Here is a 288,358-nt window from a genome sequence, read left to right as displayed (position 1 = left end):
TGTATTTTAATAGACTATCATTCTGACATGCTGCTGGCTTTGCGATACTAGATGAGAATTATCACTGGGCATATACAGAGTTTTACTTAGAGGAGCTTAAGACAGTCAGAAGCAGAAAAATGAATAACAAAAAACCCCTCAAAACCAAAAACTCAAGTTGTCAAATTGATAAAATGTATCAAGATATTTTAATCTAAAAATTATTCCTTGTGTCAGAAATTAATTTAAAATCTGAAAGAATCAGAAACCAACAGGCATGATAATTTAATTTCATAGAAACATAGAATACTTAGGGTTGGAAAGGACCTTAATATAATCTAGTTACAACCCTCTGCCATGGGCAGGGACACCTCGCTCTAAACCATCTCATCCAAGGCTTCGTCCAACCTGGCCTTGAACACTGCCAGGGATGGAGCATTCACAGCCTTGTCAGTTCATTCCAGTGCCTCACCACCCACACAGTAAAGAACATGCTTATATCCAATAAAAACTTCCCCTGCTTAAATTTTAATCCATTACCCCTTGTTCTGTCACTACAGTCCCTAATGAAGAGTCCATCCCCAGCATCCCTATAGGCTCCCTTCAGATACTGGAAGGCTGCTATGAGGTCTCCACACAGCCTTCTTTTCTCCAGGCTGAACAGCCTCAACTTTCTCAGCCTATCTGCATACGGGAGGTGCTCCAGTCCCCTGATCATCCTCATGGCCCTCCTCTGGTCTTGTTCCAACAGTTCCATGTCCTTTTTATGTTGAGGACACCAGAACTGCACACAATACTGCAAGTGAGGTCTTGACAAGAGCAGAGTAAAGGGACAGGATCACCTCCTTTGACCTGCTGGTCATGTTCCTTTTGATGCAGCCCAGGATACAGTTGGCCTTCTGGGCTCATGTTCATTTTCTCATCAACCAGCACTCCCAAGTCCTTCTCCGCAGGGCTGCTCTGAATCTCTTCTCTGCCCACCCTGTAGCTGTGCCTGGGATTGCTCTGACCCAGGTGTAGGACCTTGCACTTGTCATGGTTAAACTTCATGAAGCTGGCATCAGCGCACCTCACAAGCGTATCAAGGTCCCTCTGGATGGCATTCCTTCCCTCCAGCGTATCAACCGAACCACACAGCTTGGTGTCATCGGCAAACTTGCTGAGGGCATGCTCAATCCCACTGTCCATGTCAGCAACAGAGATGTTGAACACGACCGGTCCCAACACCTATCCTTGAGGGACACCACTCGTTACTGGCCTCCAGCCAGACATTGAGCCAACACCTATCCTTGAGGGACACCACTCGTTACTGGCCTCCAGCCAGACATTGAGCCATTGACCACAACTCTTTGTGTGTGACCATCCAGCCAGTTTTTTATGCACTGAGTAGTCCACCTATCAAATTGATGTCTCTCCAATTTAGATTCAAGGATGTTGTGTGGGACAGTGCTGAATGCTTTGCACAAATCCAGGTAGATGACATCAACTGCTCTACCACTGTCCATCAGTTCTGTAGCCCCCTCATAGTAGGCCACCAAATTGGTCAGGCAGGATTTCCCCTTAGTGAAGCCATGCTTGCTGTCACCAACCACCTTTTTGTTTTTCGTGTGCCTTAGCATGCCTTCCAGGGAAATCTGCTCCAAGGTTTTGCGAGGTACAGAGGTGAGACTGGCTAGTCTGTAGCTCCCTGGGTCATCCATTTTCCCCTTCTTGAAAATGGGGTTATATTTCCCTTTTTCCAGTAATCAAACCAACATTTGACCAACCATTTTTGCTTTTGTGGGAGTGAGGGATGCGGGGTGATGCTTTGTCCCTTCTGGTTTAAGCTCATTAAAAGTGACAAAATGCAAATTGTTTTGGGGTTTTTTGATTGTTTTGTTTAGTGGTGTTTTTTTAATAAATAGTTAAAATAGCAAAATTACCCACAAAAACCAAGAAAGATGCCCAATACAATGATAATTATTTGTCATATATCATATGAAGCAATATCACTTCAAATTAGCTTGATTTTACTAAGAGAGCCTTAGCATATCCTAATGTCAGGATAGGACAGGACAGGATAGGATAGAATAACAGAAAGAATGCAAGTTTTTTCAATAGCAAAAATTTATTTTTGCATTTCCAATGTATTTTAACAGAGCTTGAGTTTAATAATATTCCCTTCCTCCCTTCTGGCTTCAAGCTTCATTTCCAGGCAAATATCAAATTATCAAAGGAATCTCTATGTTTACTACAATTTTAACACAATAATTTAGGACTAAAATTAACCAAATCAGTTACATTAACTGTTCTACTGAATAGGAAGCCTTGGGTTTTGATTGTGTCAAGCTGGAGCATACTTAAAGTGCACATCAGCTCCTTATTAAAAATTCTTTACAAACGCTAAACATGATACTCTATCTTACAGAGCACAGGATTCAGTTCAGAATTAGGAGTTTTGAATTTGAATGTAGTCTATGGAGATCTAGCAGATCCAGTCTGTCAGCTGATCTGGTGGTGATCTGCCAGGGTTGCCAGATACAACACAAAATTGGCAGGACAGCTGTCCCCATCTGGAGCTAGAAGTGGGGAAGGGATACCCCTGGTCACTGTGATGGCACCAAATGCCTGTTAGGTAACTGACTTTCACAACAAGCCCATGTGTGAATACCTAATGCATACCTAATACACTAAATAGCTAATACACTAATACCTAATACTCTAAATCTAGGTGTCTTGCTCCTTACAAATAGCAGAAGCTCTCTGAGTCAGCCAGTGAGAGCTTCTAGATATGCTTTACTGTGCCTGTTGTAGCTAAGATGAATAGCAGATATTGTTAGTTTTTTGAAAAAAAAAAACAAAACCAAACAAACCCAAACCAAATTTCCTATTTTCAGCTAAAATTCCTGTAAAACATAGCTACATTTGCTTACCCCTCAGTTGCTTTTAAAATAATGCTGGTTTTCATCTGGTTCCACATAGCCCAAGGTCTGTCCAAAGAGTTTTGTCACTGAAGGTCTTATCTGCAGTTAGCAATTAGACAAGCTACAAGTGGCACACTGAAGTCTCTCTCTCTGGAGACATTCAAAACTGCCTGGATGTATTTCAGTGTAATCTGCTCTAGGTGTCCCTGTCTTGGCAGCAGGGTTGGACTAGCTGATCTCCAGAGGTCCCTTCAACCCTAACAATTCTGTGATTCAGTGAAAATGAAGACATTGGATAATAAACTCATAATTCATCAAAGAAGATAAGTACCTGCCTGAATTATAATAAAGACTTTTTATATAGACTAGGCATATACTTAAATGCTTTGTAAGGACTAACCCAATTTATTTTAGGATCACAAAGATACATACGATGTAAATGTTCAAAAACGTGGGGTTCCTGCTACTGATGTCAAATGTGGATCTGCCCAGCTCGTGTGCTAATTTTCTTCCAAAATATTAATTGTACTTTCTTAACAAGTGATGCTCTGAGGTGATATCTTAAATCTGCAAATAAGTTTTCATATTATGTATCTTACATTAAGTAGACACAATAAAATTCTTTTTAGATTCAATTTTAGTTTATTTTTGTAGGTTTGGAGTAATTAAGCTTTCTTGGTCCAACTGTAACAATTTAAAATGTCAGTATTTATATGTGTTTTAATTATATAAATTCCTTATGAATAAGAATAGGGGAAGGATGCTAACAGGACACTATTTGAAACTAACAATAAGATACTATCCTTTCTAGCTGCAGGGTTAATAAGGCAAAGCTAATAAATTAAACTATGAAACAAAAAACTAATAAACCTCTAGGCGTATAAAGAACTTCTTTCATAATTGAAAACATGAGATATTTGTAAGCCAGTGGCAATCACACTACAGAGTTCAGTGAATAAAACAAAATCCCTAGAAGGCTGAAAATATGAGATATTCAGCATTATGAAAACAGAGGAGGGAAAAGGTTTATAAAAGAGTTATGTTCAGTACAGCGCATAGTCAAATACACATTTCAACAGTGCAATATGCTCAAATACAAATATGTGTAAATAATGTGGGGAAAGCCACTTTATTTTGAATTATTTATGTAAAGTTCTATTTATGAATGTTCTATGATTTTGTAATTCTTTTTTCACCTTACTTTAATTTCTTGCATCTCAGAAGGTATAAAATGGATTTCAATCTGAAGCACCAGTGAGAGCAGAAATCCTTGTTCCATCTGATCTGTGTTGTAGCTACCTCTAAATAGTCAGGTAGGTTTCTTCTTGCTTTGTTCAGTGGGCATTGTCCTGGAGTACCCACAGTGAAAATGCACATGATTGGTCCTGCTTTTGGATCAGTTGAGCTAGCTTCCTGCAATACTCAGACACAGTTCATACGTTCTGTATGGCCTGCCACTGCATGGTCTCTTTCAGAGAGCCAGCAGGGAGATGCTTTGCCCCAGCTTGGCTCCTTCTGAAAAGTGCATGAGCACATATTCATGTGCCTGTTGCTGTCAGACTGGTGTGCCTGGTGCGACATGGTGTGCCTGATGCGACATGGTGTGCCTGGTGCACGAGCACATACTCATGAGCACACCAGACACATCATGAGTATCATCTGATCCTACATAGTATGAATCAGGAACTGGTCTTCTCAGGCTTTTTACCTCGGATTTTTCCTCCTTTTGTAGCTTAATTTAGGGTTAGAGTACTGATTGGCAAACTTGAAGACGGTATATAACTCTTTGCTGCAAAGTCCAGTGGTAATTTGCTATCCACAGCTGTAAGGATATGGTTTTCATAGTGTTTAATGACAGGATTAGAATTACAGTTTGAAACACATAAGGGTATATGTAAATAAAGCTAAAGACAGGAAATGCCAGTGTGTCGAGCTCAGAATATCACCTCAGTAAGAAACTACTTGATTTTGATTACAAATAATCTCCATTTTTGTTGGCTACACACAGTTATCCATTAAGAGTGAGGAGAGGATTATAGATTAAAATTTAAAAGGATTACCAGAGGTTTTGTTACATATTTCATAACTCCATGACTAGGAGAGGATTGGCAACTACATAAAAGTTTCTACAAGTATTCATGCTGTTTGTGCTGTCATAATGAAAGAAATTGACAAAGCAGTTAATGTCAATATAGGGTGTGTACTGTAAAGCACCTATGAGCTGTTCCACTAAAATAGCTTTCTAGTCTCTCCTGACTATATTAACAGAATCCTGTGTCTTAATTTCAAGGGAACTCTAATCTTGCCGTCATTTGTGTACAACAATTTGTTGGTTTGTTTGGTTTTTGTTCTTTGTTGTTTTTTTTTTTCCAAACAATTATACAGAAAGGGTGGTGGAGTGTTTGTTGGGTATGCTAGGGAATATAGCAGAGGAAACAAAATTGATTGCTGAGGAGTTCTTAAGTATTAAGAAGGGAGCTATTATAATAGCTGTTTAATTTTTTATAGAATTAAAAAAAAAATCATATATAATCATATCCTGGCAATGGTTACATTTATAGTTAGACAGAGGAAATTGATGAGTTAATATAAGAGCTCTTATTATTTCATAGTGTTGGATTCTTCAGAAATGGGAAGGCAGCTAAAATTTCCTTGCATAGTGTTTTATATTTTGATTTTTCAACATCAGATAATCTTCTTGCTGTAAGGGGGTGAGCACTTAGAAGGTCCACCGTGGCCCTTGATATTGCAGAGATGGTGCGGCTATATCATTAATTCCCCTTAGTCAAAAGGTAAGAGACCTTAAAGAATAATTCCACCTCCATGAAGTTTAGTTATTTGGGAATTAAACCTTAGTTTTTTACATTTAGCACATTAATTTGGAAGTAAGTAGGAAACAAAGCATTCCTTAAAATCTTTTCTACATCTTTAGAATTAAATCAAATTTATAAACTTTAGTATTCATTGAGGACTTCAGCTAGAAGTTCTTAGAAAACATAGAATGGATGTGAAAAGGTTGCACAAAATCTTGACATTATAACCCATACAGATTCTTCCTCTACATTTTTTTCTTAGAATAAAAAGCTTTTATTAAAAAGCTTTGCTAGACCTCAAGTAGTTTCCTATAAAATTAACATATTGTTCATTAAATATATATAGTTTAAGCTGTCTTTCTTAGCAGTGTACAATAAGCTCTTATTCTGCCCCATCTACTGGGAATATTTCATAGTATACTCCAGTATTTATTTTCACTACATTTTCTGGAAAAAAAAGTAAATCAGATATCAACACTCTTCCCATAGAGCAGAAAGAAAGTGTGCAAATTCATTTAAACTAATAATTAGCAGAACCAACTGCATATGACCATTAATTATATATATAACTAATAGCATCTCCCATTCATAATTTTTTTTACTACTGGTTTAGCCAAGGTATCTCCAAGGTCTTGAATCCACATAATTATCTTGGAGTAATCCTGAAGCTATATGGGGCAGTGAAGCAGTCAGGATTACAAGACCCAGAAATCATCAGCTACAGGAAGAGATAATTTAATTTAATTAGATAAATTAACTTAGCAATTGTAATAATACAGTAATAGATAATTTAACTATTTTCAACTCTTGAGCAGTATATTGCTCAGGCCTCTTTGCCTAAACCAATCTATCACAGAAAAAGTATGCTCTTGATGAGGACTGTCCTTTGTAATAATATCTTATAATTTCTCTGTATATTTTAATCTGCAGTAGACCTAATTATTTCAGAAAACTTACTGGAGAAACTTGGTTATGCAGTCTCTGGATTTAACATACACACATATATATATCTGTCCCTCTGATATCTCGGAGCAACAAATAAAAAAGTAGCCCATATTTTTCTAAATATTCAAATACATATATTGCTGACTGAACTACACTAACAGGAGTGTAATACAGTCTGAAAAACAACAAAAAACTTCTATAAAATGCAGCAGAATCAAGTAAAAAAAGAGTAAAAGAGTACACATAACATGAAAAAGAAAGATTTGGCATAATCTGCATTGAGATGCAAAACAATAAAAGTAGGATGGTTTTTTTTGGTGGGGGGAAGACTTAGGCTATTAAGAATGGGACTTATTTAAAAAGTCCTGCTCTAAAATGTAGGGCATTATATTTAAATATAATTAAAGAAAAAAAAACAAGAAAAAAACAGAGTCTATAATTGGGATTCCCAAGTGATATCGTTGTTTGTGCGTAGCACTACATCTGTATATTACTTCAACAAAGGTCTTCAGGGTCTTATCCTCACAGATCAAATAATTTCTAGGAGAAAAGCAACATGAGTCCGTGGGATGCCTTTCAGGAAAGATTTGCCAGACAGAGGAAGTTCACGTAACTCAGCAGCTTTCAACTTCTCAAAAATAAGAAGAAAACCACTAAATAATCTCAAGTAATTACTATAAGCACCTGCTAAGCAGTAAAACCACAACACAAAAATGAAAAAAAAGTCAGATTTGGTAGTGCTGATAAGTCCTAGTATTTTTATCCTGACACGCACAAATTCAACATGTAAAGCAGTGACGTAAACTCTGAAGTAAACTGCCTTCCTAAATCAGTCCTTTCCTCCATGCACATGTGCTTCTAAGGACATAATGAAAACTGCAGGCAAAACTGAGCTTCACATTTACTTTTGTGTCCAAAAACCTTTATACATGTGTCTAGAAAAATATACATTTGCAGATCTCAATATGAGTTTACCTAGCCCATCTGTTCAGTAAACAGGAACTTTTGATTTCACTTCAGCTTGTTAAGCACAAGGGACAGTTTCAGCTCTGAAACAGTCTGAATCCCAAAAGGCTTTGGTTTGTGTTTTTGTTTTTTTTTTTCCTGAAAAAAAAAAGAGTTTGGGGGACAAAAAAAAAACCCCAAACGAAAACATTTCCCTTTCCCTTAGGCATCTCTGCAGTGATGGTAGAAAGGGATCAGAATATGGAAGTGATGACAACCAAACCAGCCAATATTCTTTCTTAAAGTAAGACAAGTGCAAATAGTGACAAGAAATTAATTAGATCATTAACTATTGTAAAAAATATTGGTAGGATATAGATGAGACATCTCTTTAATACTAGTCTTGACTAGATTAGTTTATTAAGACCTCAGTACACTGCGCTAAGTTTCTCTGTGTAGGCAAGCAAATAACTTGCAAGACATGATGACTTTCACTCACTACTGTGTTGAACTGTCTCTGAATGCCATATTCCATTAATTCCTCCGTAAGTTGCCCATCTGCAATGTCATCACTTTTTCCATCAACTCACATGAAACTAAAGGCAATGGAACTCACAATGATTTGTTAAATATGTCCCATAAGCAGATATTACTGTGCCATCATTGTGCATATACTCCACATTACTCATGCAGCATGTTCATAAATTACATTGTCATCATGAACCTCTTTCATGCACTTTATTTGTCCTTGGTGTCTTAAAATACAGACTGGTTATCAGTCAAAGCTGCAGGAAATAAAGTACAAGGTCATTCAGTGCAAAACAGATGTTCACATAATTTATGGCAATAAACATGTGCTTGTGCTTTATTAGGGTAAATATCAAGTAATAAACTAAAGGAGGTATTATCTTTCATAGGGTTAATCAACCTGACTATATGTTGTGTAATTGATTTTATTTTTCAGGATTTTAAATGTTTTGGGTTTGGTTAGCTGTTCTTTTAACAGAGATAAAAATAGCATGTCTGCCACAATAAATTATAACTACATTTTAATAAACATATATCTGTAATAAAAGGCAAGTGTTGCAGTAACTGTGATTACTCATGACAACATTAACATGAGAAATTTGCTGATGATCTTTCATGTGTAACACTGAAAAAGCAAAATTTCATTGCCATATCCTACCCTGAATTCCTGAAGTAAGCAGTAAAAACGTGATAAAATTCAGAATAGGTTTTAAACTTTAGGTTGTAACATCTTATTGCCCCTTCCTCTTAAGAAACCCTTCTCAAAGAGCTATATTTAGAAGACTGAATATTCTCATTAATGTTTGTTACTGAAATTTTCTCAACCAAGCTAGAACACACAAATCAACAATTTCTGAAAAATCATTTTTTTCCATTCGATCAGGGTTGTTACTAAGTTTCCCCAAACTAGGCCAAGATATGAAGGTGCTCCCCATCTCCGTAATAAAATTGTCTTGTGGCATTTTCTCAAAACTAATAAGATGTTGCTCTTTAGATTAATTATTTTTCAAAGAGGTCTTGATTTGAATTCTTTTGCTTAATGGTGCATGCATTGTCAGGTGGAGGAAGGACAGGCTTACAGCTGATGTTCCTTCAGTCACTTTCTTTTAATTAGAAGAAAAGACATATAATATGAAGCTGCTACAGGCCCTACTTATGATGCTTACAATATAAAATACCCCCATGGTGCAGCACAGTATTATAAAGATTGCATGTGTGCAGTTCTGCCATTTGTTTTCTGCTATAAGTTAGCATATGCCAGCTACCACTGGTCAGTGTGCACAGGGAGAAACAGTGAACTGTGGATGTAACTAACCTGGAATCAAGACACACATGTGCATGCACACAGTTGCTCAAAATGCTCAACACTCCTTTGTCAATTACTTATATGCATTGCACCAGATACGTGACAGCAGAAACCACAGCAGCAAATCTTACATTCACCATGCAAGACTTTAACAGATGAGAGTCCTGTTTCTTAGTTTGTATGTAGAAGTTAAACTGTTCTCTTCACATCTAAATGAAATTAGAATTTGACTTATTGAGTGCAGTGCACTGGACAGATTTAGCTAGAATATAAGAGATTGCTCCAAGCAAAAATCGCAGTGTTACAGAACTGAAGTGAACATTAAGGCCTTTTGACAAACTCTAAAGAAATGTCTTCATCAGGTCTGTCCATTCCTAGTATAACATAAACATTCTTTCAGGAGAGTTTGTTCAGTCTTAAGGTTTTAACATGGACCTACACTCTTTGAATGATCCCAAGTATTTATGTCAAGGAATTAAAACAAAAATAATGTATAGAAGCAGATCTTTCAGGATGACTTCTGTCTCTGTAAAGACAGCAGCTCCTCATGAATATGAAGAGACTCTGAATGCAGCCTTTCTCTCCTTGTTGCCCTACCAAAAGAAACGGTTATGTTCAACTACAAAATTAGCCAAATGTCTTCCTTATTCTTACCACTGTTTTCAAAAGCGTGGGGTTATGTTTTATGAAGATAAATCCATTATTTGAATACATCACTCAAGGATTAATCTGACAAGTGGAGTCACAACCTGTACCTGCTTCCTCTTTCACTTTTTACTGAAAATAAGTTATACACACACAAAAGGACTTTTTTGCCATTGAAAGTTAAGAACACACAAAAAAGGTGGGGTTTGTTGTATTTATGGACAGTTTTCTTCCACCCTTTCTACAGGTGTAACAACAATAAGATAAAATTCTCTCTCCCTGTATATGGAGAAGCAAATTCAAGTTGTGGTGTACTTGGGCATTGCAAGCCAGGTTTTATAACTTGTTTCTACCTGTTAGGCAAGCCCATCAACATCATTCACTTTAAGCATAGAAACCTGGTACAGTTGCTAGAACCTTCTTATAGAATACAAGGTCAGAAAAGTAGAGATGGCAGTGTAAGGAGGACATGTAGACCCACAAAGTCTACTTCAGTTTCTGCTTCTCCACTAGACACATATTCATTCTCACTCACTTTCAGGAGTTTCTGTAGAGAGTGCACATCTGTCTTCAGTATTAGGAATAATTTACTTTTACCTCTGTCCTGTCTAAAATACCTAGGAGAATCTTCTCCAGAATTGTAAAGCATTTGTTTTATATGATGGATTATGATGGGGTATATTCAAAATGCTGTTAAGAAACTAGATAGAATTATATTCATAGACCTGCCAGGTTTCATTCATTTTCTATGACTCTCTCTCCATTTTACCGACAATTTTGGATCATTTGGAGCAATTGGGGGTATACAAAGTGTTTCATAATACTTTTGGAGGCTCCTTTCAGAACTTTGTAATATTATCAGGACTGTACCTGCTAAAATCACATTTTAATGTCTCTTATAATTTGTTTCTGTTTTCTAATGATGTGTTAACTAGTTTTTCCACTGGGCCCTTTTTTTTTATTTTTCCCTGCACAGGTGACAGGAAAGATGAAAAACACATGCACAGAATAAAACCAGGTAATTGTCTTAAAAAGGTAGTTTAATTTGCATACTATAGAAGTGTACCAAAATCCAGAAACTTTCCTCAGCATTAGCAGGTAAGAAACAGTCTTCTTATACTACCTGAGCTTTTCAGATCTTGAAGGAAAATCTAAAATCAGAAGAGAAATGGTGATTACAAAATGGGAAAGAAAGCCCATCTACCAACTGAAAATCATTTTATGATGTAGATATACAGAGACAGACTTGGGGGTGCTGATTGACAAGAAACTCAGCATGACCTGGCAATGTGCACTTACAGCCCAGAAAGACAACCATATGCAGGACTGTATCAAAGGGAGCACCAACAGGTCAAGGGAGGGGTTTTTCCCCCTCTACGTTGCTCCCATGAGACCCCACCTGGACCACTGCATTCAGCTTTGGGGCCCTCAGCAGAAGAGAGATGTGGACCTGCTCAAGCAAGTAGAGAGGAGGACCACAAGGATGATCAGGGGTCTGGAGCACCTCCCGTATGAAGACAGGCTGAGAAAGTGGGGATGCTCAGACTGGAGAAGATAAGGCTGCGTGGAGACCTCACAGCAGCCTTACAACAGAGGGTCTACAGGAAATCTGGAGAGGGATTTTTTACAAGGGCCTGTAGTGACAGGACAAGGGGCAATGGCTTTAATCTGACAGAGGGGAGATATATACTAGATAAAAGGAAGAAGCTTAAGTGACTTGGTCTAGTGGAAGGTGTCATCACTTATGGCAGGGCAGAGTAGAATTAGATGATCTTTAAGGTCCCTTCCAACCCAAACCATACTATGATTCTGTAATATTAGTCTAATGATTTTTCACTGTTTTGCATATTTTTCATATTTTCCTGGATTGAATTTTCTCTCCAGAGGGTTATTTTCCTCTTTCTTTCTGAAATCTAACCTAATATTTTCCCTTACAAAAACCAACCGACCAATAAAAAAAAAAAAAGAAAACAAAAAAAAGAAAAAAGAAGAGGGACACTACAAACATTGGTGTAACAATCCAGGAGACTATCACCTTTCAAAAGCTTCTCTATCTGGACTCTTGAGAAGACTACACCGTTGCAACTTTTATAGATGACCTCAGCAGTACCATTATCATATGCGAAAGTGCTGATCTTAAATGTAATTTGCATATGAGTGCTATTCTAGAAATTCAGTTACTTAAATTGCTTTGAAAAAAACTAATAACCAACATTTTTGAAAGTTGAAACCTGATTGTTCATTAGCTTTTCTACTTCCACAGACCTTACAGGTAAAAGATGAAGATTGTGTTAGGAACAATTGCATTGTATATAATGCCAACATCACAAAGGGCATAATAATGCCCTGAGTGGTAAACTTTTTAGAAGAAAAATCACACATTTCATTGTTTTGTTATTCTTATAACCATTCCACAAATGATAAATAATAATATAAAAAGAAGAAGAAGAAGTGATAAATGATAAATTATCTTTACAGAACACTTCAAGGCAAAGTATGGCTATTATCAGCTTTATTTTGTATGTATGCATGGACAGTGAAGGAAGAGATAGGCAAAACAAAGCTTTGCTTCCATACTGGAAACAAAGCTAATGAATTTATTCAAATGATAGGATTTCTTTTGATATGCAGTCAAGCAAAGAAGCTAGATATAGAGATTGTTTGATTTCTTTGCCAGAAATTATAAATGGTTCATCTAGACAAAAATACACCTTCAGTAATACGGCATCTTTTATTTCTATGCCAAGTAAGTTTTCCAGGTTTGAACTTGAAGAATTGTACTGTTTAATATAATTGACATTTCAAGAACTACTAACAGTAATATTAAAAAATAAAGTACTATGTGTCACATGTAATAGTTCATGTGTCACATGTAAATTTCAAAATTTAAAACTAAGCCACTAAAAAAATGTGGTAAAAAGGTGAATACAAACATCCAAAGAATTTTTTTAAGTGACCTAATGCACTGTCTTAATATGAGCAAAGAGCATTTGGGAACAGAGTCATTATAGTAACTGAGAGGGGATCTCATTACTGTATGCAAATATCTCACAGGAGGGTGTCAGAAGGATGTTTCTAGACTCTTTTCAGTGGTGCCCAGCAACAAGGCAAGGAGCAGTGTTCCATAAATGAGAAGAAAAGAGAGCACAAAAAGTTTCACCTCAACATGAGGAAGAACTTTATGTTGAGGGTGGCACTGGAACAGGCTGTCCGGAGAGGTTGTGGAGTCTCTCTGGAGACATTCAAAACCTGCCTGGGCTAATTCCTGTGTAACCTGCTCTAGGTGTCCCTTCCTTGGCAGGGGGTTGGACTAGGTGATCTCCAGAAGTCCCTTCCAAACCTAATGATTATGTGATTCTATAATTCTGTTATCAGCTCTCTATTGCTATTTTTCTATATATAATATAGTGTAATACAAGTTACTATAGGCCCCAAATTATTACAAGACTTTCTGGGAGGAGATTTAAGTGGTTTTTATGTTGAGCTATGGCTGAAGAATATAAAATTTAGCACGCTAAAGTATCATGCTTCTGCTTTGCTCTACTCCTCAGCGAGTCAAATGCTTATTTCACTTTTTACTCAGTCATAGGATTAAATCAGCAACTCACCATGTTCAACTGAAGGAGAGCTTAATATGCGAATTCCTGGATACTACTAAACTTTGAAAAATGAGAGACGTTAATGTAAATTGCCTTTGATGTCAATGTAAGAAATGTTAGAGTTGAAAAATGCTTATGGAACTGATTAATTATATCTCAGGTGAACCTACATGTGGTCAAGGACTAAGACCTGAAGGAAGATACAGTGTTCCTCCCTGTTGTTCCACTGAGCAGTAGTGATTAAACTATGTGAACTGACTATCTGTGTTACTTACTATCCATCTAAAAGAAGCTGAGTACCTATTTTCTAAAACATTATTACAATTTTTGTTTATAACCTATTAATCCTTTTAGGCAAAGTTCATATAACACAGTAAGCAAACACACTAGAATATTCTGTAATGTTTTTAATTACTTATAAACACCAGCTGTTGCTGGGAAAGTTTCCTTTATATCAAGTGAGATAAAATACTTGTTAGAAATACAATCATAAATCCAGACTCTTCTATTTTTCTTCTTTTTCTGGTAAGCAGAGCACCCATGTGATCAACAGACAAGAATATTGAGTCTATGTAATTTGGCATTATAGTGTGGTGGGAGGGCTCAGGTGTTAACTGGCAATATTGCTTTTATGGGACTATCTGGTCTCATATGGACCACATAGTCCCATAAGAGTGTACGGATTTTACTAATTTGATTCTGTAATGAAATTTTAACATTAACATTACTAATTTAAATCTGTAATTAAATTTAACATTAACAAATCAATAACAAGTGTCATATCTCTCTTTTGGTTTAATTGTTTTAGGCTTATTGAGGGAACAGATTTCTTTTTTGGAAAATAGAAGCATCACCAACATTAGCTGTAGCTCTCAAATGGGACAGATATATATATCTTTTACTGTCCTAAAACCCTCTCAACCTCTGAACATATCAGTACACAACAGAATCCAAAATGTATTTACAGACAACAAAGGTGTGAGACAAATTTTGTCTACTTCATACACAAGGGATTAAGGGGGTTTATGGTGATTTCAAGAATAAGATTTCTTCTTAAGTAATGTTTCATCACAGAATCCAAAATACATTTATTTTCCTCTGTAGAAGAGCAGTGAGTGCCATCAAGAGACCCAAATTTATTATCAGAAAAGGGAAAAGACCAATTCTATTCTTTCCTTCTCTCCAAAAATTAGCTATTTCCATCCTTTGTTTATACAGTTTTCTCATGTGTTCTTACCTTGTAGCTCTCTGTTTCTCTCCTATTTCATTTTTCTTCAAAAAGGGGTGGACCAGAGGTTTGGGACCCAAACAGCATAGTTCAAAATACTTCTTTCACAAGACAGGCTAATAGGATGAAGGGATAAAGGCAGTTGACCTGTAGGGTTTTCATGATAATTTTTAAGAGTTGTATTATCATTCACAGGACAAATTCAATGTTGTTTACAAGTGACTGATGCATGAAAAGTGAAATTTTTACTCATTAAACATAGGCTATGACAAATTATTTCTAGGTAGATTGGTAAGCATGTCAGGTACAAAAGCAACACAGTGCCTCAATTAGTCCGCACTGAGCTACAGTCATGCAGTACTAGGACAAAAGTTAAACTTATTTAGCATTAGTCTGGAAATTAATTCAGTTTTCACAGTGTGTGGATCCTGTGAAAGTATCTCCTTGGATTATCAATGAGGCATTGTAAACCAATTGCTTTAGTTAAGAATTAAAGATACATTATTTGACAAACATTCAAATAAATAAATTACAATGCATAATTCCTTCTGAGCTTCTTGTCACAAAGTTATGTTTTTCAAATAATTCAGTGAATAGTTAAATATTATTATCGATTGCGTAATATTCAAGTTACTGCTACAAATAATGGGGTGCAAGTTACTCCTACGAAGATTCTGATAGGACACAAAAGGAAATTTTTTTCAGAATGAGAACCATTAGCCATTGTAATAATCTCTTCAGGGAAGTGGTGGATTCCCCAACATTGGATATTTTTTAAGATTCAGCTGTACAGGGTGCTGGGATATCTGGTGTAGACCATGCTTTTGCCAAGACAGGTTGGATCAGATGATCCTGAGATCCCCTCCAGCCATATATTCTATGACTCTATGAAATAAATCGCTTTAATTATATTTGCCTAAGGCATTAGCTTTAAATTCTTAGAGTATTGCTTTACTTTAGGTATACAGCAAAAAAGATTATTTTATGCCAAGAGGAATATCTAATGAGCATGCCAAGTTTCTATTAATTCCTTGTTTGCACTCACTAATAATGATCAAACAATACCAAAAGTTGCACCATTGCTTTCTAAGAAACACTAGAATACACTTGTATACCAAGTTCTTATATTGCATCATATGCCAATCCTGGTCGTTTTACATGAAACTTCTGCTCAAAATTTACCCAACCATCAAATTATCCCTTTGTGACCAAATCTATGGCCTTCTTTATTTTTGGACCATTTGGGTTTTACTCCTCTCCATTAAAAACAAATTTCAAATTTAATCCAAAGCCTTGTGGTCCTTGCCTCCAGACATGAGATTTTTCACTACTGCAGCTCCTTAGTTCCTGGCATTAGTTCTTGGTTTGAAAGGAAATAATGGTATTTAGGCCCCTGCCATGTAGTCCCATCCAGCACTATGAGCAACTAAGGTCCACATTTAAATCATAGAATCACAGAATCATAGAATAGTTAGGGTTGGAAAGGCCCTTAAGATCACCTAGTTCCAACACCCCTGCCATGGGCAGGGACACCTCCCACTAAACCATGTCACCTAAGGTTTTGTCCAAATAACCTCAGCTTTCCATTTGTATCTCATTTTTATCATAACTCAGAATTTTCTAATATTCTGGAGCTTTGAGTTTTCTTGTAGGTTTTTCCCAAGCTGTATCTGATGAGTATTGACAGGACAATTGGTACACTTTGTTTCAATTCATGTCAGACATTCTTATTCATTAACTTGTAAGTGGACCTTATTCTAACTTCCTTTTGCCATTACAGACACAGGTCAATATAATGCCCAGACTAGATCCATAAACTAGCACTGCTACATGTGGATTTCATAAAAAGTAGGTGAAGCATTTGTTTAGGTTATCAGGCAGTAATTTTGCCACCTAAACTAATGAATGAAGTAGTCATATCAAAACCGTAGGGAGGAAAAAGTATTTCTTATAGTAGTCTATCATGCTTTGTAAGTATAGATTTCATGAATATGGTAGCATTCTTTGTATAGGATGAGCACTGCAACTGAGTTTAACTATGAGACTAACTGAAAAGACATTCTACTTTAGCATTACTATGCTGCGTATAATATGTAGCACATTTTATGTACAAAATAGGAATCTTTTTCAGAAGTGGTGTATTTTAGTGAATGTTGGCATCTAAATATTACTGCCAAATGGCTGGTATTCTGTTATCTTGTAAGGTCATCACCAGCAATCAGACAGAACTGGTTATGCCCTGTGAATATTAAGATTCCAAACAATATCTCCAGCCTTGTTTAGCATCCCCTTTTATGACATGTTTATTTCTCCAAATCTATTTGCCCTAACCTCTTATGACAGCCTGGATTGAAGCCCTGTACTTGCAGCAAGACCTCTACTGCTGCTGTGGGAATTGATTGGCAAGCTATGACATGCAAGGAAGCTGGCACGAAAGTTCCACTCAGGACTAAGCCTAACACAGCTGGCCCTGGCCTGGTAGCTGAAAATTATTTAGAAGTTGAAAGGTTGGGTTGGGGAGAAATAATAATTACAGAGATAGTTATTAGCACCTCTGTGAAAGACTTCTGATCTGTTTATGAATATCATAAGCAGCATCATTAGGAATTTTTATCAAGGACCTTGGACTTAAGAGAAACTTCTAATATATAGTGACATTTTTTTGTAGCTGTGGCAAAGTACCATCTTTAAGATAACACAAAATGATAACAACACATTAATGATGGTGAGCAAGTAATAGTTTAGTACAGCTCTTCAACATTTCTGACATCAAATAATATTTCTAGCTAGTGATACCATCAAGACACAATGCCTCTAAATACCCTTCATAAAGGAGAAAATTGCTTGCATCATTTCACTGATGATATTAAATCTGATTTGTTTGTCAAATATGTGTAAGACCTTCAGCATTTGGCAGCTAATAGTAAGGATTAGCATTCTAGAATGGTTACTGAAATGGCTGAGAAAACAAAAACAACAAAACCCCCTTTTCTAATTAGACATCTAAGTGAAAAAGCTTGCTTGGCAGAAATCCAGTGCCCATATATTAATGTAAATAGCCATTACAGCAACTTTCTTTATTGCTGTTCTCATGAGATCCAACTATACAAATAACAAAGATGTGCCAACTGTTCTCTGCTGGGATAGTCTGTTACAGCAGAAAAATAATGCATGAAATGCCATTGTTCTCACAAAAGCTCCTATATGTTACAATAAAATGCATTTGTATTTTACTTTTAAACTGTAACAGTGTGTTGTGTCACTATTAACTTTTTCAGTCTGTGATTGATAGTGTGATTCCCTGGATTTAGTAAAGCGTGCCAAACAGAAAAGCAGTGGAAACATCAGTAGGAGTATGTCCTGTCGGAAAAGGACCAGGAGGGAAGGACAAAGTATAGGTTTCACTTTTTTTGAGACACAAAGTTATTTTAAGTAATTTACACTGGCACACTTCCAAGCATTTTCCAAAATGATTGTTAAATTGTATTTTTAATAATCTTATTTTAAAAAAGGAGGAATACTGAGGTGTCCAGAAGTGCATCTAATTAGCTGATAATGTCCCTGTTCTGAAGTAAATGTTTACAGATAATCTCTGCTCTCAACATTTGAAAACTTACTGCAATAGAAAAGGAAGAACATGACTATGCATCTAGGAGATATCTATCTTCATGCCTCCTCCCTTCTTTTACCCCTGTAAGAAACTGGTATTATTGAAAGAGTAACCATGGACTTTTAAGAAATATCTGTGCTCAGATCAGAAAATTAAATAAACACCTTGCTTTGTCTTTCTCTTTGCTAATTGTTTACAAATAGTTAATGGCTTAGAACTACTAAGTGTACTTATTACACTTTCACATAAAATAACAATAGGAACTCAGTCGTCCATGATTAATTTTTAGTTGTGCTAGATGACTATAAATCTATAGTTTTGTTATCTGGATTGCAAAGTCAGGCTTTCTGTTAACTGCACACGTGTATGCCAGGTAAGATAGGAACTGACATCAATCAGAAAAGAGTATTTTAGGAAAATCATAGAAGAGTATTTTGGTAAAAACATACAAGATCCACTACCCCACTTCCCTTATTTTCAGGTATCTTAGCCAAAATTTCCCACGTAGATCTGAGAGAAGGAACAAGTTGTCTTAGCTTTTTACTCTTTATCTTGATACCAAAAAAGAAACCAGATTACTGAAACTCTGTCACAAGGGGTATTTATTCAAAATGGAGTTCTTAGTTTACCAACAGAGACAACTCAGAAAACAAGGAAAAGGATAGGGTTGGGCATCTGGTGAGAACAGAGGGGCAGATGGGACCAGAATCTTCATTAGGAAATTTGGCAAAGATATTTAATTTTGTGTTTATTTGTTTTAAATACCTAAACCAGAATTATATAAAAGTGAGCATCTGGGAGGAGACAGATGGGGTAGGGAGGAAGGTACAGCTGCCAAAACCTTAGGAAACAATAGAGTAACTTCTAGAGAGACTGCGTGAATGAGGAATTCTGAGGAAAAAAATGTGAAGAAAAGTATAATGTAGTAACTCTGTAGAAATACAGAGAGGAGAAATGGAAAGTTTAAATTTTGCCTTGCTGGAATGTGAGCTGTGTTGCTCCTGCTATTTAGAACGTGCAAAGATCAGATTACAAACTGTCCCCTTTATAAGGATATAAAATATTGCATTTCTACACACTGCTCAAATCAAAGTGGTCTCTCAAATGGTCAGGAGAATCTCCTAAACACTAGGATAAAGTTATTTTGTGCAAACAGCATTTAAGCAAACTTAAAATCATACCATGTCAATAGCATAGACAGAGGTATTATAGAGTAGTAGTTAGAGAAGTCTTCTACATATGAGAGATTTATATTCAGGCAGAGGAACACAAAACCTTTATCCCATATCCCTTGATAATGTTTCATACAAAGACCTGTTGGTTGGAATACTGCCATTTTGCAAACTGGCAAATCTAAGCATTGTTTATGAAGATTCCCTTCATATATTTTATTTTTTTTACATGTATGTTTCGGTTTGGTTTTGTGTAACTCTTCCCTCCCCCTAAGTTCTAGAAAATAAAATGATTCACTGGGGGAAAAAATAATAGTTTTCTGAATATAATCTGGCAGCAAAGAAAAAGTCTCTCAGAGAAGACATAAGACTGTAGTGGTTGCAGCCTTTATTTACCAGGGAATACAATGATAGCCAATAAATTTAGCTGGCTGAGTTTGGTTGTTTGAGGTAAAAGTAACCAAAACTATATTTTTTCAACATCTTCCATAGTACTTACTCTAATTCCCAGTAGAAGAGAACAGAGCTTTTCTACAGTACAGAGCAACTTCAGCAACACAGCCCCAAAAACCTGATACAAGTGACCAGATTTTTCATTATAATAGCTTTATGATATAAAAACTTGAAAAGGAGGATCCCCTGGGATTGTCTGAGCATATATGTAGTCATTCTTGGTTTACATTCATAAACATTCTCTGTGTAAATATATCAGTATCATGTTAGAAAGCAAGCAACAGCTGTTAGGGCACTACATGAGGTTTGCCAGACTTCAGTCGTTGCAGTCAAAGGAGCCTCAGGAGTTGTGCAGCTGGGAGTATGTTAAACCAAAAACTGATCAGTTCAAGCATAGCATAGAATCATAGAATCATCGAATAGTTAAGGTTGGAAAGGCCCTTAAGATCATCTAGTTCCAACCCCGCTGCCATGGGCAGGGACACCTCACACTAAACCATGTCATCCAAGGCTTTGTCCAGCCTGGCCTTGAACACTGCCAGGGATGGAGCATTCACAACCTCCCTGGACAACCCATTCCAGGGCCTCACCAGCCACAAGGTAAAGAACTTCTTCTTTGTATCCAACCTAAACTTCCCCTGTTTAAGTTTTAACCCGTTACCCCTTGTCCTATCACTACAGTCCCTAATGAAGAGGCCCTCCCCAGCATCCCTATAGGCTCCCTTCAGATACTGGAAGGCTGCTATGAGGTCTCCACGCAGCCTCCTCTTCTCCAGGCTGAACAGCCTCAACTTTATCAGCCTATCTGTATATGGGAGGTGCTCCAGTCTCCTGATCATCCTCATGGTCCTCCTCTGGACTTGTTCCAACAGTTCCATGTCGTGTTTATGTTGAGGACACCAGAACTGCACACAATACTCCAAGTGAAGTCTCACAAGAGCAGAATAGAGAGGCAGGATCGATCACCTCCTTCGACCTGCTGGTCATGTTCCTTTTGATGCAGCCCAGGATATGGTTGGCTTTCTGGGCTGCAAGCGCACACTGAAGCCGGCTCATGTTCATTTTCTCATCAACCAGCACCCCCAAGTCCTTCTCTGCAGGACTGCTCTGAATCTCTTCTCTGCCCAGCCTGTAGCTGTGCCTGGGATTGCTCCGACTGAGGTGTAGGACCTTGCAATTGGCATGGTTAAACATCATCTGCCTGTGGTTTCCATTCCTGAAGCTGCTGGGGTAACAGGAATTATATACATCAGCCAAATTATTTTCTTAATGAAACATTTCAAGAAACCTAACTGTTGGCATCAGTTGGAATATGAAGCTAACGTAATCACAAGACACAATTTAGCTACTCCATGGCACAGCACATCTGTAGATCAGCATTAAAAATTTATTTAGAAACAAATCCCACCTCTTTGAGCAAATATGTTGCATACAGAGCTTTTTAACTATCTGAAGAAAATTCAACTGAAAGCATCTCACTAAGATCTTAGAACAGATTCTTATATTTAAAACACAGTATTTCAGCTTTTCTAGCTTCATGTGCTTAAAGAACTAAACTAAGCATAAACTATATGAGAACACTTGATTTTAAATCACTGACGTCATACCTATCCATAGTCTGACATCGATATTCATAGTTGCACTTAATTTTTGTGAAGGAATAGATATTCCTATTTTACTATAATTACTGGAGGTAAGCCAGTTATGTATACCTTTTGTGAATGCTGTCTGCTAGGATTTTATAATAGTTTAATAACTTATATTACTTCTTACTCTTCCTATAATCTTTAGCAAGGTGATTTAAATGTCAATAGTTTGTTAGCTAAAGCAACTACTTAAAACCATTTTATCCGAAAATCTTTTATCTCCCCTTGGAATTTCATCTCAGCTGAGATGTACAGATACCATTTTTTATGACTTTTTGATGTAAGATTTTTTTATGTAATGCAAATCATGAAAAGTTTCAATTCTGAATTATTATAAATATGCATTTGAGTCTAACATTTTGATGATTTATAATTTTTTTCTGACATGAATGCAGCATTTTTAGGGGTGTTGAAAGTACTACATCACGTAACATCCTGTGCGTTGTCAGGATATGCAAGTTTTATGGAAGAAGTGGAATCACCAGTTCAACTCAGAAGAAATACAACATGGTTTACTGTTGGTCAGTATTGACGTGCTGAAGTTAAGCATTTCAGGACTTTTCAACAGATCGTTTTGCTTATGTGAACTGACTGGTTGACTGAGCTGGAAATTAATATTTCTTTTTTATTTTCTAAATCTAAGATTTTCATAAAAATCAATAGTATTGTAGGGAGGAAAAACATTAAAGTATAAGCACTACATTTTTCAGATTTGTTTTCAATGGAAAATTCTTCAACCTTCAAAAATACATGTAAAATATTTTTTATATGCTCTTTAGGAAAAAATATTTATAGAGTTTTGTACTGATACCCTTTGAGTTCTGAAGTTCTAAGAGTAATTTTCTTCTCATAGATTTGAAAAAACAGAAGCTTAAACACTAATATGAAATTGCTTTTATTGTAGTTAAAAATTGCTTAATAAATTAAAATGTTTCAATATTTATCATTACTCTACCTATAGTTACAGCTTCAGAAAACATTTGTAAGTATCAATTATGCCACAATTTAAGACCACCTTATTTAAAGAAACCTTTTGTTTTTCTTCTTGTTATTTTCAAAGAAATAGGTAAAGAAAGCCTAAATTGCAATGCACCATACTGAAAAGAAACCTATTTAGAATTCAGTTGAAAGCATAATTCTGTAAAAATATATTAAATCTCCCTAATTCAGATCCTACTGAGTATATACAATGTCCAATTTTCTAATTTAAATGGGAAGCTTTAACATTACAGATACAGTAACAGAAGTCCAGGGAAGTATTAGGCTAGTATTTAAACTTCTCACAAGTCCAGGTTTCCTATGCCCTTTCATAATTATAGAGGGTATTCAGCTACACCTAAGTATTTTCCTAGGCTAAGATGTGTTCATGCACAGGTTGTTGGTACTGTAGCATAAAGCATGGAGCAAAGGTGATCAAGTAACAGCACAGCCTGGAAACTTCCTGAACACTTCAACTGCTAGACACAGCCCATGATCTCCAAATCCAAAGGCACAGGCACCAAACTGTATGGACAGAATGACACTGCATTCAGACCTAGTCTGATGTACCTCTGCCCAACTGTTGTGCCTTTGACAGTGCGTCCTCATTCTGCCAACTCTTGCAACTGCACAAGATAGTTATAGGTATTGTATTCAATGGCAAAGATGAGGACCTACCCTATAAAGGGCCTGGTTTGAAAGTTTTAGTGCACTGTGGTTTTCTTAAAGTTATGTCCTCGGCAATGTACTGGGCTTCACAGGATTTCATGGTATGATTCATAAACTGATTAAAGATATCACCTGAAAAAAAGAAAGAAAAATGTACATTCTCCTGCTAACTCCTGTTGGAAAATGTTTTCTAGATATTTAAATATATCTTCTCAAAATAGGTAGACACTGGGCCTTGTGGAAAATTCTGTGTCTATTTTAATAAATAAAACTATCTGCTGAATCAAATATACTTTTGGATTGTGTCCTCCTTTCCTTTACAGCATTTTTATTTTCTCTTCATCCTCTCCTCACCCTTATCCACAAACAAATATTTCAAGTGCAACTACTAAGACTCCTATTGCTGAATATTTACATTCCAGATACTTTTCTCATTTACAGGCTCTGGTATTAAATTACATATTTTCTCCTAAAATGCAGCATTACCTAAGCTTTTTGGTCAGTAGAAACCACATTTCTTAAAAAAGCTACCTAAGTGTTGCATCTCTTGAAGACGTGACAAAGCTAAGCAAGCCAGGACATAAAAACTAGGGACATAAAATCTTCAGATTACAATCTTAAGGAGTTATTTTATCGAAATTCCAGAATGGAAACATTTATCTATATATGCATTTTTACCAACTGTGCCATTCATTGCTGTTTCAAAAAAATAATGTTTCAAAAAACTAATGTAGATATTCCCTGTTCTCACCAGATATTACATGTAGATGTAATAGGAAGCATGAGAATATTTTAGAATCACTTGCATTAAAAAAAAGCAAATATGCAAATATTAGATTTTTGTTAATGTTAGAGAATTATCCTGTGAAGTGTAACAAATGGTGTTGGATTTCAAAGTTCTTAAAAGGCTCCTAGAAATCATTTTCTCAAAACTATGAACTGAGGTGCCATAACTGGGTGGTTTGGGTTTGTTTTTTATTTTAAAAAGAACAAACAATAATGTTACACAGCTGGAAAAAAAAAATAGTAGGGCAAATCAAAACCCCTCATTAGTGTCAATTATTGCACACAGAAGAAATTCCCATGTCTGGACCTAAAAATAAATCACTGCCTTAAAAGAAAAAAAAAAAAAAAGCAACAAAACCCCAAACCAGAAGAAGTATTTCAGTGTCTTCAGGGATTTTTCTTGAAGGATCTCCCACACAAATACAGCCTGAAATATCTTTGTGGATAGATAGTAATCCTCAAACTCAATTTAATTGTGTCTATACATCCTTATGTGAAAAGTTTATGAAATAAAATTTGTGTTTCACTAAACATTTGTATGCTTTCCAGCTAATAAGAACTAATCTTGTACTTAGTAGAATGAGATGAGGGACTAAAATTTAATCTTTTTAGTCTAAAGCAGCAATTTATAAATGTGCAATCCAGCTGGCTGGTTTAGTTTTACTATCTTAACACATGGACAAAAAAATCTATTAGGTTTATGAAATCTGCTAAAGGGTACAAAGGAAGAAGATAAGTTTCTGCATGTGGAAATGCTGATGCTACTGATCTAGTTGTAATCATGTAGCATGAGGTCTACTGAAAGAGAGATACCATGGAAACAGAACAACCTTTAGATTGCTTCTTATAAAGCTGTCCCAACTCTATTAAATTTAAACTTCTCTGCACCTGATTTTTCTGTCTTAGGAAGTCCAACACTGATCACAATCATTAAGGCAGGGAGAAAACAAAAATGAGGAATAACAGGGAATAATTCAAAGCCTGTTGCTTTTACCATATATTGAATTTAATTTCAAACGTTTCAAGTTGCCCAACAGTGGAATGAGATGATACAAAGTCTCCAGAAATCTTTCCCTCTCCCTCTTTATTAGTTAGGATCTTTAATGCAAACAAACATAATACTTTCTGTGATTCATTCTACTGGGAAGAGTCTTCATTTAATGGTAATTCACATTGTAAAAGTATTTAAACATTTTATAACAATTGAGAAAGGTAAGCACGGTCAAAGACTGAAAGCAGTCAGATGTTGCAGGCAGTATGCTCTTTTCTACTGTCTCATAACTCTATGTCTTCTACTTCCAAGCTATGTTTGTTACAGGCACTGAGAAATTTCCTTTCTTGTGCTTCACTGCTGAATCAAAATTGGTTTCATCTGCAGTTGTAAGTTTTGTGGGGCTGGATACTGGATCTGGGAATTAGAGATGGACATAAATTTAAAAATTCTTCAGTACTCCCAAGCACTTACCTAGAGAAAAGCAATAGATAGCACATATGGAAAACATGCTGAAAGAGTTCATATGAAAGAGTAAAGGCAACAGGCTAATTTCAGACATCAAAGACTATGAAGACAGCAGAACAGACTGTCAGCCTACCAAAATATAAACCCACATGGAGTGGGGATTGAAGATGCAGAGATCGAAAAACTGTTGCTTACTGAGTAGCACTCTGTGAAGTGGTTTGTACACTGTGAAATAAGCCCATTTCTTTTTTGTTTTCAATTGTCAAGGAAAAAAAATCTTTTTTTTTTTTTTCCTGGCCAGAACACACTGATCCATAAACACTCTTTTAAACCCAAAGAAGCAATTGCTTCCTCCTTCTCAATCAAACAAGCAATTTAGCATCTCAGCCACTGCTCTACAAAATAATTCTATCTCTACCCATTCATAAAGGGGCTTTGAATACAGTACATTTTGTGTCTGCCATTAAAACTCCAGCATAAACCCTCAGCAGCTGCTGAGCTGTGATGCGTATATTTGCCAAAAAGTCAGAAAGTGATGCAAACAGATCATACAAATATTTTTTTTTGTAAGATGTGCTTAAAAAATTGTGATTTTTTTTTTTTTTTAGATGGCAGTTAATGCATTTTTTAGTTCAGGTAGTGAAACATGCCAATGTTTTACAGTAATAATATTTTATGTCAGAGTATATATTTTTTCTACCTAATTTTCTATTTTAATAATGAAATAGATATTCTTGATAATACTTAATTTCTTCCTTTGTCATATTACAGTTTCACATTTTTTTCTCTCTCATATAAATTTTCTAAATTACCTCAATTATTGTCACTTGCATATAAGAGACACTGAAAGCAATTTAGCTTAACAGAATATTTGTATGTTCTGAATAGAGACCATTCTTTACTGGGTGATAAATTAAGTTTATGGGATGAATCACAGAAAAAAAAACAAACAAAAAAGGATGACTCAATTGCTTTAAACATTTGGTTTTTTTAAAATGTCCTCAAGAAGTATGTGCCACATGAAGCATAATAGCTTCCTCTGCCTTCCATATACTATTGTGTGGGCATATGTATAATTTTACAGATTTCTACAGGGGATTTGGAGAGCAGGTCAAGGTGACAGCAACTTGGTTATGTAATTTCCATAATAAAACTCTAAGCCACATAAAAAGAAACACTTGAGCTTTTATCACAAGTAATAATTAAAAAAATCAGAAAGAAATTGCTTTTTGTGTGCAGATTTATCCTGAAGTGTTAGACTTAGAACATAGAGACACAAAAACTTTTCTTGTGAAATCACCAAGCTATTTAATCACAATAGCTTGTCTCGGGAAACATATAACACAACCCTTTCTCAGATATAGATTTCCTCCCTCTCTTTTCTTCCCTCCAAATTGGCTGAGTGACCCGCCAAAGAAAGGATAAGGAGAAATAAATCACAGAAACATAGAATGGTTTGGTTTGGAAGGCACTTTTAAAGATCATCTACTTCCAACCACCCTGCCATGGGCAGGAACTCCTACTAGACCAGGTTTCTCAAAGCCCCATCAAAGCTGGTCTTGAGCACTTTATTTTTTCTTATACTTTACTTTAACCAGGGGGTCCTTACTGACCCATGCTCTCTTGCCCTAATTATTACACGTGGGAATGGAGGGCTCTAATAAAAATGTCCTTAAAGAGTTGCCAGCTCTCTTCAGCTCCTTTGTCCCTGAGGGTAGTTTCCCAGGGGGTCTCATCCACTAATTTGTTAAACAACTGAAAGCTGGCACTCCTAGAATTTAGCATCCTGACTCTACTAGATGCTGAAGAAGGACACTGCATCAGGAACTGTAGTGATACGACAAGCGGTAGCAGGTTCAAACTAAAGCAGGGGGAGTTTAGGCTGGATATAAGGGAGAAGTTCTTTACTATGAGGGTGATGAGGCACTGGAACAAGTTGCTAAATAAGTGGTAAATGCTCCATCACTGGTGGTGCTCAAAGCTAGGTTGGGCAGAGGGTTGGGCGACATGGTCTAGTGTGAGGCACAGCTGCCCATGGCAGGGGGGTTGGGACTAGATGATCTTAATGTCCTTTCCAATCCTAACTATTCTATGATTCTATGATTCTACTCTTCACCTGGCCCATATTCCTCAAGATGTGAATTCCACCAAAACATCATCACTGCAGCCAAGGCTGCCACCAACCTTGACATCCATAATTAGTTATTCATTGTTGGTGAGCAACAGACCTAGTAACACTCCTCTGGTCAGGCTGCATTAAAAAATTATCCTTGACTCTCTGCAAGTGTGCTTTATGTGCCACTTTTCCAGCAGATAACTGGGTGATTCCCCAGCAGGATCAGAGCCTGTAAACATTTTGTTTCCTGTAGTTGGAGTACGAATGTTTTGTCAACATCCTCCTCTTGGTCAGGTGACCTGTAATAAACAAAGACCACAGAGTTTTCTTTATTGGCTTGACCCCTAATTTTTACCCATAAGCTCTCAACCTGTTAATTGCTGTTTTTCAAAGACAGCTCTGGGCAGTCAATCCATTCTTTTACATAGAGGGCAACATTCCCACCTCTCCTTCCTTTCCTGTCTCTTCTGAACAGTTTATAGCTATCAATTGCAATATTCTAGTTATGTGTTTCATTCAACTGCACTTAAGATCATAACTTTTTAACTGCATAATAGCTTCCAGCTCCTTCAGCTTGTTATCCATGTTGCAGGCATTAGTATAGAGGCACTTCAGCTGGGTAATTGACTGTGTCACCTTTTTTTAGTTATGTGGTCTAATTCCTTTGAGGCATTTCACAGCTGTTTCCCTGTTGGTCCCTAATACATTAGCACCTCTGGCCCTTCTAAAAAATCTTGACATACAAGATGTTAATTGGCACTGATTCCTTAAGAAGGAAGCAAATGATCTCACCAGTGTTTGAGAAGATTTGTCATTTATGGTTTTATGTAATGATATGAAGGGCTATATGTATTACCAGTAGCTCAAACAAGTATAAAATTATTTTTTACCCTTACACTATGTAGCTACATAAATCTGAAATATAAATAAATAAACATACAATATATAGTGACTCCAAGTGCTTGTATTTCTTTGTAATTGGAAACTGAAAGCAGCAGTTTCTAAAATACTACTAATAATAATAAACAAAAAAACCCCAAGCCTTGTTGGATCATGTGGCATGGGTTTGAAAGGTCAATTTGAAATGTTAAATGCTTATTTTTCCTCCCCATGAAAAAAACAAGAAAAGGAATGGGGGACATTTACATGAATTTTAGTAATTCCATTACAAAGTTTTATATGACACTGGAATTAATCATAATGTCTAAGCTGATTTATCCTCACAATTTTGAAATACACAGCTCTGCAAATATGATTTCTATTAAACACAACACTTGAAAGGAAAAAATATGTTCACTTTTTTTATAAAAGCAGAACAAGAAGAAAGACTAGCAATGAAATATGCATAAGCACTAACACATTCTCCCAGCATGTTCTATTAGCAATTTTGTGATATCCTATTGAAAGAATATTTGACCCAGACTTGAACTCATACCTTTCAAAAGTGATGGTATATTGCAACAACCTGCAAAAACTCAACAGCAGAAGGAGAAAGCCAGCACCCCCCCCCTTTTTTTTTTTTTTTACTTTCTGACAAGACAGAACTAAGGAAGGATTTTTCTTCTAAAGCTTAGGGGAAGAAAAAGAATTTTTTAAAGCTGAAAAATGAAGCAAAATCTGAACTTTTACCTCTCACAACCTGAAAAAGAGTGAGAAAATACCTGTGAAGGTTCACAACTTGTATCTTAAAGCAAATATTTATCTTCAAATATTTCTCAGCTACAACAGAAAAATGGTTTTCATAACAAATGAAGTTTGGTGAATCAGACAGCTTTAGGCATGTGATGATGTTCATCATGAGCTACTCAGTTCCATCCTTTCTTCCAGAGTGTCCCATTTAATTTCAAGTTTTAATAAGATTATAGTAAGAAAAGCATCCATATATAAAAAGCTAAAGAAATTTTTTTAAATATCTGGCTATAAATGTCAAGTGTATTTATTTTCCTCATATAGGCAGGCCTCTGGTAGGTGGAAAATTGGGTTAAAAAGAAAGGGAAACTCAAGGAATGAAATGGGTGAGAAAATGGAAGGTCTAACAGATAAGAATATCGATGCTTATGTTAATATTAACATAATATTAATGTTAATAATATTCTTAATAACAATAAAGAGTACTATGTAAAAAAGTAAAAAGGGAAGGAAAAATAAAAAAATATTAAAAAACAAGTTGGATGAAAAATACCCACAAAAACCAGTCCTAGAAAATGAGAAGAGACCAAAGAAACTGACAGTTCCCTAGAATTATAAAAATTACTAAGTTCTTGATATGTGCAGGTGACAGACTTTAGGCAATTGGCCTAAAATTATATCTCTCAATATTTTATACACATGGCTTCCAAATTTTAGCCATGGAGACCAACACTGGGCATAGAAAGTAGTTCAAAACTGTAACTTGATGTAAACTGCAGGTTTTATAGAACTATTTTGTTCTTAGTGCATCTAAACTGCTTGTACTGACTCACCCAATGACTCCTCCAGTGCAAAGGTAATTGAGGTTTTTGAGGAAAGTTGATGAAAGACCACACTAAAATTTAGGGTCTCTAGTTTAACTTTAGGTATATTTTGCAAAGGCAGTTAACCACTTCTACTTTGACTACTTCCCTTATCTCCAAGCAGGCATATTATTTTCTTTCCTTTAGTACTTTAAAACCTAAAACTACCTTAGTACAGCTCTTATCATGTGTCTACATACAGCTAGAAAAAGGCATAAAGTGCTCCCTTATCTCTGAGTTTTGTTGGTGTCATATACAAAGAACTATCCTTAAAGTAATTTACCCTTATTTAAGAAACTACGAAAAAAATAAATAAAAGTTTTTGCACTGTTTTTCCTCATTTCATTATATTGGACAATCTATACAGCAACAACATTTATCTTCCACACTACTACCAGCCTTGTCTAGCTAAATGTGCAAATAAATATGCAACACAGCAGGATCCAGATAAACTATGGAAACAAAGAATGAACAAACCAAATCCATCAGAGACTATAACACCAGAGACTAGAATACATTTAGTAACTCCAGCTATTTTGATCTTCATGAGAAGAATAGGACGCAACAACAGTTTCAGGAATTGCCTTTCCTTGAAAATGAGTAAGTTGTGTGGCTTTTGCAATCTCCTTCTGTACTAAAAAAAATATTGTTCAGAGTATCAGAAAGTGAATTTACATATCATACACTCAACAAAAGTATTCCTGACCAAGTAGCAAGGATTTAATCTCAGGAGATTTTTAATTAAACCACGGCAAACAGCAGGATGCACTTATTCAGTATGAACAAACCACATTTTTGACAAAAAAATCCTTCAACAAATAAAAGCACTTCAGCCCCCAACCTGTCACTCATGCAGTCTTTTTCTAGTGTGATTAATGACAAAACAGTTTGATTTGTTTGGTCATAATCCATAATATATTTTAGCTAAATATACAGCAAATTGGATGACTGGAGCCTAAGTCAGGGAAGTCCTTCTGGACAAAGAGGACATAACATGCTCACCTCTAGAAAACTATGTATGATGCAGGTGGGGTTAAACAGTTTTGAAGGAGGAATCATTAGAAAGGCACAAGCATCAAGTGTGCAGATTGAGACATTTCCAAGACACTAGATCATAACATGCAGACAACCCAGGATTATAATTCAGGAAAGACTGAAAAGGCAGGTCACGTAGCTTCAAAAGTTAGCACCCATCAGAACTGTAACAAGGAATGCAAGCATAGGATGGTAGCAGAGGCACTGAGAACACAGTCACAAGATGAAACCATAGGTCCTACTGGTATAAATACAAATCACAGAGAAAAAACCTTCAGAGCCAGATGAAGTTGGTTTCAGGGCATAACTGGCCATTACAGTATAAGCAAAACAATTCAGATGGTAAAAATATGAGGGAAAAGCAAGAAGGTATAAAAAACATTAGCAGCTGCTACAAAATGTGAGCAAATGAATACCACAGAGTGTAATTTCTCCTGCTTTTAATGACAATATGCTTCACCACCACCACCACATATCTGCAGTAACTTCAGCCTCAGAGCACCACTTTTTTATATATCATTGACCATATTTTGCTACCAAAACTAGGGAATCATATGCAAAGTATTATTTCTTACTGTACTGACAGCTTAAGTAAATTAGAATTTTAAAATGCAGCTTGTGCACCTGTGCTTTTACTCCGATCTTCCCCATATGGTAAGGTGGTTAATACAGCAGCCCAAAGTCAGAATAAAGTTCGATGTAACAGAGCCAGTATGCAATAGCTGGAATATTGGAGAAAAGTAGATGAAAATAAGATCTATTAACATCATAGCCTTTAGTTGCAATAGAATATTCTACTGTCATTTTCCTGGGACAAGAAAGGAACTCTGCACTCCTGGTATGTCTGCACTGCACTCCTGAAATGCTCCAGTTGCATCATTTTTGGTAATGGAGAAGTTAGTCCAGATTCTAAGTCTGGTTTAACCTCTCTGATAACTGTACAACTCATTGTAGCAACAAAGCCCATATTTCAAAGTAGGGGTTGGTCGCTAAAGAGAACAAAGCCTTATTTTTTTCCCTGTGGATGGTACTTTGAGAGATGACTTTTATTTTGATTTTGGTTCGTTTTCTTTTTTTTTCTTTTTTCTCTGGAATGTGGTGGATTTCCAGTTAGAGAGAATAATGCATCTGATGTGACAATCAAGGCATTCCTGCAAGTGATAACATAAACCCAAGGCATATCTTCATTGACAAAGATGAGGTCAGATCTTTCTAAATTAAACAGGGAAAACGAAAGCGAGTGTTCTTTCTCTCTTTTGCTTGAATACTACTTTCTCACTCGAGCTGGGTAACAAACTGGAGTTACTAAGGCAAATTTAGTCCTTATTCCCTTCTTGTTGAGACAAGGAAAGCTTCCTAAAAAAGAGTGTGGTGACATTTAAACTAAAAAGCTTATGAAAATCTCATCTCAAGATTGGTGCCACTATTTTATCCATGGGAGAAATTCAAATGACCTTTTCTTTTTGTAGACATGGTGGGGAGGAGGGAGAGAAAGCCCTTCATTAGACATCTTTGAGGTATGATCATAACATACTAAAACAACACTATAAATTTAAAAGCTAAGAGAAAACAGTATTACATTTTCTTTCTAATTTCATCTCATGCACTTTATATCTCCAGGAAAACAGGTGAATATTATTTAAGGAAAACTGTTTTCTTTTTCCTCTTTTTTAAATTTTTTATTATTCAGAAAAACAACAGATGAAAAATTGAGTTGCTGTTATGGTCCATAAGGATCATCATGCAAATTAACCTAAGAAGATTAAAGTCCCAGAGCTTATATTATTCAGGTTGAAGATGCATTACTGCTATTTTTGATTATAAGAATTATAAAGGAAGACAATCTGTTTTCCAAGCTGTTTAGAATTTCCTCTCTTTTTCAGCAAGGAGTTTACTGAAAAGGCAAAAGTTATCCTCCCCTCTTCACTTTCTGTAATAAATAAACTGGAGGGGATCTAGACTTAATTCAATACCAGTCCTATTCTTTTAAAGTAAAGGAAGGGTATTTCTGGTTCCAGTTTGATGAGGATGTTTCAAAATGTGTCAGCACTATTTGAAAAATCACTGCAATGTTGGCCTATGGAAAGTAGACTTGTCTAGCACTGGATCATCCAGAGAAAATAAATGCAAGCAAAATTATGCCCTCTTGCAGAAATGTCATATATTAGCATACGAACTTGCAAACTTCAGTAGCTGCTATTCTACACTTAGTAAAATTTGTTCTTACAAAAAAAAATCTGACAAATGGAAGGAATTTTAGATTTTTCTTTCATTTAGTTCATAGAATCATAGAATCAACTAGTTTTAAAAAAACCTTTAAGATTATTAAGTCTATCCTTTACCACAAGACTGCCAAGTCCACCACTAAGCCTTGTCACTGAGGAACTCATCTACACGGTTTTTGAACACTTACAGGGATGGTGATTCCACAACTTCCCTGGCAGCCTGTTCCAATGCCTGATCACCCTCTCTGTGAAGAACTTTTTCCTAATATCCAATCTAAACATCCCTCTGGCACAGCTTAAGGCTGCTGCCTCTTGTCCTGTCACTTGTTGTTTGGGAAAAGAGATCAGCCCCCACCTCACTACAACCTCCTTCCAGGTGTTTGTAGAGAGCAATAAGATCCCCCCTGAAACTTTTCTTCTCCAGACTAAACAATCCCAGTTCCCTCAGCTGTTCTTCATAAGACTTGTGCTCCAGTCCCTTCATCAGCTTTATTACCCTTCTCTGGACCAGATCCACCAGCTCAGTAACTCTCTTGTAGTGAAGGGCTGAGAACTGAACATAGGATTTGAGGTGGGTTCTCACCTGTTCCAAGTACAAGGGGATGATCACTGCCCTGACCCTGCTGGTCACACTATTGTTGATAGAAGCCAGGATGCCCTTGGCCTTCTTGGCTACTTGGACAGTTGCATGGGGTTGTTGTGGTCAAAGTGCAGGACTTGGCACTTTGTCATGTTGAACCTCATACCAGTGGCCACAGCCCATCAATCCAGCCTGTCCAGATTCCCCTGCAAAGCCTTCCTACACTCCATCGGATCAAAACTCCCAGTCAACTTGATGTCATCTGCAAATTCACCAAGGGTACATTCAATTTCCTCATCCAGATAATTGATAAAAGATATTAACACAGGTATTAACCAAGACTTGGGGGACACCGTTAATGACTGGTCTGCAACTAGATGTTTGACACAGTTCTCTTGATTTTGTGGTCTTACTCTACAGAGCAGGTCTCCTCTTTGAGTTTTTACCTTCCTTTTTGAAACAATCTTATTAAGAGGTAGGAAAAGGCTTTCAGAACTCGTTTTATAACCTGCAGGACTCCCCTGTATCCTAAAGCAAAGTAGAACCCATTGGGTTGTGCTGGGGGAAATGTGTCACTGTTTGTGAATCCAATTACTTTTCTGGTTTAAAAGAGAAAGAGAATGTTTTGCTGATTAAAAAAAAAAAAAAAAGCATTTAAATTCTTGTTGAGGTTGCTTTTATTAGCAAAACAACTCTTGAAATAAATAATACAGAACACTTTCATCTATATATATATATACTCTTAAATCCTCATGTTTATTTTACCTAGATATATTGAAATATAGTGGGAAACAGAACATAATTAAGTAAATGAACCTCAGGTCCCAGTAAACCAATACAAATCCATTACGTGTGACTTTTCTCCCACTGCATACTATTTCACAGAAAGACAAATATCTTGCTTTCTTAATCTATACTGCAGCAAAGAGGTAACCATTCTTATTTCATCCTACCTGGATATTGAGTTCATTTACTTTTCAGGTCACTTCTTGAAGAATATCATGCAGCCAGCCCAGCCACCTGGCAGTGTAGAAAAATAATTTAAAATGAAAGCTGCGTTCATATGATGTGAACCAAGGTCCTCAAAACCTGTTTATTTGAAATTATTTCCATTTCATCGAGATACAAAGTTCATTCCTTTTAGACTAATTTTTAGTCTCCTCAGTTGCAGAAATATTGCAAACACGGAGCTCAGACATAGAAATAGTTCATCGGATTTGATCAGGTGATATCTAGAAAGAACTTGTTGGGAAGGAGCACAGATACCTGGAAACATAAATAAATTAATAGATCTTCTGTCACCTTTTCACAGGTTATCCCTGAATTCCAAACACATATTTTTTCCCCTGAAGGACTCTTTTTCTTCACTATTTATAGCTGTTAAATCAAAGAATCTCCTGCTTAACAGTTATGATTGATTAAGATATTACCACCAATTTAACACTTTAAAATAGTGAAGTCAAATGTGTTCCTCAATAAGAAATGTAAATAACTAGATTTCTGAATGCCAGACTGTAAAAGAGACTCTTCATTATCATATTGATTTTACTATAAACAAGGTTTCTCTTGCAGATGAAAAGGCAAATTGAATCTTCAATCAACTATTTCTGAAAAAATGAGTTGTAACTAGAGGGTCAAACTAAAAGGCTGGGGAGAGATTAGGAGCGGTCATTTTGGATATAAAGGATGCCCTTAGAAAAAGAAATAAATTCTAGAACAGTAAACACTGTTTTTTGTTTGTTTTGGTTTTTTGTTTTTTTTTTTAATGACTGAAGACATCTTGTGAATGGGCTGTGTTACAAAGCTGGCATGAAAAATGTTTACTTTTCATGTGATCAGAATGGGCTTCATGAAGCAAAATGCAAAAACCTTATGAGGCAATCATCTAATATTTAATGATTATATCCAAACATAAAAGCTTTCTGATAGAAAATCAGTTTGTTTTGGTTTTAGAAATAGCTATTTAACCCATGGAAAATATGAAGCCTAAATCAGTCCTCAATCTGTTTTGTCTGGGAAACTTCTTTATGTCTACAACTTAGGTAAACATTGTTTCAGACGTAACCAATGTAGACATTAAATTTATCTCTTCCTCCACAGAAAAATTTAATATTGGTACTGAGGTACATTGTCTAAAACTGAATGCAAGGCACCCCATCAACCTGCCCTGGCAGCAATGCTTTTTTTTGTCCCATCTGCTTTAGAGACATTATTCTCTCACAGAAGCCTTGGAAATTTCCCATCAATTTGCATGACATTAAATAATCATCTTGGAATTGCTGCATTACAAAATATTCAGCTGCAGCATGTCACTTAAGTATTTGCAAATAAGAATACTTGTACTTAAAAGTCTTGCTCATATGTGCTGGAGGAACTGTGAATTTAGCATTCCGCTGTGAATCTGCTATGCATCAGAATCTGAAGACTGTGGAAAACAATAAGAAAGAGTAAATTCTCCTATTTTATTCCCTTTATTTTTACACTGTTATTCAAAATCTTGTGTCCAGAGTGCAAGATGGTACAGTGGCTTACTACTCTGATTTTTCACCTGTGAGACAATACAGAATGATACCTGACATTTCAGAAGTGAATATTTATTTGGCTGTCTGAAACTTGTCTGTTTAGCATGTTTGCACATATCACAAAACTGCGGTCTGTTTTATTACAACTATCTATCCTGATTCAGAATAAAGCTCATACTGCAGTGGCAGAAATGCTGTAGGTTAGTTTTTTTCTGTGTAGAAAATACCAGTGGGAAATTTTGTCACTTATATTGGGCTACATATCATATTTCGATCAATACGTGGTTTTCGATGCACCTCATTATGTGCATCTAAGGAACTCTGGAGGAAAGGTTTTTTTGAAGGAAATGATGATTTATCAAACAGCATGTTTGCCAGGATCGATCAGGTTCAGCTAAACATTTGTTAGGAAGGCTTAAGGGTGCAGAAAGAAATTTTGAGAATAAGGAAGTATACTGGAATACATGCACTGCTGACAGTATGGTGTCTAGGATATTGAATTAACTCATGGAGATGTAGTTTTTATCCAGATGCGTACCACATCAATATCTGATCACTCTGTGCCTGCAGGTAAGTAGCTTCCCTATGTCACAGGTGAGAAATTAAGACACTGTCATTACAGCTTCATTATATAAGAAATCTGTATGACAGAGATGAAAAGGGCAGATGGATTTAAGTTCTCTGATTATTTTTTTTTAAGTGCCATGTGTCTTTCCTATACTGAATATATAGCCTTGTAAATACTCTGAAGTACTATTCCCTCACCAAAAATATTAGCCTATCTTTGCACTTAGACATCTCTAATAGTTGCTGCTTTCTCCGTTTGTTCATATGAAGCCTTTATGACATGCTAATCTACATCATATTCTTATAAGAAAATCCCATTATCTGAGTATATGTTCAGTTTTCAAGTGAGAATCATTTGCAGTAAAACCTCTCTCATTTTTCCAGATAACCATTTATATACAGTCAGGTCACTAGTTCCATTGGGACAGAGGGGATTTCTACCTATTTTTGTTCTACTTTTCTCCACTATGAATTTACTTCATTTAGTTGCTGCTTCTGTTACTATAAGCACTAGAATAAATTCAGTATTTTCTCCTATACCATTCACAGCACTTTGATCTGAAAGTACCATGAGACCATTCATGGTGTTTGCAACATTTTCAGCAGGAAATACCATTTGCTATCCAACGACCTCTTCAATGTTATTGATAATCAACTAAATAAGCAAACTTAAGTGCTTAAAAATCACGGTGTTTGAAAATCTTCTGGTACAGCCTTTCAGTCTTCTAGTGCCGATTCTTGAGAGCAATTTGAGAAACTACTAATAGTAATGGGACTCAATTTGGGAAGCCAGGTCTACTGGAGGCTGGTGGAGCTGGTCATTTTGGTAGGAGGCTTGCCAGGCTGGTCAAGAAATCTTTAAACTAGATATGTTGAGGGAGGGGGACATCATTCCATCCCAACACTCCCAGTCAGTTGCCGGCACCTATAATAAACGCTTGGTGCAATGTAGAGATATTTCAGCAGCTCCAGCCAATGAGCTGGCTTCATTTGGATCTCAGTTCAGATGTCTCTATACAAACACCCATAGCATGGGGAACAAACATCTACAGGGATATGATATAATAGGCATCACAGAAAGATGGTGGGATGGCTCCTATGACTGGAGTGTTGGGATGGAAGGTTACAGGCTCTCTAGAAAAGACAGGCCCAGAAGACAGGGAAGGGGAGTTGCTATTTATGTTAGGGATAGTCTGGAGAGTATGGAACTCTCTCTGGGGACAGGAGATCAGCTAACAGAGGTTTTGTGGATCAGGGTTAAAGGGAGAACACCTATGGGGGACATTACTGTGGATATCTGTTACAGACCACCTGTCCAAGAGGACTCTGTGGATGAAGCACTCTATAGACAGATAGGAAGAGCCTCACGCTTGCAGATCCTTGTCATCACAGGGGACTTCAACCACCCTGATATCTGTTGGAGGGACAGTGCAGCCCAGCACAAGCAATCCAGGAGGTACCTCGATTATGTGGAAGACAACTTCGTTTTGCAAGTAATAGAGGAGCCGACAAGGAGAGGTGCCTGCTTGACCTCATGGTCACCAACAGGGAAGGGCTTGTTGGAAATGTGACTCTCCAGGGCAGCCTTGGTTGCAGCTATCATGAGATGGTCAAATTCAAGATCCTCAGGACAGTGAGGAGAGTATGCAGCAAACTCATTGCCCTGGACTTCAGGAGAGCAGACTTTGGCCTCTTCAGGAACATACTTAGTAAGGTTCCATGGGATATAGCTGTAGAGGGCAGGAGGACCCAAGACTACTGGTTGATATTCAAGGATCACCTGCTACAAGCTCAGGAATGTTGTGTCCCAACTAGAAGGAAGTGCAGCAGGAGGGCCAGAAGACCTCCTTGGATGGATAAGGAGCTGCTGAGGAAACTTCAAGAGAAAAAAGAAGCTTATAAAATGTGAAAGCAAGGACAGGCAGCCTGGGAAAAATACAGGGATGTTGTCCAGGAACCTAGAGACCAGGAGATGAAAGCTAAGGCCCAGTTAGAATTAAACTTGCCTAGGGATGTTAAGGATAACAGGAAGGGATTCTATAGGTATATAGCAAATAAAAGACAAACTAGGGAGAACCTAGGCCCCTCAGGAAGCTCTCGGGAGAACTGGCTACTCTGGATTTGGAAAAGGCTGAGGTTCTTCATGACTTATTTGCCTCAGTCTTCATTGGCAAATGATCTGACCACACCACCCAAGTCCTGGAGGGCAGACTCGGGGACTGTGAGAATGAAGACCTTGGGCCCACTGTAGGAGAGGATCTGATTCAAGACGATCTTGAGAACTTGGAACTCATACAAGTCCATAGTACCTGATGAAATCCATCCACGGGTCCTGAAGTAACTGGCAAATGAAGTTGCTAAGCCACTGTTCATCGTATTTGAAAAATCATGGCAGTCAGGTGAAGTTCCTGATGACTGGAAAAAGAGAAACATAACATTCATTTTCATGAAGGGGAAAATGGATGACCCAGGGAACTACAGATCAGTCAATCTCACCTCTGTGCCTGGCAAAATCTTGGAGCAGATTTTCCTGGAAAGCATGCTAAGGCACATGAAAAAGAACAAGGTGCTTGGTGACAACCAGCACGACTTACTAAAGGGAAATCCTGCCTGACCAATTTGATGGCCTCCTATGATGGGGCTACAGAAATGATGCACAGGGTACAGCAGTTGACGTCACCTACCTGGACTTATGCAAAGCGTTCAACACTGTCCCACACCACATCCTTGTCTCTAAATTGGAGAGACATCAATTTGATAGGTGGACCACTCGGTGGATAAAGAACTGGCTGAAGGGCTGCACGCAAAGAGTTGTGGTCAATGGCTCAATGTCCAGCTGGAGACCAGTAACGAGTGGTGTCCCTCAGGGATCGGTGTTTGGACTGGTCTTGTTTAACATCTTCGTTGCTGACATGGACAGTGGGATTGAGTGCACCCTCAGCAAGTTTGCCGATGACACTGAGCTGTGCGGGTTGGTTGATACGCTGGAGGGAAGGAATGCCATCCAGAGGGACCCTAATATGCTTGTAAGATGGGCTGATGCCAGCCTTATGAAGTTTAACCATGCGAAGTGCAAGGTCCTACCTCTGCATCGGAGCAATCCCAGACACAGGTACAGGTTGGGCAGAGAAGAGGTTCAGAGCAGTGCTGTGGAGAATGACTTGGGGGTGTTGGTTGATGAGAAAATGAACATGAGCCAGCTTCAGTGTGCACTCGCAGCCCAGAAAGCCAAGCATATCCTGGGCTGCATCAAAAGGAGTGTGACCAGCAGGTCGAAGGAGTTGATCCTGTCCCTCTACTCTGTTCTTGTGAGACCTCAGTTGGAGTACTGTGTACAGTTCTGGTGTCCTCAACATAAAAAGAACATGGAAGTGTTGGAACAAGTCCAGATGATCATGAGACTGGAGCACCTCCCATATGAAGACAGGCTGAGAAAGTTGGGGTTGTTCAGCCTGGAGAAGAGAAGGCTGCACGGAGACCTCATAGCAGCCTTCCAGTATCTGAATGGAGCCTACAAGGATGCTGGGGAGGGACTCTTCATTAGAGACTGTTGTGATAGGACAAGGGGTAACAGGTTAGAACTTAAACAGCGGAAGTTTAGATTGGATATAAGGAAGACGTTATTTACTGTGTGGGTGGTGAGGCACTGGAATGGGTTGCCCAGGGAGGTTGTTAATGCTCCACCCCTGGCAGTGTTCAATGCCAGGTTGGACAGAGCCTTGAGTGACATATTTTAGTATGAGGTGTCCCTGCCCATGGCAGGGGGTTTGGAACTAGATGATCTTAAGGTCCTTTTTGATAGATGGACCACTCGGTGGATAAAGAACTAACTATTCTGTGACTCTATGTTCTTTCAGTTTGGTAGTCTCAGCTTGAAAGAAACTAGCTTGATATGAAACATCAATAAATAAAATACTTCTTATGCAATTAATTGCATATCTAACCTGTGGGATTCACTTCTATAGGATTCTAGTCAACTGTTTCAAAACAAGTTACACATTGTATATGTAGAAGTTGCACATTAAGAAGCACCAGTTATCATAAATTTAGAAAAGCTGTTATTAGTTCTCAACCATCAAAGAATATATTTTTATAATTCATAATAATCATATAAGTATAATTAATAATTATATAATTTATAATATAAATGTGTAGTAATATTTTAGTAAAATAATGATTATATAATGAATAATAAGCATATACGTTTATCTTGAATTGGATTTGTAAAGAATTCTATACTGAGTATACTTTTGTTTAATTATAGTTGAAGCTTATGTTAGATGTACTTCAAGTATATGGTGGTTTCCTTAATGCATAAAGAGATGATAAATATTTCTTTTAAAGGTAAGCGGTTATACATGACATGAAATTATAAGTGAGTGAAAATTATATGAAATAAAATCAGTGTGCTTGCTAAATTATTTCATTCAAAGCATGCAGTTAACTATCACTCATTTCATCAATTATCTGGGGGTCATTCATGGTAAAGCCTCTCTACACTGTCTTAATTCTGTAGCTCAGTAAAGAAAAAAAGCTTGGGTTTTATTTCCAGCTCTGCCACTGTTTTAACACATTAACATGGCTAATCACTTTAGGGCCAGATGTTTTAATTTGATGTGGAATGTTGAAGGCCTAAACATTCTAATCTAATGTATAAATAAATACTAACAGTTACACAGATGTAGACACTCACAGACACAGAGGATGATTTACAGAGATCCTCCAGACCTGAGTATAAACTTCTGTAAGTGCAAGGTTACTTGCAATTAACCATTTATTTAAAACTCATTGGCAGCAGAGTACCACTTTCATAGCAAATACTGTTATAATGCATGTTTTCCATTTCACCGATGGAAAATTTAAATCATGTTGGATCTGTTATACCAAATGCATAACATACCCTGTCAGAGCAGTAAATACAGAATGAGGAAGCCTCACTTTCACGCATTGGTTCTTTATGTTGATGACAGAACTTTTTTCTAGTACACTCTTCCCATCAAATTAAAATAACCCCAAAATATAAAAACCTGAAATCCACAATCTTAATTATGTTGAAGACAATATTAGCCACACCAGGTAAAGGAATACTTATTCTGATTTTAAACTCTTGTCATTTCATGTTTATAAGATTATATAAAAAATGTTCAAATCACATTTGCAGCCAGATGAAATTGCAAAAATTCTAACTTATTACTAGAAGGTAATGAGTCAGTGTGATTCAGTGCAGCTCCTTGGTGATTTCTGTACAAACCAATCAAATGAAAGGGCACAAAAGCCATTCACAGTGAAGATAATCCTTAGTTCTACCTAATCTAAAATCTGATGTAATGAAAATTCGTAACAGTGAGAAGAAGGAAACATAACAAGCATAAAAGTCCTTGCCCTTCCCACTCCCAAATCTCCATAACATAAATACTAAAATCTTAAAATCAGATATTCAGGATGACAGTGCTGAAACACTGAATCTTACAGTTCACATAATTTGTGAATAGGTAGTCAAAATGGGAGGTTGGTTAAAAAAGCTGTTGCACTTAAACTTACAAGGAAAACAGACATGTGGGTCAGCAAACATCCTACACAGTCCATTAAGAATGATAATATTTCTGCAGAATGACCTTCAGCATAAAGAAGAAAATTAATGAATGTATTATACTGAAAAAAACATAAACACAGACCATTTTTATATGTTACATCATACATAAGTGATCATTTTTTTTTTAAAAACCAACACTAAGTTTTACATTCGAGACCCCTGAATTGTGCTATTATGATTTTTCCATTAGTCAATTTTGGTTCATTATTACTTCCTAGAAAAGCCAGATATCAAATGATCTCTGTTCATATCCTGATCTGAGTTTGAAGCCTTTTAATAGAAACTTTATATAAACTTGCTGTGACATTTTTAACGTTTTTCATCAAACAATTTGAATAATTTGACCTGTATCAATCTAATTCTATTGTACTATGGCTTCTTTGTTTTGTTTTATTTTTTGGTTTTCTTGTTTCTTCTTGTTTGGTTGGTTGTTTTTTGTTTGAATCATTTATTTTAACAGTGTATGCCAATACCCTATTCATGGTATTGGTATTTAAGTCCCTTCTGTGTTATACTTTGTGTTATGTTTGTTACTGCTTTTCCAGTACTTCAGAAACATTTTACAGCTCATATGAGTAATCCCATTTGGCATCCATTTACATTTCCAACCTGAATTCTGTATTTTGCATGGAGAACACTTTTTGTTTCTTAGACTCCTGGGTGAAACCTCTATTACAGCTGCATCTCTCAGGGCTGATATAAGTCTGTCAAATCTTTCTTTTCAGGTCTGAGAAGAATCTTAAGTGACTTTTTGGAAACCTCACGGGTATCTTCCCTTCTTCTTTCACAGTCTACTATTACTGACATCATCTTCCCATCGATCTAGCTAATGTAGTGTTGCTCCTTAGTCCTCCAATTTCTGATTGACAATTTTGCCTGCTGTCCTGGGTTTAGTCTGGGTTATTCCTGCTTCAAGTAAAGGCAAACCCACTTGTGGGATTGCTTTTGCTCAGGGACCTGGATACACTTGGTGGGTAATGCGGGATGATGGGGAAGTCTGATGTGTACCTCAAGGGGATTTAATTTTAGGGGAAAACAGCCAATGAACTTAACTGTATGTTGTTGCCTGCTGTGTAATACTTTAATAGCCCATCAACCAGATGTCTTCAGGCCACCAGCGACTAGCCCTGACTTCCCTTCAACCATCATCTCAACAGAGAGCGAACTTTGACAGAACCAGACAAGCTCTACAGTAAGGGAATGACCAGCATCAGCAGGCAACGACCCAATACTGCACGCGGCCTCTCCTGTTCTGAAAGACTGTTACAAGAGATGGAGCCTGACATCATGGACCAGATGGACTCAGCAGCTTTATAGGGACTAGTCTTTGCACTAAGATAGAAGTGCACTGAGATCGGAGTGATGGTATATTGAAAATGTAGGATCTGAGCATGACGTGAATGGTATGGAATAAGGGGTGGATAATGTCCTGGGTTTAGCAGCAGCAGTCATTTTTTCTCCTTCTTGGTAGCTGGTGCAGTGCTGTGTTTTGACTTTCGGGCTGGGAACAAAGCTGATAAAAATGATGTTTTGGTTTGGCCAAGGACTTTGTGAGTCTCATGCTCTGCCAGGGAGGAGGGGAAGCCGGGAGGAAGCAGAGACAGGACACCTGACCCAGACTGACCAAAGAGGTATTTCATACCACAGCACGTCATGCCCAGGGGGGAACTGGGAGGTACCCGGAAGGAGAGGGGGTCGGCCGGGTCGGACTGGTGGTTCGGCGCGTGGTATTGTACTCCTTTCCTTTGCTATTTTCTCTTATCATTGTTGTCGTTGGTGGTAGCGGTGGTGATTCGTATTGTACACTAGTTGCTAGACTGTTCTTATCTCAGCCCATGGGAGTTGCATTCCTTTGATTCTCCTCCCCACCCCTCTGGGAGCGGGGAAAGGGGGCGGCAGCCCCTGGGGAAGGGGGGGGGGCAGACTAACGTGGGCCTCGATTGCTTCCAGCCTGGCACCACTCACTGGGAGTAAGTGAACAAGCTGTTTGGTTGGTTTAAACCACGACACCTGCCCACTCTTCAGAGAAGTCTCTCTTACTTCTTCTTTTGTAACTTCCCCCCATAGATTTGCCTTTTTTTCCCCTGACTTATTCATATGACCTCATTCTTCAGTGCATCACCGTTTCTTAACAGTTTTCCCTCTAGCATCTCTTTCACAGTAAATTTTAAATGCAGAGATTGGACAAATAACTAATCTTCCTATCATGTTAGAAACCTTTTCTGAATTCTCTCCTTGGTGCCTTTTCATTTTCCAGATCTATTTCTTCACCAACTCTACCTGTCAATATTTCATTCATAAATAACTTGTGAAGGTAGCCACTCAAGAACAATGTAGATGCAGCAGTTTTGGCATCCCATAATCCATTTTGTCTCCTCCATTTTTCAGGTCACTTTGACTACTGCCTCAGATTCTGTGAACATCTCTTTCTAGTTCTCACATTTTAAAAGAAAAACAATACTCCTGAAACTTACCCTTCCTAGCTATGACACTTCTCACTTTCTTCTCCCTGCACCATTTGACCTTTCAGGTCCAAAGTACAGAAACAAAGCTCTGCTCCTCAGCAAATGTCAATCTGTCTGTCTGTAGGCTGAAGTAGTGTATTTTAGTTTCACAAAGATACATCCAGACAAATTCTGCTCAAAGAATTTTAAGACGAATGAGCCTGTCAATCAAGGAAATGCACATGGAAAACAGTTTCTATCTGATATTCACATTAAATTGCTTATTCTTTATTAGCTGAAAATATAATTTTGAATTTAGAATAGCAGTGTCATTTGTAAGTATCCGCTTCATACTGTGCATATGCTTGTATGTTAAATGACATTAAAGGAGGAATAAATATTAAAACATTCATTTAAAGAAAAAATCAGGGAAGAATAGTGGTCCTAGAACTTAACTTTTTAAGAATACCAGTGCCTATTCTTACAAGTAGATACTTTATGTCAATTTTTTTACCAGATGTTATGTAAGAAAAACAAATATATTTGGTTCATATCTTTATCAATAATCTGGATGAGAGGATTAAGTGCACCCTCAGTAAATTTGCAGACAACACCAAGTTGGGTGGTTGCTATCTGCTTCTGAGTAGAAAGGCTCTACAGAAGGGTCTGGACAGACTGGATCAATGGGCTGTGGCCCATGGTATAAGGCTCAACAAGACAAAGTGGCAACTTAAGACAACCCCATGCAACAATACAGGCTTGGTGAAGAGTGGCTGGAAAGCTGCTTAGTGAAAAGGACCTCGGGGTGCTGATTGACAGCTGCTGAATATGAACCTGCAGTGTGCCCAAGCAGCCAGGAATGCCAATATTGTCCCGCCTTATATCAGAAATAGTGTGGCCAGTAGGACTAGGGAAATAATTGACACTGAAGTGGCCACACCTGCAATACTGTGTTCAGTTTTGGGCCCCTCACTACAAGAAGATATTGAGTGGTTGAACCGCATCCAAAGAGTAACAAAGCTGATAAGAGGTCTGAAGCACAGGTCTTATGAGAAGCAGATGAGGCAACTGTGGCTGTTTAGTCTGGAGAAAAGGAGGCTTAGGGAAGACCTTATCACCCTCTACAACTACCTGAACGGACATTGTAGTGAGGTGGGGATAGGTCTCTTCTCCCAAGTACAAGAGGTAGGACAAGAGAAAATTATCTCAATGTGTTCCAGGGGAGGTTTAGATTGGATACTGGGGAAAATTTCTTCACCAACAGGGTTGTCAAGCATTGGAACAGGCTGCTCAGCGGAGAGGCTGAGTTGCCATCCCTGAAGGTATTTAAAAGACATAGATGTGGCATGTAGTGCTATGGGTTAGTAATGGACTTGGCAATGCTAGGTTGACGTTGGAGTTGGTGATCTTAAAGGTCTTTTCCAACCTAAATGATTCTATGATTCTATATTTATTTTTGCCTGATTCAGTTGATTATACTGCCCTTCATTATATGAAGATATTGATAACAAACTCTTCCTGATTTTGTTAGGGTAAGAAGATGATGTCATTTTGGGAAAACTTAATTCATATTGCAACTACAGAACCAATTTTGTCAGAGTCCAATCAGAGATGAATATAACTTGTTAAACAGTAGATAAAATCATTATTAACAGTCTTTTGAACTATTACAGTGGGAAACCAAAACCATTATGTGTCAGAAACCATTGCTTATGGATGTACAGCACGTAATATTAGAGAAAGCTGGGTTGGGTTTTTTTTTTCAGTGAAGAAAGAAGTTAGAATTTCTGACATAAAAAGTAATGTGGTACTGATTGCTTAGCTGAGTGATTTTTCAGGTTTTCTCTTTTGGAGGAGAAATAAATGCACCAGACTTCTTCCTAGTATAAAATCCTATCAAAATTTACCTTATATATTTTAATAATTATAACAAATACTTTATGAATTACTTTACCATTATTCAGTTAAATCTGAAGGTAAAGTATTTAAGGTTGATCTTATATTACTCATTATAAATCAATTATTATTACTCATATAAATCAAATCCAGAGATTAAAGTTCTATACTTTATCATCCAGCAGCCAAATTAAAATAGGGACCTGACCATGCCTTTATGAACGTCAATCCTATTGCAACTACAGCTGTATTGACTTAGTTGCATTAAGCCTGATTTGTATGGATATGAAAAGGAAAACACATTGTTTATTTTGAAATGTTACTTCTCTGATTGATTTTAATTATGAAAATGAACTGCATGCTTGTGAAAGACATCTCATATATAACCCTGAAAAATTAAGATTATAACATTGGTGAAAGCACAGCAGCTGGAGAATGGGACTGTAGCTACAGCTACAGCTCCATGTCATGCTAGAACTGCTTGATCTGCTACAAGATCTGACAACGATTTCTTAAATCAGTCAGAAGTGTGTGGCTTAGTGAAAATCTATTTTCCTTTTATAAAAAAAACAAGGCCTATGTATTCATATAATCTTTGCTATAAAGGTTCATTCTAGATGCAATAACAAACATGCAAGACTACACTTTGAAATTGCATCACTGAACTGACAGGTCATCTATTTGTCCCTCTTGTGTACTGGAAGCAAGAACAGCTCTTGAGGAAACTAGCTATGGGATATACAGATTCAACATCAGTAAGCTAATTTGTAGACATACAAAAGGTTAACTGTCTTCATTAAATCATCTCATGGATACTATCTAAAATTTCACTACAGATATTAGAAATTTTAAGTTAAGACGTAATTCAACTAATTTAGCTCATTAAAATTTGTTCATATATAAAAGCAAACATCTCAGGACCAGCAAGGGTATAACTACAATTACATGAAGCTAGATGGACATTTTCTCTGTATGTGTAATTTGAGGGAAAATTTGCTCCTTTGGAGTAAAAAAAAAGACTGCATATTGAAGCACACAGTAATCTAGCCCCAGCATAACACTGACTGACTATTGGCTTCCACCAGCTTTGATTTATCTCTAACTTTTGCCATTTCTGATGTGCATTTTATCAAAAAGTAGGCTATTGCTATCATTCTTTGCTTTTTATTCTCTTGAAGCACTAAAGAAAGACAAAAAGTGAGAAGTTATTTTTTACTCTGTTTCAGATAACCAGGAAAAACATAGTCAATGTAATATAAAATATTAAACCAATTTCAGAGGTCATTTTCATTTGACCAGGAAAAAGGTCAAACACTGTGACTGAGATCCTCCCTAACTGAAACACAGCAACCTAAGCACATCTTTGACAATAACGTATACAAAGTATTTCAAAGTGCAATCTGAGCACATGATGATCTGTTTAAGGTGAACTCTGACATGATTTCACCTTCAGCATTTTTTCTATTTTTTTTTTCTTTTCTGCCTTGGGAGCATATTCATTTCACAGCCTCTTAACATGGTGTTTGTGTTGTGATTTAGACAGTGTATATATAGATGTGCATAGTTATAAATTCTGTTTTTGTTTTGGTGGTGGGTTTTTTTTACTGATAAATGTTTGTTTTTACTAGTTTTCTTTTTCCGGTGTTTGAAACTGTTTTTAAAGGAATTACAACCCCATGCCAGATTCAGCAGAGTTTATTCAAAATGACTGAGCAGTAAACTGCTTTTGCTATGGAAAAAAAAATATATATATTTTTATCATGTATGGATTGGACTCCATACATCTTTCTCAGTGGATTGAAAAGTGTTGCTGAGATGAGGAATGCTGCATTTCAAGCATGACCTCAGTGCAACTACTCCTTAGTAACAGCATGTTTCTTCCTGGTTTGAGAGTTGAGATGCATCTTTTATCTTTGTACTGAAGTCATTAGAAGATAATCATGTAAGGATGAGCTCATACAGGAATCTTGATCTGAGAACTTGGTACTGCAGAACCACAAATGTTTATGAGAAGTCATTTCTGCCCTTTTTGTAAACATCTGGCAGAAAGCTGAACTATCTGTCACTCACCAAAAAAAACCCAAAAATCCTGTTTTGTAAATAAACAGCAAGACAGGTTTACACAATCACGTGACCTAATTTCCACAGATAAACAAAATAGTTCTCAGCTGAAAAGTGCTAGCTGAAGCAGCTATTCCAGTCAGTTAACTTTATACAGACCATTGTATTTGCAATGAATAAAACCATGAGTCAATTACTGCAAGTCTGCTACTGAAAAGCCTCAACATTTTTCAAGCACATTTATGCATACCTTTCCTAAGTAGTTTTTTTTTTTTTAAAGACCTGGCTGTCAATCTTTTCAGCACAATTTGTCAAATTTGAAAGACAGTACACTTGAAAAGTTATTGATCTTGTCAATTAGAAATACATACTTATATTTTCCAAAAATATGTTTGTGAATTGACTTTGAATTTACTTCTGTTAAGTTTGCAGTACTTACAGGATCAAAGAGAAATTTGTCCCAAAGTTAAAAAAGACAGATAAACCCAACAAACTCAAAAAGTTTCTTATATAACACAGTAGGAATCCTGTGCTTCTTACAGCAAAATACTATCACATTTTCTCTTCATACATTTTAATATTAGGAGATTGTACACAGATAGTATTTCAGTTTTATAGCCCACCCTCACGAGAAAAATAGAAAAAAGAATTACGGAGCATAGGAGTTGTTTTGTGTAATGAAAACTTGGTAGCTGGCTAAGCTATTTTTAATACTTTTTTTTTTTTTTAAGATCTTATTATCAGTTTCACTAAGAAGCTGGTCCTGCATTCATATACGTTTTTTTCCCCAATATATAACATTGATTATCTGTACAGAGCTTTTTGTCTTGTTTCTAGTGGTATTTCTACCCATGCATTCAGCATGTCAGCAGTTGCATAAAAGAGTTTGTCAGAGGAAGTGACGTAAACTGCACCACCAAGACAAGAATTAGCAGTTTACCTGTTGTGCACTTTCTCTCACAGCGGTCCACAGCAAGGAACCTCACAATTGCAACAAATAGATAAGAGGCTGTCAGCAACACGTACAAGGTAGAACCAGAAATTTCTTTTTTGAGGAGTATCTGTGGACCAGTTTTGTTTTCATGTTCCCTTTATCCCTCCCTTTCAAGCACTAAAAAGCTTTATGTTGCCTAGAAGGAGATACTCCCATCACAGCATAGCCTGCAGAGCATTGGCTACTTACATACTACTAATGTGTAATATCATAACTTCAAGCAGCCATACCACCAAATTACTAGATGCTTATATGCTCCACTTTCCTGTCTACAACACATCCTGCTGTGAGCTCTGTTCCATTGCTGCAGGGGTCTGTGTTACCTATCCTGCAATATTACTATCAGAGTGGAGCAGAAAGGAGTTCTTTGTCCTACCTCCATACTGCCCAACCAGAATACTGTTACATCGTGAAATAAGTTTATTATTAGCGTGATATATTGATGCAAGATAAGAAGCATTACTACTGTAAATGATTCAAATTATAATTCTACCAGTAAGCATTCTGAAGCCTACAAAGTTTGTAGTAAAATCATTTAAATAGCTAAAATGATTACTGGAGTGACTCCTCTCTTTGTAAAATGTTGAAAAGTGGAAGGCTTTTTTGGTCCCATCAAATGACAAAAATATTTGCTTGCTGGTGCCTTCTTTCTCTGCTGGTTCACACTACAAGGCATATGCAAGAAAGTGTTTGCTCAGCTGCCAACTCCTCTCTCTTTCTTCAAGGTTTTTTTTTTTTTTGTAATAAATCTAAATCCTTGGCTGAAGTACTCAGACGCAAAGTATGGATCTGTATGTGCAATTATGCCAATAACTTCATGATCAAAATCCATTACATTTTGTGATTCTTCAAAAAAACCCCACCATGATCTTCCAAGGTGAACAATGAATGAGGACAGAAGTTTATGTCTCTCAAGCTGTGAGTTTAAGTTCTTGGCCAGTTCCTGAAGGACTGCACCCCATGGAAAGGACCCTTGCTGGAGCAGCTCTTGAAGAACTGCATCCGATGGGAAGAACTCGTATTGGAGATGCTCGTGAAAGACTATTTCTTGTGAGAGGAACCCCATGGTGGAGGAATAGCACCATAAAACCTTCCCAGATGCAGGAGAAAGGCTGGAGAGTCCATATACACTTGGACTCAGAGGGGACCAGAAACAGTTTCCAATAGTCTTTTCTCATTGTGTTGAGCATGAGTGACCCTTTAAAATTAGGTGCTAGACCAGGAAACAAAATACTTCATGTCTGTTACCTAAGAGAAAGAAATCTCTCTCAGTCTATCAGAACCAGGGAATAGTAGAATGTAGGCATTACTGCCAAATTTGAGACCTAATCTTTTCTCCCTCTTCCCTGCCATTGCCTTACATCTAGACCTTAGCCTCTCTTGATAAGTACTTCTCCACATTTAGCCTGAAAATACTGACATTCTCTGTGCTCCAGGTCTTGAAGTCTCCATGAGGTCAGACAGCTATAAATGTGTATTACACAAATAAATCAGAAAAAGCATTCCAGACAATCCCAATGAACAATTTATAGTCAAGGTCTTTCTGGCAAACACTTGGTGCTTGGTTATGCGTACAGCACTATCACTCCAAGCACATTCCTATTATCTGTAAGTATATGGTTTTCTTTTACCTGGCCTACTGGAGAAAGTGAGCTTGATTAGCAAATTGGGAGAGACGGTAAAGTGCTAGAATGCTAATGTATACTTCTGGGAATTACTAGAGGGAGGACTGCCACACTGAAAAATCAGTTTTGCTTTTAGCCTTGAAAAAGTAGGTCTTTAGTAATTCCAGTCTTAGCAGAGTGAGCTGCAGTTTAAGTTCTGCTATAGTACCAGATTAATCTTTCCAGAACAGTCTAAACAACATCTAGACTGCTAAAGGAAACAGAAAACCTTGTGTTTGGTTGCAGCTTTACCTTTAAATATATATATATATAAAACCCAACAAACAAATAACACATTGTGATATTATGACTCTTAAAACCATTTCTTTTGATGCTGAAAAATACACCATAAGGAAAAAGAATCTGACCTTTCTGTTATATATTCTGGAGTTTGACTTATGCAACAAATTTCTTTGGAAGCATACTAATTAGATCTAGTTATGAGTATTGCATTAATTATAGTAATGTTATGCATTAGTAATATGACTAGAAAGCTTTTTAATTGTAAAATAAGGTTATACATACTAAATTATATGTCTAAACTACATTAATTCACTTACTATTTCAGTTACTAGGGGTTTTCTTTTATAATTAAAAAGCTTTCTAGTCATACTAATCATACTACTATAGAATATTTCTACATATATTGAGAACTTACATGAATTAATTTACAGATAATCACAACCATAGCCTTTTCTTACAGAACAGATTCATTCTAGTAATATAATTAAAGCCCTTCATTGCTTTGGTCAAAATAATGCTCAGTTACCTGCAGACTCGGTAAACATCTATTAGCTTTATGCATATTGGCACTTCCATTCAAATCCAACAAATGTAGGAAAATATGCTAAAAGTAGACATTATACCTCACTGTGCACAGATACTTTATTAACAAGTAATTTTCTTTTTAAACAATGAATGGAAATTAGCTATTCACAAGCATATCAAGGGCTGAAAAAAAATCTGAGTCTTTTTGAGACACACATGCATTTCTATCTCATACTGTCTGGCAAGGAGTAAGAGGAGCAAAGCAACGGTACATACAGCAGCAGTAGACCTGCTCAAAGTTGTGCCAGCTGAAATGAATACTTCCAAATCATTTTGTAAGAAAAATCAAATGGTGAATGTTATATTTCAGCTCAACTGACTGTCAGTTACTTCAAACAGCTCACTACCAATCTGCATGATCCCAGAGGCATGAAGTGGTGACAGATGGGACTAAAGCATCTTGTTCAAGATAATTCAGACATCTTTGGGTTTGTGTAAAAGGATCCAAATGACAGAACCACTTTTAAAGATTCTGGACTAATATCTCACCTCATGTTAGGCTGATGCAAGGCAATTCTCCCACAGTCTTGAACAGAAATTGCAGGATGGACGTAAAAAAGGGAAGTAAGGGAGAGAATCACGTTTTCAAATTATGCTTTTTAACATAAATCATTCCACCCAAAAAATACAACATGAAAAATCTGAAGGCATTAAAGGGCCCGCAAGTAAGTACTGTAAGAGAAAATGAGCAAATCACTAAGCAAACGTGGGAAAACTCAGGTTTTTTCCCAGTTCTCTGTCATTTTCAGTTCCTCTGGATAGGGATGTATCGGCATTTGCTATCAAATATGGAATTGTTCTGATGAAGAAGTGCTGTGCTATTGGCAAGAGTCTAGTGCCATCAAAGAACCGTCTTATATGAGTTTATTGTTTATCCATGTTTAGCAAAGCATTAGGAAAAAGGGAAGCGACGCACAGCCTTGGCTAGGTAGCATACTTGCAGCCTGAAGGGAATTATCTGCCACAGAACACTAAATCAGAGCCTTGAAAGCTTCTCAGGGGCCTTCTTTATATAACTTTAAAAATGTGAGCCTCAGACTTTGCAAATTAAATTAATTTCAAGTGCTACAAAAATATTTTTCGAGCTAACAAAGAATGAGAAACATCCTGAGCTAGATAGCTTAACAAAGTGCCTGGAAGGCAGAGGCCCCTGCTAGTGAGCAGAGATGAGGTCTTCGCTGACCTTTCACACTAGCAAGGAGACAGGTCCTCTACTGCACTCAGATTTAGCCAAATAAGCTTTGTCAAGCAGAGGCAGCAATTCCAGGAAGCGCAGCAGGTGACATCATCACCTTTTCTGACCCATAGTTCTGTTAAGAAGTAGTAAAGTAAGTAATACTAGTTCAAGAGTTCGTCCTACCACAAGTATGAAGAACAGCCTTTGAATTTCCAGTGTCTCTGCCAGCTGGCAACAAAGGTTGGAAAATGCTTTATGGAAAACAGATAAAGTTAAAAGACAAAAAAAAAAAAAAAAAAAAAAAGAGAGAGAAAAGGAGGTTTTCTACTTGAAAAAGAGAAATGTAATGTTTTTTGAGTTTTCAATCAAGCATTTTGTACTGTTCTACTTAAAGGCAAATACTGGGAGAAAGTAAGTCACTTTCTGGGCTTAAATAAAAGGAAGCTTATAAGGCTGATAATACTTTTTAAGATAAAAGATCTGGAAAGAAAAACTGTCAAATGCCAAACATATGAAGTAGTACAAGTACTCACCAAAATAAAATTCAAAGAAACGTCTTCAAAACACATAGGTTTTTGAAAATATACTTAGCTTTCATATGAAAAAAATGTTAACAGAGAGAGCACATTTAATGTTGGGGGAAGGAATCTTTTTTGCCTTTTCCTTCAAGCTCTTTGTCAGTTTTGCTTCTGTACACAGCACTTGGCCCAACCATGAGTATTGTGTAGTGTTGGGCTCCACAATATAAGCAGGATATAAAAATGCTAGAGTATGTCTGAAGTGTGCAACACAGATGTTGAAAGAAGCGGAGTGCAAGACTTATGAGGAGTGGCTGAGGATATTAAGTTTGCTCAGATTACAGAAAAGACTGAGGGGTGACCTCATAGCTGTCTACAACTTCCTTGTGAAGGGGAGCAGAAGGGGAAGTGCTGATCTCTCTGGTGTCTAGTAGTAGGACATGAGAAAATGGCTTAAAACTGCATCAAGGAAGTTCAGACTGGATATTAGAAAAAAGTCTTTCCTGAGAGGATGGTCAAGCACTGAAACACACTGCCAGGGAACTGGTCATGGCCCATGTCAGTCCTCAAAAAATATTTGAACAATGTTCTTAGATATATATACTCCAATTAAAATCAAGAGTTGTTCTCGATGAGCCTCGCAGGTCCCTTCCAGCTCAGCATATTCTTCGACTTCTGGATCGATTTTATTTTGATTCTGAAAACTGACTTAGATATTTTCCTTTCAGTAGCTGTGTGAAAAATCAAGCTCCATATCCTTCAGCTGCATTTCCTTCCTCCTTAGCTGCTCTTCATGGCATGTCCTATGCCTCCTGGGAAAAAATGTGGCAGTGGGAGTGATGAAACCATTCTTGTCTTCAACTTCCTTCTTCAGCTCCTATGAAAAATATGTCAAATTAAAAGCTTTCAGCTGAATATTATGCTAAGCATTTCCATTAAACTATTATACCTAGCAATGTTCATGCAAATCTGGATTTTACTCACACAATAGATTTGTCATTGCAAAGCTCTTGGCCTTGAAGAACTACAAGTGGTATGTTTATAACAAATAAAAACTAAAATATCTTCATATGAAATGTACTTGATTCATCTGTCCAGGATCATTTATTTAATATCTTATTATATAAAATTTGAAAATGCATATTGTATTGGTAGGCATTTTTGGATGCACATAAAGTAAAAAGCTTTGTATTTATCCTCCACTGGGTATACTGGATTGAAGCATCCTTAAAATTTTGTGGTTTCATAATAAAGTATTGCACCATAGGCATTAATTTAATTTTAAACATTTAGAACCTGTTTTTCTGGTAATTTTTACTAAAGATTAGACAAAACCAGCTTTCTTTTCTCTGGAGCAAACAAGACTCAAGTATTTACATAACAAAGTTTGGTGTTGTACTTCTCTCAGGCACATCCTTATCTTAAAACATGAGTTCACGACAATTCTGTTCCCTAAAGTAAACTCTTTGGTTGCAATGGTGCACATAATATTAAGTTGCTATAAAATAGTGAGATTATATAGTTAGTTTTGGGAAATAAAGTTTCATTGAACTCTGAAATAGCCAATCAGTAACCATGGTGCCATATTTCAGACTTTTCTCACCTGCCTTGAAAAGGTGGTATTATCACCTGTGAGAAATGAGTCTTCCAGGTGCATTCTTCCTAAGCTGATTTCACACTATTCCACCTGTCTTCTGTTCCTCAGAGATTAGCACAACACACCTGCATCTTGGACTTTAAATGTTGCCTCATCTCTTAGCCTTTGACTGCAGATGAAGGTCAAAGAATCGTCAGTTCAATCATCAAGGAATTCTTACTGACTGTACTGATGGAGGTTGCTTTCAAAAATGGCAGTGGGAGTTTTGCTAATGCCATTACTAGGATTCAGCTGCACCAAAACTATTAAGAAATAAAAAAGAAATGTGTTATTCCTTTTGCTGGTATTTAAATGCTCAAAATAAAACAGCTATGAAAGTTTATTTTCAAAAGAATTTTGCACTAAGCATGCACTACTTAAGAAAATGAATGACTGAGAGTAGCAAAATCTTTTTTATTTTTGTTTTTTGGCGGGGAGGAAAGAAACCCACTTCCTCTTGTCAGTTAACAGGTAGGATAAGTAACAGTTTGAATTAAGGAATCCTTGTTCATGGGTGGTTGTAAGAAGTCAGGCTTTGCATAATTATTCCAATGATTAAAAATATTTTGCGTTACATGTTACTCTGTGCAGCTTTTCAGAAGCAGACTGCAGTAAGCATAAAGAAAGAAAAACCCCCTGAGAATTAATTACTAGGACAGGTTGCAAAAGAATTGCATATATTCTCTCAGGGACAGAATCTTAGCAACATACATTCTTCCTGTCTCCAGACAATTCAGGCAGTGTAATGTATCCTTACAGAAATCATATTTCTGACATTTCTTCCATAGTTATCCCTAAATAAACTCCATTCTATACTAACCATATATGCTTTTAGAATTATATTGTACATTTTTTTTCTTACTTTCCTTTATTAAGTGCCTAACACACAATTTCCTTTTGGAAACAGTTATAGGGTTTTAAATTTTTAGTTTTAAAATTCTGGTTCCAGAAAGTTAAATATTATTTCAAAAACTTAAAATGAAAAATGGCAAGAATTCATTTCCATTAGAGGGCAGATAATTGGGTCCAGGGATAATCAGTTCTTACACCCATCTTTAATTTATATCTTGAAAAAAGTCTGTAAAATTATGAATCCACCTTCTTCTTCTAAGCAAGAGCTGAGGGCCAGCAAATTAAATTAACATTTCCAGGTGGAAGGCTTAAAATTGCATCATGCAGTGGTCAAAGGACTGGAGTAACAGTCCAGCAAGCTGATTCAGTCTACATGTGATGCTAAAATAAACAAGTAGTCTTAGTCATTTGTCTTCATCCTCATGCTTCTGAAGTCATCCAGGAAACCATTGTCACCCAAAAGAGTGATTTAAAAAAAATACTATTTAATCAATGTTAAATGTTAATTAAGTGTATTTAAATACAGGTAATATTTTCTCTAAATACAGTGACATTCAAACAGATTATGTGGGAGATTAATGACCAGTATTTCTGTGTGCCCTTCTGGTCAACATTCAATATCATAAGTGCATGATTTTGGACAAATAAATGAGTCTTACTTTGATTTTTTTTACATCACTGTAAAATAGTACCTATATATCATGAATATTTGAATATTTATATATCTGAAATATATTTGGATGGGCCAAAATGACGTATGTCATAACAGTAGCAATGTGTGCCATCTGATGCTCTCCTAGCCAAACATACTGTGTCCCTTTCTCATCCACAACTTAAAGGAAGAGTTCAATTTATTGATATGCTATAGTATGGAGCAACATACTTTATTATCAAAGTATCTATTACTAAAGCTATTGATAAGCCTCCATTTAGTAGTGTCTGTTCTGCAAGCTAGAAAATCACCTTCAGTTGGAATGGGTATTTTTTAAATGGGAGCAATTCTGGCAATCATGTCTGGCCTTACAAAGAAGTTGAAGGATGCCTTGAAAACCTCTCAGTCCACGTAGGCTTACTCTGATCTTAGGGAGGGAGAGATCTACTTAAATATATATATTCAGATGCTGTAACATTGTGTTCATACTTCACATTTTTTTACAAAATGTAGAGAAACTGAAAAGTATGCTGCTTCACCAGTTTTTCTCATTAGTTTTGCTTACACCTGTCCTTCAAAATAACTGTCTTTCCTAGCAAACTCTCTGGATAAAAGGTTTTCAAATACAAATTCCAGTCAAACTCAGTTAATATAGCTATTCATACAATTTTATTTAAAACCTTTCTAATTCAGCAGTATATAGCTCATTTCCCACATATCCAGTGTTCTAAATTAAGAAATTTATTACTCAAAATGAAAGTAACTCTTAATATAAGATTAAGTAAGTTCTTCTCTTAGAAAGGTCTGTTTCTAGCTTGAAATATGCAGCAAGTTCTGCCAACCATGAATATCCCACTTACCTACCTAAAGACTAAATTTGCCATAGGTGACAGCCAAATCGTTCCTGCTTGTCTATGGTACCAGCATCTTATCCTATAACATGTTTATTTTCTCACACTGGCAAGTTGTTGACTCACCAGGCAGAATGAGAAGTGAATGTGGAGATCATGCATCGATCACTTCCCATCACATTCCCCAGCCCAAATGTCAGTGATTAGACAAACTTGGGTTGACAGGCAGCCTGTCTGGACAAACAGCTTGTCAGTTTTCTAATAGGATTCAGCTGCTCTCTCACCATAAGCTTTACAACCTGAATGACTTCAAATATCCTCCAGTGGAAATGGGTGAAATTGAATGAACAGAGAAAACAGATTTTCATTTTGCCAATTTCAGAATAAATTATAACTTTCAGAACTTTACTCTTGGTAATTATTTTATTGTAAAAAAAAAAAAAAACCAGAAAAATTCTAACTTTAATATAACCATTAATCTACTGCTGTTATGCTTTTTTTTTTTTTTTTCCCTCTTAGCAAAAGCATGGTCCAGGCAATGTCCCTGGTACTGAATCAATACTCCTGATTTAGAAGACAAACTACTTTCAGAAGCATGATTGCATTTACATGAAGAAACTAGTAAGACATATTTTTTTCAATAGCAATCAATGCTCCAGATAATCATCAGAGTCACACTGGAGGGATGAATTTAGTTCAGGAATTTTAGTCAGTAGAATAGTACGTATTAGAGGTAAAAGCAAAATATAGTATAGTATTACCATGTATTCATAGTAAATGGGTTGCGACTAAAAGCTACTAGCTTGCACAGGAACACTAATTACTACACTGGTAGTAGCAGGGAAAAAAACAAACATAATACGCCATTGCAGCCAAAAGCTATGATTACATACTTGAAAAAGCATGGATAAGAAATTTCTTGCAAATAAAAGAAATTTATTCTGTTTATTAAACTTAACAATGGTTTATTTTTATCTGTTTTGTATTGATCTTCTCATAATCATAAACATTGAACCTTTAGAAAAAATTATAACAATGAAAGTTTTCAAGTAAGCATCGATTACAAAATAATAAGGATACTTTTAATCCTAGGAAATTTTCTGGATTTTGCATCATAGAGAGACAGACAATTACAACACTAGTTTGAATGTCTAAAAATATGGATTAGTTTACTGAAAGCACAGTAAATATGGTTATTAATAGAATACAAAGTCCTGTCAAAACTCAATAGCAATAGAGGCATAACTATGCAGGAACAATACATTTGCCTAAAATCTTCCATAAACAAATAAGCTCAACACTAATTATCTTTACTTAGTCTTCTGAGGTCTCTGTATCTTGGAAAAGAAAAAAAAAATGTTGTGCATGTGCAGTTCACACTGTAGAAACAGAGGCTAAATTTAGCGTTAAGGCCAAATCAAGAGTCACTTCAAAGAGCTGATGCTGTGCATTGTCTCCACTGTACTTCCATTTGAACATTTGTTCCATTCCTTCCACTACACCAGGTAACTAGTACTGACCACTCTGTTAGACCTGATGTATGCAGGCATTTTCCAGTAACACTAACTCCCCCCATTTCCAAAGGCAGAATAATTCAAATAATTGAAAAGCTCCATATATGAACTCCACATTTTCTGAACTTTTTTTTTTTTGCCTGCTGCTGTACTGTTTCTCTGTTACAGAAAAAAAATTCTATAGAATGAAATGAAACAAAAAGCTAGGAGGAAAAGGTAAAAATATCAAAGAATATGAAAAATATACACTGATATTTTTCAGATTAATAAATGACAGTTGTTCCTTTAAAGTATTTTAAAAAATCTAATCTCCATTGTCTTAGTCTAAAGAAAGCAATACAAATTAAAATGGAAAAAAGCTCCAACTTTATCCATCAGGGAGAAAAAATAAATATATCTAATAATAGTTCAGAATATAAACACAACCCACAATATATTTGAAGATTATATGATTCATTGACACAAAGACTAATTTTTCTGGAAACAATCTTTGTATTTTAATCCTCCATTTGTCATGAGAAATCTAAAGACAAAAGACACATTATAAAACAACTCTATAAAAGATGTATTCAGATAGTTCAAATACATATTTAACATCCGAGCACAACAAAAAAATTACATGCTGTCCTGGGTTCAGCAGTAGCAGTCATTTTTCTCCTTCTTAGTAGCTGGTGCAGTGCTGTGTTTTTGACTTTCAGCCTGAGAACAGTGCCGATAACACCGATGTTTTCAGTTGTTGCTCAGTAATGTTTACTCTGACCAAGGACTTCGTGAGCCTCATGCTCTGCTAGGGAGGAGGTGAAGTCAGGAGGAAGCAGAGATAGGATACCTGACCCAAACTGACCAAAGAGATACTCCATACCACAGCACATCATGCCCAGGATGTAAAACTGGGGGCAGTTACCCGAAAGGGCTAGGTCACTGCTCGGGTGAGGCTGGGTATCAGTCGACAGGTGGTGAGCGGTTGTATACTCTTCCCTTGTTATTTCCTTTACCATTATTATTATTGGTGGTAGCAGCAGTGATTTGTGTTATACCTTAGTTACTGGACTGTTCTTATCTCAACCTGTGGGAGTTACATTCTTTTGATTCTCCTCCCCATTCCTCCAGGAGCTGGGGGAAGGAAGGGGAGGGAGTGAAAGACTGTGTGGCTGAGTTGCCAGCTGGGTTTGAACCACAACACATGCTTATAAAGTGATCCAGAAACACCTCATGTATTATGACTTACTGAACACCACTGACAGCTACCCCAAAAATACCAGTTTTTTTGAGAATTCAGATGCTTGTATATGGAAGGGCTGCAGAATGTTAATGTGTTAGTCATGCTGGGTCCAAGAGGACATGATATTGTGCTGGAAGTCATTCACATGAGGGACTCACAAAATTCCATGGCAACATGTTACAAAACCTTCTTTTCAAGGAAATTTTCCTGGCTTCCCACAGCAAATCTCATAACCCTAAATTCACTCTGGTAGCAAACTGAAAACCTCTGAGGACTGAGTGACTCATGTTCTTTTAGGTAGATTTTGAGTTTAGACAGTGATTATTGTATCACATGCTGATTATTAAGAGTTTGACTCCATCTGTAGAGGGTTCCGGTGACTCTGGATAATGAGTTATACTATTTATTAGAAATTCCGTATAACTGAAAGCTATGATAACTGCTAAAAGTTCTGTGTAACAGTAAGCTACACTAACTGCTAGAAATATTAGATAACAATAAGCTATACTAACTGTTAATGTTTCTATGTAATAATAAAGTTCCAATTATAACCACAAACTTGTGGTCAGTTAATAATAAAGTTCTAATTATAACAACAACCTTAAGGTCAGTTGTCACTCTACCAAGAATCGTTAAAACAATCTGCCTGTCCCTGTAATGTCATTTGAAATCCAGACATGGACATTTGAATGGAAAATGGAACACTATAAAAAAATAGTACTTTGAAGGAAAAGAGAGAAGAAACTGCTCTTAACAGTTTTTCATGCTGAGCTAAACACCACTTTTTTCCCCCTAAATTTCAAGATTAATTTTTTCCTTCAACCTTCGTTTTTTTATTTACTTTTACATGTTTATACATGTACATACATATATATATATAAAAATATATATACACACTTGTATATACATGTATTAAAGTGTTCCCTGTTTGCTCTGCCACCCCTAGACCAAAGGTTCAGCTACCTTCTGGAGCAACAGATCAGAATATGCAGCTCACACAGAAGATTCACTTAAAATTCTAATTTCTCTTGTACTTCTGAAAACCAAGTTTTGTGAAGAACATTCAGTGCAAGCCCTGACCTTAGACATCAATGAAAATTTCGCAACACCGGCAAATATTGCTCTAGTGTCTAGGAAATGGCTGAGAAAACACTGGTGCCAACATATTTAATTTTTAATTGGGATAAAAGCTACATGTCCAGCAAGAACAGACTTAAGCTCCAGGCACTTTATAAAGCTAGATGAATGAATAGAATAAAACAGAGGGAGGGGGAGGAGAGTGACAGCAGGCATGCAGACAGAGAAAGTTATATCTCTATCCTGATAGTAGAGCAGTCTGAGAATCACTGGGGCAAGTGGAGCTTTCTAACACTGCTGCCTCCCTGGAGAATGCAAGCAGCTTTTCATTTAAAGAAAAGCAAATACAGTAGCAGGGCATTGCTGCTAGCACTGCCCATTAACAGCAGGGAGACCAGTTTCACAGAACTGATTTTCAGGGGTTATTCATTTTTATGAGATCCTTTTCATTCCCACCTTGTAGGAGAGAATTATAAGATGTGAATCCCTGTATCTCAGCAGGTTTGCTCTGTCTCTAATGAGATAGAAGTGAAAACCCTGTCAAGACTAATACTTCTCTAGCGGAAGACCTTAAAATGAAAATGATGTAGTGCTCTGCATGACAACTTGCCCTTAAAATGTGAGGCACGTTTCATTTTCTCTTTTGTCCCCATCAAATTCATTGGCTAGCTTACTTAGCAGAACATTAACAATTAAAAAAAAACAACCCAAAAATTAAACAACATAAATAAGGACCCTCTAAACTTCCAGACATTTTTAGATGTGAATTGGTAACCATCTTTTTCCTTTTGCTGTCATGTACATCATGTGAACACACAATCCCAGTAGCAGAAACCTCTGCCAGAAGTCATGTAGAAAAGATTATGCACATAAGAATTGTAAATTTTTTGCAAATCTGTAAAGTCCAAATATCATGTCTTGTCTTATATAAGCAAGATATGAATATTATGGCTTCATGCAGCAGAAACACATATACACTGAATTACAAACACAGTATTAATTCTAGTGTATGAAATAGGTACTGTATATATTTTTTCTCACTTTTCCTAGAAATTATTATTTAAGCAGAAAACCATCTAAGCATTTAACACTAACTTTCTGGTTAAAATATTTTAATCAGTGAAAGCTAAGAACAATAGACCTCGCCTGGAGACTTTTTTGATTGTGTAAGAAGTACAGTATCTAAAAGAGGCCTATAGGGATGCTGGGGAGGGACTTTTCATTAGGGACTGTAGTGGTAGGACAAGGAGTAACAGGTTCAAACTTAAACGGGAAGTTTAGACTGGATGTAAGGAAGAAGTTCTTTACTGTGTGGGTGGTGAGGCACTGGAATGGGCTGCCCAAGGAAGTTGTGAGTGCTCCATCCCTGGCAGTGTTGAAGGCCAGGTTGGACAGAGCCTTGGGTGACATGTGAGGTGGCCCTGCCCATAGTAGGGGGTTTGGAACTTGATGATCTTAAAGTCCTTTCCAACCCTAACTATTCTATGATTCTAGGTACAGATTAGAAATACTGTGTAATACTGGCAGGATATGTTTTTAACACTACTTTCAACCAAATACATTTATTCTATTGGTTTTATGTTAATTGCTTCTATCCTCAGAATTTGTTTGAAACTAAAGAAGATAAATAAAAATAAAACCTCAAGAAAGGATGCAGTTCAGAAAAGCTCCACATTTAGAAACATAGCAAATCCATATCTAAACAATGACAAGAATCTTCTGTTTTATTTCAGTGGCATTTTAATTTATGAAGTAGTAAAATACACAATTAAAGGAACATTACAGTTTAATAATGTGCATTAATAAGCAACAAAAAACAGATGAAAGGCATGCAACTGTCCCAGCTAGAACTCATGTAAGTGGCTAAAAAGAATCTGGAATGAGGTAAGACTCACACATGATGACAGTAGATTTACATATGTGTTTGTACAGAGAGACAGACATAGTGTTTAATTAATGATAGCCAGAATGTTCTACAAACTTTATGTCTAGAAAATTATTTGTGCAAAGCTTTTGAAGAAAACTGATCAAATGTTGTCCTGTCCAGAGGGAAAAAAGCCCAAACCAACCCAAACCCTTGGATTTAGTGCTGTTGGGAATTAAGAATACATGAAAGAAAGATGAAGAAAATAGAGGTTTATGAAACAAAACTTTACCTTTCCATTTGGTTTTCAAATCTTTTGATGGGCTTTAGAGATGTCACAGGAAACATGGAATTTTCTGTTTATTATCTAGTTCTCCCAACTTCAGAAATGCAGCTTAATGAAGCTGTAACATTTATAGCCTCTAAGATCTTTATTTATGGCAATTTATTGCATTTATAAATTATATGAAGAGGAAAGGAAGTTTGATGTGTTCCAACAATACAAGTAGTTATACTTAAAGGCATAGTAAAAGTCTCTAAAAGACAAAATGAGCTGAGTAACTCAAAAATATTGTAGGGAGATAAAAAACCCCTGTAAATCTATGTCAAAAGGAAAGCAACTTCAGAGGTCATTAAAACATTGCTGTTGTCCAGGGAAAGTGCTTCTCATGACAGCCACAGAACGCGCTACTGATTTGCAAACTCCTGTTCTGGCTGGGACATATTCTTCTCTCCATGAATGGAATGGAATGGACGTGAGGGATATACACGTCTCAGTTTTGCTATTTACAATTTCTTTGATACTATGTTATGATACCTGTAATAACGGAATACAAGTAACTTGTATTGACTCAAGTAACACACTGAAGAATGAAAATCCTTCGCTACTTCCAGGAAATAGAACTAAATTAAGTGGGCATATATAAATAATTTCAGATGACACCCTCCAGAATCTTGGTGCAGTTCCAAATTCCTGGTTATGGAGGATTTCGTGAATTTCGTATGCAATAGTGGAAAATTTCACACAGTTCACTTAAACATACTGAAATAATGTAGGGATCTTGAATCTACCATTCTACCTCTAATTTAAAAGATATACTTTGTACTTTAATTGCTGAAAACCAGGAAAACGATGCTGCTCATTCCACAGTCAAGCATGAAAAAGTTAGATGGGATTTAATGTTTTTTCATGTAAAGAAATTAGTGCATCTGGGTCATCTTTTGCATCATCTCTCTTTTTACTATTCCAGTTGATATCCTGATAGGTTGTGGTGGCACTTTAAACAAGTATAATATTTATTAAATCTCCTCCATGACTGTGGCTAATCCAAAGAGACTCAGATATTGGCTACAAAATTCCTCTTAAAAAACATCTGCTAGGAAAAAGTATGTGTAATAAGGAATAATTGCTCATGTAATAACATTTTCAGCCTTTCCATATGTATATTTATTTATTCATATATTTATCTGTGTGGGCAGGGAGAATGCTAAGTGGCAAATAAAACTATTTCAAGCTAAAATGACTGAGGGACCTTAATTGCTGTCATCTCTGCCAGATGACAGATCTACCCCTTTTAAGTGAAACTACTACAGAAAGCTGTGCTTTTTTTAAAAATCTTTTTTTTTTTTTTTTTGTTCTGATTCTTCCTAAATTGTGCCTGAATCCTAACAATATGTGTGACCTAGGATTGAATAACTGGTCTTTTACCCTCACTATCAAATTACTACAAAAAAAAACATCAGTTGGCATTCAGTATTTTGATAATTATCTTTCAATTCTGCAGTGGCATATGTAGCAGTAAATTGAAACTCTGTTACACTAGTTTTTTTTTTAAATACAGAGGTGTCTTTTTTTTCCTTTTTTTTCCTTGTTTATTTGTTTTAAGAGTAATCATATGGATGGGTTTAATTTACTCTTCTGTTCTACATGCAAAATAAAGATAATTCTGAAGCAGGCTATCATCAATCTGCTGGACCAAATATATCTAAGCCAGTGGGCCTTCAATAGTGAATAGCCAATATGTATGTAATTTCAAGACCAACATAATTTCATCTAATACAGAGCAGAGTCCTTCCACTTGAGATAATGCATCACAAAGTAGTAGCAGACTCTAATACACAATTCTAAATGTCCAGTTTGTTTTATAAACCCTTAATCAAAACCATTTTAAGTTCAGTAGCCCATTAATTTAATAGGTTTTAATTCTGACAAGATTTTTAAAATTTGCACAATAGGAAAGTCATTAAGCTAAAACTCATTTTAGGCTCCTATAATGAAAGAATATCAAACAAGAAAAACAGAAAACCTGACAATTTTTTTCTTATAGTAGCTGACTTGATGTCACTGAAAAAATAATTTGCAGTTGAACAACTTTTCCATATTGTGTTTTGCACTTTTCACCCAAACCATCTCTCTCCTAAAGATTTTTCTTTTCTCACACTAGATTTCCTTTTTCTGTACTAGGAATCTACATCAAGGTCCATTTAATGCTTGTTATTTTAGTTATGTGTGACAGAACAGTCGCATCATAATTACTATGGAAAACATATGGCCTCTTCTTCTTTTTTGCACTGGTGCACATCTGATTGCTGTTAAATAGTCTGCTGCAGCAGAAAATTATTCACTTTTTCATTTCGTTTTTCTTTTGCTGTGTAGCTTCCTGAGCTGGTCACAGTGGGATCAAATAAGCAGCTGAAGTCCTTGTGAACTACCACCAAATTAATGGGATTATTAAGCAGAAACCAAGGGCCAAAAAGCATTTTATTTTTTTCATTACCATAACAGAAACATTCCTGCAAAACTAAAGCTTGTTGCTTATTTTTATCAGCTCTACTTCACTCATTGTATTATCTTGGGAAAACGATGGCCAAACTCATGTGGAAAGCTATACATCTTGGGGAAAATTTGGAAGCTGAGTTATTCCACAGTACAGCTGGAGTATCTTGTTCTATAACTTCTACACAATCATTACCACCATTTCTACGTTATTATACCATCAGAGCTACAGTAGAAATGTCCTAACTCAGAGAAGCCTAAACTCGGAAACAACATATAAGAAGCTGTTACTTATGTAAATCTGTCATCATGAAATGTAAATGTCAGACCAATTAAGCAGTATATTTAAACATTTAATAAGTTACTATTCAGTTAACAAAAGCTAAATATGGGAGGGGGCAAAGGCTATGATCAAAGCCTGATGTTTTAATATGCTTCTACACAGCTACACTTGTTCCAATAGATCCATGTCCTTTATGCCCTAGGAGGAATCATAAACCAGGTGTTCTTCTGCTTAAAAAAAGCCTACAAAACAATTCTTTCTAGTATCATGCCTACCAAGTCAGACTCCACACATAGTATTTTATTGCAGCATTTTGGCATCAAAGAGCCCAGCACCTGCCTCACTCATTTGTGTACTACTCACCACCTTCAGTTCTTTTTTTCTAAAGGTAAGGTTGTGCCTTATCCAGTTAAATATTTTTGTACAGGGAGGCAGAATCAAGAGCTGCTGCAAGATAGGCGTATCTCCCTTAATGTTTCAGTAACACTACTTTGCACTGGAAGTAACACGTTGCATTGGAAGTTTTGATTTCTTTCTCATTTCTTGCAGTCAGAGGAGAGACCAAAGGGATCCAACCTCATCTGAAAGTGGCCTTCAGGGCCTATAAGATCCTTAATCTTACTCTTGATCCTACTCCAGACCAAATCTAATACCCAACTCTCCTTCACTTTAGTAGAAGCGCTCTAGTCCTCCCACTCATGCCTTCTGTTTTCTCAGTCTGAAAGCACTGTTGTTTCCTACACCTGCTATGTACAGGTAGGCTTCTGCTGTGGAACAGGGCAAAGGGAAGCATGGCAGCCACTTACCACTACTGAGTCAGTCGTTACCACAGCATGAGCAGGAGAAAGATGTAGCAATTGCTGCTCAAGAGGACATGACTTCCACATAAAAGACATAAGAGAAGGTGTTTGGTCCAAGTTATTTTTAATTTTTGGAAAAAAAACCCAAAACAACCCACAACCAAAATGTATTGGCAGTATTTGATATTACACTTCACAGTGTTAGCCAATGGCCTAGATCTACACTGTGTATATGTGCGAAGAGAGGTAGTCATCATTCACAGTGTTCCTACCTTTAATGTAAACCATCAATGTCCAGATAAATCACTTCTTCGTTTCAGTCCACATGTGCACTACTTTTGAATGTAGGGCTCCCCAGGTGCAAACTGAGAAGGGCAATAATCTAAAGACTGATTTGCTGACTCAGTCAATATTAAGGAACCAAGGAAATATCAGTGCTTCCCTTCCATGTAGTATGCGTGACTGAGAAATGTTTACTAGTCTTGCTTTCTGCACCCTGTTTGCCATGTGCAACTGCAGGCTGGGTCCCAAAAAGGGGCAGCAGCCTTATCAAAGCCTATGGGGTCTTCTGTAGTAAGACCATTTCCAGAAGGGCTGTGTAAAGTTTATTACAACCCAGAAGGCCAATAAGACTTGATGGAGTGACAGCAAGGATGATGGAAAGACCCCACTGGAAGACATGTTATAAAGGGAATAGATGTGGCCTGAAGTTTTTTATTTTAATCACACCTTTCCTAAAGGTCACTGTTCTCCATTTCAGAACAGAAAAAGAGGTTCCCTCAAAGAGGTAGACATATATCAAAGCTCTGACTCACTTTACCATAGAACTTTTTAGAGCTTGTCACTTGTTTTTCATTGATGCGCCTTTCAAGTAAACATATTTGGACTGTGTTCACATGTAAGATTTAAGATTGTTTTTTTATTTGCTATGGGTTGTGTTAGAAACAAGAGCATAAATAACTGTAAGTACTTGGGTTTGTTTTTTTTTTTCTGTGGGATTTTTCTGCTTGGCTGCTTTTGGCTTTTTTTTTTTTTTCCTTTTTTAATATCAACTTCTTCATTTTTTTATTTAAGGCTTTAAATATGCAGTCATATAAGTTAGGCTAAAGCAGTTCACAACCTTTATTAAATAAATGTGTGGTTTTGCCAATTAAATATTTCACTCTATCTGGCTGATTTATTGTTAGACTCTAATCAGTTTGACTAAAATCATAGGAGTTGAGTTAGGCAGCAGTAGCTTCATTTGTAATCTGATGAATGAAACAACATTGTCATAAGAAAATATCAGTTGGCTGGAAAACGTCCAAAGCTAATCAAATCTAGGATCTTGTCATTCTCAGTGCCTAGCTCTGTACGCATGAAAAGGAAAGAAAAGGGAGGAGAAGGGAAGGGAAATACCTTCTCATTTTGCAATGTCAATTATTATCTTCTTCCATGAAAACATATATGCATCTATATGTTTCTAGAGCTCACCAGTCACTGTTCTTGGGCTACTTTTCAAGGCAAAGGATAAATACATTTAGTTGCCTAAATTTATTCTTATTCTGAGCTCAGAGAGCTACATTTCAAGATGTAAATGTGTTTCTAAGGCTTAATGTTTCCTTCCTATTATTAACTTTCAGTATAATTCTTGATGTTTCTGAAATCCATATAAATGTTAAATCTTTTCTTTAAATTTTAATTTAAATTCTTAGCCTCAATGAATCCCTTTGTCATTTTTATACAGATAAATGACAGTAACTGAGTCTTGCAGCTTTGAAAATTCTTTTCTTTGTTCATAAGCACAGAAGCCAGAAGGGACTGTTATAATCATCTAGACTATCTGCAGCTATGAAGCCCATAGTGATTTTGCACAGCTTCTTTTTTTGAATAATAATATCTTTTAAATCAGTCTTAATTAAAAAAACCACCAAGGGTATAGAATCAACCATGCTTCCTCATTCTTTGAGTTACGTATTTCAGTCTAGCTTTCAGCTCCCTCTCAGTCTTTCAAATGCAATTATTGTGGTCCACATCTGATTGCAGATTACATTCAGCTTTCTGATGGGGTAACATGGAAGCAATCACATAAACCTGTAGGATTCCCCCTGTTTTAAAAATTGACCCTGATTTTTCAGTTCAGTTTACACACAAACTAAAGTTTAGTCTTTACCCTGATTTATACTCAACTATTCCTTCAAGTATAATTTAATTTTCAATAGTTTTTATTCTTAGAATATTCTACTGTTGTACTATCTTTCCATTTTGTCTTAATGATAAACATAACACAGAAACATAACATAACATAATAAACATAACAGAAACATAACACCTGACAAAACTATGTAGAATGGTTCAACATTCAGTGGTTCAGTGTTTGCTGACAGGACTAACCCTAGAGGCACAGCTTGCTCCTAATCTGATCAGATGCATTGAGTGCTGTGCATTTTCCTCCGTCAAGAAAACAACAAACTATAGCCTATGGACTAGCAAGATGACTATAACCCTTTTGACCTAATCTAATAATTTCATGCTGATTCCTTGTCTCTTAGGACCAGAGAAAATAAAAGTGGAGGTACCACTGTTTCAACATAAGTGGAGGTACCACTGTTTCAACCTTAGAAATCAAGGCAGACTCTGGTGTTTATTTGTTTCATTTTGTGTGATTTTGGGGGGGACAATGGGTAGTTGATTTTTTGGGTTTTTTTTTGTTGTTTTTTTTTTTTTTCAGGGGGAAAATAATCGTATCATTCTCATTTTATTGCTTGCTGAAATTTGTAAATAAAGATTAACCCAAATCTAGAAAAAAAACATATAACTATCAAATAATGTGTTTCCTTCCTGTAGCTGACAGTCAGATTTTTTTATGCATAAAGTTCCATTGCTGATGACAAAACACTCATTATGGAAATACCACTGACACAACTAAAAAAGTAAGTGGAAAAATGAAAAGTAAAAAATGTTTCTATAAACAGTTTTTTTTGTTTTCTCTCTAAGCAAGTGGATTAATCTGACAACAGCTAGAATTAAGATGCCATGCAAACTTAAAGAGGAAATATTTTTCTTAAAGTTTTAAGTTGGAATAACATTTCATTTATTTATTCTTGAAATTTATTACCTATTGTGTCTTTATTCTGACTCCAAATGAGCAGCTTATTTTTAATGCATTGGATTTATCTGGGCTTTTGTATTTTTAATGTGAAGGTTAGAACAGAACAAATCCAGTGCCTGCAGATGCCAATTTTAATATAATGTTCTCCTACTTCAGGGACTTCACTAGCTGTGTGGCTTACCCAGAAGTACTACTCAGACTTTGTAATTGGCAGTAAATAATTTTCTTGCAGCCACCTACTTCCATTTGCTGGAGGAAGCCATGCCATAATAAAGCCAATTCAATTTGAAAACAAAGTGCTTCAGATATCTCAAATTTCTCTTCAGGAGCCAAATTGATACCAGCCTTTCAGTATCTGAAGGGGGGCTATAGGAATGCTGGGGAGGGACTCTTTATTAGGGACTGTAGTGACAGGACAAGGGGTAAAGGGTTAAAACTGAAACAGGGGAAGTTTAAATTAGATATAGGGAAAAAAAAATCTTTCCTGTTAGGGTGGTGAGGCACTGAAATGGGTTGCCCAGTGAGGTTGTGAATGCTTCATCAGTGGCAGTGTTCAGGGCCAGGTTGAACGAAGCCTTGGGTAATACGGCTTAGTGTGCGGTGTCCCTGCCCATGGCAGGTGGGTTGGAACTAAATGCTGTTAAAGTCCTTTCCAACCCTAACTATTCTATGATTCTATTCTATGCTTCTATGAATATAGATCACTTCATACTTTAAAGCTTGAAGACTAAAATGACTAGTATTACGGGCTTTAAATACAAGCATGTCAGTGGTGAGCTTCAGTGACCAGCCCCAACATAATACATATTGAAAGGTCAAATAGAAGAGACAACAGGTAATGAACTAGCTTACAGTGAGCTCATCTCACTCCTTTACCGTTTCATCATCTAAATTCTTGCCATGTTTTTCAACATGTATTACTACGTACCCAGAATTACTTTCACCTTGGGAGGGCTGAACTGCAAAATTTAGGTATGCAGTGAACTAATCTCCTGTACAAAGCTGCCTGCATTGCCTAATTTGGATAATTACTTCAGAAATATCTATCTGGTCAATATTCAGAAACTTCAGCTGTGGTTTTCATATATTTTGAAAAAGATTGCAAAAAGGTTTCCAACTTTTTTTTTCCAGAGTATTTACATACTGAATATGAGATATTTTACCCCTAATCATTGTAATCAGTATTCACATGAGCACAAAATAATTTAACTGCAATTCACCCATTAGAGATTAAGAAGGAGAAAAAAAAAAAAATCTTTTTGGGTTCAAAGATATTGCTTTAAACAAAAAAACCCCCACAAAAATAATTCCCAAACAAACAAACTAGTCTTGTTGGTGCTCTCCAGTTACCCAAGAGAATCTTACTTCCAATACACAAATATGAACGTACTCTGATTTATTTTTCCAGAGAGTCATCAGTAAAAATACAAATTAGTCAAATTTGGTGAGTTTTTTCAAAAACAGGTTTACCAACATATAAACTACAGATTTTAAAGGCACTTATCTATCCTTCCTTATTCTCTATACTCTCAGGCTTGCTTTACTCCATTTTATTATTTCTCTGAACTCCATGCCTAAAACACTTGGCAAAGGGCCACTGTTATCATAAACTGTCATAATATTTAATAAACATTTGGCCTGAGTTTCATGTGAAAAAAGAAATTTATAGCAAAACAAACACAGAGATAGGATGATTTTCACATCACAAACATTACACATTCTGTGTTTTCTACTGACTGTATAGGGAGCCTGGAAAAAAACACCTTATATTTCAGCCACCACTACAGTGCAGCACTACAGATCTCATCGTGCTGATTCAAGTGTACTCTGAAATGTCAAATAAGCAGAAGTAAGTAGCTCAGCTGCAGCAGGTGTCATCCATTCTCCTGCATCAGCATTGAGCTATGTGCTTTGGCACAAAAGGCATGATCTCTGACTTGTCCTGAGCCAGCTCATACAGTAGTGGGAAGATCTGGCACTCAGCCTTGCAATAAGTGATGTTATATGGGGATCTCTAACTTTTCTTTGGGATTCAGAAGTACAAATCCAAATTTGTAAGTCAGACTTGCACAGCCGACTCATTACCATGACAGAAATGGACTCCCTAGATGTCAAGAGCAGGAGGATAAAATGCCAAAATGATTTTGTCACTGGTGAGCAAGTTCTTACTTTTTAGGCACCTTTTCCTCTCTTTTAGAACTATTCTGTACTTCTGAATTTTAAAGTAGATAGATACAGTGTTGCCAGAATACATGTACTCATAAATAGCTAACAAGGAATTTTTAGCCTTCATGCATACCTATGCTTAATACTCTTCTAATGATAGTAAGAATTTTGTGTCAGAACCTCTTGGGATTCTTCCCTGTTCCTACAGGGAATGGGTTTTCATGTTGGGTTTTCTGTTTGGGCTTCTTTTTTTTTTTGGTTGGTTGGTTGGTTGTCTTTTTAATGTTTGTTGAGGGGAGGGGTGTTCGGGGGGGGGTAGGTCTTCATTTTTTTTGTTGTTTTGGGTATTATTAGTGTTCATTTTTTAACTAAGTGGCTTGAGAAATTTTATTATACTTGTCTAATTTTTCCTCTCTTGCTGTGGCACAGTTATTAGTCACTGTAAGCCTATACTCCCATGTAAGGTGATAACAAATTAATATTGGACGAAGTCTTTCTTGGGACATAAGGATAACATGACTTTTTTTATATACAAGTATATCTCAATTTATAGATGAAGCTATAAAAACCAAAACAACTGAATTTTATGCAAAATTCTATGTAAGAATGGTCACTTTTGAAAAAAAACACAAACAAAATGAACAAAACCCCCACCCCTTACAAGAAAACAAAAACAAAAAAGAAACCCCCACAAAATCAAACAGGCTTTGGTTTTGTCATATTAATAATTCTTTATGATAAAATCCCAAATTTACCTGCAACAAAAATGAGCAGAAAGAGGGAAATTATAAACTCCCTTTGCTTATCAATGGCATCAGTGACTATCCTATAAAGAAGTTTAAAGTCAGTAAAATCACAATTATCTTTTCAAGGCTCATTTGTACCCTAACACACTGCCAACTTATTGAGCCTAGCTTAATAGCTAGGCTATTTAGGAAGAAACAAAAAGGTGTATCATCAGCAGGATGAATGAAGTCAGAAGACACTTGCCACTATAATGTTCTGCCAGAAGTGAGCTAAGAAGAAAACCTAACAGGAGGAAAAAAAAAGCAATTAGAATGAATTCAGAAAACATGGTTGAAACACTTCTTTGCTTCTTGCTTCAAGTCCTTTCCTGCTGAGAGTAAAACAACATGCCAGCAAGAGAGGCACGAAGAGCAGCTGGCAGCCCAGTAACATACTAGAACTGTCAATGCTGTCCGCATGGTTCTGCACATGAGGTTTTTAGAGAATCCTGATACTGTAATCTATAACGTATTGGTAAAAATTACATCCCTTTTCAAGGCCATTCTCCACAGAAGAGAAATAGACAGTTATGCAAAATAAAACCACTCCACTTTATCTTCCTGTAAACCAGAAACTAGGAAAAAGATTTTGCAAAACCAAAGTAGTGCAAAAGATTATGTATACCTGGCAAAAAGTGTTTAGATTATACCTAATTAAAAGAGGAGACCAATTAGAAAGGAAATATTAAAAAGATTATCACAAAACGTGATTTTTCAGTTCCTTCTACTTTGTAATTCACTTCTAATAGTTATGTCTAGAAAGCATTACTTTACTATTAAGGTCACAACTAAGAATGTGGAAGCTTATGAAAAAACAGTGTGATAGAATAGAATGATGCAAATTTTATCATTAATTATTAACAGTTGGACTTTTAATGATGCTTCAATAGAAGTGATTATTTAATAAAGAAAATAATAATTACTACAATAAATAAATCTTATTAATACTTTAGTAATTTAATAAACACTTGCATTTTGTATTTGAATATATAAATGGAAATATTTTCTATTTGTATTAACATTGTCTAGCCAAGGGGTACATTTAGGTCTAGGTTTTAAAAAAAAAAAAAAAAGAAGAAAAAGTTACATAGCTACTATGATAAGCGAACATTTATTAAAAAAGCTTTTGGCCTCTCTCTTGTATGAAGTACATGTGGTTACTTCATATTTGACCACGCTTTTTGCACTGATTATTTTTTGCCCATTTTATATATATATACAGAGAGAGAGAGAGAGAAATTTAAGTTCTGCTTTTAAAAGGGCTTAGAGGCCATGCCTGACGGAAAGACAAACTTAAATGTTTAGAAGACTTGAACATAAATGTATTTTTTTCCCTCTTCCTTGCAAAATGTAATCCATTTCTTCACTCTTTAAGGTGTTTCACAGATAAAGCAAAGTATGCCAGGCAGAGTGACAGCAAATATTTGACATAAACTTAATCCAGGAAAGGTAAATTCCTACCCAAATCCAAACAACTTGTGACTAAGGAAATAAAACAAAGAATTTCTGTATGTTAATTTAAAAATGGCAAAAAATCTAATTTAAAAGACTGTAAGAGAACGTGGACTTCTTTGAGTGGGAAAAAAAAAAGACTGTTTTGTAAAACATTTTTGTGGAAAGATTTCTATGGGGATGAGGCATAAATTACTGTATACCTACAGCGTTCATTTACAATTCATCTTTTCTGAAAAGAACTCTGTTCAATGCATGTTTTGTGTAATTGCTCTTTCCATATGTCTATTCAAATCCTCCAATGTTCAATCCTCTCAGAAGCTTGAGGCACTAGATCTGTGCTTGATTACACTCACTTAAGGATACACCAAAGACGGACACTCACGCAAAAGGACCATTGAATACTTATGTTTCTATCTAACAGAAAACAAGTCAGAAAACAAGTACTTCAGTAAAGCAATTGATGACCCACAGAGATTACTCACAAAGCAGACAGAATTCTTAAAATCTTTTTCTGACCTGTAGTAGAATTTGAACCTTCCCAGCTTAGAAACAGAGCACTGTATATAAGAATAAATTGAATTATTATGCCTACTCATACCTATCATATAACGATCCCTAAACACACCAAATCAAATTAACAGAAAGCTGGAACTATCAGTCATTCTAAGACTCTAGATATCACTGTACCACTAAGAATTGTACAACTAAATCTTTACATCAGCAACAAAGGTCTAACTGGAATGTTAATGCATAATGCATAATAGAGCATCTTTGGTGGACATCTAGCACCCAGCCCGCATGAAGCCACCACAGGTTTTTACCTCTATCTATAGTGAATGACATGAAAATTAAGCCTGTTGAAAGCCTGTGCATTGTATAAATGCATCAGCAGATTTCATTAAACATGGCTTCTTTAATGAAGTGGAAAAAAGCTGTCTTCTACATTAGCACCAAACAAGGGAATAAAATGATGTAAGACAGTGAAACCAACTGTCTTTCAAAGGTTTGAACAATCATAACAAGCAAATAAATGAGAATAAATGAAAGAATATAAACCTGTGAGTTTGGGAATTCTTGTGTCTCTGGTCTCAAAGGTAAACTTAATTTCTCTCTTTTTTTTTTTTCAGATTATTAACAGTGTGAATTATCACCTTTTCTCTAAATAACTTTGATAAATGAAGTCCTAAAATGGAAAGTACTTGCTGGAAAACAGTTCTGATTCTCACAAACGCTGCCAAAGTCCTTCACACAGCCTATTGTACATGCTGCGTAAAAGCTCCTTAGCTCTGTTCTTTCATTGCAAACAGATGTAGTGTCTTCATATCAGCTAATGACTCTCTATTTATAGTGATGGTTTACAAACTGTTGGTATATATTTGTCTGATAAAAATCTCTTATATGTATACATATATCTGGCTATTTAGTATGACCAATTAAGCAGGCCTTTAAGTCTGCAATTGCAGCTCAGTAGGCAAGTTTAGCCCCAAGGTACTTTAGCAAAACAGAAAACATACACACAGAATAACAAAATATTTCTTGGGTTACACACAGCACAGAGAATTATACCTAATCTTTTCTTCTTCAAATTAGAGGAAAAATACATTGCAATAGTTTTCTGGAGGATTGTGAGTTATTTCATGGCTGTTGGCAGCTAACAAGAACTTTCAAAGTCACTTCTTCTTTTTTTTAGCATGTCTGCCTTAAGATTAGGAATAAGAAAATCTCATTGGTAGGAACAGTAGAATTCTCATGGAGGAGTCAGTTTAGTAAACAGTGAACTGGAAATTAAAGAAACTTTATAGAAATGCTTTTATACCTGTGGGTTCAGATATCAGTGTAAAATGATGTAGCCATTGTCTGTACCTACCATTCACCAGTGGAAGCCAAAAATACATCAACATCATATTTTATGAAGGCACTCCAAGATTTGGTAATTTTAACTAGTATTTTTTTAACAGGATTTTAAATAGTGTTTGAGACTGAAACACTGTATGAAGTGAAGTGAGACAATAGAGATTGCACATGAAAGATTTTGTGATTCAAATTCACTGCAAAACTGAGAAACTTGAAATAGGTCTGCCCTTCTCTTTGGGTTTGTAGGAATTTTAAAATTATTTCACTGAAACTTGTTTATGGCAAATTAATGATCAGTTTCTTTGATGTCATAAGTTCTTGTTCAGAGGTATGACTAAAAGCGAAATTGCAGATCACACTCTTCAGTTTTCTTAGTTGAATGCAATGTTTATAAACAGGCTTATAGTATATGAAGTGTGTTCACAGAGAAATAACATGATATGAGATAATCAAACTGTGCTTTTGATTTGCCCATTTGATCAAAGTTATTTGGGGTGGGGAACACAGAGGTTCTTGGTTGTTGATTGGTATACTTCCCACTGAAAAAGCAGTGCATGCAGTAGCACATACACTTTAAATTAAGTGAAAAGGATTTTTATATTTTTTTTTCACAATGAGAGAACAGATTCCCAAAACTTCTCTGAGCACCTTAACTGGAGCAGATAGTGATATGGCCATATACAAACCAACTTGCATTGTGACCATACATTTGTGATATGTGTGATATAAAAGTGTAAACTCAGGAAAAGCAATACCTATAAAGCATCTTTTCCCTGTGTTTGGGACTGTAATTAATATTCTGCAGAGGTAAGATTTCTTCAAAAGGCCACAGACAAATACCTGGCCTGAAAAATCAAATCCTGAAAGAAATCTGTTTACACTTTAACATTTGGTCTACCTACACTATGTGGAAATAGCTGTGTGGGTTTTTTTGTTTGGGGGGGGGGGGGGGGGCGCTTTTTTTTTTTCTCCTGACATTTCAAACAAGTTTAAAATTCTTCATGCAGATGATGCTTTCTAAAATAGCTTAATTGTCCTCCGAAGACCATGGAAAGTCCCCTGTTGTGAAGAAGAGGCATTGTCAAGGATTTTAGTTGAGGCTTTTAGAATCGATAAGGATTTTAGAAGATCCTCCTGTCCTGAATAAAAATTAAAGCATCTTCTAAAATCCTTCATCTTCTCTTTTCCTCTGGAAAAATTCATCCAATAAACTGTTCAGACACTTGTTAAAAATAAAAGTCATGGTCCGTCGATGTGAAATCACTAAAAAAAACCAACCAACCTTTGTATATTCAGCTCACACACTGAATAACAGAAAGCACTGGAAGACAATCCATAGACGAATTAAAAATGAAACCGTCAAACTTAATATACAATAGTATAGAAAACTATTTCTCTGGACACTATTATAATCTTCATAATGCATCGCATTTATTTGATCATAATAATCAATACTGATAAAATTCCTAAATGTAAAATTCCTAAGGGTATCACATACTCATTCTAAGCTCATATTTTGTGTATATAAAAATATATAATTGCATAAATATAAAAGTTCATGTATCTGCATGAACAACAATAGGAAAAAGGCAATTATCGTGTTCTAAACTCAGTATTTCTTCCTCAGGCTGAGACTGGTTCCAAATTTTCTATTTGGTAGTGCTCATTTCTTTGTGTGCATACACTTACGCCAGAGCTGACAGATACCCAGGAAGTGCAGGGGTAATGTGTAATTTACCAGATTTTGAAGCACCTCTTAACCCTTTAGTGTTTGGAGAGGATTTCAGGTGGATCCTTTTTTATGATGTCCTGGAAAGTTTAGAAGTTCCTACAGCTTTTGTGGTAATTTGATTTAATCCCTCTACTTGAAAGTACTCTATAAGGAGGCATGGAAAGGCTGCAGTGCTTGCATAAAACCGTACAGAAATTCTGAAACACAGCTACATATGCTTGGAGATACCTATCTATATAAATATAAAGACATATATTTATATGTATATATTTAAAACCATATATACATATATTCCAACCCTAGCTATTCTACAATTCCATGATTCTATATATACACACACATATTTAGCATGTATGTATATATAGAAGTATTACGCATAAAAGTTATATGTAAATCTTGTTCTTGGCAGAAATTCATACACTTATTTCATGCACCTCACCTAGTTTTAGTGCTGCCCTAAAAAACTATGTTGACCAACTCAGAAAAAAGAGAACAGCTAGCATGAGTAGGGTGATAAATACGGTAGTGTAAAAGGGAGACTGAGCTGAAACTCAGGCATGACAGAGGTAAGTCATAACACAGACACCATTTTTGCAAAAAGGAAGAAGATAGAGAGCAGTCCTCCATATACATTTTGGAAATCACTGGCAGCAGTTAAGATGGGAACAAGGATGGGAGCAAGGATGGCAGCACAAAAAAATAAATACCACATTAATTAACCTTACTGTTTCTGTCAGAAAATACCTACATATAGAATAATAGAATCATAGTATAGTTAGGGTTGGAAAGGACCTTAAGATCATCAAGTTCCAACCCCCCTGCCATGGGCAGGGACACCTCGCTCTAAACCATATCACCCAAGGCCTCGTCCAACCTAGCCTTGAACGCTGCCAGGGATGGAGCATTCACAACCTCCTTGGGCAACCTATTCCATTGCCTCACCACCCTAACAGGAAAGAATTTCCTCCTTATATCCAATCTAAACTTCCTCTGTTTAAGTTTTAACCCATTACCCCTTGTCCTATCACTACAGTCCCTAATGAAGAATCCATCCCCAGCATCCCTATATAGTTGTACATGGCACAGAGCATGGGAAACCCAAGATGTGTCTGTGTTTTTCTGGGATTTTATACACAGTCCTGTGTCAATACAGAAATATCATAACACCAGAATATTGTGTGGACAATATCTAAGGGATATGTTGCAAATAACTGTAAGAAATGCATGCCCAGAGTAGTTCCATCCCTCCATCCAGTTTTATTGCTCCGACAAGTCAAAACTGCTCAACTATGAAATGTGCCTGTTTGCCTTCATTATAGTACCTTCTAACAAATTATAAGGACAGAACTCATTCTTAGTATCAGTTGAAACATCATTCATTAAAATGCATTAAAAAAAAAATCTGAATAAATTGCAATGCGCTTCTCAAATTACAATACAGAAATTAAGGACTGTGGTCCAGTGTCTCATGGCTATTTGAAAATATCTTAATATTTGCAGGTTTTAATGTTGTTTAGCTATGATTATTTTCTTGTTCCTTTGAAAAAGAGACCGTTGCTAAATAATTCATGTTGAACAGACTACATTTTGACTCTGTTCTGTAAATTGAGCAATTTGAGATGGACAATAGATGTCAGAGCTTAACTTTTCTGCTAGACAGTAAGTGACATAGAGAATATGTGGAATACAGTTTAGAGCTGAACAGTAACTCAGGTGAGAAGGGAGCTCAGGAAGTCTCCAGTCCAACCTTCTATTTACAGCAGGAGCACTTCTGAGGTCACAACTGCAGTTGATCAGGGAATTGTCCAGCTGTGTCTTGAAAACCCATGATGAAGGAGGTGTTCTCCAGTGAAGAACAGCCCTTCTGGGCAGCCTGTCCCACTGCTGTGCTGTCCTCAGGGAGGAAAAGCTTTTCCCTATTTTCAGCCTGAACATCTCGTGTCTCAGTTTATGCCCATAGCCGCCCTTCCTCCTCTACGCTCAGCTGTGAAGACACTGGCAATGTCTCCTCAATAACGTCCGTGCAGTCACTGGGGGTTGCTATTAGGTGCCTCCAATGCCATCCTTAATCCCGGATGAGCTAGCCCTCAGCCTCTGCCTACTGGGCAAGTGCTCCAGCCTTGCACCATCCTGGGGGTTCTCTGCTAATCTCACTCCAGCTTATTGATGTCATTCTTATATCAAGGTCCAAAACCTGGAGATGGTATTAAGGAACTATAAGAAGTCTGTTCTTGAATAGCAATTGTACTACTGACACTATCAGTGATTGTTTTTCAGCTCATATAACTGTTATACACTTGCGACTTGTTTTCATGTAGTAGAATCATAGAATCACAGAATAGTTAGGGTTGGAAAGGACTTTAAGATCATCAAGTTCCAACCCCCCTGCCATGGGCAGGGACACCTCGCTCTAAACCATATCACCCAAGGCCTCGTCCGACCTGGCCTTGAACACTGCCAGGGATGGAGCATTCACAACCTCCTTGGGCAACCTATTCCAGTGCCTCACCACCCTAACAGGAAAGAATTTCCTCCTTATATCCAATCTAAACTTCCCCTGTTTAAGTTTTAACCTATTACCCCTTGTCCTATCACTACAGTCACTAATGAAGAGTCCATCCCCAGCATCTTTTTAGGACCCCTTCAGATACTGGAAGGCTGCTATGAGGTTTCCACACAGCCTTCTCTTGTCTTGGGGCTCAACAGCCCCAACTTTCTCAGCCTATCTTCATATGGGAGGTGCTCCAGTCCCCTGATCATTCTCGTGGCCCTCCTCTGGGCTTGTTCCAACACTTCCATGTCCTTTTCATGTTGAGGACACCAGAACTGCACACAATACTCCAAGTGAGGTCTCACGAGAGCAGAATAAAGGGGCGCTTTAGGTTCAGTCTATGAAGATGACAGGTTCTTTGTCATGGTTTTCCTACTGACAAAATCTATAAGTAAAACAGCATATTTTCCACACAACAGATATCTTAAAAAGTTACACACTCTACAGTTACAGAGTGTATACATGTATTTGTAGAATATATGCAGAAGGATCAGGTGCTTAACATAATGAATCAAAATAAGGAAAATTAGGTATTTTCTAAAATAGAGAATATTTAGTTACAGAAGATGTTTCTTAACACTTTTTTTTATTATTAATTAACATAAAGGGAGAAAAAAGGGCATTCAACTGTGCTAGTATTCAAAGGTTCTCGCTAAAAATGTTGTAGGCATTCCTCTAAGTAATAAGCATTACATCATCCCAGGAACTTGAAGTTTACACAAGTGAGCAGTGAAAAAAGATGAGAAAAATGTGCCCAAACTGAAAATTAAACCAGGTTTCTTAGGTTAGTGCCCTGTTTGCTCAATCCCAAAGTTAGCATGTCTTGCCATTTTTGTTTTTCAACTAGGATACTTTGCATTTCATGTGTCAATGCAATTATTTCCCATGGGACCATGCAAGACCAGCAAGACCAGTTTTTAAAGGCAATAAAATTACTTTATATATTATTTTCAGGAAATCACCTCTACTGACAGAAGGTTTTTATCAAAACAAGGATTTTCTCTTTTAGCATAAGTGATTGCTTTTTGTAAACGGGAGTTAATTAGGAAACTCCAAGTACAGCTATGCAAAAAATAATGTCAGTAACACAACTCAAAACAAATCCATGAGTTGAAACAAGCCTGATTTTTGCAAATAATGTTAATTACAACTTGCTCTGCTTTGTAAGTACTTAGCAGCTTTATATTTGGTAAACAGAAAAGATTGAGTCTATTTTGTCTTGTGTATATAGCACAAACAGCTAGGGAATTGGTTTGTGAGAGTCCAGGTCTGGTTCCAGTAGAAACTTGTTATGCCTAGCAATGGCATAAGCTGTTAATGTCGGATAAGCACGGGCAATGAGAAAACTGGAAAAAAAAAAAAAAAAAGAAAGAAAAAAAAAGAAAAGAAAGAATATAAAATACTAGTTTCAAGTCTTCTTTCACAGATCAAATGTTTACTGAAAGCATGTATACCAGAGTTACTGATGCTTGTATTGATGGTTCCTCATGACAATCCCCCCTGACATGCTCCTCCTAGGACATCTTGACATTCTTTTACTTTTTCACCTTGGTTCTTAATTTAATTTAAAAAAGAATAAACTCCTTACATTACAGGTTCTTGGATTTTCACCTTTCAACTGAAAATAGTCCTTAGAGCAAGAAAAAAATAACTAAATAAACCAAACCGACTTTTTAACTGCTACTTTTTATTCTAATCATTGTCACTGATATGCTGCATATCTAGTGATCAAAAATCTCTTATCTAAGATACTAAGATATTCCCTACTTTCTTTAAGATCTTGCTTTAGCGTTTTGGTAAGATATTATTTTGGAAGATTTGGTTTATTATTGTATGGCAGGAAGAAAATTGTGTGAGAAATCATTTTGGAGGAGTTTCTCCTCTTCTAAGTTGCTGGTTAGGGACAACTTCAAATAGTGCTTTACTTGTCATATCTGGTAAAACAGCTGTGGTCTTAATAGATGTTTTGCTCAAGAAAGTAATTCAAATAAAGTTTCTTAAGAATTTTCCCAAGCAAATTAACTGGTTAACTATTTATTTCTTAGAGGCTGTCTTCAACTGCTTTTATTTTTTAAAATCTGCAGAAATAAACAAATCCCTGAGATGGGAATTTTCTAGTTGACCACATTTTGTTAGAGTATTTGTTGGGGGACACTGTCACTGGGAACTGCTTAAAAGGAAGGAAAAAAGTGTCTTTAAAAACTAAAGTTAAAAATATACTTTTATTTAAACTTTCAACGGACCTTTGACCACATGAAACTGTGAATACAATCTGAGAATTCAACGCATGTTGCTAGAGGTTGCCATTAATTAAGATCATGAGATTTCTTTTGTTTGTTTGACCAAAAAAAACTTTTAACTTTTTTTTTTTTTTTTTTTTTTTTAATGTAACTCTGGACATCTGTGTGCATGTGTGATGGCTGTCCAAAAGCTGCTTAGCAGTTTGAAATTATTTGGAAAAGGATAGAGATTAATATATGACATTTCTCCCCATGAAAATAACAAGGTAGACACATAGTCAGAAAGAGCTGAAAAACCTACAGGAAACAAAACAGACTATCTCCAGCAATAACTCACATCTGAGGACAACTACATAATGCCATAGTCTGTGGAAAGACTTGAAAGACAGCTCTTGCAGTTTAACAGAGCTGAGGAAAACATATCCACAGGCCCTTACTGCTATGCTTCTTGCAGATGAAACATGATTTGTAAATCAGGACCATAGTGAATAGTTTGTCATGCTGAACTCTTCTCACTGGCAATCCAGGCTCCTCTGGAAACCCCTAGACAGATATCCAAAGCTTTGCCTTTCCAGCTGACTTCCCCACTATGCTTCTAAGCAGTGGAAAAGAAAGGATGCTATTCCATGGCTCTATAAAACATTTCCATCACAGAGCTGTGAGAGCTTCTCCCTTCAACTTCTGAGTTTCAAAAGGAGAGAAGGCACTGGAGAAAGGATGCATCTTTTTGTCTCGCACCTATTCCAACATCTTCCCTTTAAGGATGTAAACAGTCTGTGGAAGTAGTAGACATGAAAGATTTTCTAGAAGCTAGCAAGTTGAAAATCAAAAAGAGCTTTGATCGTTATCACTCCTTTCAGCCTCACAGTGTTGACTGGATCTCTTATAGTAGAGATTTAATACAAACAAGAGAATTATTTTCAATCAAACACATTCAGGTGTTAATAACATGTAGCAGTAATAAATTACCAAGTATCACAGTCTCTTAGGTTCTTACAGCAGACTAATATTTTTTTTAAGCTAGCATTCTTTGCTGTCATGAACTCTTCATATAACAATGTAAGAACGCTTTAGATGATACAAAAGTTTAATAAACAAACCCCAAAATATGACCAAAAACTCCATCATCTCAAGGCAGGATGCTGCTTTATCCCTTGATTATTTATCCCTCTGACATTTTAGACCACATTTTAAAGAGCTTAATCTCTATAAAACAAGTCTCTATGGAGCATGTGTATTCATGTATAAGAATATCTGCAGCATATTGACAATTTACTTGAAGTCAGTTTCCTCAGGGAAAACTTTCAAGCTGTGTGATAAAGAAGGAGCCATAGGCTAAAAAATCTTTCAAACAGAAAGTTTGTAAATGCTTACCTAGTAGAGGCAAGATCTTCAGTTTTTCAGGTTTTTTAAAATAACCTCCTGATGTTATTCATGCGTAACTTGCTGCTAACAAGCTACAATTTTTGTACATCTTGCTGTGAAAGTAGAATTCTTGAAAAAAGGAAATAGCAACAGAAGCTACAAAACTATAGAGTGATATAGTAGCGATAAGGAACAAAACAAGACATTGGCTGAATATGAGACCAGAGATCAATCTTCCATTTTTTCTAAGTAGATTTAACAATAAGGACTGCTATAATATTGTCACTATAATTGATCTCTTTGTCAGTTTGGCTGCATTATGTCTGTATAGCAGATTCAGACACATCAACATAAATTATACCTACTGGTCCATCAGAGCGCGCCCTTAGATGGCTTTACTTTTATATATTTATAATAAGAACCCACATTACTAAATGCCCTTCATTCTCAAGGCCTGTTGCAAGAAACTCGTGCTTAGAATAAGCTATCAACAATTACATCTGGCTAACTCAATTGCCTCAAAAGTTAATCTAAATAATTATCTGATGAAATATTTGGTTCAAGACTCAGGAGAGCAAAGTTTAAGATTTTACAACTACTGTATTAATATTTCTATGTTTCTTTTGCATCTTAATTGACTGCAAAATGAATATAGCTTTAAATTTGAAATGCTATATACATTACGGAATCATAGATTTGTTCAGGTTGGAAGGGACCTTTAAAAGTCATGTAATCCACTCCTTACTGTCCCACCACTATGAACAAGGACATCTTCAAGTAGCTCAGGCTGCTCAAAGCCTCATCCAACCCAACCCTGAATGTTTCCAGAGATGGTGCATCTACCACGTCTCTGGGCAACCTGTTCCAGTGTTTCACTCATTGTTAAAAATTTCTTCCTCAGATTGAGTCTAAATCATAGAATCACAGAATAGTTTGGGTTGGAAGGGGCCTTCAGAGGTCATCTAGTTCAACCCCCAAAATCCACCTACTCTTAGTTTAAAACTATTCCCCTTTCCCTATTACAATAGGACCTGTCTTGCAGGTCCCCTTCAGGTACTGGAAACTGCTATAGATCTCCCTGGAGCCTTCTCTTCTCCAGGCTAAACAGCCAGGTCTCTCAGCCTGTCTTCATACGGGGGGTGCTCCAGTCCCCTGATCATCCTCATGTATCTCCTCTGGACTTGTAAATGTTTTGTGTGAAGGCAGAAATATATACCGAGGTTTTTTACAGTGAATTTTAAAATCTTCTTGAGCATGTGTGTTCTCTAACCTTCTAAACCAACCTCACCAATACCTTCCACCAATGACAGCTTCCTCCCTGTGCTAGTCCAACACAATCATGTTTTCATGAAATGACAAACTTAACTGATTGATATTTCATTTAAAACTGAGGCAAGGTCCAATGGAAGGATTTTGGAAGGAACTTTAACATCTAGTAGCTCTGAGCCTGTAAGAGTTACTTATGGAAAACAGCCATTGTAGTTACTCATCACTGACCAAAAATATTCTAGTAAGGAATTAATGCCAAACATGTTCACATTTATTTCTCGTAATGACACAGATTAATTCTTCTACGGAAGGTCAAATGCAAGATTTTTCCAAGTAGCCAATCTTATATGTCCCAAGTGCTTTTTCCAAAGCAAATTAAAACAAACAACAAAAGAGAGAAAACAAGACAAAACACACAAGCCAGCATTTTGGAAACTGGCTCCAAAAAGAGTTCTGTCATTGCTTAGAATGCAATTCTAAATAGTTGTCCAGTGAAACTCCTGACAAAACAAGAGTCTGCAACAGTTCAGCACCTTACATAATAGTGAAAAAAAATCCCTAAACATGAAATTACATGGACATGCAAAGTAAATTTGAGGTTTTAAATTTTTTAATGCCTTAGAGCTAGGTTGTAGCTCAGTTCAGTGTCTTAAGTAATAGTGAAAAAAACCCTAAACATAACACTAAATTGCATGGACATGCAAAGTAAATTTGATATTAATTTTTTCATGTCTTAGAGCTATGCTTTACTTGTTAATGCTGCAGGTAAACTAAAAATTATTCTAAACGTTAGGTTCTTAATACAAATAGCATAACCATTCCATAGGCATAGGAAAACTGGTAACTTGACTTAAAATTTCAACTGCCATTTATTAGCAACCATAAGGAGTATGAATATTAAGAATACAACAGAAATAATTCTCGCAATTATACTTGACTGGGACTATCTTGTTAATGGATGTGTAATAGATTATAGAACCAAACATGCTGTGTGCTGCTAAAAATTAGATTGATGTTGTGGTCAAAATACTGAGGATCTACTTTAAAAAAAACAAAACGAAAAAGCTAAACTTCAAGCGACCTAATTTTAAGTTGTTATATTCCAGGGAATGCCAGCATGATAGAATAACTCGATTCTCGAGCACTTCACAATAGTGTCACATTTAAACTGGAAAGATTAAAAAATTAGACACCTTTTAAAAAATATGAACTTATAGACCACTTCTGAGCAGATTTTTCAGTAAAAAATCTGAAAAGTAGTAAACTGGAAGAAGTCTTTGATTCCATGCTACCATAGAATAAACCTGTTTAAGTTATTCATACAATAAATTCATATCAACTTACATAGAAATACATTTAAACTATACAAGGTTGACTGACAGGATTTTTGAAGCTTGCTGGTGTGGCTTTATAAGTACAGCTACGATTATTTTATCTTCTTTTTTCTCCCAATAAACATTACTTTAATCTTAAATTATTAAGTCCTAAAATTCCAAAAATGACTTTTTTGGAATATATGAAAAGGCATTTAAAAAATTTTCAGTCTCTTGAGTAATGCAGAAAGAAAGATGCTTTGACATCATGTAGAAATTAGACACGTTGGCATGAGTGAAAATATTTGTCTTGCAGTTGGGTATTTCAAGAACTTGGTATTTTTCAGTAGCTATTTAACACTTGTGAGGATCTTTTATTGAGTTTACTCAGCTACTTAACATTAAGCAGGAGCAAGGATCTATGCTGAATGTTTGCCGAGCCAGTTCATCCACTAAATTAAATTCGACACAGAGTCCCTGCCAGCTCAGCACCTGCTCCTGCCAAGTACAGCTCTTTATAAATGTGATGGGTTCTGCCTGGCACCACCTGCATGGGTTGGCAATACTGCCAATTGCTTCTCACTCAAAGCCATTCACCAGAAATTCTTACCCAGCCCTTGAGCACCTGTGGTGCAGCAACAGAGGAGAATGCATGGTAGGGATTTACAAAGGCTGCACTTGAAACCAGCTTTCAAGAATACATAATATTCATTATCCATAGGGCTTATGAGAAGAGTGGACCAGACGGCTGACAGCATTTGCCTCCATGAGCAATTAATTGACAGTGAGTTGCTGACTAATTGCTTCCTAGATACCTGTTATGTGTGCCTGATTCATTGCATATTTCTAAATCTTTATAGATCATAGTTCTTAATAGCTTAACTTAATAATTTACTTTAAAGGTGGTGAGGTTGTGTTGCCTGGAGAAATTGTAGCTGCCCCATCTCTGAAAGCATTCAAGGCCAGGTTGGACAGGGCTTTGAGCAACTTGGTCTAGTGGAAGGTGTCCCTGCCTATGTCCTTTCCAACCCAAATCATTCTATGATTCTGTAATTTTCTGTTACTGCTTTTGGGTAGTTGAGTGGATTTTTAAGAATGGCTAGGTTTCAGCTTGCTCTTATCTAATAACTTTTAAGCAGTAGAGACATGAATTAATGGAAATAATACTGTGAACAAGTAGACAATATCCACTGCTATCCCCTATTCTACCAAGCCAGTCACTTGTCAGAGAAGTATACCAACTTGGTCAAGCCTGACTTCCCACTGGTTAATGAATCCATGCTGACTACTACTGATGACCTTGACATTCATGTGCCTGGAAATAATTTCCAGGATTACCTGCTCCATCACCTTCCCAGTGAATCAGGTGAGTCTGACCAGTCTGTAATTTCCTAGGTCCTCCTTCTGGCTCTTCATGTAAATAGAAGTGGTCTTCAGTTTCCTACAGCCTTCAGGCTCCTCTCACAGTCACTGTGATTTATCAATGATAATCAAGAGTGGCCTCATGGTGACATCATCCAGCTCCCTCAGCACTTCTGGGTACATCCCAGCAGGTCCCATGAATTTGTGTGTGTCCAGTTTCCCTATGTGTTCCCTGCCTGATTCTCTTCCTCCAAAGGTACACCTTCCTTGCTTCAGTCTTTCCCCTGACTTCTGAGGTCTCAATTCCTCCATTTGAAGCCAGGGAGGTTGTCTTAAAAAGCACCAGTATCTTCCAGGCTACATTTTTTTGCAGAGTCGTGCAACATTTCAGTCAGGGAGCTGTTTACATTTTAAACTCTGGTTTAAATATGCCACTTTTTTTCTCAGATTACCCATGAAGACACTCAGGAAATTGCACTGTAAGATGGATCATATTAGAAATCTCTGAAATCAGTGAGTATTTAATGAAATCTAAGGATAAACTTGCATCCTACCAGGGATCATTATAAAACATTTTTATAGAGAAATATCAATGCTTACTTTGGCTGCTATATGAAGACCGCTATTGTTAAGCTGTCTCAACATGACAGGAGCAGAAGTGGCACAAAATTGAGATTTCCTAAACAATCAGTCTACAAAAATTAAAAAAAAAACCTTTTACTGTGAACTCAAATTATAATTCCTGTCCTATCTTTTTCTGAGTTTCAAGCTTTTTGCTTTTTCTCCAGAGGAGCTGAGGCAACATTTCATATCCAGCACTTAAAATATTCCAGTATGAAGGAGACAAGACCTATTCCTCAAACTACATAATTAAATGCACTAGTTCTCCTCTCCCTGCCAGCAGGAATCCCAATTTGCTTAAGTCATAAAATGTGCAAAATCCACTTAATAAGCAGCTATTTAAAAAGTAGGCTAGAGCTTATTCATTCAATGTCCAATAAACACTTGCCAGCTTTCTTATGGTCATTTATTTTGCATTTATTAGCATAGCATCAAACTCACTCTTACTATTCTCTCAGTTGTTCAGCAGTTAACCATCCCTTAGTGGGTGAGGAGACGTTTATTAAAAGTGGCAAGGACAGATTTCTCCCTCATCATTCTCTGTTCACTTCCAGATTGTTCCATTAAGGTTTCTCTTATAGTATCCACTCCCAGCGCCCATCTCTTAAGATTTCACTTTTTCTAAGTGCTTCCATGCTTTCCAAGGCAAGTGATTTTTCACTCCTTTTTGCATTCAAGCAGTATGGGGGAGTAATGTTGGCAATGACACCCAAGTACCTCATATACAGGCCCAGGTGTAACCATCATTTGCAGACAAATGCTTCATTTACACTAGGCTCAGCTGAAAAGGTGGTATACACTGCAACCAGAGACGTAATGGAGGCCAGCTAATTGCAAGTGGTGTATTCAGAATTTCATCTGCATAAAATTTCAGCTGTTTAAGAAGCAAATTCAAGCTGAAACTGCAAGAAATACATCTGCAGAAAGGCAAATGTTTGACAAATTCCAAATTTCTCTTCTTCAGCAAAGAGGAGATAATTCTTATTAGGAGACACTGTGGTAAAATTTTGTTCTTTCTTATGACAGTTACACTGAAGACAATAGTTTTAATTAGAAAACATCAGTAAGCTCAATTATGAGCAGTGCATAGAATGCATCAGAGCAAGATTACAATATAGATGGGAAGAGAAGTGTCATAGCTGAACAGAAGCAGTCATTCACATTAAGCAATGATGGTTTTACTCTTAGTTTCCTTTTCTTTAAAGAGGAGGAGAAATAAATATATATACCTAAGATTTAAGACTCTGAAGTCAATCCCATCAACAACAACAAACATTTCACAAACCATGCATCACAAACTTAGAATACCTCTGTCTACTTAGCACTGCTGATACCAACTTTTTCCAGGCATTATCACCTCTAAGAGCAGAATTATTGTTTTTCAAAGGAGATGCACATTTCTACTTGTCCATGGATGACACAGTGTAGCATTACCATTTTCTTTATCAGATAATGTATTACTTTACTGTTAACACTTTCTTTAATGCAGAATAGACTGTTTCAGAAGATTTAATATTTCCTTTACCCAGATGTTCTGCTGCTGCAGTTAATTCACCACTTTTATGATTACTCTGCCTAAAGAGCAGAGACTTCACCACAAAGTTTCTAATTATCCATCAATCAGAGCTTCCTTGAATGCTGGCAGAAGACCATATGCTTAAGGTCAACTGTGTGCTCCACAAAACAATACATAGCTTTGTAATCTCCCACTGGCAGATAGCCTCTGTATATGATGGTAATATCAGACATGCTATCCTGACCTATGTGGTGGTTTAATCAGAAAAACCTTATGTTTTATGATCCAAAGGTCTTCAGTTCATTTTCCACACATAATTCCTTCAGGGTCTTTACATACATTTGGGTGTTACTCTATTATAAGAAATTTATGCATAGTTCAAATAGAGCAAATGCAATCAAATACATTTCAAATGAAGCAAAATCCTAATTTTGCCTGGAAGTACAACCCCAGTCAGAGCAAGCTGTCCCCATCTAAACATTAGACAAGCTGATTTCAATCCCTCAATATTGTTCATTCAAAGCAATTCAAAGACATCTGACATTGCCTACTGATCATTCCATCACACAAAGCCCAATTTTTAGCCACTAGCTGCTGTTTGTATCCTAAAACTGCTCTAGGCTCAAGCATAGGTTTATCTAGAAAGCACTGGAGCCAGCCTCTTCATGGGTGGTACTGCTTGCATATTCCTCCACCCCATGATAAACCACCGCCACAACCTGCTTTGGTATTTGTCCCCATAACCTTTCAAATGAGCATTGCTTATATTTAACTGGGACTACGGAAAAAGGTTCTCACTCACTAAGAGAGAAATTAGATGAAGAATATATTTCCAGAAAAAGAGCAGATATACCGTAAGCATGAATTTGTACAGTAAATAGAGGAAGAAGGACAGCTACTGTATTATTGTTTGATAAGTGGATATACTATGCAAGTATGAAGTACAACTATTTAAAAGCAGCAAATAATTCATTGCTGCATGATTACTACAGTCAATATAAAAGTAAATTCTTAATAATATTTGGACAATACAGACAAAGTGAAACAGCTTTAGGAATTTTATTTAATTGTCCATAAATTTATATTTATTCTATGAGAAACCAAGGCACATACATCAATACTACTCTCAGAGCCATAATGGAAATGAAAATGAAACATCCTCTCCATTCAGTGGAGAGAAGGTAGAAAGCTTTCAGTTTATACTCCCAAATTCTAAAATAATAAGCAAATTAATACTTTCTTTCAAATATAATATAAAGTCATGACCAATTTTGGTCTTTTTTTTTTTTAGGACAAATACCATGTATGTATTTTTTCCAAGGTTTCAATTTCTTTGGAAAACAAATAGATCAAGTTGCACTTACCTTATTTTAGAGACTGAGATTATACAAAGAACATGACAAGAAGAAGGAGAAAAAAGAAAAAGACAAGGAGGAGAAAGAGGAGGTGGAGGACAAGGAAGAAGAAGAATGACATATCACTAAGTTAAATAGAATGACAAAATAATTTAGGGTGATAATAATAATAATAATAATTTAGGTTAGTCTCTGGAGGTCTTTGGCCTAATTCTGTAATCAAAGCAGAATCTATTTCAAAGTTAGATCCAAACTGAAAGTTAGATCACACTCACAAAAAAAACCTATGGTAGCTTTATAAAAAACCAAAAAAGTAAAATAAGAAACATACATATCATAAGACAGCTGCCTTTAGAAATGCAAAATGTAAAGAATGATCTTTTTGTATTAGCAATAATGGAAATTTGTCTGTATCAGCTTCATCATATTTGAGAGTGCCATTGGTATACCTTTCAGTATGAATTTAACTGACCTGCTGTTCAGGTTTGTGTTTTTTTTAATTTCATTTTTCATTTTATAATGCTTTTACAACTTGCACATAGTAACCTGCATTCTAGAGTGTCAAACGTACTTTTAGGAGGTTTTTGTAAGAAAAAATAGTGAGATCTAAATGATTATTCAAATAAAGGATACCAGAAGCCATTATGTAGATACATATTACAGTTGTAGCTATGATGAAATTGAAAAATTCACAAGATCAGTAGTTAAGAAGCAAAAATACCAGCAAGCATATTGCTGTGCTCTCTTAATAGCTTATCTGAATGTTTAGTAGACCATAATGCTTATTCTTTCATAACAACAGTACCACACGGCATGCTGTCGTGGTTTAAGTGCAGTCAGTAACTCAGACACACTCAGCCCCTTACTCCCCCCTCACCAGCTCCTGGAGGGACAGGAAGAAGAATCGAAAGAATGTAACTCCCACAGGTTGAGATAAGAATGACCCAGTAACTAAGGTATAACACAAACCACTGCTGCTATCACCAATAATAATAATGATAAGGGAAATAACAAGGGGAGAGAATACAATACAACTCACTGATATCTAGCCCGACCGAGCAGTGAACTAGTCCTTCTGGGTAATTCCCAGTTTACATCCTGGGCATGACGTGCTGTGGTATGGAATACCTCTTTGGCTAGTTTGGGTCAGGTGTCCTCTCTGTGCTTCCTCCCGGCTTCCTCTGCTCCCTGGCAAAGCATGAGACTCAGAAAGTCCTTGGTCAGACTAAATATTTGAGCAGTAACTAAAAACATCGGTGTTATCAGCACTGTTCCCAGGCTGAAAGTCAAAAACACAGCACTGCAGCAGCTGCTAAGAAGGAGAAAAAATGACTGCTACTGCTGAACACAGGACATATGCATTACAGAATGTCAGGATATTTTACTAATGGTAGACCTGTTTTCCTGTTTTCTAAGGTTAGTGAAAAATAAAATCCTAGGCTGGAAAATATCTGTAAGGTTAGTACTGGAGGGAGATTCAAGGCAAAAAAACCCCACCATTATCCTGAAAGCATCTTAAGATTAAAAACTGATACCAAAATAAAGAAATGGGGAAAAAAAAAAGAATTAAACCCAAGCTGTGTCAAACACATAACCACAGACATACTTGGACATTGGTAAAAAATAGTATCTGCTAACATATGCAAACAAATTTAGTATGATGGTCCAATTATAATACTAGGAATTACACTAATACACAAAGAAACTTTTTTTTTATTTTCATCAGTGAGAGATTCTAAAGGCTATTCTGAGTTATTATTTATTGGTGAAGAAGCGTTAACTAATATAGATGAAAAAATTAAGAAAATCTGCTTTTACACATCATCTTCACACAATAGAAAACCACATCAAATAATTTTTACTGGTACATGGAGGAGTGTCACGTTTTATAAACTATTTGTATTATTGCTTAGTTAAAAGAAAGGTATTGTTTGAAACACCTTAGAGACTTTAAGTGAGGTGTAAAAAATAAAAATCTACATACTGGTAGTCATTATACATACATTAAAGAAAAATGCACACACGTTTTCTACAAGGCGAAGTGCGTATACCAATAGCCACACAAATGAAAATTGTGTTGTCAGTCATATCACAACTGTTTTTCTTCCTGGTCAAAGCAAGTATTAACTTTTATTTAGGGAAAAGGGAACCCTCCGAGCAACCTTGTCTAGTGGAAGGTGTCCCTGATGTGGCAGGGGGGTTGGAATCAGGCAATCTTAAGGTCTTTTCCAACCCAAACCATTCTACAATTCTATGAAAATAGAAAGAAAGAAAAAGGGAGAAATGACCTGAAATAATATATCTTAATGCACACAATCAACTATTTCTGTTTTCATTTAACACTTTTCTTTCTGATTCATGCTATTCTTTATTCAGTCTCATATCTTACATGTAGAAAAAAAAAAGTACATTCAAAACCCCACTGAAATTTTGCAACAATAAATGATTATGGAGCTATACCATGTCTTCATCCTTTCCACTTAGGTAAGGACAGAATCAAAGATTTGCAGAAGAGATTGCAACTTTCAATCTGTTTGTATCTTCTTTTGGGCAATCATTATTCCTTTCCTTTAAAAATGAAGTTTCCTTTTTGCATACCCTTTGCTCATTCGCATATGAATCATATGTGTCTGAGCTGCAATTTTCCTTTAGATCAGAATCAACTCTTTTGATTATTGAAAGCCTTACAGATTTTTAATGCTGTAGAAAACTACTAGGAAAGATACACAAACACAGTAATGGGGAGATCTTCAGAGTGGTATTTTTCAAAATAATTAGATTAGGTAAAATCAGATTAGACAACAATTTTTGATATTACTTTATAAAACTGAAGAATTGCTATCTGCTTCCTTAGTCACTTTCTTTTGGCAGAATAATTTTATGTAACTGAAGTCAAGTATTTTAGTGCATTCCCTATTTTTAGTTTCTCTTTAGAAACCCCACAAAGAAAGGTGAAGGGCTAAAAATAACCTTAAAAAACAATGCATATATGACTGAGATCAAATGACCATATGAAAGAAAAATAAGTTATAATTTATTTTCCTACAAGAATGAAGTATTCTGTTAATATTATTTAAAATATCTCTATTCATTTTCATTCAGACTATTAAAGAAAAACGTGTTGCTTGCTTTAAATTGAGTGACTCAGACCTTGTTGAATAAACCTGTTGTAGAAAAATCCATACACATAAGAGTTCTTTCTGTGGCTACAGAACTGTTGAAAGTAAGGATGTACATAAGCATCATCAACTCTATACAGCTTCACAGAAGGGCTCATAAGCATCTTCAAAAATCCATAATAGCTTTCTGGTTGTTTTGTTTCTCATGACCTCTATTTAAAATGAAGTTTTATTCTCAGAAATGAAGCTAGCAATAGCTTAACAACAAGAAAGCTAACACAAGCTCAGTAAGGATCAAATGAGGTCAGGAAGTAGAAAAGGTACTTTCACAAGCTCAGATCTCAACATATGTCACAAGTCATCATGTGAGATGTCATATACAACAAACTGTACATATAACAGCAACTTTCCATGTATATTAAATGTATCTGTTCAATACAACTCAAATTCACCCATTAATTTCCAGACTCCTACACCACTTGCTCTGAGCCATGTTTGCTCACTTGCCACACACCAGGGATTTCAGTATGTACCATCCATTTATTGATAGGAAAGTAGTATGTGGTTCAATCTTCACTCTATTTCAGGCATTTTGAAAAACTGAAAGAATACAAACAAAATTACATAATCATGCATCTTAGGGCAACTGTCTCACCACATATGAAAAGAGAAAATCCAATGATAAGAAATATTTAGTTTGGTCTCAAAGCTAAATATTGTCTTCCACCTTGTTTTATTTAGACATGTCAACATGGCTTGAGGTAGTAGCAGGCAAAAGGAACTGTTGGTGCACTTCTTGTTCCTCACAATTCAGTCTGATCTGAGTGGGACAATGACTTCACAGAAATTTGTTGAGAATTCATATTTCTTGTAATTTTCTCTTCTACTTACTTATGTGTCTTGTTTCTACCAGCTGGCTTTTCACCAGAATAATCCCATTTCATAGAATAGCTTAATATAGTTTCCTATATTTCTAAATATTGCACAGTATATGCAGTCACACAGAGAAGAAATAGTGATATAATGGAATAACTGATATTGTCAGTAGACATTCTCAAAGCATGGATAAGGTGTCAGCTGCAGGCAGAATTTGTAACAAATGATTTCTTGGTAGATTTTCGTTTCACAAATCTCACTATCTTCTTGTGACTGTAACTGTATGGTAGTAAGATTGAAATTTCTGTGATGATTAAACTATTTTAGTCCAGCTTCAAGTTAATAGCGACACTGGGGAGATAAGATTTGCCGATAAGCAGAACGCAACTTGAAATCTGCTTTTTTTTGGTAACACCATCTGTGGAAGTGGCACACTGCATTATTTTCACAGGCTTCCAAAAACTCTTATCCTTCACTGCTAGTTTATTTTCCCTAAATGATGTATCTTTCACCCTCCTTAAAAGAAAAAGAGGAAAACTCCCTTATTTACAAAGCAAAATTTTCAGTTAAGCACACATGAAAATGACAAAAATATCAAGAAAGTTGTGGAAGCTGCCCATTGTTCTCCTTAATTATATCTGTATTTATTCTATATTCCTTAAGTATATCCAAGCATTAGCCTTTGCTGAGACACACCTCAACAATGCGTCTTAAAATATTGTGAGCAGAATGTTATTAGCAAAGGAACCACCGATGAGCATCATATGACAGTGTATGTATCTATTCAGTGACTATGGGTTTAAAAAAGATGGAAGTAGAGAAATAAAAGAATGACATAATTTCACCTGGAATTAAATAATTTTATGGTAAACAAATTCCAATAATCAAGATATGGCTAAACAACAGGAAATAGCTGAAAGAATTTGAGTAAGTCTAATTAGCACATATGATAAAGTACGGTACAGGCAGTACCTTTCACTATGCTACATTTCACTATTTTCTTTCTCAAAAATGGTGACATAGAGGTTACCACAAAGACAGAGAGAAGCTGGCTTTGAAGTGAACAAGACTGCTAGTATTTGGAGGCAAATTTTTTCTGTAATCATAAGTAATTCTATAGTACAAAATTAAAAAAGAATAACATATTCAAGAAGCAAAAAGGTTAGGTGAAGAAAGAGAACAAAAACTGTAATGGTATTCCATATTCTGGCACAAAAGTTTCTCATTTTTATATTTGGCCTCCCTGAAAAGATCGAGGACTTAAAAAAAATCTGCATACTGGGCAGAGGCAAAAAAAAAAAAAAAAGCAACAAAAAAAAACAACAAAACATCTACAGCTTACATTTTCTACTTTTAAAATAAGTATGAAGTCACATCCAGCAAAAACGATCAGCAAGAGGTGCTCGTATTGTCTTGTTGCAGGATGCAGTACCCATTGATAGCAGGAAAAGAAACGTTCGAATGTGGATATATGCACTATAATAACAACCTAATTTTAAAAAACATTGCCATAGATTTCTAAACTTCTAAACCAAACAGTTTACATAATAAGTCTTTGTCATGGTTTAACCCCAGCCGTAAATCAGAGCCATGCAGTCTCTTTCTCACTCCCTGCCTCTTGCTCCCTCCAGGCCTCCCCCCCGAGAGATAGGGAGGAAAATCGAAAGAATGTAACTCCCAGGGGTTGAGATAAGAGCAGTCCAGTAACTAAGGTATAACATAAATCACTACTGCTACCACCAATAATCATAATGATAAGGGAAATAACAAGGGAAGAGAATACAACTGCTTGCCATCCCTCGACTGATACCCAGCCAGACGGAGCAGCGATCGAGCCCTTCGGGTAACTGCCCCCGGTTTATATAGTGGCATGACGTGCTGTGGTATGGAATACCTCTTGGCTAGTTTGTGCCAGGTGTCCTGTCTCCTCTTCATCCCAGATTCCTTCCCTCCCTGGCAGAGCATGAGACTCAGAAAGTCCTTGGTCAGACTAAACATTACTGAGCAGCAACTAAAACACTTAGTGTTATCAGCGCTGTTCCCAGGCTGAAAGTCAAAAACACAGGGCCGCACCAGCTACTAAGAAGGAGAAAAATGACTGCTACTGATGAACCCAGGACAGTCTTTCTATATCTGTCACTATCATCTGAAAAAAATTGTTAAAAATATTCACAATTTTTAAATATTATTAAAACTTTTCTAGAACTTCTTGACAAAAAATTCTACATTTTTCAGCATAAGACCTGCCATATGAAAAGCTCATCCTGAGACATGTTCTTCTAATTTACAAAAAAAGTCACTGATGCATGATTTATTCATTTATTGATTACATGTAAATAGTATGTATGTATCATATAGTATAGTATCTCACCACTCTTTCTTGTGAGGGACATAATAATTTTATTTTATAATATCTACATGCAATGATAAGAAAAACTTAATATCCCCCATGAGAAAAAAGAGGAAGAGAAACCTATAGCAGCACAAAATATAAATTACCTCTCACATTTCTTTATACAGTCTATAATGGTTGTGAAATCTAATTTGTGACTGTGGAGACAAAATATATTACTAACTGAATATTATTTTAGATGGAGGTATAACTACTCTTTCTCAAACAGGAGAACCCCTCAGTCATTTCAGAAGATAACATTGCTATGTCTGTGACTAAACAGAAATGAAAGATTTATTCAACAGTTATTTTTCCCTATCTAGGATAACCCAGCATATATCCATTCCCAAGGATTTCCTACCTTTGCCACCAGTGATGTTACACGTGAGAAAGAAAAGGACACAGGTCTTCATGCCTTAGAGCCCTAACTATAAACAAATATGACTAAGACCCTTATACAAACACAGTTATGACAAATAAAGATTTTGTTCATTTCACTGCAATTAAGATTGTACACCCATTAAAAAGTAAAATGTATTTTTAAAAATGAAAAAAAAGCATATGTTTACATTAATCTTAATTATAAAACCTATATATAGTTTAATGTAATGAGACATTTAAATATATGCATGTAAACATTAATATAACTAAAATACTTTTACATTACAGTTGTACTCCAATTAGGGATATTTTACAAGTCTTACGATTTCTTATCCTATGCCTGCATTAGTTTACCCATAGACCTGAAAACTAGATGTTCAGTAACATCTGGAGAAACTGGATGCCCATAGCTATTAGATTTTGAAACCTGTAGACTAAACCCTACTTGTTTCTCTACTGTCCTGGGTTCAGCAGTTCAGCAGTAGCAGTCGTTTTTTCTCCTTCTTAAAATGCTATTTACCAGATATCTCACATGAAAATTTTGACTTGCCATACATCTGCTTGGGAAAAATAATAGCCCAATAAATCAACCAAAGGAAAAGAAGGGAAAAAAGAAGAAGGAACAAATGACACACAAAGAAACAAAATTGGAGGCACAGTTTTACATAAAAAACTAAACATACTGAGTAAGGGAAGTGCTACAATCACATTTTCCTTGCATAGCACTAGATCCAAAGAAAGAGCATCCTAATGTGACAGTCATGTATTTTGATGATAGACAATGAATACTATGATATTTGTTCTTTAATATGTATCAAAACATATGTCTAATGAATATGTTTTAAGGACCAGAGGTGAGCAGAACAGACAATTCTTACAACAGCATTAAAAAAAAAATACACTGAAAGAAAATTTTATCTACAAAGAGCTCTTTCTAGAAGTAAATGCTGATTATTTCCATTTGCAATAATGTGAGATGATGCAGTTTTTTAATTATGATACTCTCCCCCTTTCATTTTATTCCCTAACATGTTGAAAATATTCCTAGCCTTCTAGTTAGTTACAAAGACACATTTGGCACACTCATCATCTTTGATAGCATAATTTTTAATCTGCTTCTGTAACCCAAGAGAATCTTTTAATAAAGAGATTAAAGTATTGAAATTTTATTCTACACACTCCAGAGGACAGTGTCTGACCCTGATGACTAAGTCAAAGTTAAATTTTATTGCATTATAGTGGACACTAATTAGACCTATTGGAACAGTTTTCCAGGAATGTAACATTCACCAAAAAAAAAAAAATAACCTCCAATATTTATTAAAAAAACTTGAACCAGTAGGAGTATGAAAAAGGGACAAAGAAAAGAAAAAAATTACTACTTAAAATTATTAAAAATAAAGTGGGAGATGGTAGCAGTATTAGATTAAAAACAAAAAGAGAGGATTATAATTTAATTAAATTGGTTTTTGTTGCAGTTAAAGATCATCAGATTTGGGTGTTGTTTGTTTTGTTTTGTTTTGTTTTTTAATATCCTATTTAGAGATAAATGGTGTTTCAACAGGAGCAGGAGTCGTTTACATGGATGATTCAAAATTGTGTCTTTGCCATCAACAATGACTACTCAACATACAGCAAAATTAACTAAAATGCTCAATCTGAAGTATGATGGTTTGGCTTTGAGAGCTAAGATTTGGAAGGGCTTTAACCATGCTTACTACAAGCGTGACCAGGCCGTCGGTGAAATACCACAATCTGAAGTATACTCTTCTAATAAATGCACATTTATGTAAACTGACAATATCCTTCCAGACAAAGGCAGATTATTGCACCATGAGGCTTTGTAAATAAGTTACACTGTTTTACTGAGATCCATGTAAGATCCGTGAGATAGCAGTACCCACACTAAGCCAGAGCATGGTAAATACTATATAGTGAGTACTGCCATATCTGGTACTGTTTTCTTGTGTGTATGTCGGCTTCATTTGTCCTTAAATCTGGCCATCTGGCCTTAAAAAAAAATTCTCTTCAGTTATTCCAACACCCTTTTCTTTCTTCAATCAATCCTACATCTCATGAGTCATGCTGAAGAAAGTCCATGGATGCTGTAGGCCATGTTAAAACTATACTGCCATACTAGTGGTACCAGAACAGAATATTTGCTCTTGTCATATCAACCAGCTGATCTCATTAGATGGCCACACAATTGCTAGAGCTGACACAGGATAGTGTGAGTTCATACCTGAATGAGAGAGATGAGTGAAAAGAGAAAAAGCAGAGGGAGAAAGGAGTGAGAACACAAGGGTGAGCAACCGTATTAGCATATGCAATCATGAAAAAGCAGAGCAAGGTACAAGGCTTCTAAGAATTACATGGTGGAAACACTGGATTTTTCAGCCTCTTTTCTCTGTGGATAAGAGAACAAGACTGTCATCACAATGTGCTGATGAATTCAGTACTTTGATAAACTAACCTTTGAAAATGATCACCGCAAATTTAATTCTTATATTGTTTAAAAATTTTTAATAAAACACAAGCTTTTGCATGTCATTATTCCTTAAGCTGACTCATCTTGTTTCTTCAAGGGGGGAATAATAAAGAAGATATGCATATGCTTACATGATTTTCTACAGTGAACTGAAGCACCCACACACTTGAATCACAATCTGTGGAGAGAGATGTGTATCTAAGATCTGAATAATTTTCTGAAGTAGTTAAATAGGGGTCAGAACAGACCAGTACATTTTCTGTTCTAGTTTTATGATCAGTTTTAAGTGGTGTGTGCGCCAATACTTAGTCTCACATAACTCACGGTTTTCTATATTTGACTTTTGTTTTGTCGTTTTTTTTTTTAATGGAAGTTGCTTTATAGAGCTAGCATTATAAATATAATTTTGAAATTCTTAAGGCAGAGGAACATTTAAATCCTTTCAAGCTAACCTAAACCACTTACAAATAAATATAAAAATAGACCTTAAACAAAGAAAATAAAAAACATTGTTCTTTCTCTGGTCACACTCATACTTGCACCCTTTAAAAATATATTCCATTCATTTACTTCATCATTCAAACTGTAGGTACTAAAAATTCAAGTGAAACCTAATTAGAGTTATTATCATAAAGCTTTAGCAGAACAATTCTCATTTATATTAAAGAAGATTTTAGTTCAAAGGAAAGCTCTTTGTAATGAAAGTCACACATAATGTTAGAGATAATTTTTTGTCTCTTGTCAGAAATCATATTTTTGTCATCATTAGTGAGAACTGTTGGTCTTTTCAAGATAAAGGACACAAGTACCTTGTCATCAAACACCCCTACTTAATTAAAATACCCCTATTTATAGGGTTTTTAAATTGTTTTAAATTATGAAAAATCAGTCTTCCTCATTCTTCAGTTGATATCAATGGGCAACATAACAAATATCAGACATACGAAGAAAAATGAACAGTGCAAGTGTGTCAGTATAAATCCTCACAGGTCTCAAAATTTGTTGTGATGTACATGACAGAAAAAGGAAGGTGATAATTTGAATGTAGGTGACATTTATCACTGCATTAAAAAAGAATAAAGAAAAGAAAACCACAGAAATAAACTCCTGCCCTATGGAAGTTTTACAGTTTATCTGTTCAGCTCGGTCTTAAAAATTGTTGGACAGAGACCACACAGACTCCCTGAGCAGCCTGTCCCACTGCTGGGCTGTCTGCAGGGTTGGGAGGTTTACCCTTTTATCCATCTGGAACCTGCCCTATTTCATTTTATGGGAACTGTGTCTCATTCAAGTGCCCACAAGAAAGAACCTGACTCTGTCCTCCTGACAACATTCTCTCATCTATATATGTACACACCTTCAGGCTGAACAAACCCTGTCCTCTCAGCTTCCCCTCATGGGGAATGTGCACCCAACCGTTGTCATTCCTCCACAATTTACTTGCACAGGGGAGCCCAAGGCTGGGCACAGTACTCCATATGTGGTCTGATGAGCTCTGAGCAGAAAGGGATAATTGCTCCCAGCAGCTTGGCTGACCATGCTCCTGTTCATACAGCCCAGGGAGCTCTTGTCCACCTTTGCTGTCTGGGTTTCAGCTCACTCCCTATCAGGTCCCAGGACCTTTCCCTGAGGGCTGCTCCCAGCCTGTCTGTCCCCAGCCTGTGCCATCGCAAGGGCTCATCTGTCCCAGGGACAGCACCTGCACTTGTTCTTGCTCAATTTGGATGGTCTCTGTCAGCTCATTTCTCCAGCCTCTCCGTGACCCATACAGCAGCCCTGACCCCAATCTTCTCAGCTTCTACCCTTAGTTTGTTGTCATCCTTAGACTTGGAAAGGGTACCTTCTGCTTCCATCTGCAGGTCACTGACAAAGGTAAGAAACAGGCCAGCTCCAAGGAGAGGTGCTCCACCTGTTGCTGTCCTCCAGGCAGAACACCAGCCACTAACCATGACCACTGACCTGACTGCATGACTTTTTTTATTTCACTCATTCTCATACTCCCCTGCAGATTGTTGCTTCCCAACACAGATTGCTGTGGGTGACCATGTCTAAAGCCTTTCTAAAGTGAAGGTAAACAACTTTTAAGATCATATCCACAGAGGGCTTTTCCCCTCTTATCTCACAGTGGAGCAACAAAACATTAGACAGAACATTTTAGATGTTGTTGTACGCAACCAGAAAAATAGATGATCATGAAGGTCCATCTGCAACACGTCAGGTTTCCATCAAGTAAATTACCTGTTGTGATCTGTAATCCAAGGTCTGAAACAACTGGCTGTGGGGCACTTGAGGCCAAGGAATTTAGGCTTAGATTTTACTTAGACACAGAAAATTAGATTATTATCAAAGGGCCCTTGCTATCTTTGTCTGGAAGAGAATTCTGCTAGTATCATAAATAGTGAAAAGAAAGAGCACATAGAATATACTCAGCAAGTAAACAGAACTGTTTGACTATAAGCAGGCAATTCCTGTCCATGTCTTACATAGTGGTCATCATAGGCTGATTTGCATACATCAGGCAGAGAAAAGCAAATGTCACTCCTGTCTTCAAAAAGGGCAAGAAGGAGGACCCGGGTAACTATAGACCAGTTAGCCTCACCTCCATTCCTGGGAAAGTGATGGAACACCTTATCCTTGGTGCCATCTTAAGGCATATCAAGGATAAGAGGGTTATGAGGGGCAGTCAACATGGCTTCACCAAGGGGAAGTCATTCTTGACCAATCTCGTAGCCTTTTATGAGGAAATAACACGGTGGATGGATGATGGCAGAGCGGTGGATGTGGTCTACCTGGACTTCAGCAAAGCGTTTGACATGGTCTCCCACAGCATCCTTGCGGCTAAATTGAGGAAGTGTGGTCTGGATGATCGGGTAGTGAGGTGGACTGTGAACTGGCTGAAGGAGAGAAGCCAGAGAGTTGTAGTCTATGGGGCGGAGTCTAGTTGGAGGCCTGTATCTAGTGGAGTGCCTCAAGGGTCGGTACTGGGACCAGTATTATTTAATATATTCATCAACGATTTAGATGAGAGAATTGAGTGTACTATCAGCAAGTTTGCTGATGACACTAAGCTGGGAGGGGTGGCTAACACGCCAGAAGACTGTGCTGCCATCCAGAGGGACCTGGACAGGCTGGAGGGTTGGGCGGGGAATAACTTGATGAAATATAACAAGGGAAAGTGTAGAGTCCTGCATCTGGGCAGGAACAACCCCAGGTTCCAGTATAGATTGGGGAACGACCTGTTAGAGAGCAGTGTAGGGGAGAGGGACCTGGGGGTCCTGGTGGACGACAGGGTGACCATGAGCCGACACTGTGCCCTTGTGGCCAAGAAGGCCAATGGCATCCTGGGGTGTATTAGAAGGGGGGTGGTTAGTAGGTCGAGAGAAGTTCTCCTTCCCCTCTACTCAGCCCTGGTGAGACCTCATCTGGAATATTGTGTCCAGTTCTGGGCCCCTCAGTTTAAGAAGGACAGGGACCTGCTGGAGAGAGTCCAGCGCAGGGCAACTAAGATGATTAAGGGAGTGGAGCATCTCCCTTATGAGGAAAGACTGAGGGAGCTGGGTCTCTATAGTTTGGAGAAGGGGAGATTGAGTGGTGACCTTATTAGTGTATATAAATATATAAAGGGGGAGTGTCACGAGGATGGAGCCAGGCTCTTCTCAGTGGCAAACAATGAAAGGACAAGGGGCAATGGGTACAAACTGGAACCTGAGAAGAAACTTCTTCTCAGTGAGGGTGACGGAACACTGGAACAGGCTGCCGAGGGAGGTTGTGGAATCTCCTTCTCTGGAGACATTCAAGACCTGCCTGGACACGTTCCTGTGTAACCTTATCTAGGTGTTCCTGCTCCGGCAGGGGGATTGGACTAGATGATCTTCTGAGGTCCCTTCCAATCTCTAACATACTGTGATACTGTGATACTGTGATACATCAGCAAGAGATGGGATGGACACAAAAATGCATAATTCAGACTCACACAGATCATGGACCAGAACAAAGATATGTGCAAGGCATGCAAAGCAGGAAGACTTCATAGCATGTTAAGAGTTCTCTGTGCTCCTTTTTACCTACTTTCTCTACTCTTTGAACGGGACAAAACGAATGATAAATTCAAATAAGGGGAAATAAAAGCCTGAAGAAAGTAATGATTTTGCATTTTACTTCTCAGGAATAGGGAGTACACCATTATCAATCTTTGCTTCTACAAGCTCTAAACCTATTCTTTAAACTTCTGGTTTTGTGGGTTTTCTTTCTAGGTGTATGTGTCTTTTTTAGGGGGCTTTGGTAGTTTGCTTTGATTTTTGTGTTTTTTTTTTTACTAAGCTCTTGCTCTGACCTTATCCAAGTCTCTTTTGTTACCTCAGCAAGATAAACACTTTTCTAATTGCAAATAGTTTCTTGAACCACGGACATAAAATTCATCTTTGTTCTTTAGTATCAATATTGCATTGTCACTCAGCCTTCTCAGTCTGACAGTACTTCTGACATTCTTCAAAAGCTGGAATTAAATTTAGCATTACCAGTATAAGTGATCTTTTTATCTTCTCACTCAGTGTTATCCCTCTTTCTTGTAGCCCACAGTATGGATGCTAAATAGTCTCCCACATCATTTCTGCACCCATCAGTCTTGTAGGATACAATACAACTTCTGGTTTAGGCATGAGAGTATTTTTTTTGTAATGTTTTGTAAATTAAGTAAATATTTTTGAGGTTTACAATTTCCAGGGATTATGGTTAAAAAAAAAAACAACAAAAACCAACAAACTGCACACAGTCTTGTTCCACAAACATCTGATAAATATGCAGTTATTCCACAAAACAAAATTCTAGATTTATCCCATGGCAAGAAGGAAAATATAAACCAGAGTGACTGACAGTATTTCAAATTAATTATTTGCCACAAAGGTTGCAAAGAATGTGCTATCTCAAGGTTAATTTCTGTTCTGACTGCATATACTGAACAAACCAATCTTGAGAATCCAAAGAGAAAGCTGTTTAGACATTGCTACCTCATTGCCATAAAAGCTTGCAGTACATGAAAATTTATCACTAAAATAATCTTACTAATTAAAAAAATACTCTGCAAGGTTATGTGGAAGGAGATCATCTGCTCTCTTAAGGGTATTTGGTCAAAGGAGCCATAAAAAAGAACATACAGAGGTAAACCTGACTGAACAACTGATGAGAAAAGTCATGGAAACAAGAAACCCAGTCAGTCACACTAATTGGTAAGGATGTGTGGAGCATGAGAAGGTTTTGTTTTAGTTCAGTATGATTGCCTGACTAATGACCAAATTGGTATGATAAGGGAAGGGAGAGAGACAAACACAGAGGAAAATACAACCTGACCAATTAGCTATAAGGAAGACAATAACCAGAAATAAAACTGGTCAATCACAGTAACTGATGGGCTATCAAGAAACTGCAGGCAAACCTTGTTTTCACAACTGATAAAGATGCAAACTTGAAGGCTTAGGGTTCTGCAGGGGGCAGGGAGACTATGTCATCTGGTGAGGCAATGCACAAAGGAAGGGGGTCTGGGAGAGAGGGAAGACACAAAAGGGTATAAAAGTTCGCTGATGACACTAAACTGGGAGGAATGGCTGACACACCAGAAGGCTGTGTTGCCATTCAGCGAAACCTGGACAGGCTGGAGTGTTGGGCGGGGACAAATTTGATGAAATTCAACAAGGGCAAGTGTAGAGTCTTGCATCTGGGGAAGAACAACCCCATGTACTAGTACAGGTTCGGGACTGACCTGCTGGAAAGTAGTGAAGGGGAAAGGGACCTGCGGGTCCTGGTGGATAGGAGGATGACCATGAGGCAGCAATGTGCCCTTGTGGCCAAGAAGGCAAATGGCATCCTGGGGTGCATTAGAAAGGGTGTGGTTAGTAGGTCAAGAGAGGTTCTCCTCCCCCTCTATTCTGCCTTGGTTAGGCCGCATCTGGAATATTGTGTCCAGTTCTGGGCCCCTCAGTTCAAGAAGGACAGGGAACTGCTTGAAAGAGTCCAGCGGAGAGCTACAAAGATGATTAAGGGAGTGGAACACCTCCCTTATGAGGAGAGGCTGAAGGAGCTGGGTCTCTTCAGTTTGGAGAAGCGGAGACTGAGGGGTGACCTCATCAGTGTTTACAAATATGTAACGGGTGGGTGTCAGGATGATGGAGCTAGGCTTTTTTTCAGTGATATCCAGTGATAGGACAAGGGGCAATGGGTGTAAACTGGAGCATAGAAGTTTCCACATTAACATCAGGAAGAACTTTACTGTGAGAGTGACAGAGCACTGGAACAGGTTGCCCAGGGGGGTTGTGGAGTCTCCCACACTGGAGATGTTCAAGGCCTGCCTGGACAAGTTCCTGTGTGATGTACTCTAGATTACCCTGCTCTTGCAGGGGGGTTGGACCAGATGATCTCTTGAGGTCCCTTCCAACCCTTGGGATTCTGTGATTCTGTGAAAAGGGGCCAGTTACATGTAAAATGGAGCCAGTCAATACACTTATCTGGCTGAGCCCCAGGCTTGATCTCTAGCCTGTCCTGTCATCTCATTAAATCTTTTCTCAGCTCTCTCCCTGTGTAATTTCATTCTCTAATCCATGTGTATGTATGCTGTAGGGACTCAGTGCCAGCTACTGGAGTCAGGCTGCAGTGTGCGGACAGCCCTGGCCTGTGGTGTCAGCTACTGATGCAAGTGGGGTTTCAGCATCAGCTGCAGAAGTGAGTTGGTAGTCTTTAACTTCCAGCCGTAGGGGCTAAAGCAGTGCGTGTTCCCAGAACCAGCTATAGGGGAAACTGGTGTGAATGACACAAGTGAGGGTCTCTGAAGGTGGAGCAGGACTGTGGATCACATGTTGTGTTCCTGGTGCTGGCTGCTAGGGGCCTATGGGTGTCTGTATCTTCCCCAGACAAGGTTTTTGTGCATCTGTGCATGTGTAATTTGCTTTCAAACTTTAAGCTGGACTCAGTGGCAAGTAGGGGATCCTCAGGTCTGGGCCAGGGTGAGCACTGGAGTTCTCGTGAACGTTGGGTGCATAAGGGATGAGTGTGTGAGTGCTGCAATTTTTCCAGCAAGCATCAAGAATGTACTAGCTGATGATCTGGGGACCAATGAAGCAGGTAAGGGGGGCTGGGATCCAGGCAGGTGTGCAGGGCAGACAGTGGCACCATGCTGATACTGGAGGGATCTGCAAGTGTGTCTTTGCTTGTGTACATGGAGAGTGCATGTGTGTGTACATGTGTGTGCACATGTCAGCTGAGCTTCTAACATCACTCAACACAGATACATTCATTTTGATGAATAACACCTTAATGACTATTCTTAACATGCCCAACACACTCAAGAAGTTCGCATTTAGAGAATATCAGTGTTAAGATATACTTTCTGCAGAGTAAGGTACGCTGCCTGCAAAGACTAATTCTAGGATGTGCTTTGATATTCTTGTAAGAATTAAGGTAAACAGTTTTATCTTTCTGAAAGTAAAAGAACATATGGCTGCACCTGCGTTTCTGCTTTTTATGAAGATGAAGCATGTATTGCAGACAGTGACTAATATGTTTTCTGATTGCTGCATTCTGCTACATAAAATTAGTTTCAGAATGAGAACATAGAATTCTGACTTTTTGAAATATTTAGCCTTTTTCTTATTTATAACAACAGAATCCTCTAAAACCTGCTTCTAATTTGCAGCGAGCATCAGTATCATTAGGTAATGAAAGACAGCTCTCTCCTCCTTTTGTCTCCCCTCCTTCCTGTTTTCTGGGGGAAAGAAAAGGTCCATAGATCCAAAACACATTAAAAACATACTATTTGCCACTCCAAACAAAAATTAAAAAAATGCCAACCAGTGATGAACATTTGGGAAAAACGTACATCTACTATGCATTTTATACATAGCTTCTCTTACTGCAATCTAACAAGTTAGGGATGTTAAAAAGGCTTAAAAACTTTAGTACCAGCAACAGTCCCTCAAATTTAACTTGTTGTTCCAGTCCCAAGCCTCATTCATTCAAATTAATAGAAATGTCAACCTTTTTCAAAAATTTGAAAGCTGCATTCGCTTGCTTTTTAGGGTTAAAGATAATGGGAAGTGACTAAAGAGCAAACAGATGTAACTCTCTCTGCAGACACTCACAGTAAGCAATGTGAAAGTATTATCCATTTTGAAAAAAGGAATAATTTTTCTCATGACACGGCCACACCATAACTTTTATTTCAGAGGCACTCAATATTTGAGGAATATGGTAAACAGAATTATATCAATCAAGGAATATCTCCAAGCACTGCAAGAAAAAGCTTTGTCATGCCACACACACACACACACACAAAGACCATTTAGGACAAAAAAGTATTTTGAATATTTCATTCAAAGATTCAAAATTTTCATATTATTACTGCAAAATAGTTTGGGGACTAAAAGAAGACATTTTTCTGTTACCTCTGAAGTAGGAAAGCATCTGATCATAGGCAAGCCACAGAGGGATCATAATATTACCTGAACTTTCCATACTTGAAAGCATTTTCCTGTTATTCTGAGCTCTCTTGCAGGTAGGTTTTAGCAGTAACAAGACACAGCAGATGCAGGGAAAAAAAAAAACCCACAACAAAACACAACAGAAAAAAACCCCAAACCAAAACAGAAATAGCAGTATTCTCTCAGTGGTACCAAGAAGCATTATGCGTTTGTGATTCTTCCTTCTCATCTCAGTTCTGTATATAATTAAGTTAATAATGTTTCCACTAGCTCAGATCTCACCTCCTGGTCAACAGAAAGTGCAACTGCCTGAGAGCATTTATTTTAAACATTAACCACCATATAAACTGCATTAGCCAGGCACAGCAGAGTGGGGGGAGGGAGGTGGAAAAGGGGAATGAAAGTTTTCAACATCTTTGAATGTGTTATAGCTAAAGAAACCTTGAAATATTTTACCCACTGGCCTTACACCCTTCTGCCTCTTCATCTGTTATCTCACTGACAGCTTCTTTGAGTCATCACTCTGAGCAGTCTCCTGTTTTAATGCCTTTCTCTCATTAGGCAGCAGAATGTTTTCATCAAGATAAGAGTACAACTGAAATCTGTTCAGTTGTTCTTAAAATAAGCTTTTTCAGCAACACAACATGGATTTTAACTGTCTAGGGAAATTTCCAGCCTTAGCATTTTTCAAGCAAATATGATTAAAACAATTAAAATATTTTCCATTCTCTTTGAGAAATAGAATATTTCTTTTCTTTAAAATGAGTTCAATCTTACTGCACAGTGTGTTCTTTGCTTTTGACATTTAGCAGCATGAATGATTGATAACTTAGCATTTCTTAGGTAGGAGATTAATCTCTATGCAGATTCAAGAGTAGGAAGAAAGACATTCAAATTCTCTGTCTTTATACCTGGACTGCTGTAAATTAGAAATGTCAAAAATGTAATTCATCAATTTATATGCATTGAAAGAGCCTTGTTCTTCTTTAAAAATACTACCCATAAGGAAAAGAACACCTTAGGCCCAAACCATATCCAAATATATAATTTGTATTTAAAATATCTGCAACATTCCTCATGCCATTTAAATTCCCTGTCATTTAAAAAATAATTAAAATACAGGAATAACCATTCGCATCCCATGTAGCATGGGAAATATAGTACATGTAATTGTCATAATACCCAAAACATATGTAGCAAATTTAAAATAATTCCACATGAATGGAATTTTCAGCTGTAGCAGGGAAATAAAAAAAGCCACATACACTTAACAATGTCAGGAAACTGCTTGAAAACTTTTACTTGCGTTTGAAAGGGCTGATATAGACGCATGTTTGTAGGTTATGCCTGTATCTCAAAACTGCTTGGGCAAAACAAACACCTCCAAAATGTCTAAACTATCACAGAGGTAGTTACAGTCGTAAATGCTATATGCCAGGCACAGTCTACTAGCATAGGTAGCAGTTGCCAAGGATAATTGTTGACAGGCAGTATGTCAGGCTTGGACCTGCACCAAGCTTTCCTGGACACGGTTACATTTTTATTAAAATTCATTTTCTGCTTTCTGATGCTCCATCAGCTCCGGCCCATGACTGGCCTCACAAACTTCATTTCTCTTCCATTCCCATTCAGGTATTATATATATCATACATATATATATATTATATATAGCAGATCCCTATTTTGGGGGATCTTGGATGACGCAAACCAGTCAAGAATCAGTCAAAGTGAGGCCCTAAATGTATACTTCCTGAATATCTCTTCACGTAAATAAAATCAATCTTTAAATTAGAAAAGGGCAATGGAACTTTCACCTAAACCACACTTTAAAGACTAGTCTGTTCTTTATAGGATAGGACAATAGATGAACTATTACGTTACTCTGCAAAAAATTATTATCTATATTTTATCTTCCACACAGTGAAAAACTTTAGAAAACAATCAAATTAAATTACTTTCAAAATAAAATGTAAATAATCTGATAATATAATAAATATGATATATGGTGTGTAATTAGTGTAATGTCATTGACATGAGATGAAACAAGATGATACGATATGGTAAGAACAAATTGATTAAAGGAGTTCAGTTTTATGATTAAGACTTTGGGTATACACCATAGCTAGAAACCAAACTCTTGCACATCTTAGAATGAAAAACAATCAAAAGGAAAGCAAATGCACTTAATGTTCTTTGCATGCATTACTCCATATCTTAATATATTTCTACACAAAGTGAACATTTTCACACACACAAAAGCTTGTCATCTAGTTACCTGAAATTTTGCCTAATAACAGCTTTGTAGATGAAAATGTGTTTGCTAAGTGAGTTTAAAATAAAAATCCCAAAGTCCTGCTTTGAAAGGAGGTTTCATTGATTCAAAGCAATATCTGAGAATAGGAATACTGATAAAGCACTTGTAATGACTCAGAATATCTTGATGCCTCACCTCTTTTTCTGAACTATAAATCTATTTGGAAAGTCTTGCCATAACATTAGCTGTATCTACTGAGTTACGAACACACTGTAGTATCTCTTTTGAGAACTGGAGTGTATGTGTAGCTACTGCAAATAATGTGCTCTCATTACCAAATATATAATTGAATATAACTAGAACATGACAATCTTTTTGTATACATGCAAAAAACTGTGCTAAAAATCATAATTAACTCTGAAAAGTCAAAAGCCAGAAAATGCCTGAATTATAGTCTACCTTCTAGTGCTTTATGCTTCATGGTGCAAGTTTCACTTCAACAACTGAATACTGTCACCAACATTTTGCCCCTAATTAATTCGCTTCCTGAGATGGATGGTATTCACTGACTGTGGAGCTATTCAGTGTTGGGTTTTCAGTTTTTTGTTAGAGAGTTGATTTTTTTTTCAGTTGTTCACTGTGTGAATCCATACATTATTTACTGCACATTATCCAAACTCTGTACAGAATACAGAGTTATTAATTTTGTCATGGGGCTTTTTCTGGTTGTCACACCACTGCATTTATCACCACAATTCCCATCTGAGGCAAAAATTATTTGTGATCATTATTAGCCCTATTTAATGTATCAGGAGCTGACAGTGAAATTAATGCTAAATTTTTGAACATGTCTTTGTATTTCAGCCGTCTGGTTTTTTTTTTTAAAGTTCTCAATAACATAAGATACTTTTCATGTTCATAGCACAGATCCTAAAATAGTTTAATTATTCATGCACTCCAGGCCCCAAGTTCCAAAACCAGACGTGTGGAAGACATCAGTGACTTGCTGCAGGCACTTTGTTTATGTAATTTTCCTAGCACCACACATTAAATTTGCAGCCACAGAAGTGAGGCAGTGGTCTGCCATCATGGCTGTAAGAGCTTCTTAAATTCACTACATGGCATTTCTGAGCAGACTGAACAACACTCTTAGGGAATTGGTTCATTCTGCATTGTGTTGACCTTGTCTGGACACCAGGTGCCCACAGAACTGCCCCTCCTCAGCTGGACAAGAGAGAGAAGATACAATGACATAATTGTGGGTTGAAATAAGGACAAGGAGAAATCAATCAATATTTACTGTCATGGGCAAAACAAACTCAACTCAGGGAAATTAGGAGCTAGGAATGTTATCTATAGGTTTGAAATTTTTAGCATCTGCATGTTATACAATAGAATAAGTGGAATAGTATTATAATCGGATTCAATCATGTTACTCTCCATCAGAAAAGACTATAATGCAAGTGGACACCAAGCCAGCATTGTCACAGATAGATTGAAGACTCTATGTCCTTTTGAACTGGGTAATTTAGAAAATTCTTATAAAGCTAAATTGATTCCAATAATATTACTATACACATATTTCCACAAATAGGAAATTGAGCATCTGAGCTTTCTTCAAAAAAAATGATAACATTTACAGGCCGAACACTGTATTCAGACACTGATAAAGACAATATAAATTGGTAAATAGTAAGACAGCAGATATAGTATAAACAGTATCAGAAATAGCATGTATGGGAAATAGCCCTTAATTCTTAGGTAAAATATATGACTCCAGAAATATGGTGATTTATTTCCATATATACACTTACAAATTACAAAATTATTCTTTACATTTTCTCTCTTGAATTACAGTAACTGCTTTAGGCTTAATAAAAAATAATACAGCAGCAATTTAATAAATGAAAATATCATTTATCTTGTGCACTTAGAATCTATCACAGCCCCTTTCAGCTCTCTGGTGGAGCATCTTGTACAGAAAACACTGTTGAAAGCCCTAAGTCTCTGAGTTCGGGAAACACAATCTGCCTCTCTACCAATAATAAATCTTGTTTAATCTTTGCTAAAGCCCTTTTGAAAAGACTGCAGACAGATAGAACTTAACAGGATTTGACAAACTGGAAGAAAAAGATTTTTCATACTGCTGGAATCATAACATATGTTACTTGAGGTGGATGTAGAATGGTTTAATGATTTGATTAAATGGCTTTAATTGTTTGATGAAGTTCAACAAGCGTTTGCTAGACATAGTTGGCTATGATTAATCCTGCTTTGGAAAGCTAAGAAATACAGTATTTTCTTGTCTACACTCTTGCAGTTCTGTGATTAAGAGGGATCTGAAGGGCTTTTTCAGGAAAGACACTTCAGCTCCAGCAAATACTTTGAATCAAACCTACTAAAGTCATCAGTACATACAAAACACTTCTATGTCTAATAATTTTTTTTTTTTTTGGCATTTATCTTTTCTTCAGACTGAATGGAATCTTGGATTTGCTATGTCCACTAAGCTAGGATAACCTGAAAGTGAATCTGCTGCCGACTATAAAGTTCAGTTCAACCTGCTCAACAGAGACAAACTAATAAATGGGACTAACATGCTTTGAAGATACAGGAAGAATAATGTAAGACTAGGGTGCTTGGTTTCTTGGCTCAAACATAGATTTAATGTGATGATGTCATCTGATCCCATTTATGTCATGAGATGCCTGTGCAAAAATCAAATGTTAAATGTGTCATTATTTAAGTGTAGCTCTAAGATGCCGTTCCATATCTGAGCTATTTCACAAAAAAAAAAATTACAAAGCACTGAAATACACTATATCAACAATGTTTTAACTGAGCAAGAGGTTCATTATGTATCACAACAAACAGATCAGTTTTCAGAGAATGTTAGATAAATTAAAATGAGCTTGAGGTTGCACAGGTTTTCCCCTTGTAGTTATTTTTATTTAAAAGAAACTGAGATGACAAAGCTGCTTTTGTTTCATAGAAAAAAAAACAAATCAGTGTTTGAAATATTCAGCATATGGTGTAAAGTGCATCTAAAGGAGATATGTAGATAATAAGATATGAGAGGCCATAAAGCTCATTAAGCGCTCTCAATAAGTAGGTCATAACTTATTTCAGTATTTACAGAAGAGAGATTAACTCCCAGACCAAGCTATTTAATTAAAAAAAGAGAGTTTGATCTGCTAAGTTATAACAATATACTTGTCTATCATATATCAAACTTGAAATGTTGAAAGCCTGACAAAGTAATGCTTAGGTAATAATATACTGTTGCATGCAGAAGAAAAGAGTATCAAGAACAAACATGAAAAAACAGCAATTTGTGCTGACAATTTGCCTCAAAAACTCTTAGCAACTGAAAACCCATAAACGTGATCACACCACAGCAATGTCACAATCATGTGTCCTGTAAGCTGACTGGGCAAAACTACAATACCCAAGCTATTACACACAGATAAAGGTGGAGAGGATGATGAAAATGCTATTTGTCAGATCATGCTGGCCAGAGAAAGGGAGAATTTGTATCCAGGCCAACAGGTTCATACAGAAAGCAGCAGTGCCAAAGCCACCAGGGGAACATTCTCAGAAGTCAAAATTAAGAGCTTATTTCTGAAGAGAGCAGCTTTTTTCCAGAAATGTTTCTATTTGGAACATCACCTGGCTAAAACAGCAGCACCAGCATACTGGAGTGAAAGCTGCTAGCAGCTGGGTTCTGATAAAACCAGCCAGATACAGTATGAGACTGAAAAACAAAACAACCAAACAACCTCACTAGTTAAGTAACTGTAAAACACTTGGAAAGCCATTCAGTACATACATCTTCTTTAAAGAAACTTAAAAATGTTTTACAAATCTTAGATTCATTACCGGGGGGGGGGGGGGGGGGAATAGGCACATAGGTCCTGATTTACTGCTGACATCAATGCCTGCTTGGTTTACTTCGCAAACTGAAATGCCTAGAAGAGGCTAGACACACAGAACTCTGTACAGGAAATAGGCTGCCATATTAAGTCTTACAACATCCGATCACATCCCTGCCAAGCTGGCAGCTGGCAGCATGGAGCCACAGCTATCTTGGAGGAAAAGGAGATGCGGGGGAACACAAAGTCTCAGGTCTGACACAGGGAGGACTTCTACAGAGCATACTGAATCTGAAGGCTGGGCTACTGACTTCTATGAGTAACTGAAGGGACTTCGGCATGCCCTCAAGCATGCAATCTCCAATCTTGTAACAGCTTCCCAAAGCGGCATAGAAACTCTATTCAGTGGATAGGAGGACTTTGTAGCTTCAAACAGACAGTATGACACTAAGCAAGGTATCAGACATGCCTGAGAAAGAGATGGTATAAATCAAAGTAAATGAGGATGACCTTGAGGTCCTTTCCAACCCTAACTATTCTATGATTCTGATTCTAAGATGTTTGTGATTTACTCTGGTCTGGAGAACAATTTTTCCCTCGAATTGGGATCCATATTTAACTCACCTGAAGGGTCAGCCATGTAAAGCCCCCTCCACTTTTTTTTTTTTAATAGTCCTTAAATGTAAATTGCAATGTTCAGCATAGTTGCCCCTATTTTATCCAAAACCTCAACAGCTGAAAAAAGAATTTACATATCTGGTTTTAATTTCATGTATTTTAAAAGCCTCTAAAATGCTTGAAGCAATTCTTTAATGTTGTGCTTCTTATCAAAAGCAAAGTCTCTTTCAAGATATACTAGTTAAATTCAAGTGTGAAATTCTGAACTGCCATCATTTTTCATCTTCTGAATCCAGTTGAAAATAAGTTCTAAACATCCAGTTCTGCACTGTTTACTTACAGGGCTGTTGTTAGTGCTCTCATTGATTGTATTTTCCATTACATGAACTCTAAAAATAAATCAAAATTCATACTTAGAAGAATTCTTTCCAACCAAAACCAATATTCTTGGGTTTACATCAACGTCCTGTACCAAATGAAGCTGAAATTTCTTAATGTCACCCCAGATACCTAAAAAATACTTGCATTTACTTCAACTATAGTTTTATTCCTGGAGTTGTGTTGAGTCAAAGCATGAAGAAAAGTGAATAGCAACATATACAACAAACAGAAATGTAAAACTTAGCCTTTACATCATAATATGTTTTCCCATGGCTTTCTCTTTACACACCAAAGCTTCAAAATGGTGTGTTCCACCTTTTCTTCCCTTCCCTGACTTCTGCAGAGAGGAAACCACAGCTTGAGGTACTCTTTCCAAATAGAGCCTCTCACATGCTAGGTCTGGAAGAGGCATCTTAAGCTTCGTAGGCTATTTAACACAAACTTTTCACTGATACCTCATCTTTAATACAGTTATTTCTAAGGGACAAAAATAGACATTTTCTGAAGGCAACTGGTGCCTCCAGAAACATAGTAAACTGAACTTTCAAACTGAGCTGCAACATACAAATATGCTGCTATTGATGATGTATTTGTATATATAGTAGGACAACTTCTGTATTTTCCCTTCTGCTAGGGATTATTATCTATTGCAACAGGACATGGCTTACAGTCCTGTGTCTAATGCTTCCAAGTGCATTCCTAATACTTCCAAAGAAAATAGAGTTTGTACTCTCAGTTCATATCTAGTGGACACTGTGCTACATCAGTCTTATTCAAGTGAAACATACAGTCCTAAATTAAATGTACTTTTCTGAGCTCAAGTCTCCAGTGAACAGTTGTTCTTCCCAGAAAAGTAATACATATAAATCACCATAATTCACTGGGAAAAAAAGAAACACTGTTATTGAACTAGATGTTCTAAATGAATGGTGAATCTGAACTTTTAACTGTTAGAATAAATGGATAGTCATCTCAGTGTTCATGTTATTGTCAATATAATGGCGGACGATGCTTTAAATGTATATAAATGAAATTTCATAGGCCATTAGAAGCAAGAGGTATCAAGCTGGTTTGGTTTTGTATGTAATTTTTATTTCTCTTCCATCAAAAATATAAGCTACACTACCATTTTTGGCTGACCTGAGAGCTTTGATATTATTTTTATTAACATTATGGTTTTTATTTATTCAGTAGAGCTTTGAGGTTGGACTTGTTTCCAAATCATAAGCTTTCCCAACAGAGCAGATAATCCAAGCTTTGAAACTCTGTTCATAAACACAGATAGAACACTAAATCCCCCTGTACCTAGTCAATATAAAGAAATACATATTTTGTAGTTACTTTTGGATTCAACTAAAAATAGGCAAAGGTAACTGTTCTTTATTAGATCCGATATGCAATTTTAAAAAAATTGAAATCAAGCTATTAAAAAGCATAATTCCAAAAGGCCCTTGAATAATGTAGTTAAAGATGATTAACAGCACAATTGCACAAGAAAAGGTCAAGTGATGTTTGCCTGGCAAGGTAACCCAGTCTTGTTTTTTCAATTTCCACTTGTGCTCCTACCTCATGTGGTATGGGAATCAGACATGCTGTGTTTGCAGGCAGAAATGTGAGCCTTACCCTAAAGCCTAAGAGCAGAAGCCCTTCAGATCTTCCCTTCACAGCCTTCACAGTTCACTGCGGTATGCATATATCTGGCCACAAATAGTCTTCCCAGCTGCTTGGATGCCTCCAATGATGTCTATCTGAACTTAAATAGCAAGAAAATCCCTAAAAAGGCACAAACTGGTGTTCAGTGCAACTGCTTTGCTGGAATCACACCCCACTTCAGAGCTCACGGGATTCACCTAGCTTTCTCTCTGCTGAAGGTAATGTTGGTCATTGCCATAGGGTTTTAGCAGAAAGCTCTAATCAAGTCAGTAGGCTTCTAATGCAGAATTTTAGCTTAAAAATCCTCCTGCTGACACATAGTGTGCTGATCTAGACTATGTCTGTACAACAATATTACGTTGCACTTCATAATACATTAGAGACATAAGGTGCATACTGGAATTTTTAAATTAAAAACTTCAAGAGTTAGAACTTCTAGAGTTTAAATGTAAAAGTTTGTCTATATGCTGCTAATCTCACAAGGTTAGTGTACTGTTGTTATGCTATTCAAAGACCTTTGAAGAAAGCTCCTACACAACAGCTCAGAACTTGAAACTTTTGCTAATACAGTTGTTAGTAAGTAGTGGAATAAAGTACTGATGTATACTGTTCAGTACAAGAAGTGTGCCAGGAACAACAGAGAGGTGAAAAATTTTCCTCTCTTTGCTCTTCTTTGGCCATAAACATAGATGTTACCTTCAGCTGTACTTTGACAAGAAAACTGGACGCACATAGCAAATTAAATTAGAGCAAAAGTCAGTCTAACCTGGAAGGAAAGTAACTTACAACAAGGAAGAACAGATAAAAGGAAATCAAAGTTGCTGACTAGAGAGGACATGAACGTTTGTTATGGCCTTGGCTGAGTGTCATTATTAGTGAGTTCAAATAATAACATTTGTGACCCTTTTCTCGTATGTATATTTATATGCTGTGCATTACTGTAAGGCCATTTAAGCCATCCTGTTTTGAAACAGACTGACCATAAGTTATCAAGACACACACATTGATCCTCATTTTTTGTTGTATCTTCTGTAATCCAGAGTGTCTACATATAATGCATAGGTGTCTGATTTTTTATGTGTGTGCATGTGTGCATATATTTATAAATAGCATATATCATGTTATCATTATATATCATCATCATCATGTTAAATAAGATTATCTATGTTACTTATAAATATATGAATTTATATGTACCAGATATCTAAACCTTTAAGGCACTATGTGTTATGGTACCACAAAACCAAACCTTTAAAACACTAAAGGAGAATTTAAGACCCCTGAGGTTAATGAAGTTGGTCACTGGCAGATGTTTAACGTCTAGATGAAGAAAGGTCTTTGGTCCATCTTCTCTGTGTGAAAAAGCTCATTTAGTTTCAGTGAAGTTAGCGGAAAAACCATCATTGTAACAGTAGGGATAAAAACATGTAATTGCAGATTCACTCTCATGAAGATTCACTTGGCACAAAAAACTTCTCTGAAAATGGGTCCAGAAAAAAATATAAATCATATGTCAGGCTTCACAGAATGAACAACTGAATTTAATTAAAATCTGTCTCATCTGCCTTCAGTTTGCCACTGATAGCCACCTCTGGATTAAAAAAAATATAAATAAAGCTGATTTCACCAGAATGTTGGAGAACATTTTCCAAATTGCGCCACATAGTAATAACTAGAAGAACTGTATTTGCTATCAGTGTGAAAACCTTTCTGTACTTCTGACAAATATCATACCACTAAAGATGAAATTTATAGCTGGATAATTTTGTATAAGAAGCAATCATTTGATTTGTGGAGCTGGCTGAGAGCATCAACAATGCTATTCTCTATTATACACGAGCTGTATATCACTAATATGCATGTAGCTTGCAAAACATTTTTAAACAGAACAATAGTTCCTGTAAATTTCATATATTGTATGACTGACATTTTTTATGCAACAGAGCAATTCAATGTCATCATTGCAGCTGACTAACATTTTGAATAACAAATATTGCCAGATGCTAAATAATCTGTCTTAAAAGAACGAAATTAAAACCAGTAATTCTCTGTGCTTTAAAGTTAGACACAGTTAAGGGAGTGGGAGCAGATACTTTTAATTGCTATAACTACATCTAGTCCAAACAGTTTCAACTTGGTATTTGGTTATTTTTTTCATATTTTCATAGGATATCACAGTCACTGTGGTTATTATGAGTGCTGCTGGATTCATTTCCAAGAAGCTCTGAGGATTTAATGAAATAATACCAAAAATTTAATAACCAGAGCACTGAATGGATTATGTATGACAAAGGATCTGTTAGCATGTATGAGGATTTATACAGAGAAATTTCATTCAGTACAAGATATTATGCAGCTGTTTCAGAAGGAGATTAATAGTTCAGAAAGCCAAAGAAAACATGAACGGGGCAACTAAAAATAACAACAGGGAGACTGCTTGCCAAAAAACCCAATAAATAGAAAAGGCAATTTTCTAAAGGAAAGTTATAGAAGGAAATTGTTCACAGATAGTACAATTTTAATATCATTAGTATGACCTATTTGTAAAGCTATAATAAGTGGAATTGTGCATAAGTATGAATTGGTAGCATTATTTTTGTATTAGGATTTCTTTATTTTTGTTTTAGGATTGCTGATCATTCAGAACTTAGTGATATTGAACATAACTATGATCAAAGAAGAATTATGGCAGTCATCAAGTTTTAATCACTTTCAGGATTTCCTGTGAAGCACTAATTCAAAGTAAATGACAAGAATTAAAAGTGAACACTGGAACTTTTAAGACAAGACATGCTCTTGAGAACCCTATGCTTAAAAACTAAACTAAAAAATTTTAGCAAGAGGATAATGCCAAGCTGGAGTACTCTTGGCTTAATAATGTTCTAATAAACCTTTTTAGTTTTATTTATAGGTTTTTTTCCTAGTGAACCTAGAAATAAATTCCATTTCCGTTTGTAGAATTGATGGTAACTGCTATGCATTTCTCTTTCTGGTAAATACTTAGGCATTTGTATTGACAGTAACAATGTTTAGTCACTAGAACTACTGCCAAGGAGAGTGACAGATTCCTCATCAAACAAAAATTTTATGGCATAAAATATTAAAGGCATAGTCCAGTTCAACTGTAGGAGAACATTAAAGGTTTTACTAGCATGACCTCATGCTTCTTTGTGGTGTTTCATGATAGTGACTCAAGTTGATGAGGAGACTCAAATCCCACTTTATTACAATCAAGCCCTTTTTGTCCCCTTGTTCGGTACTTTCCCAACCTGCACAAACATGACAAGTTCAATCTCATTGGCCCCTGTAAAACTCTCCAGGTAAATAGTCCAACCACAATGCTGCAGACCCTCTCACAACCCGCACATCATCAACTGACACTCCTGCCACAACTACATCCTGGTCCATCCCCACAAGGCTTGTTTTTTGACCTTTCCTGTCCTTCAACGTTCCAATTTATTGCTCCAGGGCTTGTTAAGCATCAAGGCCTCAGAGCTCATTCCCAGACTTTTTCATGGAAATCTTGTCACCTTCACTCCCCACACTTTCTTCTTTGCCTTAAACTTTACCATAAAGGATCTAAAATGCTGTAGCCTCACACCTTAATCCAAGGTCTCGATTCTTATTGCTCCATTCTTGTAACTCACATGAAGTGGGTTCACTCAAACCGTGTAAAATTGGAGAAAAAACTACAAGTAAAGACCCCTCTCCCCCATTTTTTCTAAATATTTAAGTTATAAACACCATTCAGCAGATTAACACTTTTAAAAATAAGACCCTAGCAACAGTTAAAAGAAGATGAACATTCACATATTATACACACAATACACTAGTTTCAAAAGAGGAATCTTCATACAGAAAGATATATGTTTTGTCAATAGAGTTCATACAGTTTTCCCATACTCATGGTCATAAGAAGATCTATGTTTCTTAGCCTGAAACATGACTTTCACGTGTTTCCTCTACTTTGTGTTACTTTTTTAATTTCATGGGAGTATTCTGTCGGACTTCAATTGCTCAAGTACTTAGCTCTTTTCAGCTGACCACTTACTGAGCAATTTGGACTCTCCAATAAGTTCTGAATAAAGGATCCTGAGATGAGAAAAAAAAATCCACACTGATTTTATAGTTTATCTTTAAAAAAGTATGTAGGTTGTTTTTTTTTTTTTTTTTTTTAAATATAGATGTTCTAGTATCACTTACATCTACATGCAGGTAGTAAAGATTTTCATAATCTGAGGAACTGAATGCCACAGCTTTCATCCACTGGAGTACTGGCATCAGTTATGCTCAGTTTTCCTGTGGATACTCCCTCTACAATTCAGAAATCCTGCAGTATCACAGAGCTCAGTGTCGTAATTTCTAATCCTTCTCTCATGTTATCTAGAGAGGGCTGGCAGGAGCTTCCAAGACTGCCAGAACCTGGAAGAATTTCTAGAAGCTATCATCTTTAACATAAGTCAAATAAATCTGGGGGCTACTTCAGGCATCACTAGAAACTAGCTTCCAGTCATCTTATGATCTTCAAAATTTATACTCACAGCTTTCCAGACAGACTGAAAAAGGGACCCCCGACCTTAGAAACAGTTCTAGATTTCTATTGAATCTGTCATGCATGCAGACCAGTTTGTGTTGAGAGACTACTAAAAGGAGGGGTTTGAAAGCAAGGTTCCCAATGGAAAAATGATGTAATCATTATCCAAGAAACAAGTATCTCTACTCCGTAACACAGTAATAACAAATTATTTAAAAGATAAATATGGGATATATAGCATTCACAAACCAAGCTATAAAAATGATTAATAGAATATTCCCAAAATGCTCTTATAAATAAATCAGACAGACAGTACTGAAATAATGATTAAATTCCTGCTTAACTCACAATATCACTAAAGATTAAAACGATGCTTGAAATAATTAACTTATAAATTGAGCTGGGATATAAAAAGATTTTTCTTAGCTGCTTTTTATTTCTCATGGGCTGCATATGACTAGGTGATTTTATTTTTCTTGTAACAGCAAAGCTAAGCCTTTGATAAAATAGTTAGACATAAACATAACATGAAGCCAGTAATAAGATCTGTGAGTTTTAAAATGCTCCAGTCATGATGACAACATGGATTTGAAAGATTTTAACATGGAAGACCCCCAGAAGCCCAGAATCAATGTCCTCAGGACTAAGCTGTGGACAGACTTAGGAGAGAAAGATCAACAGGCCACAGTGAGCTCAGGTGACTCCCTTTGTCGCTGATCTGAGATAAGGTAGTTTGAAGACATAAGTTGTATGTCTACCTTGCACAGTACAAAGCATTTCAAAGTCATTCCAGGGCCAGAAAAATCAGTGTCAACATATCTGTGTCCAATTTCACATTAATATAACTACTTGGTTTCTAGGATGTGGGGTTATCATATAAGAGCAGGGTAGCTCTAGCATGTATAGGTGTGTACCAGTGTTGCTCCAGGAAATCTGGGTATTGCATCATGTGGAAGGAAATTGTAAAAAGACTTACTGAAAAATCTCAGCTACCATTCTACATCAAATACCAGTCATGGATGAGACATACTTTTACCATCTTGTGAGAAATGTTGATATTATAAAGGAAAAAACCACAATTACTAGGAAAAAATAATAAATTGAAGGATTTTCACTGAGTTCAAGTAATGAAATAATTAAAAAACTCAATTTATCACTTCATTTTAATAAACTCATGCCAGTGTGTGCGTAACATTTGTAACATAACTGGTTTAATAAATTCATTTTGAAATGTAAACCAACATTCTTCATTTAAAGAATTAATAAAAAAAAAAGTCAGTACTTTTAAATTTAGAAAATTGCTGATGTCATTAAAATTGCCGTATCATTAAAAAGAGTTGGTTTGTAATATGATAAGTACAATGTTATATTAATTATGATAAGTAAGAATACTTATTCTTCAGTTTAGCCTGAAGAATAGTACAAATTTATTAAGTTTAATCACCTTGATTAACATTTAGCAAAGTTATACTCATTGGAAAAATATATTGTAACAAGTTAAGTATGTCATTTACAGAGTAGCAACTGGTGAGACTTGAGCTTGTGTTTTGTTATCTGTTCATGTGCATCATAAAAATCAAGATCAACATTTACCCTCCAAATACATTATCTGTTCTCATTTAGATTATGCATCCTGCCCCCTCAAGTTTTTATTTACTGTATATTCATGTTTTACTGAAAGATAATTTCAGTTGACTTCTGAACATTGATGAGAAGTAATATATTTTAAGTACACACATCTAAACAAATGTTTTATAATTATAACAGGTTCCTCTGAGAAGCTTTTGCTAATATTCTGTTCCAGATGGCAGTTTCCTAATAAGCTTAAAAGCTTCATGGATAAAACCCTGGACATTAGAACTGATAAATAAATTGCTTTAAAAGAAAGCAGAAAAAATTTAAAGTTACAGAGGTCAGCCAGTACTTTCAACCCTGGTGTTTTAATCTCTCTAAAGCATACAGATAAGAGGACCATCTGCAATCTACTTCAATGTAGAGATTGCTGTGCAATACTAATTCCTTGCTAGAGGCAGAAAAATGTTTCAGTTTTCTATCTGTGAACTGACTTGTTTATAGCAAATAAATTTTTGTTATGTAAAATAAACAGAAAAGACCCTGAATGAAACTGCTTGAAAAGATAAAGGAATTAAGAAAATTAAATAAAGATATCACTTTTTGAATTCTAATTAGCACTTAAAGAAACAAGATAAAAACAAGCCAAAAAAATCAAAGTGAACAGAAATCCGATAAACTGATAATTAAGGAAAAAGACAGTACCTTTGCACTTTAAAACTCTTGCAGATAAATATACCAAGACCTAGCTACAATGAGAGATCCTACCAGTCAGTACCCTCATGTATCTTTCTTATCTTTTTCTTCTAATACTTCGACACTGTCTCAGTAGCACGTTCAAAGGTATTTAGTAAAGATGCTATATACTATAACAACAATGTAAAGATATTTAAAAAGAGAAAACTAAAATCCAAACCAAACCTCTCTAAAAGTAATTAACAAACATCAGTTGTCAACTAGGCTGTCATTCCAAGAGAGGTCTGCAAAAGATCAATTTAACCAACACCAGTTCCAGTGTTGTCTCACATGCTGATTTGTGCAAATGACAGAATAAGAAATGCATTCTGAAAGGTTTTTTTTAGTACACTAACTAAAAAATGGTGAAAGCAGTGTGGTGAATGAGAGCAGATCTTAAAACCTTGTTGATGAAATGGTGGTATCTCAAAAGTCAGCATGAAGTAATTGCAGACTTCTATGGTGAATAAATCCTCAGAGCTGTCTTTCCATGTCTTCTTACAAATATAAAGTTCTAGCAGAAGTCTTCATGGAAAATTATGGGGAAAATAAAAAGTTTGCACAGCTTGCAGTGTTTTGGAGGGACTACATATCCCCTCCCTTCTTGATAAGACATTTGTTTATTTTATCAGATAGCAACCTGCTCTAGGTGGCCCTGCCTTGGCAGGTGGGTTGGACCAAATGATCTTCTAACTTTAACGGCTCTGTGATGATGGTGACTTATGAGATTTATCTCAAATAAAAATATTCTTTTCATACATTTATTCTCCCTGAATATATCTATTCCACAGATTTCCCCTGAAAGTCCACTGGAACACCAGAATAACATGGGAAGAAATTGGTGCTTTTTTAATACCTAAAGAAGTAGGTTGCATTGAGTCTATAGCAAGAAAACTCTCAACCTTCAAAAATACAGTCTCAAGAAATCTTCAGTTTTTCTCTGGGTCAGCTTAAATCACATTTCAGTCTATTAGCACTTACAATTAAGACTTTAACAGCTTAATTTGTATTTATTATCTTTCATAAGATTATGATTGTTTCCTTAATTATATGGTGATTAAGAAAAACACATCCTCATTTATTTTATAAGCAAGATTAACAGTATTCCCACAAATGATGACTACAGCAATTTCACAGATTTAATGAAGGTAGATATTAGAAATGTTTAAGTATTAAAAAAATGGCTTATTTATTCCTAGCATTTAACTATTTGTAGATTCCTCTGCCATAATCTACAACCAATAACATTTTATATTATAATTAACCAATCTAGGGACTATAAGCAATTGGGATGCCAAAGTGCAGGGAAAAGCAGTATATCTGATGATAGGGAATGATCATTTAGGAATTACAGTACATTCTTTAGTTTGTTACAATTATCAGTCAGATCAAGCTTGTCTAATTCATGCCTGCAATAATTTTCCTTGAAAATTAATAAGAAAACAACTAATAAAAACATTTGTTAACAGCTAAAATTACTCAAAGACTAGAGTCCAGAATTGTGCTTTCAAATATTAATTGAAAACCCATGAATTTTGGTTTCATGGTTTAATCAGAGATACAACAGATTTTAAAAAGCTTTTTAAAAAAATCTTTATATGTTGGAGGAATCTCTAAGAGTTTTACCCACAGAAAACATCAGGTAAAAAAGTAGGCTCACTTTCTTAACATGAAAAATTTTGGGGGTTAAGAAGAGAATAGGTCTTTCCATTAAACTTGTACCTTAGAAGTTTCACATAAAGTTCAAATTCAAGAAATAGATGAGTTTAATTTGGTTTTACTTGAAATAAAACAAAACAAAACAAAACACAAAACAAAACAAACAAAAACAAACAAAAAACAAACAAACCCCATCACAGTAGCTTTTAATGGAAATAACAGGTTTTCCATGTTTGCCCTTCCCCAGTGCTCCAGAGTGCATCTAGAGATGTACGGGATCCCTAGATGCACCAGGTGTCCAGAAGAGGGAGAGTTTTTCCAAATGAAAAAAAAAAAAAAGTTCCAAGGTTTCTTCCAGCCAATTTGAAATGTTTGTCAGGAGGAATTGGATGAATATAGCATGGATGCTAGGAAATAAGGTCAAAGACAGCAAATTAGGGCACAAAGACAGGAATAAAAATTACAAAAGAGAAAGGTTTCCCCTTGTTTCTCATCACACCATAAGAAGAGGATAAAGTTTTGGTTCACCTGAAGCTCAGATGAAGTACAACACCTAGCCAAAAGACTGGGTAAATATTTTCTACCTCTCCATATTTTTTAGGTTATACAAAAAAGCTAAATATGTGTGTGTTAGGGACAATAGATAATGGTCCCTGGTGAAACACACAAAGATAGAAAAGTACTGTTTGTCTGCTTTGGCTCTCCCCGAAAGGTCCTACTTTGGCTCCTCCCTGGAAAGTTCTGCTTTAGAACTGCCTGGAAAAGTCCCAACTCTTGGAGACCTTTCTAGATATAGCTAGCCATTTCTTCTGATGTAAGCTGGCCTCCTATGTCAGGATGAGTGTAGATTTTTGTTAGTATAAAAGCCTGAGCCTCACGCAATGTGTGGAGGCAGATCCTCATACCACCCTGGTCAATGTTGCCTCCGTGGGGATGCCCCCTAAGGTTGAGCCTGCCTTCCTGCACTGCAATGGTGATTCTTGGAGCTGGTTTCCTGATTGTCTTCATAGGGTCAATAGGGTTGGTAAGATATCCACTCTTCAGAAATATACTTTAGTGTATCTGTTAGATTCTCTATATTTACCTATATTAATAAACTAGTTGAGAGTTCCTTGTTAGTGTCTTGTTTCTGTCACCTGGAATCCTCAAACTCTGGAATAATATGCAAAACTGTGTAATGATCATATTACTGACATTCAATCTCTGTCTCAAAAGAAAAACTGTAAAAACTCCTTCACTCATGTAAAGGCCAGAACTTCTCTCTGTGTAAATTTTTTTACTGATAAAGCACAGAATTAAAATAAAAACCCTTTCAAGCAGTCTAATGTTGGACATACCTGAGCATGCTGTTGAGGATGAACATATCAGGAAACAAAATGAAAGCAATTATTCTTTATTATATGTCATTGTCACAAACACCATATTTGATACCACCATCACAACATTTGATTCTGCAAGGTTACAGAAGAGCTTTCTTGTGCCTCAGTTTAGTCATAAATGGAATACAAAAAGGGAGTAAAAAAAATAAATAAATGAAACAACGAAAAATTTTAATCTTCCTATTTGGTAACCCTGAATACAGTTTGCATGGTAATTATATTTCATGACAAATAGGAAAGATCTCAGAGGCTGTGAAGCACCCTACATAATTGCCTCTTGATGACCTCAGATAAAATGTTCAAAAGCCACTGTTTTTACTAGCTGAATTTACAAAAGAGTGTTCAGAAGGAGAGTTAACATGGGGCAACTGACACGCAAGAAATCCGAAACCAAATTTATCTCCCTGCAACATGTTAGTGCACATGCAGCTGAAAACAATACAGCAAACTGTGCTTCCCAATCACAGAATCACAGAACGGTTTGAGTCTGAAGGGACCCTAAAGATCATCTAGATCCAACCCTCCCTGCCATGTTCACGGACACCTTTCACTAAACCAGGTTGCTTGGAGCCCTGTCCAATGTAATGCCTATCCTTAGCTCACACACAGAACGGCAAAAGAAATGCTAAGGTTTTAAAGAGAAAAAATCAAACAATGTTTTTATATTAGTCTGTTTTAACTTCTCACTCATTGGCATTTGCTGCTAGTAGACAAATAGATTGGGATGCCTTTCTGACCTAACCCTATAAAAGCGGTAACATAATTCTGTTTGAGATTTACAAGTTGAACAAACCAGCTGAAGTCTATGGACAACAATGGATAGGTACCACTTTAAAGTATAAAAGGTTCTGTCCATCCACCAATTCTGTTTAATCTTCATCCGGATGAAACTCAAATATAGACCACAGTTGCTTACCTCTTTTTACACAAATTATTAAAACCAAACAAATTTTTAAATTACAAGGATTGTGCAACCCAAGGGAAAAAAATGTACTGATTCATTTTTTCAGATTTTATAACCTACTTAATTGCCCCTTACACAAATTAAAATTTTTGATATCTGAACTACTGTGTTTTTTCTTTTTAACAAGATCTTTTACCTTTCCATTGAAGAAAATTATTTCCGTAAAACACAATGTGATAATGTGAGAAAGCAAAGAAACTGTGCTCCATTTTAGACAGTTTGTCTAAGTGCTAACTTCCATTAGACATTGCAGAATGTTGAGTCAAAAATCTACAAAACATTTCTCTTCTAGTGAAAACAATTGAGGAGATGTGTGTTGCAGAAATGGCAGGAAGCATCCAACCAGTGTTAAACAATACGAAGGACTTACTGTTCAGGCAGGCAATTTTCTCTGCATGAATATAATGTGATTACAATGGTAGCTGCTGTAGGCTAATGAGCTCCTATTCACAGTTTTTACGGCATGAAAGTGTTCAGCATTTCCCTTTGCACTTTAAAGCAGATGGTACTGTGGTGAGACAGTGCCCTTCTATGGTACACTGCACAATCTGCGTGCTGCAGCAGAACAAAAAAGCCCAGAGGTCTTTTCTGTATGTTGATGACATTTAAGATAGACTAGCAGAAACTCCAACAAGGCAAATTGGTTTTGCTGAAGGCATTTAATTAATGGGATTTGAAATATATATTGCCAGACCCAGCAGAGATTTATAACAACCATAGTTTTCTACTATGAACTAAATCTTTCAGTGTTTGTTTTGTTGTTGTGGAGGGTGCCTCATAAAGGTCATCAGCAAAAATCAAACATGTTTGTTTGATGATAGTCCTTTTATTAAGACAAAAATTGTGTTCAGCAGAAGCTGACTGAAGGAAAAAAAACAAATCAGATTCTTTTATTAAAGAAATTAAGATGTTTAAAGGTTTCAGGTGCCATTTAATTGAATTTGATACAGGAATGGAGTTTCCTTTCACACCTATCATATCGTCAGCTTACAGTTAGAACAAAATATCTAATTACTGGCAGCATAGTATTATCATAGCTTTCCAATTTAGAAAGTAAACTGGTTTTAACATGACATGTTTAGATTTAAAAATATTTTGCTTAAACAACATCTAAGCAATCTAAATATTTATGAGATATCTAGGCAAGTGTTTTGTGATGCAAAACTAAGACAGTCAAACTCAACAAGCTAAATGATTTTGAAGAGAACTGTAGCACAACAGTAACCTGAACACCCCTGAACTACTTACTGGAAAAATACTCTCTAGCGCTGATCCATTGCTATTCAAGGCCATCCTCTGTGAAAAAAGAAAGAAAATCAAACAAACAAACAAAAAAAACAGTTTCTCAAGTGATTGTGAAACAAACATTAGGCTCAAACAAAAACTTTACTTTGATTACAGGAACTGACTGACAAATAAAGCAAAAGGTCTCAATGGTGTGAATGGCATTGCTGTATTGAAATCAGCAGAATTGTTCCATTTTACATGGTGCACAACCTGGCACAAGGTGAGCAGGTTACCCTGCCTTTGCTGGTACTTCCCCACTTGGACTCTTCAGGTCAGAACTCCACTGTTTTTTAAGGCTGGCTGTTGTGACTTTAGAGTCCAGGGACCGCAAAGCCCAGATAACTCATACAAGGTCCAGATACTGAAGAATATGATGCAGTCTTTTTTTGCCAGATTTGGTCCTGAAATGGGCTTTGCTTATTTGGTTTGTTTTGATGTGGATGCTGTTCATTCTTGAATTAGATTTCTTTTGCCAGTCCCAGTAAAATAGAAACAGACTTCTCCATATTTCTTCTTTGGCCACAGAACTGAAGATCAATTGTCTAGTTCAGTGAGAAAGTCTTATTTAATATTGAAGAACTCTGTTTTCTTCTATTTCTCCAGTCAAAACTCAGGGTTGCTTGCTAGAGATACATTTATTTTCTGTGGAGTTTTTATTCAGTTTTTATTACAAATGCCATGGGTGATCATTAAAGACTATTCAAAACTGCATGCAGAGAAATTGACAAGAGCAAAGCAGACTGGCTTGGCAACCACAGACTTGGCTTTCATGGTGGCTGCTCTCCCAAGAGATACTGGTATAGTAGAAAAATTAAAGAAATTTGGTACATCTTTCAGATCTTGATTTTATCCCTGACTATATATCTTGTAAAAATAGATCCATTAGCTGTTAGAAAGTGACAGACATTTATGGCTTAAGTAACAGTATTACATGCAACTTGTTGCTGCTGAAATGGATACACAAATAAGACATCTGCTTCTTAGCTCTTCTCATTTCAGACAATGGTTTGGATGCAGATATACTTCTCACTTTAAAAGCAAAGCACAGAATGTGATTATTTACAGAGAGTTTTAACAGCAATACACTCTTCAGATGTTAAACTAACAATATATAAGTCTACGTTATAGGAATTAGTAAAACTTGAACTTGACATAATACGTAGGCAGGGTAGCAGTGAGAATGAAAGATTCGAGTACCTTACCCTCTCAAAACTCAAAGAAGGAAAATGGCAAGCATTTGCCAACACTATCAGTTCAATTCTCATATGAACTCTGCAGAGATGCCAAGGGCCCAGACTAAAACTAGTTTTGCCAGTGAGAACATCTTTCCCTATTTGTGCCAGTAAATCTCTCTTTCCTCAGTGAGCAAAATGAGTACCAGTTTCTGTAATTTGCAGTCTGCTTGTAATCTAAAAGGAACTTGGACTTTTAACACAAAATTTCGCTTCCAAATTAGGCTTTTATAAATTTGAAAAGTCAACATGCAAGAACACAATGTCTACCACTTTTATGATTAAAAGCATTTTAATCTCAGAGAGCATTCCATCAATGCACAGATCCACATAACACAATTGTGTGTTCACTCTTTCAGTTTCCACTTCATTTTTCAAAAACATCCCTTTATGAGTCCCTGACAATACTTCTAGCCTGTCTTGAACAGTTTTATCTCCATTCCATGATTCTTATGCAACAAAGAACAATATTTTTTCCATCTCAAGCTCATAGGATCAGTGAAAATGCTGGTTAGGAGATGCACTGATGCACCATCTTCCTACTCTTCAGAGTTTTAAAAAGATGGAAACATTAAAAAAACTACATCTCATTCTCAGTGGTATAATTCTATTGCTACTCTTCCTCAAGAAATCTCAATAATTTATCAAAATATTCAGTATTGATGTTGGGGAAGAATCCACTGCATTAGCCTGTCTACATCTGCAGCGCTGCAGGTTCATCTCTATCTTTGAGACTGAACCAGTTTCGGTTCTCAGCAGAGAACGCCACATGGCAGTAACTATACCTGGTTATCATGATTTCTACATTGACTTCAGAAGAATTCCCAACTGTTTTGACTGAAGTACGGTCTGACACATTATTAATCTAAATAGCTGATGAGAATACAGTTGTTTATTGAGCTGGTTCAATTCTCTTGTGATTGTTTGAAGAATTGTGTTAAACTAAGGAAATAAGGCACTATATTTGAAACTGTGCAGTATGGCAGTCCCTGGGTGCAGACAAGTTTTTATCCAAGTGCCTCCAGGGGTTTATTCACGTTTTTATACACACTAAAAGAATAGTTAGGAATAAGAGCTGATGTCCTCCTTCAGCGTCAGGTAGGATTGTTGCTTAGTTACAAAGACTGTATTTGTATCCTTCAGAGGAGATGCAGCATTGCCCTTAGCCGTGCTGCTGTGCTAATGCATCTCTGCAATTGCCTGGCATGGCACAATCTGTTCCTTCAAAAGACAAAAGGATTCATGGAAGCCTCAGGGCTTATCCTCCTAAATGTTCTTATTAATTCAGTGTCATAATAAAAATCTGAGTCTTAAAATCTAAGAATATAGGTCAGAAGCTTGCTAAATCCATAGGTATTGTGATGTAAACTGACAGTACAACATTACTCAGGTGGAATTTTTGATAAGCTTCCCTCTTAAAGTTAATTCTGTATTTTCTGATAAGCGACTGATTAGGCAAACAACACTGCTCCTGCTCACAGATTCCAGGTTATATGGCTTCTGGGGAAAGAAAAAAAGAAATAACCCCCCTCCTAAACAAACAAAAGGTCTAAATATCCTGCTTTTTGTTATACAGTACCAGAATGAAATTATTTGTGCAGAAACAATAGTTACTTTAATAAAAGAGAAAATCTGCTTTGTCATATTATTAGAAGAATATACTCAAAGTCTATTGAATAGTAAAGGTGTACTCATGTCGGTATTCTCCTGATTTCAGATGGGTCATGGTTTCATTCTTCTGTTTCAAAGATACATACAAAAAGTAACTATATACATACATAATTATATAAAAACATTTATTAACAATTGTTTACAAAACAGTCTTTTTGCCTTGGTTTTGATTAAAATTTGAAATGTAATTCCTGCTTCATATGAGGTAAACTTATTATATATAAGGCATTAAGGTGACTTTTCCCCTTCAAAACAAAGTGGTTTTATCATAATACCCTGCCTTGACCTCTTCAAATCCCAAATCCTGCCTGGTAACCATCTAGAGTAATGGTAGATAGAATATGTGAAAACTATGTTAGTGACTGTACTAAAAATAAACACTATCAGTGACCAAAGGACCAGGCCTGTATAGTTTACTAGTAAACTAATGGCAGTACTTTTCCAGCACTACCATTAGAGTTACAGAGAGAAGGACTCATCAAAAGTTAAAAGCCGCTGCAGTGTCTAGAACAGGTTTATACTATGTTACACTACACATGCATGAAAGAAAATGTTGGCAAACCACCCTCAGAATTTTAAAAGAATCTACAAAAAAAAAAAAAAAAAAGAAAGAAAATTCTGTTCACATTAGTACCAGAAGCTCTGGATGAGTAATCTCACATTTTACTCAATCACACAGTTCTGGATAGTGGCAATTTCCATACCATCCAATAGGTGGTCAATGACTCTGTGAAGCTAAAGTTGCAAATGCCAAGAGTTCCTGGATATTTTCCATCTCTCTCTATCTCACTTCTGATCTAAACAAGTTGTAGTTTTTTCCTAAACCGTAATAATAAATGGATGAAGAACATCTGGGTTTTGCTAAACTTAAGTTTTAATTTTACAGATACATATGGGAACAAATTTGCCAACATAATCTGGCTATACAGCCATTTTCTTGACATTCTGATTTCCTTTAGAAATATACTTTTTTGATTCTGAAACATGATTGCCCTAAGGTAATACCTAAATCCACTTTCTCTACCAAAAGCGTATTAAATAACAATTAATGGAAGATAAATTTTAAGAAAATCAAATTTACCCTTTAAATAAGTACTTAAGGAAAAAGGGAGTTGAGGCCAAATAACATGCCAGCACTCATTGAACTTACCAACAGATACAGTATAAACGCCTGGAAATTATTAGTATGTAAGAGTAATTTCTTTATCACAATGATAATGTTAAGGTGAAAAGGAAAACATCAAGAGTTCAGAAATCAGAATATCAGAATCATATCTTCTAACTTGCATTATTATAATATCTTCCTTATTTTATTTTATTACTCAGGATTCCAGATGATGATCTTGAGGCTAGACAATTCCTAATCTCACTAAATTAAATTTTAGTTTTGATTTTATTATCAGTATATAGCAATACAAGTAGCAAGACAATGGCTGTATAAGACAATTTTTTGAAAATCACATCTTGCTTTTCCTTTTGTTACAATTTTTTTTTGTAAGACATTTAAACAAGTTTGAAAAAGGTTCTTTGAACCTTTGAACAGTAATGTTCTTCCCACATAAGTTGCTACATTTTAGTAATCTAAAATAATCTTTTTTAGTGAAAATTTTTCTTGCTTTGAAACAACAGCTTCCCATAATTTTTTTTTTGACAACAGAATCCAACAAATATGTTTACTTACCAAGCCCAGCTTTTCATCATCTTATTTGTTTTTCTGAAGTGTTCTTTTCCCAAATTGTAATTCAATAATTTTTACATTTCTTTGCAATCTAGGAAAAATATACCCCAGGGAGACATTCTGGGTGATTTTAAATTCATTCCTATTTCTGCATGTCTCAAATGGAACTTATACCGACCAAGTCCATAAACAGCTATTTTATCTTTTCTAGTGTCACTAATTGTTGCACTGTCAACTAAGGAGTCTTTAAATTGCTGTTCATTTAATATATGCCAGAATAGCAAGAGCTGATAGGACTGAAGGAGACCAGAAACATCCTAAAAGAGGAAGTGCTGCTGGGGTGTTCTCTTGAGATTTCTGACAGAGCTGACTATTTCTGAGCAAATTCAAATGATATCTATTTCATACATCATGATGCATATCCTCAGTGTTGCTGAAAGATACTATTGTACAAGTGACATTTAATTACCCGCATTACAGTAAGTGAAGGAAGTATTGTGAGTTTTCTTACTGTAAAAATAACTACAGCACTGTAGCATACTTATGAGTGGCTGAAGAATATTTTTTTTTTAACAGTAATCAGTAGGACAATTTCAGATAAAATTGCAGGAAGCAAAAGAGTCAGGTTCATCATCCCAAACCTACATTTAACTCAGCAAGTGCTACTTGCAGACTTATTGTGTTATGTTGTATAACATCCTGAGGAAAATAATGAAAACCAAATATATCATCCTTTCCAAAGACAAATATGATTGCTCATGAAGGAAGGATGACTTATTTTTCTGCAATGTTCTAACTGTCATCCAGTTTGACTCAATCTTCTGAATTACGTGAGTCATTATTCTGCCCCAGTGAATCTCTAGAAATGGACTAAATGAAGTCCAGAACAATTTCATTGTGAAGATAAATAAGTAAATATAGCCCACTCTTGCTGTCTTCCAAAGGTAAGAAATAAGACAGATAAGAGTTCATTAAGGCAGTGGCTGCAACTGCAATGAAGAGAATTTATTTCTAGCATGTTACTCATTGTACTCTATTTCTGCATAAGTAAACTACAACTTATGTCTGTTGTAGACAGACAGCATTCAAGTTTGCAAATTCAGGAAATGACTCACAAAGAGGATATTCTCTTAGGACTGGTTTTCAAACAGGAGAAAAACAGCTTGACTCTGTAGAGTAGTAGATAATAAGGCTATGGAAGAAAGAAGATATGCCTATCACTGAGAATAAAGTGCATGCTGCAAAATGCCTCTGTCCTTCTCTTTTGAGAGATGAATTGTTCTGCTGCTTCTATGTATTTAAAACACAACTCACCTATCACAATAACCAGGGATAACAAAGGTTACAATTTGTCACAGATGAACACTGAACTACAGCTACAATTACTATTCTTCAGCTCTCAGTGCATAAAGAACAGTATGATCTTACAGATTTCTGGTAGGCAAGGTGACAGAGAAAGGAGAAGAGGGAGAATGAGCCATTTCAGTTATAGTGAAGAATTGCAGGCACTCTCATAGAATTAAATGTCAAATGAGTCAGGTTCTAGAGGAAGAAACACTGCTCTGTTCCATGTCCTTTTGCAATAAACTCATTACTATCAGCTGTCAATCAGAGATGTAAGATACATGACAAATTCTGGAAAATAATTTTCTCTTACACTATAAAACTGTTAAACTGTTCAAGCAGTCAGTGATAGCAAATTGTAATGGTCATCTGAGCAGATGGCCAATACCAGTTTCTTCCCGTTTATGTCACATATGTCTTACAGGTCTTCAGAATTCTACTAATTCTACTCTGCTTAATGAAGATATGCTCTGCTTGATTTAGAGTTGCTTTGCCTAAAGATAGGGATTTCTGACAATAGGATTTCAATCAAAATAAGTGCCTTATAATCAGACCATTTACTATGTTTTTATGTAATGACATTTATAAAAAGTAAAGCAAAAAAAAAGCTGTTTTGCTCAAATAAAAATGAATATTTCTTAATTGGCTGTGTCATAATTAGTTTAATTACCATAATAAATCTATCTGTCTCAAGCTGATATATATCTATGCAGAAGTGCTTCTGATCTTACAAAAACAGATTTGTTTTCAGTTCTACAAAGCCCTGCTAGTGATTAATAATAAAGTATTGATGAACAAACTTCTAAACCAGTGTTGCACTTCAATTAAACAATAACAAAAGCTATTAATTTTGTGTTCAGACACTTTGCCAAGTAAATAGGAAAAAAATATACAGAAGCACTAAAGAACAAGTATAAGCAATATCTCATCTGTAGAATTATTGCAAACAAACATTCTGTTAACGGATCTTAGTCAAACTGTAAAAGAGAAAGGCTCATCAGAAAAAATGGAACACAAAAATAGCATAGCGAAAATGGACTGATGTTTCAGGCATTTTTTTATATCTAATGCTCAAAACATTTTGCGGAATTCAGCTGAAGCTGTTTATTGTGTGACAGCTCATACTAACATTGATCTGGTTACAGTAATTTTAATATACAGGTATTCTTGTTCTCACCACCCAAGAGACTATTTCCGAAGTTAAATACAATGGGATGTGAAAATATTCAGGATTTCTGTAGATTTTGCTATATTATACGAAGTGAAGCTCTTAAACAAGTGATAGAAGTGGCATGAAAAATAATGTATAAGGGTACTTACTGATTTTACATCAATCACCTATTTGCATTATTTCATAAGATATAAATGACAACTAAATGCTTCTACTTCAAATTAGAAAAAGGAGAAACATTGATTTCCTTACACTCTGCTTGTCTCATCACTATATAATTCATAAATTTAAATTAGAACCCTGGAAATATCACAGCAGCCATCATGTTCAAGCCACACATGCAGAATTTTACAAAAAGGTTTAGCTTTGGTCTTGGATATAAAGTGAATATGAATTCAGTCTTGAGCAGTTTAGTTGTACTGTATACTATCAGCAGTGAATGAGTTTTTCTTGTCTAAAAAACACTCTCTAATGAAATGGGAATGGGATATTAGATTGCAGATGTGTCTAAGGTCTGCTATAGAAAGAGAGAAAACCCATTTGGGAGTTTATTTCTGAGTTAATACTGAAATTTAATAATTAGAAAATTTAAAGTGAGGAAAATTAACTGTACTCTATTTAATACGAAAGAATTTTTGTGGGTGTAAAAGCAACCTTTATTTTTTCCTGCTATCACAACTTAATTTAGAAATTATGTCTCAAAGAATGCTTATTTCCCACAGAAATAGTATGTGGTCAACTTTGATACACTGGTTCTAAACTACTGATGGCAGAATCAAGAGTAAAACACTTAGGGTCCCCTGAGAAAGTTTTAATCTTTAGGTAAAAAAAGAAAAATGAAAAAAAATGAAAAAAAAGATATCAAATGACAAAAAAAAAATCCTATAAAACATTTCCTATTTTTTTAAAGAAAGCTTTAGTACAGGTCAAGGTCAGTAACACCTCATTCAGAATCCATAATTTGAAATAATTTAACACAGAAGACATGGCTTTTGGTTTTAGCTTTTAGGCTTTTTTTTTTCCCCAAAAAGAATAAATCCAAACCAGGTAGAAAAAAATCCCATAATAACATTTCAGCCTTTAAATAAAACCAGCTTTGATACATGATGTTAATAAGAATGGACTAGTACAGTTACAAAAGTAGAAATAAAATACAGCAGTGTATATTATTTTTCATAATACATACATAGCCACAGGTTATATGAATATAATACTTAAAGGATGTATATGTAGCATGATATAGGTTAGATCTTTCTGGCATTCAACACAGTTTAGAAGTCCTGAGGTATTTCATTAAAATGAAAGGCAAAATAGTTTCATAATATTGCACTTGAATGGTGGTTAACAAAAAATAAAATTTTTCTTTCTTCACATAACCTAAGACTCATGTAAGGATGTAAATTGCTCTGGGTTTTGTGTTATTTCTTGTGTGAATCAAGTTTGATTCTGTAATACAAGAACAACCCCTCATAAAAAAAGGCATTAAAGAAATTTTCACTTCTAAAACCCCATTATTATGCTTTCTCACCATTCTGAAATGCAAATCAGGAATACTTTGCAGCTTTTTTAATGCTTACTAAATTTAAACAATTCCAGCAACAAAATGTGGCCTTGCAAAAAGCGTCTTTAATATTATTATGCATAATTAGCAGTTAACAATGATGCACTATATTAATCACATTTATTACACAGGTACCTTCAGACAAGACTAAAGTCCCATTATGCAAACACAGGCTTTCATAGAGTTTGCAAGCTGTATAACAGAAGGTGAAGAGACATTACACATGACAGTGTTAGAACATCAAATATAATGTTAACTCATGTTTATTCATTTTCTAAAGCTACTTCAAAAATATAGTGAAATATTTGAGAGACAAGGTACACAAAAAGGGGATGGGACAGGATATACAGGAAAACAAGAGAGAAAAGTAATGCAACAGAGATATGTAGGTAGATGTGAAGTTGAGGTTGATGTTGAGAGTAAATTAAATATCAAAACTAAAACAATCAACCACCGGAGCAGGTCAGCTCCTCCTAAGCAAGGTGAAACAACTGCCTGGAGCAGCACAACTTTCCCCTATTTGAAACAATTGTACCATTGTACAATTCTGCTTAATTTACTCACATAGTGCCCTGTATGTTCACAGGTCTCTGATTTATCAACTTGCTTTCATTACACAGGTTTCTCTCTTCAGGTCTTCCCCTGACCACATGGCAATAAGGGGGGAAAGCATCACCTTTATCATAATTTCCCTTCACACAAAGTGCTCTGCACCTTCTGATCCCCACATCCTGGGCACAGGATCATTGCTACAGCACTCCACCAGATCTGCTCTGTGTTGTATAACAGCACTTACCCTGTTTCCTCCTATACATGCTCCTGCTGATATTTATGTGATAATGAACGAGGACTGGTGACAAGCTAGTTGTATTTAACTTAGTTAGCCAGTGTGGTGGGTTGACCTTGACTGGCTGCGAGGTACTCACCAAGCCGCTGCCTTTCCTCTATGGGATTGAGAGAGAAAATAAAAGGAAAGAGCTCATGAGTAAAGTTAAAGACAGGGAGATCACTTACTGTCATGGGCAAAACGCCTTCAACTTGGGGAAAATTACTTGAATTTATTGCCAATTAATAACAGAGCAGGACAGTGAAAAATAAACCACTTCCCATACACTGCTCCCTTCTTTCCACGCTCTGCTTCACTCCCAACTCTTCTACTTCCTTTCCACAAATGGGGTGGTGGAATGGGAATGGAAGATATGGTTAATCCGTAGTGCTTTGTCCCTGACACTCCAGTTTCTTCCACCTCTTTGCTCCAGCATGGGGTGCCTCTCACAGGAGACAGTCCTCCATGAACTTCACCAATGTGAGTAATTCCCATGAGCTGAAGTTCTTCATGAGCTGCTGCAGCGTCGCTCCCTTCCACGGATGCAGCCCTTCAGGAACAGACTGCTCCAGTGTGGGTCCCCTGTGGGGTCACAAGTCGTGCAGCAAACCTGCTCCAGTGCAGGCTCCTCTCCATGATGCCACAATCCTACCCTAGCAAGCACTCTCCACAGGGTGCTCCCTTTAGGGCATGCCCACCTGCTCCAGCAGGTGTGAGTATCTTTACAGGCTGCAGGTGGATATTTGCTCCACAGTAGATCTCAGTGGGCTGCAGTGGAACAATCTACCTCAGTGTGGGCTTTAAACCAGGCTGAAGGGGAATCTCTGCTTCCTCTTTGCCCTTCTCAACCTCAGGTCTGAAGGGCTGTTCCCCACACATTTTTCTCACTCCTCTCTCATACAGCTACTTTGTAGTATTTTTTCCCCCTCCTTAAATATGTTGTCACAGAGGTGCTACTAGCAATGCTAATGCGCAACATTGGCCAGTGGCAGGTCCATTTTGGAGGTGACTGGAACTGACGGTTTGAGTATGAGGACAGCTTCTGGTGTCTTCTCACAGAAGCTACCCCTATAACAACAACCCCACTACCAAAATCTTCCCATGTTAATCCGATAACTGCAATAATAACTTACTACAGAAAGGTAAATAACATCCCAGTGTGTAACAGCCAGGCATCTGCAGTACTACAATTCTAAGTCTAACAGATTTACCTTAAAAATTAGGCACCTAATGATTAAAAATGAGCATTCTTCTGGCTTGTTTTAAACCCCCAAAGTACACTTATATCTTTATGTGACTTCTTCAGACTGATTACAGGATCAAAACAATGACTTCTACTTGAAAAAAAATATGCAGGGCTCAGACATCTATTAAAAAAAAACACATTACTGGAAATGGCATTCTATTTTAGACTTTCTGAAGGAAGACATTTTAAAGTGAATTTATAAGTCATTCAAAAGTCATGCGCAAGTTTCATCATCTATCTCAGTTAAAGCATCCCACTTTTACACTTGTCAAAACATCTGCATTTTAGATTAAAAGAAAAAACTTTTTTTTTCTTTTTTTCTTTTCTGATTTTAGATCTGTCTCCTTACTAACCCCTAGAAATGCAAAGCTATCTGCACATACACGTACTGAGGAAATAAATAGCTTTCCACTTACAGTCTAGGGTGGGGAGCAACATGGGTTTAAGGAAGCAACAATGCTTTCAAATATCACAGTGATGGGTGGTATCCAGCTTTCTAGAATGCTTATGTACAGCACTTGAGAGGTACAAAATCTGGGTTTTGGCCTTTTTTTCCCTTTATTTTTCATGCCAAGAGACAGGTATATAGTGGTTTTACTTCAAGTGCAACTGTGATTAACACTTCACATCAGAAGGGAAATACCAGCGGAAACTGGAGCCAGATCAGAGTAGCAAGTAATATCAACAGATGACATTGCATCAGCTAGGTATTACAGTATCATCGGTTCCCCTCAAAATAATATGTGAAAACTGCCTACAGCACAGTTTCCACTTATTCCCTCCATAATATTTTTGGTCATAGGAAGTGCTTAGCTGAGAAAGAAGCTGTTTTCTGCAATTCATCCTTATTAGCATATGAAAGCTCTCTGAGCATTCAAGTGTATATATCTCATCTCACCTCACCCAATGAAAGTATAAAAAACCCTTCTGAATAAATTTTTGCATAACAGCAGAAGAATTATTCAGGAGCCAGACATCATTTTTGTAATGTGAGCTTATATAAATTTATTTTATACTTACTCTTAAATGAAAGTGTAAACATAAAATGTAGAAAAGTGGGCAACACAATTCAACTGAATTCTGTTGTTGGTAACCAAAAATTCTGTATTTGCCTGTATCTTTAACTCACCATTTCAGTGTTAGGCCTGGTAGAAGCCTAGAGTGTGCTGCACTTCTTTTTGCAACCTGAGACCAGACCTCATAGCCAAGGATATTGAGCTGGAAGACAGACAAACGACTACATAATCCTTGTTGGAGCTGAATCCAGCACACCATCTCAGCAGATGTCTCACTAACAGAGGAAAGGCTTCAGTCACCAGTAGCTGAGAAAACTGTTCTTTAAATCATGTAGATACATGAACATCTAATTCATGTCTTTGATAGCAACCTGGTGATTACAGATTTTATTCAAGGGTAAGGGAGAGAAAGAAGTCCAGTTGGAGACATTTCTTCAAGGCAAAAAGAAAAAATGTAGACTTAGAATTATCTAAAATTAATAATTGCATGTTTTACGAAACAAATTAAGATGTTTTCCACTTATTTTTATACAACATCATGGTCCCTTTGATAGGCTGCCTTAAAAAAATAAAACTGCGAAGGACATAAATGCCTGAGAAAGCCTTAAACAAAGCAGGTTATGCACTGCAGGCAATTTAATGATGAATATATAATATTCAATTTTCGAACCATTGTTTTCATACTTGTTAAAGTAAATGTTGAATATGCATATATTGAATGTTAATCAGTCATGAGCTGTAGATTATTTGATACTATACAAGAGAAAATACTGTATGTACATGAACACAGTAAATTGGTAATATTTTAGTGATTTTTTTACCACTGTAATAGTCACAAATTCTGAAGAAAACACACTATAGTCAGTAAGAAACTATGATAAAAGATAGAAGCCTTATATAAAAGTAAAACATCACACATAATACTGAATCAATCAGCACAACTCTATATCCTCTTGTTTTGGATATATTACTTGTAATGGTGAAGTGGTTAGGAAACTCATACTTTCAAACAAAACAAAACAGTAAAGGATAAGATAGAGTTAGGGTTACCAGTTTTATGACAACACCACAAAACCCTGCAGAAAATTCTTCTTTGAAAGCAGATTCAGCAGCAAGAGTGAGGTTATTCTCAAAAACATGCCAGCCTCACTATCAAAGATTTCTTTCCATAAAGTTCCTGGAAAATGATTCAAGAAACTACTAGCAAAAGACCTTCTACTGAGATGTAAATACAGAAACACAACAATGCACCTCAGAGAATTCAGTGAACAAAACAAGACTACAATGTTTGGCAGCAGCAAGTCAGCCCAGAAAGCAAATTTGCTTTGAAGTAAAAAATAAGCTTAGAAATAATACAGCAGAGATAACGCAACATGCTTCCTAAAATGCTGTCAATAAACACATTTATGCAGAGAATATGAGCTCATTCAAGCAGAAGAGGAAGTGATGCTAGCAAAATTACAGATATAGGCTAAATCTAAAATGCAACTGAAAACTAAAGTGAAAAACTCAGGCCAAAATAAAACAAACAAATAAATAAATAGATAGATAGATAAATGAATTAATAAATCAATAAAGTAACTATCCACCCAACTACATAAAAAAGACCAAACTCTTGCTGGAAGAAAAGGAGTATACTATTCTATTGACAGAAATAGACTTGTGCATGTGACATTCAACAATATTTAATTATCCAGGCAGTGAAGTTCAAGGGTAAAAGCATCAGTGGTGTAAACAGGCTTCATGATGACACTACGCTATAGAAACACTTCAAAGATGTATTATAGAGCTTTCAAAAAGAAAGAAATGAATTAATCAAATAAGATTGAAATTGATTGAATATGATCATAATTGAAGTTTATGATCTTATTTTTACTACTAGAAAGTATTGCAACAACTTGAGGAATACCACACTTCATGGAAAGAAGTGTATTAATGATCTTTTATAATAAGATTATAAAATAAATACACATATTGAAAATCAGATAAGACCATATCAGTTCTAGACGAGTATGTAGAACAATATTTTTGGAGGCAGATCTGAAAAAGCCCTAATCCAATCAGTACAAGAGTTACGGTATATAAATAGCTATCAAGGATAAAGTTTAGTTTGGACAGCACTCTTAAACTGTGAGAACCAAAAGTGATATGAGAAAAGACAGACTTGACAAGAAAGGCAAAGAGTGAAAGACCACAAACTCCACAGTATTTGGGAAAAGATTAAAAAGTTTTAACAAATTGCATGATTTTTGAGTGTGCCAGCACAATATATAAAGAAAAAATGAAGAGCATTATACAACTATCATGACTTACGATTAATGGTGAGAGATTACTTTGTATAGAATAAATCTCCATAGCTGCAGTACAGAAGTAAAAACAGTCATTCTAAAGAGTATAAGGGTGCTTTTCCATTAAGCTAAACACAGTTTTTAAGTCAAAATAATAATAAAATAATTATATTAGAATAAGAAAAAGGGCAAAAAAGGTAAATAAGTCAAGCTTAGACAGTTCCATGTACTTCTAGCAAGGAATTGTGTAAACTAATTGCATAAGTATCAGAATAAGTGAAATACATACTTTACCCCTTTCGCAGGTGTACAAATCACAGGTGAGTTCTGTTATTCCATCACAAACTGGCTTATCCTATATATAGAGTTGAATGACCTTGGAAATGATTTAATATATTCACAAATGTATAATACCTAGTTAGAAAAACTGCTGCTATTTGGCATCGCTTGTAAGGTTGCATTCTAAAAAAGTTACATATTTTTATTAAAGACGTAAACTGATAAAATAAATGGAGATTGACCAGCTTCCACCTCAAACTGTATTACTAAGCAGAAATTACATGCAAACTAACAAAATCATTGATTTTAGATGTTTACATAAAAAGCCCATCACTTACATTTCACAATATGATTGTTTTGAAAGTATTTGATTTCATTACTACTTGAAGCAGGGCTAGTTACATACCAGCACTGCAGCAATATATGACACAAACCTTTTATCAGCCCATTTTTCACCCTCTTGATATATGCAGCAGAACACATGATTTATACCAAAAGCCTTACATTCCTAACTAGACTACCTTGATCATAAAAGGTCTGATTTTGAAGCTGGCTATTTTCAAGAAAATCATTAATTATAAACATGTCATTTTATGTCTTATTAGAAACTTCCAAGCTTAATATAACCTGAAGAATACACTTTTGAGCTCAGATAAACAAAAAAATAGGAGTTGTGTTTTCCTTATCTTTACTGGGCTATTGCAGGTGCCTGATTGCAGCGACACAAGAAGAAATGAGGATGCAAAGGGTTGGTCATGAGTTCATATGTCTGACCTGCTTTCTGGTAGAATATCCATAAGGTAAATCAATAAACACAACAAGGCAAATAGAGAATGAGCATTTTCATTTGAAAACACTGATCATTTGCTCTTAGGTATCATTTTGGAAAACAGAAAAAAGATAAAGTGAAGTTCTCCTTTGGTTCTATGAACAACTGTTTTGCAATCTGTACAGACATTGAGCTCTGACCTTTCTCATGTGTGGTCTAATTACTTATAACAAATGCATATCCAAGTGAATGGAAGAAATTATGACAAAATACATTCAAACCCATATAAAGTTAGCCTAGTGTTGAGCAAAGTGTAATGAATGTAATGAACAAAGACATGCATCTGTTTAAGCCAGAAAAAGTAGGAATACAAATTAGACGTGACAACATTCTCCATATATAACAGAATTAAAAAAAATCCACAAAACCTGATCAATAACACAGCTATAGTACTGCCCCTTATGTAAGCGTTAACACCAGAGTATGAGCATCAACAATGAAAAAAAACATGTTAGAATTGATTAAAGTTTTGGAAAGGAAAGTTATTTTCAAATAGGAAAAAGGAAAACAGTAATTTCTCCCTAAAAGTCAAAGCTGAACCCACATTGAAGTAAGGTACTTTAATCCTAAATATTATGAAAGATATGAATGCATGGAATTTATTCCTATATTGTATGCAGAACTGTACAATTATCCCTATAATTTGTCTAGTCCAGTAATCAGTTATTCAATGTGCTTATTAGCCACCATGATTCATGTCCCTCTTTAGCTGTATCAAAAATTTAGGCAAAGTGGTTGCTATTTATCCAGAGAACACATAATCCAGGAAAATACCAACAATTTTTTTTTTTAAAAAGAGAAAAAGCCAGACAAGACCCCTGCAGAATCAGAGGTGGTTATATACTGCCAGACAGCAAACCAATCACTACTTCTCTCCTGGTAATTTTCCAAATGGTTGTTTTTTTTATTTTGTAACACTTCTTTTTCTAGACTATATTTCCTGTCACTGGTTCATGAGAAAAGCAAGACTGAGTGTCAAGCACCTGAGTAAAAATATTCTGTATCTTCTGTCGGTCTTTAATTCATAAGCCCTTCTCATTCTCAGGGAAGGAAATTAGATTCATTTGTCACTGCCCAGTTTCCTCCTGTTTCTATCACTTCTGTCTGCATGCACATGCACACACTTTTTTACCACCACCCCTCCAACTGGACTTGCTTTGACAGAACCTGGGGTCTTTTTTGTTATGTTGCTTTTTTGATAGTACATAGCATACTAGGGGCTAGGTTTCTGTCTGCTACAAATCTACACCAGCAGTTGCTACTCTTGCCATCACTATTGCAGTTTCAGCCAGCGTGTTGCTATTGATTCAGAATGGAGGATTCTCTAGAGAAAGGCATATGCAGTATATCATAAAGCAATTCTTAAATGTGATCAGAAATTTCAAATTGAAAGCTTAGTGCTGGGAACTAAATGTTTCTGGGAGTGCTTTGACCGTATTTACTGTACCCTGAAAAGGTGTTAATACTTTTCTCACACTTATTGCAAGGACTCAATAGGAGACAAAACTGTTAATCAACAAACTGTACAGAGAATCAGGTAAATGACTACCCATCTATTGTGGTTTGGCTATTTCCTTTTTCTTTGTATTCTTCCTTTACTAAACACTTGCTCAGTGTCAAAAAAGCCATGGCTGCTTACAATTGCTGTAGGTTTAACAATGCCAGCTTTATCTCAAAACCTAAAGAAAACTCAAAAAAGCCTGAAACCAACAAAACCCCAGAAAACCCCAAAACCCCACAAAAAACCCCAACAAACAAAACCAATCAAAACCCCAACAAAACCAAACTGTTTGTTAAAACATTCTTTTTCTTTTGAGAAAAAATCCGTGACAAAAAAGAACTCATTTCAGGAAGCTGGAGTGTTAAAAACTTGTTCAGTTGCATGAGCAAAGGAGTGACCTGTGCTTGATCAGAGAGAGAGTGAAGATGCATGCAATGCAATAAATGGAATTAGGTCACAGTTCTGTTACTGATTCTAAGGAGAAGTGTGTTTTCACTTCCTGGAGACTGGCTAAACAGGTCAGTTTATACTGTGGATAGTCTCTCTTCTCCTTGACCCATAGAAACAGACTGAATCTTGCCATTGTAGTATGATAATGTTTCCATAGTCAAAGAAACAGATATATAGATATATTTAAAAAAACCCAATATACGTAATACCTCCATTCTCATCCATGCAAGTATTATGTATATAAACAGGAAAAATATGCTCTCAAAATACAAAGCAAATTCAGGGCAAAGAAGCTAGATTCAAAGCTAATACAAATCACCTTGAGGTATCTGATCTACTGACTTGTGAATATGACCTTAGACACAGTTGGTTTGCCATTTGTTTAGTGTGTTATATTATTTGTCCTCTAGTTATAATTTTAAATAGAGCATAGCTCTCCAAGACTTTTACCTAGTTATATTTCTCAAATCCTGCCCTAAAGCATTAAGAACACAGTAAAAACATGCATAGCAACTTCTCACTCATTTTAGAAAGGGTAGGAAATTATACCCTTCTCATATGGAAATTTCTACATTATTTTAAAAAAGAATGAGTGCATAAAATGCATTGACATATATATATGCACAATCTTTGAGCAGAGCTTCACAACAAAGGAATACACTATAGGGATTTTCTTTTTCTTTTTTTTCTTCTTGAGGAGAAAATAACATCATAGATTAACAGAAGTATAATATATGCTCTGAAGTGAAGCATAGCAGAATACAGGTTATACATGTTTTTACCATGTCTTCTAAGGCAGGAGATATTCTTTATATTCTACCTAACAGAACTAAACACATCTCACAGTGGGTTAATGCAGGTGGTGTATGAAGTTGAAGCCAAGAGAATCATCAATTCAATGCCTACTCCTCTTAGGAGTAACTCGTTGCAATTCCATGATAAAAATAGACAAGGTCTTGCACACATAAGTCACTCATATATGCAATCTACATGAATCTGAAAGAGTTTAAGGGTTAAGAATGGTGTAGGTGAACTCACCAAGACTGAGTAATGTCAAAATAGCACTGAGCTGAATAATGAGAGTATAAGGAACAAGCAAAAAGAAAGCTTTAACAAATAATCAGAAGAACTGGACAAACACAAGACCTTGGATTAATAATTTCTTTCTTTCCTTATTTCCAAAAGATACAGATTAAGAATCAAAGGTCAGTAGTTCCTTTTTTCCTGGTTAGATTCTCAGTGCAGTAAGTTCATTTTTCACATTACTGTCTATTATTCTGCACATCTCTTTCAGCTGTCTAGAATTTTTACTATTTGCTTCATCCACAGAACAAAAAAGGCAATGAAGGATTCACACACACACAAAAAAATGATTAATAATGACAACAGTGCATGATTGTAACAATCAGCAAGCCCAAGCCTAAGAGTTACTCTAGTGAGGTGACCTCAGCACTACCCCAAAAAACAGTAAGCAGAATCAGCATGAACAGCATCCTAGTCAAGCAAAACTTTTAAGTCAAATGTTTACACCTGGAACTCATAGTAAGGAATGTCTTTTCCCTATTAGGTGTCGTGGTTTCACCACAACCAGACAGCTTTCACTCACTCACTCCCCCCCCTTCTTGCCCTCCCCCTACTCTCGGAGGGCCGGAGAGGAGAATAAAAAAGAATGCAACTCCCATGGGTTGAGATAAGAACAGTTTAGTAACTAAGGTATAACACAAATCACTACTGCTGCCACCAATAATAGTAATGATAAAGGAAATAACAAGGGAAGAGCATACAACACCCCATCACCAGCCAACCGATAACTTGCTCCTCCCAGCCCGACCAAGCACCGACCGATACCTCCTCCAACCCTGCCGTCCACCTAGTCCTTCCAGCTAACTCCCAGTTACATCCTGGGCATGACGTGCTGTGGTATGGAATACCTCTTTGGTCAGTTTGGGTCAGGTGTCCTGTCTCTGCTTCCTCCCGGCTCCCCTCCTCCCTGGAAGAGCATGAGGCCCACAAAGTCCTTGGCCAAACCAAAACATCAGTGTTTTTCAGCTCTGTTCCCAGCTGAAAGTCAAAACACAGCCCTGCACCAGCTACCAAGAAAGAGAAAAATGACTGCCACTGCTAAACCCAGGACATAGGCTTTCCTTATTCTTTCTTTTCAGAGCCATCTTTTGAAACAGAAGTGGAAGCTCTGAAGAATGCATCTTGTTTTCTGTAGCTGCAAGGATGTCCTTTTCCTACGTATGATGCAATAAGCAAGAAATATAACAGGTATTAAACTGCTATTAGTCATCCCATAGCTCTTATGTTTATTTTGTTAACAGTACATTAGTGCAGTTGCAAAGGAAACTTCTTGTAATAAAGCCTTCATCACATATCGTCCGCACAAGGTTCTTCTTGTAAAGTATCTTTTAGTTCCATGCATCCAAACTTGAAGCCTTTGTTTCACCTGTCTAGATGGAGAAGCTGGAATACAAGAGCGTATTGGTCTCTCAGATAATTTAATATAAACCTATTGGTTATTACACTTTTCTTGTTAATGGGGGTATGTGTATTCTAATGGATTGACTTTTCCCTTTCTTTTCTTTTTGATTGTAGCTACTTAAGATGGTATTTGGGCTGCTGATTTTATTTCTTAGAAGAGTCAAAGCAATTTAATGTAGTTCAGAACCAGATACTTTAGTGCTGAGGATGGTTAATAATCTCAGACAAACATCAGCTGATTTCTTAACCATTTTTCTTTGTGGGTTTGTTTGTTTGGTTGGTTGGTTTGGGTTTTTTTTGAGGAGCGGGTGATATCTTTAAGTAACTGATGCCATAAAAAAACCAAACCAAACCAAACCAAGCAAACAAACAAAAAAAAACCCAAAACCCAAACAAACCCAAAACATTAAAATAAATATAATTTAATATTGTCGAAATTCTAAAACCACAGAACATAGCCAAATCTCAGTTGGGTGAATGGGTGTGTGTGGGGAAAAATAGAGAATTCACTCTCCTCTCATTATCTAATTGTGACAGGTAGCAGATGTTAGTTACATCCTACTCATTGGTAATAAAAAGGAAAAAATACATAATTATAGTATATTACAATATTATGCAAGGTCTAACTGTGTATGGATAGATACCCTTGAGTGGCTGATAGGAAGTCTTTATTATAATTTTTACAAAGTTAGCAATTAATGTTCTGCTGATACTTACACCTCTGATACATTTAATCCATTCATTGTATAATAATGAGCATTATAAAGCACATTAGTAAAGGTAACAACTGTAAAATGCATGTGACTAAGAAAAACTCTTCTTTTTGCTGTGGAATAAAAAAATATCCTGAAATTAATCAATTTTAATGGAAAATTCTAGATACAGATAATGGGAAATTCTAGTCTTTAGAAAATCAATGTTTTTTTTGCCATTTTTAAATGTAGCTCAAAAAAAGCATGAAAACCTCAGACTGGACAGAATTATATCACACTGAATTTAACATCATCTGACCACACATTAAAAGGTCAAATATTTCTCTTTAAATCATCAAAAGTCAAGAAAATCTGTTACTGTTTGTCAAGCAAATTGAACAGTAACTTCAAATTGTCATTTTTTCCATGTTTTCCTCCCTCACTGTTATGCACAACTATCTGGATAAGAATGGAAATTATTTCAAGTTAAAATAATATTCTGATTTAACATTATAAGTATGATATTAGTAGATTTGGAAATGTATTTTTCTTTGGTAATAAAGATCTTTGGTTTTGTCATTCTCTTTATAACAGCAGGAATAATTTTGCCTAAGAATTCCTGAACAAATTTCAAAAATTAATCTCTGGAAAGTTTAAAACATCACATCATTCAGATTGTGTTCTTGAGATCTCACTTCTTCAGTCAAATTCTTCACTTCCAGAGAATACTTCTGTGCAGAGATTCTTCATCACAACTATATTTGGTTTTCCTCCAGACTAAAAGAAAGTTGACTCTTGTCAGCTACATAAACTCTGACACTGGGAGAATAAAAGAAAAGTTCTGTCACACATGTGAGTTCCCATCTCCCAGTGAATATACTTAGATAAGTGGGTAAACCTACCCAGGAAACTAATGTATGAAGGCTCTATTAAAACACTACTAAAGAGGCAAAATATCTTGTACCTGTTATCACTTCAAGTTCCAATCTTGCTATCACATCTCTAGTTGCAAAAACTAAAATAAGTTCCTAACCATTTATAGAAACATAGAATTGTTTCTGGTGGAAGGGGCCTTAAAGATGGCCTAGTTCCTACCCCCTTCCACGAAGAAAACTCAACGCTTCAGAATAAACCTGCTATATAAAAGTTGTGGGGTTTTTTTTCCTCCAGTTTACAACAAATATTTATATAAAATCAAGTCTCAAAAACTGAATTCTGTTCACTATTTCTTTTTGGGCAGTCAAAGTAAAAACCTGGCCCCTTTTTGCTATAGAAACAGTAATACTTTATTTCAACATTTTACAGAAGTGTAGGCCTCCTGCCATGTTATTAGATTAGTATGGAAAGTGAGAGATCTGTGACATGAATAGGTTGAATACCCCACCATACTGTGGTTAGAATGAGTGGATGAAAGCAAGTAGCAAAGGTCTTTTGTTTTGTCAGGCAATGCAAATCTAAAGGTCATTTCACAAAAAAAATTTAATTTCTAATGTACTGTATCTTGAAGGAAAACCATGCAATTTAGATAGCATATGAGATAACTAGTCTTCTAAAAAATGAAACAAAGGAGCAGGTTTAATAGTTGGAAAGCAATTCAAATTTAATTTGAAACAGACTGTGGAGCCTTTTAAATTTTATCTCTACATGTCTTCTAGCTTGCAAGAATCCCTCTGAGAACTGGTTTAATCTGCATAAATATATTATATGCTGTCAGTAGTCTTTTATAATTTGCACTCCAAATACTTCAAAATCTAGTTTCAAGGTGGTTTGGAGTGGGTGTTTCAGGCTTTTTGTTTTATTTCATTTCTTATTTTGTTTGTTTGTTGGAGGTGGGGTGTTGTTTGGGGGGGGGGATTTGTTAGGGTTGTTGTGTTTTTTTTTTTTAAATTCATGTTACAGTTACAAAATGTAATAAAGGAATTTATACAAGGGAAAATTAGGAAGGGCAATTAGGATACCGCAAACTGAATCAGTGTATGACATTAACTGTTGAAGGCCTAGTGTACAAAACTGCATTGGAAAACATTTAAGTTCCAAACACAATCAAAAGAATATTAGCAATTATAAACATCTCTCAGATATTTATACTGTCCTCTACCAAGGTCACATCCAATAAGTAATAATATCGACACTCTGTTGTAAATTCCATTTTATATTCCATACTGCTAATGCAAAGAACTATCTATATTACTGTAATCATGATGATCTAGACCACACTGTTATAAACACTCTACACTAAGATGATGGTACCTTACAGTGCATGAGCTGCTCCACTGATCATGTCAGTATGATTTGAATCTTCCTTTGTCAGAACTATAAATTCAAATTGGGTATTTAAATTTGCTCCCATGGATGCTTCGGGTGCCTATGGATTAATCAGTTTGGGGCAACATTCAGGAGGTTTATTCCCACAAAAGGTAATCTGCTCACATTGTTATTCACTAAGTATTAACATGACACTTCTCAGACTATTAATACAGTTTGTTAAAACTGTTATGAATAGTATTCTTTTAAAATACTTCCATTATTTATCTGTTACAAATATTGAAGTTATTCAATGCTTCTTTCTTATTGTTAGTGACTGAAGTCATGCAAATTTGATTCAGTCATCAGAGTTTTGGGCTAGATACCAAAATCACAGTGAAACCTGAATCAGTAAAACCCCAGACTGACTCACTTATTGACCCCAAGCAGGATGTTTCTTCAGACTGTAACCTGGAAGACTGGGTAGATTAAAACCTTCCCCATTCCCACATCTAGATAGACCTGTTTTCTTGTTTACAGTTGGAGATATTAGACTCTCTTTCAAACTCTTTTTTCTCAACTGCTTGTGCAGTTTATAGGCCAAGAACCATCTCTCAGTGATAACTAGGGACTTGTCAGTGCATGCAATGTTTTCTCCCTGTGAACAAGAAGACAATGTAGCCATTAATTGTGTTTTACAGTCTTGGGGGTGAGGGGAAGGGGAAAAAAAAAAGTCATTAAGAAGGACTGACACTTACAACGATATTTGTTTAGACTATTTTTCTCTTTTTAAGAGTGCTGAGTTATTGATGTTATGCTATAAAAAAATCAATTTGTCTGTAAAAGACTATCACTTACTAAAGAAGATGACTCAGTTAAAAAAGCAGTGAAATAAACCATGAAATAACTGACTAATATTCAAGTACTTCCTAAGTTAATTTATACCTTTATATCATTAAGAGTTATATGGTTTCCTAACCCTAAGCAAGGAATTTTTCTAGTAAAACCAAAACAAAACCAAAAACAAAACAAACAAACAAAACCCCCAAAAAACCCCATCCTCCAGGAGGTATCTTCAAAGGTATTTCAGCTCTTCTTTGGATTTGGAGAGGTTCTTATAACTACAACAAGCTACTTGAGTTCCTATTAAGGTTACTAAGAAAACTGTACAGATGTACTTACTACTATAATTTTTAAATCACAGACAACAGATATGATATCTGTGAGTGATTAAAAAACACTGAAAATATTTCTTTAGGGCAATAGGAAAAGGTGAACTTATATAAAAATAAATAGATGCATATGCACAGACATCATTGGAAGACATACTGGAATTTGTGTAAAAAAGTTTCTGTTCCTTTCCCGTTACCACATTTAAACCAGGGAAAAGAGGGATGAAAGATTTTTGTAAATCAAAACTCTAAAGAAAAAGAAATCAAACACTACTACAGTTGTGACATATCCCACATTTCGGCTAAAGGATGATGTATTTTGCCTCATAAGGTTTTCATCATGTCTTGAAATGGTTTTGAAGTTATTTCTGCCTACACTGTTTTAAGGCATCTCCTGAATCAATATAGTAGTGAACAAGTCACAAACTTGACAAGAGCTTAAATCCCTTTCCCACTTACAAATTATGAGTAGTGTGACTACCAGTTTGAAGAGCTTCCCTCACTGCCTACAAAAACATGTAATACCACCATAATGAAAAGCTATACCTTTGAAGCATTGCCTTACATAATCTCTATAAAACTATTACTGCCTCAAGGTAGAGAAAAGGGAGTGGTTTCCCTTGGCTTTGATTCACTGATAACCTCGCTTGGCCACATGCAAATACATCAGGTATATTCAACGTGCAGTAGCCTGGCTCATGTCCATCCAGTTTTGCTGAGTTACTGTGAAACATCTTGAACCTGTTGGAACTGATGCACAAAGGTGCTGGTCTGCACAAAATATGATCAAATTTTACTATTCACTGAGGTCAAACATGAAGTATATAGCACAGAATATAGGAAAGTCTGGTTTTCACACCAATTGTGGGACAGATTCAACAGATTCTAGTGATGTATTTGCTGTGTCTAATAACAATTAATTTCCTAATTTCTTAGGAAAGAATTAGCTGCCAGTTAAGCAAAATAATGCAGTGTCTTTTATTCTCTCTTATTCTTCAGATTTCTGGAGATCCAAGAAGGCAACTGAGTTGCACTGCAGCAACTGTAAGGGTAAAGTTTTGACTGAGCATAAATGTTCTTTGCCACAAGAGAAATTACTCATCAAGCACACTTCTTTGTTTCAGCATCCTGTAACAATACATTATCAAGTGTTTCATGCAATTTTACTTCATTCACATCAACTGAAAAAGGGAGCTGCTCTCCATTCCATTCTTCATGACACTCTCTGAATTCAGTACATGCAAAAAGTATCATGATAATATTTATGCATTCAGGGTGTTTTCTCTTAAGTCAGCTCTGCTAAAATCCATTTTTTGTGGCAATTTAAATAATTACACAATCTATTTTTCAGCACAAAAGAAAGTACCCACTTAGCCTGTTGGCATCAGTTACGTTCTGTGGGACCATAAAGTACAGATTTGCATGTGACCTTCAAGGCAATCTAATAAAAAGCAAATCACATATCTTCAGTTTGGAAAAGCTTAGAAAGACTCCATAGATCCCAAATTCAGTGGATGAGATCTGCACTTTGCAATTCAAATTCTCCCTCTGAATCTCAGAGAAAGAATGAACACAATCACCCCCCCACACACACACGCTAAGGTCATATACTTCCCATTCCGTCCATTCTCTAGTGTGTTAATTACTAAGCTGAAGAATATAAGGGAGAATACCAAAATTACAGTCTTCATTTATAAGCAGAATCTGACATACAAGTTAGAAAAGGCTTTTGAAAAAATTCAGAACAAGTCGATTCAACACCTGATTTCCACACACCCCTGACAACATATCCCTCCTTTCCCCCATAGCTGAAACTGAATACTACTTAACTAGTCAGATGTGCATATGTCTTTGAGGGAAATAAACTATGAACTGACAAATAATGGATCAAAAAAAAAAATCCCAGATGCAGTCAAAAAAAAAACAAAACCCAAAAAACTCAACAACACTTAAATCCATAAAAGTCTGTCTTCTCCAGTTATTTAATGTTTGGGTAAGATTTTGTATAAGAGTGGCAAAATTGAATACTAATATTTGACACTAACTTTCACAAGCACTTTGAAACTCATTCTGGCTTTAGAATTCTCATCTTCACAGAAAATGTTTCTAATATAAATTTGCCAGACTGTTTCAAAGAGTTTAAATAACATGATTCCTTTTTGCTGCTGTAATTTTACCATCAAATCTTTTGGGCTTTATTCTTTAAAAACCAGGATCTGAAATTTTAAACACATTCTCAAGCTTCAGTTGAAATGTGGCTTTTCATATAATATTAACATTAACTTTCACTAAAAGTATCAGGAAAATACAACTTTCAATTACAGTGTAATTAAAAAAATAAAAAGCCCATCTTCAAATTAATTGCACACCATTTCAGAGCAAATCACTATTTTTACTGTAAAACCAGTGTCAGAATTCTTTACACTAACATGCAGTCTGTAAGTAACTATTAAAGTGATTCAAATGGAAGCTGTCGTCTATAATTCATTAAAAAAAACCAAACAAACAGCAAGCAGCATTATAGTAAACAAAACCTTTTAAAGAAGCAATATTGTTGCAGCAAATTTGAGCTGAATTTGCTAAAATAAAATCATAATTAAGCTTAATTTACCTGAAAGGTTTTATGGTTATAAATCTTTTTTTACAATATGGTAATGGCTTAGTATATGTATTTCACTGAACTAACATCTCTTACTTAACACAAATCTTCACTTACTATTGAAAGTACAAGTTCCAGAAGTTGCACAGTTCTTAATGTTTTTTGCATAGTATCCATTAGAAATGAATTTCATAATAACTTTATAAATTATTATATTGTGTGGTTAGAAATATATAGAGAGATACATGTAGGATTGATGCGATCTTTGGATTAAGCCTCTATCTTTCAGGGTGTTTCAGGAGGATACAGACACAAATTGCTGAACTGTAACACCTTCCTAAGTGGAGAGTATTTCATACTCCAGTGGGACTAGGGCTAGGCCCCTAACACACAAAAGAAAACAAAACTAAGGACTTCCAGGCTTGACAGTTATATAAAACAACTCCGAGTCTTCAGCCTGTAGTTATTACTTAAATTACTTTCCAGTTGCAAGTTTAGTCAGCTATGGTTTTGGAAAGCTCCTAGCAAGTGTTCCATTTCATAGGTTTAGTACACTAATGAAATAAAGTATTTTACACACTTGGAAAAAAAAAAAAAAGCAAATTTATGTTGTTTCAAGAGCAAAGATCAGAAAACAAACAAGCCAACTCACCAGAAATCCAAACACAACCAGAACATGTTTCTTTCCAATTTTCATACCTAAGAATCTGCATACATTTCAATTTCAGACTGATATTATATACACTGAAGAATACACTATGAAATAAATATGAGGAATGCCTCATACAGGGACAATATAGAAATAATATTTTTTTAATTCATTGCAAAAAATATTTTCCACCTCATTTATGGAGTTATACAGTAAAGTTTGAATAGAAAAAAGTCTTTTAGTTTTGGCTGGTTTGGTTTGTTTTAAATCATCTCACTATTAATTTGCACAGAAGCAAGATGAGTTGCCTACTACGTTAGACCTTTTAAGCTTTGTATTTTTCTTAGCAAACACTTCAGTTTTTTTCCTCTTCCAAATGTAATTCATGAAAACTTGCAGGACTGGACTTACTTGCCAGAACATTTATCCCAGAGGTGATCAGGTCTGTTTCAAACCTCTTTCTACTTCAGAAAGGCTTTGTGTCTTTCCCAACAGCTCATGAACCATCAAGTCTAATTTAAGAATCAAGCTCCATTGCCCTTGTGGAAACCAAGATACTGTGTAGAAAAAAAGCACAAGTGTCACTCAGGGAAAAAAGAGAACAGCTAACACAGCAGTTGAGTAGTTAACACTGATACCCCATTTACACAGGAGTACAGTCCTTGACTTCAGAATGCTAGGAGTTGGGAAGGAAAGGAATCATTTTGTTCTCTTCTCCTCCACCCTCTCCCCCACCTCAGTCAACAGGATCCTTCTCTCATATTATTGGTGCATTTTGTGTTTCCTTTTACTCACAGAGAAACAGATATGACTAAACCAGACAAGATAAGATGTTCTGACCTCTCTAGCTCAAGGACAAGGCCAAGGATTAGTAGCTATTCACAAGAAGCAGACATGAAAAATAATTTAAGGGTTATTCAGCTGAGAAAACTACAGCTTGCAGGTAAGCAGCCATTGACTCCTACACAGTCAATCCAATGGACAGAACTGTGGCTGTTTAGTGTGAGCCATGAATTAAATTCCTTAGTTTTCCTATAGTTGAATTAAGAATAAAGAAAGGAAAAAAAGATGTAAATTATAATTTCTCATATAAAATTGAGATGTCAAAAAACTATAGTGTTGAGAGACTGCCTCATGTTGCCACCATCAACAATGTTTTCATTAGATAGGACTATTCTGATTAAGAAAAAAGAAATACAATCTAAGCAGCAGGGCATTGTTACTATTCCCTTAGGGGGGGGTGTTGTGTTTTTGGTTTTATTTTTTTTTTTTAATTAAACTGAAGACTACAACTCCTACAGTACCTGGATATCATTCCACCCATATATCAATATTTGCATTGACTGTGCAGATACAGTTCATTCCTGGCCATTCTTGTGCATTATAGGAGTCTACTGTATCACTTTTCTGAACAATAAGAAAAAAATCAGACTGTTGTTGAAAGACCACATGCAATGCAGTCTTTTGTACTGGATCAGTAAGTGTCAATTAATAGGTACAAGCCAGGAAGTTTTCACTCATTTGTCTTATTAAAGGAAGTTAAAAACCACTATTCATCATCTTAGCTATACGTTCAGCTGTGTGCTAGCGTATTATATATCTAGTCCCTTGACTGTGCTAACTGAACCTCGATGCAATCAACAAGACATATGGAAGAAAGAGTGGACAGTGCTTCAGCCATCCATCATGATTCTGCAGGTCCTGCTGAATCATAAAAGGCAAAGAGCTCAGAATCCTGAACATCCAGTATTGTTAGAGGACTAAAGTGCTATTCATTTTCACCGAAAGTGCTGGTTTCTATTTAGAAATAGAAGTGAGTTCACAGGCTCCTGTGTTCCTTTCAAACTACAAAACCAGAGGATCAAGTAATACTTTGATACCTTTTCTTTCAGATTTCAAATGTTCAAAAGAAGCAAAAAGACATTTTTATATTTAATTACAAACAGGACACTGCATGCTATATGCTATCCCTCACTTACATATAAGTAAAAGTAGAAGCTTCATATATGCAAAAATTAGGAATGTAAATAACCAGATGTAGAATCTCCCTGTCCTGAATGTAAAACTGAAATAAAGTAGGTTTTACTTGTCACAAATGAGCAAATATCCCACTTGAAGATTCTGTTTTCCCAGATAATTGCATCAGTTACAGTGTATATACCTGTATAACCTGTCTGGGAGTGACTACACCGTGAATAGAGATCAATATTCCAAGAGGCATTTCTAGGACTAAAAAAACAAGCAACTAAACCACTTTTGTAGCAGGTAGAATTTTACCTGGCAGCTCACCTGCAACTGCACTGCAGGAAGCTTTTACAGCTATTTCTTGGAGAAGCAGCATGCTTTGTGCTTTGGGGGAAAATCATAACCCCTACAACACATATGGCTGCAATGCATCACATATTGTGATGTTAATTATCTGGCAACACATTTTCTAACATTGTAACTGGAAATTTTCTGGATGCCAGGAAGAAAATGCCTCTAAAGATAGCTAGCTCTGTAGATTATACAGAATAGCTTTTCTCCCTGCCCATCTGTATAGGCCCAAGCAGGATTTCATCTTGGCATGGCATCTCTGGCTGGTCTGCACTATGTTTTATTTGGGGGAAAGGGGGAGGGGAGAGGGGGGGCCAGAAGGGGTCTGGAATAATATGTACAACCTTATGATAACTGATAAGCTTTTAAATAGAGCAAATTTAAGAAATTGAAGGACAGCAACAATATCCTGCGAAGTTGCAGTGTGTGCCATCAAAACTTTCTGCAATATATATAATATACTCCTAATATACTCAACACTTAATACTCGTACCAGTAGTGGTCTTCACAACTTGCTATCCTGAGATGTGCCTCCCCATCACTGAAATACAAAGAAGGGATCCCCAAGGCAGCCATAGATACCTTGTATGTTAGCACATAACAGCAAGTAAATGTGTTATTTTAGTTCCTCATGGCATTATAGTCATGCTATTAAGGTGGTACAAAAAAAATAATAAAGAATTTATTACTTAATGCAATTACTTAACATGAGCATAATATTTTGATAGCTTACACAGGCCACATGAGCACAGAAAGAACACATCTCTATCCCAAACTAAGGAAAAAACTTGTTTCCGCCAAGTAATTTCTGTTGGTTTATCAGTTCAGCACTTCCACATCCTTTTCATCCTAAATACACACCAGAAAATGGCCTCAGAAAGCAGGTTACTGAGTATTATGTTTTCAAAAAGTTACCAACTATGATAATACAGTCAAGTCTTGCTGGCATTACCTATTGTTGTCAGAAATGTTTTGCTGGGTGAGGTGAAAAAAGCTTTCAAAGTTTCTCTTTCCCTAGCCCTGTGCATCCTGAAAAGTCCTCCAGTAAGTCAAATAACTAAAAGTAACAAAAAAAAAAAAAAAAGAGTGGAACTAGCACTTTGAATTTATAATGAAGGTTAAGAAAGAATGTATTTCATCTGAATATCCTGTCCTCTTAAATTCTTGCAGGGCTAGTGACTGAAAAGACTGGTGAAGTGGGGGGACTTAAAGTTCCAAAGCTGACAATAAAAATTTGCAGCTGATTTTCTGTGGCCTCCGGCAATGAGTCTCTGCAAAAAGTTTTAAAATACTTTCTTATTTGTGAAAGAGCAATCTTCTTACTTCTGCCTTTTTTCACAAATGAATATTTGTCCATGATTTGTTTTTCAGACAAAAGGCTCCCTAGTACTGTTTGTTTCCTGTCAAAATTGACACATTTGTAATAGCACCATCATATACTATTGCAATGATATCACCTACTGAAGGCAAATTTACAAGCAGATTCCAGAATGAGATTAAAAAAAAATGAAATATCTATTTCAATTGCAATAAATTAAAAAGTTTTCCTTAACAATTGTAAGGAAAGCAGGTCTAATTAGCACTGAAACTTTTGATAAATCCTTAAACCTAGAAGTTTTCCCTGCCTTTGGTTGAAAGAATCCCTCCTTTCTGTAAGTCATACTTCCTTCATCCTTAAAAATACCTGTGCTGGTTTGGACTGGAGTAGTTAATTTTTTTCATAGTTGCTAGTATGCGGATATGGTTTAGATTAGTGCTGGAAACAATGTTGATAACACAGGGATGTTTCTGTTACTGCTGAGCAGTGTGTACATGGAGCCAACGCCTTTTCTGCTCCTCGCACCACTCCACCAGAAAGTAGGCTGGGCGTACACAAGGAGCTGGGATGGAACACACCTAGGGCAGCTAAGCTCAACTGATCAAAGGTGTATCCCACACTATATGACATCATGCTCAGTATGTAAAGCTGGGGGAACAAGAAGGAAGTGGGGGGGATGTTTGGAGTAATTACATTTTGTCTTCCCAAGTTACATCTGATGGAGCCCTGCTTTCTTGGAGATGGTTGAACACCTGCCTGAGCTTATGGGAAGTGGTGAATGAATTCCTTGTTTTGCTTTGCTTACGAGTACAGCTTTTGCTTTATCTGTCTTTATTTCAACACATGAGTTCTCTTACTTTTACTCTACCAAGTCACTTCCTGATCCTGTCATAGGGGAGTGAGTAACCAAGCAGCTGCGTGGGGTTTAGTTGCTAGCTGCAGTTAAACCATAGCAGTACCACACGTCAAATAGACAAGAAAAAAAAAAAAAAAACAACAAAAAACCCCAACAAAATTGCTATAAGCAAAGCAAAATATGCCTTATTAATGAAAAGTTATTTTCTAAGCAGCCTTTCCTTATGGGAGGTCTGGAAATGATAAAAGAGGTTGCCTTCCTTCACAAAGGGCAACAAATTGTTTCATCAAGTTTAGCAAATGACTAGACATATGTCTATGGTAGGAATTCATTATTGGTACTTGCAGGGAAGCTCAATCATTACTGCCATTGCACTTTGAAGCAACACATATCAACTTGTATATCCAACTGCAAAGATTTTTGTGGCTGTACTTTCTTAAAACAGATTTCCAAAGTCACTAATAGTGACTATTTGAGTACACTTACACCAAATGCATTACTGCAGAAAACAGCAGGATTTGAACTGGATTGTTCCTAGGAAACTTAAACATTTATTTAAATATCATTAAGCTGATATCTGAAGGTGAGAAGCAAACACCATACTTCTAAGCAAATAAATTTATGGGTTCTAATACTGAGATGTCACCAGATCATGAACAAAGGAAAATCTGTCATAGTTTCAGTTGTTTCCTTAGGACTTTTAGATTTTGTGTACAGAATTAGAAGACAAAATATTTGAAAACAAGAAAAAAACCACATTAAAAAGATTCAGGAATGTGGTTTGGGATTTTTTTTTCTTTTTGTGGCTGTTTTTTTAAGGGGAGTTGTTTTGGGCTCCCTTCTCTATTTGGTTTTCTTCAAATACCTTCAATCCTGGCATCTTTTTCTTTTACTACTGAACTTTTGATGCTTGTTCTGCATGAAAAATTCAAATTATGCAGTTGCTCTTCTTCCTTGTAGTCTTCCTAAACAAAGGTATATATAGACAACATTCAGTCTTAAGACGGATTAAGACTGAATGAAGGAATGCACATTTCAGATCTAACCAAAGGTGAATCTTGATTAGCAGCACAGTTTGAGCATCCTTTACGCTGTATTTGTGTAAAAGATGTTAGATGTGAAGTCTGATCTTTAGATATATTCTGTCTCTTTAGTTCAGTTCTAGCTAGTACTGGCAGGAAAGTTTTGAGATTCTCACTTAGAACAAAGTGTGTGTTTAGACAATTTCATTACCTTGGAGCTCAGTCTTTAAAAGCACAATGGGAGCACAATGAGACCAATAAAACAAACTAGACCCTACGGAACCTTTTGATGACACATACTATTTAATACTTATGTATTCATGAAAGCACTGAGTTTTGCAGAGTTTGTCAGATTTTAACTATATGTAATTTTAGCACATTTCTGAGTGGTAAATATTTCAACCCCACCACCTTGCCCTCTTATTTGAAATTTCTGTAACACCCTGATCTCCTTCTTGAAAGAGAGCTGTGAGAGGAGATTAACATTTCAGAGAAACAGGTTTCAGGGATTCATTTGTAACTTCAGTAAAAAATTATGACACGATTCAGAATTCAGCAAAATGACAAGTTGGTTCAGAGTGTAAAGCTGGTCTTTGATCAAGCCCATAACTTTATTTTCTAGAAGTTTCTTGATTGCTTTGTAACATAACTTATTGCTGCTACATTCCTTAAAACACAAAATAGTTCTGTTCCTGCTCAAATAAGGAGGTTTATCAGTATATAAGGGGGCTAATAAGGAGTTTATCAGCTCTGCTTGTTGGGCAGGGTAGGAAGTGGTTAACTGAAGGAAGGGTTTCTTACTGTAACAAATAGTGAAGTGGGTATCAACGCTAAAACTAAGCATGCCATGAAAGTTTTCAAAATCAAGGGACAAACAGGCTAGGGGTGAGAGAAAGGCAGCTGAACTAAACTCTGATCAGTGATACTGTAAGGCAAGGAAAAACACACACACAAACACACACACACACACACACACACACGAGAACCCTTCAGGCAAAACTACTTGCAAATAAATGTACGCCCTTGGAAGCCAGCAATATGAACATTTGTTTGATTAAATGAGGCCACATTACCAATTGCAACTCTGCATCCAATGGCTCTACGTCAAGAGTTAATTTTTTTCCAAAAATGCATAGCTCTGAAGGAAAAATACTTTTGACACTCTATCTAATATAATTTTGTTCTGGTTTTAAAATTCCAAATTTTTCTTAGTCTGAAAATTATTAACCAAAAACATCTTTCAGTGACAGTTCTATGATTTCACAAATAAAGAAGTGAATGGTAAGTCCATGTTAAATAAGTTTAATGAGGCACAGCTAGTGTAAATGACTATTGCCAAATTGGTTTCCATAACACTTCCAGACAGCAGTGGATCACCAATAGCAGTTACTGTCAGACAATTTAATTCTGCTTTTGGGTTGTTTGTTTCTGTTTTGTTGGTTTTTGTTTTTTGGTTATTTTTGTTTGGGTTTTTTGTTTGTTTGTTTTTTTTATAAGCAGGCATATTTGCTATTATTAGAAATAATGAAAAAGGAAATGTATTTTAACTAATCATTAAAGAAGAAATACATCAGGACAATAGAACAAGGATAATGAAAAAGCAAAAAAGTTATGGTATTAAAAATGACCATAAAATAGTTGGCTGAATAGACTACAGAAAGCTTTTCATGTAAATTAGAAATTATATGTAAATTAGAAGTTTCACTGTTGGACCCATAGGAGTCTGTACATTCAATGAGCTACACTACAGCTATTTGATCAGCAACTTTCTCCTTATTTCTCTTTCAGATCTGTATCCCAGTAAAGCAAGAAAGAAAATCTAAAGAGCAAAGCTGAGATGAAGATAAGTAAGCACCTAAAGGAAACAACAGTCAAACCAGAAAAAAGCCCGTATAAAATAATTAGAAGACATCAATGATCAGATGGTTCCAGATAACTTTCAGAAGTTCATTTGAGATCAAAAGAATTTCAATTAAATCATGGTTTTTCAAACATGACATGCTGTGTTGAACGCATTTCATAACACCAAGTGGTATAGTCACTAGCCAGGAAAAAGTAAAATAAGAAGACATAATCACCACTTTGTTTAGAATCAAATTTCATTACAGCAGGATTGACAGGACATTAGAAAAATGCATAAAGCTTCATCAGGGAAAGTAGAGACTGGACATCAGGAAAAGGTTTTTCACTGAGAGGCTGGACGGTCACTGGAACAGGCTCCCCAGGGAACTGGTCATGGTACAATGCTCTTAGACATATGCTTTAGTTTAAGTAGTCCTGTGAGAAGCAGGGAGTTAGACTCAATGACCCTTTTGAGTCCTGTCCAACCTGAGATATTCTGTGATCTCTGTAACAGTTTCCCTTTAAAAAAAGCTTCAGAGAGAGAAAGGGTTGAAGGGTCACATATTTTGAAGGGTAGAAAAGAAAGAAAATTACTATTTTCATAAGGCACTGTATAAATTGTCATACTGTAGTGCATCTGAGCAAACTGTTTTGCAAGGAACTAGCTATTGACAGGAATTCTTTGGCCTTACAGAGCTTTTACTTAAGTGCTTATGTATTTGCTTTGCAATCTACAGTTGAAAAGAAACTGTCTACAAAATTTTCTCACTCACTTTTCCTTACTAGTGCCACAGGTCCTGGTAGGTCTCTGCAACAAATACTATGCAGCATGTAAGACAACCAATAAGACCAACATGAAAAACAGTGCTCAAAGGGGAGTAGACAGAATAGGTTGGACAAAGAGGATTCTTTCTTTAGATATTTACATTACCCTCAGTTAGCCCAAAACCACATATGACATCACCCTTTATTTTATTTACCTCTTTCTGATAAATCTGTCTAGCAACACTTATTTGCACAGACAATATACCTGTACATTAATTACCCAAACTTTTTTCAGCTTTCTAGAAAGATAGTGGAAACAGAGGAGATGGCAATCAGGAAGAAGGAACAATGGGAATGACACAAGTAAACTTGTGTTGGAAGCCTACAGGAACCAGATAAGTTCCAGATTCTCTGAATGAACCAAACTGAAAGACTATAGAATCATGGAATGGTTTGGGATGGAAGGGACGTTAACAATCATCTAGTTCCAGCCCCCTGCCATAGGCAAGGACACCTTCCACTAGACCAGGTTGCTCAAAGCTTCATCCAACCTGGCCTTGAACACCTGCCAGGGGTGAGGCAGTCACAACTTCTCTGGGCAACCTGTTCCAGTGTCTCATCACACTCACAATATAGAATGTACCAAATTCAACTTCCTACCTGGTGAGATTTCTGGATGAGGTAAGAACATTGACAGAGGTCAAGCTTTATGATATGAGTTGATGGTGGCACTCATGACCTAAGGGATCCACACAGAACATGTTCAAGGCCATAACCCTGCACTGCACAGAAACGTTGAAAACATTTTGTGTGCTGAAAGTAGTGTAGTTATATCGGCACAGCACTCTAGCTGAATAACATACTCAACTACTCAGCAGGCTAACGAACCCAGGCAGAATGCCACACTAGCATGACTAGACTACTTCTGGTACTGAAATGACTTGGCTCAGAGCTTGCTCTACTATCTCCAGATGGCCCTGCCTGGTAGTGTTTAGTTGAACTTGAATGGCGTGAAGGATTAAAATTAAATTTACAAAACATATCTGCTGTTTTCATTTCAGGCAGCAGAACTAGGTACACGTTGCCTGTCAAACCATATAAAAATATTTTCAAAAATGAAACCACAAATACAAATCAGAGAAAAGAACTAAAAAAAGGCAGAAAGCAGCTGTAATGCAATGTTAAGAAAAAAATATTAAATAACATTTTTGAAAACAAAAGAACCCAGTACTACTTAGGGATAAGCCAGGTAAACCATTCTTTCTCCCTGTCTTTCACTAACCATTCCTGCTTCCACCCCTCCCCTCCCTATCAGATTAAGGGAGGTTTATTAATATAATTGCACTAGCAAGAGCAAGGCATTTCAATTCTGGTACTGCAATCATTCACTGAAACATTTATTGATTGAAAAAGCCCCATGAGAATTCTCATTATCCTTTTTTTTTTGGGGGGGGGGGAGTGAAAGGGGCAGGCTTTCTTATTTCATTTTATGCAAAGTTACAGTAATTGGTATCTGACCTTTTTGGAATAGACTGTTCAGCTTTACACTGCTGGATTTTTTTTCATCGAATCAATTATTTAAATTATGGCTATCTCAAAAGGAGCAACAGGGTGCAAACAAGAACAGAATATTTAAATGAAACTCAAAACTGATTCTCCACCACTACCCCATTAACACAAAATATGCTATTAGCTGAAAATCCAGTCTTTGGAGACTTCTAATACTTGGATTAAAATTTATCTTTTAAATAATTAAACTAAAGCAGCACAAACAAAGACAAATGACATTTCTAAACACTAAAAAAAAAAAAAAAAAAAAAAGAGGTCCAAATGAAAATACAAGGATGGAAATAAGCAAAAGCTATTTCATATTTGAAAATACATCTTGGAGTAATAAGACAAGCAATAATGGGCACAGGTTACTGCTGGGGAGATTCCAGCTGGCCACAAGAGAAAAATTTTTCACCATGAGAACAATCAGCTGTTGGAATACTCTCCTCAGGGAAGTGGTGAATTTCTCCAACACTGGACAACTTTAAGACTTGGCTGGGTAGTGTGCTGGGACATCTAGCCTAGGTCAGGCTTCTCCTAGAATGGTTAGAGCAGGTGATCCTTCATGTCCCTTCCAACTTGGTATTCTATGATTCTAAGCCTTTTTAAGTGGCCAAAAAAAATGAGTTATTCTTTTTGGTTTGGTTTTTTTTTTTTTTTTTTTTGGATAAGGCAAAGATAGAAAAAGAGTCGGCGACTCAGCAAATTGACTGCAAACTCCAAAGCTTTCCAGAACAGTCACTGATAAATTCATTCCCAATTGGTATGACATAATCTGTATCCCTCTTTCCTAATCTAGGTAATGAAGACAGGATGAAGGTAACTGACTCACAATTTATATGGTAAACCCAACAGAAACAAACCTAAGCACAATTCTGTAGAAGCTACTTTAAGGCAAACTGAGCTTAAACCACTGCTGAACACTATTCAAGTCCTTCTGTTTGATCTGGAGTGGTTTAAAAATACTAGAAGCTGAATATACCATTTTCAGAGATAAAGGTATGTTACATTCAGAACAGGATAATTTTAATATTATTTAGTGAAAGGTCAGACAGTCATCATAAATTATTCTCAGTCCCTTCAGACAGTCTGTTCTGTCTTGAAGTATTGTCATATTTCCACATACATCTTGTGAAACATTCACTGCCACGATTAAGCCGTTCAGCCTTTCTTCACGTGAGTGGTCTCATATAGAAAATCCACCACTACTTCAGGAGGTACTGAAAAGGCAACCCACCTCCTTGGTAAATTACAGATAACCACAGTCTTTCAGCTTCCTGAAAGCAAAGTATGACTAATCTACAAAAAGTAGGGAAAAGTACTTGCAAAACAGCAGTATGTTGCTTATCAGCCTGCATTACAGGGCTATACATATTTACTTCCTTTAAGTCAGACACCACTTTCACCTACAGCTACTGCGAGAGCTTCCCATTTACCTTAGAATTCAATATACAAATTCTCACTTTCCCCAAACAAATCTGCATTTTCCTTAGAGGAAAGGTGTAAGACCCCTGGAGGTTATTTTCCTGCAAACATAGTCATGATTTCATGAGAGAAAGTATTTATATAAAGATTTTGATGTCATACACTTCAATTTCTCCAAAAAGAAGTACCAACCTTCCACATTTACCCAGGAGCATTGCCTTCTTCCACTTTGTTTCTCAGTTTTTTTGAAGATAGAACAATTGTAATAGTGTTTTCAGATGCTTTATTTATAACTACAGAAGTTGGTTTGCGTTATTTGGAAAATGTCCAAAACAAGGGTGACTGTGAATAGGACCTTTCCATCCACAACATTCAAACACTTGGGTTCTGAAACTGTCTACTGAGTGTGACTGGGACAGCATTAACTTTCTTCATGGCAACCTGTATGGTGCTGTGTTTTGGATTTATGGCTTAAAGAGTGTTGATAACACACACCAGTGCTAGCTACTGCTTAATAGTGCTTGCACAACATTAAGCCTTTCTTGCTTTCTTACACCTTTCTCTTGCCCAGCAAGTAAGGCTGGGGAGGGACAAGAAGTGGGAGGGACCACAGACAGGACAGCTGGCCTGAACTGGACATTTCACACCATATAACATCATATTGAACAATCAAAACAAAAAATGATAGAGCAGGAGCTGTCTTCCAAAGCAGCTGCTGCTCAGAGACTGGCTGGGCATTGGTCTGCTTGCGGCTGATGGTGAGGGATTGCTTTTGCATTAGTTGAGTTTTTTAACTCTTTCCTTCTTTTATTAGGCAGTCCTTACATTGCCCCACTAATTTTCTTGCTTTGTATTCTCTTTTCCATCCTGCTCCTGGAGGAAAATGAGCGCAGATCTTTTTTTTTTTTTTTTTTGGGGGGGGGGGCCTTTATCCTCTGTTTGGGTTCAACCCACTACAGACTACAAGAGAAAATATGCTCCTCAGTTGATTGTACTGAGAATGACAGCAAAAATATAATACTAGAAGACACATGTATCACAACCTTGTACTATAAATAATAATACTTTTTTGCTAATTTTTTTTCTGCTCCTATTGATATATCTATCATTAGTAATCATGCTGTTTTAAGATCCTTCTAGCATTTCAGATAAGGTTGCCATTGTCATTCTATTTCATAGCCTTGCAATTAAGCTCTCAGCAAGAATTTTTATAGCACTTATGCAGTGTAATGTTGGCAACTCACAGTTTACATGAAAAATATAATTTTCCAGCATCACACTACTGAATAGTCTACCTGTTTGGGCACGATCTCCGTAACAAAGTTGTGGAGTTTACATAAGGTCATTTCACTACCCGAAGTTCCTTCATTATCATATACTGAAGGTCCTAAAGAAGAAATACAGGAAGGAAAGTGCCTGTCTTTCTGCTATTACAGCAATAAAAAAAAAAACAAACCACAAAAATCAGATGCCAAAAATGAGACAATGCTCCAGGATTTTGTTCACAATGGAAAAAAACAAGTAGCTTTGCCACAATCACTTCCATTCTGCTTTGCAAGTGTTCATTATCAATCTTTAGACAAGCATTCATAATTTAAAGCAAATCCCAAATGAGTTTGCACTCTGTGACAGATTACAAATGCTATACAAAACCCAGATGGAACCTGGGGGAAAAAACACATTCTAACTCATCAAGTCTCCAGTGTAGTTGAGTGCATTTCTCCTGCTCGCCAAGTACCTACCAAATCTAATCACAAAAGTTTGCGTTAAACAAATTTTCAGCTTATATAAAAAAACCACAAAACTTAATTCCTTCTTTGGATGATTATAAACCTTATATTTTATGGTATCCAAGGATTAATTTGATCCCCAAACATGTTAGTTTGGTTACTGCATTAAGAAATTATTTGGACTTATATATTTTTAGTGAATAAAAGGACAGTCTAAGTGACCTTCAGATGAACTTTGAACACCGTTAACTGAGTTTGGTTTTATCTTCTTTATGACACATCAGATACACATCTTCACGACTGCATGAATCATTTCCTTTGAAGAAAGAAATTATTATTTTTTTTTGTGGGAGCAGAGATAAATTGTCACTGAAACTTAGAAATTGTGTTAGTCCTGATATTTTATTTCTCTCTGCATGTGTGTGATAAAACCTAGATGGTTTACAATACCATTTTTTATTCAGTCAAAAATTTAAAATGACTAAATTTCTGAATTAATACTTTAAAGTTTGGCATCAACATTTAGTCTGTCTCTTACACACTAAGAGCAAGGCTCTTCATGTACTTTTGTAGTTTCTTTTATGTTTCTTTTTTAATATTTTGTCACTGAAATCTTTATTAGAGATTCTTATTATACAAATTAATGCAAATTACATTTAAGATTCAGTACTAAGTACTAGAACACACAGTTCAGTTTTATGCAACAAAACTGTTTTCTAACTCTTCAATTATTAATATTTTGTATTATTTTTCTTTTATAAGGAAATTCTTGATGTTTTTATGTAAATCTAAGCATTGTGTAATTGCATAATCAATTGTAATTGCATGATTCAAGTTCTTAGATGCTATTTCCTTGAAACTGTAAAAGTAAAAATTATAGTTACTAGTTGTATAACAAACCTTTTCCCACTTGAGAAATATAATGAAATTTAATTTAAATGTGATGGTATTAGTCACATTCACAGTATTTACATTTTTAACTATTGATACTGTATCGTGGTTAAGTAACTCAACTAGAACAACAAAAAGAAAAAATCCTATTCCTATGATATGCTTGTAATGTTTTAAGCAATTGAATGCATGCTGCTGATTCTCATTACTTATTGAAAGTGCTCATTTCAATTATCTTAAAAATTTAAGGATCAAACCAGCCTTGTTTTATTATATTTTATGCTGAAGAATTTCACAGTGATTCATTATTTTGCTGTTCATTCTTTTTAAACAGTGTGCCTAATTCACTATCATTTGGGGATCCTGAGCTCATTTTCACTGCTTATTAATTCAGCTAGTAAAGTTGAATACAACTTATAACTTAAGCTACAAGTTCAATTTTTTCAGTTAAAAAAAAAAATAAAAATGTTTTCTCCTTGTGGTATGTCTCACTGCTGGCCAAATGTTTTGTTAGATTGAGAATTACCATAACAAACAATCAACAGTAATCTAATTTAAATATTCTCTTACTAGCATTATGAAAATCCACTAATAATTGTTATTCACTATTTAAGCCCAGCCAGTCACTCAGAGTCATGCAGCAGCTTGCTCAATCCCCCTTTATCCCCTCCCTGTTCCCAAAGGGATGGGGAGGAGATTCAAAAGAATGTAAACCCCACAGGTTGAGATAAGAACAGTCCAGTAATTAAGATACTATACAAAACTATTACTGCTACTACCAATAATAATAATCATAAGGGAAGTAATAAGGGGAGACAATACAAAACTAAAAGAGGAACATGAAAAAAAAAAAGCGATAAACATAAGTAACGTACAGTACAATTGCTCACCACCCACTGACCGATACCCAGCCTGACCTAAGCAACAATCCGGGCTTTCCAGGTAACTCCCCCTGCTTTATATACTGGGCATGACATGCTGTGATATGGAATACCCCTTTGCCTAGTTTGGGTCAGGTGTCCTGTCTCTGCTTCCTCTAGGGTTCTTGTGCCCCTCCTCCCTGGCAAATCATGAGAGATTGAAAAGTCCTTGATCAAAGTAAGCATTACTTGGCAACAACTAAAAACATCAGTGTGTTATCAGTACTGTTCTCAGGCTAAAGCCAAAACACAGCACTGCACCAACAACTAGGAAGCAGAAAAGTAACTGTTACAGCTGAACCCAAGACATGATTCCCTCACAATCATATTTAACTATGTTTGAACCTTGATACTGTTTTCTTTTTATCTGTATTTTCAGTTAGTTTGCAGTCAACATTGTTGAAAGATGTAATTTTAAATCCTATAAACCAGATCTTTCCAGATAAACAGGTGACTAAACCCAGGTAAGACTGAGTTTTACGTGACAGGCTTTAGATTAACTACGTTTATCTCTCAGGTGTATCATAAGGGGTCACTTCAAGATCCCTGTCATATAATTTATATTCTCTCCTCAGTGTCTCCTGAGAGAAGGTTAACTCAGAGACTAGTCTTCTTGCTGTGATAGGAAAGCTACAAAGCAGTCTTCAGTCTGTGAAATAGCACAGCTACCAAATGCCAACCCTCCAGAAAAAAAACCAAAATCCACAATAGCCTTCAAGTCACCATAGTTTTTTAAATACTTGGTGCTTTTTACTAGCTATAACCAATTAATGATTATAATTAACAGGGAGAAAGAAGCAATGTCAGAAGGAATTATCTCATCTACATTCCCTTTCCTTTATCAGGCTGCTCTTTATATGTAAGCATACTGGGCTTTGCACTCAGAAATGCATATTTAGCTGACTGTCCTGAGCTTACTGATACAACTTTCATACTGCTGTAATTTTGCCCGTTAGTGAAGTTACTTTTAATTCAAACAATCTAAATAAAGTTAGACCAGATTCAGCTGGTGATCTGAGGAAATGAGAAAAAATATGTGAATGCAGTCAAACAGTAAGTACTGAATTACTTAGCTTCTGGAAGCATTTTTCGTTAATCAGGCCTGAGTTAGATATTCAGTTCATTGAAATGCTTAAGCACTTTTTAAAATTATGTAATATGCTAAATTTCCATTCCTAGGATGCTGATGACACAATTAGATTGGAGCCTGCATTTCCTATAAACTAGGCTAACTTCTGTAAGAAATAGTTGACCCACATTAGAACTAATCTCCTGACAAGGAATTATCATTCCTCTTGCGAAAAAGCATATTTCAGCATGAATTGACATGTACAGCAGGGCAAATATGAGATAATAGTTGTGTGTCAGAGACAATACTCAGTATCCTCTGTATCTGAAGTGATATCTAGATGCAGACACCTCCAGTGTCTGCCTGGATTACCTTCTATTGGAAAGTGTCCCTGCCCATGGCAGAGAAGTTGGAACTAGGTGATATTTAAGGTCCCTTCCCACCCAAATCATTCAATGGTTCTATGATTCCATGCTCATCTTTATGCTGTCAGTAACACCAAACTCCTTCCAAACGCTGCTGCCTCCTTGTTTATGACAGGTAAAGGAAAAAAAAATAGTACATAGGCAGGTAACAACATGTAAAACAACAACAACCAACTATGATGGTAAAGACTTTTCTTACCATTGTGATGCTGTTCTTATCTTTGCCTTAGCTTTTCCTTTACACATGAAATGTGTTTTAGTTCTTAATTTCTGTGCACACACTAGTAAGAGACTGTCTTCACTTACTTTTTTCTTTTGTGTGTGTGTTTTTTTCCAGTTGATGAACTAGAAAAATCTCTGCATCAAGAATAAATAAAAGCAAAAGAAACCAAGCCAAAAAGCACCATGAACAATTCCACTCACAGAAATCACTTCTTTGTTCAAGCATAGCTACTAGAGAAGAACAAAAATAAGGAGAAATAAGGATGAAGCTATGTTATGTAATATTTCTCATGCCTACATCAAATACTGTCTGAATGCAGACATGAGAGTGTTCATTCCAAAGGGATTATGTTTCCTTTACCATAATACGCTCATTTTCATAGATATCTTGCTATAAACTTTTTGTATACATTTTGGTATTTCACTGTTTTACTCTGGTGCTTTTAAACCACATTATTTCTTAACTTTATTTTCTTAGCTGAACTATTTTGATGTTGACTTTATATAACACTACTTAAGTGTTTTCCCTCTTTCACCAAAATTACATTTGAATATTTTATACTTCCCAAATCAAACCCTGAATTCCTAAGCTCTCACTGACTTCACCTCACTGGTTGTGTAGTTGCTGAGAATGATATATCTTGCACACCTTTTCTTGATGTAATTTCAAATAATGGAGTGAAAACAACAAGAAGTATGAAATTTTAACAGAATATCTTCTTTGAACAAAAGGTACTTGCCTGAAAGTATTTAAAAAAAACCCCAAACCCCACCAAAGTGAAACAACCAAACAGACAAAAAACAAATACCCTAAAAAAACCAAACATACCCCCCAAAAGACACCCATAACATGACCAAAAATATTCACACAAATCACATTACTTGCTTACATTTGGGGGAAATCATGCTTCTGTTCATTATATGAATAATGCTCTATAATCCACTGGAACTGCTGTTTGAGCAGGCAGTGCAGTATGACTATTTTGAGTTATCAGCATTATCACTGGAAGTGTCAAACATCCACCACATTAAAACAAAGGCTTTTTTGCTGCATAATGTTATGTTCTCAAATCTTGCTGAAAAAGAGCTGAAAATTCAGGGTACACATTCTAGAATCTCCTCAGATTGACAGATGTTGGCAGTGCTCTCCCTGTCACAGATATTTTTTTACCGTAAAATATTGGGTAAAAATTCCCTGAAAATACCAATTGCTAAGTCTTTTCTTCCTCTCCCCAAGTCCCTTTGCCTATTTTCCTCAGCAATGTTTAGCCAAGGTTATTCAGTACATCTGTCTTTTTTACATTTATTTGCATTATCACTATTTATTTCTATTTTAAATGAAAGTGCATTACATACCAAAAGCAAAATGGAGTTAATTAAATATAAAATTCTGAGCAGACAATTTTGTCCCTAGAATCCATATACTTCTCAGATTTTAATTTGTTTTTTAAACATAAGTATTATCACAGGATGAATTCTCATCATTCAATGGTGGAAGACCTGACCCCCCCCCAGTTTAGTATCTAAATTTGTGCTTCTCTCTGACATAAACTAAACTATACTTTAAGAATTGAATTACAAAAATTGCAGACTTTTTTTGCCCCGGTGACAACACATATGTTATTGCAAAGTTATATGTGAGGCTTAAATAATAATGAAATTAGAGTTAGGAATATCATCCCTGTGTTAGGAACATCCCAGTGTTAGGAGCACTAGTTCAGTACTTATTAACTATAACCCAAATAAGCAGAAATTCAGAATAGAGGACACTGCCTAATGTCATTATAAAATTAATTTTCTAGCCTTCTGTGTATATCTTCCATATGCGTCCACGTCACCTCCACAAGTCAGCACGAGCCATTTTGCTGCAAGAGAGAGAATTCTCTGTCTTTGGTTCCAGCAACCAAAACAGAATTCACAGGAAATGGCTTCTGTACTGGCGAATTTAACCAGTTACGTGACCTGCGGAAGAACAATGTTTGAAATGCAGTAGTATTGTCAGTTGCAATCTGAAGAAGAAAAAAAAAAATCAAAACAAAGCAACAAATACCAAAACATATTTCCACCCCTCCTCCCGCCCCCAAGAAAACCAAGCCAAACCAAAACAAAAAAACCAATCCTCTTACTTTTGGATGAAATATGCTATTCAAAACTGAATTATTAAATTAAATGATACTGTATTTATGAAAATTATATAAAAAGGTTCTTGAAAAGCCAAAGTAATGGAAAATAATGTCACTAGACTAAAACCATAAGAAAGGGTTCAATTTCAAGAAATAAGAACTGGCACTTGGAGTCTCTCTTATCACTCAAGAGGTGGTCATGTAAAGGTGAAAAGTCATTACTAGGTAAAGCCATGACTATTTCTCCATAAAACTTTGGGATTATTCAGAAGATATCTATGCAGAGTGTAACTGGGTTTTTGAATGCCATTGAGATAATTAAAGGGTTAGATATGTCTGATTTAGTCATCTAAAGGATAGGCAGCAGTTTCTAATGAATGAAGAAATATTTAGACAACTCTTCACAGAAGGCAATTTAGCCTTAAAAAATCCCCCCAAAAACAAACAAAAAACCGCGAATATTGGAAGAGGATGCAGCAATGTTGACCATTTTCCTTCTACCACATTTTTTTTTATATTTTTTTGTTTCGTAACTCAAATATAACCTAGTTGTTTTTTTTTTGTTTTTTTTTGTTTTTTTCTTTTAAGATGAACTTTAATTATAAGAAGTACTAAAGCTCGTCTTGGAACTTGAATATTTGAAAGCCGTCCTCTCAAAAACAAGCAAACAAACCTCACAAACCCCACAAATCCCAAGAAAATTAAAGGAAAGCATTTTAAATAAGATATTAAAAATATTAAGCTAAAATTAAGAAAGAATACCTTTAGAATACAAATAAATGCTTATATTAACTGTATCAGAGAAAAGAAAAATACAATGGTTTGCAGAAACTTATAAAGCAGTTGGTCGTGGCAACATATCTGCAGCAGTATGGTTCATATTTTCTCTAAATTCATAAATGTTATGCATAATTTATTAGAAACTAATTTAGTCATGAATATAAATTTTCTGACAGTTGTAAAAAAGTAACCTTTATTATGCATATTTTGCAGCTCAGCTTCCTCCTTTCCTTGTTAAAATGTGCTATTATAGCATTTTCTTACATTAACTTCTGACTGCATAAATTATAACCCAGCAGGGACCATTAAAACAAGTCTCAGAAGGCACAGGCTTGCAATACTTATCTACAAGGACATCTTATTTATTACCCAATAAGGTCTCATACTAAAATTATAAAATTTTCCTTTAGGGTCTTTCACTATACGTAATTCTCTTTTTTTCCATGAAGATGCAGTTTTATGGCTTTTTTTTTATGAAAACTGGAAAGGTGCTTTTCAAAATAAATGCTCATATAAAATGTGATTATAGCTCACTGTTATTTCAGCCTCCCATTATTAAATGCCAGAGAAAAAAAATGAAAACCAAAACAAACATAGGAAAACAAATAAACACAACAAAACAAGAAATATCTTAGCTGCTCCTTACCCCTCTTTTTTAGGGGGAAAAAGGTTACCAAGAGGTTTCAAAATATTACACTGATTTAACGGTATGATTCTGGACAACAACATGTACCATTAACAGCTTTCAGTATGTCTGAGAAGCTGGGAAATAGAACATTTTGTATTTACTAGTGCTCTACGAGTGATCATGTTTCTGAAAACAGAGGTGTAAAAAAATGTTATTTGGTGGTTGGATAACTGAAATCCTTATAGATTCCAGTGAAATCTATAAAATCCTTCTAGATTTTAAAATCTATAAATCCTTATAGATTTCAGTGTTGAAATCCTTATACAACTGTGCCATAACGCCATTCAAAAGTTAAGTTTAATCTCTGTGAAAAAGCAAGACAGGGAAAAATGCAAGAAGGTATGCAGGTGTCTGGTTCCGAAACACCCAGATAAATATGTGTGCATAATGGTTATAATCAAAATGCACTTTTCACTTTCATAGTTCACTATACTGTGCAATTTTATTGCTCTATCATATGTACAATAAAAAAAAAAAAAAGAATTCTTGCAATATGGTTGCATAAATATTTTTAAAAAGCAGCAGTGAAGGGCTAACAATGATAAGGAGAATAAGGAACCTGCTTTATTAGTGGATAAAGCTGGACAAAGTTTTTTCTGTTGGATAAGCTCTTCCTTATTCCAGCAAAAAGATGAATGAGAGGGAATATGATTACTCTTTTATAAGTGCAGCAGCTGAGAACACACAAGGGCTGCAGGGGAGGTAAACTATTTAACTAAACAACAATACTGGCATAGAAACAAATGTGTATAGATAGACCATAAATAAATTTAAGCTGACAACAGGCCTCTTACAATCTTACAAAAGACAGCAGAGATGGTAGAAGTACAAGAAAAGCTGTACTTTTAAATGGAACTTGATAAAGCTATGCTTTCTATTACATAAGGCGGTTCTCATGATAGCCCATGGCTAGACTTCACCACACAGAAAATCCTTTCCAATCCAATATTTTTAGTACTAAAGTTTTCTTTCAATCAAACATAGAAAAATAAAACATGAAACCCAAAACTTACAAAAAAATACATAAGTACCATACCTCTGAACTTCATAGAACACATACATAAAATGAATTAAAATAGACTTACAGACTTAAAAAAAAAAAAAAAAAAGGAGAGAAAAAATATACCCTCTAATTTGTAGATATAAGTTTCAACAACAGGAGAAACACTTAAGTTATCATTTTTAGCTTTTTGAGAAATCTGTTAAATAGAACTTATGTGCCAAGGCAATTTTCTCGAGGTCCTTTTCCTTCTTTTTTAATTTTACTTTAACATCAAGTGCAGAAATATGCATATTGTTCAGAGAGAAAGGTCAATTTATTCTGATACACAAAATATATGCACACAGAAAAAAAAACAAACAAAAAAAACTGTTCTGAGAGGCTCTTTGCTTTTTGAAGGTAAATCTTTTCACTGAGAACTCTTACATTTTTTTATGCTATCACTAGTCACTGCAGAACCAGCATACCAGGCAAGAATATAGCCTTAATGAGGAGTATATTAATGGTTTTTACTCAAAGCACTTCAGAGCATAAATCTTAAAGTGAATGAAGACATGTCAACTCTGGAAGCTAATTTGCTTTGATAAAAGAAAAATGGCAAGATTCCTTTAAAACCTTCCACAGAGGTGGAATTTAAAACAATACAAGAAACTAAGCTAAGCTTCTGTATTTTAAAAGCAGACAGGAAAGATTCTGTTTTCTGTTGCAATTCCCCTTAATGCTACCCTAAACCAAAACATTCTCATTCAAGTTAAGTACTAAGCATATGCTGTTCTAAAAACTGTGACATAATATATTCAAAATAGAAAAAGCGGTCAAACGTGTGATGAGTATGAAAACAAAACAAAGGCTCAATTTGCACTGCAACAGAAACCCAGCTATTTTAATATTCACTTTTTCCAGTTTCCATCAATCTCTATTTCATTTGCATAAAGCTGGGAAGTGACAGACTTTTCTCCCTAGTTTTATGGAAGTCTTTGATCCCTTTACAACTCTAGCTCAAGTGTCAATCATTAGCAGATAACCACATCTGCTGTTACCCAAATGTTCCTTTGCTCCTCTTTTGTATGATACATGACTAAATGTTGTCATAAAAAGTAACTTAAAAACTGATTGGTACCAATAGCACACCACTCTTTGAATTGTCATAAAATCTGTGTGTATTTCCAGCATCATCCAAGCTGAGTGAAAGAAAAAAGACAAACAAACAACAACAAACCAAACACTGGAAACAAAGTGAAAACAAACACTCAGAAAGACTGAATAAACCAGGTGTTCAGTGTTCTTTATGCAATCATAAATCTAGGCCACACTCTAAAGTAAAGCTTTATTTGCATATATGCTTCAAGGTTTCAGATGGCTTAAAATATTCATGACATTAAAAATATATTCAAAAGACACATGTTTGCAAGGCATTGTAACCACAAAACTATGTGCTACATTATATTAATCCATCACTTTATATAAACAATTTATCTTTTATATAATAATATATTATGTATATTTTGGTTACTTAACTGAGTAAGCAAACTCATAAGTAGAGTTTTAAAAGTTTATAATTTATATAAGGCTCTAGCCATTGATCAAATGCTAGAGAATGCATAAACTGAATCATCTGTTGAGACAGTAGATTTAAACATGTTATTACCTAACTTTGTTTGACTAAAGAAATTATTCACTTGAACACTATAAACAGCATGAACCTCAGAATCATGGATCTTGGTTAAGAAGATCATACATGCAGCAATCCCTCATTATGATATTGTAGTAAGCCCCACAATCATCCACACTATTTAGAAGCCAAATTACATATCTAACATTCACTGTTAGATATATAAAAACATACTGAAATTTGAATGACACAACGGTATATAAGAATTGTTTTCTGTGTAACCCCTTAACATTCAGTGACTTGCTGGCGAAAGAAAGGAGACAAAAAAAAAAAAAGAATGTCAGGAACACTGGTTATGAAAGCTTCTGAAGTAATTTGTATCTCCTGTTCCACCGACAGATCAAATAGCTTCCTCTCAGAGTAATAAAAAAAATGTCCTTGACTAGATAGGAATAAATTAAACTCTTCTACTAGGTAAAGCATGCCCGTAAGAGGTAAGCTGAAGATATTTATGAAAAAAGTAGAATAAATATAACACGTATTTTAAGGAACAGCATATAGCCTCTAAGAAAGATCAAATTTTTGATATTTTATAACTTTTTTTTTTTTGCATTTTAATTGCTGAGTAGATGTTTAATGAAGTCTTATGGATGTTGATGAATTATAAGAGATCCTTATTCAGGATAAATACCTTTATTTTTCAAGTCAGATCTCCAAACAGAAAGTACATTAGTCCCAAGTCAATCATGCGGGTAGCATGAAAAAATAGAATAAGCAAAATGAATGCCTTCTGACACCCATCTCTATATCTGAATGCACCACTAAACTAAATGCAAATTTAATTCAAGCCACCAGGGCACAGCTAACTAGCTTTCTGATCTGGCCAAACAATACTAAGGAAGTGATAAGACACCTAAATAGAACTGTGAAGATCTGTGTTCAAAATTCCTAAGGTAAAACATTGGCAAGCCAATTCCATATAGTGCTATGAAGTTACAATTCTTGGGTAAAATGTGGCAATGGAAACTTACAATACTCCTAGAGATGAAGGACTCAAAACATGGAAGTGGCAGATAGCAAAGATTCAGAAATGGATTATCAGGTATTAGAAATATATTTCTGGACTCAATATGTTCGATTGAATATGAAATTGTAGTTTATTTAATTACAAGAAGAGATGGGAAACAGTGCATGCAATTTATAAAACTAAGAGAAACTAATACAAAGATTAAGTAAAGCAATTGATTTAAATACGGTGCCATGTGCAGTGGTTAAGTAAAGAATAACTGCTATAAAGAAAAAAGCCCTATACGCAATGACAACTGCAAATGTGTCAGCGGAGGACCTGTTGTAGACTGTGAAACAGAAACAGCTATTTAGAAGAGTAGCAATACTGACAGTTTAAGAAAGCCTGAGTGAGCTGCTTGGACCATATGCATCTTTCTAGTTCATAATTTTGAGGGTAATGATGCCAGTATGCCCTTCCCCATTTATTTAAGAACAGCAAGGTATGTTTTCCAGTTTACTGAATGCTTGGCACATCTGCCTCTTCAGCAGGTACTCTAGCTGCTAAATTCTACCAAACTCAGCTCAGAGGGGGTTGAAACTTCCAATTTTGTTGCATTGAGAGAAACCTGCCCCTGCTGCAGCCTTCAGCACAGAAGCAGGAAATTTGCTATTTGAATTCAAGAAGATTAAGGGACCTATGTGTGGCCAAAAGAAAAGAAAGATATCTATAGCATAAAAGCTGTCTCAGATGTTATCCAAAGAGGCAGTAAAAACATGGGTCAAGGCCTTTCTGAGAATATCAGTAGATTTTAGCTTCTGATTATGAGATGGATAACTGCAGGATGGATGATCAGCACTGATTGTAAATGAATCCAAACAGAAGGTGAATCTGTTGTAAGAAATTAATGGCTCACAGAATGCGTAACATATTCTGAAGAGCATATTGCTTTGATGATAAGAGTCACTATAACTCTAAATGAGGTAATGGTAGGATAAATAATTTGAACATGAGAACTGTATTCTAGGTATACCTTTGATTCTTGCTAAAGGGACCTAACTTTGTGAGTGTTCCACTAAAATATATCTCTAACTTGCATGACTGAAAGAAATTCTAAGTAAAAAAAAAAAAAAAACAAAAAAAACAAACAAAGCCCAAAAATACCAAAAAAACCTCACAAAACCAACCAACAAAAAAATAATAAAACCACACCAAGGAAAAAACAAGCCACAACCTCCCCTGTTATAGCTACATGTCATGGTTTAACCATTGGCCAAACCAAAACATCGTTTTTATCAGCTTTGTTCCCAGCCCGAAAGTCAAAACACAGCACTGCACCAGCTACCAAGAAGGAGAAAAAATGACTGCTGCTGCTAAACCCAGGACACTACAGAAAAAAAAACCCAAACAAAACACACACACACAGAAAAAAAAGAACACAAAACAAAACAAACAAACAAACAAAAAAAAACCCCAAGAACAAAATGCACTACTGCCTTGAAAACACCACAGCACAGCTATCAGCTGTCATTCCTGGCTGCTGCTACAGCAAGTGAAACAGGGATCCTTTCTCTCTTCATCAGTTTCCTACAGGTAGTTCACATTGCTCAGAGGCAATGCAGGAGGTTTTAAAATTACTTTCTTTGCTCATAGCACAGAAACAGCTGCAATATCTGTGTGAGAAAGCAACAAAAACGCTCCTAGTTTCATCATTGTTTTGTATGTATGCCAGACGGAGATAAGCAAATACAGATTTCTTACACATTTGTGGGAAATACCTCCTAAATATACGATTAAGTCAAGATGCTAGACACCATCTGGAAAAGCACACAGTGGTTTGATTCTTTCATCTGCTTTGCTTCTTTTAAGGTCCATATAAGGACCTTAACTATGACTAACTATGTAGCGCCATAGGACACACCATATGGCAGTAATCTTTTGACGTTTATGTAACTTCAAAATGATACAAATTTTAGTTTACTATTTGGTGGTATGGACTTTGTTGGGCTTTTTGTGTTTTGTTGTGGGTTTTTTTGGCTTGGGTTTTTCTTTTTTTGTTTGTTTCTTTTTGGTTGGTTGGTTAGGTTCTTGTTGGTTGGGTTTGGTTTTTTTTAATACAATTTTAATCAGGAGAACCAGATATTTTCTACAGTTGGCAACACATTTCTTTCCTCGGTAAAGAGAAATAATCTGTTGGTTTTCTGCTTGATTTACAACAATTTAAAACCTACTGATTATTGAAATATGTGCAGTATTTTTTTTTTCATAGAATCATAGAATAGTTAGGGTTGGAAAGGACCTTAAGATTGTCCAGTTCCAACCCCCTGTCATGGGCAGGGACACCTCACACTAAACCATCTCACCCAAGACTTCGTCCAACCTGGCCTTGAACACTGCCAGGGATGGAGCACTCACAGCCTCCCTGGGCAACCCATCCCAGTGCCTCACCACCCTAACAGGAAAGAATGTTCATGTATTTGAGCATATACAAAACCAATCAACGGGTTTACTGAATTTGTAGCACATTCAGTATAATGCATTTATTCTGAGGTTAGGAGAGCACTGGAATAAAGTGACTATAACAGTAACTGGGAAAAGAAAGGAGAGGAAATTGAAGTGACAAAAAACAAAGTAGAGGAATTAAGCCAAATTAAATAAACTAATTCAAGGTATAAAGTAACTGGGTAATTCAAAGAATAATCAGTCAAATAATCAAGTTTTCTGTGACAAAGATTTGTGGAAGGGTGCTTTAAAGGTGAATATGAGTTTACAGCTGAATTTACAACCAAATTTGAATGCATGCAGACAAGAAATGGTAAGTAAATATAGTCAGAAAGTGTTGATATATACTTTTTTTATTAGTCATAACAAGGCAACAGTGTCAAATATTTGGGATATTTACCTTTATCTTAACATTTTTTTAAACATCCATTAAGCTATCAAGGTGTTTTATAGCTTGTAATTAAGCTTGTGAGAGGTAAATGGCAGGCATTAACCATTATTTCACTATCACAGAGTAAGAAAGAAAGAGGCCAGAGGGGAAATTTGCACCTTGTGTCTTCAAAGTACTGACAGGGACATTTGTTCATTATTAAAGTTACTTGAATACTAAAAATCTGCTAAAATCTTCACAGGGGGAAAAACAAAAATAAAAAATCCACCTTTGCTTGAGTCAAGAACCAAACATACTAATATATTGAACTCTAAGTATTAGCTGTGACCATTACATTAAAGTTTCTTATTCCTCTGTTCAAATTCCTAGCAATCTCTGAAGAAGCTTCTCCTAGAGGGTAGTCCAGGCAGGAGAAAAAAAAACAACACCCCCCAAAAAAGCCCCAAAAAACCCAAACAACCCTGTCCAAGCCCTTCCCCCGAAATGCCAAGCAGTAAATATAAACATGGTTATTTATATATTAAATATGATTTTAAAAGGTGAAATAATTCAAAATACAGTGACTATTGATACGGAAATAAGAGTATCAAATAGGGATATTTTTTTTCATAAAAAATTTAAAGGCTGATGCCATTCATTATTTGTTAAAGTAGACGTGAAGAAGCATATTTTAACCAGGCTTCTTTAGAGCCTAATTGTATTTCTTTGCTATGCTTACAGCACCATTACTACTAAAAGCTTTAATTAAAGTACAGATTCCATAGCATATGCAACTCATTTTTTCACTTCAAGAATTCAAACTATATAACATATTCCAGCTGGTAAAGATGTAATTGTACATATTTCATCTGAATGAAAATTTACAAGATAACAACTCCCTAATCTTAACAATAAACATTACAATGTAAAATTACAGTGATGTTACTAGATTAGATACTAACTAAAAACAACAATACAGAACAACTATCTCAAAGCACTGGGAATAGACAGGTGGTTTACTTACCAGAAATTCAAAAATGGTTTATCAAGAAGATAGATGATGTTTTCTTTAAAATTTTAGTCACTTTTTAAAATTTGTCTCTAAAAATCAAATATAAAGATGGTAATGAGTCATAATATCACTTACTAAATAATATTTTACTTCCTTGCAATAAAATTTCAGTTGCTATTAATGCCAGCTGAAACATGAAGCAAATTTCAGAAAATTTATTCAAAAGTGAAAAATTAAAGAACTATAACTGCAGACTGCCTGGGAATGTTCAGCCACAAAGTAACACTGTTATAAGCAGATGAATACACATCAAGCAGACAATATTTTATGAAAATGTTACACAGACTAGCTAGGTATAGAGTTATGTTGGCAAATTCAAAGAGTATTATGAAAAGTTTTTGAAAGGCTTCTAAATTGAACAGTCTCCCTCTGCTTCTATTCAGCTTTCAAATTAATTTCATTTATCCATATCAATAGCAGGTAAAAAATGCAGAGAACAAAATGCAACACAAAGAATCAGTGAGTGTTGAGAGTGCTTTCTCTAAAACTTCCCCTCACTAAGAATCACAGTCATGAGGGAAAGTATCTGTGGAACTTGATCCACTTTACCCCTCCTGCCCCCTATATTTCTCTTGTAGTTTTATAAATGGGCTACTGAAATGCTTTTGTAATTCACATTACAAACAGCTTCCATCATTAAATGGAAACCTATATAGACCTCATATGAGACAAATGTGCATTTGACTTAGGTTTAAAGTTCTTGATTCTTTAGAATAGCTTATTTTGAGATAACACTTTGGATAAGTATGTAGTTTAATAATAATTAAAATGTAGTTCATGGATTTATGCTCTGCATGGGCAGAGGCATTGGAATATGTAGGTGGTAATGTTGCACTGTTATTAAGAGTCTGGAGGTGCTGCAAAGACAGCAGAACATGCAAAAACACAGTAGGGGGCCCATCTGACATGCTTTCTATGTTGTACATTTTGGAAGAATTCAGTTTCCCAGCGTTTCCTCCAATAGCATGGCTTCCAATAATCTGTACTTTTTCCATGCACACAGGCAGAAAACAGATCATCGCATCTTGGCTTGTACTTTGAATACAAAGTGGGGTTTACGATTCATAATAAAGTCTTCAGAATATATAGAAAGTGGTATCTTTCAACCAACAGAAAAATAGGGAAAAATAACAGATTTAGCAAAAGAGAATTTCTACTACAGACAATTATGTAGCATAAGGTACAGGTAAAGCATGACAATATGAATTTTTTATAAAAAGACAAGTTTCTTGTTGTTTGATACAGCTTTTTTGTTGACAATTTTGTTACAATGGATGTCTGCCTTGTAGAGATACAGCTTTGGATTTGGTCCTGCAAACAACGTTTTTGACAGGCTGAAAGAGTTGGAGAAGAGAAGGCACTGGGGAGACCTTAGAGCAGCCTGCCAACATTTTAAGGGGGCCTAAAACAAAATCTGGAGAGAATTTCTTAGAGGACGTGCAGATATAGGACAAAGGGGAATGGCTTTAAGCTGACAGAGGGTAGATTTAGATTAGATGTTGGGAAAAATTTCTTCTCTGTGAGGGTGGTGAGGCACTGGCACACATTGCCCAGAAAATTTGTGGCTGCTCCATCCCTGGCCATGTTAAAGGTGGCTGAGCAGGGCTTCAAGTGATCTGGTGTAGTGGAAGATGTTTCTGCCCATGTCAGGGGGACTGGAGCAAGGTGATTATTAAGTTCATTTCCAACCCTAACTGTTCTATGATTACAAGTCAGAGGAGCCTAACCCACAGTTTGTGTCATCATAAATCAGAACATCAAAACAAGCCTGAATAGTTATACCCCAAAAGTGGTTAGATACAGCAACCTTGGGGTTCTACTCCTTCACACAGAGTAACTCTGTCATAGGAGCTTCTGAACACTTAGCTAGTCAGGTTTTGGCAACTATGACAATTTTTTAGTACATTAGACTACATAAAATCTCACATAGTTCGTGATTTCACAGCATTGTTCAAGTGTTTAGGTTATAATAAAATGAAAAAAAGCAATTTTCATTCATGTACTTTACCTCATTGTTGAATTTCAGGATCATATCTGAAATTTATAATTCTAAAATTTGTTGGGAAAGCACTTTAAATATTCCACTGCTAATGAGCAAGTAGCTAACGTATTCCATTTAGTAGCATGTAAGGAAAATACTGGTTTTAATTTGTTTACTTCTAGTAGAAATGTTAGCATTGAAATTTTGGGAGGTTTCCTCACAAAGCAGGTAGTATATGCTTCCAAGCTGTACTAATTTCAATTGAAAAATGATAGAAAGAAGTCACTGATCACTGTGAATTTTTTATTACTAGATCCAGAGCTGTACCGCTACAAGGTAGACATTCATTTAACTGGAGGTGGAGGGATGGGTAGAATTCCACAACTTACTCTTTCCTGAATTTGAAATTCAGTGTAAAATTCAAAAGGTTTTAGTTTTCAAGACAACCAGAGAGAATCTTGTCCCCTCTGCCTACAATATAAAGTGATATTGTCTCATGTTGAAATATTCTTTCTGCCATCAAACAAGAGACAGATGAAAAAGAGAGGAACAGAGCAATATATTTCTTTTGTTGATGTCAGTGGTAATGTTCAGTTCAAAAGTAATCAGAATTTCATGCTTTGGATGATTAAATTTTAACTCTTCAATGAGAACTGCTTAGAAAAACCTAGCCATCTATTAGAATTTTGTCGATTTAATGGACTTCCACAGACCACAAAGATGTCTTTCAGCTAGCTGATTCAGAACAAGGATTAAAGAACTCAACGTTTTTCAGTATGCTGAGAAGGAAAAAGAGAGTATTTTTCTCACTTCTGTTGTCTGAGTCATCTTCTTTCCCCTTATGGTGCAGTCTCTGTTTGCCAGCACTGATTCCAGATCACTCAGGACTTGAAAGACAGCTCACTCTCCCTTGCTTCAGCAAAGGGGACTGTGATGTCATAATGTAAATAAGATCAGGTTAAATATCCAACTGGAATCCAACACACACTGGCACATAAAATATGTGTATTTATGTATTAAAACCATTTTTATTTCCATATAGTTTTCTGTATACTCAGCTTGTTCACTCATCCAATAAATAGGGTGGACAGCCAGGCTGGGAGAAATGGACCACATCTTTCTACCATAATGAGATCTCAAACAAAACTTCAAACTTGAGACCAAGACACATTGCAGCATATATAATACATAATAAAATCCCACTTCTAGTACTAGCATACCTTTCTTTCATCCTTGGAAAGTATTACCATCAACCATAATGTACGGCTACTTTGAAACAAAATAGAATGCATAAACAAAGAGTAGAAGAAATAGAAATTCTGGAGACAAATTAAACAGATTTGATTTCATCCTATTTTTTTTCCTACCTCTTTAAAGTCTTTTCTACAATGTTGCCTGCAGGGCCATATACAACTAAAACTAAAGTTGAAAGTAAAATAACTAATAAATATTTTCATCTTGATGTCGAATTTTTATTGTAATTTAGATACAGTTTTCATTTCCTCCCAGCAAGAAGTGTCCACAAACAATTTAATCAAAAATATTGAAATATCAAGCAAAAATATTTCCTTTACTCATTTAAAATTAGTATCTTGGGCAATTGAACAAGTTATCTTTATACCTCATAGTGTTGTTTGCCACATTGTTACAATAAGAAAACTAACACATAGTCATGGAGGCATGGTGTCGTGGTTTAACCCCAGATAGACAGCTTGTTACCCACTCCCTCCCTTCTTGCCCTCCCCCTACTCCTGGGGGAACAGAGAGGAGACTCAAAAAGAAATGCAACTCCCACGGGTTGAGATAAGAACAGTTTAGTAACTAAGGTATAACCCAAATCACTACTGCTACCACCAATAATAGTAATGATAAAGGAAATAACAAGGGAAGAGAATACAACACCCCATCACCAGGCGACCGATAACTTGCCCCCCCCCCAGCCTGACCAAGCACCGACCGATACCTCCTCCAACCCTGCAGTCCACCTAGCCCTTCCGGGTAACTCCCAGTTACATCCTGGGCATGACGTGCTGTGGTATGGAATACCTCTTTGGTCAGTTTGGGTCAGGTGTCCTGTCTCTGCTTCCTCCCGGCTGCCCTCCTCCCTGACAGAGCATGAGGCTCACAAAGTCCTTGGCCAAACCAAAACATCATTTTTATCAGCTCTGTTCCCAGCCCAAAAGTTAAAACACAGCACTGCACCAGCTACCAAGAAAGAGAAAAATGACTGCTACTGCTGAAACCAGGGCACATGGTAATCGAGAGATTTTAGGATTCAGTCACTCCTTAGCAGATAAGAACTTGCTACTTTGAGCTTATTGTTTGATACAGGGGGGGAAAAGCGGCTTTTTGTTACTGAGAATGTGAAAAACAATAGTGTTAGAACCAAACAAACTAAACCCACAAACAAACAAAAAACCCAAATAATGCAACAGTATGTTGATCAGGTGTACAACTAAGACCGATACATTTCAGGAGTGCACGTGCATTTTTCGTACACATGTATGTATACAATTAGAAAAATAAAAAGAAAGGCAATATAAAATTTCTGAAAACAAGATCAAGAGGTCTAGTTTTGCCAGGTATTTGATAACGAATTTGTAGTTGAGGTGCTTCTTTCAGTAAAGGTTTGTGGGATAAGGTGGTGTCTTCATCCATTTCCCATTTAATTCAATGGGAGTTTGAATGGCAGGCAGCTGCCAATGACCTGAGAGTGGTGTTGTCTTTCCATAGGAACACTTTGCATGGTAGCAATGCTTTAAACTAGATTTACCTTTTTTTTAATGTTGTTTAGCCTTGCTGCTATTGCTAAAGTGCCAGGGAAAGTGGCAATTCTATTCAGAAAACTAAATTCATCTGCATACATCTCTTTGCATAACTGTTACAAATAACATCTTACAGTTTTATCTAGTATACAGTTGCATATTTACATTTTATCTAAGCCTCATTTTTTAACCATAGAATTTCAGTGGTAGAGACACTGAAGTTCTAAAGGCTGTTTGGGCTCTGATGCCTTTCAAAGCCTTAAAAGCAAAACAATCTAAATATGACATCTGGTAGAGTTATTAAATCTAGCAGCAGCTGAGAAAACATAAAAGGATTATTCTTTTAAATAGAAAACAAAATGGCATTTTACAAATACTTACCCACTTTTTCAGCTACTGCTATACATTACAGGAGACTACAATAATCAGAAATAATTTGAATGATCTGTGAAACAAGTGTATCTACTAAATTACAAAGACAGCAGATGTTTCAGTGTTTCTTTCTCTTTAAACCCTCTGCTTTCATACATTTCCAGGTCAAACATTCAGTGCATATCTCTTTATTCCTTCTAATTTTCAGCTGCATATTACACTCCACAGCACATATGACACTTTGTTACTTTATTCTGAAACAATATCTCAGCCACATCAGAGAGATGAGGTATAATTACTGACCCATTATAACATAGTTTTTATTTGATTTTTTTTCCCCTCTTCTATAAGTAGCTTCTTGAAATTCAGGTGTCTGATTTGCATGATCATAGGGATGTTTATTGTGAGATCATTATTATTTTTACTGCATGCATATCTTTACCCAAGCATGACTAATTAGTGTGAAATAAAGACTTTTCACAACCAGTATAAAACACATATCATTTTACAACCAGCATGTGGAATGTGCAGTATGGTTTCAGGCACAGTCGAACCAGAAAAATAACAATTCAATAACCTAGACCTATTTACATAGGGAAGTATCTTGTTTTTTAAATAATGCCCATTGACTACAGATTAGAAACTCTGACCCTCAGAATGTAATTTTCCACTCAGGGTCTGGGGCTTTTTGTCCTATGGTCTTGAATTTGCTTGCAGATGTATTGGTTTCCAGCACTTACTTTTCCTTACAAGGTTGTATTCTTTCTAATTTTGCTTGCCTAATATTTATTTGAGGGTTTGGAGAGACAAGAAAGTTACATAAATACTATGCTACAGAGCCCTGGGAGAGGTGGTTAAGGGCTCTGGAGCTCTGACAGTCTTTTTGTCTATTCTCCAGGATACAGGGAAGGACCTAAAAAAGCTAGGAGGATTAGCCAGGTTAATAAATGGATAAATGGGTGGTGTCACAGTCAGTGGTTTGGGTGTCTTGAACATGGGACCCAAGTTTGTAGGCCAGGTCTAGCGGGGGCTGGTGCAGCTGGTCTAAGGGGAAGAGCAGTTTTGGTAGGCTTGCCAGACTGGTCAAGGAGGCTTTAAACTAGATGTGTTGGGGGAGGGGGGCATCATTCCATCCCAACACACACAGTCAGTTGCCAGCACCTATAATAAACGCTCGGAGCAATGCAGAGATATTCTGGCTGCTCCAGCCAATGAGCCGGCTTCATTTGGAGCTTGACTCAGATGCTTCTATACAAATGACCATAACATGGGGAACAAACAAGAGGAATTAGAGATGTGTGCACATCTACAGGGGTATGATATAATAGGCATCGCAGAAACATGGTGGGATGGCTCCTATGACTGGAGTGTTGGAATGGAAGGTTACAGACTCTTTAGAAAAGACAGGCCTGGCAGGTGGGGAGGGACAGTTGCCCTTTATGTTAGGGATAGGCTGGAGAGTATGGAACCCTGCTGGGGGACAAGTGATCAGTTAACAGAGAGCTTCTGGGTCAGGTTTAAAGGGAAAACAGCGATGGAAGACATTACTGTGGGGATCTGTTATAGACCGCCTGATCAAGAGGAATCTGCGGATGAAGCACTCTATAGGCAGCGAGGAAAAGCCTCACGCTCACAGGCCCTTGTTCTCATGGGTGACTTCAACCACCCTGACATCTGTTGGAATGACGGTACGGCCCGGCACAAGCAATCCAGGAGGTTCCTCGATTGTGTGGAAGACAACTTCCTTCTGCAAGTAATAGAGGAACCGACAAGGAGAGGTGCCATGCTTGACCTTGTGCTCACCAACAGGGAAGGGCTCGTTGGAAATGTGCCACTGCAGGGCAGCCTTGGATGCAGCGACCACGAGATGGTTGAATTTGAGATCCTCAGGACAGTGATAACAGCGTGCAGCAAGGACTTCAAGAGAGCAGACTTTGCCCTCTAAAGGAACGTGCTCAGTAAGGTTCCATGGGATATAGCCCTATAGAGCAGGGGGACCCAAGACTCTTGGTTGATATTCAAGGATTGCCTGCTACAAGCTAAGGAGTGTTGCATCCCAACTAGAAGGAAGTGCAGCAGGAGGGCCAGGAGACCTCCTTGGATGGATGAGGAGCTGCTGAGGAAAATTCAAATGAAAAAAGAGTCTTATAGAAAGTGGAAGCAAGGACAGGAAGGCTGGGAAGATTACAGGGATGTTGTCCAGGAAACTGGGGACCAGGTTAGGAAAGCTAAGGCCCAGTTAGAATTAAACTTGTCAAGGGATATTAAGGATAACAGGAAGGGGTTCTACAGGTACATAGCAAATAAAAAAACAAACCAGGGAGAATGTAGGCCCCCTCAGGAAGCTCTTGGGTGAACTAGCTACACAGGATTTGGAGAAGGCTGAGGTTCTGAATGATTTCTTTACCTCGGTCTTCACTGGCAAAGGCTCTGACCACGCCACCCAAGTCTTGGAAGGCAGACGTAGGGACTGTGAGAATGAAGACCTTGGGCCCACTGTAGGAGAGGAATTGGTTCGAGACCATCTTAAAAATCTGAACGTGCACAAGTCCATGGGTCCTGATGAAATCCATCCGCGGGTCCTGAAGGAGCTGGCAAATGAAGTTGCTAAGCAGCTGGCCACCATATTTGAAAAATCATGGCAGTCAGGCGAAGTTCCCGATGACTGGAAATGGGAAATATAAGCCCCATTTTCAAGAAGGGGAAAAAGGATGACCTGGGGAATTACAAACCAGTCAGTCTCACCTCTGTGCCTGGGAAAATCTTGGAACAGGTTCTCCTGGAAGGCATGCTAAGGCACATGAAAATCAACAAGATGCTTGGTGACAGCCAGCATGGCTTCACTAAAGGGAAATCCTGCCTGACCAATTTGGTGGTTTTCTATGATGGGGCTACAAAACTGATGGACAGCGGTAGAGCAGTTGATGTCATCTACCTGGATTTGTGTAAAGCGTTCGATACTGTCCCACACAACATCCTTGTCTCTAAATTGGAGAGACATCAATTTGATGAATGGACCACTCGGTGGATAAAGAACTGGCTGGATGGCTGCATGCAAAGAGTTGTGGTCAACGTCTCAATGTCTGGCTGGAGACCAGTAACAAGTGGTGTCCCTCAGGGATCAGTGCTGAGACCGGTCTTGTTCATCATCTTTGCTGGTGACATGGACAGCGGGATTGAGTGTGTCCTCAGCAAGTTTGCTGATGACACCAAGCTGTGTGGTTTGGTTGATACGCTGGAGGGAAGGAATGCCATCCAGAGGGACCTTGACGCGCTTGTGAGGTGGGCTGATGCCAACCTCATGAAGTTTAACCATGCCAAGTGCAAGGTCCTACACCTGGGTCAGAGCAATCCTAGGCACAGCTACAGGTTGGGCAGAGAAGAGATTCAGAGCAGCCCTGTGGAGAAGGACTTGGGGGTGCTGGTCAATGAGAAAATGAGCATGATCTGGCTTCAGTTTGCACTTGCAACCCAGAAAGCCAGCTGTATCCTGGGCTGCATCAAAAGAAGTCTGACAAGCAGGTCAAAGGAGGTGATCCTACCCCTTTATTCTGCTCTTGTGTGACCTCACTTGGAGTATTGTATGCAATTCTGGTCTCCTCAACATACAAAGGACATGGAACTGGTGGAACAAGTCCAGAGAAGAGCCACAAGAATGATCATGGGACCGGAGCACCTCCCATATGAAGACAGGCTGATAAAGTTGGGGCTGTTGAGCCTGGAGAAGAGAAGGCTGCGTGGAGACCTCATAGCAGCCTTCCAGTATCTGAAGGGGGCCTATAGGGATGCTGGGGATGAACTCTTCATTAGGGACTGTAGTGACAGAACGAGGGGTAATGGGTTAAAACTTAAACAGGGGAAGTTTACATTGGATATAAGGAATAAATTCTTTCCTGTTAGGGTGGTGAGGCACTGGAATAGGTTGCCCAGGGAAGTTGTGAATCCTCCATCCCTGGCAATGTTCAAGGCCAGGTTAGATGAGGCCTTGGGTGATATGGTTTAGAGCGAGGTGTCCCTGCCCATGGCAGGGGGGTTGGAACTTGATGATCTTAAGGTCCTTTCCAACCCTAACTATTCTATGATTCTATATTATAAGAAAACAAAACAAACCACAAACAAAACCAAAAAACAAAACCAAACAACACAAAATGAGCAGAAATGGTGCATTTCTTTTTTCAAAGAAAATTGTCATTGGCCTGAAATCCATGAGATCTTGCCCACCATAACTCTAGAACTCAACCACAGTTTTCTTACAAATAACGATGAACTGGCTTTTTTTGATTTATGGAATTGTTAAGGTTGGAAGGGACACAACATTTGAAAAAGAGCATCAAAAGAGTCATGGCCTATCCAGTCCTAATGGGTCTCCAGTCATAAGGCTAACAGAAATAATAAGATGTGACTTCAGTTTGTGGTAGTTGGGGGATTGCCTTACAGTTGCTTTCTATTCTGGAAAATAACAAAAGAAACAATGAGTACATGGGGGTGGGGGGAGTGGGGATGGTGAGGGGTGTGATTTTTGTCTTCAATAAAAATTCAGATTAGAGAGTGGCTTTAACAACTGCTAATGCTCAGAGTATTTCAGACAAAAACAAGTATATGAAGAAAAAAAATAAATGCACGGAAACCTACATAGAAAGTTGAAAGCATTAGACTCCATCCAACTATGCCAATTTCTTATCATCGTAAAGATTATATTTATTTTATCTTTATTGCCAAGTATTCAGATTAATTCACATGCTCGTATCTAACTTACTTAGAAGTGCAAAGACTAAATTCTAGCTGCAAGATCCATTTTTCACAAAGAACTTGAGTTAAGGAAAAATATTCCTGAGTCCTGAGAGTACCGATTAACTCAAGCTGTTACACAAACATTTCGTTCTATAAAAGAGCCATTTTGGCAACTGCTCCCAATCACTCACTCTTGTTTCTTTTGTGCCTTAAGCCTATCACTTCTCAGTTGTGCCAATGCAACTACTTAAGAAACTTCACATTAAACTGAATTATCAACATGCTCCTGGTTATAAATCATGAGAATTTATCACCAAATTTTTGTTGCTAGCTCAGCATTGGCTTTAATCAAGATATGCCAGTTAAAAAAAAAAAAAAATTGTTTTCTTTTACATTCATTGCTCCTTCCCTTGAAGCAGTGTTTTAAAAAGTTATCATACTGTGTATATTACTATGATCTTGTACCATATTATGAGTTTACAGAAACAGTATAGCAAAAAAAAAGGCATGCTCACGAGTTAGAAAGTTCTCTTTAATAACAGCCAAGTTTACCTTTTAGAGAATGCTTTAGAAACAATGATCAAGTTCAGGAAAGGTCCAAGTCTCTCAGAGGGAGAAATCCCTCTACTGCCAAGGGAAAGGCTAGGGAAGATATTAAAGTCTGGGCTAATGCAGTTAAATCCTCCCTGCAGCCCACTCAAGTGAAACTCAGCTGAAAGACCAGGAATTCATCAGAGCAAGCAGGTTTCAAATTTGTTTGGCCTAGGCAACCAGTCTGACCCTTAAACAAATATCAGCTATGCAGCTTGTCTCAGTTCTTTTCCTTAAAGACGTACAGCTGAAGCAGAAGGGTTAGTGAATATCCTCATTTGAAAGAGTCTCAAACCCTGTAGCTTGTGCACAGCTTGAAGAGGTGACATATATGGTTGATTCCTCACAGAAGAAAATTGAGGGTCTTCTAGTACCAGTCTAAGCAATAGAAATAGTGAAAAAAACAGAATAATCAAAAAGCCACATGTAAGCCCCATCAAGAATGATGAAAAAAGTATCTGTCCTTTTCCCTATAGCTTTATCATCTTTTCAGGGAAAAATAAGCTTACATGTTCACAGCACTTTTAGCAGATGTTAAATCTTCCCTGTCTTCCTAAAGAGTTAATTAAGGAAAAATGGGATTGCCTTGACAGTTTGACATTTTAAAGTTTTCTTATGTTTCAAGAGATGAAATCAACTAGGTTTTGAAAACTTTCACCAAAATTAACTGCTCCAGCTTGGGGTCTTCCCCGAGCTGCAGGTGGATATCTGCTGCACCATGGACCTCCATGAGCTGCAGGGACATCTTTTCCTTAACATGGTCTGCACCAGGTGCCTCAGGGGAATATCTGCTCTGACATCTAGAGCAGTTCCTCCCCTCTTTCTGCACTGACCCTGGTGTCTGCAGAGCTGCTCCTCTCACATATTCTTCTCTCTCTGGCTGCAATTGCCGTTGCACATTTCACTCCCACCCTTCTTAAATATGTTATCCCAGAGGAGCTACATCTGACACTTATGCGCTCGGTCTTGGCCAGTGGCAGGTCCCTCTTGGAGCTGGCTGGTATTGTCTCTACTGGACACAGGAAGCTTCTGGCAGCTTCTTACAGAAGACAACTCTCTAGCCCCTGCACTACCAAACCTTTGCCATGCAAATCCAAATGCAGCTTAGCAAGAGAATAATTCCTTTTAGCAGATTTTTAATTTTGGGTTTTTTTAGTAATTATGTACTGGTCATCCCTTAAATGAAGTATTCATTTTAAACTAGACAGTGCCTTGACTGAAATACTACTTTATTCTGTAAATTCAGCTTGAAAGACAAAGATGTATTTGAAAGGAAAGAAAGTATTTCCCAGGTATTACCTGGGAACTAACAATATTACTAATGCAAAATTACACCAAATTTTCCCCATGTATTTAAATAATTGCAGTAGAATCTTGAGAAAAAAAGTATTTTCTCAAAGCTTTACAGATTAAAAGATATGTTTAAAAAATTGTTTTAAGATATTTCAAAGCGTGGCTAAACTAACAATATAGGGTTTCATCACAAACAGTATCTTACAGTTTCTGTATTAGCTTCTTCTCCCTCTATGATACAAAATGCATGGGAAGTGGCAATTGTGCACATTACTTCTGTCTGCTGGCAGTGGCAATTTTTTTCCAAGGCTCATGTGTATATGACCTGATGACAGAGTTTTGTCATGCAAAGAACACCTTAAACTCCTTTAGTTATTTTAACAAAATTAGAAGCAAGCTTATTATTGAACTTACACTATGGAAGAAAACTAAGCTGCTGCTTTGCTGCTATAAATGTTCAGGAAATCAGTTTCATGGCTGAAAGACATTCTGATTTCCCATTTCTCATCCAATATATGAGAAACTCAGAAGTACTCAAGAAGTATATTAGTACATAGGAAAAGTACTTTATATTGGTTGAAAGCCTAGAAATCTACATTCTTTAGAGGTCAAGAGTTCCAGTTCATCATGAAAAATGTCTGGGAGTAGCTTAAAGCTTGAGACAATTCAGTATTTTAAATTTATGAAAGCATTTCATAAGAAAAGAAAATTATAATGTTTTGTTAATGCTGGAGAACTACTCAAAGTCTGTTAAGGAAATTAACTTATTCATTAACTGAATAGATGGGTGTGATTCTAAGACTGCAAAAATATTTACAATAGCTTTGTAATTTCAGTTATACTTAATATCCACAATTTAGCCAAAGAAAAAAAAAAAAGAAGAAAAAAAGAATGGACATAAATGTGCAATTAAGTAAGGTTGATGTCTAAATACAATGTGTACTTGAAAAGAAGACCAGAATGACTACATGTCTCCAATATTATCTTTTTTAAGTGTTATATGAAAGCAACTCACCTTCAAAAATAAATACCCACTGCACTAATGACAGCAAAATTGCAGATAAATCTTTCTTATAACAAAAATACCATCTGAAAAAACATTAACAAAGCTAGCCTTACAGTAACATCTCTGACAAATGTCCCCGTGGGCAATTTCTCCTTGATTACATAATGGGCTTTAAGTACAAATACACAAAATCATAACATTACTTTTGACAATATCTGTCAGAAGAAATAGGAAGTGATTTAACTACTCAATGCTCACATGTAATGCCCCTTTACTACAGGCATTTTCAGTTTCAAGTAAGATGCTGTATATGGATATGTATGTCAGTGTGAGGTAATGTTAGAAAAATACTGATGTTCATTCACCTAATTTATACATTCAGTAATCCTGAATACATAATACATAAATACTATGCTACATCAACGATTTAGATGAGGGAATTGAGTGTACTATCAGCAAGTTTGCTGATGACACTAAGCTGGGAGGGGTGGCCGACACGCCAGAAGGCTGTGCTGCCATCCAGAGAGACCTGGACAGGCTGGAGGGTTGGGCAGGGGAATAACTTGATGAAATATAACAAGGGAAAGTGTAGAGTCCTGCATCTGGGCAGGAACAACCCCAGGTTCCAGTATAGATTGGGGAACGACCTCTTAGAGAGCAGTGTAGGGGAGAGGGACCTGGGGGTCCTGGTGGACGACAGGGTGACCATGAGCCGACACTGTGCCCTTGTGGCCAAGAAGGCCAATGGCATCCTGGGGTGTATTAGAAGGGGGGTGGTTAGTAGGTCGAGAGAGGTTCTCCTTCCCCTCTACTCAGCCCTGGTGAGACCTCATCTGGAATATTGTGTCCAGTTCTGGGCCCCTCAGTTTAAGAAGGACAGGGACCTGCTGGAGAGAGTCCAGCGCAGGGCAACTAAGATGATTAAGGGAGTGGAGCATCGCCCTTATGAGGAAAGACTGATGGAGCTGGGTCTCTATAGTTTGGAGGAGATTGAGGGGTGACCTTATTAGTGTATATAAATATATAAAGGGGGAGTGTCACGAGGATGGAGCCAGGCTCTTCTCAGTGGCAAACAATGATAGGACAAGGGGTAATGGGTACAAACTGGAACACAAGAGGTTCCACTTAAACCTGAGAAGAAACTTCTTCTCAGTGAGGGTGACAGAACACTGGAACAGGCTGCCCAGGGAGGTTGTGGAGTCTCCTTCTCTGGAGACATTCAAGACCCGCCTGGACACGTTCCTGTGTTACCTTATCTAGGTGTTCCTGCTCAGGCAGGGGGATTGGACTAGATGATCTTTTGAGGTCCCTTCCAATCTCTAACATACTTTGATACTGTGATACATTGGCATTTCTTCTTTCCATATGACATAACATAGGTCAAACAGGCTTTTTTTGTGTCAGCAAATAATATATATCCTTTGAGAATAGAAGAAAATGGTTTTTAATGCAGAGTATATTTGTCTGAATGAATTAACAAAGTTTGAATGACAAAACTATAATATCTACTCCTGATCTCTCTGAATTGAGAGCAACAGTGTGTTATATTTGCATTTTCATGACCATATATTGATGTTTTTCAGGGCCTGGTTTCATTTTTTGTTGTTGCTGTCATTTCTTTTTAAGACTAGCCAATCCGGAGAAGATGTCTAATTATCAGATTTAAAGAACATTTGAACAAAGCCTAACCTGAAAAGGCTCGTATTTCAAAATAATGGTTTTGTATAAGGTGGACTGATTTATCTGACTCATTTATTCAAAGAGGAAACTATTTAATATTCACTGTAAAAATTTGTTACCAAAAGAAAACTTTTTCCTGCTAGCTCATGAGGAGCGAAAATGATGATATACAATTTTTTGTGATAATCATACATAAATCTAAGAATTTAAAATATTTTTTTCAATCATTCAGTTGCAGAGTGAGAAACAGCATTATGAATTTGTGAATCCATTATCTCTCATCATCATTAGATTTCAAATTATAGTCAAAAGAGAGAGAGGTCGGTTGCTGGTGGTACAAATTATTTAATGAATAATTGCCAACATTTACAAACAGAAATGTCACTATGAGGTTGCTGGTGGTACAAATTATTTAATGAATAATTGCCAACATTTGCAAACAGAAATGTCACTATGAGGTTGGCTAACAGTATCATGCTGATTGACTAAAGTTTCAGGCAGTGTGAGAGAGTAGGATTGATTGCATGTTAACATGATCAACTGTGTCACATACATTGTGACTAATAAGGGGTCTTTCTCACTATGAATGAGTAAGTAAGGTTGACCTTAGATAAGGTTACACTTTCTTTGAATCTTGCACTTTAGAAAGCAGTATTTATGACAAAATGTTCTAAAGATTCTCACTGTTTTAATTGTAATGCTGAATTGAATGCTTAATGCCAGCTAATCAGATTTGATTATGAATAAACTTTTATTTGTTTTTTTCTTTCACTTTTTTCATTTTCTTCCAGAGAAAAAACATTGATTGAGGCATCAAAAAACTTACCAATGAGCAAAATATCATGTTTAAGTAGTCTGACTGATAATCTAAGAAAGTAGGAATTGCACTGCTACTCTAAGTAATCATTAGTAGGCCCATTCTGAAGTAATTAGATAGTAGTCTTAAAATATTCAGTGTAGAATAATATATTTTAATATTATTGTTCTTCTCAACCCTTCCCTTCCAGTATTCATTCACTCTACAGTGCTTTCGAAAAGTTCACACAAGTTTATAATCACACACTACCCCTAGTACTTACCAGAGGAGGCTGTGGCAAAATCTGATAGAGTATACACAAGGCATGCTATGATTTATCTGATGCTGTATTCCAGCCAACAGCAGAATCTGCAATAGAAAGCTGCATCACTCAAACCCAAATCAAGTTTTTTATACAATGTGTTCTCCAACACCTATTAGAAATAGAAAATATTGCTGATACAAAAAAGCAGCACCAGACAGGAATTTTGTACTCTCCTCTGAGGATAAGCTATCACTCAAGTGGAGAGAAAGAGAAGCAGGCAAACAGGCCCAGAAGTGTGATGGGAAAGCAAAATAATTGTGAAGAACCCTGAGCAAATGAAGAAAAAAAGAAACTAAGATAAAAAGTGATCTCATCAGTGATAGAAGCTCTGCTTCTTGTTTATTTTACATACCTCTTGTTCATTAAAACGTTTGATGCTTCATTTCCTTTCCTTTTTTTCTTTTTGCCAGAAGGGTAAACTAAACCCCTAGTAAAGAAGTAGGAGAGCCATAAAATTGATGACACTATAAGTAGAACATTTTATCTTACTTTTCTGTAAATTTACAGCTTTATTAAGCACCTTCTGCATTCTAAAACCCTTTCTTATTTAACGTTGTCCCAAAGTAGCTCTCACCCCTCAAGGTATTCTTGCTTACAAGATGCTGCCCGGAATTACGTGGGAATACTTTTTTTCTGAAGCCTGGTTTGTCACAACGATAAAAATGCAAAGCCTTTTCCATCCTGATTGACATTTAACGCTTGATAACACCTATTTATTTTACACTTGGGGCACTAATTTTATTTTATAACTCTGTTCTTAATTATGAATCTGACAATTATCTCTTGAAAAATTTGTATAGTCCTCATTCACATTCCAGAAAAGCAAGGTCAAGCGCTAACCATCAAATAATGTGAAGAAACAGCTGAGGGTGAAAGTCCATTTGAAAGCACAAGCCTTAGGCTAACATGTGAGTTTCTTCTCAAAGGAAGTTTTAGGGGTTTGAAAATTGCTGTATAGCAGTGTCTAGTTGCTTGTAAATCCAAGCCTCAGAGACAAGGCATGTCAAAAGAAAGGAATTTCCACTATAGGGACAATAAGTAGATGTCAGCCTATGCCTTTTTTTTTCTTCAAATGTATTTCTGAAAGAAGATAATAAATCCTTTGAAGTTTAGGCTGATTTGATAATTTGAGGTATCAAAGTTCAAACTCCTACTTAATTTTGCAAACTGCATTATTGCATAACCTCAAATACTTTGATCATTTTTAGCTGCTTTAAACTGGGACTTTGAGCTTCTAGCTCTTTTTATATAACTAAAATGCCATATAAAAGTACAAGATGGAACAGTTTTTCTAATTGCACACATACAAAAGTATATGACAGATCCACATTTCCACAACATTCTATGCAACATTCCACATTCAATGCAACATTCTACCCTTTTTCTTCGTGTATGTGGAGGTTTGTGCTCTTGATTCCACCCTTTATAAGTGAACTTCACACCACCTGAAGAAACCAAGTAGTGGTTTTCAGGGCTGCTCTTTCAGACAAATTGATGTCCTGGTCATTATGGTCCTTATATGTCCCATAACATATTTTCAGTTGAATGCTCTGTACTTCACGTACTTAAATAGAATGTTCTTAATGGCATTGTGCCCCTTATTATTATCTCTCTGCATAATTTTCTAATAGCAAAGGGAATATTTTGCCACTAAAGTGGTTGTGTATTACTGCTATGTTGTTGTGCACTATTAAACAGCCATTGCGTAAGTAATGTTGGAAAGGTGACTGCATTTTATTATATTCAGTGAATACATTTTATTATATCCATCTATGGATACAGTAGCCGTGAGACAAATTGTGTTCATCATGTATGGCTCCTAACCTTCACTTTGCCCACTAACCCATCTATACTTAGAACTGTCTAGTTTATGTGAACTTTCTAACAAGCCTCAAATAAGTCTTTTGGAGAGGTATTCCTGGGCACAGAAACTTGCCCTCCACAGTCTTATGTGAGGAGAACAGAGAATAGGCAGAATCCAACTAATTTAGAGTCTAGTTTCTGAAACCACACTAAACCAAAGGATATACACTCAAACCAGAAATAAACCCACACAACCACAGATTGGAAGATGACCCAAATTTAATCACATGTGGCTTTTTATGGGTGAAACACATCTGTCTTTCTGAATTTTTCCTGAAAGAAACGTTTTGTATGATATGAAAAATCTAAACAAATGCAAATATTCTTGAGGCTTCTGTGAGAAAAAAAAAACAAACCAAAAAACAACAAAAACCAAAAACTAACCATCCAACCACAGATTTTTGAAGGAGGAGCAATCTTCTCCTCACCCAATAGTGTATCAGTCCCCCTCTTCATGATAAATCATACCAGAATGAAAATTCTGATAAACCATTCACGAATATAATCACACAAAACTATGCCAAAGAGATAACTGAAATCAATGAATCACAGGTGAGCTGTAGCTCCATAGGAGGTGGATTAATGTGCAGAATGAAAATGAAAATAAATATATGAGAAATATAATTTGTTCCAAGGGTAACCCTATCATATATGCAATGGAAAGGTATGCTCACTGAGCATAAATGCTCTCAACACAGCTTCACAGACAGAGCCTTTTGTTTGAAAAAGTCCTTTGTATATAAAATATATAAATAGTCATTGAAATAGCTAGAATGATTCTACAGCTCTGCAAAGCAATTCTGAAGATATAGTTTGACTATTGTTTAACAGAAGATAGATTTATATTTACATTTCCTTTTTCACAGATGAGGACTCTCACCTCCTCTTGGAATTAATGGATAAACCCCATAAATCTACATACATTCCAATAAATTTGTGTTTATAGTCTGAAAGAACATTTTTATCCATCTTTATAATTCAAATGTTGAATTTTCAGCATCAATCTCCAATAAATCATTGGCAACAAAGCTTACAGAATCTCAAAAATACTCCTTTGGATCTGTTGAAACAGTTGGACAAAACTATCAGAATGGTGTCTCGAATGATATTTCTCCACTCAAACTTTGTAGAGTTCCAAAAAATTGATGTTTACAAATAGACTGAAAGAAAAAAAACCCACCCTAACTCCTCCCCTAAACAGCAATATTTTTCCATCTATTACATATAGCTGGAAAGTGTTTAATTTACTTATTTTGCAAAATGTTCCATAACTGGAATACATAATGGTGTATTTTATGAGTTTGACTGGTAGTTCTCTAGAGTAAGCCAATAAGTCATTGTGCTGTATGTCACTGAAGGAGGATTAAAACTCTTCATGAGTTTCAGGACATTGAGAATGAAGGAGGCTTATTGAATTATATATGCAAATGAGTAACATAATCAGTACAGTACTTGATTTAATTTCTTATTTAGTTCTACTTGCTATAGACTGTCCACAAACTCTCATTTTTGATGTGTTGACATAATTTAGTACTGACAGTACTTGATACTCTGTTAAAGGTCTATTTATCGCTCAGAAGAGTCGTTGGATTCTGAGACATATTGTGTGAAACATTTTGGGGAGTAATGGGAGATGTGATAGGTGAAATGCATGTCCAGCTGAACCTTCATAATAAGACATATTAGAAGACAGTGTCTATTGTAATGAACTTTGCACATTCATAGAATCATTGAATCACAGAAGGAAATGTTCAACAGCAGTAGTTCTTCTCAAGGTGGCTGTGCCAAGGACTGAAGCAATTGTTCATTGGCATTCAGGAACCCAAAAAAGTGTGCTCTGCCTTCCAGTGTGTGACATTTATAGGTTTTTCCACATAATCGGTCTAGTAATAAGGGGACCCAAGTGTGGCCAAGGTACATAAACTTTTCCATAAATATTTGCCTCTCTAGTAAATTCCTTGTCTTATAAGAAAAGAGCTAACTGGGTCTGAAAGACCCTTGGGAAAAATTAAGTATGCTATATCAGTGAAATAATGGTAACACAACTACCGCACTATTTAATACATCAGAAATATTTTTATGAGATCCTAATTTTTAGGTCTCCATCCCTCAAAATATTGATTTTGATCTAAGGAAGATTGTTGATTGAATTGTAATAAGCCATTTCTGGTTTTCTGTAAATTGTAGTTTAGACTGTAGTTTTTCTTTGTGATTCAAAAGCTTTCTGTTGTTTTTTTCTTTTATTTATTTTTGGTATTACATTTACAAACATATGACTACTTAAGAAACAGAAATATTGGCAGATAGAAGGACTTGCTAGCAATGTTTCTAAGAACTCTTCCTTCAACAGTAAATGCACTGGCTATTTTATTTATTAAGCTTCCACTCTCTTCATGAATCACATATGAAAGCAGAGTTTAGCATTTCAAGAGCTGACCAGTTTATTAAACCAGGTGAAATAAAAAAAAATAAATCATACCCATACACATTAAAAGATTGCAATGATATAATAAATCTAGATACATGGTGTTGGTTCAAGCAAATCACATCAAACTTTGCAAAAAAACCTCAGGCATTTTATAATATCACACCAATCAATCCAAAATGGTCCATACTAACTCTCAGCCACCAGTAAATATTGTTCAACTCAATCATCTTAGGACAAAAGAGAATAGTTCAGTTAAAAGTAGAAACGTGTCCCTTATTCTCATGATTGCTAATAAGACATGATATAACCATACTGCTGAAAAGTGTAAACGCCTGTTATGAAAGATTTATCTGTAATCTAACTTGTAAGAGTTACTCTTAAGCTGATAAGAAGCAGAGACATTTGTAGGGGAAGCAGCAATTTACAGATTAGGACAATTTTTAATAAAGTTGTATAAGTGCGTCCTACTTTCAAACATAAGAAAACCTAAAGGAGCCGGTGGAAACACTACATAAAAATTTAGACAGTCTCCACGTTGCTACAGATAAAAGGATTTTCTCTCTAAAAATATAAGCCCTTTCATCTTTATAAACACAGCATTCAAGAACAAAACTATAATGCACTTTAATTATTTCTGGCCACATTAATTAAATGTCTTGTTTTGCTCATATGAACAATCTTTTTGAGTTTAAAGGTACTATAGTAAAAATATGCATACCAACCCATTTTTTACTCCTAGATGTATATATCATCATCATTTATTATCATTTATAGGTAATGTAGGGGTAAACAAAAACAGAATCATTAAATAGAAAGGATCCAAATCCCAGCTGAAACCACTGTGCATTATGTATGCAGAATTCACAGAAAACAAACAAATGGATAATGAAAATGAGAATTCAGAACTCTGAGGATGCCAGAATCAGTGAATACACTTTTTGTTTGTTCACTGTTTTGCTTTGCCTTACTTTAGGTAAGGCAATATGTTGACGTACTTTAACCTTCTCTTCAGTGAGCCAGTTCCCTCCTTCTGAACCATCTTTCTTGACTTTCCACCACCTAATACTATCTGAACAAATTTTCTAGATTCACTGTAAGAGTGTATCCTCATACAGTGATTTTCCTAATCTGCTCTATTACTTCTGAAATTGCTTACAGTTAGAAAATTCAAGATTTTTTAAAGTGTAAATTTCCACAGAAATTTTCCATATAAATTTCTATAGAAATATAAAAATAGAATTAATATGAGGCAGTTTAAAATAACAGTGAAAATTTCTGGATGGAAAAATTGTGATTTTTTCCAAAAGAAAGATGAAAATTTATAAGATGATGACTTCCCATTTAAATGATTCTTTTATTAGTATATTCCATTCTTTTTTCTCTATATTATTGTAATCCATTTCTATTAAATTTCTTCCCCAAATTTTATGAACAGCAGTACTATCCTATCTTTGTAATCATCTGCTTTCCTCCAGTGAAAAGTGAAAATATTTACTTTTTTAAATTAAACCTTAGTCATGCATATAGCATTCACATGGCACACACATGCATTTCTTTTGTATAGAAAGGTACATTTGGGTATATATATTTGAATCTTAACCCTCAGAATGATTCCGTGGAAAAATCCTCCTAGGAGGAACTGAAGGGAGTGTGGAGAGGAGTGAAAACAGTGGCCAGGCTCTGTTATAATCCCTGCGGGCCTGTGAACTTCAAGGTACCATGTACTAATAAAATGCATAGCATTTGCTAAACAATGAAGATAAGAGTTCATTGTAATATCAATTTTACATCAAACAGTAACAAAAGTATGTACGACTAGAGTCACTCAAGCTCCATAGGCATATAATTAAAACTGGAACATGTGTTGCTGTGGAAAAGCCTGAAAAGATACAGGGGCCTCCTAAAAGGTCAGAATGACCTGGGAACATACATGCACTAATGGGAACAACTACGGAATTCTTCTAGTGAGAATAATCAGGAAGAGAATTGTTAGCTGGAGAGGAAGCTTTGGTCTTGTGTAGGTGGCCTAGGAAACAGGGCTAACAAATCTTTAATCAGAAAAGACTATCCTAGAGGACTGGTGCATCTTGAAAACACATGACATTGTGGTTTAAGCCCAGCCAGCAACCCAGAACCACACAGCCACTCGCACATTCCCCCAACTCCTTTCTCCCTCCACTCCCGGAGAGATGGGGAGGAGAATCAAAAGAATGTAACTCCCATGGGTAACCGTCCAGTAACTAAGGTATAACACAAACCACTACTGCTGCCACCAATAATAATAATGATAATGGAAATAACAAGGGGAGAGAATACAGCCGCTCACCACCCACCAACTGATACCCAGCCTGACCCAAGCAGTAATCTAGCCCTTTTGGGTAACTCCCCCCACTTTACATACTGGGCATGACATGCTGTGACATGGAATACCCCTTTGGCTAGTTTGGGCCAGGTGTCCTGTCTCTGTTTCCTCCTGCCTTCCTCTCCTCCCTGGCAGAGCATGAGACTCAGAAAAGTCCTCAGTCAGAGTAAACATTATTTAGCAGTAACTAAAACATTGGTGTTATCAGTGCTGTTCCCAGGCTGAAAGTCAAAAACAGAGCACTGCACCAGCTACTAAGGAGAAAAATGACTGCTACTGCTGAACCCAGAACACATGGGCATCTCAGCTGAGATCTGTTTTGTGGGAGTTTCTGGAAAATTGAATAATTGATTTGAAGGGTGAATGTGTTGCCATGAATCCCTGAATAGGACAGTCAAATCACCCTCTGGTAAAGTATGCTGTCCAGCTGAGCTTCTGCAATGGGCTCTGACAGGCTAGTTGAGCTCAAGGGTCCTGCCTTTCCTGGGACATTGGCAGACTCATCAAACATAAAAGTCTCTGGGGAAAACTACTTTTAATGTGACACTAGGTGAAAAGAAGCTGATATTCATAATGTTTTCTATGTATGTAGATTTTTTTTTACAGTTTTAAGGGTAAAAATATCTTCTAAGCCTTTTTTTATATGGCTTTTATGTACAATAATGCTCCTCAGCATGTTCACAGTATCACAGTATCAAATTATGTTAGAGATTGGAAGGGACCTCAAAAGATCATCTAGTCCAATCCCCCTGCCTGAGCAGGAACACCTAGATAAGGTAACACAGGAACGTGTCCAGGCGGGTTTTGAATGTCTCCAGAGAAGGAGACTCCACAACCTCCCTGGGCAGCCTGTTCCAGTGTTCTGTCACCCTCACTGAGAAGAAGTTTCTTCTCAAGTTTAAGTGGAACCTCTTGTGTTCCAGTTTGTACCCATTTCCCCTTGTCCTATCATTGTTTGCCACTGAGAAGAGCCTGGCTCCCTCCTCGTGACACTCCCCCTTTATATGTTTATATACACTAATAAGGTCACCCCTCAATCTCCTCCAAACTATAGAGACCCAGCTCCCTCAGTCTTTCCTCATAAGGGCGATGCTCCACTCCCTTAATCATCTTAGTTGCCCTGCGCTGGACTCTCTCCAGCAGGTCCCTGTCCTTCTTAAACTGAGGGGCCCAGAACTGGACACAATATTCCAGATGAGGTCTCACCAGGGCTGAGTAGAGGGGAAGGAGAACCTCTCTCGACCTACTAACCACCCCCCTTCTAATACACCCCAGGATGCCATTGGCCTTCTTGGCCACAAGGGCACAGTGTCGGCTCATGGTCACCCTGTCGTCCACCAGGACCCCCAGGTCCCTCTCCCCTACACTGCTCTCTAAGAGGTCGTTCCCCAATCTATACTGGAACCTGGGGTTGTTCCTGCCCAGATGCAGGACTCTACACTTTCCCTTGTTATATTTCATCAAGTTATTCCCCGCCCAACTCTCCAGCCTGTCCAGGTCTCGCTGGATGGCAGCACAGCCTTCTGGCGTGTCGGCCACCCCTCCCAGCTTAGTGTCATCAGCAAACTTGCTGATAGTACACTCAATTCCCTCATCTAAATCATTGATGAATATATTAAATAATACTGGTCCCAGTACTGACCCTTAAGGCACTCCACTAGATACAGGGCTCCAACTAGACTCCGCCCCATAGACTACAACTCTCTGGCTTCTCTCCTTCAACCAGTTCACAGTCCACCTCACTACCTGATCATCCAGACCACACTTCCTCAATTTAGCTGCAAGGATGCTGTGGGAGACTGTGTCAAACGCTTTGCTGAAGTCAAGGTAGACCACATCCACCGCTCTGCCATTATCCATCCACCATGTTATTTCCTCATAAAAGGCTACTTCATAGAATTATAGAATCATAGAACCATTAGGGTTGGAAAGGAACTTAAGATCATCAAGTTCCAACCCCCCTGCATGGGCAGGGACACCTCTCTCTAAACCATATCACCCAAGGCCTCGTCCAACCTGGACTTGAACATCGCCAGGGATGGAGCATTCACAACCTCCCTGGGCAACCCATTCCAGTGCCTCACCACACTAACAGGAAAGATTTTCTTCCTTATATCCGATCTAAACTTCCCCTGTTTAAGTTTTAACCCATTACCCCTTGTCCTATCACTATAGTCCCTAATGGAGAGCTCCTCCCCAGCATCCCTATATGCCCCCTTCAGATACTGGAAGGCTGCTATGAGGTCTCCACACAGCCTTCTCTTCTCCAGGCTGAACAGCCCCAACTTTCTCAGCCTATCTTCATATGGGAGGTGCTCCAGTCCCGTGATCATTCTTCTGGCCCTCCTCTGGACTCGTTCCAGCAGTTCCGTGTCCTTTTTATGTTGAGGACACCAGCACTGAACACAATACTCCAAGTGAGGTCTCACGAGAGCAAAGGGGCAGGATCACCTCCTTCGACCTGCTGGTCACACTCCTTTTGATGCAGCCCAGGATACAGTTGGCTTTCTTGGTTGCAAGCACACACTGAAGTCTGCTCATGTTCATTTTCTCATTGACCAGCACCCCCAAGTCCTTCTTCACAGGGCTGCTCTGAATCTCTTCTCTGCCCAACCTGTAGCTGCGCCTGGGATTCCTCCAACTCAGGTGTAGGACTTTGCACTTGGCATGGTTAAACTTCATGAGGTTGGCATCAGCCCAACTCACAAGCATCTCAAGGTCCCTCTGGATGGCATTCCTTCCCTCCAGCGTATCAGCTGACCACACAGCTTGGTGTCATCAGCAAACATGCTGAGGGTGCACTCAATCCCACTGTCCATGTCAGTGACGAAGAAGTTAAACAAGACCGGTCCTAACACCAATCCCTGAGGGACACCAGTTGTTACTGGTCTCCAGCTGGACATTGAGCCATTGAACACAACTCTTTGCGTGCAGCCATCCAGCCAGTTCTTTATCCACCGAGTGGTCCATCCATCAAATTGATGTCTCTCCAATTCATAGACAAGGATGTCGTGTGGAACACTTTACACAAATCCAGGTAGATGACATCAGCTGCTCTACCACTGTCCATCAGTTCCATAGCCCCATCATAGAAGACCACCAAATTGGTCAGGCAGGATTTGCCCTTAATGAAGCCATGCTGGCTGTCACCAAGCACCGTGTTGGTTTTCATGTGCCTTAGCATTCCTTCCAGGAGTTGATTTGAACTAGTGAAGTTGGCTGCTCTCAAGACAGAGTTACTGAAATGCGAAAGAAAAATGAGATTATTCGTGCAATATTCCTGAATATAATGGAATAATCAGAAGGACTAAATTAATAGTAAAGTTTCATATGCACATGTATATCTGTAAAACATAGATTTATCTTCTGAGTTTTTACTAAAATTGTTGTTCTGTAACATGTCTAATGTTCACAGATATCCATTTATGTTTGAAAACATTTAAAAAATAAAGAAACATTATTATTTTTCCTCTTTTTTCTTTGAAGGCAACTAAAGTTGTAGCAATGTGTTTCACTCGCATAAACAAAGGATAGAGGAAAAGAGAGATATGAAAGCTCTAAAATAGAACGGATTTTCCATTAATAAAATAAACCTGGCCTATAAAACTTATTTATGAACCTACAACACTCCTTCCTTCTGATGCTGGTGTGTCCAGACAATTAGAAATTCAATGAGAACACACATCATTCTGTGCATTGTCCCTTCAATTTACCCTGTAGCTTGAAAAAGGTACATGGGAAAAGACTTTGTTATGACTGTTTAGTCTTTCCAAGATGCATATTAATTTCTGCAAACTCTGTTCAATTAGACCTATATTATAAAGTGAACTAACTAATTTATATATTCCCAAGTTCCAAACCACTTCCACTTATTCCTTTTTTTTTGACTGGAGGTCCAATGATCTACATTTGACGTTAACCTGCACATATTTTTGAGGTGTAACTGTTACTCATTTGGGAAGGAAGCCCACCCATGTTTAAAAATACGTTAACAACATAAAACTGTTACTAGAATATATGTAAACCGAGTACCATATGGCCATTACAGTATAGAGTTTAAGCAACATTCCATGTTCTTTAAATATGTTGCCACATTGTCTAATAACTGTTATAGTCTAGCATACCAGTATATTTGTATACTCCATTTGCACCAATTGTAGAAATGCACTCTTAAAAATAACAGGATATCTGAATAGCAATTGTCAGCACCCTGATTACTTTAAGTGAGGCGTGGAAGAAAATTTTCCCCAAATACTGTCATTATGCATCTGTACCTCAGTATGTAAATATTTATTTCATTTTCACATTTTATTTGGTCTAAAGGAGGTAAAAAAGGATTAAAACTCTCTGTCACCAATAATCCATTTCCCTGTACAGTATGGATGACCACAGGGAACTAAAAATAATTTAGATTTTGTGACAAAACGATGATGCCAGACACAACATAAACAGGAAAAGGGCAAAAGATTTCTCAAAGGGCTGTGTGAATTCAGCAAGATCCACCAAAACGGCATTATCTGGCCACATGGTGTTTTACAATGTTACTTTTCCACAACCAGTGTCAACTAGAGGAAATACCAGCAAATTATTCCCTGTTGAGGATCAATTTCAAGCCAGGGTAGTAGGAGATGAACTGACACCAGCAGCAAGTCAAAACTATGTCCCAAGTGAAAACTACCTCCCTTACAGTCTTTGGAGCTTAGACAGAAAGTTAAAATAAGGTTGATACAATATAATGTTTTTGCTGCAGCACTAAAAAAGTTTTGTAGTTCTAGGAGAATTGCCCTTTAAAAATCAGTTAAAACTTTTCTTGTGCCTTGCACACTGCAAAATTTAGTAGACCTCAAACAAATTATAGCAGGGGTCATATTATTTATATGTAGTCATAACTGAATATTTTTGTTCCAATTCCCACCTCACTCCTTACACTGCCATTTAGTAATTCTTAAGTCAGTAGTATGGTTTTGCATTTTTTACTCTGAAATTTCAGGAACAAGTTTGTTTCAGAAATACTGATGCATGTAATTCATGACTTCTGAAGACAGTAAGATTGGTTGATTATTTAGAATGTTTATATTTAAAAATAAGGAAGAAGAAACTGAGATATTTTTCTAAATCTGTTATGTACAGTATAGCTATTGACAAGAAGAGAAAGTTCTTAATTGATTTTACGAGCCTAGGTAATAATTTGTGTTCTACACGTAGGTCCTCACTCCTAAAGGATAATGAAAAAAAAACAAAAAACCAGTCAAACCAAACTGATGCACCGTTTTTAGAAAAAAAAATAAGCAATTGCCAAGACACTTCCTTTTCCAGTTTAAAAATGTATCAACCTCAGCATCATTTATGTATTTGCAGATACCTTAAGGCAACTATTAAGCTTCTGTAACTCAGCAGGGAATTATGTTAAGGCTGTTTCATGGAAATTGTTATTATGAAGTACTCAACAACATTGTATTTGTGCCTGCTACTGTTATGGTTATTGCCATTCTCCTCCTAAACTATCAGCAACAATCAACCTTTGAAGAGGATGTCTTATTCAAGGCAACATGGGGTTTAGGAAGTTGCACCACCTGTCTGCTTTGTAATTCCCACAGCTTTCTCTTAAACCCTCTGAAAGTAAGTATGCGTAGGAAAAAAGATACCTGAAATATCGTGTACCCAATTCGAACTTCTAGTGACCAACACCAGCACCTTAGACACTAATCTTTATTTTAACATCCATCTAGACACCTTTGCTGCACTATCCTCTAGTTAAAAGGAATATTTAAAGCACTACTACCAGGCTGGCTGTATCATGAGAGTCAGTAGCTTTTTCACTATGTAATGCTAAAATCTGTAGGAAAACAAAAAAAAAAAAACCCCAACAAAAAAACAGCAAAAAAGCCCTTTATAGTCTTATGGTTTTTTTGGATCTAGAACCCTGGTTTGGCCAGAAAATTCTTAACTATTTCCTTTTGTCCATTCCATCCTGATTATCGTTACAATTCATATTTAACATACAATTGATTAAAACAACAGTACTTGAGTGCTATTTGTGCATTGGTTATTAATTAACTAAATCTCTTTTTTTAAAATAGCTTCACTCAGCCATCGTGAGCAATCACCAGAGTAATAAACAATAGGTCTTTGTGTGGGGAAAGTAAGACAAACATCTAGCTTTGTTGGTCAGTGTTCTGGCAAAATATGTAAACTGTTTTGAGGGTTTTGACTGGCTGATTCTCATTGTCTAAATGGTAAGTCAGACATACACACATCAATCAGGTGAAGATAATGCCTAAAGCTGAGGACTTTCCTTGAAATGTGTAAGTAACCAACAGTTAATGGCTCATTGGAAATGTGGCACCCCAGGGCAGCCTTGGATGCAGCAATCACAAGACGGTCAAATTCGAGAACCTCAGGACAGTGAGAAGAGTGTGCAGCAAGCTCACTGGCCTGGACTTCCAGAGAGCAGACTTTGGCCTCTTTAGGAACCTGCTTAGTAAGGATATAGAATCGTAGAATCATAGAATAGTTAGGGTTCGAAAGGACCTTAAGATCATCTAGGTCCAACCCCCCTGCCATGCGCAGGGACATCTCCCACTAAACCATGCCACCCAAGGCTCTGTCCAACCTGGCCTTGAACACTGCCAGGGATGGAGCATTCACAACTTCCCTGTGCAAGGTTCCATGGGCAGGGAGGCCCAAGACTGTTGGTTGATATTGAAGGATTACATGTTACAAGCTCAGGAGTGCTGCATCCCAACTAGAAGGAAGTGCAACAGGAGGGCCAGGAGACCTCCTTGGGTGGATAAGGAGCCGCTGAGGGAAATTCAGAGGAAAAAAGAAGCTTATAAAAGGTGGAAGGAAGGACAGGTGGCCTGGGAAGAGTACAGGGATGTTGTCCGGGAAGCTATGGACCAGGTTAGGAAAGCTAAGGCCTAGTTAGAATTAAACTTGGCTAGGGATATTAAGAATAACAGGAAGGGATTCTGTAGGTACGTAGCAAATAAAAGACAGACTAGGGAGAATGTAGGCCCCCTCAGGAAGCTCTCAGGAGAACTACCTACACAGGATTTGGAGAAGGCTGAGGTTCTGAACAACTTCTTTGCCTTGGTCTTCACTGGCAAAGGCTCTGACCACACCACCCAAGTCTTGGACGGTAGACGCAGGGACTGTGAGAATGAAGACTGTGGGCCCACTGTAGGAGAGGAACTGGTTCGAGACCATCTTAAATACCTGAATGTACACAAATCCATGGGACCTGATGAAATCCATTCAGGTCCTGAAGGAGCTGGCAAATGAAGTTGCTAAGCCACTGTCCATAATATTTGAAAAATTGTGGCAGTCATCTGAAGTTCCTGATGCCTGGAAAAGGGGAAACATAGCACCCATTTTCAAGAAGGGGAAAATGGATGTCCCAGAGAATTACAGACCAGTCAGTCTCACCTCTGTGCCTGGCAAATTCTTGGAGCAGATCCTCCTGGAAGGCATGCTAAGGCACATGAAAAACAACAAGGTGGTTGGTGACAGCCAGCATGGTTTCACTAAGGGCAAATTCTGCCTGACCAATCTGGTGGCCTTCTATGATGGGGCTATGGAACTGATGGACAGTGGTAGAGCTGTTGATGTCATCTACCTGGACTTGTGTAAAGTGTTCGACACTGTCCCACACGACATCCTTGTCTCTAAATTGGAGAGACATCAATTTGATGAATGGACCACTCGGTGAATAAAGAATTAGCTGGATAACTGCATGCAAAGAGTTGTGGTCAATGTCTCAATGTCTGGTTGGAGACCAGTAATGAGTGGTGTCCCTCAAGGATAGTTGTTGGGACCGGTCTTGTTCAACATCTTTGTCGCTGACATGGACATTGACATTGAGTGCGCCCTCAGCAAGTTTGCCGATGACACTAAGCTGTGTGGTCAGCTGATACCCTGGAGGGAAGGAATGCCATCCAGAGGGACCTCGACAAGCTTGTGAGGTGGGCTGATGCCAACCTCATGAAGTTTAACCATGCCAAGTGCAAGGTCCTACACCTGGGTTGGAGGAATCCCAGGCACAGCTACAGGTTGGGCAGAGAAGAGATTCAGAGCAGCCCTGCGAAGAAGGACTTGGGGTTGTTAGCTGATGAGAAAATCAATGTGAGCCGGCAGTGTGCGCTTGCAGCCCAGAAAGCCAACTGTAACCTGGGCTGCATCAAAAGGAGTGTGACCAGCAGGTCGAAGGAGGTGATCATACCCCTTTGCTCTCATGAGACCTCACCTTGAGTACTGTGTGCAGTGCTGGTGTCCTCAGCATAAAAAAGACATGGAACTATTGGAACAAGTCCAGAGGAGGGCCACGAGGATGATCAGGGGACTGGAGCACCTCCCATATGAAGATAGGCTGAGAAAGTTGGGGCTGTTGGGCCTGGAGAAGAGAAGGCTGCGTGGAGACCTCATAGCAGCCTTCCAGTATCTGAAGGGGGCATATAGGGATGCTGGGGAGGGACTCTTCATTAGGAACTGTAGTGATAGGACAAGGGGTAATGGGTTAAAACTTAAACAGGGGAAGTTTAGATTGGATATAAAAAAGTTCTTTACCATAAGGGTGGTGAGGCACTGGAATAGGTTACCCAGAGAAGCTGTGAATCCTCCATCCCTGACAGTGGTCAAGGCCAGATTGGACAGAGCCTTGGGTGACATGATTTAGTGGGAGATGTCCCTGCCCATGGCAGGGGGGTTGGACCTAGATGAACTTAAGGTCCTTTCCAACCCTAACTATTCTATGATTCTAAATCCTTTTTTTTCAAATCTATGTCCAGAACATCGCTGTTCATAATAGAAGTGCTGAATGGTATTTTCGAAAGCATCATACCTGGGCCTATAATTTGGTCTATATGCTTCTCAAAGTCTTAGGGCTTCTGGAAAAAGTGAAGACTTGACAGTAGTTCTAAATCCTGGTTAGAGTATTTTTCTCTTATCCACATCTATGAACACCACTGTATAAGGAGAGGTTGTTATGATAGATTGCTCTTGTACTCAAGCCTTAGCTTAAGGTTATTCAGCTGTTCTTAGTAACATGAATACTCTGCAAGATCAAAAACACTTTTTGCTGGCCCTTGTCTCTTTCAGATGTCTTCATTCTTTGTAGACTGTATCATACATTTGTGCTATTCACAGGCAAAAAGTGGATAAAGACCTGTTCACCTTCCTCACATATACCAGAAATGTTGCTTTTGCTGCACTGTCTCTTGGGAGTAATGTAATAAAATGCCCACTCTGGGGTTAACCTGTTTGAATTGGGCCCCAGTGCCTCTAGATATATTCTCAACATTTGTATCTATAGCCTTTTCATCCTTCACTTCTAAATAAAATGTAAAGTAGAACTTTTTTAATTTAGCTGAAGGTAAATTTAATGCTACAAAATTATTGACTTGAGAATTTAAATTTAAACCCTCTTATCAGAGAAGTACAAGCTTTTTAGCAAAATTCTGCTTACAGGTGTAACGTGATAAATGGAGCAGTGTTCCAATCATTTTTATTTTATGTGGTTAATAATTCTCAGTGATCAACTTCCACTAATTTATCTTTGTGTCTGTAATACACTAATCCTGACTGCTGTTTTTCTCACATCCATTATCTAGATTCTTCATCTTCTCTGTGGCACTAGGTTGCAGCACTGTTAAAATTTATGGACTGCAGAAAATTAATTCAGACTACACCTTTTTCTCAATTTGCCACAGCAATGTGCATGAATATACATGCAAATGATTTATACTAAAAGGCTTCTTAAAATATCAGATTATTGACTCCCATTAATTTTTAAAACGTTTCTGCTGAAGGTGTGACTATAATGTAACGTTTGCTTTTCTATAGAGAAATTTACAGTATTAAAAAGAATTCATTATGGCAGCAAAGCTAAGGAGACAAACAAAGAGAAGCCAGCAGGTACAGATTTACTAAACTCAGATACCTGTAGCATTCATTATTAATGATGGAAGAGAAACCTAAACATGTATCTAAAATTATCATTAATAAAATTATTATAATTCTATAGAAAATATAGAACTTTACAAACTTGCTCATCCATTAGCTCAAGTATGTTATATTAAAAATATTTCTACACACTTGATATCTGGATAATATTTTACTTTCCTTTATGGTTAGATATATTAAAGAAATCACAGGAATTTTTATCTTCTGTTATCCAAGGTCAGCAAACCATCTCTAGTAGGATACTTACAGGAATTGGGTAATTAGGTATATAACTAAGAAACTCATTTTGTTCCACTTTGCGCTGACGTTGCCCTTCAAATTAAGTGCAACCTATCCCACAACAGAATCAGCAGTTAATGTTATGAGGCTACAACCTACTACATTATCAAGATATTAACCAAAAATACTCAGTAAAACTTGAATGCATCTTCAGAACAGGTTATCTCCTTGTTTGTTAGTACCACAATGCTATTTAAATTTTGTAATCAATTGTGCCTTTGTCTTTTCCTGGCCACACTTAAACTGTGCATTAACCAGTTTGTGAGAGGGTTAATTAAAATTAGAAAAAAAAAAAAATCACACTTAAAAGTATGTAATCAGATTTAAGCAGCACTTTGGACTCTTGGAGGCTCTGAGCGTGTGGTTCTGATGTAGGTGAAAGGATGCACCTCATCTGTGAGAAAAGTAACAATATGTCTATTGATATAAACCAACAATTTATCGAAGTTTAGAAGTAAGTGCACCAGTGATTTAACAAGATACAGTAGCAAGATACACTTGAGTATTTACTGCAATGAGGATAGGGTCAGGCAAAACTGTCAAGGGGGTCCAATCTGAACTTCATGTCTCAGTGCGAGGATGTCCCTTACACTTTTGCCTTTTGAACTTTATGCAAATCATTTTAGTCTGATTATACCTTGATTTTGCTTTATACATTCCATTATACATAAAAATTTGACCAAGTCTGAGACTAAAACTAGATCCAGCTGCACATAGGCTCCACCAAGTGTTTAGAGTATAAGGGGGCGGCTCTATTCTGAATATCATGACTTAATCAAAGGGTCTCCTTTACCCTTCTTGCCTTTGGCCTCTGTATCAATCATCTTTAGCTCAATTTTACCTTGATTTTCATTTGTATGGTTCACCCATGTCATAAGTGATAGAGTGAACCTTGCCATCAAAATCTAAGTTGTGCCTTTACAAGTCATATTAAAACTACTCTATTACCTTTGATTGTCATTTTTTGAGAGACTAAACCACTCAGTTCATGACACCACCACAGGCTCCTTAGAAAATTAGTTTTGAAAAATCACTGAAGTGTTGCCTGTGCACTAATTGGTGGTTTTGTGACAATCTGTATTCCTGATATGAGTAGAAGAGATCTATCATGAATGTCCATAAGTAGGTCTGCAAGGCAAGAACTTGTACCTACATTAAGTACTGAAGCATTCACCCACTTGTCTTAGAACAAGTATGAAAACTCAATTTGCCATTTGGCTTCAGATTTTGATATTCACTCATGGCTTCATGACATGAACTATTAATACACAAAGTCTCAGTATGCGCAAAGAGTTCTATCAAAAAATTAAAATAACATTGCTAGAGGTTTACAGAAAAAGTACTAAGACAGCATAAGCTTAATGTATAAACTCTAGTACACATGGAAAACAGATTCATTTTATAAATACAAAATTGTTCTAATTTCTTATTTAATAAGTTAAGCATAAAATGACATACAATGGTATCAACAAACACAGTAAGATTCGTTAAGGTATTATTTATAGACCGGGATGCTCACTGTGAGTACTGTGTCCTTATACTACAGCAAGGGAAAGACAATGTAAAACAACCAGTTAGACATGAACAACAGGCTTTAAAGATTAATTTAATTGTGTTAACAGTGGAATCTGTATCTATGAATTACTTGAAAGTAGACCTGAAATTTAATTAATTCATTAGGTGATTGAGTGTTCACTAATGTACTTAATAGTTATTCTTCTTTACAACTTTAAAAAAAAAAACCTTCAAACTTGATAACTTTATTCAGACCTACTCCAGTTATTCCAGTTTTGTGCTACCTTTTCAAATTCTTTTCCTCTATTTTCTTCTAAATATTTATAATTCCTTCTAATATCAGGTCAACTTTTAAGTAGTCTTTTTATTACCAAGTGTACTGATACATTTTATTTTTTGTGGGTAAGAACAAAAATCCAGTCCAAAACACAATTTGTATTTAACAAAATTTGTTTGTTTCTTGATATGCATATTTTGGTTTCTTTGTTGTTTTTTTTTTTTCCCCTCCCTCTGTTGGACAGTATGGCTGCATAAACAAGGTTTTTCAGCTGAATTGCAGCTAATTCTCAGTGACTCAGGTATAGAAGTATACTCTGTGGTAATGCTTAGTTCTCAGTCTTGTTCTTCTTATTACTTGCTACTACAAAAGTTGTTTTATGACAGATTAAGGGAAGCTTTTTCTTCTTCACATACATTGAAGCTTTAAAGCTTCACTTTTGAAATTGCAGCTGTCTCATTGATCTTCAACACTTTGTCAGGTGCTTTCACACTTTTAAAGTGAACCTTAGGATTACCTTTCCCTTCAAATTTCAAAGTTCAGAAACTTTTGCAGAGAAAGAAGGCAACCCACTTTTCAAATTTGCAATGGAAGACAGAAAGCGGGAGCAAAATCATTAAAAATATTGCTAGTGAGAAGCTCAAAGGAAGGCATTATTCCAGTTTCACCAGAATTGATGACATCAAGATAATGTTACATTTATTTAGAAAGATAAAGGATGATCAGCCATGAGAAAGTTATCTGAGGATAAATACCTCTAACTTTGAAAGATATGTTATAAAATGCTAAATTCTGCAGCATAACAGCTGATACAAAAATGAAACCTCTCAGATTTTAAAAACGTATATTATCCTCCTAAATTATTATGAAATACATAGTTTGCAATGTTGTGCACACAGGAACATACATTATTATTTACAATACATTTTGCATTTACAAGTAAGTGTTCTGTCATTTTATGTTAATGAAGTTATGAGTCCCTAAGTGATGTCCTATGTGGTAAAAACAAAGAAGGAATACCAGAAATAAGTAGCTCAAGTTATATGAGTCAATAGTTTGCAAAGCACCTAAACAATTCTAGAGATTGCATGTTACTGCCATTTAGCCTGTATTCAAAATCAGCTTCTAGCTGTAGAAGCCATTATTGGAAGTGAGTTTGTGATGTCTGTATACAAAGGACAGCTATAATTTTCAATGTGGAAGAAGGGGTATAGGACTATCTTCTCACTGTAAGTTACCAGAAGGTAAAATCTAACTCCCTTTAGACCTTTGTAAGCCTAAAATACTAAAATGAAATTATATGAAGCATTATCAAAATTAATAGATTCAATAATTATGCAACCAAGAGGCTTTGTCACCATCACCCTTTCATAACACAGACCTCAGGAAATTCCTGAATTAGTTCATACTGCAGTTTCAATGGACATGATTTAATTGGGGTATATATTTTCCTATACATCTAACAAATTGATTTTAACAGCTTTTAGTTCGTCAATCACATATATGACTCTATGGTGATATATCATTCAATTTTCCAAATGAAGATGTTATGCAGTACTAATATTTGCAGAAGTCTGTGTATTTGTCATGAGCTATAATTGAAAACATCCCTGTATCATCTATACTGTTTTCAGCAAAGATCAAAACCAGAACCATACAAACTACTATTATGAAAATTAAATTTACACCAACAGAAACCGATACAACAAATTAGTTTTGTGGGGGTTTTAATTATTTTTTTAATGGCCACTTCTCCTTAAAGATAACCTAGATTTTAAAGCCTGTATGGAAGTTCTTTTAACATGGAATTGGCTTTTCTTCTGGTTTTTCAAGAAATGGTATTATGTATTTCTCAATTATTGTTACTATTTCTTAGTTTCAACTTTTAGTCTTAGCTGATTTTCATCAAATTAATTTCTGGTTTGGACTTTTGTTCTCTATGAACATAATGTATGTCACCCAAGACAGTAACTGCAAGCTTTATAGTTCTGTGGCAATCTCTCCTTTATTGTTCTAAAATGCAAACTAAAACAAATTTTTCTTTTATCTGTACACAGGTCTTTCTAAAGTTAGGAAAATGCCATCTCTAAGTTCAGCAGGTGGTACAGACCTTGTAAGTAGAACGTGTTAAGCAAGAAACCCAGCCTGAAATCTCAAAAATAACATAGTTTTTCCCCAATACTATATTTTAGAAATTAGTGCTTAGAGGCATAACTTATCTTCTTTAGTAGGATTTGACGATCTGTAGCAGATGTACTGTCTATCAGATTATAGTCGTCTTGTGTTTTGCTAAGATGTATACCAGTAACAAAATAATTTACTTCTGAGCTCTCAACGTTCTAGAAACACACAATGTCATTTTTCACTCCAATTGACTCTCCCCAGACTTTTTGCCCACTTAAGTAGATTATGATCAATTATTTTAATATGTAGGTAATATGAATTTTCCTACCTGTTTATTACTCAACTGCCCATTGCATTTACATGATTTCCTCTTTACATTTCTTATGGTCTTGATTAATAGTTCTTGGAATCTTGAGTTTTGTGCTGAGCATTTCCATTATAATTTAATGTTTTTCATCACTCAAAAATGTCATAGATTTTATTACACTGCATGAGTCAGATGTCTCCATTTTCTGTTCAGTCATTTCATTTTTTCCATTCAGATATACATTCAAGGTGGATGCCAATGGACTTCAAATAACTTCTAAGCAAATTAAAATCCTGCTTTTCCTTTTTCAGTTTTATTACTTTACTGAAGCAGATGTCTTATACTGGCTTTGATTAAAACTATTTTGATATGTCCATATTTCCTCTTAATATCAAATTTACAATATCAAAACCTAACAATTGAAAAGCAACCCCCCCAAGAAAAAAACATTCCAAGGAAACAAATACCCCCTAGCCTACATTAAAAAATATTTTCTTTAGTTTTAAGCCTTTTTAGATCATTACACTGCAAATGAAAGCATAAACTAGGAGTTTCTGACATAGTACACAAATGAAATAATCAGTGCTTTTCCATCACACTCTTCCATGAATCCAGAAATGATTAGTAGACATAAGTCTAAGTAGGAAAGAGAGCAGAAAAGAACAAGTGAGCAAAAGGGTGAACAACCAAAAGAATGAGTGAAAGAAGGATAGAGAAACTGAAATTGAGCTTCTCTCAAAAAAGTTATAAGAAAAAAATGGTTCTAAACAGCCCTCAGCTTTCAAAATTTATTAAAAATTCTGTTATGTTATCCAGTCTTAAACTTTTAAGGACAGTAATATCTTCACTGTTGTTAATTCTTAAAGTCAAAATGAAACTAACTTGTGGGATCCGTACATGCAACTCTAAATTTGGCAATCCAGATTTCTATCTGTCTCCAGTGTTCTTAGGATCTATGCTGCAATTCATTCCAGAGCAATGAGGAATTCAAGCTATAAACCAGAAAGCTGCAATTAAAAGCAGCCATCTTGAACCAGTGCATCATTATGACATAAATGAAAGTGCTTGAGAAATTTGTCCTTTTTTTTTTTTTTTAAGCAAAATAGTTTTAATGAAATAATATTAAAAGCTTTAAATGAAAAAGTGAAACTAATTGAATTTCAGGGTAAGCACTCAGTCTCTCAGTATTGGTGATACTGTTCATTTTTGTTCAGTCACACACCAGCTGACCCAAACTACTGCAAAATTTCATAGAAATGACAGTTTATTTTCTATCCCTGCATTTTATTCTGTGGACTTAATGGACTGTACATCCTAAAAAGTATCAAAATATCCTTCTGGTTAGGTTGCTATACTGTACTTTTGAAGTATGGCATTTGGAAATAAAGAAATATGATGAGGTGGAAATATTTTGCAAAGCAACTGTCTCAATCAGTATTGCTTTCTGTAATCTGAAAGAAAAGTATTTAGCAGTTACTGCCATGTTAAAAAATGCACAACAAAAAAAAAAAGATGTGAACCCCTTGCTCCATTCACTGTAAAATACACCATAAATAAAGACAAAGTTCACAGAAATTCCTGTCTTAGTCATCATAAATATTTTCTGCATCTAAATTAGCCTGAAGGCATATATATCTTTACGTATGTATGTTCTGAACATTGCTAAAGAGTGTTTTAAACATCATACAAATTATAATACTCATGGTTTTCAAAGATCCCTTAAACAATTTTATTTATACACTATATGTATGTTACATATATTAGTTAAGGAATCTTTGAGATTCCTTATCTCATATATCAGTTCTCATAATTAAATTCAAATGGTGCCTTTCCTCCTGAAAAAAAAAAAAAACAGCAACATAATGTTAAATTGTATTTTTCCGCTTCCCAGCTTTTCAGTTGCAAAGCTGTTTAAAATAAAGTTAAAAAAATACATTCTTGTGAAAGTAATCAGACTGCTAGATCTCCTATGAACTGAAAGGAATAGGAGTGTATTTAGTGATTATCTACTCTTGCAGGGGCCTAAGTCATCTTGTATAAGCACCACACTAACAGTATCACAAGTGATGAAAAACTAAAGCTAGACATTCATTAAATCTGATTCTATCAAAGCTAGGAAATAGAGCATGACTTTTTGCTAGGTTTTGTATTCTTTATTCCTTGAGTTCTTAAATTCAGTGCATCTTCCTCATAAATACCCTATTGCTGCAGCAAATATTCAAAGCTGAAAATTAGCCAGTAAAGTTATTAAATTAGCTAGTTTAAAGAAAAGCAAACAAAAAAGAAACAAAAAAAAAAGGTTTCAAGCAAACACCCTCCAATATTATGTAAAAATATGCTAAGCCAGCCTACCATACGTCAAAAGACAAGCCAGCCTACCATATTTCAAAAGACAAGCCAGCAGAGAAGACGACTCTCCTGGCTAAACAGAGTGCTGCCTGTAACTCAGGAAAAAAAGAAGAGTGTATGACCTTTGGCAGAACAGTCAGGCAACTCAGGAGGAGAACAAGGATTTAATGAGGGAGAAGATTAGAAGGGCCAAAGCCCAACTAGAACTTAAACTGATTACTGCCATAAAAGTCAACAAAAGGAGGGCTAAGGAGAATCAAATCCTTTATTTGATGCAAGGGGAAACGTAACTGAGAAAGGGCAAGGAAAAGGCTGAGGTACTTAATGATTTCTTTGCCTCAGTCTTTAATAGTACAGCAGCTCTTCTCCTGATATGTATGCCCCTGAGCTGGAAGACAAGAACAGTGAAAAGAACGTAACCTCCTCAGTCCAAGGACAAATGGTCAGTGACCTGCTACATCATAAAGACACAAGCCTATGGGGCCAGATGGAGTCCACCCAAAGTACTGAGGGATCTGGTGGATGTGTAGACTGAGCCACTTTCAGTCATTTATCAGCAGTTCTGTCTGGTGAGTTGGGGCCACCTGTATGAGAGTCAACAAAACAAAGTGCCAGTCCTGCACTTGGGCCTCAATAACCCCATGTAGTGCTTGCAGAAGAGTGGCTGGAAAACTGCTTGGTGGAAAAGGACTTGTGGATGTTGGTTGGCAGCTGGCTGAGCATGAGCCACCTTGTGACCAGGCAGCCAAGAAGGCCGACGGCATCTTGGCCTGTATCAGTAATAGTATGGCCAGCAGGGCCAGGGCAGTGATCATCCCCCTGTGCTTGGCACTGGTGAGGCCACACCTCAAATACTGTGTCCAGTTCTGGGCCTTTCACTAAAAGAGAGACAATGAGGTGTTGGGGCATGTGCAGAGAACGGCACTGAAGCTGGTGAAGGGCCCGGGGTACAATTCTGATAAGAAATGGCTAAGGTAACTGGGGTTGTTTAGTCTGGAGAAGAGAAGACTCATGTGGGACCTTATTGCTCTCTATGAATACCTGAAAGGAGGATGAAGTGAGTTGTTGGCTGTTCTCTCATGTAACGAGTAATAGGAAAAGAGGAAATGACCTTAAATTGCACCAGGGGAGGTTTAGATTGGATATTAAGAAAAATTTCTTCACCAAAAGGGTTGTCAAACGTTGGAACAGGCTCGCCACAGAAGTGGTGGAATCACCATCCCTGGAGGTTTTTAAAAGTTATGTAGATGTGGTGCTTAGTGACATGGCTTAGTGGTGGTCTTGGCAGTGCTGTGGTAATGGTTGATGATCTTAAAGGTCTTTTCTAGCCTAAATGATTCTATGAAAAGCACCTGCAGAACTTTTCCCTATTCTCCTTCCTTCCCTCTTCCCTACAAAGGTTTCTTTTATCAGTCCCAAAGCTGTCAAGAGTCTTAGGAAATAATCAGGTGTTATAGTTCTGGGGTTAAGAATATCTTCTTGTATTATGTCCCAGCAGACACACACTAAGCAATTTATCACGAACCAAACAGAAGGATTGTACTGTCTCATATTAAATGAAAAAACTTTATCTAAAAATGTGATCCCCTGTGTGGTTAGTGAATTTGGTTTGAAATACCATGCATTTATTCAGACCTTTGTTTCAGTGTTAATCCTCCACCTGACAGAACCCTGGACCTTTTTGCTAAACATTGCTATACAAATGCCTCTTTATGCTATTTAAAATGAAACATTTCAGCTATTGTTTATTTATAAATTCAACCAAGATGTTTGTAAATAAGACAGAACCAGAAAAAAAAAAAAAGTTTGAATTAGGCTTGCAAATTATTAAAGTGTCAACTTTTGTGTGTGAAAATTAATGGCTTTTAACAGAGCTGGTTATTTCCTCTTAGATTGCACCATTTATTATAGACTAATTATAAACAAACAGTAACTCTGACACAATTATAAGCACAGTAAATACACCAAAATATAACATTCTCCTGTGGATCACAAAAGAAAACAAAAAAAAAACCAACGTATCTTGTTGAAACTATTACCCAAAACTTCACTGGTTTGGGTAGTATCGTATTATCATTGTAGTGACTTGGCTGCTGTTACTGGGATATGGAAAGTAAAATGGTTAATTATGTACTGTCTCCATTGCATGTAGGTCCTAAGGGATTTTTCCTGTATCTTCATCTTAATTTCCACCATCCTTTCTTTTTATATACCTATATATGACATGTATGCGTATATATATATATATATATGTACACAAACACACACTCTCCCGATCTGCAGAATTTATATAGAGATTACAAATAAGGTTTGACACATATTCTTCCTGCCTGTTTGCAGCTAAACTAGGGCAGGACTCTGTGTGTTTCTTCTCTGCTGCATTGTACTCTTGTTTTAAGACAAAAATCAGAAGGGAATGATGAGGCAAGCACAGAGCTGACAGCGGAAGACTGCTTAGCTTTGGCACTTGTCTGCTTAACAGAGCAGGCTCAGAGAAAAAGATGGCTACCCAGCAGAGCAAGCCAATTCTTTTTTTTGCTGTGTACTCCAAAAAAGTTACTAACAGTCAGATCACCTACAGAACAGATTAACTACTTTAAAGAAAAAGAGGATAATGAAAACCATCTTCAAGCCTGAGTGTGGCTGAACCATGGCACTGCATGGTATAAAGAAAAAAAAAAAAGTCATTTCTAGGAGGGGAATTTTCAAGGTCTTAAAAGATCCGCCTAGCTCTAAGGAACATTCAAGTACAGCAAAGAAATCCAGACTGAAAACATGTATAGAAGTCTGAGTCTATTGATCTTCCGGCCAGCCAGGACTACAGGCAGAGCCACATCAGTACATTTCACTGTATCCAAGCAAGTCATGCAACATTATCCATCAATGTGTTTAAGAAACAACCCACCTGTATACCTAATAAGCATACTGCAGTCCTAAACATTTTTTGAGGAATTCCTCTGTGAAAACAAGGCTGAATTTATTATTCTTCATCTTTCCTGTATTGCAAATCTATTTACTTTTATAAGCTTTCCTTTGAGCCCTTTGGCTGTTTTGTGGCTCCTAAACCACTTCTAGAATGCCAGTTATTATGACAGGTGGGTCCTATTTATTGATGCCCTTAATTATACAGGGCGATAGCAGAAATCCTTTGTCTTCCTTACATAAATAAAGAAGCGGTACAATTATAACCCCAAAACAGGGATTTTATTGTGGCTTTCAGACAACTGCCTTCACCAAATGGAGCTACATTGTAATTCCAAAATATGATTTTTTTTAAGGAAGAACCAGACCATGTAGTAACTTTGCATTAGTATACATGCATACAAGTATGAGAATTCAGTTCATAACTTTTCTGTATGTTCTGTAGCTAGGACATTGTACTTACAGGGAGGACTGATCACTCACTTAAGCTGGCTATCACTAGGGTTCCTTCTCTCATTGCTCTTCTCTTGTCTAAGTTTCTCAGTCTGATACAGTTTTGTGTAGAAACAATTGAAAACTGCTAATTGCAGGGTTTAGTATGAGGAAGGAAAACTTCAGGCTCTCAAAACTTGTTGCCCTCCCCCTGCTCCCAGAGGGACGGAGAGGAGAATCAAAAAGAATGCAACTCCCACAGGTTGAGATAAGAACAGTTTAGTAACTAAGGTATAACACAAATCACTACTGCTACCACCAGTAATAATAATGATAAAGGAAATAACAAGGGAAGAGAATACAACACCTCATCACCAGGCAACCGATAACTCGCCCCCCCAGCCCGACCAAGCACCAACAGATATCTCATTCAACCCCGCAGTCTCTCAGCCCTTCCGGGTAACTCCCAGTTACATCCTGGGCATGACGTGCTGTGGTATGGAATACCTCTTTGGTCAGTTTGGGTCAGATGTCCTGTCTCTGCTTCCTCCCGGCTTCCCTCCTCCCTGGCAGAGCATGAGGCTCACGAAGTCCTTGGCCAGACCAAAACATCGGTGTCATCAGCTTTGTTCCCAGGCCGAAAGTCAAAACACAGCGCTGCACCAGCTACCAAGGAGAAAAATGACTGCTACTGCTGAACCCAGGACAATGCCTTTACCTCATTGCTTTCTATTCTATTGGCATTTTATATTTTAAAATATATTCCCATATTCAAGTATATTTTATCAAAGGGTGCCTTGAAGTCAAATCCTCCAGACTAGAGCAGTATTTTGTTGTTAATGTTCTCCTTTAGAAAAGAGGATTAGAAAAATTTCTATGAGAAAAAGCTGAACACTGAAGGGATCAATAAAGTGGCTAAATGTTGAGGATACTGAAAAAGGGACAAATCAGACATTTTGCATGAAGGTAGGGTGAGCAAAGGGACTACAGCAATTACAGTGACAAACAGGAAACTGGAACGGAGTCTCCAGACTTGCCATCAGGGCTACATGGGAGAAAACTCTTTATGCCTTCCTTTAGACTTATAGGTCTAATTGAACACTTGAAGTGATGGGACCACCATGGCACTCTTTTTATTCAATGTTCAAACTTTTTTTACAGTTTGATATTTTGGCACTCTTTTAATTACTTCTATGCAAGTTAATTTTATTAATCCCTTTTCCTTCTGTGACCTTAACTGAGAACACTGTCTTTCAGGCCTGAATCTTAGACATGTGTAGCCTCTAGAGAATAATATGCACCAATCATTGTAGCTGTATCTGTCCCCTCCATACACTGAAATGAACACAATTCACTACTCAGCTTTATAGCATGTCATTGAAGCTACAAAGGCGAATTCTGCCCATTCAGAGTATACAGCAATATGGGAATTTAAATCATTGGCATATATCAGCATCATTGAATATGAATGGTTAAACATATTTCTAATAACAGGCTAGATGTAGAATAGGAAGCAGAAAGCAAGGATCTAAAAATGACAGATTAAGATACACATTGTTGCCAAGTACATTAAAAAGAAAAGTATAGAGATTCAAATAACAAGGTTAGTAGCAAAGTTCTTGTTTAAATGACTGTGTTGGCATATAGTGAAAATGAAAGTGATTAACGCATTCCCAGCTCCAATTTAATGTGTCGTACTCCCTTGGGAATGTAGATCAGAGCTTTCGTAGCACCTTTCAACTGCTTCCAGTTAGAGAAAAAGAAGGGTGGATACCAAACCATGTATCAGAACTAAAGAAATAATTAAGGGCTGAGAAGGGGATGGAACTGAACAACATTCAGTATAATTTCCTTCCTTTGTCTGAACTGATACTAAAATATTTTTATACATAACAAAATTCACTGCAGTGAAACAAAATGTAACAAATATGAACTGAACAAATATTTTAATGAACTGGCAGAAAAATGGGTAAGTAGCAAGTGGAAATATTCTCAGGATTTCATGATTTTACACATCTTTTGGTTTTCAACAAGTGCAAGCTGAAGAGAGATGTAGCAATTTTAAAGTATGTATTTAAGTGCCATAATTTTCAGGTGAATCTACCTGAATCCAGTTGTTAATGCTGATTTTTTTTTTTTTTTTTTTTTTTAAGTGTTAAGATAGTATTTATGACTTCTTTGCCTCGGTCTTCTCCAGCAGAGGCTCTGACCGGACCACCCAAGTCTTGGAAGGCAGACGCAGGGACTGTGAGAATGGAGACCTTGGGCCAACTGTAGGAGAGGAATTGGTTCAAGACCATCTTAAAAATCTGAATGTGCACAAGTCCACGGGTCCTGATGAAATCCATCCACGGGTCCTGAAGGAGCTGGCAAATGAAGTTGCTAAGCCGCAGGCCACCATATTTGAAAAATCATGGCAGTCAGGTGAAGTTCCCAACGACTGGAAAAAGGGAAATGTAACCCCCATTTTCAAGAAGGGGAAAATGGATGACCCAGGGAGTTACAGACCAGTCAGTCTCACCTCTGTGTGTGGCAAAATCTTTGAGCAAATTCTCCTGGAAGGCATGCTAAGGCACATGAAAAACAACAAGGTGGTTGGTGACAGCCAGCATGGCTGCACTAAGGGGAAATCCTCCCTGACCAATTTGGCCAGATTGGACAGAGCCTTTGGTGAGATGGTTTAGTGTGAGGTGTCCCTGCCCATGGCAGGGGGGTTGGAACTAGATGGTCTTAAGGTCCTTTCCAACACTAACTATTCTATGATTCTATGAACAATTCTATGATTAGGTTGTTTTAGTTCAGTTATTTTTTAACCGGGAGGGCTAGAGTCAGTTGTATATTTGAGTATTGATCAGGGATTTCATGTGTGCATATGGCAACAATCTTTCAATGGTTATCTGTATATCAAAAATAGCTTGAGGTGAAACCTCAGTAAATGATATTCAGAACAACAGCTACCATGCTAAATCTTCATCTCCAGTTAAATTAAAATCACCAATCAAAATGTTCCATATTTTAGCTTTAGGCATAAAAAAAAAAAAAAAAAAATGAAACAAGCCCCCAAAAGCAAAAACAAAACAAAAAAACCCACCCCAACAAGATTACTTTCTAGAAAATAGTTTTTATGGAATTGATGGGGAAATTGTAAGAAACTAAGCAATGGCATGATTTTGAGAAATTCTACAAGCTTATAATGGATTCAATAATTTTTATGGCCAGTGACCTCTGTATAAGAAATACTGTAAAATAAAAACAATTCTCTCTAAGAGCAAGGTCTAAGGAACTGAATTGGGGGTATTATGCCACCAAACAACTGTTTTATTCCATATACTAATCCCTGCCTACAGACTTCTTAAAATTTACCTACTATTTTATATCATATGTGATTTGCTCAACAGTAAAGTGTTTTGGATTACAGTCTTCCTAAAATCTGAGCTTACTGAAAAATGGCAAAATAAGAAGCATGTGTCTTACTTACTACATGTAACTTAAAATAACTGTGACACCTTCTGCATCAAGTCCTTCAACTTGTGTCTTCTACAGATAATTTCTGGAGCCAGTAATGTCATGTTGATTAAATAGCTCAATTTGTGGGAGTGAATTTAAAATCTCAAAGAAGCAAGTTGCATACACACCACATTTATGGTTATATACATTATTGAGTACCCACACAGGCAAAGCAGCATTCATTTTTATACCAGATATACTATAATTCTACAGTATATCTACTCCTTTTTTATCTCCTAAGTGTAGCTATTTCTGCACCATTTGAACTTGGGCTTTGCTAAGAAAAACATTTTGGACCTGACCAGACATCTGAAAAAAAGGCAAAAAAAATAGAAGGAACTTCATGTTATTCAGAAAGAAATAAATATAATACTGCCTCCTTTCATGGGTTTATGACAAATATGGGTTAATATATATGTAGTTTAGCTAATTACATACATATATCACAAAAGATATACATAAATGACAGGGACAACTGGATTTCCAGTGACACAATAACGTTTCTAATCATCTCTATCAAAAATCTTTAAAGAAGTTGGTGACTGTCAAAACTTAAAGGTCTAAACTCTTCTCCATCAACGTTTTTCAAAAAGTAATTTCTACCAAGAAAGGAAGAAAGGACACCTTCAAAATCCAAACCTATTTTGATGCTCAATTCTCATAAAAAAGAGGGTTTTTTTCATTATTCATTTCTGTAGGCTCCTGAGACTGCTTTTCAAATTTCCAAAGAAGCAGTTCTAGAATTCAGAAAAGACTATACAGAATCTAAAAAAGAATAGGAAGAATTCAGTTTTACAATAATTGCAGTAATTAAACAACGAGCTTTGCCAACCTCAGTTTAAATTTGATTATTGTGAATGAGGTTTTTTCTCACCCTTGGTCCTATTAAAACAAAACCCATGTTACTTTAAATGAAGCTTGCTGATAATATATACCTGTCATGCCATTCCCTCTGAGTGCTTGGGGAAATAAAAATTCATAGCAATTGATTGCCCTGTGTAGCCATGGATCCAGATGCCCTTTCAAATATTCATAAAGATCTTAAAGGGGTCCCTGTGGATCCCATTTGTCTGCTGTATTTTTATATAACCCTCTAGTCTTCAGGAAAATTGTCAAACAAAAGTCACTTTTGCATCTAGATACTATTGACTCTTTCCACCTTGTAGATTTTTGTATTCTCATGCTGCGTATTCTGAGTGAAAAACGGAACAAGATGAAGAAATGTTTATGAATATAATTTACCAAGTCTTAAAAGTTCTTCATTAAATCTGGGGGGTTGAAAGCTGTTACTGATCATTAATGGATGAAAGAAAAGGACAAAAGTGTCAAAATTGGAGTCAAGCAGAGCAAAATCTGAGATAAAAATAAAGGACAAAAATGTCACGTTTGCACTCAAAGTCAGACCAGTAAATTCAAAGCCAAATGCCTGCTGAGCATTCAAAATCTCTCACTGAGATCAATGTAAAGACTGAGTGCAAATTTAAAGCAATTTAAAAAGTTTAAATATCTTTTAGAAATTATTTCCATGGTATTTTGTGAAACTTATCTTATTCAACTGGGAATTTAAAGGGATATTCCTTTGCCTCACCTCTCCCTAATAAGTTATCCATTTGCAGAATCCTAAGAAAGTGGAGAACAACCTTTAAGCCCTTCTGTAAATGCTTTGACTTATCTGTTCTATTCAAAAATCATGTAGCAGAAGGTGCTCATTCAACCTCATAGAAAAATCCATACTGGCTTTCAGGATAAAATTCTGGCCACATAACGATTTAGAAGTTAGCAGCCAAGATTTCCATCTTCCATACTTACTGAGAACTTCTATTTTTTTTTCTCTTTTTAAGAGAATATTCAAAATTTATGTTCAAAAAAGTGTTCCAAACAGAAGAAAGTGGAAATACATAGTGCTCCCTGAGCTCTTCAGTCCTTACCCTGATCTGCAATGTCTGCAATCGACTTGCGCAGGCCATCACTACTGACACTGGTCCTGTATCCTTGCTCCAGCAGACCATGACACCAGGAGAGCAACATAGAGACAGAACCTGGTCATGATATGAGTCTTGTCTGTCACCAGTCATTTCCATTCTGTTGCTTAGGTAATAACTGCAGTTCAGTGTCCAGGATTTAATTGGACATGTAGCAGCTATAATATCACCTATAACGTAATTACATAAGTTAGTATCCATAACGCAGAATACTAGTGAAAGACAATTAGGTATCATACCTGTCACGAACTCCTGTCAACACCTAGACCTATGAATTGAGAAACAAAATTTTAAGTACATCACCATCAGTATATGTTAAGATAGACATCAGGAAATTTGTTCTAAGACACAGTATTATTACCTATCAGATTCCATAGACTTTTGGTCAAGTGATTTTTCACAGTCTTCACAAATATACTGACAAGTAAAATGCAACATGAAACAGACTTCAACAAACCTTTATAGAAAGGATGTAATGATTCTTGTTCCTGTTTTTAATTTTTAAAAAAATCAAAAGAGTGACTGGGTTTGAATGGAAGTGAATAGAAGAAAAAATAAACAATGTATATGACTCCAGTTTCTATGATACTGAACTAAAGGACCCAACAATACAATCAGTATGTAAAAGCGAATGTGCTATGCACTTACTTTCCACTTAAAAAGCAGCTGTTTGTTTATGTAGTATCTTTCCCAGTTGAAATCAGAATGCAAACCAGCATGAAGTGAATGTTCACTGTGAGCAGATTCCTTCTGCTTTTGGTGGATTGGATGAATATGCAACAGCAGGAGGTTGGTCTTCTCTCATGTACTTAAGGAAACCCACAGAAAAAAAAATATGAGAAAACAAATGTAACACTATGGGGCTAATTTAAACCTGCAAAATAGGGAAATGAAGACACAAGTTTCTCCCCACAGTGTATGAAAAAGAGCAGGGGGTCACCATATGGGCTGCAAAACATTTTGTGGAATGAATTAATTAAAATAGAATTGAAGTATCTCCTCTAAGTTCTATTGCTTTTGTGAGTTTTGCCAGATAGTACATATAACATTGGCAAAGAAATACAAGACAAAAAATGTAAGACAAACTGCTAGTCATTATCATTTTATGCGTTGAGTATGCTAATACCCCCTCCTGTTACCTTAGTGGGCAAAATCCATTTGCTAAAACTATGGAAGACTTTCTTCCTTAAAGTTAAGACTATTAAATATGAATGAAAAGAAAGTGGAAAAGCTTGTCCTGAATGTATTGGCTAACATCAAGGGCTTGGAAATTCTTTAGCATGTGGTACCTGTAGTACTGAAATTTTCAGTAAAGATTCTGGGGTGCACACTACAGGAGCTACTCCTTATGGTTCAGTTCACAATCCAGTATGAAGTCTAAAGGAAGAATGTGATTGTCTCTTCCTAATGCAAATTTTAGTGGAATTATCTCCTAGCTTCAACATGTTGTTGATTGTTCTTTACAAAGTGTGCACCTGCAATTATTTGCTTCCTCATGATAATAACTATGTTGATCTGATGTTTTATGAATAGTAAAAAAGATAAAATACAGAATAATCAGCACATTTTATAGATTCCACCAGCCAGAAGAAAATTCCAGTCTTCTGAATTTTAGGTCATAGCTCCCTATTCCTTCCCCCTACTTGTCACTTTTTATGTTGCAAAAATAAAAATACTTATAATGAAATATTTATTATGAAGAGGGTTGACGTTTGCTGGCTGCCAGGTGCCCAGCAAGCCACTCAGCCAACCCCCTTTCTTTACAGGGCACAGGGAGACAACACTGTAAAAAGCTTGTGGGTCAAGGTAAACGTAGGAAAATCACTTACTAATTACTGTCATGGCAAAACAGACTTGTCTTGGGGAAGACTAGGTGAAACACTTGAAGAGGTTGCCCAGAGATGTGGCAGATGACTCATCTCTGGAAATGATGTATACAGAAACACTCAAGGCTAGGCTGGATGGGGCTCTAAGCAAATTGATCTAATTGAAGATGTTCCTCCTTATTGCCAGGGGGGTTTGGACTAGATGACCTTTAAAGGTCACTTCTTTTAATAACACAAGTAATTCTATGATTCTATGTTGATTAGTTTAATTTATTGTTAATTAAAGAGAGTATGATAATGAGAACTAAGAACAAATGTAAAATAACCTCCCACTCTTTCCTTCTTACGAGGCTCCACTTTGAACTTCTCCACCTCCCCTGAGCAGGACCAGGCGGTGAAGAATGGGGGTTGTATTTAACTCACAGTACTTTTTCTGACACTCATTTCTCCTCACACTCTTCCACTCTTCCAGCATTATGTTCTCTTCACAGGAAATGGTCTTTCACAAACTGCTCTAAATATTTCCATGGCATACAGACCTTCAGGAGCATTGTGTTTCAGAATGAATTCCCCACAGGGTCACAGATACTCCCAGAAAACCTGCTGATGCATGAGCTCCTCCATGGGTCATAGTTCCTGTAAGAAGCCTGCTCCCGCACAGAATCACCACAGGCTGCAGCTTAGGACGTGTCCAGCTGCTCCAGTGTGGCCTACTCTCTCCATGGCACCACAGGTCTTGCCAGGATCCTGCTCCAGCGTGGGCTTCCCATGTGGTCACAGCCTCCTTTGGGCATCCCCTGATTAGTTGTGGTGTCCTCCATGAGCTGCAGGTGAGTATCTGCTCCACTGTGAACCTCCATGGGCTGCAGGGGCGCAGCCTGCCTCACCATGTTCTGCAACACTGTTTGCAGGGGAATCTCAGCTCCACCGCCTGGAGCACCTCCTTCCCTCCTTCTTTTGCCTCTGTGTCTGCAGGGCTGTTTCTCTCACGTTCTCACTGCTCTCTTCCATCTGCTGTTGTGCAGCATTTTTTACCATTTTTAAAATATCACAAAGACACTGCCAATATCACCAAATAGGTTAGCTTTGGCCAGCAGCAAATCTGCATTGGAGCTGAAACTGACTAGAACAGTCTATCCCACATCACATGAGGGCAGTTGCACATACTTTCTTACAGAAGCCACCCTTGGAACTCACCACCACATAAGCCTGGAACAGCTAATCTGATGACATATTGTAACACTCATCAGTTGGAGGGAAACTGAATTTTCATTTGGGTTAAAATATTTTGACAAAATCTTAACCAAGAACCTTCAGTAGATGAGACAGTCAGTACACGTGCAAATACACTCCACACTGAAATACATTTTTGCTAAATTTTTAAACTTCAGATTTCCAAAACAGAGACAATATTTAGATAAAATTTTCTTCAAACAAGCAATGAGAGAAAAGTAATATTAAATTGGTCATTCAAATCCCTTTGTTTTTATGTGGATGTTGCAGATTAATCAATATTATTTGAAATCAGATTTATTGACTGCCAAAACATTGTCCTGTACAAAAATAGGAGGAAAAATAAATATTGCTTATATCTGTTATATATATATGTAGTTGAAAGTGTCAGATTGAGTGAGTGTAACATTATCTTGAGATACTAGGCAAGTAAAAATTAATGTTTAATCAATTAATGTGATTTGTTCTATTTAATTGCATCACTGAGGGAGCTCAGCAGCAGATGCTGTTGTCATTTTAGACATGCTCCACAAAATTAATGAAAGGAACACAAGGTTATGGTAAGTTCACCAGCAGCCCTCTTAGACCCTTGGCTTGTTGTGACTCATTCTTTTGTGACTATACAATTAGTTTGGAATGGTGTGTAAAAATCTATTGCTTTGCTAATCAAACTGATTTAACATATTGTCTAGCAGTATAATTACCCTTTAAAGAAATAGGGGGAAGGGGAGCTGGGGTCAGGGGGAATTAATGCAAGACTTTTTTTCTTAAATGCTTTCAAAGAAATTGGTTTTGGCTGCGTGTGTGGCAAGGAGAGTACAAAAAGATGTGAACTTGAAATTGAGAGCTCTGTACATAACAACCAGTGACAAATAATAGACACACTCCTTTGTTCCAGCCACAGTGTTTCAGAGGAAATTTTGATAAGGCATATATTTCAATGAATTTAAAATTAGAAATGTATGCCCAATGCGTTTCCTATGCAGTCATAGTTAGGTGTACTGTATCTGATACTCCTCCAGCTTTTATGTGCTCACAAACTTAATTTTCTAGAAGCTGTGATCGATGCTTCATTCAACACACAGATTGGACTGTCCTTTGGGTAGAATGATTTGTCACCAAAGGTGGCAAGAAGATACAGAATGAAGTAGGGATTATAAGAAAAGCCATAGACTTAGACATTAATAAATTAAGTGCTGCCCTGGAAAATTGCATGTTTTTTTATAAGTCTACCACTGAGCTACAATGTGTTATTGGGAAAAAAACAACAATAAATAAACAACAACAAAAAAGCACCTAAAATTAAACTTCCAGTGGATGATTGACAAGTGTATGCTTCTGTATTGTTGAAAATTCTGAACCTGAGCCCCTAAAATGTTGATGCGCTGAGAAGAAAAATGCTTTAAACTGTTAATTTTCAAAAACAGATTTCATATTATTTAAATTCACCCAAGCTAATGGATACTTTTGGTTTTTATCTCTTTTTAATATGTCGTTTGTGAAAATGGTGATATAATACCAAATACTTTGAAATTTTGAAAATAAAGTCACCAGTCCATGAAGTATGCCAGTATAATTCAATATCTCCCAATTATCTTCTTTCTTAGATTCAGCATCTCCACACTTGAGAGCCATGCGTTTATCACACTGAAGCACTTCCTTAGACAGAGAAGCAGTGACTTCATTACATCACCTGTCAGCAATAACTTCAGTGTGAAGTACTTGTGTCATTGAAAAAAAACATCTGTTTTCTTTTGGTAAGAAGGTGACTGTAATCCTATTCTGCTGATTGGGGCACCCACCAGAATTTTATTTATACCTTCACCCCCTGGTTATTGACACAAAACTATAAGCTACGTTTATATCACTCTCATCTGAGATTTCTGGTTTGCGACTTTACAGTGTTAGCACCAAGCAACAGTAGTAACTAAGGTGATCTGTGCATATTGCTGTTTAATAGACGCTTGAAACTGCAAAGTGTTTAGAGACAGACTTTTACAAGTACCTTGGTATCTATCACTCATCTCAATACTTGAAATCCTTTGGTAATTCAATATATGAATGGGTAGAAAACTGCACAGATAAAGGTGGAAGTACGTGTCTAAATTTTATAGAAGACTTCACAAGAGGTAACACAGAACAGAAAAACACAATTTTGTTTTAAATTTCAGTAAGACAAGACTACTACTCATACAATTGTCAGATTTTACTAAGAATTTGTACAAATGTTGAAGCACTGAGAAAAGTTTAGTTTTTGTTGGATGGGTAAAAAACATCTACTGGGACATGCCAGGATCTTCAGACCACTTGGAAGAGGTAAATAAAACTGACATTGGAGATGGCGACAACATTAATAGGAGAGATTAAGTATTAAAAAAAAAAAGAAAAAGAAAAAGAAAAACTTTGTCAGTGGTGAAATCTGTAGACATTAACACCTTTAGCATTTTATGTTCTAAATACCTGCAAAAACAATATATTGATTTCATGGTTTATTACTGCTGCTTATCTTTAGGGGATGACATTAAATTTCATTAAATGCAAAATAAAATCAAAGTAATCGGTTTAAATTGTGGACCACTAAGGTCAAAGTGGAAAGAAAAATAACTCCTTGAAGGCCATGATGTCAGATACAAATTCTGCATCAGGAGTTTTACCATAAATATGTTGTTGATGTAAACAAACTCCCAAGCTGTTCAGTTGGAAAATTATGTTCTGGGTCCAGTGAGATAGAGGTATGCTTCTCAGTCAACTGTTTCAGTGGAGAAAACAGATATCGCATCCATATTCAGCCCCTGATATACTGATTTCTGCACACACTGAGCAAAAATAGAACTTCTATCTCCATAGTTGTTCCAGTTCTGTTAACAGGTAAATATAATGTCCATTATAATGAATTGCTTTGCCTTTGAATTTATACTTCACAATTGCACTAATGATATGTTTCAAGATTAAGTCCACCTGACAAGAAAATTTTCAGTCTTACATTTAGCTTCATCATAAAGCAGAAAAGGCCAATACTGACTCTAATATAAGGCTCTGATTCTTCATTATAAACAAGACCAAACCAAAGAAACTTGGAACTTTTGTGTCAAAGTATTAAATATTTTACCTACTTGAAGGAAGAAATTCAACTGACTTTCAGTGCCTTAGACTTAGGTAATGAAATAAAAAGTCTGTGGTCCGAACTAGGATGGCATCAAAATTCAAAGTGGTCTTGATACACAGTAAAGTGATCAATTAGATGATCTTTAATGAATGTGCTGTATTTTACCTTAGGTGGGAGGTGAAAACCAAAAAACAAATGCAGGCATAACAGCAATGGTATAATGAATAACGAGTCATTATTCTTTCCTGGTCTATACTTGTTAATTAAAACTTTAGTATGAGGACTATGCCCAGTCTGAGACATATACTCGAAAGAAGATCTAGAGGAGCTGAGAAAAATTTACATGAACAGCAACAATGTAAGAGATTTTGGGAACAAAGTGAGGGAAATTATTGAGTTTGTTTGCATTGTTTTGATGGTTACTTTCCAATTTGTCTAGAAATATGATTTCACAAAAAAGAAAAAAAAAAAAAAAAGAAAGAATAGTTAATAGAAAAAGTTGTTAATTCTGTTTGATATCTCCACTGATTTGTCCAGCAGGACTAAACAGCTTTCACAAGGAGTAACTTTATAAACAAGATTTCACCAGTTTATAACAACTTCCGAAGTATTGAGATATTAATAAATAATAAAAAGTTATGGAATTTCCTTTACTGCAGATTTTTCTGAACAGACAGATTTTCATAGATAAGTCATCCTGCCTCGAACTATTGGTGAAGATTAAATAATCACTCTCTAATGATAAAATTATCTAGCCTATGAGGTCTCCACGCAGCCTTCTCTTCTCCAGGCTGAACAGCCCCAACTTTCTCAGCCTATCTTCATATGGGAGGTGCTCCAGTCCCCTGATCATTCTCGTGGCTCTCCTCTGGACTTGTTCCAACAGATCCATGTCCTTTTTATGTTGAGGACACCAGAACTGAACACAATACTCCAAGTGAGGTCTCACAAGAGCAGAATAAAGGGGCAGGATAACCTCCTTCAACCTGCTGGTCACAATTCTTTTGATGCAGCCCAGGATACGGTTGGCTTTCTGGGCTGCAAGCGCACACTGCTGGCTCATGTTCATTTTCTCATCGACCAGCACCCCCAAGTCCTTCTCCGCAGGGCTGCTCTGAATCTCTTCTGAATCTCTTCTCTGCCCAGCCTGTGGCTGTGCCTGGGATTGCTCTGACCCAGGTGTAGAACCTCACACTTGGCATTGTTAAGCTTCATGAGGTTGGCATCAGCCCACCTCACAAGCATCTCAAGGTCCCTCTGGATGGCATTCCTTCCCTCCAGCGTATCAACCAAACCACACAGCTTGGTGTCATCGGCAAACTTGCTGAGGGCGCACTCAATCCCACTGTCCATGTCAGCGACGAAAATGTTAAACAAGACCGGTCCCAACACTGATCCCTGAGGGACACCACTCGTAACTGGTCTCCAGCTGGACATTGAGCCATTGACTACAACTCTCCGTGTGTGCCCATCCAGCCATTTCTTTATCCACCAAGTGGTCCATTCATCAAATTGATGTCTCTCCAATTTAGAGACAAGAATGTCGTGTGGGACAGTGTCGAACGCTTTGCACAAATCCAGGTAGATGACATCAACTGCTTTACCGCTGTCCATCAGTTCTGTAGCCCCATCATAGAAGGCCACTAAATTGGTCAGGCAGGATTTCCCCTTAGTGAAGCCATGCTGGCTGTCACCAACCACCTTGTTCTTTTTCATGTGCCTTAGCATGCCTTCCAGGAGAATCTGCTCCAAGATTTTGCCAGGCACAGAGATGAGACTGACTGGTCTGTAACTCCCCGGGTCATCCATTTTCCCCTTCTTGAAAATGGGGGTTATATTTCCCTTTTTCCAGTCATCGGCAACTTCACCTGACTGCCATGATTTTTCAAATATGATGGACATCGGCTTAGCAGCTTCATTTGCCAGCTCCTTCAGGACCCGTGGATGGATTTCAACAGGACCCATGGACTTGTGCACATTCAGATTTTTAAGATGGTCTCGAACCAATTCCTCTCCTACAGATCTCCTAGATCTCTAAGTCCTGAGTTCTTTATTTTTGGTTGTTTTGGGTTTTTTTCTGGGGGATAAGGGGAGCATGGTTAAACCCAAATTTTTCTGAGCAGAGAACTATTCCTTTCTCTGGCCTCTATTCAGAAAAATTCAGCAGTCAAAGTAACACCACTTACATTTCTCATTATATTTTTTTTGCAAAACCAAATGTCAGCATCTGTTAATTATGTTACACAGCTTATCCTACTATAGAAATATACGTCAAACCCAGGAAGTGAGAGAGATTTCAGAACTGCATGCCAGGACACTAAAGTGTAGTTTAATATTTTCATGCAGTGCTGCTATTTTTATTGCAAAGAAAACATTGTTTTGCTGTAAAAAGATTATAGATGAACTATCTCTACTCCTTCCCTGGAAAAATCCCTTACAGGGGCCCTACAGATATGTGAGGGGCTTTTTGAGATAATGTATTTCTCTGTTGCTAGGAGACTATGTTATTCTGATGCTATTTAATTAATGATGGTTTTATCATAACAGGTGTTATCATTCCTAATGTCTCACATTGAGAATAGAAAACTCAGATAACATTACACCTCTGAAATAACCTAGTATTCATTGAGTCAATGCATCTAATGTTCCACTGGTCAGAATTAAACCTGGCAGCATGTTTTCTATACAAGAACATTTTGACACTTATATCCTCATACATCCTGAAATGAACAGTTGCAGTGATGTCATTTAACATGTCTAGTAGATACTGTGAGTTCTAGGTTTAAGAAGTGAACAATCTTTGCTAGTTATCTGTAAGCGTCAACTGATTTTACTGTGAAACAGGTAAACCAGAAAAGGAAGAAAAAAAGGCCTGCTGGTGAGATTAGAAAATGACAGAAACAGTGATCTGGGTGTGTTGTCATAGGAACTGCAAGAGACAGAAATCTCAGACCCTGTGATTCTGAATAGTCAAAATAAGAATCTGTATTTTACAGTAATACTAACAGTTATAGCTTAAAAAGGTAAAAAATAATGTAAGGTTCAAAATTCAGACTTTAGTTAAGAATTGTCTGAACTGATGTAGCTAGAGTTCTTACAATTGTGTGTTTTGATATCACTTATAACTGTAGCCTGATATGCTATTCTTCACCCTTGTTTTTTCCCTTCATAATTCATTATTTTTGTCCTAGTTTAGTTTAGTATGCAGCTCCAGACAAATTTAATGTAGTTTTTAAATCCTGAGTTAAATATCAATTTATTAATTTCTTCACACATATTTTGCCTGTATTCTCACCGTAAGAACTATTTTACAAGCATTAACATATTTCTCTTTAAAGCATATGCAAGACTAAATTCCTGTCTTTATAAACAAGGAATTGAGTAAAAAAAAAAAGAAATTCAGAAGAAAATAATTTAAAATATCCAAGAATTCACAGTATTCAGTTGGAGAAACCTAAGACTGATATTTCAGAGAAATTGAAACTTGCATATTATTTTCTATGGATCTGCATTAATGCATCTGTTCACAAAATTTACGCAGACATCTCCTGTTGAAAACACAGGAAACAGGCAGTGCCAATCCCAAAAGGTTTGTTTCACGTGAACTGAGTCACCACCTACAGGAATCCTTCATCAAAAGGGAAGCTAAAAGTTTAACCAGATGACCAGACTTCCTGTTTCTTCATTTGTATAAAATATACTTAATAATACATAATATATCACATAATGTAAACTTCTAATACAACTGAGCACAGGTCATAAAAATAACCTCTTTCACAACATACCTGAATTTAGTCCCAAAATGCTTCATTCTGAGAACTGAACTACACAGTGTTATTTGTAAAAACAAACAAACAAATAAATTGATAAGAAAAGTATCTTACAAACAAGCTTGATCAAATCAAACTAAATTCACAAATCATCTTTTAAAATCAACTTTAAAAGCCTTTTTCATTGACTCTTCTGTAAAATAGAGTGGGACATAAATCTCATCACCAGACTTCACAAATATGTACTAGCAGAAGCAAAGTATATCATAAAATCATAGAACGGTTTGATTAGAAGGGACCTTAAAGATCGTTTAGTTCCAATCCCCTTGTCATGGGCAGGGATGCTCCCCACTAGACCAGGTTGCCCAAAGCCTCATCCAACCTGGCCTTAGCTGTTGCCACAACTTCTCTGGGCAACCTGTGACACTGTCTCACCAACCTCACTGAAGAATTTCTTCCTAATATCTAATCTAAATCTGCAGTCTTGCATTCAGTTCTGGGTTTTGAAGGAGAATTTTCTGCAGTGATAAACAATCATTCAGCCTATTCCACAGGCTTCTACATTTCCCCTTGTCCCTTGATCTCTAGCTCTGCCCTTACACCACATGCTTATATATGTCCTTCTGCAATACCACCTCATATTCCTTAGTCTTTTAGCTTTTTGATCTTGCTGGTTCTCAGCCTTATCCTGATTTATACTGTATTCCACCATTTTCCCTCCTTTACCTGACAACTCTTTTCCTCACAACTTTTTCCTCTTGTTTCATCCATATCTGCCCATCACTCCTTTTTCACGTTTCCTGTCACATCCTTTCTCTTATTCTTTATGCTCACTAGCTACCAACAGCAGATGTAATCATAAATGAAGACAGAGACCCTTCCCAACTCTTTTCAGCTCTTTTGCCCCCAAACCTGGACCAAAACAGCTTAGAGGAACAACTGGAAGATAAAAGCAGGAAGAAAAAGGCCTGGAAATAATATGCATGTCTTCTACAAGCCTATCAACACTTACAAAACTGTATTTTCTTGTCATTTAGCTAAGATATAAAAATATCTCTGTTTGGGCAATAAATAATTCTTTTGCATTTTATAATGTGACTAAAACTGGGTAGTCACATTGGTGCTATTAAAATGTGAATTGCAAGTTTTAAAAAAAAAAAATCTTTTCAATGTAATTTTTTTTTTTTAACATGGAAAAAGTATTAATCACAGAAATATTTTGTTTTTAAATCTGAACTATTCCTTAAAACTTTCTGCATATGCCAAAAATCTCTTTTTGGAAATGTCTGCTAAAAATGATTGAATTTTAACAAAGTTGTAAGAAGCTTAAAACAGACATCTACAGAAAGTATCTCAAAAACATAAATACAAACTTTAAACCACTCACATACACTTAAATATAGTAGATTGTCATATAATAAACAAACACCAACCCAAGAATGACTCCTGTTACATTAGTTAGAAATACAATCAATAGCAAATCATAAACTTTATCAAAAACTTTTTGCATGTTAAACAGCTACTAAAACTGCACACTTTATATCAGCCAAGAGGCAAAAGTAAAAGCCTCTGTGGTACTTTAATGTTGTCTATATACACTTTTTATGAAAGCAATTCAACACCTCAGAATCTAGTAAGACCAAAGAAAGTAGGCTGCAGTGGTATCTCTCAAATCTGAACAAGTGCATCAACGAGCTAAATACTTTTACAGTGGTGATAGAAGACTGGAAAATTTTTGCAGTGCCGTAGATAAATATGGTAAAATATTAGCTAAACCTTAATATACACAGCTATGTATATGCCCTGTCATCTTTGCTATTCAATAGATCATTTTCCTGTGGATTCTTTCTGTAAGGCTACTAGTGCAGTTCTGACTGTTCAGGAAAAAATAGGCTTCATCTTGGTGTCTCACATACTTGGGAGTTTATCTGTTTCTGAATGCAGCCCCCAGAGCAGGAAAGAGAAAGCTCTAAGCAGAGTTACCACAGAACCCCATGCTCATCCCACCCCTCCTCAATAGAAGTGCAGCCCTAATTGGTGTCCTACATGCTGAAAGCAATCAGGCTATTATCAAGAGTGCTGCATTTTCAGCAGCTTTCAGAATGATCAGAAGTCTTAAGGAAAAGGCACGTAAGAACATGGTGATTCAGGAATATGTCTTGATTCAAACTATATAAATGATTACCAGTACACACATGTCATCTACTTTCTATCATGGTTCATTTAGGTAATGAAATGTTTTGGCAGTTAGTCATAGATTTGCAACACAAAACCTACTAACAGAAGATATATTATAAAATAATGGGACATTTAGCATATAAATGATCAGCTGCACATTGTGCTTAATACACAGGGGCTTCTTTTGACTATAATCTCATCTTATTTAAAGGCAGTGGATTTTATAAATATCTAAATGTCATCATTGCTGACACTTTTATTGACAATATTTTCACTAAGAAACATCACAGGTATTTCAAAACTCATTTTCCAAATAACAAATCCCAAAGACAAGGCGTGGTATTCATAATGTACTGTTATGAAAGCAGAACAAATCTGATTTTTTCAGTAAAAGAAAAGCCTAGAGTAATAAGCAACCTTTGCAAGCACAAACCACAAAGAAAAAAGATAGTTTACATCCTTAAAGGTTTAAGGAAAGGTAGCTCCTATAAAATCCAGCCCTTCTGGTGCTTAAATCCATTAAACTGACAAAAACCTGCAGTCACAGGGAAAAAAAAAAAAAAAAAAGATTTGCAATCAGAATTCCCTGTTTCATTTCTGACTTTCTAAACCCTCGCTGTACCTGTGAAAGGGAGTACAGGAAGTGGAAAGGCCCTTCAAGAATAAACATTCCCCACCCATAGAGCACCTATTAGTTTTTAAAAAATACCAGTAATGAAGACTAGATCCTTCTTTCATGTGTCATTTTGAGCTGATGAGTGTTGTATCAATTACATGGGAAATACTGGTTCTGAACACTCTGAAACATAACATTGTAATTAATATTAACCAACAGGCTAAGTGTTTTATTTCTACAGTGAAAGAGTTTGAAATTTTCCATCAGCTTTAAAACCAGCATAAGGTTCCTCAATAAGCTGAGTATTTAAATGTCCAGGACTGAGCAAGTGGCATGAATCTGAGACCAACATTTGACAGTTTTCATTTTGGATTTCTGGAAAATATAATGCAATCACTCTAGTGCCTAAACACAATCCTTCCTATCCACCATATATTTATACACCTTTATTTTACCAAAATACACAGTTACTCACAGCATTAAGGACATGAATTTTGGTAAAGTCATTTCTCTTACACAGGCTTTATTTTCAAATGGACAATGAAAGTGCCTGTCCCCTACCAGGGGGAATGAATATTCCTGCATTGTCTCTGAAACTCAGAATATACATACTTGATAATTCAGATGTCTCATACAAGCTTAAAATTATCCGGTATGCTTATGACATACAAAAGTATTTTATTACTTCTTTTAATAGTATTGTTTTAACAATATTTTATACAGTGCTTAAAAAAACAAGGAAAAATTAAAGAAAAAATGGCTTAAGTATTATTAGACAGTGATATGGTGAACATCAGATAATAAGGTTTCAAATAAGATTAAATTTGTAATAACATGTCAGGTCCTTTTAAAAATGAAATATTAATTTCCTCCGTGACCTGAATAATACTCATATATTTGTCATATATGAACTGGGCTCTGCACATGCATAAGAATTGAAATTTTCCTATCACAAAAATATATTTCTACTTACAAAATATATTGAAATACTTTTTTCATTAAGCTATTTTGTCACCTAAGTAGAATTCAGCTTTTTCTAAACTCTTTGGGACACTGAATTAATGTTCTAATAATTCGTTGTAATAAGAAGCACCATCTCATACTACCTGTCCTTTTATCACCAAGCTTTACAATGTGGGAATTCAAAAGATCTTGGATGAAATCCAGGTTAAAGCTAGTGAAATCTGCAGGGTTTCATTCCTGAAGTTCGTATTTTTCCAAGCGAATTCCTGCTGATTTTTTTATTCCTTGTTCAGAGTTTAAATCCTTGCACGGAATATCTGAGCATACTCAGCCTTCAGATATATTAACTATAAAGTGAAGAAAAAAAATTAAATATAAACCAGTTGAGAAGAAAAAGAAGTATGCACAGTGATTTTGCTCACAAGGCACAATTTATTCAGTATAACTACTAAAGTGAATTAGGATATCCAAACACAAATTATTACAAATCAGTAACATGGATGTTAAAATCTTGGGCCAGTCTGTGACCTCAGATGTGACTGGCACATGTCAGTGCCAGTGTCATCCATTAAAATCACTGTTATTGAGGCAGATTCTGGACACTGTATCTCCAGTATGACCACATTCATATTACTGCAGATACAGTGATATAAATCCAACTTCTGGGAAATCAAGTTAAGGAGCAATGCACTAAATTATCTCTCCCAATTAAGTTGAAATATTAAAAATTATATATATTGTTTCTATAGTCATGACTTTTTAAAAGAAAAATCTTGTGCTGTCTTTCCTCAAGAATAGTGTTATTTTTAGATATCAAAAACTATTGCAACCTACTGTTAAGTCATCTGAAAGAAAAATGTTTGATGTCTTAATTTATTCATTCATGTTTCATTAAACTTGCAATCTAATTATTATTTCAAGTGAAAATATCTTTTAAATTATTATCCCAGAAAAAGTGGATATTCATTACGTAATGATTCAAATTTGAGTACTTTGTGAGATCCTTGTATTCTCAGGGATAGGTAGTTCTCTCTGTAGGTTGCTGAGAAGAAAAAATTAAATCTAAAACTAGATTTAAATTTCAAAATACTTTGAAATGTAAATAACAGCCTACAGATTTAAAATATTTCATCTTCTACAGTTCTGTGGAGTGAATAGAGCTATTGACTGTACCCCTTTTTCCTGTTAATTATGTGAAAGATGGGATTGGTAAGCCATCCAGAAGAATTCTGAAACATTTGCAAGATAATTCTTTAAATTCTGTTGATCTTTACACCAAGCAGTAATAATACGATTTTGAAGTAACATTTAAAATTTCAAAGGTTATACAACATCAGAGAAACTTCTTTTCTCCCAGAAAAGGATACCGTACCTCATTTAGCATAGATGCCAGGAAGCAGAGGAAAACATCTAAAGGATATTTAGTATACCACCAGAACTGTTTGAAACACACTGCGACAGCATGAAAACAAATTTTTTTTTTTTTTTGGATGCCAAACACAAGGATAGAAAGTCTGTTCTGTGGTAGGAGCTGATCAAAAGATTGTATTAGAGGAAAAAATAAGTCTGTACTTAATTCTGCATATAAACAACCATATGAAAATTACTTGAGAGAAATAAAAAGCCTCTGTTGGTGCAGAGGAAGGCTTTGAACCTATATTCCTTGTAGTCTTTTCTCTATCTCATTCTTTGGTTAAAGCATATTCTATTATTTTTATACCTGCACTGCAATGTCTGTCTTCCAATTTTAACCAAATCAAAATTAATTTATCTGTGATGAAAGATATAAGATATATTCCTATTGTACTCTAGATGGACTTAACCAAATATAGTCCAGCTTGGTGAACTATACTTCTTACAGACTTTGTTATGCTATCTATCATTTATTTCAGAATACTGATATTAAAAGATTGTTCTAGTTTTTGTCATAATATTCTGGTTCTGTCTTCAGTATCAGTAATCCTTTTATTTATTTAGTGGGACTGTGAAATCAACAAGAGAGGAGGAGAAAAAAAAATGGAAGCCAAGAAATCTCCTTCATAATTTCAGAATATCAAACAGGTTTTTGCAGTGTATAACAATTTCTAATTTTTTTATTTAGTACATAGAAACATCAAAGAAATATAACCTTGGAATTGCTTATTGTGTAGCTATGGCCTTGAGCATCCTAATATGACTTTGAACTTAGTCGAGTTTGGACTAGATGATCTACTATGTCTCTTTTAATTTTTGGACCTATTTTTTTCCTATGAATATAAGTAGCAGAGAATATAATCAGAAAGGGAAGAAAACACTCAAATTTACAACATTTGAAGCCACTCTAATCTTCAAATGTCCCTTACTTTTTATAGGTGACTTAATAGGGCAAGTTTACTTTTTTTCAGATGGCATAAAATGTTTATTATTATTGTTATTATTATATATATATGTAAAGTTGCATACAAATTAGGCTTTCTAAAATGGATAATAGACATCCTAGCTGTCACAGGTTTTAAGGTTTTCAGTCATTTCTCTACAGGAAATAGTATTTCACTGTAAGGAATTTCTATAAGCATGCAGCCCCAAAACTGCCTTCATCTATCTCAGTATTCCACACATATGGAAACATAGTTACAACTGTTGAAGAATAATTGGCAGATAATGTTCATTTAACTGCCTCACATGCTCTATGCTATTCACAGCACACAAAATATTGTTCCCTCTTGCCAAAAGACGACATGGCCTACCCTCTCCCAACCCATTAGTCTTTCTGATGTTGAGCACATAAAAATGGCCACAAGTTTAAACACATCGAGAACATCTTATTTTTTGTTCACAAGATATCAGGTCACTCCTTTAGACTTGTAGACTTAAAACTTTTAGACTTTGAACATTTTAAACAACTTCTAGGTTTTATTCATTAATATTGATCAGAAAGAAGCATTATCTTCTGTGCAATTAGCTCCTTAATTTAGAAACTTAAAAGCATGTTGGGCATGTTTTCCTTCTGGAAGCTCTCAAAGGCATTCATGTTTACTAACTAAAGAAATTTCAGCATTATTTTAGATGCAATACAAAATTTCACAAGATCCTTAAAATTTATGATGCCATTTCTTTACTTCAGCTATGTGAACTAGATTTCCATTATAAATTACTGAATCGTGTTTTAGAAGACCTCCTCCTGTTCCATTTGGTGTACAGAGGTTCTCTAACCACATTTCCTTAAAGTTTGGTAGTGGGTTTATCCCTTCGCTACCTTCAGAATATCTGTAATCATTGTCTTAGACTAATGAAGAATATCAGTGCCAGCTTGTAGATCAAAAGTAGTAGGGCCAGAGTGGGGCGTCCCTCCAATTCTAAGAATACAATCTTTCAATCGTCAGAGGGGAAAAGTTCAGCTATGCATTCTGAGACAAACTCAGCACAGTATTCAATGTTTGTGAACAAATGCGCAGCTCCAAATACCTGCAAGCAAGCCCTAACTGAAGAAAATTCACAAAATTCAGTGAATGAGATTCAATTCAAATTGTGGGGTTTAGTATGTTTTACAAGCTCTGCTTGCTGAACTACGCATTCTGATCTCATACCCTTCATGTCCTTCGCATTTAACTCAAAAGTATTAAAAGCTCTCCTTTTAAATATGTTTTTAAAGCAGTGAATAAAAACTGAACAGGTGGCAACATCTTTTGTGCAACATTAGCAGAGATGAATAACACATCAGAATGTTTGATTTTTAAAGACCACCAGATTTCCAGCCAAGGAAAAAGAGACAAAAAAGTTATAAGTTCTGTACTTAGTTCTGTAAACAACTTACTGTTATAGCTAATAATACTAGCATCAATCTGAAAAAAAAACACCACCAACCAACAATCTAAACAAATAGTAGAAAAAAAATTATAAAAGAATTATAACAGTTCAGTCTCCCAGATTGTTGAATTAGAAGTAAAACAGTATCTCCCAAAAGTGTAAGTAATTAAATCAGTCATAATCAGAAGTAAATAATTTGAAGTCAGTCTGATGGGTGTTGAACCATTGAAAGGAAGGGAACATAATTTTGTTTATTAGTTTTCCTAAACATCTGAGTCATACATGCAATATTAAAAAAATATGTAGAAAAAAAAATAATTTCTTAATTGTATCAGACAAAAATTTTCTGTAACAACTGTATTCATATAGAGCATCCAGGTTTCATGATAACATTCCAAGATGTATATGGGAGATACTTAAATGTTTTGACTCAGAACATCATCCAGATGAAAGCTTTTTTGTTTTGCCTTTTTTCCCACACACATATAAAACAGAATAAAATTAAAGTTCATGTTTAATATATTCAATTTTTCTAAATGCATTTTTATATAGCTATCAATAACTAAAAGGGTCTTTGAAAACTGATACCCTGAGAAATTAATTTCCCTACAGAATTTGAAATTAAGTTAGGACACTATAACAGAGATTGCATACTAGGCCGAGTACTCTGGTTTTTCTTTATGATTTCCTATTCATGCTTTATTCACATAAAACTCTTAAACGCTCCAGAGAAATACCAAAATTCTGTGCATTACCCTTGTTGCTATATAACAGTAATAACTAAACTTAAATATAATGTAGATAGAGGCAGCACTTGAATAGCACCCTCAGAGCAGCTCTTCTACTTAAAGCAATTATATGTGATTGTATCCACTGATGTGAAGCTGAATAGGGTCAGCTGTGTGGATTCTGTGTGTTTTCCCTGAAAAGACAGAACTGGAGAATACTGTCACTGAAAATGAGAAATCATTTGGCTCTCTGTAGCACAGCCTCTAAACCAACCCATTTATCTAAAAAAAAAAAACAGTAACATTATGAATTAATTTTTATGTCACTGAACACTTTCTCTGAAACCAAAGTTAACTGGAGCATCTTTATCAGGAAATACTTAAAATTCTTTTCTTTTTCTTTTTATAATCTTTTGGATTTGTCAGGAATTCAGAGAAAAAAAGGAGCAAAAAGTTTTAAGGTGGAGCAGTCTCCAGATGAGCATCAGATTAAAAACTATCTTCACACTTTTTTTCTGCAGGAAAACAGAACATGCTGCAAGTTTATCTAACTTTCAAGCAAAATCTGCTCTTGAAAGTAAATGGTGTATCTTTTGTAGTGGGAAAGTGCTGAAGTCCCAAAATGCTGCTGTGGCAAAAGATTACGGTCCTTAAGTAAAACATAATTACATTAAATATTAATATAGTGGTTAAATAACTAGATAAACAATGAAACTAAGTCAAGATTAACAGATAAGAATTCTGCCTTTCCTGAGACACTTAGCTGAAACCAAGGACCTGAGCATTCAGTATCTTTACTGTCTGTTCTGCCTGATCTTAGTGAAAAGAAAGACCTTTCTTTAAAGATGTAAGTTTAAAAATGTCTAGTGGGAGTAAACAAACTGTCTAAAATAGTAAAATCATGCTGCAAAGATATCTTCAGAAGCAAGATAAAGTATTAACCACAGTGAGAAAGAAGAAAGAGATAACACACAAAGGCAGGAGGTATTTTGTCTTCCCCAGTCTAAGTCCAGGAATGCAATTGAAGAGGGAAAAACTGTCAACAAAGAAAACAGGCTCTTCAGAATAAAATAAAATAAAAAAAAAAGAATCTATAGCTGTGACATGGTTTAAACCCAGCCAGTAACTCAAAACAACACAGCCTCTTGCTCACTCCCCCACCCACCGCCTTCCTCCCCCCACTCCCGAAGGGATGGGGATGAAAATTGAAAGAACTCCCAGGGGTTGAGATAAGAACAGTCCAGTAACTAAGGTATAACACAAACCACTGCTGTTATCACCAATAATAATAATGATAAGGGAAATAACAAGGGAAGAGAACACAACTGCTTTTACCATGTGCTGACAGATACCCAGCCCGACCTGAGCAGCAATCTAGCCCTTCAGGGTAACTCCCCACAGTTTATATGTTGGGCATGACATGCTGTGGTATGGAATACCCCTTTGGCTAGTTTGCGTCAGGTGCCCTGTCTCTGCTTCATCCTGACTTCCCCTCCTCCCTGGCAGAGCATGCGACTCAGAAAGTCCTTGGTCAGAGTAAACATTTCTGAGCAACAACTAAAAACATCGGCATTATCAGTGCTGTTCCCAGGCCGAAAGTCAAAACTCAGCACTGCACCAGCTACTAAGAAGGAGAAAAATGACTGATGCTGCTGAACCCAGGACAGTATCACCCCTTATTCCATACCATTCATGTCATGCTCAGGTCCCACATTTTTCAATATACAGTCATTCTTGTCTCACATACATATATCTATATCTATATCTATATCTATATCTATATCTATATCTATATCTATATCTATCTATATCTATATCTATATCTATATCTATATCTATATCATCTATATCTATATATCTATATCTGTATCTATATCTATATCTATATCTATATCTATATCTATATCTATATCTATATCATCTATATCTATCATGGCTTGACTTCGCGAACGAAGATTTGGGAAGGGCATTTACCCACGCTTACTACAGGCGCGCTGATGACTAAGAAGGCCAATGTGGGATAGGCAAATCCGGCTACAAAAAGCACAGCAGAAGGTCTCCTTGGGTGGAACAGGTGGGACACGATTCTTCCTGTGTTGTCTTTTCTCCTCGAGACTAGTTCTTCGTGAACTCTCAAAGGAGTCAGCGGCATTATGTATGGTGTGCCTCCAAGTCTCCCGATTGGAGGCCAAGGTGGACCACTGATGGTAGTCAATATGGCCAAGGCTAAGGCGTTGTTTCGGGGAGTCCTTGTATCTCTTCTTTGGGGCACCTCTCTTGCGGCTACCGGTGGCAAGTTCACCGTAAAACACGATCTTGGGGAGGCGGTGATCCTTCATTCTAGAGACGTGCCCTGCCCAGCGCAGCTGCAGTTTCAGCAATGTGGCCTCGATGCTGGTGACCCCTGCCTGTTCGAGGACAGTGACATTAGACACATAGTCAGTCCAATGGATGTTTAGAATTGTACGGAGGCAGCGCTGATGAAAGCGTTCCAGGAGTCGCAGGTGATGACGGTAGATGACCCATGATTCAGACCCATATAAAAGAGTAGACAATACAATGGCTCTGTAGACACTGATCTTTGTACTTTTCTTCAGGTGTTTATTGCACCAGACTCTTTTATGGAGTTTTCCAAAGGCTGTATATGCCTTTGCTATTCTGTTGTCTATCTCTTTGTCGATCGTGGCATCCGAGGAAATGATGCTTCCCAGATAGCTGAACTGCTGAACTGTCTTAAGCTCTGACTCGCCGATGGTAATATGGGGATGGCGATAATCTTCTTGGGGTGCAGGTTGGTAGAGAACTACTGTCTTCTTCAAGCTGACTTCCAGCCCAAAAACCTCAGCCGCCTCCACAAAGCAAGATGTTAAATGCTGCAGAGCTGCTTCTGTGTGGGCGACAAGGGCGGCATCATCAGCAAAGAGCAGTTCACGGACAAGATGGTTTAGGGTCTTAGTGTGGGCCTTCAGTCGCCTTAGATTGAATAGGCTACCATCGGTACGATATCGAATATAAATGCCGTCTTGTTCGTCGAGGTCTGCTGTAGCCCTTTGGAGCATCATGCTGAAGAAGATTTTGACACTGAGCAGGAAAGGCTTATGGCTGATCTTAGAACGATTAGGTTGTCCCCCCAAGTTCCTGAAAATGATAATTCTGTTACATGAGGATCAGCAAGGCCAAGTCAGGTATGGTGATGCACTCTCTGAGCCTTTCCCAATAACCAATGGTGTGAAACAAGGTTGCGTTCTCGCACCGACCTTATTCACAATCTATATCTATATCTATATCTATATCTCCACACACACATACAGAGATGTCATTCCTTAGTGCTTGGACCAGTTCCTATAAAGCTGCTGAGTCCATTAGGTCCGTGATGTTGGGCCCATCTCTTGTAACGATCTTTCAGAGCAGGAGAGGCTGTGTGCAGTGTTGGATTGTTGCCTGCTGAGAGCACCACAGAGCTCATCTGGTCACTGCTGAGCTTGTCTAATTTCATCAAAGTTCGTTCTTTGTTGAGATGATGATCAGAGGGAAGTCAGGGCCAACCGCTGGTGACCTGAAGACATCTAGTTGGTGGGCTATAAAAGTATTACATAGCAGGCAACAGCATACAATTGAGTTCATTGGCTGTTTTCCCCTAAAATCAAATCCCCTTGAGGTATACACTGGACTTCAGCATCTTCCCACATTACCCACCAAGTATATCTGGGTCCCTGAGCAAAAGCAGTCCCATGAGTAGGTTTGCCTTTACCTGAAGCAGGAATAACCCAGACTGTCTTCCCAAGCAAATTCTTTATGTGCACCACAGGAACTTTGTCACCTTCTACAGTATGTAAAAGTTCTGACTGGGCTGGGCCAGCCCTGCTGGCAGATCCCCTAGTATTGACCAACCAGGTGGCTTTTGGTAAATGTGTATCCCAGTGTTTGAAATTTCCCCCCCCCCCCCCCTTTGCTCTCAGTGTAGTTTTTAACAGCCCATTGTACTGTTCGATTTTCCCAGAGGCTGGCGCGTGGTAGGGGATGTGATATACCCACTAAATGGCATGCTCTTTGGCCCAAGTGTCTATAAGGTTATTCCAGAAATGAGTCCCATTGTCTGACTCAAGTCTCTCTGGGGTGCTGAGTTGCCACAAAATCTGTTTCTCAAGGCCCAGGATAGTCTTCCAGGCAGTGGCGTGGGGCACAGTGTATGTTTCCAGCCATCCGGTGTTTGCTTCCACCATGGTAAGCACATGGTGCTTACCTTGGCAAGTTGGTGGGACTGTGATATAATCAATCTGCCAGGCCTCCCCATATTTGTACTTCAGCCATCATCCTCTATACCAGAGAGGCTTTAACCATTTGGCTTGCTTAATTGCAGCACTTTTCACACTCGTGAATAACATGGGGAACAGTGTCCATTATTAAGTCCACCCCTCTATCACAAGCCCATCTGTACACTGCATCTCTGCCCTGATGGCCTGAAGTGTCATGGGCCCACCCACCAGGAAAAACTTATTCACCCTTATGCTGCCAATCTAAGTCCATCTGAGCCACTTCAATCTTAGCAGCTTTATCCACTTGTTGGTTGTTCTGGTGTTCCTCAGTGGCCTGACTCTTGGGTATGTGGGTATCTACATGATGTACCTTCACCACCAGGTTCTGCACCCAGGCATCAATATCTTGCCACAGTGCAGCAGCCCAGATGGGTTTACCTTTGCGTTGCCAGTTGCTCTACTTCTATTGCTGCAACCACCCCCACAGGGCATTTGCCACCACCCATGAGTCAGTATAGAGATAAAGTACTGGCCACTTTTCTCATTCAGCAATATCCAGGGCCAGCTGGATGGCTTTCACTTCGGCAAACTGACTCGATTCACCCCCTCCTTCAACGGTTTCTGCAACTTGTCATCGAGGACTCCATACAGTTGCCTTCCATCTTTGATGCTTTCCCACAGTACGGCAGGACCCATCAGTAAACAAGGCATACTGCTTTTCAGTTTCTGACAGTTGATTATATGGTGGGGCCTCTTCAGCATGCATCACCTCCTCCTCTGGTGACATTCCAAATCTTTGCTCTCTGGCCAGTCCACGATGACTTCTAGAATGCCTGGATGACTGGGATTTCCTATTTGAGCTTGTTGTGTAATTAGTGCAGCCCACTTACTCCATATAGCCTCAGTTACATGATGTGCAGAGGAGACCCTGTCTTTGAACACCCAGCTCAGCATGGGCAACTGGGATGCCAGGAGGAGCTGTGCTTCAGTGCCAATCACTTCTGAAGCAGCTCGAACCCCTTCATAGGCTGCCAGTATCTCTTTCTCAGTTCAGGTATAGCTTGCCTCAGATCCTTTACATCCCCGACTCCAAAAGCCAAGGGGTTGACCTTGAGTCTCCCCTGGAGCTTTCTGCCAGAAGGTCCAGGTAGGACCATTCTCCCCAGCTGATGTATAGAGTGCATTTTTTACATTGGGAGTGGTCCAGACTGGTCCAAGGGGTACTGCATGAACTATCTCTCGTTTGATTTGCTCAAAGGCTTGTTGTTGCTCAGGGCTTCATTCTTCTGGGTCACATGATAGAGAGGGCTTACAATCAAACTGTAATTTGGGATGTGCATTCTCCAGAACCCAACTGCACCCAAGAAAGCTTGTGTTTATTTCTTATTATTTGGTGGAGATATTGCTGTTATCTTGTTGATCACATCTGTGAGGATCTGTCTATGTCCATCTTGCCGTTTTATTCCCAAAAATTGAATCTCCTGTGAAGGTCCCTTAACCTTACTCCATTTTATGGCAGAATCGACTTTTAGCAGGATTTGGATTATTTTCCTCCCTTTCTCAAAGACTTCTTCTACTGTATCACTCCACATGATAATATTATCAATGTATTGCAGGTGTTCTGGGGCTTGCCCCTGTTCCAGTGCAGTCTGGATCGGTCCACGGCAGGTGGTAGGGCTGTGTTTCCACCCCCGGGGCAGTCGGTTCCAAGTGCACTGGACACCCCTCCAAGTAAAAGCAAACTGTGGCCTGCACTCTGCTGCCAAAGGAATTCAGAAAAATGCATTGCCAATACCAGTCATGGCATGCCACTTGACTGCCTTTGACTCTAGTTCATACTGAAATTCTAGCACGTCTGGTATGACAGCACTCAATGGTGGTGTGACTTCGTTCAGGCCACAACAGTCTACTGTTAGTCTCCACTCTCCGTTAGAGTTTTGCACTGGCTGCATGGGGTTATTAAAGGGCAAGCGGGTTCTGCTGATCACTCCCTGACTCTCCAGTCTATGGATCAGCTGATGGATGGGAATCAGGGAGTCCTGGTTGGTGCAATATTGCTGCCAGTGAACTGTTGTGGTTGCGATTGGCACTTGTTCTTCAACCTTCAGCAACCCCACAACAGAAGGATCCTCTGAGAGACCAGGGAAGGTGGACAGCTGCTCAATTCCCTCAGTCTCCAAAGCAGCAATACCAAAAACCCATCGGTACCCTTTTGGGTCTTTGAAGTACCTTCTCCTGAGGCAGTCTATGCCAAGGATGCTTGGAGCCTCTGGACCAGTCACAATGGGGTGCTTTTGTCACTTCCTCCCAATCAGGCTGATTTTAGCCTCCAGTACAGTCAACTCTTGAGATCCTCCTGTCACTCCAGAAATATAGATGGGTTCCACCCTTTGACAGCTTGATGGCATCAGGATACACTATGCAACTGTGTCCTCTAGAGCCTTATACTTCTGTGGGACTGATGTGCCAGGCCATCTGATCCACACAGTCCAGTAAATCCAGTTGTCCCCTACCTCCACCTGCCTGGAGGCAGTTCCCCTCTAATAGACATCGCAGCATTGGATGCTCACGTCGTGTTGACAGGGATTAGTCTTTATCACAGGCGCTGGAGTAAAATCAGCTCTTCCACTCCATCTGGGAACCTGCTCACCAGAGACTGAAGCAGCAGCCTTTATGGGATGATCATCCTTTACCTTTGTTTTCTTCTTCAATTCACGCACCTATTCCTCCAGAGCTGAGGTAGTTTTTCCATCCCGCTTCCTCATGTTTCCTCATGATCCTGCAGGTAAAACCTTAGGGTGGCCCGTGGCGTGTACCTCCTATATGTTCTCTCTCTAGCAATAGGATGCCTTTTGTTAATAGCTGAGATGTGGGTTGGTACATGTGAGGAGCTGGATAGATTGGATAAATCGTCTCTCGATTGTTTGAACACCTGAGACAGTTTTTCCACAGCTGAAATGATGGAAGGGGTGAGGTTGTCTTCAAACTCTTGGAGTTTATGAATCATTTCATTCACTGTTGGTGGTACTATGTCATTCCAGCTTATTGCTGCCAGTGAGTGGGCATACAATGATGGTGCACTCCATGTAAATTTCGACTTCATCTGGATTTACAGATGCATTCCTTGCATCTGGCTTGCAATAGATCATCTCCACAATGGCTGATTCCCTCAGAGACTGGATGCCTTTCTCTAGAGTGGTCCAGTTGACTGAAAAACTCATAACATTGTCTGTGTATGGAAAACTTTTTTTCACAGCTGCCAAGAGCCACCTCCAAAGGCTGAGGGACTGTTTCTCTTTTACAATTGCTTTGTCAATTTCCCCTTCCCTAGCAAGTGATCCCAGCTGCTTAGCTTCCCTACCTTCTAGTTTGTTACCATCTGCCCCATTGTCCGAGCATCGGAGCAACCAGGTGTTTGCAGAAAAACTATATCCAGCTTTATCCAAGCAAACATGAATTACATACACAAAACCCAATTTTTCCTCTTGTCTTTGGAGACTCAAAAGAATCTGGACACAGCTATAGGTACATAACCAACCCTATGAATTAAAACAAGTTTGAAAAATAATTGAGTTGTCACTTTTCCCTCTTTGTCTTTTCTCTAATTTAAAACATTTCACATAAATATGTCTTAGTGCATGGAGATTGACTTCGACACTGTAAGTACTTAATTTGTGGACTTCAAAGAACTTTACATGCTGACTTGTAATATAAATCCTACTTTTTATTTGTAAGATATTAACATATCTCATCATTTGCCTTCTACTGAGCCTTTAGGATTTGTACTTCTTTGTCTTTTGTTATACAAACTGCTGGTTTTTAAATGGAACAGAAGCTGATTTAGATTAATCTAATTGGTGACATTTTCATCAATTTCAGACTAATTTTAAGAGACTTCAAGGGCCCGGTTTCTCAGCTTCTTACTGTCACAGAAATTTCAGTTTTACTATTCAAACTTTAGAGATCTGTGGCTATAACTATATGTATAATTATATTTACATGTCACAAAAGTCTGTTTTAAAATAGGACAGAGTTCAAAGTTCTTACTAAAATGAGCATAGAAAAATTTAATTTGCAAAATGTCATAAATTATAAAATATTCATCTCAACATAATTCAACAACTGAATTACTCTGTTCTTCAGTATGTTTAAAGTTTATATTAATTACTAGAAAAAATCTTCACTGTAAATTAAACTTATGTAAAATGCTATAAGCAGTATTAAACACAACAGTATTTCTTATAAGTAAGCATCAGTTAAAGTTGGGAAAATACATTTTGTATTGTTATATTTGCAATTTTAGAGTCTTTGCTGTATACATTTACTTAAAACTTTCCAGAATTCTGTAAATCAGGAGGTAACTCATTAATTAGTACAATTGACTTGTTTCTACTTGTCCCTGAGTTTGCTATGAGATTGCTATGTCCTTTTCATAGGATATTATACTCTTGAAAAAAGACTTTTATATTCCCTGGGACTGTGCAGAATAGTTTGTAGAAAACAGTTATTATGTAGGGACAAACAAATACATACATACTCAGGAGACTGTAAATGTTAGTTATCTTCAGGTTATTGTTGCATTTTGCTGGGAATTTATGTCTCTTGATTTTCCTGTGGACTGTTGTCATTTTTAAGAAGACTAAAAAAATTGTAGCTAATTCAGGTTTACTTAAATCCTAATTTTTATTTTTAACTATGTAATGAAGCAAAAGTGTAAGACAAATACTCATAATAGGGTGAAGACCCTTCTGAAGGGCTTTAAGGATAGGTTTACAAGTACTAGAACCACAGAACTATGGAGTATCCTGAGCTGGAAGGGACCCTTGAGGATTATCTAGCCCAGCTCCTGAGTCCACAGTTACTTTTTTGTAACAGCCAATTTCAACTTCCTCAATGCAGCTTTTAACCATTCTTTTATGTCCTACCACCAGTCACTAGAGAGATCAGCACCTCCATCTCTGTTCCTCATCATGAGGAAGCTGTAGACAGCGATGAGATCATCCTTAAGCTGAACAAAACCAGTATCTTCACCTACGTTTTGTAAGTCATGCCCTCTACTCCTTTCTCCATTTTTATTGTCCATCTTTGGACACATTCTATTTTAATATCCTGCTTATATTGTGGAGCCCAAAAGCTCCAGCTGAGGCTACACTGATTCTGAGGTAAAATGAGACAGTATCTTCTTTTGAGTGGTTAGTTATACTATGCTTAGTAAAACCCAGGATACCATTGGCCCTTTTGGCCACCAGGGCACATTGGAGGCTTGTGTTGAATTTAACATCAACTAAAATCCCCAGATCCCTTTCTGCAGTGCTGAACTCCACCCTGTTGTCCACATACATCCAGGCATTAGGATTACACTGTCTAAGGTGCAGAATCCAACATTTGTCCTTGTTTTATGTGGTTATATTGTGAGGAAAAAGCTAATGCTGCAATAAATGAGAAACCTCAGAAAAATATGTTTTCATCTACAGCTCATACAAAATTTTTATTAAGAGTAATTACAAGAAAAGTCTTTGAGTTATTTCAAGCACGTACTAATGGGAAAATATATTAGCCAGCTCATTTCTCCACTGAAATCGAAACTGAGAGGACTTTCACTATTTCGTCAGCCAGACAGCTTCCTCTCCCAAAGGAAAAATTACTAGCAGGTAAAAAAAAGAGATAATAGCACAAGATGGATGGCTGCTTACCACGGGAAACCTTCAGAAAAGTTTAGAGGCATTCCTTGCATAATGCAATGGACACTGTGGTGTGCACCAAACTATCATTACTCTTGTAGATAGGTTAGAAACTTGAGGCATGTTTTGGCTGTACTTAAACATCCTAATTCCTGGCAGCAACTACTCTAGAAGATATTTTATACTGACCTCAAATGATATTTTTAAAGGAGCTAGTTAATGAAACAAGTCATGAAAAAAAGTCTAAAATTTACTGTCAGTTATAAAAACCCCAAACTGAACCAATAACAAAAACAAAACAACAAAAAAAAGAAGTCCACAAACAAAAAAAACCAAAACACAGAAAATGTGAGAAGCTGAGAAATTCACAATATCACAGTATCACAGTATGCTAGAGATTGGAAGGGACCGCAAAAGATCATCTAGTCCAATCCCCCTGCCGGAGTAGGAACACCTAGATAAGCTTACACAGTAATGTGTCCAGGCAGGTTTTGAATGTCTCCAGAGAAGGAGACTCCACAACCTCCCTGGGCAGCCTGTTCCAGTGTTCCGTCACCCTCACCGAGAAGAAGTTTCTTCTCAGGTTTAAGTGGAACCTCTTGTGCTCCAATTTGTACCCATTACCCCTTGTCCTTTCATTGTTTGCCACTGAGAAGAGCCTGGCTCCATCCTCGTGACACTCCCCCTTTATATATTTATATACACTAATAAGGTCACCCCTCAATCTCCTCTTCTCCAAACTATAGAGACCCAGCTCCCTCAGTCTTTCCTCATAAGGGAGATGCTCCACTCCCTTAATCATCTTAGTTGCCCTGCGCTGGACTCTCTCCAGCAAGTCCCTGTCCTTCTTGAACTGAATTCCTTATGGTTTTGGCTAAAGCTCTTTCACTGTCCTTGTCAGGAAATGGTTACCAGTTTAGACAAGACCTATGTTTCTAAATGTCTGTAAATGTACCAGGGACTACCATTCAGAAGTACTTGCTTAGTATTTAAAGGCAATAGGATCTATAGGTGGTTAACCCCAGATAAGCCTTCAAACTACAGTAGAAGCACTGCAGCAACAATAACAGAAGGAGGAATTACTTTTCACTGGGGTTAACATCTTGCTACAAAATTTAAGTCAGTGAAGAAAGTAGAAAAATATTGTTCCAGCTGCAGCAACCTGAAATAGCTCTTGGTCCCACATGTGTGGCTTCCACCACTATTGATCTCCAAAATGAGCTAGGCCAGATATAGGTGAAGACAGCGTGTTACTGCTTACACATAATTTAGGAAAAGCTCTTTTTAGCAAATAATTTAAGGTTTTAATAGAACTGAAAAAGAAATGTAAAACATAATGCAAGGGTTTGGAAGATCTGAAGATGTCAAATATGACAGAAAAATATCAACAGGACTTTATGTTACTTTTTTTATTATTTATTACAGACAAAAAGGGCTCTATTCTTCAACTATAAGGTGAAAATCACAATTTTGTTTCTTAAGCTGAGTATAAGTATTAACTCCATATGTAATTTTAGGAAAAATGATGCTCCTCAGAGAAGGATTTAACAGGTAGTAGAACTAGACATCGAAAACCACTGAAAAGAGCTAAAGTACCTTTCAATTCTACCCTCTTTTAAGAAGAAGGTGAGAGGGATTCTTGCACCCTTTTAAGATTTGTGAACACCTTAGTTTTGCTTTCCAAAATGTCCTTTTTTTTGGCAGTAGAGATGGGATTATATGCTCATTCTGAAGAGGCTGAGATGAGAGGTTGATGGCAATAGTACAATATCTCACAAGCATTCTCCTGAGCAGTACTATTCTCTCTACAAATGGGGCTACAGAACTGATGGACAGTAGTAGAGCAGTTGATGTCATCTACCTGGATTTGCGTAAAGCCTTTGACACTGTCCCACATTACAAGGGGTAATGGATTAAAACTGAAACAGGGGAAGTTTAGATTGGATATAAGGAGAAAATTCTTTCCCGTTAGGGTGGTGAGGCACTGGAATAGGTTGCCCAAGGAGGTTGTGAATGGTCCATCCCTGGCAGTGTTCAAGGCCAGGTTGGATGAGGCCTTGGGTAATATGGTTTAGAGCGAGGTGTCCCTGCCCATGGCAGGGGGGTTGGAACCTGATGATCTTAAGGTCCTTTCCAACCCTAACTATTCTATGTTTCTATGATTCTATGATTTAAATACCTACCATCATCCTCTAGTGACTCTCCTAGACACTTGGTTACAGACCACTCCTCCTTCGTTTAAATTTTGCTATGCTACAAAAAACCCCAACAAAACCAACAACAAAACAAAACAACCCCAAACAAACAAACAAACAAAAAAACCAACCAAAGGAGTCTGAGGGTTGTCAGCCTTCTATTAATGTCTACTCTGCTCATTCACAGGGCTCAGAACTGGATTCCAGTAGAGTACATCTATTCTAGTATGCAGAGTTATGGCTGTGAAGTGAAGCCCTCCACTGTATTCCTTACCATGCTGTGGTTCACTTCTTGGAGCCATTTCTGGAACATAAACTGTGTTCCTTTTGCATCACTCTACACATCTGCTCCTGTTCTGCTGTGCAGCTTGCTAATGAAGACATATCCATATGCAGCTCAAAAATCAGATTAAATATTTATTTGGATAATTGGTTTAATTCCAACGTGTTAGGGAGGAAATTCCCTTAGAAATGGAAGGTGTGTGTTTGAACTCCTCAGGATGAAGCAGTGCTTAATCTGAATAACTTTACAGTCTTATGCACTCTTACACTTTGCTTATAGAAGGAAAGCAGCACTTCTTCAAAGGAATTCAGTGGAATTTAATTCTGTCAGTTTGTCCTGGTGCCATACTCCTCCTTCCATGACAGACATAGCAAAGCCAAAGCACTGCCCTACTGAGCCACATCAAAGGTCCACATCACCCAGCATCCAAATAGAAGCCTTGGGAAGAGTATAATTATAAGACTGAATAATATTAGCTCTTCAGCCACTAGAAGCTATTTCATACCTTTGATTGTTCTTACTGTCTTTCCCTGGACACTTCAAATGTGTAGTATTTTTGAGGAGAAAGAAACAAAGTTAATGTGCCATGAATTTAGATATACATATACGGGTATTTTTATCATGTGTCTCGTCTTAATAATTTCTAATATCCTGTCTGTTTCTGACTGCTACTGTGCATGGAGTTATAAATTTTTTTAGACACTATTACAGCTCCAAGATCTCTGATGAATCACTGTTAAAGCTACATTGCTGTATAGGTAAAGTTAGGGTTTGGAGGTGGGAGTCCTCTGTACATCATTGCACGGTCATGTACATTGACTTTCCTCTGCCATTTTCTCTGCAGCTGACTCAGGTAATCCCTTTGAAGTTTCTCACAGAGTTTTTCTTACTTTGAACATTTCACATTGCTAGAACTCTTTTTTCATATAATTCTCATATAATTTCCCAAATTATAAAGGAATATGCTGAAAAGGTTCAGTGCAAATCTCTGTTGGAAAATATGAATATTTATTCCTATACTTATTTTACAGGCTTTTATGCCTTTACTTCTCTGTGTAAGGACTTTCCATTTTATTACTTGGAGAATCCAGCCTCATTCAAATATCAGATAATGGTTTGGATCTTAACATTGATTTAAACCAAAAATGGTTTTTCAGTCCTCCATGAAGATACGGTTTGTTTTACTTCAGAAAGAAATGCAGAGTTTATTTTGACATGTAGTCTTCTAGAGCATTCACATTCATTGGTAGTATAGTCCATTTGTACCTACCTTTCCTGTCAGTCTGTATCATTATCATTAGAAACAGCTGCTACCAAACTGCATAGAGAGAGCTACAGATTTAATGAACAGGTGTTTATTTAATACTTAATTTATTTTAAAGGTGTTCTTTTATCAATTGCTATGCTTCCAGCAACACTGAGGTGCTCCAGGAATAAAAATATCAGGCACTTAATGACAATTCTGCCTATAATGGGTGAAAAAAACTATGAAACAGGTTAAATTCACTTCTTGGCAGCACTGGATAAAAAGGTTTTCTTAGCAAATGCACAAAACAAAAGTTATAGCTGCTAATAACAATAATGACCCTTTGTTGCACAGTCTCAACATAACTCAAGTGCTATGAATACCAGGGGAAATGTGAAGTCTTTCAGGAGTGTAGAAGAACTACAGAAAGCCAAAATTATTATTCTTTTTTTACTGTTGTTAGCCTTTTTGTAACACTCCTTTATGACTGACAGCAGAGAATATGTAAGACCATTAACCCACCTGTACCTTTGGGTGATACTTGCAGGCTAATCAACTCCAAAATAAAAAGAGAAAACATAAAAATTATTCACATAAAATTTTGAGGCAGGTAGTAGCTCCAGCCTCAACAACATCCCATGTGTTTATGCTACCCCCCACTTTTTAAGACAGAGTTTATTTCATAACTCTCTTGACCTGGTCAAATAACAATAATCTGCATTTCATGCAATACAATTACAATAAAATGGGCTTTTGTCAGCAGGATGATAAGAAAACTGCTTCTTTTTAGAACTGCAGTGCATGTCTATAGGAGTGACATATGAAATACGTGCAATATTTTTCTTCTTTCTAATATACTGGAAAGCATAAATCTACAGAATTAATCTATAAGAGATCTCCACCTTATATGGATCTGTGCATAATGCTGAAATCATGGTGATACACAAAGATCCTGAATTAAAAGTTGGGAAAATAATCTTCCTGTATTTAAATTTTCTTTGATGTGTAAAAGAATGGCTTTTTTTTTTTTTTTTGGCAAAAGGAAAGACTGATAGGTCTATATGTTGACGGCTGTGATAGTGACAATATGAAGTTACTACAGCTGATAGAATCTCATGGAATTCTAGAGTAAATTTTCAATTAAAATATGCACACGAAGGTCTGTAGTTGAATATAACTGTAATAAACACCCATTCCAAAAATTCCTGTTCTGTCCAGCGTATGTCACAGAAAAATTTGCTCCATTAGTGTAGTACCTGAGAACATATTTGTAACAAAGTGGAGGTAAGAAGAAGAGCACAGTCAGAAATATTTTTAAGGTGCCTGTTTTTCCATCTTTCCATTTTTCTAACAGTACTTCATCAGGTTTTCTTTCTGTCATATGCATTTCCTTGCATAAGTTTTTTGAATGCCAGCTCAAAAAACTAACAGTAACTAGCTTTCTTGCAACAGACTTGTTCATAATTTATAAAGTATTGACACAGAAAGATATAGGGAGAAAAAGAAGAGGAAGAGGAGAGCGAGAGAAGAGGAACACAGGAAAGTGAATGGTAGACTGCAAAAAAAAAGCAATCAATATCCTTAAGCTAATGGAAAAAAAACTGGCCATGAAATAATGGTGATTCTTGTAGCCCAAAGTAAGTATTAGTGAGCTAATTTATATATAAACTGTAAACTGGGACTTGAAGCAGAGGAAAGGAGAGTGACAGGCTAAGGATGGACTGGTGCTACTGACAGTTGAGATGAGGACCGGGAACTACCCAAGCCACATCAGTGCAGCCAATTCCAAAATGAAACTCCTGTCAACTTCACTTCATCTCTACCACTGTCAGTACTGCACTCCCTCCATTACAGTAGCCTCCTATTCTGTCTCTTTTCTGATTGTTATCAGAGTTTATACCTCAGGGAATAATGCCACATTATTTTTCACTTTGTGGGTAATCACCTGTCTCTTTAAATCAACATCAGGTGATAGCTCAGAAACTTCAGACCAAAAACCTCTAACTTGGTGGAAAGTAAGTCCATAATCAGGCTTTTTTTTAGCAGCTGCTTTATGAGAGGAGTCTCACATAAGATTCCTGTGTTCACCTGTTTCTCTTGCCCTGACACAGTTGTTATGTGTGTGGAAGCTCTTCTGGCTTAATTTGCTTTACTAGGACACAAGTGTACTGAGGCTTTTGCAGTAGTGCCATATTTCTGTAGATTTTTCTTCCCCCTAGGATGTATAGGTAATTCAGGTTGTAAATATCAGTATCTTATTGTTGAACTTGTCTAATCAGGAAAAAAAATCTCAGCCAATCAGGACAGATGAAAACCATGTAATTGCATTTTAAAACTATTTACAGTGCTATTCTTTCTTCTCAGAAAAAGCGAAGACCAGGAAGTTGAAATCTGACCATTGGGGAAATACAAGATGAAACTCTGTAGGTGCAGCTAGGTAATTAGCAGGCACACAGTAACCAGGTTCTGCTGGTTAGAGAGTGTTAGGTTTCATACACTGCCCCTGCCTGAGGCAACTTAATGAGTCCTAGGAACTGGTCACAACAACACAAGTTCAGCCAAGAAGAAAAATATTCATGCCAAGTAACTAATGAAGAGTAAAATGATTATTTTCTCCAGGCAAACAGTCAAACCTCCCCTAGATCTGTATTGCATGCCATTTTTTTCCACCTGATATTCACTGGTAGACTGGTATTTTGCGTAGTCAACCCTCAGGTAGGTAACAAAGGTGAACAAACGTGATTTCTGCCTTTATTTCCTTAGAAATAGCAGAGGTTCCTCTGGACAAAGAAAAAGAAGGAGAAAGAAGAGGGGTTATAAAGCAGGACAAATTATTAAGAGTAGGTTCAGAAATTGCTATGATGAGGTGCACCTATCCTGTTTTCAGCTAAAGAGTATTTGAGATGTCTGAGAAGATGGGGTTGAGAAAGGGTTGAAGGTAATTTCAAGAAAAAAAAAAGAAAAAGGTAGCATTATTTCTGCAGATAAGAGAGGAACTGATGCTAGAACTGAGAAAGAAGGGAACAGAAGGGTTGTAGCTGATCCAGATCAAAGGGAAGAAATCTGCAGATACAGAATTGAGGATAAAGCCCACAGAAAGTAAGATGTGCCAGGCAAAATAAGCTAACCGGTGAAAGATGAGAAAGGAGTAGCAAAATGGAAGGATTACGGCACAACATGCCTTTGCTTGAGAGGGAAACATCTGTTGAGTTAATCAGCGCAGTTGTTGGCTGTGGACACCCTCCTCTGTCAGAAGTGCTGGTCTGCGTTCATGGGGTCTGTGGTAACACAGAAGAGGCTGGCGAGGGTCAAAGTACTTTCAGAAAGCACACTGAATCCTCCTTTGTTGCATGGGGCAGACAAAACTGAGTGGAGAAATTAACTACGCTATTTTTATGGAGACATTACTGGCATCTTTTGCGGCCTCCTTTCTTTGTGCCCTATCTTCTTGCATTTTATTAGGAGGTTGGTGTCATGGACGAAACAGCACCAACTCAGGAAATTTTACTTAATTTACTGACAGTTAAAAACAACTTTTGATGTTGATGACTGATTTGGGTGTTGAGAAACAGCCCTGCCACCAACATAAAGAATTAAACACTCAGGGAAACACCCTCTGTCCACCTTCCCCAGGCTAACTTCAGTCCAATACCTCTCCTCCCCCATTCCTTGTTCTCACCCCCCCTTGTTTTTGCCACTTGTTTCACTCTCAATCCCTGCACAGAACAGCAAGGATACTTATACTTAGTTAAGGACAGACCTTTCTAACGTTCAGAGGCATTCATATGTAATTCAGCTGATTTCTGAAGACAAGAATCCATATGCACAAGGAAGAACATCAAAGAAGAGCAATTAACTCAGCCCCTCAGAACCAGCAGTAATTACAAAAAGATACCTATTTTTCACAGTCACGTTTGAAATCAAGAAATCTTTTATATTCCTATAGACAATCAGGTGTTAATTACAGGCCTAAAAATTGTTATCAATGAAAGACTCATTCATTTCAACAATAAAGTAAGACTAAATTGCAGGTTATGCTGTATAAGCAGTAAATATGTATTGTTGCAGTCTCAATCTACCTCTGTCCTATGTTTAACCTGCCAGTTAACTACAGTAATTATGATTGGCTTTGGCACCTACCTTTTCTCTGCAACTAGAATTAATGCTTCTACTCTATGCTCCTTAGTGAATAATCTTCCTAGTATGCTTGAAAATATTTCCCTGTTTGCTTACCTGTATCAGTCTTGACAGTGAAAGGGATTCCCTGTTCCATCTTTTAAAATGTAACATTGTACTTTTGTCCATATATGTCAATACTGGAGGTGCTGTTTTAGGGGATTAAGACACCATCATTAAACTCGGCACGAACAGCCTCAAAGACAGTTTAGACCTCTCACATCAGCATTTATTTCTCGGACGTTTTGGACCAATTACTGAAGTAATGGGAAATTAGACGTTTATCTAAGATACACTTAAGAAACAAATGTCCGAACTACTGACTTTAATTTATACACTTACTAAATAATTGAAAAGGAGAAGCTAATACAATGCCCATGAGAGCATTTTCCCTCAGATGAAACAGATTTGGGTTTGATAGCATACAGGAGAATTAAAGCCTTTAAATGCACAAAACATTGCCTAAGCAAGTGGCACACTGGCTTCAGACCAGCCTCTACCACAGGACAGCTAATGGAAGCAGAGGTTCAGATGCTGTGTTCTCCAGATTTCACATAAAATGTTGCACTTCACTTAATTAGTTTAACTTCTCTCTCTTTACTTTCTGAATTTATTTCAATGAGGGATCACATATAACAGGAGGGGGCAGGGGTCAGAGGGAAGAGCATGCTCTGCAAAAGTAATTTCTGAGGAAACATTAAAAAATCTAATAATTTGTGCTGTGCAGTGCAGTTTGGTGTAATATACATGCTTGTTTTTTTATCCGGGAAAATACAAGATCTCTGAATAGTAACGCAAAAGTAGAAAAACAAACAAACCAACCTACACCTTGCTGCCATGGGGCACTGCTAGGGTTTGGAAGAATTAGATTTCTTTGAAAAAAATGTTGATGAGCTTCCATGGAAACAGTCATCTGATCTGAGAGGGAAGGAATTATATAAAAGCCAGAGCAAAGGAGGTGAAGGAGAAGCAAGATCGGAAATGAGCATAACTTCAGGGCTGTGTCATCCTTTGGTTGTCTGAAGCAAGTTACCGCTTCCTGAATTTACTTTGAGCTATTTAGGAGAGAAACATTATTGTACTAACTCTTGAGCCTTTAAAGGGACAAGGTGTGCTTTTAAGTTAAAGCACAGTATAAATGCACTTGCACTCCTGTTTCACAAATTTTTGACATTTCACCAGTTTGTTCACATCATACACTCAATGTGAAAGAACTGACATGTACATATGCCATCAAAAGCACAGCCAGACAAGCTCTTATATAACCAACATAAAACTTAATTTTTTTAATAAAACCATATTAATATTGTCTTTTGGTACGTAGCTTCTAATATTAGTAATCTTTTCAGTACCAGAGTTACTCCTTGATGCACTATTTTTAAAGGTACATTTACTCAGAGACAGAATATAGAGTTTAAAAAGAAATTATTTTAAAAGGTTCATGATGTCCCACTGACAAACAGTACAAACCATCCTTACCTCCCAAATGGCCAGGTCATTTGTTGAATAACCAAGTGATGAAATCAGTTATCTTTTTTTTTTAAAACCTAACATGCTGCTGTTGCCCTTTAATTGTCTTCACAGAAACTGCAGATGTTCTAATTACTGATTTCTTAACAGCTGTCCTTCTACTTGGCTGCCCTATACTACAGATTCATTCTACAAAAGTGTGCTCCACCTCCTGAGAGGTGTACAAATTAACATTACCTTGCTTGAAAACCTGAAACCACCCAGTAGCAAAAGTCCTCACAGGCCCCATTGATTTCCTTATTCTTACAGCTGGCTCCAGTCCGACAATTCTTGATTAAGTCACTTTGACTACCTTAAAATGAGTCCAAGTTCTGCATATTCATATGTACAACTTGTTTATAATAATATGTCTGCTTCTGCATGAGTTACAGCCTTCCCTTTCTACTTAGAGCGTGAATAACGAAGCTGAAAGCATAGTCTTCAGTGTTGATAAGCAGGACAAAAAAAGGACAAATCAGAAGAGTTTCTCTTAATTTTTTTTTTTATGAGAATACGTTCTGTACCAGCCATTTATTATCCAAAAACTGATGAAAAACAAAACTAAAAACAGATACAAAACACACACACACACACACACACAGAATCACACCCAGTTTTAATAACAGCTGCTTTCTGTTCCCACCCATTGCCCCTGGCTTTTTTCAAAGAACAACGCTGACTGTCCATCTTAAGTCATTCTGAGGGAGAAAGGAGCAGCTTCTTTTTATTTGGCACACAAGGTCTTGCAAAATGAAGGTGGAAAGAACATTTGAAAGGCTCTCAGATTCTGCATGCTATTCTCAGAGAACCTTTGTAAATGTTTTCAGAGACAACAACAGCGATATAGGCTCTGACTCCTCATCCTTATGGCAGTAGGAAAGCTCTTCTCAGGCTTTCTGAGCACCTGTATGCCTGGCTTTCACAAAGTGTGATACATATTTAAATTTCAACGGTAAAAAAAAATTACACAAAGGAATACTGTGTTCTGCATCTTCTCACTGAGGTGCCTACAGTCCACTATGCCCAATTCTGATAAAGTTTAAGGTTATTGTATTACTCTCAGAGTACTGGGGAACATTTTAAATATAGGGGTTTTGTTTTAGCTCAGATTTTGAGCAAAAGCACGTTTAATGGTAGAAAGAATTGGTGCATTCACACTTGTGATAAACCCTGAAATCTAGATCTTCAAGCAACTAATGACTGATTTAAGATTGTAAGTTTGAGAAACAGAAAACATACTTTTACACTTCTTAAAAACTTAAAGTTCCCAAAAGTTGTTTAAAGGTAGTTAGTCAGCTATTTGGAACACTAGATGTTTTTGCTAAAATTTAAGCTCCAAAATTTCTTATAGTATTAGACATGATATTGCATTTCAGCTCTATTTTCCCTCCTATAATATACTTTTTTATTTCAAAAGGGTGAAATACTATCTGTTATCATGGTACGAATATACCCTAAGTCTGTGTATTGACAGAAATAATGGAGTTCTGAAAGGAACTCATGGAGCATAGATCTCTCTCCAATTTTAAAGTAAAAAAAATTCTGCTTAGCATACTGTTTGTTGATTAGCTTTTAAAATTAGTCTGAGTGAAAATCTGCATTGTTATATGGCTTATTTTTCTAAGGCTTCTCTTATTCAGCCCAGGCAGCAAATTTTAATTGTTTCCCAATCTAACTATAATTAACATAAATAGAATAAAAAAACCCTTTGATTTTTGTCATCTGTATGCCTGTTTAAAGGTATGCTGTATTTTATTTATCTTAACACAGTTGTTTAAGGAACAAAAGTAGTTGACATTTATCTTCCACAGGGTCTTACTATGAAGAAACAGAAATTACATAATCCTCCTTCTCAAATGAATTATAAATAATGTGTGCAAAACGTTTTTGTTTTCTGTTGGTATTTTATTGTTTCAAAGACTTTTCCCCCTGAAAAAGGTAATTTTTTGCATGTGGAGGCTTCTGCTGAAGCACGATTTCTGTGAAAAACATCAGAGTTAAACCAAGTACATAGTCACAAAATTCAGTAACTGTCAAAGTTTTCCCTCATTAGAAAGGACTATCCAGATGCCAAAGCAATGGAATATAGTCTACTAGAGGCAGCATCTGGCACTTTGGCAAATTCACTTGGCAGATGGTTTTACATTTGCTTCTCCTACTATTCTTTTCTCTGCCATATTCCCATTTTTTCTTTTTTTTTCTTGCTAGAACTTCATTCTAGAAAACTAGCCACTGTTCATGTAAGTGCATTGTTTTGAAATAAATACTAAAAATAAAAGAATAAATACCGTGTTTCTGCAATTTTATTACAATAGCAGTGAACTCCTCCATGTAGCATGTATTTACTTGTGTGTAGATATTAATTATGAATTCAGATATCCTGTTGGTTTTTTAAGCAGTTTATATTCTGGCTCACAATAATTTTATATCTCAGAAGCACAAGGCAAGTTCCAAAATGGGGAAAGTTTATAAACTTCTAAGTTTTCATACACTTGTAAGAAATAACCCCAAACACACACTTTTATCTTCATTTTTAAGAATGAGCTCATTTATAGCTACAATAAACAACTCTAAAATAATGAGTTTGCTTTTGTCCAGCATTTTAGAGTGAATACTTCTGTTATTGATGTTCCTCAGCAAAACTCAGGCCTTGCCACTATGCAAAGAGAAAAATAGTTGGTCTAGATTTCAAATGCAAAGCTTCAGAATCAAGTTCTACCTTTTCCAAGGAAGGAATGGCTAAGACAGATCCCAGTGCTGAAAAAAGTCTATATAAAGTTTGAATGAGCCTACCTCAATATCCAAACTAAATGGCTGAAAACAGAAGTTTGTAAGTATTTTTAACACTAACCAAAAACTAAAAGTGTTTTCATCTGAAAAGTGCTGTGTCATTTGCTGATCTACACTGACTTATCAACAGTCATTTCATGATGACTAAATATGCAACCTTATTACTTAAAGAGCATTGTTAAATGCTCTACCATCTATATCACTATATGTATGTAGCTCTACTGCCACCTACTTGTGCTAGCACTGGGAAAGTTCTCTTTCCATCCTTGAAAAGCTGCAGAGTATGTGATTTACAGATGCATTTCCAAACTTTTAATTTAAATTTCATGCCTATTCTCTTAAAAAAAAAAAAATTAACAAAACTTATAAGACCAATGAAGGCAGCAATAAATGAAATGCCAGAGATCTTCCAAAACTGTACTCTGTACAAAAAGGCAGGTTTTTTAATTCCTGCCTGACAGAGAGGACCTTCATCTGATTGTATTGTTGCACAAAGGTAAAATTTTCAGCTCTGACTTATTATAAGCCTTCAATGGTACATCTCATCTACTTCTGTCTTTCAGCAAAATCATAGCAGCATATAATAAAAGGTGAGTTACTTATTCATAGAATCATAGAATTATAGAATCAATGTACTTATACATCTGAGTAAAAGGTGATCTTAAATAGGAATGTAAAATAAAATAAAAAAAAGAAAAAAGCTCTGCAGCAAAAGATGAATCAGGTGAAAGAAGTAGGCAATTCCTATTCTTTCTTAAAAACAGAAAGCTTGAAAGAACATAATCAATTATTATATCAAGGGCAACACTGAGGAGGAAGCAATGTGAGAAGATAAAGTAAAATTCAGGAGATAATTTGGCACACAAGCAGGGAAAACAAGTAATGAAACCCTCCAGAGCTGAGAGGAATTATTGCCATGGTAATAATACGGCTTGGGTTCACTACAAAAGTTGTCAAATACACCCTGATTCACTTTGACTCATTAAGTCACACTATCACAGAATCACAGAACATTTTAGGTTGGAAAGGACCTTAAGGACCTCTCCCATGAGCAGGGACACCTAGACCTGATTGCTCCAAGCCCTGTCCAACCTGGCCTTGAATACTTTCAGGGATGGGGCAGCCACAATTCTGGGCAGCGTGTTCCAGTGTGTCACCACTCTCACAAGAACAAAACAAAATGAATATTCTTTCAGCCATAGAAGAATGACCACTCAACAGCTCAAGCAAGTTAAGTATGTTTTTCAGAAGAGGATATTGGAATATTTTACAGAAGAGTCATTGGAATGAGCATAAGCACTTGCAATGTGCAGTTTGAATTAAGTGGTCAGATATACAAATACAATATGGTTGTTTGCCAAGGCCAGTGCCAGCACATTATGTTTGCTCAATATGCTTGCAGCATAGACTTTTATTACCTTCAGAAATTTAACTTTTCTGTACATAAATGAGGTCTGGGTCCTGGAAAGTTAAATATCTTAGAGTTTTGCCATCATTGTACAAACATGATGACTACTACACTAAGGCTTCTGCCAATACCTGCCTTGCAAATAGCTGACAAAAAATGTGTAATTTCAAAATATAGCAAGATTACCAACAAATAAAGAACAGCAAGAAGCACAGCAAATAAAAGGGTTGTTTCTGCACAAAGCCTTTCTTTACAGTGTTTTCCCATTCCAGTGGGGAATGAATTCAACAAATGCACTAAAGAAGAAAAAATACATGACAGAAAAAAAACGTAATAGGTCCTGAGAACACTGCTGCATACATTTCTATGCATCTATGAGACTCCACAGTCTTTATGTCATTAGAAAGGAGTTACATTTAAGATAATATTTCTATATTACCCAAAATATTGTAATAATGTTGGCTGTAGTTTACTTCCCAATGCACTTGTAGTGCTGGTGAAAAGGTTGGACTCCTAGCAAATACTGTTTGACAGATTTTCACATAATGATGTGTTTTCATACACAGTATTTCTATGCGCAAGCTAAAGTTACTGTCCAAATTTTGTTTGAGAGGACCCTGATAAGGAAGAGGAAGAAAGCCTAGAACATGCTGACAGTGAATGCCAGTGACATGGCTAGAGCTGTGAGTTTTTATTATCACAAATTAATGTACAGGACAGTAACACCTTCTGTTTGCCAGGACAGCAGCAGTGCTTGGCAAGGACCACCAGCCAGGCACTGTAAGGGCCTCCTCTGGAGACAAACCTGTCAATGGGCTCCTGAAATGGAGCCCTCTTGCTCACAGGAGAAACCCACTGTCAGAAAGAGGGCAGTTAGTAGAGGGTAGCTAGTCTCTGTGAAGAGCTGAGCAGCTGCCAGACATTAACCCTATAGGCTGCAGCCATCCTAGAATCATAGAACAGTTAGGGTTGGAAAGGACCTTAAGATCATCAAGTTCCAAACCCCCTGCCATGGGCAGGGACACCTCGCTCTAAACCATATCACCCAAGGCCTCGTCCAACCTGGCCTTGAACACCACCAGGGATGAAGCATTCACAACCTCCCTGGGCAACCCATTCCAGTGCCTCACCACCCTAACAGGAAAGAATTTCCTCCTTATATCCAATCTAAACTTCCCCTGTTTAGGTTTTAACCCATTACCCCTTGTCCTATCACTACAGTCCCTGATGAAGAGTCCATCCCCAGCACCCCTATAGGCCCCCTTCAGATACTGGAAGGCTGCTATGAGGTCTCCACGCAGCCTTCTCTTCTCCAGCCTGAACAGCCCCAACTTCCAGCCTGTCTTCATATGGGAGGTGCTCCAGTCCCATAATCATCCTCGTGGCCCTCCTCTGGACTTGTTCCAACAGATTAATGTCCTTCTTATGTTGAGGACACCAGAACTGCACACAATGCTCCAAGTGAGGTCTAACAAGAGCAGAATAAAGGAGCAGGATCACCTCCTTCGACCTGCTGGTCACACTCCTTTTGATGCAGCCCAGGATACGGTTGGCTTTCTGGGCTGCAAGCGCACACTGCCAGATCATGTTCATTTTCTCATCCTGGATTAAGAGAAACAAGTGCTGCCTTTCCAGGATACATGTCCCCTGGAGCAAGGGCAGAGCTGATCCATCTCCATGGATGTGCTGGGTTTCTGCAGCAAGATTCTGGTAGTGGGCAGACTACAGAGGTGGCTTCTGTGAGAAGCTGCCAGAAACTTACCGTATGTCCCATATAGCCAATGCCAGCTGGTTTCAGGGCATATCCACTGCTAGCCAAAGCTGATCCCATCAGTGACAGTGGCACCATCTTTGTGACAACAGATTTAAGAAAGAGGAAAAGTTGCTGCACAACTGCAATTGCAGCCAGAGAAAGGAGTGAAAATATGTGATAGGAACAACTCTGCAGACACCCAGGACAGTGCAGAAGGAGGGGAGGAGGTGATCCAGATGCCAGATTCCCCTGCAGCCCGTGGTGCAGACCATGTTAGGGCAGGCTGTGCCCCTGCAGCCCATGGAGGTTCGTGGTGGAGCAGATCTCCACCTGGAGGATCCCACACCAGAGCAGGGGATACACAAAGTGGGCTGTGACCCCATGGGAAGTTCATGCTGGAGCAGGTTCCTGGCAGTGCCTGTGGCCCTGTGGAAGGAGCCCACACTGGAGCAGTCTGTTCCTGAAGGACTGCACCCCATGAAAGGGACCCACAGTGGAGAAGTTCATGAAGAACTGCAGCCTGTGGGAAGGATACTTGTTGGACAAGTTCATGAAGAACTGTCTCCCATGGGAGACACTCTGGAGCAAGCAAAGAGTGTGAGGAGTCCTTTCCCTTGAGGAGGAAGGAGCAGCAGAGACAGGGGCAGCAGAGACGTGTTGAACTGACTACAGCCTCCATTCCCTATCCCTCTGCACCACTAGAGGAGAGGAGGTAGGGAAATCAAGAATGAAGTTAAACCCGGGATGAAGGCAGGGGTGGGGGAAAGGTGTTTTTCAGATTTGATTTTATTTCTCAATATCCTACTCTGATTTGATTTGTACTAAATTATTTCCCCAAGTCAAGTCTGTTTTGCCTGTGATGGTAATTGGTGGGTGATCTCCCCCTGTCTTTATCTCTACCCAAGGAGCCTTCTGTTATATTTTCTCTCCCACGTCCAGGTGAGGAGGGGAATGACAGAGCAGCTTTGGTAGGCACCCACATGTAGCCATGGTCAACGCACCACCATGGAAACTATTTGATGAGTGGGAAAACAGCACAAGTGCACAATAGCAATCACTTCATCTCAGTGTAGACAAGGTTCGGCTGATGTATTCCAGGCTGGGATCCAAGACAACTGTCTAGGACATTGACTCACAAAACCAAATAGGGCATGGGAATGCTTCTGAGACCTAAATACCATTTGTTCCTCCTTAAAGGTACTGTAGGTTTCCAGCTCCCCAACCTGACAAACATGAACCTAAAGAAGAAAGGTCATTCTGTTGAGTGACAGAGTACCGGGGAGCAGCAGCAAGGGTGGTTTGCTCTGCAGAAGATGGTGAAAAGAGAGCCAAGTGTAACAGCAGGGCTGGCAGGGCAGGGACCTCTCTCAGAGAGGCACCAGATGAGGTTACCCCTAGCTCTTTCTCCCAGAGTGGGTATCTTCACAGCAATCTGATGCTCCAAGGTTACAGCTGCAGCATCTCTGAGCAGAGCTTGTGCACAAGCTCAAAACCCCCTAGGGAGTGTGTGTGTGGGGGGGGGTACAAATAAAGACATTGCAGACCAATCAGGGCATAGCGCCTGTTGTTGCCTCTGGAATCCTGGCAGCTTGGATAGTACCTTATAGATTTACAAGAAAGTGTGGGGAGAGGGATGAAAGTCACAATATGTATGCAGCACAGACAAGGTGGGATGAACAGATTGCTGTGAGAACTTTGGTGACACAAGTAGATCTCTGTACAGTCAGGTGCCAGGTGACACCCTCTCTAGGATGGACACTGTTAGAATGTTTAGGGTGCTGCATTTTGGGCACAAAAGCATTTTCTGGAATTAAATTCTACTGAAAAACTCACAGTGGCATAATAGGCAAATCAGAACAGTTAATTACACAGAGGCATAAGATATAAGATAAACTAATTGCATTCTCTTCTTCCTGGGAAATCAAAACATAAAAACCCAGACAACTATGCCTCCCTGTTGTTTAAAAGCTCTCGTCTGAAATTTTTAATACAGCATATGAATTCATAAAATGTTATTTTGATTATGCCTATTCCTTAAGGATATTTCTGTAGTTTTTCATCAATCTGGTGTTCAAAAACTGTCACTGAAATAAAAGAAAAAAAAAGGTTACTTTCTGCAGTCTTAGACATCCAAGTGCTGCTGACTGCAAAAGTCAGGCACTGTATTTGTGATTCCTGGTTTGCAGGTTATACTGTGTGGCAATCAGAGCCTTCAAGAGCAGTATCCAGGACTTACTGAGGAAAAAAGTTTACCTCTGTTCTCACTCCTTGAACTCATGAGGACACACTGGCACCAGCAGTGACACTACAGACATGGCTATCTGTTATAACTGAATATTATAATTCCTCTTTAAGGGAAAAAGAAGTGTATCCCAAGTAACAGCATCCCACAAGTCATATGCAGTGTGATATGTGTATATATGTATTTTTTAAATTCAGAAACTATATGAGCAGAAGATTTTTAGAGCATCTTAAAGTGTGTTTAAGGTGATGTCCATCTTCACCTTTAATACATCACTATTAAAGGGACATACTTTTGCATGCTGTGACTCTTTAAAAAGAAGTCTGGCCATCTTACATGTTTTGAAAATCCAGTTAACTTTGACCTTCAGTTACTCTCTTAGCAGTGACTTAGCTTCCCCACTCAAGCTTATTACTAAACTACACAGAAACGACAGAATAGCAAAGGATCAAATATTCCAACTTCAGGATTCCGTATCGAATACAACAGTATCTTAAACAATAGTATTCAGTACTTCAGCACAAAACAAAAACTCTTGGTTACTGCACTGCATTATACAGTCATCAGAGACAGAAATTCTAACTTGCAGGATCTATTAAGACTCCCACAAACTACTATATCATAAACTCACCATGTGTCATATGTGCTAAACCAGCCATTTCAATTCCATTTGTAGCTATAACGTTCCACCAAAACATCCCACTCACATAAAATGTGCAGCAATCCCAATACAGTGAACACTGGGACTATCTTTCTTTGTAAAATGTAACTAAATATTGAATAAACAACTGTGCAGATGTTCGTGTTTATTCTGCAGCATTTCACTAGTCTGAAGCTGTACAGGGCTAGAAATCTGATGGTTAAGGCAGCTGTGAGTGCCCCCAGCAAGATGGGAATCTTAACAGATGCAGAATAACACATCTGACCTGCTCAATACAAGGGACGCATCGGTGATACTGCAAGTGTGTCAAAGAATGAAAGCATGGAATTCAGGCTGTCTCTAGCTGGTGAAGGACCCCTTCCTGCCAGCTGGCACAAGCTCTAGGAATCAGAGCCTGAACTACCCTAAACAATGTAGATCTGCTGCTAGAGTTCGGGAACAACAACAAATTGCCTGAAGACTTTCTGCAGGAGGATTTGCTTTTTTTTGGTCCTAATCAAATGTTTTCAGACTATAGATCCTTAACTTAGTATTTCTTGGAATCCTTTTTATTATCCCCATCTGCAAATATTTGTTAGTACATTTGTCCAATTGTGAAATTTTTGGCCAAGAATGGTGTGGCAACTGTGGCTAAAAAATTAAAAAAAAACTCCACTACTAACCCTGCAAGATAGCAAATAGATGGACATTATAGAGGAAGGAATGATATCACCTAACCCAAGTTAGGTGTCTAAGTTCATACAAGCCAAAATGCAGCAAAAAGTTCCTATCTAGTGTAAAGAGGTTGCCTTCCACCTTGTTGAGCAATTAGATGTATACAGACGGTACAGGTGTTTACTAAACTTCTGTCCTGATGCCTTATCTACTCCTTGTCCCAGGTCAACTGCACTTTTCCTTTCTGTGCACATAGCAGCATTTATCAGTATACCAAGACAAAGCATACAGAAGACAAGGACTGCAGAAGCAATTTTGATCTATTATTTCCTTAGAGAAAAAGTAAATTTTAAGGAGTGTAATTATAGGAGAGAGAGCTTCAAGTTTCTGTAGTTTAAAGCTGTATGTTTATACGCTGGCATTTAGAGCCATCTGTCAGTTGAAGAACTCAGTAAGTCTTTCAGCTAATCTTATGTTAAAATCAGATTTACACTTTTTCATTATTGGGTAAACTGAAAAATTAAGTTATATGTGCTTACTGTGTGGAGTTGCTTTTTAATATTTGTTTATATGCTTATAATGAAACCAGTTTATGGCATCAAAACGGACAGGTACAGGTTGCATGGGGGCTCTTGCACTGTGTGATATGTAAACCCCGTTTTTCATGTACTGCAAGAGAGAACCAATTCCAGAGCTCCCAGCTGGGTCCCTCAGGTGACCTTGTTAGCAACCTCCTTGCTGACTCGGTCCCTCACCCCGCAGTCCCCAGTTCCTCTCTCTCTGATAAATACCAGGTATCCAAACAAAACACTGCATGTGAAACAGGGAATGTGAAACATTGTTTGTTTCCATTTTATGCTTTAATACATTGCTTGTTTTGTGCTTTCCTTCTCCTTCCTAGTTGCTACCTGCTGTCATGTCATCCTGTCTCTGTTCTTCCCTGGTGCTTTATGTTTCATTACTCTCCTTTCACCCTTTCTCCATGCTTTGCTAAGCACCTTCGTTGCAACTAGCTTAAAGAGATGTACTCCTCTCTTTTGTGGCTTAACAACCATTACACCAGTCCCTGTTCAGTTTCACTGGGTGCACTCTGATTAATAACCATTTGTTGTCTCCACACCTTTTTTCTCTGTCACTCGTTTCATGGACAAGAAACACTTTTTTTACTGGAAGACAAAGCCCACAGCAAATTGCTTAATTTTTGAGGTATGTCAAATCCAATTTACTCCATGAACTTCAAAATACATTCTCATATAATTTTATATCTGTGCAAAATGATCTGTGTAAATGTGCCTTAAAATCTACATTGGTCTTAGGCTGGAATATATTGAAAATGAGGGTTGAACGTTATTAATGTGGAGCCCATTTCAAAGGATAGGACATAGATTTTGCCTATGTAAATGGAGAAACAAAAAATGAGGCAATAATTTTTTTACCACTTTTTCTTTCCACCATGCTTCCACCTTCACCTTCTCTTGGCAGTACATCACATTTAAAACAGGACATGCAGCAGGTTCATTTTCTCTGCAGCTGCTGCTGATCTTCTATTTGATGACTCAACTCAGCTACCAGCCTCTTTTCAGTGGTATTTATATTCCAAAATAGATATCTTTTGATGCCATGTCCATAAAATGGAAATAGGGTGATGTTACACCCTGTACTTCTTAATGCTTATAAACTTGCCTGGGAAAATAATGTTAACCAGTTGTACCTTACTGGTGGAGCAGGGAGGGAATTCTGGTACAGCTTTTTTATGTGTTGGCAGGGAGTTTCCAGTGGCTTAAACATCCGATCCAGACACTTCATAGTTTCTTGACCTAATTGGCTAGGTTTACATGGTTTCCATGTAAGCATCTTTTTTTTTTTTTAATTCAGGTTTGCAGCAAATTTGTGTATATATGAAATACTTCATTTATTTTAGGTTCTTTCTCTCAAAAGGCAAACTAAGGGATTAATCCTGACTAAAACCATACATGTTTTTGTGACTCAGGATTTATTGTGACTGATAGGCCCTTAAGGTGACAGAAATAATCTTCTCTTACTGGAGCATGAGTTCAGTGCACAGCATATGCAGTGTTTCCAGCTGGTGAATGAATATGTTTGTAGCATTTCTCAATGGTATACTGACAGGACACAGCATGACACAGTCTGCTATGTGAAAAATTGATAAGGAAAAATCATGCCTATTCAAGCAGCCACAAATTGCTTCTGTGTTCACAGTCAGAGAAAGAACCTAGAGAGCATTCATAGAAAGATATATTTTATTCACCTAATATTTTAACATGATGTGAAGACGATAGTGAAACTGAGTACGGACAAAAAACTACCCAGCTGACTACAGGCAGAGGCCTTAGAGAATGCACTGCACAGGAGTGAATACAATGCCCAGTAGTACAAGATGATACATACACATTTACAGCATTTTGGGGGCACTTACACCAGAATTATAGGGCAGCGACATACTTTTTAATATTAATCTCTCAAATCTCAATTATGAGTTTAGGTTGATATTTCATAGTCACAACACATGAACAACATTTCTTTTGGGAAAGCCACCTGGAAGCTCAGCTTCACCTACTTATGTGCACTCTCAAGGCACACTTTCTTGGGACACTGGATCCTCAGGATCAACCATGCTGCTTTACAAATTCACCTCTATTCACTTGCACTGCTATGTAGACATACTTTTTTCAGCCAAGGGGAACATTTACGGATACAGCCATTGATCCACATAAAGACTGTAGTCAGTGAATCTTCTTCAGTACCAAGGGAGGTTAGGGTACATCTTAGAAAGCAGCTCCTATTTCCTGATACCCTAGTGCAGGTCTACCTGGAATAAGAATGTAAAGCATAACTTGCTGCTTAATTTTTATTTTTTTTTTAATTCAGTAGGCATATTTCAGTAGAACAGCTAAGTTGAGTAATTTTTAACTTGCTGTTATATGTACTCTTCATTAGCCTTAATTATAAAACATGTTTCCTGTACCAAATGACTGCAATTTTTATAAGCAGAAGAAGGACTCTAGAAAGGTTCAAAGATGAACACACAGACATCTAGAATAAGTTCTTAATGGCATAGATATTCACAAACAAATCCTTTCTTAAATATTCTGAGGATTAAAAATGGCTTGCACTGTTTGGTGATTTTTTTTCTATATTTGTTTAAGAAAAATGTTTGCAAATGTTATCCAAGTGACTCAGACCCACTTATTCAAATAAACATTTGCAAATACTTCCTGCTCTCACTTGCACTACACATTTTATCAGGGAAAGCATTTAGATTATTCTGACTACTTGTCTGCACACAGAAAAAATAAGCATTTCTGAGGAATATTCTTTGATGGTTTTATATATTCTACATGGTAAAGCAGGAGTATAAGTTTATAATTACACACTCATATTGGAAATGAAATCTCTTGCTTGTAACTCCTTGAGGGACTGTATGGATTTGTGTTTCTTTTTCTTTTTTTTTTTTTTTTTAACTAATATCCTATACTATTCAGGTAAAAGCTAAGAAAATGAGCCAGACTCAGAGGAACGTTCAAATAGATGTTATGGTGGTAAATACTCATGTGAAACTCTTCAAAGCACAAACAGACACTACCCATAAAATTATCTTCATTAAGAATGACAGTTACTGACTCTATAAGTACCCTTTTTAAGAAAAACAGTCCTAAAAATCTGTTTTAATTAGAGGTTTTATTAAAGTCACAGGTACTCCGAGATGACAGAAGAGTACAATAATTTGCCTGAGAAGCTTCATTTTGTTCCTCTTCTCATGCATTTGTGTCTACAAAAATCCATTCAGAAGTCATAGTGGCATCATTCTAGGGGCAACTACATTTATTCAACTGCATTCCTCTATTGCTCCTGGTTTTGCTCATTGGTGTTGCATGAATTATAGAATTTATAGAATTCTATAAACTATAGAAACAGACTGGCTATTATGTTTAAATGGAGTAGCTTTACACTGCAGTTTCATAGCCACTTGAATATGACATAAGTCAGCTCAACCATCAAAGGCATCCACCACCCCCTCATTCCTGGGTGCTTATTTCTCCAGCCATTACTGCAGGCACATGCAGTCATACAGCTGTGCAATGAAATACTCAGGGAAGTAATCTGAGATAATTAACCTGGAAAAAAAAAAAAATCTCAAAGCTAAACAACAAAAAGATATTTAAAGTTTCCTGTGCCACCTGGGTGTTTTCTGATTTTGGTGGGGTTTTATTATTATATTTGAGGGGGGGAGGTTATTATTATATTTTATTGTTGAATGGACAAGGTAAGAATTTTTGGACAAGAAAAAACTGCCAAGAATTTCAGATAGTAGTGCCACCTTATGCAGATTTATAGTAGCATAAAATTATGACATCATCATTCAGCCTATTCTGTGCACTCCAAAGAATTATTAAATAAAATGAATATAATGCTACCCAAAGAGAAAACAACCTGGCTTTAAAATAGCCAATAATATTTGAAGTTGTTTTTTTAAACAAAAACATATCATCACTTAGGTTATGTGCAACATAAAATGGTAGAATCCAAAGCCACCATAGGGCTATGGTTTGAAGAAGCAGCAGGAAATCAGTAAAGATTTCATATACGAAAAGGCAAATTAGCTGTGTGATTTTGCAATCCAGCTTCTGTTTCCTGCATAAGTAAGGAAACAGAGTCAACTGTCTTCCATCATATGAATTATCCTTAACATTAGTGGTTTTTTTTTTCCTGAAATAAAGGTGAATTTCACAATGGGTTTAAATTCTTAAAGTGAGGTGCTGACAAATGCGGGTACTGACATGCAAAGTTCCAAGGATTTTATCCTGGAGGCACTGTAATTCTATATGTGCATAGTTTATTCCTTTACATTTTCCAAACCTTGCAGTATGCACATTCCAGTCTCGCTAGCGGGGCAACGTAAGCAGCTGGCCTGTGCCAAAGCCAGATCAAGATTTGCAAGCTAAGCGTTCTTTAGCACACTTGGTTGATCTTCCTATAAAGTGCAGCTACGGTTTTCCTTTAAGAGGAAGGAGATGATGTTGGCTCTTTTATTCCATAGACTTTTATTCCATTAGCTCAGTCTGACAGGAGATGGAAATATCCTTAACCAGCAGACTGATATAGCACTTCGTCATAGGCTGCTAGTGTGACGTACTTTTCACTTCTCACTTTGAAACTCATCTACTGAACTGAAAGAAATACAAGAACTATGAAATTTCTGAGCTATAAGGTGGCAATGAGCATGTGTTAGTAAGCAAATGCTTATGGTATTAACCTGGGAAGAGAGAAACCCTGTTTTCCCATCCCCACTCCAAAATAATCTTCTGGTTTTGTCTTTCATATGTACTTTAGCAGCTACTGGGTAAAATTTAGAGGTGGTGATGAGGAGGATAGGATGTCCCTTCCACTTTCATTTCTACACTGTAAAATCATAGTGTACCTCAGGATAAGTCATCTGTAGAACACCATTAAGTTGATCTTCAAGTATTTCCTGCTTGATAATTCTGAAGTCCTTGAGTATGCTGAGTTTGATGGGATAATTTAAAGAAAAAATACTTTCATTGTTCTTTGTGTGGGAATTTGTGTTATTGCTTTGGATGTTTGCTTCCATTTGGGATATTAGGTCACTAAAAAGTCAGCCCTGAAGAAGTCTGCCTATCTGGGAAGGGTCTGTCCTTTTTCTTATTGGTTTCTATAAATTGTCTATACATTAGGGAGCCTAAGCTGTCAGATCACAGTAATTATCAATAATAGTTACTAACTAATGATAACAATTACTATTATTATAGTCATAATAATAAAGGCAGCAACTGATTTCCCATTTAAAAGTTTAATCACTATTATAAAGTTATGTAGGGAGAGGAAAAAAGATTTCTTTAAAAACCTCTGCCTTTCAAGCAAATAATTGCATTTTTCAACGGAAAATACTAGTATAGATTTCTTCAAGTATAAAGTAATCTTATTTTATCTTGCATCCATTCTTTCAAAAGTTCTACATACATTTTTTAATTTGAGGCACATTTACTCTCTCAATATTTATTTTCAGTAAGGCTGTGACTGATAATTATTCTTCAAAGGCACACACTAAGACTGAAACCTTGTTTGAGGTAGAGATGCTAACATCTCATTGCCAACGTTCTGTTATCCCAATTTTCCAGGGATTTTTGTCAGTAATTAGTATATTTCTGTGTCAATAAATCATTTGTATTTTCATTCTGGAAGACAATTTCAGCCAGAGAGAGACTGCAATAAATACCTATTATGTACATGATATATTGCTAATGAAGATGATGTATTGCTAATGAATAATTTAAAAAAATGTATTGTGAAAGCCTTGTTGAAATATAGGTAATGAATATTATGCTTAGAATACAATTTTTCAGGTGCTCAAACATTATTATTAGATTTCATACCGCCTTCATACACACTGAGGGCAACCCCTACAATTCCTCTTGCTCCACTAAATACAGCAGGACTTTAGACACCAATATCTAGCTGTGAATACCAAGGAAGAAGGACACCAATGTGATTTTACATGATGCTAGCTCTGAAACAAAAAGGTCTGCTTCAAAGCTACACAACTGTACCAGGCTGGACTCCAGCCCAGGTCAAGCTCCTACAAGTGTGGGAATGGGGGTAGATTTACATGTGAGGTGGTTTTGAAATTTATGATATTACTTCTTGGGGTTTTAGTCATATAGTCATAAACTATAAAATCACATTTCCAGAGTGAAAGACCTGATACCAGAGCAAGTACAAAAGGATAGACAACTAACATAATTACTTATAGGTTACACAAATTAAAATTTATTAGAATCTTAAAAAGGAGAAATATTCTCTGTGAGCATCTGTCAAAGGAAACGTTTGATGCTCAGTTCTATAATCTTGGAAATAAAACATAAAATGAAGCAAAACTAATTTTTAATGCAAAATCCTTAATCCAGCAAACTTAAACCTGTGGATTTTAACACTGACAGATTTTAGCTGATGTAAAAAATTGGAGTACAAGTTCTGCATTTGCAAAAAAAGCTCAAGAAGATTTCCATGGTGGTAAATCAAGTATGTCCAACCCAAACCTTTACTCTTTGGAGAGCATGTACAATCTAACAGCCATTCAAAAGTAGATGTCAAAATTTCCTCAGTAAAAGAGGATATTTGAGCATCATTATATTCTAATCTTGGAAATGAAGAATGTCCATGACAACATGTCAATTATTTCATCCCTTAGTGCTTACTTCAATGTTTCAATGGGCTTAATTTTCAGGTCTTTTATATTCAAACTCTAAATACTTTAATATTGTAGTGGTATCCTTCAAAAAAATTTTTAGACAAAAATATACTTTTTCATTCTGCCTCCAAAGTCCCTTGGACTTCTGAATCAACACAAAGTATGCTTTCTAGTTAGAACACAATAAAAATGCATAACTGAATATGTTACCTTTTTTTCTCTTTAGTAATTATTACAATCAGAATTTTTGCAATAGAAGTTCTCAATACAAGCCATACTGTATACTGTATAATACTGTATTGGTTTTAAACAAAATCAAATAATTTTTTTCTGCCAATCCAATATCATGAACCACTAACTAAATTTCTTTCTTTTAATATCTGAGGCATGTAATTTAAAATTAAAATGTTCTTACTTCACTGTTGGATGAAGGCTATTTCTAAACTTTGTAGATATGCTTGCGTTACATGCATTCTGACCACCTTAAGGGAATTTAGGCTGGAAATATCTAGCTTCTAGACCTTGATGTGACTTAAGAGTAAGGAGGAGGACACCATGATCCCTGTCTGGGACAAAAGT

Source organism: Neopsephotus bourkii, unplaced genomic scaffold, assembly GCF_033783945.1.
Source record: "Neopsephotus bourkii isolate Nb327-2 ecotype Australia unplaced genomic scaffold, CSIRO-AGI_Nbou_v1 NB_894, whole genome shotgun sequence".
NCBI lineage: Eukaryota > Metazoa > Chordata > Aves > Psittaciformes > Psittacidae > Neopsephotus > Neopsephotus bourkii.
This window is presented reverse-complemented; position numbering follows the sequence as displayed.